Raw genomic sequence first — 269,881 nt, forward strand, 5'->3', positions numbered from 1 at the left:
AAAGAAATGTAAATATATATACAGGGGGGCCGCATGAGATGAAGATGGTAGTTGTTTTGGTTAGTGCGAACAAACTGCTTCCAATTTTACAGTTGATCTAATGTCCGTCACTGGTCACCAGGTCTCTCAATTCCCACTGTTCTTCTTCAAGATGTTATCCATATTGCAGAGCCATGAGCTTCTCCAACATCGTATCCATATTGTGTTCTAAAAAACACAGTCTGAGTACTCACAGCCCTGCCCATCATTTATCATGTCGGCCAGCCTTGTGGGATTTTGAACAGCTGTAGCTGCTTCTTGTTCTTCGATAAGCCAGGAATGAGCCAGCTCCAATCAGCCAGAACTCTGTTATCATGGTTCCGAATTGGTAGATCTCATTCAATGTCCTCCATCGAGAGTGTTGCCAGACACATGACGCAACCGACCATCGAGTATCCGGCAGCAACCATCTTTGTAGGACAATCAGGCTCTCCCAAGCCCAGAAGTTGTCAGTTTCGTTAAAGGACCAGTTAATCAAATCCATAAATCTTCTTTAGGTTTTTAAAGAAGATTTATGAAGACAGAAACCTAAACAGGAGTGACTTTTGTAGGGTTACTGAAGTTGGGCTAGCTGGTATATAATGATGTGCTACGTGATTGCTAGCGGCACAGCTATGTTGTCCGTCACACTGTCACCAAAGTGCTTGCTCATTGGAGCAAGCACTTTGACGCCTTTCTCACCCATCCGTGCTGTTGGGTGAGAAAGGCAATTTCTCACTGATTCTGATCCGTCGCCGGGTCCGTGCTTTGTGTTTACGTCTTTGTGCAGAATTCCGGATTTTAATGAATCAATATCACCTTATCCAAGCTAGAATCAATTTTAATCGATAAATCGACAATCAAAACCCACCCCTAGTAGCTGCCCACTGCATCACTGAGTGAATGGGTTAAATGCAGAGCACTAAGCATTTTCCTAGTCCGGAATCCGGATTTAGGGGGAGAAATATGCAAAAATCCAGAAATCAATGTTAATGTATGCTTGAATATAACAAAAAATAATTCAGTTCAGAAACAGAGGCCTCCTTTACTGAAAGAGTTCATTTAATTCTATCTCAACTATTACTGTTAAATAAAGAACTACTCAGAGGAAAAAAGTGCTTCAAGTGTTACAAAGGCTAAAACTAGATGTTCTGCAGTAAATGAGAGGTCACTACAAACTCTTGATTTTCCTAGGGGTTTGACTAAATTTGCATTGTATCAGTTTTTCAAACTATAAATATTTTTTTCATTCTCATCATTCATTTAAAATAACTTCTATCCTTGCTTACAGTCAAATTTCTTGTTGCTTTCTGACAGACACTATGGGTATTATGAATAATGGAGTGGCAACATTACTGTCTTTGGAACAAGGGGGTTCGAATCCTGGCTTGTGCATCCAGTAATGATCATCGGGCTACCCAAGCCTATCTCGGAACAGGAGTGAGCGATTATAAAAGCCTTACCTAAGCCAGCCAACCAAATAAGCGAGGTTATATGAAACACATATGTAGAAAGCCAAAAATCGATACTGACCAATTCAATCCAATTTTACTGCAGTTATACAGCACCAAATCACAACAACAGTCGCCTCAAGGTGCTTTATATTGTAAGCTAGACCCTACAATGATGCATACAGAGAAAAACCCAACAATCATATGACCCCCTATTATGAGCAAGCACTTTGGTGACAGTGGGAAGGAAAAACTCCCTTTTAACAGGAAGAAACCTCCGGTAGAACCAGGGTCAGGGAGGGGCGGGGCCATCTGCCGCGACCAGTTGGAGTGAGAGAAGAATTTAAATTTAAATTCTATTTATATAATGCTAAGTCGCAACAACAGTCACCTCAACGCACTTTATATTGTAAGTTAAAGATAATAGAGAAAAAACCCCAACAATAAAATAACCCCCGTGGAATGGAAAAACCTTTTTAACCCTTTCATGCATAGTGGTACCTACAGTGGATCGCTATTCAAAGGCTGTGTTCTTGTATTTGTGTCAGTGTTGATGGTATACTTGCACATAAACCACTACATTCGGCACTGATGTGTCACTCCATAACCTGCCACCCACTGGAAGTTGAATGTTACGATAGATGCATGACGTGTTTCATTGTAATTATTGTTATTTAAGCCTGTCATGCATGAATTATGACCATCTCAATCAGGATTTTTTATAAGTATTTTTATTCATTGTTTCATGCCTAAAGATTAATAAAAAGACTTAAGAAAAAAATCCTGATTAAGGCTGTCATAATTCATTACTTCAAAGCTGGAGTTCGAGAGCCAATTGCACAGTGGAAAACAATTGTGTGCACCTGATGGACCCAATATCATGGACGACCAAACCCGTAAATGGGATGTACCATCAAACAGAGGAACTAGCTGACAACAAGAAATCCTAGCTGTGACTAGAAAAGGCCATCTTAAAGCAAAGCACAGAGACTCTGTTCACCACTCACAACACAAGAACAGGCCCTGAGCACTATAGCAATAGAGGCAGGAATCTACCACAGCTCTAACACATGGATATGTGTTAGAGCACTAAGGATTCGCTGAAAAATCCCCAACTGAAGATGGAGCCGAAGACGGAACTGTTACGAAAAGCTGAAGAGAGCAAGCTATCTTTCAAGAAGTGGATCAGCTCTCCACAGTCAACTAGCACTGCTAGTTGTGTAGCAACCCTGAAGATAGTAAAGAGGAGGAAGCCATTCACAGACGGAGAATATATGAAAGAATCGTTCATAAAAATATCAGAGCATCTATTCTCCGACTTTAAAAACAAGCAGGAAATTGTTCCGAAAATTAGAGAAATGCCTCTTTCTGCAAAGATCGTCAGAGACAGGACGATTAAAATGGCAGAAAACATCATCAGTAGGCAAATTGATGACATCAATTCAGCTCAATCATTTTCAATTGCGAGTCAAGTGAGTCAAATGAGTCAAGTGAACGATGTTGAGCAGACAGCACTGTTATGCAGATACGTCAACTGTTATGGTCCGCAGGAAGAACTGATTGAACTCATACCGCTAAAGGGCCAAACACGAGGGCAGGACATTTGTGAGGCTGTTGTGAGTTGTCTAGAAGCTAAAGGAAAAAACACCACTCACCTGGTGTCAGTGTCTACTGATGGGGCGCCCAGTATGAGAGGAGCACATTAGGCTTGGTGAATTTACTTCAAAAGTCACTGGATCGAGAGCTGATGGCGCTTCACTGCATCCTCCACCAAGAAGCACTGTGCGCAGAAACATTCACCCCCGAATGTGTCGAAGTGATGAACCTCGTTATCAAGATAGTGAACAAAATAATCGCGAACAGATTAAGCCACCGACAGTTTTGTTCATTGTTAGAAGAAGTCGACAACGCATATTCTGATCTCCTGCTGCACAACAAAGTCTGGTGTCCAGGAGAGAGGCGCTGAAACGCTTCGCTACATGTCTAGAGCATGTGAAAACTTGGAAAGCAAAGGTCTCCGCTATCCTGAACTGGACGACCTCGATTGTCTGGGTAAATTTTACTTCATGGTGGATATGACAAGTCAGTTGAACACGCTGAATAAAACTCTCCAAGTAAAGGGAAGCACGGCCCTGCAGATGCTGGAGATGTTTTGGCATTTGAGCGCAAGATGACAGTGTTCGCAAGAGATGGACAAAAAGGTACGCTCTCTCACTTCCCCTCCCTAAGAGAGTTCAAAAAAGTGAACAATCAAAAAAATTATGATTATTCCCACCGCGCCATCATTGCATCAAGCAAGCCTGATCTAGAAATTGAACTGGCCAACATAGTGGATAAAGATTTGTGGGTAAATAAGTTCAAAACTCTGACTGCTGGCTGAGAAAAAACCCGAAGAGGATGAGAGAACACTGACATGGACTCTGTAAATGGCCTGTATTTGTACAGCGCCTTACTATCAAATCAAATCAAAATTTATTTATATAGCACATATTAAAACAACAGTGTTGACCATAGTGCTTCACAGTCAGTAAAAGCATGAGACAATTAAAACAAACAATAAAACAGGACAACAAACAATAGGTAACAACACAACAAGCTAGAACAGCCAACTAGTTAGAATCAAAGGCCAAAGTAAAAAGATATGTTTTAAGACTGGATAGACTCGGCAGTACGAACATGAACAGGGAGGTTATTCCAGAGTCTGGGTGCCACGGTTGCAAAGGCCCGGTCACCTCTCGACTTCATTCGAGACCTAGGTTGTGCCAGGAGCCTGTGATTGGATGATCTAAGTGCTCTGTTGGGATTGTATAAGTGGAGTAGTTACTAGTTCCTAATGACCCCAAAGCGCTTTACACATCCAGTCATCCACCCATTCACACACTGGTGATGGCAGCTACATTGTAGCCACAGCCACCCTGGGGCGCACTGATAGAGGCGAGGCTGCCGGACATTAACGCCACCAGGCCCTCTGACCACCACCAGTAGGCAGCGGGTGAAGTATCTCACCCAAGGACACAACGGCCGAGACTGTCGGAGCCGGGGCTCGAACTGGCAACCTTCTGATTACAAGACGAACTCTTGAGCCACGATCATCCACAACGACGCTGTCAATGACGCTCCTAATTTTCTTTTTCTTTTTAAAGCTGCTAAGTTGCAGCTAAATGTTTTATTTATTGTTTTATTTATATTAAAGTGGGTTGGTTTTTATTTGACTTTTACACAAATATAGGAAGAACTTAAATAAGCCTACAGTTCAGTTTAAGATATGTCAAAGCAGGCCTACAAATGCACACTGTTGTTTTATTTAGTTTTTAATTTAAAAAAAAAAGATAAAAACTTAAAAGTTTACAAGTTCTGTTATTTTTTGCGGCTCCCGACTATTTTTTTTGGGTAGATGAGGGGGCAAAATGGCTCTTTTGATGATAAAGACCCCAGGATTAGAAGTTCCCAAGTCCGGATGGAGGAAACAAATGCAAAAGACTACCATGATATGGAAACGTTATGGAAGATTTTTTTTAAAACTGACAGACTGACAGCCATTTCCTCATGCTTCCAGTATTGGTACTAAACTCAGAAAAGCTGAGAAGATGGAGAACAAAACCCTTTTTCATAATACGATGTCTAAAACAAACATCCTCTGTGTTAAAGTTGCAAATTGATGAAAGCAGAATTTGCATTTCTTACTGTTACTTTTTTATTTCTCACTAAAAGGGACGGTGAGTAAAAACTAATAAATTCACCCCATAACATTTAGATGTTCAGCTTTAGCATGTCACACCTTTCAGTACCACCCCCACGTTACACCGTACTGCAGAACTGGTAGTCTCCAACATGCAGAATCAAAATACAAAGTGCGAAATCAACCATCACTCTATTAAACAGCAAGAAGATTGAAATGCTACACAGGATCAAGGAAAGTACATTCAATATTTAGCTTTACAATTGCACAGAACCCCAGAAAAATGAAGTTTACCTGCATAAACACTCCACCACACGTGTGTTATACTTGAAATGTGCGTTTGTTTGTTTTTTAATCACTCAAAGGGCATGCAGGTTAGGTTTAGCTGCAAAAGCTGCCTGGCTTATAAAATTTACAAACTTCTAATACAGCCAACAAATATGAATGGAGAGTTGGAACAAACTGGAAACCTAGTAGCAAATATTTCTGTCATTCGTAAATGCAGATACTGAATGTACAGGATTTGATGGTTAAGAATTTAATGCCAGTTTCTTCTACAAATGTTTTTTCACCTTCTTGAGGGAGGAAAGGAAGCTGTCACACTCCTGGAACACAGTGACTTATGATGCATTTAACTAACAGCTTAACTCCAGACGAAAATATATATTTCATCCAACATTCAGAAAGTAAATCATCCTCAAAAAACAACTGTAATGAAATCACCTGGTCGTCCTGCAGAAATAAGTATTAGCATGAAGTATGTTTTTACAGTTCTGAACACAAACTAGTACAATGTGATCTCAAATCAAAAGACCAAACATTCTTTTGAATCACCAAAACATCTTTGGCTACGTTCACACTGCAGGCGAAAATGCATCAAATCCGACTTTTATGACCCTGTGCGACCCATATCCGATCACAGAAACTGAGGTTTTGGACTTGATTAGCATATGGGGAGACAATTCAAACAAGCTAAACGACTCCGTGGCCAAATATACCTCTGCAGGGAGGTAGCAGCCACTGGTCCAAACGAGGCCATTGTTAAAGCACGGGCTCTCTTTTTTTCTCAGTGTCGTTCTTTTCCTAATTAATTTTTCAAAATGATGTCGGTTACGACTGTGCAGAAATTGATAGACTGCTGAAAAAACACCTACTAGCTCTGTAGCAGCCATTTTTACTTCTATAAGCAGAGCGCGTTGTGTGTGACATCTTCTTTTGCGTCTTCTTTTGTACTTTGAGGGCCGTGAACACTAGGACTACGTCCACACGTACACGGGTATTTTTGAAAACGGAGATTTTCCGTTTTTGTTTTAAAAAATAATCCCGTCCACACGTAAAGGCAGAAATGAAGGAAAACGCTGCTAGGAACATGCCAAAGCAACAGGTGGCGATATATTCCTAACCGTGTAGAAATGTTGGCCAATCAGAAGTCTAGAAGCCTCGGTGGGAAATAGTAAACAAAGCTGGGGCATAGAAGCAGAACCGAGTCGTATGTGTGGAGGGACAGTAACTGTGTGTGTATATGTAAGCATTTAAACACTGCAGAGAGTACAAGTAACAGTATTGTAGAAATTCATTTCACCGAAACAATAACGAGGCGCACAGTGTGACGTCAAAAAAGGCGCACACCTTTGACGCTGCGCTTTCTGCGTTTTTCTCGTCCACACATAAATGCAAAAATGGAGTTTTCAAAAATATCCACCCTGGCCGGAGTTTTTAAAAATCTCTGTTTTCAGTGACCGAAAACGCCGTTTACGTGTGGACGAAAGGTGCAAACGCATAGAAAAATCTGCGTTTTCAAAAATACCCGGGTACGTGTGGACGTAGCCTAGAGCGCATTTGCTGTTGCATTTTATTTGTAGTGTGAACAACCAGACAAAAAAGTCGAATTTGATCAAAAAAATTGGAATTTAGCATTAAGACCTGCAGTGTGAATGTAGCCTTAGTCAACCATTCAGTACATATAGATCAGTCATTGCAATAATTAGTCCCCAACCCCCAATCTGTGGCAAAACTTCAAATTAATCTTCAGGCTTAAGTCCACTATGGTCATCCAGCTTAACTTAAGACACAAATGTTTGTTGGAAAACAGCCCGAGTCATTTCGTACCGGGCCGTGAGAGTTGAGGCTCGGGTGTGAAATTGATGGTTTTCAGGGTTTTCTATCATTAACTCAGTTAACTGGGTCTTTTCCCTTGTTGTAGTTGTGTGTCTTATTTGGAAATATTTACGCATTACCATAGCGACCAGCAAGCATTAAGGGTCAGAGAGAAGGATGTGACTCTCAGTGTTGTTGGCGCATTTCGGCAGGATGTTGCTAATGAAGTTACACACTTCTGGTGATAATTTGAAATCACAAATTAATAGTTTGCCCACCAATGTTGTCAGATAATGACGCCTGACTCATCCAATGCTTTGTGAAAAATACCCCAGTCAATGACCACGAAAAAACCCCGGCAAGGGTCTAAAATGTTTGGCATCATAAGCAGACTCCTTAGAAAGGAATCCACCTAAGACTAATGAAAATAAAGTATGTGCTAAATATAATCTTCCCTCACCAAATTTCTTGATGAGTTTAAGCGTGCAAACATGTCTCTGAGACAGTACGAAGAGCGAGGTCAATCCGTCGTGCACATCGAGAGAAACAGAATTACACCTTCACTCCACATCAGCAATGAGTAAGCACTATTCATGCTTTTAAAATACTCCTGCTATCTTCCAATGACAGCGGCAATGATAAAAAGGAACCTTTTAATCAATCTGTGGCAAAACTTCAAATTAATCTTCAGGCTTAAGTCCATCCAGCTTTAACTCAAGATATGAATGTTTGCTGGAAAACAGCCTTTCTGACATCACCGCAGGAACGGATGAGGACAGAAACATAGATCCAAGACAGGTGGGACTCCAACATGATGTGCATGGCTAAATTTGATCCGAGACCTATGTTCCCCAAGCAGTCATCATTCTCACTGCCTCAACATCTGTCTGTTTGATGAAGGAGCAATTTTTAATAATCCTGCAGGTTCTGGTCGTGGTTCTGGTTGTGATTCTGAGAAGGGGGCAGCAGGCAGGTGACATGGCCGATGCCTTTGGTGACACCCTCCCTGAAGAGAAGCTTAGCGCCCAGGCGCAAGTACTCGGGGTGTTTGATGAAGCGGAAACGAACAACAGCTCTCTCGCCAGTACGCAGCTCATCCTGCAGCAGAAATCCAAGGTTACATGATGTGGTTACATAGAAGCTTGAAAAATAATCATGTATTATGTCATTTCAAACCTTTCCGTGAAGGCACTCCACAGTGGCAGTCTGCCTGACATTACCAACGTGTATGGTGACCTGTGACCCCCGACGGAAAGTCTTGGCATGGAAGAGCAGGACAATGGCAGCTTCAAACTGACAGCAGATGGTTGGGTTCATCTTGGGACTGACCATCACCATGCCCTGTAACACCAATAACACACTGATGTAACCACAGGTTGTTATCAGCAGTTGTAGAATATTTGCAGGTATCAAAAAGCAGTCCTTTATCCATTAGTGCGCAACTTGTTAAGAATAAATTGAAATTTTCCTACAAGTTGGTTGTGCACACTCTCAGACATTTCCAGGTGGTAGAATCCAAAACTAGCTTCTATCATAAGGTCAAGCTCACAAGAGAAATGTTTCATTTTTGGATAAATAATATTCCCACCTGCTAATACACAGGTTGGTATTTGAAGAGCAACGCTGGGTTCACATCCATCAACATATACAAGTTGTCAAAAACAAATGTATCAGCAATTGTGTTTTTTGGGTGTAATAGTAGATGAAAATTTGACGTGGAAATCACACATTGAGTACATTAGAAAGAAGATGGTTAAAAACATTTATATTTTGGGAAATGTAAGAGATTTATTAGACTATAAAACAATGTGCATTTTATATTTTTCATTGTTTTTCTCATATTTTAGTTACTGCATTGAAGTCTGGGGGAATACATATAAGAATACTATAAAACCTCTAAACTTATTACAGAAGAAAGTGATACGAATGATTCATAATGTTAAATATAGAGAACATACAAATAAATTATTTATAAAATCGAAATTATTAAAATTAGGAGATTTAGTGAAATTACGGACACTATTAATTATGTTTAAGGCTAAAAATAATATTTTGCCCTTTAAGTTACAAAGAATATTTTTATTGTGCTCAGGGGGAGAAGACAGCAGAAGGGAATTTTATTTTAAGCATCAGTTAGCTCGGACTACACAAAGATTAATGAGTCCAGCGGTTAGGGGTATACGACTGTGGAAATCACTTCATTATAATTTAAAGAATTGTATAAATTTACATTTTTATAAAAAGTGTTACATGCTTAAAACGATAACTCAATATGAAGAATGTGAATGAAATTGGAGTTCATTGAAAAAGGATCCATTATAATTTTTTGTTTTATTTATTTTAATTTGATTTTTCTCCTTGTTACTATGTGGAGTGGTATATTCTGATTGTAAATTTGGTGTTTGGTTTGGGTTAGGACCGGAGATAAATGTTAATGTTAGTTTGTTCCCTGATTTTTGGTGCCCACTAGTAATATAAATTGGATTGTAGATTGGGGGCGGGGTTTAATAAGAATATTTTCTTCTTCCTGCTCCTTTTCACACATGGTTGTAGTGTTTTTGATAGAAAGTGTGGTTGGTTTGTTTGAATTGTTGTACCAAGTGTGAAATAAATAAATGAAATGAAATTTAGCATAAAAACATTCGATGGAAACACTTTCCTCACATCAAACTATGCAAGTTAAGTGCAACATTGTCTCCTGTTGCATTCAGTTTGAATACTGATGATCTTTCTGTCAAGTTAAATGAATGTAAGACTGGGTGTATGGTGGGTAACCTCCATGATGATTTGGTCATTTTGTCTCCCTACAGTCCTGGTTTGCAGTAGTTACTTAGTTTGTGGTAGTTATGGTGCCCAGTATGATATTGCTTTTAACCCTAAAAAGCATGTTATTGTGATTGTTACAACTAAGGAGGATGACAAGGTAAATTTTCCATCTTTTCATTTAGCAACCAACATTAACTATCGATAATAAAGCTGTATCCCCATGAAAAGGTTACATTAGAATTTCCTTTAGGGAAAAAAAACCTAGTTTTTGAAATGATTAAGAGAGAATTTGGGGAACAACGTATAAAACTTGGGTCATATCTTAACAAGTGATCTCTGTAATGATGATGATGATGTGAAAAGACAGTGCTGTGAAGGTGTACGAGCAAGCTAATATCTTGGCACGTAAATCTGGCACTTTTTTTTAAGCCTATTGTACTTAAAAAAAATACGGGTCATTTATGGTGTAATTATACTAAAGCCATAACCAAAGCAATAACCAAAGCCAAAAAACTGCAAGTGGCTTTTCAGGATGCATTAATTTTCCTTAGACTTCCAAGTTGGAAATCTGCAAGTCAAATGTTTTTCATGAGCAACATCCCACCTTTTCATGCCTTACTCAGGAACTATATGTGCCAATTTATGTGCCGTTTGAATGAGTCAAGAAATTCAATAGTCTTGTGAGTTTTGTCTTTGTTGTTTTTCTTTTAATTATATGGACTAATTTTCTCTGGAAAAAAAAATACAATACAAAGCTACATCATCTCTCTGAACTTGTGTTCTCACCACTTGTGGTGTCTGCAGTTTCACCAACGACCTTAAAAATGTGCAGAGACCAAATATGTGAATTTCTGTTTGGATTACCAGGAAGTAATCTGAGGGCTCAAATTACGGTCATAAAAAGTTTGTGTTTTGTAACCTTGTAACCCAAAAAATCTGAACATGTTATGTTTGTGCATCCATAGATAAGAATTTCAGTGTGCGTAAAAAAGATTTGTGTTTAAAAAATAATCACAAGTTATAGCTGAAAGGAAGAGATTTCTGGTCAAAATTTGTACTTTTAAGTTGAATCTCACACACAAACGAGGGAACTTGAGCACAGAGTTACAACTACGCAGTCTGACTTACAAGTACAAAATATTTATGACCACAGTGAGAGCCCATAGTAATCTGATAACAGCAGCTGTACTGACAGCAGTCCAGAGGTGCATGAGGAGATGACCTACAAGGGTACACTGTGCAAATTTAAACTGAGTGAAGTTGTTGAGTTTTAGAGTCACAGAAGAAGTCCCTATATCAAGGAAAGATAAATTGACTGAGACACTTTGTATGTAGGATTTGCAGAGTTTTTACTTCCTAGACAATTCTTGCATTTTGGGTTGTCGTCTGTCCTTGCCAATTATAGAGATCCTTTCCTCAACACATTGGGGGACAATTCAAACAATTTACCTCTTTATATTGTAAGGTAAAGATCCTGAACTAATAACAGAATACTCTGTATTTTTAGCATGAGTCTGGTCTGTGTTTCGCAGAGAAATTAAACACCATTAATAATTTGAAAAACTGCGACCATGAAGGTCGACTGCGATCTTTCCCTCTGTGTTTTCCAAATTCTCAAAGGAACTGGAAAGTAACTTCCAGTATAAATAAAAGAGAGCAAACAAAACATGCAATATACACACAGAGATGTATGAATTTGTGCAAGTTACATTTAAAAAAAAAAACCTGAATCCCCCTTTAAATCATCTCCTACATCCTTTCATGTCTTTGGCCTCTGACCTTGCGCAATAGTGAACGGTCAAAGTTTCCCAAAGCCAGCGTTGCAGCCTGTCCAGCCCTCAGCACTCTGCAGGCAGAGCGGTTCCTCTGGATACTGCCCACCTTCAGACGCAGAAAACGGCCCTCATCAGTTGGACCCACCACCAGCCTCTCACCCTCCCTACACATCCCACTGAAACACAGACACACAAACACAAACTCTTCTTAGTGTAATGCACGACACTTTCCATGATTACAAAGACCTGGTCTGTGTCCAACCAAGGACCCGTAAAATGAAAAGCTGCGATATATTATCAAAGATTATATTCTTATAAAGTCATGTGTTATATATATCTCTATGAATATTTGGGGTTCCCACTTTAAAATAATATTGACAACATATTAAAGCAGACAGTGCTATCTCACCTGTACAGAGTTCCTCCAACCACAGTCCCAACGTCAGGAACTGAGTAGATCTCATCAACCTTCAAACACAGAAACGATTAAATATCAGTCTGCGCTTTCCACACTCCAGCATGCAAGTCACACACACGTCTCTACCACATTCTATTAGGGGCTGGTGTGTGTGTGTGGTGTGTTTTTGTTTTCTTTTTGCTTTTTCGGCGCTTTTTCGGTGCAGGGTAGGCAGGGCGGTGATTCGCAGGATCCCCAGCACACCTGTGGCAAATCAGGCCGGAGCTTTTATAGGGAGCTGACATCGGGTGTAAGAGTATTGCCTCTTCCACAAGTAGTAACGTGCGAGTTCGCTCTCTAGATTGGAATCTACGACCTGCCGAGTGTTTTAAGATCTTATTTTCCTTCCACCAGCCTGCCTCGCTCCCCGACTTCCTGTCTGTGCCTCTGAAGACTGTTTAATCGGGCTGAACTGGGAATCACCTTGCCTACCAATTCAATTACATTCAAATTCTTAATTACTTATTCCCCAAAAGGGAAATTTGTTTAGCAGCAAGACAACAATAAGAGTAAACAAAACAATAATGTTAATAATAATAATAACAATAATAATGATAAAAAGCCATAAGTTATTTGACATTAAGGAGATGGGTTGCACCGCGAGCAGCCCACACACTCCACCTACCTCAGCTTTTGTTCCCCCTGGCTAAACTTTGCTAGACCCGCCTCTGCACAGTTACCAGCCATCAGCTACGCAGAAAAGGATCCTGGTGTAGAAAGAAATTTTAAATAAATTCTAAGAACAGCTTATCAAGCTTAAACCTGCTGCTGTTGTTTAGCCTCTTTCTTGCGCAAAGTGGGCGATAAAGAAACAAGAGAGACGGAGTCGTGACAGAAAAGCCGATCAGCTGATTATTGATCAGTTTCATGATTGAAGTAGTGACAGGAGAGGGAGGGGGAGAGAAGAGGCAGTCGCTCCATATATCGGTTGTTAAGCTTAACGTGGGAATGCTTTACAAACATTCAGAGATGAACTTACACACTTGCTTTACTTCTCTCTGGGATCACTTTCTCGGAGATGAAATGCCGGTTTGGTAGCGAGACTCCAAATGCTCAACCAGACCACTGAGAGGTCTCGCACGCCACAGCCGCTCTATCACGTGACGCATACTGCTCGACGTGCTAAGGTTATGACCTGAGTTACGCCATGTCACAAGTTTTGTGAGGTGCTTTCGTGATATTTAATGGATCGGATTAAATTTTTTATTTCTCTCCAATATCCGATCCAGTAATTTAGGTCAGTATTGGACCGATACCGATACGTAATATCGGATCGGTCCATCTCTAGTGTCATGCATCGGTTAAAACCAATGACTACTGGTTTTAACCGATGCATGTTCAATAATGAAGTACTGGGTAAAGTTATACTGAGGATAAAGTAAATCTCAAGGAAATTAATTCAAGTCAGGGCTATGTCACCAGAAGTGATGGAAGAAAAGCACATGTGTGTATGTGGGTTTGGATACCTGAAACTCAGTGAGCTGCTGCATCAGCTCTTCCTGCTCCTTGCTGTTGCTCAGTGGAGGAAGGATGTTCAAAAAAACCTTCAGGAGGTCCAGATTCTCACCAGACACACTGGAGAGGGTGAAGATGGGTGTAATGCTGCAAATGTGCATCCAGCCAAACACACACACACACACACACACACACACACACACACACACACACACACACACACACACACACACAGTGAAGTGAAAATTCAATTAAGTACATCATTAAGTGTAATATTGTTCCACTGTGGACATACAGATAAGTGAATTCACCAACACAAAACCGTTCTTAATAGAAACACAAGTTGATAATGGGATAACACACATACTACACACAATGTTACACCTTGGACACATAAAAGTTGTTGTGGAAATCTCTGACCAGTATCAATGGAGAACAAAGAAACTACAAGCTCCTGCTCCTGCAACAGAACACAAAGTGCTGTAATCAAATACTGAGCCACAACAAAACACATAAAAGTATTTCATGTATGAATGACTTTTAAGATTTACAATACAGTTTAGTGCAACTACTACATAGTCATTATTTTCCTGTATAAATCGTTGGTTGTTATAATAAAAAATGTCAGTTGAACATATCATATAGCAGACACACACAGTGATATTTGAGAAGTGAAATGAAGTTTATTGGATTTACAGAAAGTGTGCAATAATTGTTTAAACAAAATCAGACAGGTGCATAAATTTGGGCACCACATAAAAACCCCAAAATCAATATTTATTAGATCCACCTTTTGCAGAAATTACAGCCTCTAAACGCTTCCTGTAGGTTCCAATGAAAGTCTGGATTGTGGTTGAAGTTATTTTGGACCATTCCTCTTTACAAAACATCTCTAGTTCATTCAGGTTTAATGGCTTCCAAGCATAGACAGCTCTCTTTAACTCACACCACAGATTTTCAATAATATTCAGGTTTGGGGACTGAGATGGCCGTTCCAGAACGTTGTACTGGTTCCTCTGCATGAAAGCCTTAGTGGATTTTGAGCAGTGTTTCAGGTCGTTGAAAGATCCCGGCGCAGCTTCAGCTTTGTGTCCAGAATCTGCTGATACTGAGTGGGATCCATGTGTCCCTCAACTTTGACAAGATTCCCAGTACCTGCACTGGCCACACAGCCCCACAGCATGATGGAACCACCACCATATATAACTGTAGGTAGCAGGTGTTTTTCTTGGAATGCTGTGTTCTTTTTCCTCCATGCATAACGCCGCTTGTTATGCCCAAATAACTCAATTTTAGTTTCATCAGTCCACAGCACCTTATTCCAGAATGAAGCTGGCTTGTCCAAATGTGCTTTAGCAAACCTCAAGCGGCTCTGTTTGTGCTGTGGGCAGAGAAAAGGCTTCCTCTGCATCACTCTCGCATACAGCATCTCCTTGCGTAAAGTGCGTCGAATGGTTGAACGATGCACAGTGACTCCATCTGCTGCAAGATGATGTTGTAGGTCTTTGGTGCTGGTCTGTGGGTCGACTCTGACTGTTCACCATTCATCACTTCTGTCTATCCGAGATTTTTCTTGGTCACTTTCTTGCCACTTCGAGCCTTAACTTGAACCGAGCCTGTGATCTTCCATTTTCTCAATATGTTCCTAACTGTGGAAACAGACAGCTTAAATCTCTGAGACAGCTTTCTGTATCCTTCCCCTAAACCAGTGGTTCCCAAACTGTTTTTGCTAGGCCCCCGCACGCACACGTACGAACACATCCTTCAACCACACACACCCATATTTTGCTCCATTGCAGTTTCTTTCACACCTCAAACATTTAGTAAACAATTAAGCAAATACAAGTAATCTGCAATAAATGACAGGTAGTGATAAAATACACTAAATAAATAAATTTATCGAGTGGAAAAAAAGTTGGCGTTCATCCTCCAGCTTCACTGTGCTAATGTTATGCTAACATAGCTGTGTCGCTAGCAATCACATAGCACAACATTATATACCAGGTAGTCCAACTTCAGTAACCCTGCAAACGCCACTGCTGTTTAGTTTTCTGTCTTCATTTATGTTGGAAGTGGTAGCAGAGCTGTACGTTTGAATTAGTTTCAAAAATCTCTCAGTCAGAACATGGTATGAAATGTTTAGGTGGAAGCTAGCGAGCTAACTTCCTGTTAACTTCTAACTCCGTTAAATTTGATAAATTCTGTTTTTATGGATGCCTGGATGTTAAACTTAATTGTTACACCCGATAAAGCAGCAACGCTGATGATTTTCAGGGTTCGTACGGGTGCTTGAAATCCATACGAACGGATGAGAGGAGAAATGATTCTCATTTCTCTCAGTGTTCGTTTGACTTTTGGACCTGAAGCAGACGGAGTTTTGGACCCAGATTACTCCGCGAAGCTCCTCACTACGGCAGCCGTAATGCTCTGGCAATCCATCAAAACATTTTTTAACAGATTTCTGCAGCCAAAATCGGTCCGAGGTCAGTAAGCACAACCAGAATTCATACATAAGGCACACTCTCGATTTTTGAGAAAATTAAAGGATTCTAAGTGTGCCCTATAGTGTGGAAAATACGTTATACAGAAGAAAATAATATATCGTGATATATATCGTTACCGCACGTGCTTCAAATTATATCGCGATATGGATTTTAGGCCATATCGCCCAGCCCTAACTGTGTGTGTCTCCTATATGATATATTTAACTGACATGTTTTATTGTAACAACCAACGATTTATACAGGAAAATAATGACTATTAACAATGTTGCCCAAACCTTTGCATCCCACTGTAGGTAGAACATGCAAGGTCACTATTACAGTGCAATATTAATATTAGTGTTCATTAGTAGGGCTGCTCGATTATGGCAAAAATGATAATCACGATTATTTTCACTGAAATTGAGAGCTCGATTATTTGACGATATTTATTTAACAATAACAAAGTGTTGAATAATGACTTCAAAGATTGTCAAAAAATAATATAAAATAGTGTGCAAATACTGATAACAGTGCAAATGTTTGCAATATAAAAAGTAATGAAAAATGTAAACATCTATGTTTAGTGAACTTTGCAGTGTTGCTCTGTGGTGCAGCTACGACAGTGTAGCAAAGTTTACACACTGTGTCTACTTGATCCACGTCTGACTCCGCGAACCCATAATGTTTCCACACCACTGAAGTTTTTTTTTACCTCTCTTTTCAACCAACGGCAGTCACTCTCCTCTCCAAATAACTTCTGCTTAGCTTTCCGAGCTTCCCGCGGGTCCTCTTAATCAGCGGTCCCCAACCCCCGGGCCTCGGACCGGTACCGGTCCGTGAGTCGTTTGGTACCGGGCCGCGAGAGTTGAGGCTCAGGTGTGAAATGTATAGTTTTCAGGGTTTTTATCGGTTTTCAGCGTTATTTTGTTATCGTTTTTATCGTTTACTCGGTTTTCCTGGGTCTTTTCACGTGTGTTATGAATAAATCTTCTTTTTTTCGGTACCGGTACTAGTTTTATTTTGTTGTATTTATCCGCAACACCTTAAAGGCCGGTCCATGAAAATATTGTCGGGCATAAACCGAGAGTAAAGCACGAGGGAGGGGCTAATAATCGGCTCAGTCATTTTTAATGATCGTTGAAAGCCCAGATCGTAATCGTGATTAAAATTCGATTAATTGAGCAGCCCTATTCATTAGTTTCTTTTCCTCCGTGTTACCTGTTGGTGTCAGTCTTTGCTTTGGATGTGCATGAACAACAACATTGTGGTGATTACCCAAAATGCAATGCGATTCATGAATTCGACTTTAAACAAGTTTTCCGAAAATGTTATCATCCATTATAGAACAGTTATGTTGTGCTTTGTGTATCGTAGCAGTATTTTCATGACCTTCACTTATCATTTCTGCAGCACTATATACTGCTTTATCTATTTATTAGTGAATTTTTTTATACCGCTGTATACACTGTACAGTTAAGCTATTCCCCGCCACACGCAGTAGCTGATAAGTATTGAGTACTTTTACTCACCATGTGGACTGGGTGAACTGCTGTGCTGCACTCACAGCATCGTCAGGGTTCAACACCACCGTGGGCACCTTGTTGCAGCCCGGCTGCTTCAGAACTCGCTCTAGTTGTCTGACTGTTCGCTCCACAGTGCCTCGGGAACACAGGTCCACTTTACTGACTACAATGAAGATAGGAACTTTCAGCGCCATGGCCAAGCCCAGGTGTTCCCTAGTTGTACCAGCTGGATAAAGGAAAAAATAAAATACTCAATTACCCAGAACACTTGTCTTGTGATGTTTCGCATCTTATGTGCATAGGAAATCTAAACATAACAAGGCAGTTGGATCCAAGTGAGAACAATTCTATTTCATTTTTAAATATTCAAATTATTCGTGCCTAGAAAGTAGTCAGAGGCCTGGACTCTGTACTATGAAGCGAGTTAAACATACCTAGGGTATCTGTCAGTTATCTGGATTCACTTACCCAAACACTGGTAACCAGGATTAGCAGTGGAGAGGAAAAAAATTACTGTATAGTCGATTATTGTTAAAATCACTCTGTGCCTTAAATGTTATAGGTCAGTAAGACTAGAAAAGAGGTGCTTTATTACTAAAGTGTAGCCTATTTGACACATGAAGGAAAGCTTGTAAAAATGCTGGGTGTCGATCATTAAGTCACGGAAGAATCTGATGAGGTGTAGATGAGTATTCTGTTTGACTAATGCAGTGGTTCCCAAACTTTATCCGCGGGTCTCCCCTTTGTTTTACAGAAAAATTTTGCCCCCCCCCCCCCCCCCCCCCCCCCCCCCCCCCCGCGCACGCGCGCACACACACGCACTAACACATCCTCCAACCACACACAACCATATTTGCTCAATTGCGGTTTATTTCACACCTCATTTAGTAAACAATTAAGCAAATACAAGTAATCTGCAATAAATTACAGGTAGTAAGAAAATAAACTACTAACTCTTTTACACTACGTCCACACCTACGCGGGTATTTTTGAAAACGCAGCTGTTTCTTCCACACGTAAACGGCGTTTCGAATCACCGAAAATAAAGATTTTTTAAAACTCAGTTTTTGCATTTATGTGTGGATGAGGAATACAGAGTTCTTCACGCAATGTTTATGGTATGTGCCTTTTTTCACGTCAGCTGTGCGCCACGTTATTGCTTACATGACATGAATTGCAGAATGGCAGATAGTCAGATTAACAGTATTTTGTCTATCTTCAGGTTTTACACGCTTACATATAAACACGCAGTTACTGTCCCTCTATTTACAAAGGCTGAGGCGTCACGGTGTGATTATTTTACGTGTAGTTGTTTTTTTCCTGTGTAATAATATTCAACATTGCTATCAATACATTTTTCAAAAAATGCCTCTCTGTGCAAAATGGGTTTAAAAACATAAACAGCTATAGGATACTGTTTGTCTGTGATTTGAAGAGCCCAGCTTGAGCTCCCCACGAAGGGAAAACCAATCCTGCAGGGAGACCTACCTCGGCACTTGTGCAGGTGAAACCAAAGGGAAGATTTGCTTCACCATATTTTCAAGTCTTTGGCTTAGAATGAAGTTGGTTTGGAAACATATTCAGCGATGCTTCATCTTCTGATTTGCATTTGTGTAGGCGCCCATGCTAGCAGTGTCCAAGTGTTTTGTTTTTGTTTTTTTCCCTTTTCATGCCGCGCCCCCCCTGCAATGGCTCTGCGCCCCCCCTAGGGGGCGGGCCCCACACTTTGGGAAGGTCTGGACTAATGTTTAAATTTGCATAAGACAGTTTTAGTTTTTATTCTTTCAGCTGCAGCCCAGACGGTCGCATAATGGTCTGAAAGCAAGTAAAGAATAATTATAAAAACAGAATTTAAGGCCCTTTTTCCATTAGTACCTACTCAGATCAAGTCAGCACGGTTCGCCAGTTTTTATAGGGTTTTCCATTAGTTCCTGTTACCAGGTACTTTTTAGTATCTGCTCGCCCGGGGTTCCAAGTGATCCAGACAGGTGTGTTTGGACAGACAACACATCTCCTTTGTTTCTTAATGTCTTCATCAAATGAAACTCTACACAATCAAAGAGAAACCTGCTCTGTTCATAACTTATCAGTTTGCGTTAAGGCGCTGGAAGAGCAAAAGAACCCTACTACAATCACGTCCAACTAGAAACAATATTCCTACAAAATTTGCACATAGAATTTTTATCTTTTGGACATAGTGATGCAGTTGTTAAGTCAGTTGTTAACCAAGGTTCTTGGTATTCCTGGGTCATTTTTTCTGGAGTTTGCATGTTCTCAATTGACTGGATGGGTAAATCTGTGGCTTACCCACAGGTTTTAGATATTAAAAAAAACAAAATACAGGCTACTTACCAATACCAGTGTTAGCGCTCACCACCAGCATGGCAAAGTCGGGGCAATAACTTGTGAGGCCGAAGATGGTGGTCTTTAAATACTTGTGGTGTCCTGCAAGGTCGATGAAGGTGATCATCTTGGAAGAACTTTCGCAGATCTCCTCAGCTGTCCTGGACTCACTGTAGTTCACAACCTTTTACAGGTAACATACAAGACAGGCTGCACCAAAGGACAGAATTGAAATAAAACACGTCTTTTGTTTTGTTTTTACAGTTTGATTGTTTATTGTCAGGGATCGTTTACGAATATAAATATGCTAATACCCTGAGTTGTGGTGTGCAGCAATGGCAACAACAACCACAAAATGTTTTTTCTCTACCTGACTGATTTTTAAGAGTCAGGTAGAGAATCAATTAGGCAGCACATTAAAAATATAGATGCCAAATTTCAAATGCTGTAGTTCTTCACTGTGTCTGACATATTGCATTTATCTATGATGAGAGGCCAATCTACAAAGCAGAAATATGAGCCATGAAATAAATTAGTCAACATCTGATATATAGTTGTAATGAAAAGTTTCCATAAACTCGTCATGGGCATTATGGTAATTTTGGGCTTCTAAAGGTGAAATTGTTATACACCATAAATCTTTATTATTATTTTTTTTTTCAGGATTTCATTAGAGATTGTGAAGGCAAAATATATTTTAGAACCTACTAATAAACAAAAGATAATAGAATACAGTCCTTAACACATCTAAATAATTTAGCAATGGTAAAAGAAGAGCATTATGCAAAATTTCAAACTGAACTTTAAATAAAGTTACAAAGCTGTTTCAAAAAACAGAGCAAACAAAAGTTAAATGTCCCACATTGACCAGATGCTTCTGGCAGCAATTAAAAAGATCCTGGCCTAATTCTGGCTGAATATTAGACCCCTCTCTCCGGCAGAATTTTAGAGTATTTGAAGTGATTTTCTTGAAATCAATTTGGCTTTTAAGCATAGTTCACAAATGTATATTTTTGTGTTGAGGGTGTGGCAAAGACCATTCCTTGAAGCTTAATGTTGGCTTGCTTTATCCACTCCAAAAGCATGTTCCAAAAATGTGACAAGAAATTTATATCAAGTTAAAAGACGCAAAACCCTCTACACCACTTGTTAAAAGATTTATATTTGTTGTTTATAAAGTCATTAAAGATGTATACTGTACAATCATTCCACCCTGGAAAAAGCACAGTTCAAAGAAATCACTAAAAGCCCCAAGTTAGCATGAATTCATGTCCATAGTGAATGTAAACTTCTGAATATTGCTAATATCCTAAGTGGCAAAGGGATTACCTCTCCTTTGCTGTTGAAGCCCAAGATCTCAAAGCTGATACTGGAGGTGCGTCCGGTCTGGATCTCATGCAAATGTCTGAAAAGGTTGAGCCGTGCACGGCCTCGTCCATTGTCCAACTCGCCTTGTGTCAGGACACCCAGCAAGGTTGACTTCCCAGAGTCCACATTGCCAAGCACTGCCACCCGCAGATCCAGGAACTGTTGCAGACCAAAACAGCAAGACAGAAAACGGGATCATATTTTCATATTTTAAACAGCACTGTTTAAAAGAAGAACCCTTGGTGCTCTCTATAGTTAAAGCCTAAATGGGCGATGCTGTGATCCTTTTTACAGTATTGCTGTATTTTGACACCACTGTTGTTTTGCCAGATTCAACTGGACTCTTTTTCCTCTACCATGTGTAACAGACAGACTCTTACCTGCTGATCATCAGGAACTTTTCGAACAAGGACTTCTGCAATTTTGCGCGTGTTTCTGTCTGAGTCGTAGTCAACCTCCCTCTCTCGGAGGAGAGTGATGTCAGCCCCGACTCTGAAATGAAAGAAAAAGACTTAAGCTTTATCATTCAATTTTCATTTAGTTTACACTGATCCCAATCAATTTACTGAGCAAAGCAGTAATAATTTTTCTTAGACGGCTTCTCCCAGTTTCAATTTATTTCAAACAGTGACTGGAAACCTGCCTAATGATTGTAGATTCTGTGTCATGTGTGGAAAGTTAACTACAAAAATTAAAAGTGCTTTACATTTCTATCAAAAAACATTTAATAAACAAACAAACATTAGAACATTCAAGATTAGCAAGACTGCTAATGGTGAGTACAGCATAGAGTTGGGTATTTAGTACTTTAAGTAAGATTGCGATGGGATATGTTGCATTACAGATTTAATCATCAATACTGCTTTACTGAACCTTTCAGAGCTTAGTGTGTGTTAGAAAGTGCTGAGTTTTGGACAATGCCTGTCCAGGGGGTTGCTGGACATTCTGAACAGGGCCCGACTGCAGTAATCCAGCCAGATGGTGACAAAGCCTTAATGGATGAAGTTATCTGAGTCAGTGAGTGATGGCCAAAGTTGAGAGAGATTGTGGCAGATTGGATATAAGCCTGGACTTAAAGTGCAGAGTCCAAAACAACACCCTGGTTGTGAACTTCTGGGGAAAGTGAGAGGAGGCGTCTGTCAATGAGTGGAACATCAGTTTTCCACAGTAGGGCTTTGGGGGCCAGAACCAAGAAATCAGTTTTATTACTATTGATGCTTAAGTAGGTTAGATGACATCCATGTTCTGAAGCAATGCAGACATTTGACAAGCAATTGCGGGAGGAACTGGGTGGAGGGTTTGGTGCTGAGATAACATTGTGTGTCATCATCATAGGAACACAGGCAGAGACCATGGCAGCACATGATCTGACCAAGAGAGAGCATATAGATGGTGAAGTGAAGGGGTCCAAGCACAGAACCTTGAGACACAACGTGGTTAACCAGGGCCGACGGGGAGTGGGAGCCTTCTGCAGTGACACACTGTGTTGGGTTGGAGAGGTAGGACTGAAAGCAGGAGATTACAGTACCAGCGAGGACAAGATATCTGGATATATGTGAAAGCTGGATGGTGTGAGAACAAGTGCCAAAGGCTGCAGAAAGATCTGGGAACTTGAGGATACTGATGTGGCCAAAATCAACTGTCATGATGTCATTAGCTATTTTGATAAGAGTAGTCTCCGTCCTGTGGTGTGTTCTGAAGCCAGACTGTACGGATTCATGGAGCTCATGGTTTGACATATATTGATGGAGTTGGGTGGCTCCTTCCAAACTGTCATGTCATGTCAAGTCATGTCACCAGATGAAGCACTGTTGCTGATAAATACATTTGTTAATCTAGTCCTGATGTTTTTGTTAACACTCCTTATCCACCCTTTGGAGAAAGGGTGGATAAGGAGTTCAGTTATTCAGGAGGGGCTCAGATAGGCCAATACTACTTCAGCCAGCTGAGACTGTCGCCTCCTGGATAGTCTTCAGGCTAGGCATGTCCAGCGTAGACCCAGGACCTACTGGAGAGATTACGTCCAACAGAAGGCCTGGGAATGGTTCGATGTTTCCCCAGAAAATCAGGATCAGTAATCTACATGTTACACTGATCCATATTATGAATGAAGCTTGCTAACCAAGCTTGCTAAGCTTAACAGATACTTAGCATGCCACCCTGTCCTCCAAACATAGTAATTTCTGGCTGCAAAAGAACCAGCATGACACTAACATTGTGGAGTCCAAAAGTAATGAGTGACACCAGAGTGAAGACACTTATATATATTCTTTGGTGACGTCTTAATGTCAGCAAATAAATTGTACAAGATGACCTACTTCTCTGCCATCTTCTTTAAAGTGTTTAGTGAGGCCTTCATGTCAGCCTCAGTCAGGCCGACTAGCAGACCATTGTCTTCTACTCCTATTTGGTAGACAGCTTCGCCACGGCCCTCCTGCAGTCGCCACTTCAGCTGTGTGGCCAGATGCTCAAAGCGGTACTGCGTGGGGTTGACCAGCTTCAACTACAGTATAGAAAATACATATTGACACAGGTAGTAAATGACCACAGTTTAACTATAGCACTGCTTGCATAGGAGTTCTGAGGTAAAGTAAAAAAAAAGTCAGCTACATTAAATCCAAGATTTTCAAAACTGAAGCATTCAACTCTGATTCTGATTCAGAAAGTCCTGATTCATTATTATTCAATTAATTTTGACTCTGTCAGAAACATATACTTATGGTCATTTATCTTGGATATGTACCGTCGAAAGCTTCCTCGAAACCTTGTAAATTACAAATATTTAATTCCAAACTATGTGACACTTTTTCTGCAATAGAGAAATAGTGTAAACTATCTAGGTATATAAATAAAGCTAACACTTCTGACACCTTGTCAGCATCACAGCAGATGCCATTGTGTCAAAGTAACTGATGATAAAACACAGAAAAATATGAAGGAGATTTTCCTGGCAGATCTTTTTATAGCAGATAACATTACTTGTACAAACATTGATATTACTGAAAGTGAAAACCTACGTAAGGGTTGTTGTTAATGTCTCTGACCAAACACTCAGAAACAGACTACAGGGTGGGCCATTTATATGGATACACCGTAATAACATGGGAATGGTTGGTGATATTAAAGTCCTGTTCAAGTTACGTTGAAACCAAGCACACCATTGTTTTTCTTGTGACATTACCAATAAGTTTGATGTGTCACATGGCCCTCTTCCTATTGAAGAAACAAAAGTTGTATCCAAGATGGCCGACTTCTAAATGGCCACCATGGTCACCACCCATCTTGAGGAGTTTGTCCCCCCCACATATACTAATGTGCCACAAACAGGACTTTAATATCACCCTCCCTCTAGTGGTATGTGGGAAGTCGGCCCCCCAAATTTTTACGATTAAATAATATACCATGTTCTGACTGAGGGATTTCTGAAAAATTAAAATGTGCAGCAGAGGGTCGTGAAAGCACCACTTCCTGCCATAAAGGACATCTACAGGAAGCGGTGTCTGAAAAGGGCTGGAAAAATTATCAAAGACCCCAGTCACCCATCACATGGACTCTTCACCCTCCTGCCCTCTGGGAGGCGCTACAGGAGCCTCTGGACTAAGACCACCAGGTACCGGAACAGCTTCTTCCCCACAGCTGTCAGACTCCTGAACTCTGCCTCCTGACATCTGACCCACGTTAACACATGGACTGAACATACACACACAACCACTAGCACTTTATATAGCCTCTTAACTGCACTACTGTATAGTTCTGTGTAAATAATCATACGATAATTTTTAATTCTACAACTGTTTACAACTTGCATAGTTCCCATTTCTGTATAGCTGAATATCTCAGATTTCTGTATAGTTTATTTCATATTTATATCCTGTTCATAGCCTGTACATAGCTTGTACTCACTACAGCCTGTACATACTTATAGTTATAGAATATTCATAACATAGTTCATACCGTGTACATTATAACATACCATAATAGACCCATTTCTGTAATATACTCACATATCTATATTATTGCTAATATATATTGTAATATATCTATATCATGGCTAAAACACTTCTGGATGGATGCAAACTGCATTTCGTTGCCCTGTACCTGTGACATGTGCAATGACAATAAAGTTGAATTCTATTCTATTCTATTCTATAATTTGGATAAGAAACGGAAGGTTAGTTACCTTATATTCAATGTTCCCTTCTTCAGCCTGGAAATGTAGCGAAATGCAGGGATAAGGTTAGTTAACACATTAATGATATGAACAAAACTGTTCTAACTATAACATAGACCATGTAGTCAAAGGAATGTTTCCACCCTGGCAACAGTTTTTCAATTTTCAAATCCAGAAGAAAGTGTTCAACTCCCCAGGATGTTGGTAACAGAGACCCTCAGCCGTCATTCATCACTGCCAGGATGAACTAAAACACTAGAAGTCGCCACCCAGAGAGGTCACTGTGGGTGTGTTTCTCAACAGCAGGTATATAGCATATAGCAGCAGAATTGTGTCTCAACTACTTGTTTACCTACAACATGCTGTTGTCAGTTTCAGAGTATAGGTCTTAGCATATGTATTGACTTAATGTGTTTTCATGTTTGAAAGGTTTTCTTTGTATTTGTTTGTCATCTTATACAGTCAGAAAAACACATACATATATCTCTGAATCTGCAATTTGTCATATTTATATCCTGTATTCTACTTATTGGAGGGCAGATTACTCTTTATATACTCGTTATATCTTGGATCTTTCTCTGTATTAGAGATACAGACAAAAACTAACAAACAAAACAATCTGCTTTTTTCAAGATTTAGTGGACAACCTCAAATTCAAAACTTTTCAGGGCCTGACATTTTTTGGGCCATTTTCTTAGTTTCTCTTCGCACACTTTTCATTAATCTACTAATGTATGTATTCTGGATGTATTCAGATATGTGTGTATGTATTCTCATTAAAATCTTGCTAATGTATTTATTTAAGTGAAGCATCAACTCTAAACAAACACTATTACTACAGTCAGGTTTCCAGATGTGCTGTTACATATCACTGTGTTAAGAAAACATACTTTTAGCTAAACAAACTTATGTGGCCCTCCTACTGCATGCCCTTTTCTGCCAACCGGATTTAATAATAAGAACAACAATGGATTGCATTTATATAGCGCTTTTCGAGACCCTCAAAGCGCTTTACAATTCCACTAATCATTCACACACTGGTGGAGGCAGCTACAGTGGAGCCACAGCTGCCCTGGGGCAGACTGACAGAAGCGAGGCTGCCATATTGTGCCATCAGCCCCTCTGGCCATCACCAGTGGGCGGTAGGTGAAGTGTCTTGCCCAAGGACACAACAACCAAGACTGTCCGAGCCGGGGCTCGAACCAACAACCTTCCAATTACAAGGCGAACTGCCAACTCTTGCGCCACGATTGCCCCCTGATTTAGTGAAATCCTCCTGCAATTTCAGTTTCCTGTGATAAATTACATTGTGATTAATCACAATCTAATGAATTGCTCAGGCCACTTCCTTTATTAAGTGGATTAGTATCTCAATTCGGGATATAGTCAATTGCCTTTGCACTGCGTACTTCATTTTAATATGTTTTCTCAACGGTTTGCTATTCCATATATCTCCCACCATTCTTAACTTTGCTCCAGTCGAGCTAAAACGTATTTGACTATTATAAAAATGTTGAAAAAAACACAGATTCTTTTGCTGAATTAGTATTGCTGAATTCTTCACTTCACTTGATGAGAATGCGTCAAAATCTCTGGCCTCTGCGTGTGGAATTAGTTTTCTTCAAACCAGACAGCGGTAAAATATTGTTGTGTAAAATCAAGGTCATATAAGAGTATTTTCCGCCATGTTATAGGTAGCTGTATGGTGTAAACAAAGTGTAGCCGCAAATAACCTGCGCTCGACTATGGTTTGCTACAGTATCACTAGCTAGCTTAGCGGGCTGGAGGTCCCATAATCATGCCCAGGCTATAGAAGGGTAGCTACCTCCGGTGGTAAATACGGCGGTGGCGTTTTGTTCCTGTTGTTCTTTTTGTTCCTCCTTCTCTTTCCTCTTTTGCCTCTTCTCGTTCGCGACTTCTTCGACGTTATCCTATCATTATTACCCGAACCTGATCCCTGTCTGTCTCTGTTGTGTCCGACTGACACTGCACCACCTTCGGACAAATCCACCATCGCTAATCTTGGAGTGTCAGCTCCTAGCTTAGCTTGAAAGCGTAGTTTTCCGTGTAAGAGCAACTCACGGCAGTCAAGTAAAATGTAACACTGCTCGGCGTTGTAACATCACAGCGTATAAAACACACGGCCCGTGTGTGTGAAAACCTACAGTGAAGGATGCTCTCTCCTCAGCATCCCCACAACAGTTGGCAAATCTACTCACGTTTCCGGCTGCAACTTTCAAAATATTTCAGTGGGCGTAACCGGAAACGAACCTAGACTTCAAAATAAATTCATTGTTTGTTTCATGTTATAGTGTAACTTGTGTACTTTTTTAATTTATTGTATATTTTGAAAGCTTATCAGATAGTTGCTGGGGTAAAACAGTCCATAGCACTGGACAGATTTTTTTTCCTTAAGTCTGTTACTCTAATAAAGGTAAAAGAGATGATATACGAGCAGAATTCCAAAAGAGAAGCATGAAGGAAAAGAAATACTGTCATGCTCCTGGGTCGGTGACCCATTGTTTTTGGTTGTTGTGCTTTTTCTTTTGATATTGTTATGTATTATGCTGTTGTGTTTTGGTTTCCCAGGGTTTAGTTTGTGCTCTCTCTGTTTGGTGTCATCCCTGCCTGTGTATCTTCCTCCGTCTCCCTGTGCATTCTCCCCGCGCTGTCCTCCCTGCAAGGTACCCTCACTCACGTTCAGGTTTTGTTGTTTAAGTTTTAGTTTCCCCAGTTTAGAGTGTTTTCAGTTCTGTTTCTCGCCACCCTTTCCTTTCAATTCAATTCAATTCAATTTTATTTATATAGCGCCAAATCACAACAAAAGTCGCCTCAAGGCGCTTCATAGATACAGAGAAAAACCCAACAATCATATGACCCCCTATGAGCAGCACTTTGGCGACAGTGGGAAGGAAAAACTCCCTTTTAACAGGAAGAAACCTCCGGCAGAACCAGGCTCAGGGAGGGGCGGGGCCATCTGATGCGACCGGTTGTGGTGAGAGAATGAAGACAAGATAAAAGACATGCTGTGGAAGAGAGACAGAGGTTAATAACAGATATGATTCAATGCAGAGAGGTCTGTTAATACATAGTGAGCGAGAAAGGTGACTGGAAAGGAAAAACTCAATGCATCATGGGAATCCCCCGGCAGCCTACGTCTATTGCAGCATAACTAAGGGAGGATTCAGGGTCACCTGGTCCAGCCCTAACTATATGCTTTAGCAAAAAGGAAAGTTTGAAGCCTAATCTTAAAAGTAGAGATAGTGTCTGTCTCCCGAATCCAAACTGGAAGCTGGTTCCACAGAAGAGGGGCCTGAAAACTGAAGGCTCTCCCTCCCATTCTACTTTTAAATACTCTAGGAAGAACAAGTAGGCCTGCAGAGCGAGAGCGAAGTGATGTTTGGTACATCACTGTCGCAATAAAGCCCGCTCACTTCAGAAGCCACCATTGTTAATTCTCTGCAAGCAGTGAAGAACCAAAACTAGGACTTGCAAGTTTTGCCATGCCCCAGTGGCCAGTGCAAAGTTGTGCTGCAGATCCCAGCATGAAAGCTGAGGGACCAGTCAGCCGGCAGAAAGGCCAGTTGATGCCTCAACGTGCGTTGGAACCGGCTTTGCCTACACAGAGCGTTTCTGACAGGCTGGCGTTGCTTATGCATAAGAGAAAAGCAACAATACAGAGTGCTTCTCTGCTCAAGACATCCGCGGTCCTTTCACACAGTAAGTATGTCTGTTATAGCCGTTGCTTCATAAATGGCTGTCTGTCAGTGCTAATTATTCAAACCCTGTTTAAAAGGCGACTCATTTGTTGTCCAAAAACATTTCCTCTAAATTTGCAAAGTTACTGATTTAAAAATATATATTTTCGATTTTTAGCTGGATGTCACACATATGCAACACATGATAGACTCTTGAGTATATTTAAATAGCAAAATTCACAATTCACATGTTAAACAAAAGATGCCCAAGTGTGCACCAATGCAGTTTAAATGCAAGCCTTTAAACTTTATGCTGATAAGTGCATGAAGTATACCTTTACCTCTATAGCTGAAAAGACTGTATTCATAATTTGTGGATCTGCTGATTTGTTTTTAATGTGGCACTTTTTTTTTTTCACGAACTGCAGATGATGAAATCCTCTTTATTTGAGAAAGTGTCCCTAAGCTATTGTTGTTCATGCTTACTGAGTTCCCTAGCTATATTAGGAGTTGGTGGGCATACGTGTTGTTGTTCCTGGGTTTTTGTTTCCCTTTTCGAGACACAGGTAGGCGGAGCGGTGCTTGATGGCATTCCGGCACACCTGCGGCGCATCAGACGTCATCAGTGGGAGCATTTATGGAGCTGAGTAACGGACGTCTGGTGTCGAAGTATTGTCGCTTCCACAAGTAGTAACGTGCTTTTGCAAGATTAGTCTGTTGGTTCCACGCTACTGAGCTGCATGTTTTAAGATTCGTCTCCTGTCTGCTTTCCCTCTGCACCAGCCTGTCTCGCCGCCTGCTCGCCTGCTTGTTTCTTTGTGTGCTGGCCCTCTTTGGATCTGTGACAGAGACTTACCTCGCGCTGGCCTGTGACCACTGCCATACCTGTATTTTAGTGTTTCAAGTAATTCAATTCAATTCAATTCAATTCAATTCAATTTTATAGCACCAAATCACCACAAAAGTCGCCTCAAGGCGCTTCATAGATACAGAGAAAAACCCAACAATCATACAACCCCCTATGAGCAGCACGTTGGTGACAGTGGGAAGGAAAAACTCCCTTTTAACAGGAAGAAACCTCCGGCAGAACCAGGCTCAGGGAGCGGCGGCCATCTGCTGCGACCGGTTAGGGTGAGAGAAGGAAGACAGGATAAAAAACATGCTGTGGAAGAGAGACAGAGGTTAATAACAGATATGATTCAATGCAGAGAGGTCTGTTAATACATAGTGAGTGAGAAAGGTGACTGGAAAGGAAAAACTCAATGCATCATGGGAATCCCCCGGCAGCCTACGTCTATTGCAGCATAACTAAGGGAGGATTCAGGGTCACCTGGTCCAGCCCTAACTATATGCTTTAGCAAAAAGGAAAGTTTGAAGCCTAATCTTAAAAGTAGAGATAGTGTCTGTCTCCCGAATCCAAACTGGAAGCTGGTTCCACAGAAGAGGGGCCTGAAAACTGAAGGCTCTCCCTCCCATTCTACTTTTAAATACTCTAGGAACAACAAGTAGGCCTGCAGAGCGAGAGCGAAGTGCTCTAATAGGGTAATATGGTACTACAAGGTCATTAAGATAAGATGGGGCCTGATTATTTAAGACCTTGTATGTGAGGAGCAGGATTTTGAATTCAATTCTGGATTTAACAGGAAGCCAATGAAGGGAAGCCAAAACAGGAGAAATATGCTCTCTCTTTCTAGTTCCTGTCAGGACTCTTGCTGCAGCATTTTGGATTAACTGAAGGCTTTTCAAGGAGTTTTTTGGACATCCTGATAATAATGAATTGCAGTAGTCCAGCCTGGAAGTAATAAATGCATGAACTAGTTTTTCAGCGTCACTCTGAGACAGGATATTTCTAATTTTAGAGATGTTGCGCAAATGGAAGAATGCAGTTTTACATATTTGTTTAATATGTGCGTTGAAGGACATGTCCTGGTCAAAAATGACTCCAAGGTTCCTCACAGTGTTACTGGAGGCCAAGGTAATGCCATCCAGAGTAAGAATCTGGTTAGATACCATATTTCTAAGCTTTTCAGCGCCGAGTACAATAACCTCAGTTTTATCTGAATTAAGAAGCAGAAAGTTAGCGGCCATCCAGGTCTTTATGTCTTTAAGACATTCCTGCAGTTTAACTAATTGGTGTGTGTTATCTGGCTTCATGGACAGATAGAGGTAAGTGTCATCTGCATAGCAGTGAAAATGTATGCTATGTCTTCTAATGATGCTGCCTAGGGGAAGCATGTATAATGTAAACAGAATTGGTCCTAGCACCGAACCCTGTGGAACTCCATAATTAACCTCAGTGTGTGAAGAGGACTCTCCATTTACATGCACAAATTGGAGTCTATTAGATAGATATAATACAAACCACTGCAGTGCAGTACCTGTAATACCTACAGCATGTTCTAATCGCTCTAATAGAATATTATGGTCGACAGTATCGAACGCTGCACTGAGGTCTAGCAGGACAAGCACAGAGATGAGTCCACTGTCAGAGGCCATAAGAAGATCATTTGTAACCTTCACTAAAGCTGTTTCTGTGCTGTGATGAGCTCTGACGGGGATATTGAATTCTATAAGATAAAGCCATAAATATGTGTGTCTGAGTCTTCTATCAAAAGTTTCAGCTATCTTTATGAAATACTTTATGTCGTCAAGACAGTGCGCTTCTTAAGATTACATGCATTTGAATGGAGTTCTCGCATGAAACAAAGTATAGGTTTTCATCTTGTGAATAACTTGAAAATCTTAGCTCAAACAGCCTTAACACCTGTTTGCTCAACACGGGGATATTGAATTCTATAAGATAAAGCCATAAATATGTGTGTCTGAGTCTTCTATAGGGCTTTGGAGTTGATGTCACGCCGCAATGTATTGTGGGAGCGCAGCGCCATCTTTCTGGGCCACGAATCTAACACATTGTGTTGGAATGACGGGTGCTAGAAACATGCTTAAAAGCAGTTTAAAAGAAAAAGGACGTTACAGAGACAGATTGCATCCGGATGCAAAGAGACAGTTAGGGATGGGTACCGGTATCCGGTGCCATGATGGCACCGGTTCTGACATAAACGGTAGTAACCAGACCGAAAAGCAGCGAACATTTCGGTGCTTTATTTCGGTGCTTTTTTTTCCTGAGCTGTGATACACTTTCTTCTTCCTTACATTTGTATTGGCGGTTGGCAAACAACTGAAAGGTGCATTACCGCCACCAACTGGTATGGAATGATACACTTTAGATTCTAGCCAATCATTTTACGTTTCCGAGGATAGTAGGCAGGTCCAGGTACGTACGTTCTTTTAGAGCAGAGCTACAGATTAAAAATGCCCAAGGCGAAGCGGTCAAAAGTCTGGCTGTACTCCACAGCAAAAGATGCAAACTCAGCAGCCTGCAACAAGTGCTTTAAGGTGATACTGTGATACTGTCAAAGGAAGTAACACCTCAAATCCGATGAAACACCTGGCGACGCATAGCGGTTTTTTTTAAAGCCGAGAAATGCACCGTATTTGATAGCTTGGTGCGAGACCTCACACCGAGCACATCTACTGCGGGTGTGGTGCCTGTTATCAGACCAAGAGTTAGCAACATCCCCCAAAAACCCGAAGAGTAGAGTCCTGGCCCCTAGCCCTGCCAGTGTAGCAGAAATGATGAGGATGATGATGCAGCAGCAGCCGTTCTTCTCTGCGTGAGTAGCTTAATGTTGTTTGTGTGTAATTTACGTTGAGTAGGCTAACCACTTTATTACATTAATGCAGTAAGGTGAACTAGCAAACATCATCATAGCTACATGCGGCCGTCTTCTTGTTTGATGGCAGATACTCCTTTCACCCTGGTCAAAAAGGCTAAAATGACCAAAGAAAAAGTGGAAAACAGTTAAACATGAGAGGTTTTTGGACAAAGTTTGTGTTTTTTCCATTGTTTAAACACTGCTTCCAGCCCAGAGTGATACCATATATGCCCCATAGCTGCAGAAAAGGCTAACATTGTTATCTTTATACAAAAAAACAGCTGAACATGAGAGGTTTTTGGACCAATTTTGTGTTTTCCATTCTTTAAGCACCGGTTTGAGCACCGTTTAAGCACCGGCACCGTTTCAAAAGTACCGGTTTGGCACCGGTATCGGATAAAACCTAAACGATACCCATCCCTAGAGACAGTACTTGCAGAAAATAGTGTGCATTGGAAACGTGGACCTGTATGAAATACGGCCGTGGAGTAGAAACCCTGAAGACCTACCGCTATTGACTTAGCCTGATATATTTTTGTACATTGTCTGTGGAGTCAGCGCATACAAGGTGAACCAATTTCGCAATTACAAATCTCTGGAGGGACACATCCAATTCACCAAAGATTGGGTACAAGATTTGTGAGTACGTCGTCATTCAAACAAAGGTAAGTCAGCTCGAGTACTGTGAGTAAAATGCGTTTGATTTTCCCCAAAACATTCGAATTAGTGCAAGCATAAATTCAATCATAACATTTATGCTTGAGGGTGTGCTGGGAACGCCTAGCAGAGGCCCCAGTCCGCGAGATCTTCAAAGCACACCTTCCGAGGGAGACTGGGGACATTGAGTCTTAATGGACCATGTTCAGCATCTCCATTGCCGAAGCTGCTGCATTGAGCTGCGGCCGCAAGGTGGTTGGTGCCTGTCGTGGTGGTAATCCCCAAACCAAATGGTGGACAGCAGAGGTGAAGGGAGCCACCAGGCTGAAGAAGGAGTCCTATCAGGCTTGGTTAGCCTGTGGGACTTCGGAGGCAGCTGACAGATGCAGGAGGAACAATGCGGTTTTCGTCCTGGTCGCGGAACACTGGACCAGCTCTTTATCCTCTCAAGGATACTTGAGGGTGCATGACAGTTTGCCCAACCAGTCTACATGTGTCACCCCTCGAGGTGTCTTGTGGGAGGTGCTGCGGGAGTATGGGGTGTTTGGCCCGTTGCTACGGGCCATTCGATCCCTGTACAACAGTTGCAAGAGCTTGGTTTGCATTGCCGGCAATAAGTCGGACTCGTTCCCGGTGGGTGATGGGCTCCACCAGGGCTGCCCTTTGTCACCGATTCTGTTCATAATGTTTATGGACAGGATTTCTAGGCGCAGCCAAGTCCCGGAGGGTTTTTACTTCGGTGGCCTCAGAATCTCATTTCTGCTTTTTGCGGATGATGTGGTTCTGTTGGCTTCATCGAGTGATGGCCCCCAGGTCGCACTGGAACGGTTCGCAGCCGAGTGTGAAGCAGCGGGAATGAGGATCAGCACCTCAAAATCTGAGGCCATGGTTCTCAGCCAGAAAAGGGTGGAGTGCCCACTCCGGGTCGGGGAAGAGTTCCTGCCCCAAGTGGAGGAGTTCAAGTATCTCGGGGTCTTGTTCGCGAGTGATGGGAGAAGGGAGCCGGAGATCGACAGACAGATTGGTGCTAATGCGGACGCTACACAGAGTTTCTGTCTGATTTCTCAGACTTTTTATCTGATTTAGTTCTCAGCTCAGATAAAATAATTATTGTGGGTGATTTTAACATCCATGTAGATGCTAAAAATGACAGCCTCAACATGGCATTTAATCTGTTATTAGACTCAATTGGTTTCTCTCAAAATGTAAAAGAACCCACCCACCACTTTAATCACACTCTAGATCTTGTTTTAACATATGGCATAGAAACTGAACATTTAACAGTGTTTCCTGAAAACCCTCTCCTGTCTGATCATTTCTTGATAACATTTACATTTACAATAATTGATTACACAGCAGTGGAGAGTGGACTTTATCAAAGTAGATGTCTTTCTGAAAGCGCTGTAACTAAGTTTAAGAATATAATCCACCCACTGTTATCATCTTCAATGACCTGTACCAACATAGAGCAGAGCAGCTATCTGAACGCTACCCCAACAGAGGTCGATTATCTTGTTAATAATTTCACCTCCTCACTACGTACGACTCTGGATACTGTAGCTCCAGTGAAAACTAAGGCCTCAAATCAGAAGTACCTGACCCCGTGGTATAATTCTCAAACACGTAGCCTAAAGAAGATGACTCGTAAGCTGGAGAGGATATGGCGTGTCACAAATTTAGAGGATCATCATTTAGCCTGGAGAAATAGTTTGCTGCTTTATAAGAAAGCCCTCCGCAAAGCCAGAACATCTTACTATCCGTCACTGATTGAAGAAAATAAGAACAACCCCAGGTTTCTCTTCAGCACTGTAGCCAGGCTGACAAAAAGTCAGAGCTCTTTTGAGCCAACCATCCCTTTAACGTTAACTAGTGATGACTTCATGAACTTCTTCACAAATAAATTTTTTATCATTAGAGAGAAAATTACCAATAATCATCCCACAGATGTAATATTATCTACAGCTACTCTTAGTACCATTGAAGTTAAGTTAGACTCTTTTTCTCCAATTGATCTTTCTGAGTTATCTTCAATAATTACTTCCTCCAAACCATCAACGTGTCTTTTAGACCCCATTCCTACAAAACTGTTCAAAGAAGTCCTGCCATTAATTAATTCTTCGATCTTAAATATGATAAATTTATCTCTAATAATTGGCTATGTACCACAGGCCTTCAAGGTGGCTGCAGTTAAACCTTTACTCAAAAAGCCATCTCTAGACCCAGCAGTCTTAGCTAATTATAGGCCAATCTCAACCTTCCTTTCATATCAAAAATCCTTGAAAGAGTAGTTGTCAAACAGCTAACAGATCATCTGCAGAGGAATGGTTTATTTGAAGAGTTTCAGTCAGGTTTCAGAGTTCATCACAGCACAGAAACAGCTTTAGTGAAGGTTACAAATGATCTTCTTATGGCCTCTGACAGTGGACTCATCTCTGTGCTTGTCCTTCTTGACCTTAGTGCAGCATTCGATACTGTTGACCATAATATTCTATTAGAGCGATTAGAACATGCTGTAGGTATTACAGGTATTGCACTGCAGTGGTTTGTATCATATTGGATTCCCATGATGCATTGAGTTTTTCCTTTTTTTTTTTACCTTTCTCACTCACTATGTGTTGATAGACCTCTCTGCATTGAATCATATCTGTTTTTAATCTCTGTCTCTCTTCCACAGCATGTCTTTATCCTGTCTTCCTTCTCTCACCCCAACCGGTCGAAGCAGATGGCCCCGCCCCTCCCTGAGCCTGGTTCTGCTGAGGTTTCTTCCTGTTAAAAGGGAGTTTTTCTTTCCCACTGTCGCCAAAGTGCTTGCTCATAGGGGGTCATATGATTGTTGGGTTTTTCTCTGTATCTGTTATTATAGGATCCACTGTACAATATAAAGCACCTTGAGGCGACTTTTGTTGTGATTTGGTGCTATATAAATAAAATTGAATTGAATTGAATTATTATACCTAGAACAAGAGAGTCTGATAGGTGTCTATGTTAAGAATCCTTAACAGTGTTGAAACAACACTGTTCTCCCAGAAATTTGTCAGTTTCTTTTTCATTTTGAGTATAATTTTTAAATCTTAGTTCAAACTGCTTTAAAATGTATTTGCACAAGAAGTTTATTCTATCTCCTTTAGTTTACTAGCAGAAAACTGTTTTTCAGCCTCTTCATGAATCAAACCTTTCTTTGTGAAGATGCATAAAGAGCCTTTATTTTACCTGGAATGAGCGATTCTGACAGGTGTCTACCCTAGGAATCCTTAACAGAGATTAATGTGTTAAAATGACAGTGTTCTCACTTTTAAAATCAAATCGAATCTGAAATATTGATTTTTTTGATCCAGATATTTATGTTCTAAAGCAGATTTTTATATTAAAATATTAATATTGCAGTAATTTGGGCTAAATTTTTGGTTGTAGTTAACAGGAACACAGTGGAAAATAAATATATTATTTGGATCGTCTAAATGATTTGTAGGAACTACTTCTTTCTCTGTCATTGTGATATGTGAAATATGCATGTAGAAATGCATCAAGGCTTATGTGCGTTCAATCCCTCAGTTGACAATAATGGCTGATCATAAGCATAGGCATAAGCGGAGCTTTTTCAGCTCCATAAACAGCCAAGACTTGGTTTGTGACACGTGGTAAGACCACGAACCTTGTCATATACTATCAAAAGCAAATTATAACACAGAATATGATGAGATTATGATGAGGCGAACTGAAGAGAAGGAGAGGGACAGGTGCTGTAAAGGGCAAGTCTGACATTGCACTATCCAGGTACAGAGGGAGAAAATGTGGAGCTGTTGGCGACGTGTAGCACTGTTGATAAATTTTGGAAAATGATTTATGTCTGTTAGGTTTTTGTGTCAATTTTTAGTAATGTTAATTCACTTCATCCTTAAAACTACTGAATTCCCATTTGTTCAAATGTACACTAATTAACATGGTTATGAAATAAGTAATGAAATAAATACATGCAATAATACAAAGATGTATGAGTTTAGATTGGAGTGTGTCCCAGAGATCACCTCACATCAATCCAATTGGCTTAGTCAGGTAAGGTTTAAAGTGGATTATATAGGCTAGGTGTTGTTAAAACCCATATGGAAAAGATATATATAAATCTTATAAAGTTTGTATCTGTCTTGTGTGAAACTTGTATGAAAAGCATACAAGAGTGAAAACAGATATAAGATCCCTTGAAAAATTATATAATGAAACTTGCATGTTTTGGATACTTACTAAAACATTATATGAAAGTAATGAGAAAGTGGCCACTTTCATGAGTAAATCATATAAGTTTTTACTATTTCTTTTCCATATGGGAATATACAGCGTACATGGGGTAAAACAAGGTTTAGGTAAGGATAGTAAGATGATAACATGTATCTATAAAATGTTTCCCAGCTTTATTATTATTTTCAATCAGTCGCATGTGTTTTGAGTGATTGTTAATTAAATATTCTTAAATATAAGCATTGACTTTTCAGATTTTTTATTTCTTGTATGATAATTCTTCATAATTAAAAAAAAATAAGAAAAAGTAGTATGATGTCTTTTATTCAAGGTATAATTTGAAATACACTTTTTGATTTTGATTTTCAAAGCACATTAAGTTACTTGGTATCAGATTAGAAGGAAATGAGACATCAGTAACTCTTAGTTCAAACTACTTGAAAACCTATTTGCCCACAATGTTTCTTCTATCTCCTTTTCAATACAATTCAATTTGATTATATTTATGCAGCACCACATCACAACAACGGCTGCCTCAAGGTGCTTTATAATGTAAGGTAAAGACCCTACAATAACACAAAGAAACAGAGAAAATCTTAACGATCTAATGACCCTCTATGAGCAAATACTTTGGCGACCTCCTGCAGAACCCGGCTGAAGGAGGGGTGGCTATCTGATGTGGCTGCTTGGGGAGAGGAGAAAAACAGGACAAAAGACATGCTGTGGAAGAGAGACAGAAATTAATAATAACTAATAATGGCACACATAGTGAGGTGAAAAAGAGGACTGAAGAAAAAACACTTGATGCATCCCCAGCATGGGGAATCCCCCAGCAGACGTATTCCAGAGTAACTGAGTGAGGACTTAGGGTCACCTGATCCAGCCCTAACTATATGCTTAATCAAAAAGGAAAGTTTTAAGCCTTAAAAGTATAGAGGGTGTTCTATATCCTAACTGGAAAGCTGGTTCAACAGAAGAGGGCCCTTAAAGCTGAAGGCTCTGCCTCCCATTCTACTTTCTCCCATTCAATTTCTACTTTTATATACTCAAGGAACTACTAGTAACCCTGCAGTCTGAGAGGGAAGTGCTCTAATGGGGTGATATTGCACTATAAGGCTATTATGACAAGATAAGCCCTGATTATTCATCAGCTTGTATGTGATTTTAAGTTAATTTCTGTATTTTTTCTGCTCTGTCTTTTTAGCCTGTCAGTAGTCTTGCTCCAGAATTTGGATCAATTGAAGGCTTTTCGATACATTTTTAGGACACAATAACACATTCCAGAATTCCAGCCCAGAAGTAATAAATGCATGAACTATTTTTTCAGCTTCATTTCAAATTTAAGAGATATTGCACAAATGGAAGAAAGCAGTCCTAGATATGTTGCATTGAAGCACATATCCTTTTTTTAAAAACCCATTTACTGATTTTTTTTTCAAAGTAAGCACATCACTACACCACACTTCAGTAAGACCATTTCTCAGAGCTCATACCTTCTACTGTATGATATTTTATTTCTGAATGGATCTGTTGTTACAATAGGGACTGTAAACTTATTACCCAAGCAGAGAACCTCACAAACTTTAATTTTCTGATGTTGTGAGAGGATTTTATTATGTCAGGAAAAGTAATTCAATTCAATTCCATTTTATTCCATATAGTACCAAATCACAGCAAGTTGCCTCAAGGTGCTTGTGTAAGGTTCCAAAACCTTTTCTATGGAAATATGAAAAAGAGTTGTCCTCCCAAATTTGCCTAAAACCTATAGGATGTAGTCTGCAAATGTTCCTCTAATAGTCAGGTAACAACTTAATGTTACTTGAGTGCGTGTCTTGCAACGACAGCACAAGTAATTAAGCAACTGTATTATTTGCTTTATTATTATTTGCAATGTTGTGATTATAGACATGACTAGTAAATGTATTTTTGCTCCTGTTTCTGAGAAACTGAGAAATTTGTAAATCACCTATATATGAATGTGCCGATGTTCACATTTTCTTGGTTTGTAGGGCTCCGTACTTTGTGGAAATGAGCTAATTGAAAAGTTTTAATCTGACATAAGAATGTGAAGCAAGAGTTGATGCCCATCAAAAAGTTTAGACAGCAGGGTATGAACACAATGTCAGCTGTATTTGGTCTACTAAGAGTTATTCTCTGGACAGGAATAATGTAGAATAATTTAGAAGCTACCACCATTAGCGTCTAATGAGCCAAAACAGATGCATATTTGAAGAAACAGGTGAAGTTGGTAGTCCAGGTCTGGGTCTAATAATGATTAGTCCGGAGGTTTCAGTCTGTGTGGTTTATCCTCTAGCTTCATTCTGTTTTGTGGTTCTCTGATATTAGTTCGTTGCTGGGGCAAAGATCCAACACACAAGTCTTCTTTTTCTTTCTCTTCCGTATCCAGGAAGTACATCCTATCCTTTAAGGACTCAGGTGAAGTGGGGCATTCGGCTGCAGGTTCTGGAAAAAGAAAAGATACCTCATCAAAGTTTGTCATAGCTAGTATTCTTTTTTCACAAATACAATCAGCAAGATGAACAGAAATTACTGACAAAAAAGTAAGAAAAAGTACATGCACAATCAGTAATGAAAACATGAACCCCATTAACATCAAATAAAGAATAATGGAATGACTGTGTTGGAAAAATGTAAAAATGGAGCCGCTGGAGACACCCTAGGGCAGGGGTGTCAAACTCAATTGCACAGGGGGCCAAAACTCAAGGCACACTTTAGGTCGTGGGCCAAACAAGATAAACATTTATTGAACACACTAAAACAATGTTTTTTTTAAAATATAAATATGAATAAAAACAGACAGGAATATTATTCCAGAATAAATAAACTTAGAAAAAATTAACTTTAACTTCAACTTTAAATATTTTGCTCTCTATAAAAATATATCCTGTAAAAATTATGCAAGTTAGAAATGTGAACATGCTGCCAAAAACCCCCAGAAAAAATGAATGAAAATTGTGCTTTTAAGTAAACGCTAAAATAACAACAAATCAAAAAAATCAAAACAATGAGATTTTGTTGCTATTATGCCATATATTAAAAAAAAAACTTAAAATATTTTGCTCTTCATAAAAATGTCTCCTGTCAAAATGATACAAATTCAAACTATAAAATATAAACATGATGCAAAAAACAAACTGTAAATATAAATAAAATTTCTGTTTTTCAGCAAAAGTTAAAAAAAACCCAGACAAATCATAACATTCAATTTTCTTTGCTCTTATGCCATTTTGTCAGAGCTAGATCAGAAGCTAGCATCTTTTAAGATGACAAGCTCGTTCGAGTTTGGTGTGAGGTCTTGTGTTGTAGAGATTCTCAGGACGGACTGCTGTTTTGTTAACCTTCAACACTGAAAACAGCTTCTCACAGAGATATGTGCTACCAAACATACATAAGGTTCGAGCCGCATGTAGACGGAGCTGGGGCATTGCTTCAAGAATGGAACAATAAACTGTGCGGGCCCTTCAGTGTCGTACTTTGTCTTGAGTGTGTCCCATTACACTGCAGCTCCATCAGCTCCATCTGAATCTGCACAGGTGCAGTTTCCACGTCAATTGTAAATGGGTTGCAAAGCAGCTCGAAATTCTCTTTTTGTGCTTCTCTCACCCTAGCCGGTCGCAGCAGATGGCCCCGCCCCTCCCTGAGCCTGGTTCTGCTGGAGGTTTCTTCCTGTTAAAAGGGAGTTTTTCCTTCCCACTGTCGCCAAAGTGCTTGCTCATAGGGGGTCATATGATTGTTGGGTTTTTCTCTGTATCTATGAAGCGCCTTGAGGCGACTTTTGTTGTGATTTGGCGCTATATAAATAAAATTGAATTGAATTGAATTGAATTGAACCAAAGTGCCGTGCGAACTCAGTGCACAGTGCACTCAATTTATCAGCAATGTCCGCATTTGGGAACACTGTTGCACTGACTTGGTTCAACATTACTTGGCTACAGGGAAAGTGAGGCAAGTTGCACTGGTGCATTTGTGACTCCCATAAGAGCAGCTTCACTTGAAATGTCTACACTGCATCATACATGCCATGTCCATGAACTAACAGATTTCCTTGCTGAGCTAAAAAACTCTATTGAGAACTTTCCCCAACTCAGCCAACGGACCTCTGTATGATGAGGAATGTCGGCAAACTCTGAATCTATTTCCCCCATAAAAGACTGAAATTGCTCTGATAAAATTTACAGTTTGTGTTATGGTGATCATTACATGCTCCATCTTTAGGACTTTACCACACACCGTTTCCTGTTGTATGACGCAGTGATATGCTGTTAAATCACCAGTACAGTTCTCCTCCTGCATCTTTACTTGCATCCTGCCGACTAGTCCACTTTTTTGTAAGTCCAACAAGTTTGTCCCAGGGCAGTTTCATGTCGGTTACACTTTGACATATGTTTTCAAAAATGTCTTTTCCTGTCATTGTCCAGTGCATTGATTTAATGTCCTCTGTAACGCGCAAATTTGAGTCCTGTTTCACAGCAAGAGAGTATGCAATAAAGTCTTTGCTTCTTTCATACAACTGTGTTCTTAAATCAGTGGCCGTCTCACAAACCCAATGAACAATCGTATTTCTGCTCAGGCTCACATTTGCCAAAATCTGCGTTTTGTCTGGACACAATACGTCACACACCTTCATCATGCAGCTCTTCAGAAACTTTCCCTCGGTAAATGACGGGGTTGGTTTGGCTATCTCATCTATCACAGTAAAACTTGCTTTCACAACAACTTCACTTCGTGATTTTGCTCTAGTTCTTCTACTTTCTGTATTTTCTGCTCTGCATTTAGGTTTTCTGGCTTATCCCGATGTTTTGTCTCGGAGCACCATCTTAAATTAAATTCCACATTAGCACACAAATAAGACACGTGGCATTAGGTACTGGCCGATAGGTACTGGCAGGCCAAGTGGAACACGGCTTGGGTAGTGATGAAAACAAAAACGCGAATTTGGGAGGAGGAGCAGGCCAAGGAAAAAGACTTTCAGGCTGCCTCAAAGAGATTTTGGCAAACTGTTAGGTGACTTAGGAGTGGAAAAGTTCCAACTGAGGATATTGTCATGTAATGTAAGGAATACTGTGAGGACTTCTTCCCACAGACATGTCTTCCATAGAAGAATCCGATTATCTGGGGACTAGGGGTAAGGCTAGTTTATCACTGGGGATCAGGTCACTGAGGCAGTTAAACAACACCTTGGTCTAGAGCCCCTCGGTTTGCCTCTACAATGTTCATGGAGATGGTGAGTCCCATCTTCAGAAGGATGACTGTAGGGCATGCTCCAACCATCGGGGACCACACTTCTATGCCAGGGTGCTTGAAAGGAGAGTGTCTGTTAGTTGAACCTCAGATACAAGAGGAATAATGGGATTTTCATCCAAGTCACCGAATATCGGACCATGTCTTTACCTTCTCTAGAAAATTTGAGGGTGCATGAGAGTTCGCCCAACCCCTCTACATGTGTCTTGTGGACTTGAAGAAGGAATTTGACAGTAAGTGAGTATTCTGTAGGAGGGGGTTCAGGTTAGGTGCTAAGGCCATTCAGCCCTTATGTAAATGTTGCAAGAGCTTGATGAGTATTGCTGGCATTACGACAGACAGATTACTGTCTGCTTTGGCATGTCCTAGTATAGGTGTATATAAGGGTAGTTTTGTTTTGTTCCCATTTTACTGTATTTACTGACTTACATTTATCAGAAATATGTGGTAAGTTATTATCTTAGTTCTATAGATTCTATACACCGCGTTCCAAATTATTATCCAAATTATTATTGTGTTTAAGTGTCATAAAGATTAAATAAGTTGTTTTTCAATTAAACCCATGGATGGAATTGGGCTCTTTGGATGATTGAAATCAATCTTAGACACCTGTGATCATTAGTTTGCCAGGTGAGCCCAATTAAAGGAAAAACTACTAAAGAAGGATGTTCCACATTATTAAGCAGACCACCATTTTCAAGCAATATAGGAAGGAAAAATGATCTCTCTGTTGCTGAAAAGCGTGAAATAGTTGAATGCCTTGGACACATAATGAAAACCTCAGATATTTCATGAAAACTTAAGCGTGATCACTATAATGTAAGAGATTTGTGGCTGAGTCACAGCACACATGGGTTCATGCAGATAAAGGCACAACGAGGAAGGTTTCTGCCAGACAAATACATCAGGTTAAGAGAGCAGCTGCTAAAAGGCCATTACAAAGCAGCAAATAGATATTTGAAGCTGCTGGTGCCTCTGGAGCCCTGCGAACATCAAAGTGTAGGATCCTCCAGAGACTTGCAGTTGTGCATAAACCTTATATTTGGCCACCCTAACCAATGCTCACAAGCAGAAACGGCTGCAGTGGCCCCATTTTCAACCAGTCCTGAGTGCTGTGCAACCCTGGATGGGCCAGATGGATGCAGTGGTGGATGGTTGGTGGACAGCTATCATGCCTCAACAGGGCTGCAACATCAGCAAGGAGGTGGTGGAGTCATGTTTAGAGCCGGAATCACGGGGAGAGAGCTTGGTGTGAAAAAGACCTCTGCAAAGTATGTGGAGTTTCTGACTGACCACTCTCTTCCATGGTAGAAAGAGAAGAACTGTGCCTTCTGCAACAAAACCGTCTTCATGCAAGACAATGCACCATCTTATGCTACAAGGAACCTCTGCATCTTTGGCTGCTATCGGCATAAAAGAAGAGAAACTTATGGTGTGGCCCCCATTCTTCCCTGACCTCAATCCTATTGAGAATACGAGGGTGGGAGGCAGTTCACATCCAAACAGCAGCTCTGGGGGGCTGCAAAGACATTCAAGTAGAAACTTTCCAAAAACTTACAAGTTACATGGATGCAAGAATTGTAAAACTGATATCAAACAAGGTGTCCTATGTTAATATGTAACTTGACCTGCTAAGATGTTTTTGACTGAAATAGCTTTTGATATCAGTAAAATTGATCCACTAATGCTGCAAATTCAACAAATGACCATTTTCAATTCTTTACAACTCTGTGTGCTAATAAAAATCGACTGACTGTACTGCTGTCTTTATTGGCCTAGATTCTTAGAAAGAGAGATTTCTAATCTCACAAGTCTTATTTTTTCTTCCGTTCAGTTATTAATGGCCCGTTGGTATGTGTAATTTTCAGCAAGGCTGAAGAATCCATGCCGGCAAGGGTGAGACTTTATTTTCATGGGCACACTATGCGGCCAATCACATCCAAAGACAGACTGGTATCATATCATTATGTGAAAGAAGGAAGGGGAGCAGATGCTCCAAGACTGCAAGTGTAGTGATACAGGCTGAGTACACAGAGAGAAATGGGAGCAGGGCCATTTTACAGTTCAGTATTGAAATACAGTATCCCAAGAAGCTGATTCATCTGGACGTAGCGTTTTCAGTGGGAGAAACATTTCGTCACTCATTCAAGTGATTTCTTCGGTCTCAGCTGACTGCAGGTTTCCCCAACCTTATAAACAGTACATTTGCATCATGACTGAAACTAGAACCACTAGGGGTGGAGCCAAACCTGAATATGGTATTCGGAAAGGCACAAATAACGTGTTTTTTAAGAATACTTATTTTGAACAAATACTTTAAAAAAATATTCATATTTGGGAACAAGAAAAACTTTATATCAAAAAGCTGAGTTTCCTTATGAGACCGCTGTGCATGACTAGATGAATGATGTGTAAAAGAGGTGACTGACATGGGCTGCTCCACACAGCAACAGAGAAGGCTCGGCTGAACTGCATCACTATTATTGTTGAATCGATTTTTTAATACCTTAACTGAGTTCCGGAGGCGGTTTATAACTTTCGCGAAGATCGGAAGATTATTCTATTACGCTGCATTACTGACGACTGCAGTCGGGTCTCTCATGTTCATTTTGTTTACGTAGCTCTGTTAGCTCGGTAATTTACAAATAGGCTGTCGACAGAGTAACGTTAACGTTCGGTTTAAAAGGTTAAAACAATGCTTGTGTAGTTGTGTTGAATTTTATGCACTTGTGGGAGTTATATGGCACGTTTAAGTTAGTTTAAGTTAGTTTTGCAGACAGCAAGATGTGGGCTATAGAGTAATTAACTTTAGCATAGCTTCCCGTCACTCATTAACTTAGCTGAAACTCCCCACATGGATTTGGGTAATCAAATAGAAAAGAGTGTTGCTGTGTGGAAGCATTTTACAGTCAGTGCTGCAGATTAAACCAAAGTGATATGTAATGTGTGCAAAAGTCAAATCAGCAGAGGCAGATATATCAAACATCTGGCAACATCTGCTATGCATAATCACATGCACTTCAAGCATCCTCTCCTGGTACTGTCTGCCAACCCCCCCCACAAGCATCAATCCCCCCACCAGCACCAATTCATCATCACAACCATGTCCTGCCCCTGCAAGTCAGTTTCGCTGTCTGTTCAGTGTCCCCCAACAAGGAGGTGGTGGGGTTCATAATCTTCACAATGGTATTTTATCAGTTGGTGGTTTAATCATGGATGAGGCAATTGCTGTTATTTTCTTTTCGATGATGTTCCTTGTTACATATTCATTGCTGGATTTATGGAAAAACATCAACTAATATTGCATATCCATAATTATTATAATGGATATAATTAAAGAATACTTACACTATAACGTTAATTCGAAGTTAAACGCAAAAAAACTTGATTATTATGCCTATTTAGAATTTTACTCAAATGCACATACAAATACTTTTCCACCCTCAACAAATACAAATACAGATACAAATACGCCTGCTTTGCACATCTCTAAGAACCACTGAATGAACAATCGGCTGGGAGGTTAGTTCCTTGATCATTAGTATGCAGATTGTCATGACCGTTGATGAACAACCACCGATCAACACTCACTCATCAAATGCCACTGATCAGTGGCCATGAGTACCATTCACAGAGAGTTGGGGAATAGCTGAAATCACAGCATTGTAAGATAGTGAAAGATGTACCCTTAGGTCCCCTCCTCGATTCAGAGGAGGGGACCTAAATGGCCTCCTTGACTCCGCGCTCAAACCAGCGTTCCTTCCTGTCCAGGATGTGTACATCCCCATCGCTGAAAGAGTGTCCACTGGCCTGCAGGTGTAAATAGACTGCAGAGCCCTGGCCTGACGAGGTATCTCTGTGTTGTGACATCTGCTTCGCCGGAGGTTGTTTGGTTTCCCTGATGTACAAGCCAGTTCTCAATAAAAGGCACTATAGTTTGCAAAAGGTACCTGAAGGAATCTTAGACCAAAACAAAATGTTCAGGTCTAATGAAACAAGAATTGAACTATTTAGCTTGAACGCAAGCATCAGATCTCTAGGAAAGTCAAAGTCAAAAAAAACTTTATTTATCCCCAAGGGGCAATTAAGAGAGGAGAAACCCAGTCATCACCTGGCCAATACCATCCCTACAATGAAGCATGATGGTGGCAGCATCATTTTGGGGATTTTTTTTTTTTTTTTTTGGTTGCAGGAGCTGGGAGACCAGTCGAGGTTGAGTGAAAGATTAATGCAGTGTAGTGGGGTTTGGTTTGAGGCTCAGCTGCAGGGGAGGGGCACAGCAGTGTGTTCAGAGGACAGCTTCATTGCAGGTTGTGCAGCAGTGTTGGTGGTGGGGGCAGCTGGGACATTTTCCCCAGGAATACACGCTTACAGAGGTCAGGCAGGTGTTCTGTGTTGCTGAGGGGTCAACACCCTCCCTCAGTCCAGGAGGGACGTACAACGTTCTGGTAAGATGCTAGGTGGTATGGACTATGGTGGATATAGTGGATATAGCCGCCAGGCTATGATGGATTTGGGTTGCATGCAGACCCTGGTTCACCAAACCCTGGTTTGGCCCAGGACATTGTTGGAGGCGGAGTGGGTGAAGGTTTGGTTTATGTATGGAGAGATTCATGAAACAAATATTAGGGCAAAAGCTAGTTGTGAAGTCTGCACATAGCCCATGCCTGACGCTTCCTATAATTCGGGGAAGAGATTTGTCTTGACAATACCCTAGGCTCAGCCTTCCACCAAGTGATAAAAATTGATGGTCACTTGGTGCGCCCTGAAGCAGCACGCACCTACTAGCACTTTAATATTGATTAAAAATAGGCTGTATCAAGTGAGTTGTGACACTCGCACAGAAGAACATACAATGTTGTTGGTGCCTAAAAGTCGCCAGGAAATTAACCTCTATTTTATTTTCTATTTTTTCAGTACAACCCCACGGCAAGGCACATTGGATATGTTAAACACACATAGATATCACTTATTATTTGCTCTGGTAGACTTCTGATATCTGCCTTTTTTAAATGAGGGACCACAATATTCATAGCTCTATGCAATGAGGATGTAACACTACTTCTAAAATAATCTGAAGAAGCAAGATTTATGTAATTGCTCGGCATTCTGTTGACACTTGGCACTGAAAAAGACAATAGTGCCAGAATGACTTCTTTAAACTTGCTTACTTTACATAGATGCACTCTAATGACCTTTATTTCCCACTGCTGTGTAGTCAATTACTGTAAATTTACATTTTATTATTAAATAATCAGCCAACAGAGGATTTACAGGGAATATTGTTATAGTAAACCACTAACCAACCAATAATAGAAAACCTGCTGTACCTCCTGAGCCACAGCCATGCAAACCCCCCCCCCCCCCCCCCCCCCAAAAAAAAAAAAAAAAAAAAACATGTAACACATGCACATGTAACTACTGGTCCGATCAGCGAGAGAACCAGAAAAATAATAGATTCCAACACTGTTTTAGCAATAGCCAGTCTATTGACATTTATTTTGACTGATAAATGAAAATTTAATGAATGACAAAGATAAGAATGTTGTCACCTGATTGGATCTGTAAAAATATAATCTTATTTTGCTGTGATATTTTTTCAATTTTCAATTTTCTAAAATGTCACCAGTTGGTTCCAGCATTTCTCCATGCAACATAAACTATATTTACCGCTTACGTGGCCTTTGCTACTTTTGTGCGCTTCATCCTTTTCCGCCTCATGAGGGTCACCTGAGGCCTCTTCAAGCCTGCGATCAGTAGCAGCAACCTGGGCCGCGACTTGGTGAGCCAGCTTCTCAGTAGCGTCCCCTTGGGAAACCTGTAGAAATAGCAATACATTACAGCATGCAGAGCCACACAGCACTTTTTCATGCTTTCTAATTTTTTCTTCTTTTTAATACATAAAAGATTCACAAAAAAAAAGATAGTATAACGTTTTTCCAAATCTCTTTAGCAGCATCTATTTAGTATACCTTAATTCATAGATGGATAGATAGTAAAGCATGTAAAATTTATTCATATTGCACTTTTCGGGCCTGATCCTTGGGGTGGACCAATTATTTGGCACGGTGTGTTTTGGGGTTTAAAAGCCACAGAGATCTACAGTCCTTCTGATTAATTGCTCCTTCCATAATTCTTCCTCTACACCACTGCAATCGGGAAATATAAAATATTTAGGTATTAATGTTTCTCCCAAGCTTGCAGATCTAACTAAACTAAACCATATCCCACTTTTAAAGAAAGTAGAAGGTGATCTGGCTAGATGGAAATGTCTACCCATATCACTCATGGGAAGGGTTGCCGCTATAAAAATGATGGTCTTACCAAAAATAAATTATTTATTCTCAATGATCCCAAATAAACCGCCACAAGATTGGTTCAGATCTCTAGATTCATTCATGTCCAAGTTCCTTTGGAAAAATAAACCACCACGTATAAGCTTAAAAACACGACAAAAGACCAAGGATAAAGGAGGATTAGAACTACCTAACTTTCAGCACTACTTCTTAGCCAACAGGCTTCAGTTTATCTCAGGATGGCTAAAACATATCCTCTTAGACGAACCTTGGCTAGATGTAAAACAAGCACTTTGCAATAATCTAGAGATTTCAGATCTACCATTTATCAGCTCAAACATCCAACGACATGAATGCTTCAAAAGCATCAACATCAGCTCTTCTCTGACAGCATGGTGGGAGTTTCTAAAATTGACGAGTCTTCATTAATCCCATGCAAAGGTACACCTATCTGGAACAACCCTGACATATTACAAAACAATAATATGATAAACTTTTCAGATTGGAGTGGTAAAGGAATCAAATACTTAGAACATATATTAGAAGGAACAGAATTTATTCCATTTGACAGACTAGTTACACAATATGGGATCAACAAGAAAAGATTTTTAGAATATCAACAAATTAAATCCATAGTAAAAAAGAAATTTAAACCCGGTCAAGCTGAACTACAAACACCACCAAGTGTGGTTCAATTTCTTACTCTTAAAACCGCCAAATTACTTTCCATAATTTACAGAATGCTTTCTAAAACAGATGAATCAATATCACTTCCTATTGCAAAATGGGAAGCGGATTTATCAGTTAACTTAGACCAAAACTTCTGGTCTCAGATTTGCTTAAAAACCTTTCATCTAATTAGAAATCCCAGTCTTCAATTAATTCAATACAAAATACTACATAGAGTGCACTATACAGGTCATCGGATGTTCAAGATGGGCTATACGTCTACCAACAACTGCTCACACTGCCAAACCAATTCACCGGACAATTATATCCATGTTCTTTGGTTCTGTCCACCAGTTCAGAAGTTTGGCGCGAGATATGTGAAGACTTATCAAAGTGTCTGAAATGTAACATTCCAACTTCCCCTTTAGTGTGTTTGTTGGGCAGCTTAGATAATGTCACTACAGATAAGAATATAGCCCATATGGTTTTCACTGCCCTATGCATAGCCAAGAAAACAGTCCTCATGAACTGGAAAAATAAAAATAACCTTAATTCTAACCAATATAGAAATTATCTATTAGATTACATTAGTCTTGATACAGCCTCTGCCACCACATCAGATCAATTGCTCTGGGCTCCTTTGATCAGCTCCATCACCTAGCGGGGGTGGGGGATCATAGTTTGGTCCCACCTATGCTGTTGTGATTGGTGTGGGGGTAGGGACAGGCTTAGGGCGTCGGGGGGGTTCCCCAGGAGCATCTTCCTTGGAGGGCTCAACCCGGGGTAGCGGTCATGGCCTATTAAGGGCTCTGTTGGCTCTTAGGTGATGGTTTCCTCATGGCTGCGTGCAGCGGGGCTAGGGGAGGGTCTGTGCTGATGGACGTGGGTTACTGACCTGGTAGCCTGCCCCAGGGTGGGTCCGGGACGGGCGTGGGGTTGTGGGGGTGCTCCGTCTCTGGGCTGGGGCCCTGGCTGGGCCTCGGGGGCTTGGGTCCTGGTTGGTGTGTTGCCGGGGTTGTGGGCGGGTGGGTGTATGGGGGCCCAGCCCTGGCGCAGGGTGCCACCGGTGCATCAAGCCACCTGGGGGGCTCTTCAACTGGTGGGGGAGGTTGTTACACCTTGCAGGAACTCTCCTCTCTTCAGGAACTCACTCTGCAGGAGGGGGAGATACAGGAGAGGTGGAGGAAGATCTCAGCCTGGGCGTCTATTGTCTCGTGTAGTCTGGAAGATGAGTGGATGACGAGGTGGGTGCAGTTTTCTCTGAGGTGGGGTTGGGTGGGCTGTCCCGGGCTCTGTGGGGTCGGGCGGTGCTGCTGTACATCCGGACCGGGGCCCCCTTTCCCTGGCGGGTTGCAGAGTATGGGGGTGCCTACTGGGGTCAGCGGGGGAGCTGGCCCCAGGTAGGGGTCACTTGCCCCTCCCTTCCTTCCCTCACCATCTCCAGCTGCCTCCCTCTTCCCGCTCCACCACAATCACCCACACATGCAGGGCCTTGGGGTAAAGATATGTCACCAGGGTGCAGGGGAGGTATCCCCCCCTCTGTCCCCTTCTGGCTGCCTTTGCCTCAATTTTATCTCACAACTTAGACATTCACATTACTCACACTCTCATAACACATACATATAGGATCTTGGGGGTGGGCACGCTACACGGACTCCAAATTACCATCAGGGTGTACACCTCACCCCTGGCGTCGTTGCCCACCTCTCAATTTTAAATACACGTAGACATTGAGGACTATCAGGAGGGGCTATGCGCTTACCTGCTGCTCTCTGGCAGGTAGCTCCATGTCCTCCTGGGTTTTAAATACACCTTAGAACACACATACATCAACACTACATATAAGCGGGTGGAGGGAGGTTTGGAGTCTTCACACCCCCCCGTTCTCTGCGGTCTGCTGGAGCGGTGGGGCTAGGAGGAGAAGTTGGCCATCCGACTGGGGTCTGGAATGTGGGGCCTCCCTGCTGCTGCGGAGACGGGGCGGTCTGCTTCTCCCCACCGCAGGGAAAAGGGTAACACCACCTGGGTTTGGGTGCACTTTCCCCCTAGAGGTGCAAGGGTACCTAGACCTGGGGCTTAGAGTACGCTTCGGGAGTGTGATTGTGTGTACAGTGTCTCTCTATGTCTGTCTCCACGTTGGGTGAGTGTTGAGTAATTGCATATGAGAGCATGAGGGTGGGAATGGATGTTTGTATCTGTGTGTGCCTGTTTGTCTATGTCCATATGTCAGGTCGTGTATCAGAAGCCACCTCTCTGGGGACATCCCAGGTCCTCCAAGGTATGGAGGCCTATCTCCCCCACCACTCCCCCTACCAGTGGCAGACCTCAGACATCGGTGCGTTGGTGGGTCTTTGTGTCCAGGGGATGGGCGTCCAGGTACACACCGGCTCACTCCTTGGTGGCTGCTTATCGGGGCCTAGAGCCTGGGGCTAGCTCGGGCCACTTCGGGGGTGGGGTGCCCTCGGCCTCTCGGCCTGGGCGCAGCTAGCTGCCGGCGGAGCTCACGGGCACGTCACTGCAACCCCCCCTGGCTTCTGCTCCGCGGCTGCTGAGTGACCCCTCATCTGGGACTCTCCTCAGCTCTTTCTGGGATAGTGGCGCAGCTGCCCCTCTGTTGGTCTTCCTTGGTCTCTTGTGTTCTGAGGGCCTCCGGATGTCTGGAGTTTTGATCTCCTCCATACCTGCTTCATGCCCTGGTGGACGGGGCTGTGGCCCCCCACACCCTCTAGCAGATCATTACATGAAGGAACCTTTTAAAAACAAGCGCGTCCATGCTCACAGGTGTACACACGGGTGCTCACACACACAAATGACACCCTTTTTGGCTCCTACCTCAAAGCACACTGTGCGCTGTCGATCTTACGTGCTGCACAATAATGTTTAAAATTTAGTATTTACCGTTATATTCCCATATATCATCGTGATGTTGTTTATTCTATTGCTCTCGTTTTCTTCTGCTTGTTTTCTTTTTTCATTCTCAACAGGTGAAATTAAAAAAGTATCTACTGTTATCTACTGTTAGCTAGTTTATTGTGATGGTGTTGTTTTTATTATGTTGCTCTTTGTTGTTTGTTTTCTCTTCTGGTTTTTTATCTCCATACAGGCGATCCAGGTGTTTTGTTTGTTTTTTTTCTTCCCCCCTTTCTCACCATCTCTTCTCCCCTCTATTTTTCTTTCTCTCCCTCTCTTTCTTTCATTCTTTCTCCCTGTCCTATCCCCCAATCATGTCTGTCCCGTCTTTAAAAAACGAAAATAAAATAAATGCATAATTATAATAAAGGTCAATCAAATGGACCAATATGGCAAGGCCATGATGATCCACTTGGTAAAGTAAATCCACTTGGCATTTTCTTGGCCTTCAGACAACAATTTTGATGGCTAAACATCCAAACGGGACAGGCAAAAAAAAAAAAAGCCACAGAGACACCGTGTTTATAAAAAATGCATCTCAGCTGCTCCAATACTCCTGACACATACGGGATCACTACAGGTTTTCACATAGGCAGCGGTTGTCCTTCTCTCCTGGATCGGCTGGAGCTTTCTTTAGGTGCCTTTCCAGCTTTGACAAAAGTCCAGCTGGGATAACCACATTTACTCAGGGCCTTCTTGATGTGATGTTCTTCTGCTTCCCTGTCCGCTGTGTCAGTGGGGATGGTGTTCGCTCTGTGTTGTAGCGTCCTGATGACACACAGTTTATGCTCCAGTGGATGATGAGAGTCAAACCTTAAATACTGATCCGTATGTGTAGGTTTATGGTACACATCAGCTTTTAGATGTCCCCCATTACTGATGGAAATCTCACAGTCTAAGAAGGCAAACCTGCCATTTTTCATATCCTCCCTGGTGAATTTGATGTGTCGGTCCACTGAGTTAATGTGATCCGTGAAATGTGGTACATCCTGAGATTTGATTTTACCCTGGTGTCACCCTGAATCAATGGCTTGGTGGTGTTCCAGGGTAGGATAGCAAAGCCCTCTTTTCCACTTCTTCCATGTACAAATTGCCCACGATAGGTGAAACTGGGGAACCCATGGCACACCCATGTTTCTGACTGTAGTACTGACCCTTGTATGTGAAGTAGGTGGAATTAAGACACAGTTCATAAGGAAACACATTTGGTCGGTGCTGAGAGTGGTCCTGTTGCTGAGGTTGGGGTCATCCTGTAATTTTTTATGGACTACCTTCAGTGACTGGAACACAAGTGAAAAGAGATGTAACATTGTCCGAGACCAAAGTTTCATCTGCCACCATAATGACACCTTTCACCTTCTCAACAAAATTCTGTTGCTATGTCCAGATGATCAATTTTGGGGAGTTCAAAACCAGTTTTTTTAAGTAATGCTCAAGCGACATTGAACTGTCAAATATGACATCCAGTTTCCTGAGATTCAAAAGAACCCAAGAGCCCAAGAAGCTTGGTATCACCATATGACTGAATGTCATCAGCATCACTCAGCTATCCTGTTTTCCCTGCTGCTTGGGACAATCTGCTGGCGAAAGCTCTCTGAGGCTACACTACTTTCAGCTGCACCGTCTAGTGGACCCTGGCTAGCTACAGGTTTTTCAAGGGTGTGGAGCCGGGTCTCCAATTCTTGTGTCTGTGAAGGTCCTCAGTCATCCAGGTCATAGTAGCCATAGGAGCTTGGAAAGAAAAGCATCTGGACTTCTTTAAATCCTCCATACATGGTAAGGGGCTTTCTTATTATGTCAGTGGCATCTTCTTTGCCCATCTTATTATCCCAGCAGGGGATCTGATGCCTGTCAGGGCATAGGTCCAGATCTTGTTCTTCCCAGGACTCAGGACTTGGCTTCCTCTCTACACATATATGGTTGGTGCAGCCTCTTCGTGATTTCCTTTTGCCTACAATGATGCCGTTTGGTAGAATGATCCATTAGACTACACAGTCTACAGCAATGACATTTCAGTGTTGTCTCATTTTAATGTGACATTTGTTGTATTCTGTATCCATCTCTAATAATCGGCTGTTTACCACAGACCTTCAGAGAGCCCTGATGAAGGCTCTTAAGTTCCTGTTGATCTTGTACAGTTTTATGCATTCCAGGATCCATGTGTGAGACCCACAGACTCAGCTTCACTGCTTTTCCTTGGAAATGTGGTGCCATTTACTGAGTGGGTCTGAGTGTTGTTTGACCTAGCTGGACTAAAATAAGAAAAATCTACCTGTTAGCTGTAATGTTAGGGTTTGTAGAAGACTATAAATGAGGACTGTGCAGATGAGAGTCTGTGTAGGTCACCAGACTGACAAGTTGGAGTCTGACAGTATAATTTCCCCCCCTCAGGCCGGGTATACTGAGCTGCACAATCAGCTGGCAAACCCCATGTTCACAAGACACACTCAGAGCTGTTTTATGCAGTAACATAGTCTTGTTTAGGAAGCAGAACCAAACAGTACACAACACAACAGTTTACTACATGCACATCAAACAACAAACATCACTATATTTCCTAACATCCATCAGCATGTTTGCAGGAAAAAAAATCTCAATGTTACACTCTTCCTCCCTTACATTTGGGCTTTGCTTTTCCTCATTTCTAATATCCAGTAACCGTGTCAGTGAGGTGATGTGAGAGAAAAAAAGGTCTCCAATATATCTATATATATATATATATACATATATATATATATATAGATATATTAGGGGTGCAGCAATACTCGTATCGATATTGAACCGTTCGATACAGTGCTTTTGGTTTGGTACGCATATGTATCGAACAATACAAAATTTTTAATTTATTTTATCAACTTTCCTTCTGACGGTGCTGTCTGTGTTGAGCGCTCAGTGGATCTGCGCTCGACAGTGCGCAGATCCAGACAGTGCGCCTTGAGGCGACATTTGTTGTGATTTGGCGCTATATAAATAAAATTGAATTGAATTGAATTGACAGTGCAGCCTAGGCGGAGTAGTCGAACGCAGATTCACTGAGCGCAGGGCAAGCTAGCGAGACAGAAGTTAAGCTCTCGTTGCAACATGGCAAATTGAACCTCCCCCACCCTCATTCAGATCTGGCGTTTGGAACTATTTTGGTTTTCATGTGACGTATGACCCTGAAGGTAAGCGCGTCATGGACTAAAGTAAAACAGTATGTTGGATGTGCCACGCAATGCTCAATTACATTGGTGGGAACTAGTGTGTTAGCGCAGTTAGCTCGTTAATGTGTTGGCCGTCCAGCCCCACGCACGGGGCGATCCGCGGTAGCTCGTTAACGGAGATTTGCCGTGTTGTGGCGTTAACGTCATTTCCGATTAACGCTGACAGCACTAGTGGGAACACAACGAATATGACTGCACATTTACGCCGACATCATCCTAGCGCAAAGACAAGTGGAAGCAGACAAAAACAACAAGCACACATGCTACAAACTTTACCCGAGTCATTTAGACAGCAGTTAGCACATGATTCTCCTTATGGGGACCTGATATGTTTAATATGCTGCTGAGAATATAGCCCAGAAGAAGCGTATAGTATAGCTTTTATTTTGGAAAGAGACATTTCTCTGTAATAAACTCTCTTTTCCAAAGATGAGTGATTTCTCGATCAGATAGATTTTTTTTTATTATTACTTTGTTGTTTCAGCAACATTAAATTTAAAAACTGTACTTTTGAGTTAAAATATATATTTATAATTTTAATAAATGACAAATTAAAAAGGCATGAAAAATTTTTTGTATCGAAAAAATATCGAACTGTGACACCAAAGTATCGAACCGAACCGTGAATTTTTGTGTATCGTTGCACCCCTAATATATATATATATATATATATATATATATATATATATATATATATATATATATATATAAATATATGTACAGTTCTTATCTTTCACTTTGTTTGTAGTTCAACACTTTGGACAAATAACCAACTGACCAATCCCATTCTCACCTAATGGCATATTAGATATATAACATGGCACAATTCAGAGAAATCGCTGTTTTTCTCTGAGTCAGAAATAGAAAATAGGGCAGCACCTTAAAAAGAAACACTCCTCACCGAAGTACCATCATAGCAAAGGTTTTAGCATGCTTAAGACTCCAGCTTCACATTCTTGACAATCAAGCAGCAGTTTGTCAATATAAGAGCTGTGCAGTACCATGAAGCACCTGCAACCTTTGTGTCTTTATATGAGTTGAGACCTGCTGGGCACAATGGAAAACAGGAAAAAAAAACCCCTCCCAATTGTTTTAACTTTGTGCTGCCCAAGCACACTGAAATCAGCCAAAGAGAAATCTAGCAACGTTCAGACCGAGAAGAGTCTTGCTGACACCATTATTGTTGCCTGCTGGGCTCAATGTTAAATGTACCGAGGGTAACTGTTTGTGTTGTCCCCCCCAATCTTTAGTCTTCATCCATTTCATTGTCTTCATCTGATTATTTCTTGTTTAGCTTCTTTCTCTCTTCAAGTGCTCCTATAGGCTTCAGAAAGTGAGGCAAGTTGCATCTTTACTTTAAAATGAGTTATGCAAAGCCATCTAACTAAACATCTTCAGTACAAAAGCTCTTCACTCATCTCAATCATTTCTCCTGTTATTTGTTTAATCTTAAATTGTAAATTATTTTAATCCCTACCCAAGCCTACTACATCTTCCTCCTTCACAACAGCTGTTTTTTACTGCCTGGTTGCCAGCATACTTCTCCTTGTTTGTCCAGGATGTAGCAGATAGCAATAGCAGCTCATTATTATCTGACAATAATCTGGCTGGGCAAATCATGAGCAGCAATGTCACAAAAGCTCCCTTCTGTCTGTTACAGCATGAAAAGAACAATTCATCTTAAAGAGAGAACTATTACTAAGTTGTTTAAAATTTATAAGCAGATCTACAAGTTTACAGGACTGTCAAACCAGAACACATGCATCAAATTCATCAGGAGTTCTCACTCTGAATCTCTTAAATAGTTTAAAAGTTAGCAGTTTTAAACTGCAGGAATCCCAGTCATTGTTATTCATATCCAAGCAGTTTCTTACCTAATCATTCAACCTAGCAGTATTCCCTACTTCTGCATTACAAACACAACAGAAATAAGTCCTTACCAGTTGACCCCACACATTTGTTAGGTTATGCCCCCGGCAGCCCTGCAGAGGTAGATATATGATCCCCACTGCAGTTTTTTCCTCACACACCAGAAGGTTCAGCCAGGATGCAAAAACAAGTCTGATAACAAACAGAAGGCCTTGACCTGTTCATGTTGTGTGTATGTGTGTTGGGGTGGGGGACAGGGGGTAGTGGCATACACACACACACACACACACACACACACACACACACACACCTCTGTAGGGGCAACTTTAAAAAGGAGGGCCCACTCAGCAATTCTGACTGCAAATGGCAATGGGTGATCCCGAGCTCAGCTAGCCTGTTGACAAGTTAAGCCAAATATGCAGGTGAAATGCTGCCTTTCCTATTTTTAACCTGAAAATAAGTTTGAAGTAGCGATGGACTGAACTGAACTCTGCATTCATTTAACTGATTTCAATGCATTTGGAGAGTTTAAAAATGAAAACTGTTCAGCTTTTTCTGTGCTCTTTGTGGAGTGTGACGGTTATCAGGGCCAGATACAGTAAAACTCCAGAAGAAATATCCACGCCGCTGGTAAGCTACAGATTAAAGTAGTGAAATCTGAAACCAATTAATTTGCTTGTTTTAAATATTCGAAACATTTGACATCTAAGTATTTTTGCATTTAATTCCTAATTGCTTAAACAGATTGTTAAAGTTTAATGTCAGGATGACTACAATGACTATGTTATAACATAAGTTTCACTAATTACTATGCGTTTAGGTAGCAGCCTGATTACTAACATTGTGAAGCAATAGCAATCCTGAGTTTAATGAGTTCAAAAACACTCAAATTTAAGCTCACTAAAATGTTGTGCTGAAGACACTAAAGTATCTTTTTCAAACTATTGCCAATGTGTACATTCTTATTTCCATATGAGTTATTGTGTTCGTGTTCATCTAGCTAAATCACTTTTTCAAGTTAAAGTCAAGGAAAATGTCACCACTGTTAAGATTTCATCAGGGATTTATTATTTACTGCCAAATATTCTTACCAAAGCAACACATTTTAGACCTGCACTATTCAGTGTCTGTCTTAAAATTAAACAATAAACTTTAAATATATTTTTTGGTACTACTGAAACAACTAATTTTATTTATACATCTTTTTAATCATCCATCCATACATCAGACCATCCATTTTCGTCTGTTTATCCGGGACCATATCATGGGGGCAGCAGCCTCAGCAGATAGGCTCAGACCTCCCTCTCCCCAGGCACCTGAGAAACATCACAGCAATCCCAGACCAGGCGAGATATATAAACTCACCAGCATGTCTTGAGTTGGAACACCACACAGGAGGAGCCCAGGTGGCATGGCCTGCATTTGTATAGCGCTTTTCTAGTCCCCAAGGACCCCAAAGTGATTCACACTACATTCAGTCATTCACACACACATTCACAAACTGGTGATGGCAGCTACATTGTAGCCACAGCTGCCCTGGGGCGCACTGACAGAGGCGAGGCTGCCGGACACAGGCGCCACTGGGCCTCTGACCACCACCAGTAGGCAAATATGGGGTTAGTATCTTGGCATCCTTGTCATCCTTTATACATATAATAAGCTTATTTTCCAAGTGTCTAATAGATTTTTAAAATGTCCCTTGTCTAAGAAGAAGTAACCTGCAGGAAGTGGAAGCTGTTTATTTGTAGCCCTCTAGACCATGCTATGGCATGAGTATAATACAGAAAGGATGGAAAAACGGGAATTTGGTTGTAGATGTATTTTTTTCTTCTCAGTCTGAGAGGATGACCCTCTTGTTGGTTCTCTGCTGCAGTGAGGAGGAGGACTGGCACTGCAATACAGATCATCAGTTGAGGAGGAGAAAGAGGAAAGTGGGAACAGGGAACAAGAGAGGGAGAGGGCTTTGCAGAAAGCTTTTTTTCAAGGGTGAGGTTATGGGGATCCCTGCTGGAATAGAAAAGATTCAGAAAAAAAAGATCCAGAAAAAGGAAAAGTAAGCAGAGCTTGGCCCAGAAACAAAGAGACAAGCTGGATGCGGATCTAAAGCAGGCTGTGTTTTTATGTTGCAACTGATTTCATTAGTGAAATTTCTGTTGTATTTAGGGATTATACATAATAATTATATATTCCACCCTGAGGAGTAGTCCCCTTTTCTCTCTGTTTAGACCTACACCAAACAGTATTGTTAGCCGTTAATATAAAGACTTGTTTCTGACTTTATAACTTAAAGCAAAATTTGGAAACGTAAAGTTATTTTCTTATTTACATGTGGCCTAATAATTATCCTTATTGCTGTTTTAGAGGAGCGGTGCTTCAAAGGATAGTTGCAGATTTCTGTCAGAATCTGCAGATTATACAGTACAAATAAAATGTTCATGTTGTCTTCCCAACAGTTTCACTGACATCTACACGGGATGGCCAGGAAGCGTTTGCGATGTCTTCTCCGACGCTGATAATTGGCGTCTGTCTTGTGTCAGTGACATAAAAGACAAATTTAATGCGACCTGACCATTCACACAGCAGTCTAAAACTTCTAAAACATCAGATATGTATCGGATTCAGTACCACATACGAAAGTGACCCAGGTCGGATTTGAAAATATTGGATTTGTGCCGTTCACACTGTGATACCATGATCGGATATGGGTCGCATAGGGTCAAAAAAGTCGGATTTGATGCGCTTTCGCCTGCAGTGTGAACGTAGCCTAAGAGGCTCTAATGTAAGTATCCTGTTAATGCTGTGGTGTCAGTTACACAGTGGACCCGGAGCAAGGACAACAGAGCCAGCAGTGCCCAGGCAGGAATGCATTTGTTACTTGGAAATTCCGACACCACTTCACATTTAAAGAAGAAAGGGATGGGCAAAATCTGACCGTGGAGTTCATACTCTGTTTGCCAGCAACCAAGCTGCTCTCGGCATCAAAAGACTCCACCTCCAACCTAAAGAAACACCTGGGAGTAAGATGTTTTTTTTAAAAACTAACATTGACCACACATGAGAGATGGAGATGCGCATGCTCCGATGGAGCTTGGGAATTACAAGACGGGACCGTGTTACAAACAAAGACATACGGAAGCGAATAGGCGTAGCCCCAATTAAGGAAAAGATGCTTGAGTCCCGCCTGAGGTGGGATGGACACGTGATTCAAAGCGATGAGAACTCTGTAGAAAAACGGCTATGATGATCGACCCAGAAGGATGCACCTAACAGGTGGGACCAAATGTTTGGTCACACCTGGTAAGACCAAAGGTGGGAAAAAACAGCCAAAGGCTGGACAAAAATCCCATTAATTAAAATGAAAATGTTCATCAACGTCAGAAAAAAATTATTTTGCAAAGTGAATAATCAACAAAAATAAATTGTATTGAAACATTCAACACAATAACTTTTATACAGTTATCTAGTTGCTTTTGTCTTTTTACCTTTAAAGACTTTAACTGAAATACATTAAGTCACAACAAAAGGTTTCTACTTCTATCTGTGTCTGTTACTGTGAGCAACAACGCTCTTCTTCCAAAAAATACACAGCAAAGATACAAGTACAAGGTGTCTTGATGACATTTGATGTGATTTTATCAATTTTCTTTGTGCTGATACAGTGTTAGTTTATAACAAGTAAAAAATGGAAACAGACCTAACAACAAACAAAACAAAATCTATCTATTTATTGTTATGGTCGTCATGCACAGGTGACAGTCGCAACATATGGTAAAGTTTAGAGAAGAGGCTTCAGATATCCAGCCAGGTAACAAGTAACAGTAGTGACGTAACAAGGCATTCAGCTAGATTTAAGCATTTCCTTTAGAAAAACACATTTCAGACACAAGCTTCATGCAGGGATGACAATCAAAATGCATCAGTGTTGATAGCAGTTCCCCCGCAGGACAACATCACCTTCACAACTTCACACAAATAACAACCAGTCTCTCCATAAACACAGCATATATGACAATGGTTGCATATTATGACATATTATCACAGTGAGAGAGGACACACCAGATACTAAGTTGGGATACATACATCTCAGGTTATTATTTAGACAAGTCAAGAGGTACATTTTTGACATTTTTTGAATGACACACTTTATTTTCTGTGCTTATAAGTAATACTTTATCAAATTTCTCATGAAGCCTGACATTTGAAATTTTACTGTAAAGTTTTCAGTTAAAGTTTATAGTTTTAGTGTTTTCTTCATGCTTGCAGACAACACAGAGCTTACATAATTTACATAATTTCCTAGGGATTAATAAAGTATTTTGATGCTGATTAAAGTTGCAGAACAATATATGCATGATGCATTCTTTAATAAAGGCAATATGTCTATGTTGGTTCTCAATCATCCAGGTAATGGTAGTCTAGGCAGCGTGGAAAGAAAATTAAATAAGTCCAGTTGCTTTCTTTCCAAGCTAATAGAGACATTTAAATGATGTGAGGAAAAGTTCACCTTCTACAGCTTAGTATGAAAGAATGTACCACATGTACATTCTGTTTTGTCAGTGGAGACCCTTGTTTACATAAGAAGACAATACAGTTTACAATTTATGTGGACACATGATGTAAAGCTTATACTTCCATTTGTTCAACTGCTTGGTCCTGTGTGCTGGAAAGTCCATATTTCTTCAGATATTGGTCAAAATTTGTGTAATTAAAATTTAATTATAGAAATAATTTTACTAGGTAATAGGTGATAACAGGTGTCCCTACCTACCATAGTAATGTGCACATCTACCTAAGGTTTGGCCCATCTTTGGCCATATTAGGACTTTCACTAGCTTACAAACAGTAATTGATGAGAAAAAGAGATGAAATCCAAACTGGAAGCTGGCTCCATAGCTGAGGGGCATGAAAGCTGAAGGCTCTGCCTCCCATTCTACTTTTAAATACTCTAAGAACAACAAGTAAGCCCACAGTCTGAAAGCAAAGTGCTCTTGTGGAGTGGTATAATACTATAAGGCCATTAAGATAAGATGGGGCCTGATTATTCAAGACCTTGTATGTGGTGAAAAGGATTTTAATTATTTGATTAGGGATTTGTTACGGGCCATTCGATCCCTATACAACCGTTGCAAGAGCTTGGTTCGCATTGCCGGCAATAAGTCGGACTCGTTCCCGGGGGGTGATGGGCTCCGCCAGGGCTGCCCTTTGTCACCGGTTCTGTTCATAATTTTTATGGACAGGATTTCTAGGCGCAGCCAAGTGGTGGAGGGCTTTCGCTTTGGTGGCCTCAGGATCTCATCTCTGATCTTTGCGGATGATGTGGTTCTGTTGGCTTCATCGGGTGAGGGCCTCCAGCTCGCACTGGAGCGGTTCGCAGCCGAGTGTGAAGCAGCGGGAATGAGGATCAGCACCTCCAAATCTGAGGCCATGGTTCTCAGCCGGAAAAGGGTGGAGTGCCCACTCTGGGTCGGGGATGAGGTCCTGCCCCAAGTGGAGGAGTTCAAGTATCTCGGGGTCTTGTTCGCGAGTGATGGGAGAAGGGAGCCGGAGATCGACAGACGGATTGGGGCTGCAGCTGCAGTAATGCAGACGCTGCACCGGTCCGTCGTGGTGAAGAGGGAGCTGAGTGTAAAAGCGAAGCTCTCAATTTACCGGTCGATCTACGTCCCTACCCTCACCTATGGCCACGAGCTGTGGGTAGTGACCGAAAGGACGAGATCGCGGATACAAGCGGCGGAAATGAGCTTCCTCCGAAGGGTGGCTGGCATCTCCCTTAGAGATAGGGTGAGAAGTTCGGCCATCCGGGAGGGGCTCAGAGTAGAGCCGCTGCTGCTCCACATCGAAAGGAGCCAGCTGAGGTGGTTTGGGCATCTGACAAGGATGCCCCCTGGGCGCCTCCTGGGTGAGGTGTTCCAGGCATGTCCCACCGGGAGGAGGCCCCGGGGCAGACCCAGGACACGCTGGAGAGATTATATCTCTCGGCTGGCCTGGGAACGCCTTGGTGTTCCCCCGGATGAGCTGGAGGAGGTGGCTGGGGAGAGGGAGGTCTGGGCCTCTTTGCTTAGGCTGCTGCCCCCGCGACCCGGCCCCGGATAAAGCGGATGAAGATGGATGGATGGATGGATGGATGGATGATTAGGGATTTAACAGGCAACCAATGAAGAAAAGCCAATATAGGGCAAATATGCTCTCTCTTTCTAATCCCTTTAGGTACAGTTCCTTCAGCAGTTTGGATAAACTGAAGGGTTTTAAGGGAGTTTTTAGACATCCTGATACGAACGAATTACAGTAGTCCAGCCACACACACACACACACATATACATATATATAGATATAGATATATATTTTTTATATTTTTATATTTTTAATGTTTTTAAAGTTAAGCACTTCGATCAGTCCTTGACCTTCAACAACCATGACCTTCACCTTTAGCACAGTTCAGATGAAAAATCATTAGCGCATTAGTGTGTGTAACTTGACCTCCTACAAGGAGGGATAGGGATTCTTATGAATGGACACTTCGCAATAAATTTACATTTACGACATAAATTTTGTTTTTCGGCTAGATCATCTAAAATGTTATTGTGGCCTGGAATTTTTCACTGCTGTGAACACACCTTAATATTAGTGAATGAAAAAAAGAGAAAGAAAGAAAAAAAGAAACTAATGAGAGTTGATGAACTGCCCAAACAGAAGTAGTGGTCCAGGGGTGGTGGCTTAAAAGTATCAACAAGTTATGTTGACTGAAAACACAAAAACTTTAACAGAAGTAAACCAGTCTTTCCTAAAGTAAGGTCAAGTAAAAAAATATCTGGCAAGTGATTTTTTTTTTCATAGGAACTGTTTTAAATTACATATAAAATAGTAAATTTTAAAAAAATCCAACAAAGATTTAGAAGAGAGAAAACACGTCTCTCCTGAAGGAAGCACTGACTGACATACACAGAAATATCTTATTCAATAGCTCCAGTAATCTAAATGAAGAGACATTATTTAAAATCTTTCTGTCAAAATGGTGTCAAATATGAATGAATGCAGCTTTAACTATTTGTGTGATATTAATTACATCATAAGACCTTAAATTTAATCCTCATTTTAGCTTTTTAATATTTTGTATAGTATGTTATCTTATCTTATTCTATTCTATTATTTATTTATTTTTACTGCTCTTAACTTGTGCTTTCTGCTGTGACCAAAAAACTTCCTACGTGTGGGACTCATAAAGGTTTATCTTATCTTACATGTGGATTGCGTTTTCTTTTTTAATTCGTTTTAAGGCCCCTTGCTGCTCGTGAGGGCATCTACTCATTTTAATAAATCCCTTGAAGCAACAACACACATAATCTACAGTAGGTTGAGCAGGTTTTATGACATAAATGAAACTTCACCTTCAGAGTGTGAACTATCTAAAGACAACAGAAAGCATTTAGGCAGTAAAAGCCTAACTGTGTTACCATTCAGTGTCCAGAACCTCAGCTTCTTTACAAACAAATCAGTAGTTTAATAAGTGTACAATACTCTCTGCATGTATTTTAGAAACACATAGGATTCTACAAAAAGTCAAAGACAAAGATTATGACATAAGGTCAGTTAAAACCAGCTCAGAACAACAACATCATATACTTTATAAAAATCCTACCCTTATCTATTTTCTAGAATGAAAAAAGTAACCAGAAACAGAAAAGCTGCCTCCTACACCACCCTAAATACAAGCTACAGAGAGGGCCTTTCTAAGCAAAAGGGAAAAACAAAGTGTTCTATATTGACAATATTGGTCAAGATAGCACCAGCATTAGCAAGTTAGCTCTGATCATCTCGTTATAGTAAAAGCTTACCAAGTTAACTTTTGTGGCCCTTGCTTTAAATATGATAGCTGCCTAGAGTATTCTGTACCACTTCACTTTTTTTTTGTCTAATTTGCATCTTGAAGTCACCTCACATGCCACAGGTAAAAGTACAGCCTTATGTATTCAGATTATTAGTAGGTGGGAATAGGGTGGGAATAAAAAAACGCTTAGGTGTATGTGTGTCAAAGTCAATAATCAAGAGAAGACTTCACTAGTGTGAATACAGAGGGTTCACCACAAGATGTAAACCATTGGTGAGCCCCAAAAACAGGAAGGCCGGATTAGATTTTGCCAAACACCCTCTAAAAATCCTTCACAGTTCTGGAACAACATCCTATGGACAGATGACACCAAGATCAACTTGCACCAGCGTGGTGGGAAGAGAAGAGTATGGAGAAGGAAAGGAACTGCTCATGATCCTAAGCATACCACCTCATCAGTGAAGCATGGTGGTGGTAGTGTCATGGCGTGGGCATGTATGGCTGCCAGTGGAACTCGTTCTCTTGTATTTGATGATGTGACTGCTGACAAAAGCAGCACAGGTTAAAACATGCCTTTGCCTTTTTAAAATAAAATAAAAATGTGTGGCTACATATTGGTGACCTTTGTTTCGGGCAATATTATCTGCTCATATTCAGCCAAATGCTTCAGAACTCATTGGATGGCGCTTCACAGTGCAGATGGACAACGATCCAAAGCATACTACAAAAGCAACCAAAGAGTTTTTGAAGGGAAAGAAGTGGACTGTTTTGCAATGGCCAATTCAACCACCTGACCTGAATCCGATTGAGCAAACATTTCACTTGCTGAAGACAAAACTGAAGGGAAAACGCCCCAAGAACAAGCAGGAACTGAAGACGGTTGCAGTAGAGGCCTGGCAGAGCATCACCAGAGATGAAACCCAGCGTCTGGTGATGTCTATGTGTGTGCTGTATTTGACTGCAAAGGATTTGCAACCAAGTATTAAAACGTGAAAGTTTGATCTATGATTCTTATTCTGTCCCATTACTTTTGGGAGGCACATATGCAAACTGTTCACCTGATTAGGACATAAATACCCTCAAATAAAAGCTGACAGTCTGCAGTTAAAGCACATCTTGCTCGTATCATTCCATTGAAATCCATTGTGGTGGTGTATAGAGCCAGAAATGTTAGAATTGTGTCGGTGTCCCAATATTTATGGACCTGACTATCTCAAAAAGAAACGTAATGCTGAAAACATAAAAGGTGCTTTTGCTGTCTTTATGTCCCAGGTATCATATGGTATATGATACCATACAGACAGCATAGGGTGAGTATGCTGAGTATGATATGACAATGATGAATCATCATTAACCACAATTATGTATGTATCCGAGCCATCTAATTTAATTGCAGCTGTCCTTATCAGAGTCAGGAGATGGTGGCCGAGAGAACTCGAAAAAGGACCCAGATGATTTCCTTGATTTAAGAAGTCGTAGCACCTCTGTAAGCTGTGTCTCCAGCACTGTCATGCGACTGTTCAGATTTCTGATGTCTCCTTTTAATTCTTGTTTGAACTCGAGGATAGACGCTTGCACACTCTGCTCTGGTATCGGACAAAAGACCCTCTTTTCATCAGACTGGTCTGGGCTCTGCTCCTGTGGTGTTCTGACACTGCCAACATTATCTAAGCGGAGATCACTCTTTGTGATGCCACTGTCACATGAATCTGTTTTCCTTAGAGGCACCCCGTTGTGACTCTTAGTTCTATCTGTCAGCATTTCCATGGACTCAGCCTTGGAGACACTGCTCCACGACTCAGCTTTCACAACTGACTCTTTGAAACGTCCCCACCCTTTAGCTTTGGGTGGCTCTGCAGATTTGCAACCAGTTAGGCTGCCATTTTGGATGCCGGGAACATGAAACACGGCTTGGCTGGATGCCGTGGATGATGAAGATGTGGTGGAACTGGTGGTTGCAGCTTGGTTCTCAGTTACTATGACAATACTAGTAGAGGCAAGCCTCTCTGGACCTCTGGATGGCTCCTGAATAACACCTTTCTCGACATCACCAGTGGCCGGACTACCCCGCTCAGCAGCGAGACGGGCTTCCTTCTGCTGCCGGAAACGCTGAAAGAGTCGTCGAACTGGGTGGTCTGGCGGGAGGTTGAGAGGAGCCTCATTCTTCCTTTTCAGCATCTCTTCCTCTTCACGTTTCACATCACTGATCTTCCGAAAGATAATCTGTTAAGAGATAGACCATAGTTATTGCAGTGGTACTGATACTGATGAATCTTCTTTGTTAGCTTTCCTATCTGGCTTTAAAGGTACTTTATTTATAACGATTTTCCAGTCTTACTGACCACCTAAACCATTTAAATGACACATAAATTCACTCCACTCCCACATCTAAAACACTTACACTGCCACTTTATGCTGCAGTTACTGTGTTGTTTTAACCTATAATGTGTTTAAATTCTTTAGACTTTTCTACTATTATTTATTTATTTATTTATTTTTAGAAACGTAATGGGCAGTAGACTTACCCATTTTCTTTATTTTGCTATTTTCTTGGTTATATTTTGCCAACGAACTGTTTTATACAAGGCAGCTTATAGCTAGAATTGTAAACTCGTTGACTCATTGGGTCTAGAATGATTACTGAACTGAAGCCAGATGACGAAAAGATATCCCGGGTAAAGCAAACTTGTTTTATTGTACAGGCCTGTGATGGCATGCCACACATGGTAAGCTCCACACCTCACCACCAGTTGATTCACCTTGGTTTAATTTACAGTCACTACTTTAAAATATTCTACTTATTGTTCAATATTGTTTCTTTATTAAATGTATTTATTTTTCCATCACACCTTCCAATGTTTATATGGCGTGCACACATATTAACCTTGCAAGGTCAAAGTTCTGTTTTATGTTATATTAATACATCTTTCTTTGAGTTACCTGGGGGTTGGCGTCTCCTCCTGTCTGGCAAAGGGCTGGGAGACCTGAAGTACCACTGACAGCCTAATTGGATAGCACCACATGCTTCATTGCCTGGGGGGTGTTTCATGTTTGTTTAATTGTTTTGTATTAGTTGGTTATATGGCAGCCATCTTGTTTTCCCCCGTGTGTGTCATTTGGTTTAGCTAAACCAGTATTTAAGTTCCCCCATGTGTCATTTCAGCAGGTCAGTTTATCATATGGTTGTTTGAGGTTTTGTTAATTATTATCTTGAGTTTAGTCTATTGAGTTGACCTCTTTTATTGGTCTGCCTGTTTAAGTTTTGGCTTTGTTAAATATATTTTCATATTTTTGGGTCAATAAAACCCCCTTTTTGAATTAAAACCACCTGTGTCCTTTATGCTTTACTGCTTGGTCCCTAACAAGGCCCCATGTATTAAACTGGAAAATTTATTAAAATTCCCAAGAATTTAGGTTTGTCTTTATACAGTTTTCTCGTCAATGAACAGGAAATGTAAATTATTAAATATCTATTTAATAATCTTTAATTAATTTAATTTAATTTAATTTAATCTATTTATTTAATACCTATTTAATATCAGCCTTTGCAGCACGGTGGCACGGTGGTTAGCACTGTTGCCGCACAGCAAGAAGATCCTGATTTCAATTCCAACATCAGGCATCAGTCTTTCTGTGTGGAGTTTGCATGTTCTCCCCGTGTTTGCGTGGGTTCCCTCCGGGTACTCCGGCTTCCTCCCACCATCCAAAGACATGCAGCTTGTGGGGATAGGTTAATTGGATAATCCAAATTGTCACTAGGTGTGAATGTGTGAATGAAAGTGAGTGTGAATGGTTGTCTGTCCCTGTGTGTTGGCCCTGCGACAGACTGGCGACCTGTCCAGGGTGTACCCCGCCTCTCGCCCTATGACAGCTGGGATAGGCTCCAGCGCCCCCCGCGACCCTGAAAAGGATAAGCGGAAGCGAATGGATGGATGGAATATCAGCTTTTGTTATCAACACAAAAAGAAAATTTGTGTTTGGTCAATTATTCATTTGCTGTAACAATGCTTCTTTGTAATAAATTTATTTCCTCTTAAATGATGCCACAGTTGTTGGAAAATGCATTTGTGGCTTCAGCTGCAGAGTTGAAAAATAAAAAAAAACTTGCAAAATATTTTCTGCCAGTGCCACAACAGACTGATCTGTTCGATTATTCTCTCAAACATAAGGATTGTTTATGTTTAGTATTTGGAGTTTATACACTTTGTATATAAGGCGACCGTTTCCTTTTGCAGTATTTTTGTGTGTTGCGTTTTTAACAAAAGGGGAACAAAGCCCAACATCAGTAACCCTACAAATGTCACTTCTGTTTAGTTTTCTGTCGTCATTTATGTCGGAAGTGATAGCAGAGCTGTACGTTTTCATTTTTCAGAAATCTCTCAATCAGAACATGGTATTGTGGCTTGTTTGGAGCGGCTAGTTATCTCCGATCATGCCTTAGGAAGATGTGTTGATGAGGAAGATGAGGAAACTTTGTTATTTACATCTGTTATTGTTACGTGACTCTTAACTGTACCTGTTAATTTCACAGTGTAAATTTACTGGCAGTTATTGTTCGATGGAAATAGATGTTTATACCATGAGTGAGTTCATGTGCTTGGTCATTAAGGCTCTGAAGCATCATGTAATGCAGTGAGTATCTCACAAAAGGAGTCCTCCCTTCTTCTTTTTGGGGTGGAATAGCTAGCTCAACCTCTACGTGGGCTTTTTATAGTAAAGACGCTTCACCCCACCACAGTATATTATTAATTTGGAAATTGTTTTGAGAGATTTCCTGTATACCACTAGAGGGAACTCAAGTACCACAGTTTAAGAACCACTGCTGTAAAGAAGGCCTGAAATTCATCCAAAATGATGTGAGAGTTTTAATTTCACATAGAGTTATTGCTGCTTAAGGTGCTTTTACAATGTACTGAATCACGTGGTAAATTACATTTTTCTTAGGACTGCATAAAGTCCTGTGAAAAGGGTTTTTTGGCATGACTTAAAATAAATGTAATACATACTAAATATACATCAGTAAAGCAAACTCACCCTCTTCCTCAGGTTGTAAGTAAGCACCAGGTTCCTGGCAAAGTGGTTTGCAAAGTTGGCGTAAAACTCCAGAACTTTTTGCAGCGCATCTCTTTTGATTATATGGAGGTCACAGTAGGTCAATGCTCGGACATTAGCACAGGACTGAGCCAGTGTCATCTCCTTCCAGAACACGTCACCAAACACATCACCTTTACCTGCAAAACAAACACAGTTAGGTCCACAAATATTTCAACAGATACAACTTTTTTCTAATTTTGGTTCTGTACATTACAATGAATTTTAAGTGAAACAACTCAGATGCAGTTGAAGTGTAAACTTTTACCTTTAATTCAATGGGTTGAACAAAAGGATTGCATAAAACGTGAGGAGTATTTTTTAACACAATCCCTTCATTTCAGGAACTCAAAGGTAACTGGACAAATTAAATGACTAAAAAAATAAAATGTTCAATTCTGATACTTGGTTGAAAACCCTTTGCTACCAATGAAAGCCTGACATCAGATTTCCTTCTTTTCCATGCTCTGCCAGACCTCTACTGCCACGCCTTTCAGTTGCTGTTGGTTTGCCGGTCTTTCTTTCCAAATTCTAGTCCTGAAGTAAAATGAATGCACATTTGGGTAAAGATCAAGTGACCGACTTGGCCTTTCAAGAATATTGCACTTCTTTGCTTTAAGGAACTCCTGGGTGGCTGGGTTATGTTTTAGGTCATTGTCCTTCTGTATGAAAGGCCACCCAAACAATGTAAATGCATTTAGCTGGAATTGCTGTCCTGTGTCACATCATCAATAAACACGAGTGTCCCACTTCCACTGGTAGCCATGCATGCCCAAGCCTTACCCTGGCTCCACCTTGTTTTACAGATGATGTGGTATGCCTTAGATCATGAGCTGTTCCATGTCTCCATACTTTTTTCCTTTTGGTAGAAGTTGATCTTGATTTCATCTTTCCAAAGAATGTTTTTCCACAACTGTGCTGGCTTTTTTTTTTAAAATTATGAGTGGCTTGCGCTTTGCAGTGAACCCTCTGTTTTTACTTTGTTGGAGTCTTCTCTTTATGGTAGGTGGATATTGATATGCTCCTGGAGAGTGTTGTTTACTTGGTAAAGGGGTTTCACGTCACCATGGAAATTATTCTGCAAATATGCACAACTGTTGTCTTCTGTGGACATTCAGGTCTTTTTGCATTCACCAATACTTTCTTTCTTCCTTTTTCAGGATGTACCAAAGGGTAGATTTTGCCACTCCCACTATTGTATCAAATTCTCAAATGTTACTCAAAGAGTATTATACAGAATAGACACTTGTATTAAGTTATAAAAAACATAAGTTTAGAGAACAATGTTTAGAACACAGATAAAAAACAAAACACACATAAACTTAACATCAGTACCTGCTTATATAAATGCCTAAATGTGTGAGTCAACAGGAAGTTAATATTAATAACCAACGGCAATGACAACATGCTGCTTTCTAGTTTTCACAGTAAGAGACACATTAAAACGACATAACACTGAAATACAGTACAGGAAAAATTTTTTAAGGGAATTACCAGTTAAAATTTAGATTTTCTTTGCAGCACAATTCAACCAAAATAAAAACACTACATGTAAATGTACACAAAATAAATTTCCTTCATGAAACTAAATGAATTCTACCACAATTACTAATTTGATTTACAGCCAAAAGGGCCTGTAACTTGAACTCAGTGGTTCTTGTTAAATATTAATGTATAAAATGTGCTTGATTTTCTGTAGCTTTTAATAGTTTGTGTTTACACTGGAGAGAATGATGAAATAACTGCACCTTAATTACTTTAATACAGACAAGCGCACTGGAGTTCTTAGGTTCGATCTTTTTGGCCATATGTTGGCCAATTTCAGTCTTGTTTTCATTTAGGATTTAACTGTCATGTAGACAGATAAACAGAGGCTGCAGTGTGACAGAGGCATCCCATTTCATCAGGAAGTAAATTTGGATATCAATAGCATAACAGTGAGAGGGAATATTATATTTCCTGAAAATCGTTCCCAAAGGCAGCATGTGTAAAGATAACATAGCGGACCACAACAGACCCCTGTGGTACATGACAACTAATAGGGACAGAAGGAGAGCAGTACTCCCCAGTTGCAACAGAAAAAGACCTCTCTGACAGGTATGATTTAAACTGTGATAAAACTGTACCTTTAAAACCAACAGCATGTTTGTGTCTTGATAAAAGAATGTTATAATCAACTGTGTCAAAGACTGAAACTCCACAAATCCCAGAAAGTTCTCACAAAGTGCAGAGGATGTTCACATGAACAGCACCACAGGGGTTAAATAAAAAATTCAAAATATTAAAAAGAACTCGGGGCTGGTGACTGTTGCAAGAAATTATGTTTGACAGAAAAACTGATTTTATAGCTTTAACAGTCAAGTGATATATTGATGAGTATTGTATCAAAGGTCAGCTTAGAGTTATTGCTTTTGTTAATCAAGGGCTTTCCAGAAGTCAAATCTAGTATCCAGCCTGAATTGGTGTTCCTCATTTCAAAATGCTCGGTTACATTGAGTGCCGGTTTAGATCACTGGGATGAGCTCTCAGCCATATGGCCATGTGACTGGGATCATACCTTTATGTGAAAGAAGGAAGGGGGCAGACATTTCAAACACCGCATTTATAGTTGTACAGGCCAGGTGCACAGAAATACAGGGGAGTTGGATTTAAATGAAAAGTTAGGAAAAAAATGAAAAACCAAGTGAAAATGTTAAATTAGAAGCATCTGGCTGCATCTCAAACATATTGGAGAACTGCAAAGCTGAGTGCAGAATTTATAGCATCAGGAGCTGGCTAAAGTGATGCCGGTTTTTATTTTGAAAACTAAAAGCTAACACTAACCTTGTTTCAGAGAACAAACATGGCTTACCCACAATTCCTTCATTGTCTTATCCTGAAATAAAGGATAAACAAAGATCTGATCCAACTATCAGAGAAGTCATAGCACAGATTGTACTGGAAGAAACACCTCACCCCACCTCCAGCAAAGAGCTCCCTGATTTCCCAGTTTTGCTGTGGGAGTTAAATCGCTTAGAACTACACAACAAGGTAAAATACAGAAAAAGGCAAGATGCAGGACCAAGTGACCTATCAATTGGTTTCCCTGAAAAGCTCAGAGCCTTAGTGGTTCACAATTTGCACATGGACCAACTGGGTAGTCCCAGAACCCTTGTTAGAACTAGGTTTTATTGGCCGCTGAAGAAAGAGTCCTCTTGAAAAAGCAGCTGCTCTGGTAAACATTAAACTTCTCAACCATTAGAACTTGTCCATATGAACTTTCTCGATCTAGAACCAAACAGCAGTAACCCAAAGAACATCCTTGTAATGACAGACCATTTCACTAAATATGCAGTTACCATGCCTAGACCCAACCAGAAAGTTAAGATTGTTGTTTGGGGGATAACTTTATTGTCCACTATGGTGCCACATAGTGATCAAGGGCCTGATTTCAAATTCACACTCACAGTATACACAAAATCTCAGGTCAACTTTAGAGAAAAGTTGCGATCTAGCTTCTTGAAATGCACAAAAAGCAGTAGATAAAAAAAAGGCCCATTTGACGGAAGGGTAAAATGTACGTTTACATGGCAAACACAAATTGGCTGATAAGTGAGAAACTGAGATCCATGTTGTAAATGGTAAATGGCCTGTATTTGTATAGCGCTTTACTCATGGGGTTTGGGGTCTTTGGGGTCCCTATGGACCCCAAAGCGCTTTACACTACATTCAGTCATTCACTCATTCACACACTGGTGATGGCAAGCTACATTGTAGCCACAGCTGCCCTGGGGCGCACTGACAGAGGCAAGGCTGCCCGACACTGGCACCACCGGGCCCTCTGACCACCACCAGTAGGCAACAGGTGAAGTGTCTTGGCCAAGGACACAACGACCGCGACTGTCCGAGCCGGGGCTCGAACCGGCAACCTTACGATTACAAGACGAACTGCCAACTCTTGAGCCACGATCACCCACTCCAGTAGTTAAACCTGCTGGAGACCTCCCTGTCACTATGTCACCCACACATGACATAGTGATCTCCTGCTTCCCTATGGGTTTCCAGCTGTCAATCACTAGTTTTTATATAAATGACCAATGTGAATAAAGGGTTTCCAAAATCAGGGTAAGTTATTGTTTCAATGATTATGACAGCCCAGTAGAAATAGAGAACCATATTTTATTCGATTTTGTTTTCCTTAATATTGTTATTATATTATAATGTTATATAATATTATTATATAATAAGAAGAATAACACCTTTGGATTACAAGATAATTTATTAATTTGTGTATTGTCTAAGTTGACAATTTCTTGGTTTAAACAGTTTTATTGGAATGAGGGAGGAGACTTCACCTGCTCCTTCCTAGCATTCATGGTCAGCCAGAGCAGGTAGAAAATGCAACGCATGCAACACAAGAACTGAGAATTAAGTTCGCATAAAGAAGGAGAAAGAAAACCAAGCATTTTGTATCTCTAAAAGTATTTATAAGTAAAAGAAAAAATGTCTGAGCTGACAGGCAATCAGCTTAATAAAGTTGAACTACTTTCTGACCACCTTAGCTGGATTTTTCTTGGACACCTTTTGAAACTCCCCTCCACGAATCGCTACCTTATCATGGTGGAGGGGTGTGTGTGTCCCAGGGATCCCAGGGGCTATGTTGTCTGGGGGCTTTTTGCCCCCTGGTAGGGTCTCCCATGGCAAATTGGTCCTGGGTGGCAATTCAGAAGACCCCTATGAGAAGACCATCGAGGGAACAGTTCACTCTAACCGGGATAGAGTTACCGGGGCCCCGCCCTGGAGCCAGGCCCGGATAGGGTGCCCGAGGACGAGTGTCTAGTGGCCGGGCCTTAGTCCATGGGGGCCAGCTGGGCACAGCCCAAAAAAGGGACTTGGACAAAAAGGGAGATCTTCCTGAAGTGGGTTGGATGCATTGTGAGCAGGACAGCAGCCAGGAGCAGGGTTCCAGGAGCCTGAGTTAGTGCGTGAGCGGTAGATATAGTCGGGCTTACGTCAATGCATGGCTTAGGCTCTGGAACCAGTCTTCTGGAGAGGGACTGGATTCTCAGTCTGGAGTTGCCCCTGGTGAGAGGCGGTGGGCTGGGGTGGGTATCTGGGTATCCCCTTGGCTTGCTGCCTGTATATTGGGGTTTCTCCCAGTGGATGAGGTTTTTTCCCTGTGCCTCTGGGTCGGGTAGTCCCTGGATGGGGAATTGGATGGTGCTCTACCTGGGGACTCTGCTGTCCTACTGGGAGACTTCAAACCTCACGTGGGCAACGACAGCGAGACCTGGAGGGGAATGATTGGGAGGAACGGCCTCGGCGGTGTATTGTTTTTGGACTTTGGCAAACCTCAGTTTGGCCATAGCAAACACCATGTTCGAACATAAGATTGTCCATAAGTGCACGTGTGGCACCAGGACGCTCTGGGCTGCAGGTCGATGATCGATTTTGTAATTGTATCACCAGACCTGCAGCCATATGTTCTGGCCACTTGGGTAAAGAGAGGGGCTGAGCTGTCAAGTGATCATCACCTGGTGGTGAGTTGGATCAGGTGGCAGGGGAGGATGCTGGAGAGACCTGGCACACCTAAACGTATAGTGAGGGAATGCTGGGAATGCCTAGCAGAGGCCCCAGCCCGCGAGATCTTCAATGCACACTTCTGGTAGAGCTTCAACAGCACTCCGAGGGAGACTGGGGACATTGAGTCAAAATAGACCATGTTCAGCACCTCCATTGCCGAAGCTGCTGCAACTACTTTGCGGCCACAAAGTAGTTGGTGCCTGTCGTGATGGTAACCCCCGTACCAAATGATGGACACCAGAGGTGAGGGGAGCAACAAAGCTGAGGAAGGAGTCTTGTCGGGCTTGGTTAGCCTGTGGGACTCCGCAGGCAGCTGACAGGTACCGACAGGCAAAGTAGAATGCAGCGCGGGCAGTGGCTGAAGAAAAAACTCAGGTGTGGAAGGAGTTCAGAGAAGCCATGGAAAAAGACTTTTGGACTGACTTGAACAGATTCTGGCAAACCGTCAGGCAACTCAGGAGGGGGAAAGCAGTGCTCTACTTGTACTGTGCATAGTGCCAGTGGAGCGCTGCCGACTTCAACTGAGAAAATTGTCGGGCGGTGGAAGGAATACCTCGAGGACTTCCTTAATCCCATTGGCACATCTTACGTGGAGGAAGCAGAGTCTGGGGATAAGGGGATGATTTCTGGGAGTCAGGTCATTCGGTCCTTATACAACCGTTCCAAGAGCTTGATCCGCATAGCCAGCAATAAGTCGGACTCATTCCTGGTGGGTGATGGGCTCCGCCAGCCCTGGCCTTTGTCACCAATTCTGTTCAGAATTTTTATGGACAGAATTTCTAGGCACAGCCAAGTGGTGGCAGGCTTTCACTTGGGTGGTCTCAGAATCACATCTGTTCTTCGCGGATGATGTGGTTCTGCTGGCTTCATCGAGTCGAATGACCTCCATCTCACTTTGCAATGGTTCGCAGCCAAGGTGGTAATGAGAATCAGCACATCCAAATCTGAGGCCATGGTCCTAAGACAGAAAACGGTGGAGTGCCCACTCGGGCTAAGAGACGAGTTCTTGCCCCAAGTGGAAGAGTTTAAGTTTCTCGGGGTCTTGTTCATGAGTGACGGGAGAGGGAGCGGGAGATCGACAGATGGATTGGTGCCGGGGATGCAGTGATGCGGACACTGCACCGGTCTGTTGTGGTGAGGAGAGAGCTGAGTGTGCAAGCGAAGCTCTCAATTTACCTGTCGATCTACGCCCCTACTCTCACCTGTGGTCACAAATTCCTTCTCCTCCATCAGTGGAATGCTATAATATAGCAGAACTAACATCCTCTTTCGAGGATGCCAATGTTCACATTTCGGACAGAGAGGACAGATGGTTTGAAAGAGGAGGGAAAGAAGCCATTTATGTCCACTGTGAGCGACCATCTTTGAACAGAGGCGGTGGATTACAACACCAACTGTTTGCCATCTGTAATCCAGTTTTGAGATCCCTTCCCAGACGCCTTAACGCCCACTCACAACCTGGGCCATCTGACCTCAGGAAATCACATGATAGGGTGGGGCCAGGTTTCACAATGAGCTCACCCGAAACCCTGGCTGATTGTGACCCACACACAGTTTTCACACCTTGGCTCATGTGATTAGGTAGAGAATCATCAGGGGGTCCTTTGTCCGTCTTTGGGGGGAAACTCCCACTGGGTTTAAATCTGGGACTTTCCACCATTTGGCCCTTAGAACTGAAGAAGCTTCTCGGATGAGAGGTGAAACGTCTTCAAGCAACTTAAAGAAGTCCAGACGCTTTTCTTTCCAAGCTCCTTAGACAACTGAATTGAGACTTGACTCTACAGCTTGGAGAACCAAACAGCGATGCAGTACTGACTAACCCCTTCTTACTTGTCAGACTAAAGAAGTATTGACTGCAATGAAATTTGTAATTAAACTCTAAAATCTAATGTAAGACAAAGAACTTCTAAAAGTCTGTAATGAGATAATCTGTTAAGAGCTTCCAAGCTACTAATATCTTCCAGAAGGCACAGACCTGCTGCTATGCCTTAGGTCAACTGATAAACAAACATGTGAGACAAATTTTACTTGATACTTTAAAGAGGAGCAGATTCAACAAAAATTTATATTGCGTTAGATGACAAAACTCTTCAAAAGGTGACTGAATTCAATGAGAAGGCCTATATAGCACAGCAAAAAGTCTAAGACAAGGAAAGAGAGGAAGTCTGATCTATTTGTTGTGCACCAGAAACATCTGCACACTATAGTGTCCAACCCATCAAAAAATAGCCAGAAAATTCAGATTTTTGGAACTGAGATGTTTATTAACTCTTATAACAAGATCCCCAAAACTTTTTTGCTCTATCATGTTATGTATGATATATTTTTATTATATATTTATAACATATTTTTTGTATCGCATTTGATTGTTTTTAGCAACTTTTTGTTAACAACAATGTTAATTTTAGGCAAAAAAAATAGTTTTTCCATAACATTTTGAAATTATGGCAAGTATTGATCATGTTGATGAACCCATGTATCAAAATATGATACGAAGGGCGTAATAGGGTTAAACTGCTAATAGAGGGATCGATATCAGACACACAAAAAGAATGTCGACAAGTAGGTGAAAAATTTGTCTGACAGACAGCTCACTCAAGCAGAGGGAGGCATCCTTACAAAAACCTTGAAGTTTTCTGTCATGCTGAGAAAATGTTTGCTACTCAAAATCATCACAGCCAAAGAATCAGAAATTTGAAACAACATTGCAGATGTTGTTGCAGAAGTGTGACAACAACAGATGAATGTTTTAGCCTGTCTCAGCAATGCAAAGCACCCAGCATCCAATATTACCATCAAGGAGAGCATCAAGGAGTGGAAGACACTTATGCACCACAGTAAAAAACAAAACAAACAACAACATCATTGCTTACTTATTTTTTTCTGAGCCATTCAGGGGTGGATTGGTGTGTTTCTCGTCATATTCCTACTGCATAATCCAAGTGTGCTTGACCTTCACGGCTCAAACTGATGGCTGGACACTCTCCGTCAGGATTTTCTGGTAGAGAGCAGAATTCATTTATATATGATGTCGTGTATAATGTTATATATGAATACCGGTCAATAGTTTTAGAAAACCCCAATTTTTCCAGTTTTTTATTGAAAATAATTCAGTTTAATGTCTCATTGCACTCTGGAATGACAGTATAGTACAAATAAGAAATTGGAGTTAGAAAAGAAATCATGGATTCAATATATAGACCTAAACTTATTGTATTCTAAACTTTTGACTCATGCAAGTAGCCACCTTTGGCAGATAAAACAGCTGAACAGCTCTTCTCCTATCTTTTGCAGAAGTTCCCATAAATGTGTTGCCCTTGGTTACTTTGCTTTCACTCTGCTGTCCAGTTCATCCAAAACAGCTCGATGGGGTTTAAGTCTGGAGACTGTGCTGGGCACTCCATGTTTTCAAGCTTACCATCTTGTTCTTTTTTCCTGAGGTAGTTCTGGCAAAGCTTTTACGCATGGCTCTTTGCCTTATTCTGATACAATCCTAGCAATGGCTTCCTTGCTGCAACTCGTTCTGTCACACCTGCACCTCGAAGCCTTCTCTTCACATTTGAAACTGAGACTTGCTTACTATGACCACTATTAAGCTGTGCTTGAAGCTGTTGTCCTGTGAGCCACCTATCACACAACTGTTAATGTTCAGAAACTTGTCCTCTGAGTCAGTTGTGGCTTTGGGTCTGCCAGACCTCTTCCTGTCAGAGGTTGCCCTCAGTACTCACTGACGCCTTGACTGTCTTTGCAAACTCTGGCAGTTCATCGATTACCTTTGTACCATTTCATGCTCTTCATTGGACTTTTGAATTGCAATGAATAACTAGAAAAATTGGTGTGTTCTAAAACTTTTGAACGGTAGTGTGTACACATATAAATATATGTATATATATATATATATATATATACACACAAAATTCCCTTCTTGCCCCTGCAGGTGGTCTTTATCCTTCAAGCTGGGTCCCCTACCAGAGGTATGGGATCTTGAGGGTCCTGTGCAGTAACTTAGCTGTTCCTAGGACTGCACTCAAATGGACAGAGATCCCGGATGTTGTCCATGGATTCTGCTGGAGCCACTCGCCTACCTTAAGAGTCACTGTACGGAGATCTTCGATTACCACTGGGACTACTGTTATCCTCACCCTCTACATCAGAGGTCTCAAACTCAAATGAGCTGTGGGCCGCTGCTGGCACTGTCATTTCATTGGACGGCCACTTTAGTGTTCAAGTTGTACACAAAAAACAAACAAACAAACAAACAAACAAGAAAACACCCAGGGGGGTTATGGGGAGGGGGTTATGGCGCCCACCTGAACGGCAGCAAGACTTCGAGCTCCGACCTTAACATCCTTTAAGTACGCCTAAACAGCGGTTAAAAGTCAACCTTTTAGTGGCTTCCTGTCCGACCTAAGCTTCTGCTCTGATCTAAACAGCTAGGAAGCCGACTAAACATAGGTTTAAATCTAAAACAGCCGGAAAGGATGGATCAGACGACGATGCTAGCAATGAACTTGAAACCGAGAAGATGGAAGGAGCTAGTGATTGCACCCAACAGACTGAGACAAGTGTTTTGGCCGCAATTCCGTCGCTGAAAATACACTTCACTGCTCGACTGCAAGAAGTTATAACATCAAACCAAGAAATAAAAGATGCAATTGGAGTGTTTTCAGAGAGGCTTACCTCAGCAGAAACTCGCATTAGCAAAGTTGAAGACAACGTCTCTTCCCTCACAAGTAAAGAGGCTTCCCTTCATAAGAAACTTCAGGAACTCCTGCTAAAAGTGGACGACCTCGAAAACAGAAGCCCGAGATCCAATCTGAGACTCGTCTGATTACCCGAGAATACTGAACAAGGAGAAATCACAATATTTTCCCGTCCCAAAACGTCAAGTAGCCAGGTACAAACCTGGCTACGCGCTCCCATCCCCACCCATCATCGAGCGAGCACACAGGCTACAAGGCCGAAATACCCCAAATGGCCCACCCCGTGTGATCATCATGAAGTTCTTGAATTATCAAGACAAGTTGAGGGTGATGAGAGCGGCACGTCTGAAGGGAAAAATAACGCACAACGGACATCACGTGATGTTTTTCCCTGACCTGTCGACGGAGGTCCAGAAACAGCGGAAACAATACAACCAGGTAAAACAACAACTCCATGAAATGCACATAAATTTCGGACTGATCTTTCCAGCAAAAATTAGGATTTTCCACCACGGCAACAGGCTCCTCTTCCACACACCAGCGGAGGTGGAAGATTTCATACGAAGAGTCAGGCAACAAAACGAGGGATAAATTCACGCCCACTCCGAAACACTATCATATCTAAAATGTGTAATTCTGATGAACAATTTTAGCTCGGACTTACAGTGGCTGTTGGTGTACAGGTATGATATAGATGGCCTTAGATATGTTATGTTTAAATCTTTTCATTCATTTACATTATGTGGCCACTGCTTCAGTTAATATGGTCGGATCTAAGTTTGAAGCTCCAAATCAATAATAGGACGCTTTATCAGCTCCTTTTCATGGATCTGATGCATAACCAAGCTGCAATGACTTTGGGGAGGGAAGTTTTGAGATCTACACTGATGGGAAGTCTCTGGGTTGTTTTGTTTTTTTGTTTATAAGAGTTTGTCTTTAAAGTGCAGTGCTCTTGAAATAATAATTTGTGAGTTCCGACAGGGGAGACGAGATGTAGTCAGGTTCAGGTTACTAAGGGCACAAACTGTATGAGTAGTAATTTCCTGGAATGTAAGAGGCCTTAGGAAATGTATTAAACTGAAAAGAATAATGGATAGAATTAAACAATATCACCCAAAGATAGTCTTTATTCAAGAAACACACTTACTTGCGAGTGAAATTGCCCGGATAAGGAGGAGATGGCCAGGTCAGGTCTTCTCTAGCCACTTCTCAACACATGCTAGAGGAGTGGCAACACTCATTCATAAATCAGTGCCCATGTGTATTAAAAAAACCCCATCTTGGACCCTGCAGGGAGATTCATCATCCTACAATGCTCCGTGCTGAACCAAGACTTAATTTTAGTTAATTTATATGGCCCCAATATCGACAACTCCAGCTTTTATAACAATCTATTCCTCTCTATTGCAGCCCTCCACAGTGAGATAATTGTTGGGGGGGACTTTAATTGTACCCTAGAGCCTGAGCTTGATAGATCATCAGGTTTAGACTCTTCCCATCCAAAATCTAGACAAGCCATACAACACTTTATGTCTGAATTGAACCTTAAAGATATATGGAGATTAGAAAATCCAACAGGGAGAGAATACTCCTGTTATTCAGCCAGTCATAATAGCCGCAGTCGCATAGATTATTTTCTTATTTCAAACTATCTTATCCCCAGAATTAACAGCTGTTCATATAAAAGTGTGCTTATATCTGACCACTCATTAACCACGCTTAACTTTTCAGTTACAATAGCTTTTAGACGTAATCCTATTTGGCGTTTAAAACCACACTGGGTGCATAATCAAAAATTCTCGGAATATGTAGGCAAAAATATTGATGACTATTTTTACTTTAATAAATCTGAAACTACAGCCTCAGTAAGATGGGAAGCCTTTAAGGTTTTTATACGTGGGCAGATGATAAGCTACACCAAAAACAAAGCAAATAAAAATTATACTGAGATGTGGACCTCGAAGGTCAAATAAAAGAAGTGGAACTTGAGATAAACCTAAATGACAAAAACTTTTAAGATTAAGAGCAAAATATGATAAATAATGATGATAAATTAACTACTGAGAAAGCCTCAGCAGGACTATTTAGACTGAGACAGACCTACTATGACCAGGGGGAGAAGGCAGGAAAACTTTTGGCATGGCGCATAAAAACGCTACTGAATGAACAAACAATAAATGAAATTAGAACTGCAGACGGAAACACCACAGATCCTCACAGAATAAATGAACTCTTTGAACTCTACTACTCACATCTCCTCAACAGGAGAAGCGACTCAAGAATCACTAGAATCCTTCTTTGACTCAATAAGCATCCCTTCACTCTCTGAAGAAACTCGATGTGAATTAGACTCTCAGTTATCTATGAGCGAACTGTCGATTGCAATTGATAAATTAAAAATGGGAAAAACTCCCGGCCCAGATGGAATCCCACTAGACCTTTTCAAAATATTTAAAGACAAATTAGTACGCCCTCTGTACGACATGCTAACGGAAAGTTATGATTTAAAAGAGCTTCCCCCCTCCTTGCGTAATGCACTCATAACGGTATTCCCTAAGCCTGGGAAACCGCCTACAAAATGTGAATCTTATAGACCAATCTCATTAACTCATAAACTGACGCCAAGATAATAAGTAAAGTACTGGCAAACAGACTTGAACGGTACCTTCACCTTCTCGCTGATACCGACCAGAATGGTTTTGTAAAAGGCCGGCAAGCGCAGCATGGTATTTGCAGAGTACTGAATGTACTTTACTCAAATTCAGAACATCCAGACATGGCTCTGCTCTCCTTGGACGCAGAAAAAGCTTTCAATAGGGTCGAACATAACTATCTCTATAAGGTACTGTCTCAATTTGGCTTTGGCAGTTACTTCATGACTTGGGTCAAAATATTATATAATAAACCTATAGCCTCAGTTAGAACTAACAACATCATATCTAGACCATTCTATCTAGGTAGAGGTACACGTCAAGGCTGCCCCCTTTCGCCTCTTCTTTTCGTCCTAGCAATTGAACCATTGGCTATTGCGATAAGGAGCAATCAAAATATCTCTGGCATTAGAACAAATAATCTTGAGTCCAAAATTGGATTATTTGCCAACGACATTATCTTAATGCTGTCCAAATTAAAGAGCTCAATTCCCCAGCTACTCAAAACAATTAACTCCTTTGGCAATATCTCCGGTTATAAAATTAATGAATCCAAGTCGGCCATCCTCTTCTTTAAACATTCTGAAAGAATTAAACCACCTATTCAAACAATGTTTCAAGTTGCCAGAGACAGTCTTACCTATCTAGGTATAAAAATCACACCAAAAATTAATGATTTGCTACATGCAAATTACTCTCCTACAATCAACTCTGTTGTTGACTTAATCAATAGATGGTCTATGCTGCCGATCTCTCTGATTGGACGCGTAAATATTCTCAAGATGAACGTTCTTCCAAAATTTCTATATCTCTTCCAAGTCATTCCTCTCAGCCCTCCAGATGACTTCTTCACAAAGGCAAAAACAATATTCATTAAATTCATTTGGAATAATAGACGAGCCAGACTGCACCTTTCGCTACTATATCTCCCGTATGACAGGGGAGGTCTGTGTGTTCCAAACCTCAAATGGTACTACTGGGCTGCCCAGCTTTCTGCGGCCTCATGCTGGTTTTCAACGACAACCTTACCCTGGGTAAATTTAGAAAGGACAAGCACCCCCTTACCGCTCAGCACTTACCTGTACGCCGCAAAGTATAAAGATCTGATGAAAGATACATCAAACCTCTTTGTTAAAAATACCATCTGTGTCTGGTTTGACGCACTCAAGTTTAAAAATGAAATGCCAGCACTATCCCAATTCTCACCTATCTGGGGCAATAGGGCCTTTAAACCTGGTTGGAAAGATTTGGGCTTTAAAATGTGGGCCGTCAGAGGCCTGTGCAAAGTTGCAGACCTATTTGACAAAGACACCCTACTATGTTTTAATGGCTTGACACAGAAATTTGGCATTCCAACCAAACGTTTTTTCAAATTTCTTAAAATCAGAAGCTTCATTTCAAAAACTCAAAAATCCCTAACATTGCCCACTCTAAACTCATTAGAGGACATAGCAATAAACCATCAGCTGAAGAAGGGTTTAATATCCCGTTTTCACAGCAACCTCAGAGATGGCTCTCAAACATCCTCAGAAAGAAAGACTCGCATGTTGTCAAGACTTAGAGTGTAGAATAACTACAGAGGAATGGAAAAAAGCCTGCTTGAAAGCCCAAACACAATCTATAAACACCCAATTTAAACTAATCCAGTATAAATGGCTAATGAGAACATATATCACCCCAACATTATTAAACAAATTTGACCCCAAAACTCTGGACATATGTGTTAAATGTGGGGGAAAAGGCACACTGATGCATTGCCTGTGGGAATGCTCAGAAATCCAAAAGTTTTGGAAAGAAGTTTTAGATGTAATTGCGCATATTACAAGTGTCAAGCTGAGTCTCAGCTAAGGCAGAAGACAGCAGACACTGCACAGTGTCTGGTTGTGGAAACTGAAGCAGTGCCTAGTTCAGGGGTCGGCAACCTGCGGCTCCGGAGCCGCACGCGGCTCTTTAGTCCTTTCAGTGCGGCTCCGCGTGGTTTGGGAAAATTTTTTTTTTTAAAGTAATTAGCTGAAGTGTATTTTATTTATGTTAGTTCTTTTTTTAACTTGTAGTTCTAAATTTTATTATGATAACAATTTTATTGTGATATTGAAATATAAATATAAAATTATATTCTATTATTTTTTTTGATCGCTCAAAATAAGCGTCACACTTGCGGAAGCCGATATAACCGGCGAAACGCCGTGCATTTATCGAGACTTTCAACCCCAGGTAAGACAATTCTAGATCTTCGGATCCACATTATGTCAGCAGCTCCACCGTGAACTATGTTAAAAACAAACACCGCTCACGCCTCACAGATGACAGCTTACAGTCCTGTGTAAAGATGAAAGTCACTTCGTACAGCCCCGATTGGCAGACGCTGTGCGCAGAGGTTCAGGAGCAGAAGTCCCATTGTAAACATATCACGGCAGACCTGACGATGTTTGCATGAACACGCTTTTCAGCATCTCTTTATTGACTACTTTTCACACACGGTTGCTGTACGCATACAGTCGGTGTTAAAGCGCACAGCCCACACAGCCGACACATACCAACACAACAGCATAGATAGTGCAGACGTTAAGGCGGCGAGGCACAATTGCGGGTGCCGCTCAGGTCCGCCTCCCCTGCAGCGGCGCTGCAGACCACGCCCCGCCACCACATTAGCCATGTAAAATACATATTTAGGCAGAATTTTGCAAATATCTATTTTTCCTCTTTCAGCAGCATAGTGCTTTTTTACAATTGTTTTTTTAAAAGTCAGGTCAAGGCTCCAAAAGCCCAAAGGCGATATAAGGGTGGCGGCTCACAACAGTTTTTGTTTGCTGGATCAATTTAGTTCAGCTGGGTGTCTTTCCTTTTGTTATATTTCTTTAAGAGTTCAAAATGTGTTAATTACATAAATAAAATGTAATTTTCTCTGTAGCACTTCATGGATTTAAGCAACACACTTTAGTTGTTCACACAAAGCATAAAGGTAAAAAAAACAATATATACAGTGTTATCTTCATTTTAGATGTTAAAAAGTATTTGCGGCTCCCAGTGTTTTCTTTTGCATGGAAACCAGGTCCAAATGGCTCTTTGGGTGTTAAAGGTTGCAGAGCCCTGGCCTAGCTGATTGGATTAGTTGCATAAGTGTTCTGCCAAATAAAATGACTGGGTTTTAAGGAAATATTGATTATTGCAATTTAAACTGTATGAGAGCATGATTGTGAGTGTCCTGAGTAAAGCTGTGATTAGAGTGTGAGGGGAGAAAGGACCAACTGCCCTGAAGGTGAAAAAGAAGATGATTGAAAAAAAAAAAAAGGGGGGGGGGGAGTAATTTAATGCAGTGTAAAAGATTATTTTTTGACAAAAAAAAGAAGAAGAAGAATCAGAGAGGGAAAGTGTTAACAGTGTTAACAGGATGAAAAATTATATTTTTTAAAAGTCTCAGTGAGTCAGTAGCAGGTAAACCTGGACCTGGATCAACCCACCTACCCACATCACTAACATAATTAGAACTACACTCAGGCTCAGTTTTTGGCTAAACATTTCACAGCTTCAGCTTGTATGAACAATCATGGATAAAGAGATGCCCTCCAAATCACAAGCTGGCAAGTTGACCTGCAATATCACTGTGTGTGAAAGGACTTGGAAAGAATGTTCAAGATTTGCCACACAAGGAGTTTCAGAGGAAGAGACTGAAAAATAAGACAAGGCTGAAGGAAAACTGCCCATGGGACAGTTGAGAATGTACATGTCACAACTATGAACTGCTGCAGGATGTGGTAGAGGCAGACAGCAGTGGTGAGAAGGAGGAAGAAGATAACAACGAGGGAGAAAAGAACATGGAGGAATAGCCTGAGCAGAGATAACACAGTAGGTAGACTGGTCAGGGGTTCAAAGGCAACGAACGGCTACTATGATGTATCCTTGAGCAAGGGAGGTACCGTCTCTACACACTGCTTCCCGGGTGCTGGATCAGTAGCTGCCCACTGCTTCACTGAGTGAATGGGTTAAATGCAGAGGACAAAATATCCCGCGCATGGGACTACACGGGGTTGAGAAATAATGAAGGCTGTTTTTAATGTGGGAACACATAAAACCTGGATGATTAAGCATTCAATTCAAAGTGTTTATTGTCATGTGTACAAAGAAAAGCATGTCTCTGTGCAACGAAATGCTTTCTCTGTTGTCCACATGCAGATGTTGGGTTAATATGTATAAACAGAACTAGAACAGATAAAATAGAAATACAGGGTGGGCCATTTATATGGATACACCCTAATAAAATGGGAATGGTTGGTGATATTAAAGTCCTGTTTGTGGCACATTAGTATATGTGAGGGGGCAAACTCCTCAAGATGGGTGGTGACCATGGTGGCCATTTAGAAGTCGGCCATCCTGGATACAACTTTTGTAGCTTCATATTCATTACATGACATAATGAATTTACAGTCGCATCTCCCTTTAAACATCAAACAAACAACAACAAAAAAACAATTTTATTAATGCAATAATTTTGAATACTGCAATGCATGCCTTAGCATAAGCATGGACAGAGAAGGGAGAGGAGACAAAAGCAGGGCTGCAGGTCCGGTGTCATGCTAAGGAATCAACCACACAAGCCACCTCTTCCAAGCCTATATCTGTTCAATGCCAGATCCCTTGTGCATAAAATGGATGACCTGGAATTGCAACTAGTGGGAAATTGCTATGTTCATGACTGCTGTGCCTTGTTCATCATTGAACCCTGGCTTAATCCGGAATACCTGATGCTAGCGTGCAGCTAGCAGGACGCACTCTGGTCTGCTGGGGCAGGACAAAGGACTCCGGTAAGAGCAGACCAGAGTGCGTCTGTATTTATTTGTATGAAAGCTGGTGCAACAATGGGACAATTATAGACATAAACTGCTCCCCAAACCTTGTGTACATATCTAAAAGATGCCAGACTTTTTTTCTAACAAGAGAACTGACAGTAGTGATCATCACGGCTTTGTACATTCCACCCGACGCCAGTGTAAACATGGCGCTTCCCATCCTGCTGAACACCACTGACAAACCACAGCAGGCCCTGATGGTGCCTGATAGTGTTCACATTGTTGCAGGTGATTTTAATAAGGTCGACATGAAAACTGTACTCCCAAAATTCTATCAGCATGTCAAATGTCCCAACGGGGAGAGAACATCCTAGATCATGCTTACTCCAACATTAAGATAGATATAGAGCCATACAGTACTGGACTGGGACAAAAAATCGGCCCAGGCATTTTGACTAGAGACTGGCCCACCAGGCATTATAGGAAAAACCAAAGAAGCCTTTGAATGAAAACAAACACTGTTGTCACAGTGATGTACACTGTCTTGTTGGTATATATGTATCAGTCTAATAAACTTAAACCTACACCATTCCCCCTATTCTGGTATTCGAAACAGTACTTAGCTGAAACCCGAAGACTGCTTGGTCGAGTTAACCTCCTGAACTATCTACAACACATAGTGGAAACCTGACATTAAGACAGAGAAGACTACAGGTGAGACATGATCATTACTGAATATTAAAAATAATAAATGACAGATTTAGTGATATTTTCATTAACTATTTATTTACCACATCAATAAACAGCATGGCAGGCAAAATATTTTTTCTAACATGGCAACCTTTAAAAAGTGAAAGGAGACAGAAAGACAGGCGAGAAATAAAAAGAAAGAAAAATATCAAAATAAAACTTAATTGACTTTTTGATGGCATTTTACACACAGTACTAGGGATGGGTACCGGTATCCAGTGCCATTATGGCAGCGGTTCTGACATAAACGGTAGTAACCAACCGAAAAGCAGCACACATTTCGGTGCTTTATTTCTGTGCTTTTTTTTCCTGAGCTGTGATACACTTTAGATTCTAGCCAATCATTTTACGTTTCCGAGGATAGTAGGTGGGCCCAGGTACGTACGTTCTTTTAGAGCAGAGCTACAGATTAAAAATGCCCAAGGTGAAGCGGTCAAAGTCTGGCTGTACTTCACAGCAAAAGTTGCAAACTCAGCAGCCTGCAGCAAGTGATTTAAGCTGATACTGTGATACTGTCAAAGGAGGTAACACCTCAAATCTGATAAAACACCTGGCGACGCATAGCGTTTTTTTAAAAGCCGAGAAATGCACCGTATTTGATAGCTTGCTGCGAGACCTCACACCGAGCGCATCTACTGCGGATGGTTTGCCTGTTATCGGACCCGGAGTTAGCAACATCCCCCAAAAACCGGAAGAGTAGAGTCCTGGCCTCTAGCTCTGCCAGTGTAGCAGAAATGATGAGGATGATGATGGCAGCAGCAGCCATTCTTCTCTGCGTGAGTAGCTTAATGTTGCTCGTGTGTAATTTACTTTGAGTAGACTAACCACATTATTAAATTAATGCATGTAAGGTGAACTAGCAAACACCGTCGTAGTTACATGCGGCTGTCTTCTTGTTTGATGGCAGATACTCCCTTCACCCTGGCCAAAAAGGCTGAAATGATCAAAGAAAAAGTGGAAAACAGCTAAACATGAGAGGTTTTTGGACAAAGTTTGTGTTTTTTCCAATGATTAAGCACTGCTTCCAGCCAAGAATGATACCATAAATCCCCTATATCTGCAGAAAAGGCTAACATTGTTATCTTTTTACAAAAAAAACAGCTGAACATGAGAGGTTTTTGGACCAATTTTGTGTTCTCCATTCTTTAAGCACCGGTTTGAGCACCGTTTCAAAAGTACCGGTTTGGTACTTGTATCGGATAAAACCTAAACAATACCCATCCCTACTCAGTACTGGTACAGAATCTAGAAAATGTGGGAAATACTGGCATCATATACAGTTCTTACTTCTGAGGAAATTATGATGGGACCCTGAAAAAAGATTACTATGTACAATAATGGATTTCTATACATTTTACATCAGATGAAAACATTGGTTGTAAGATTCAGATAATTATTCGTTAAAAGCTAGACATTTTAAATGAGAATAAGAAAGAAGGGTATTTTGTTTGTGCCACCCTTTTCCTGTTAATGCCCTACCTGGCCCCCCTGACAAAACTTTGCTAGACCCGCCACTGCACAGTTACCAGCTGTAAGCTACAGAGGTGTTATTTGTCTCTCAGAAACAGTTCATAACTTCCCTTCAACTCATTCATGTGACCTAAAAGGTAAACCTGTTTCTCCATCACCTGTTCAGCTCTGATGATTCAGTAAGGACATCTCCTGGTTTCATCTTCATGTTTCCCTCTCACCACATATCCAAACCGACATCATTACCAGCAGCTTTTACAGCTGTGGCTCCAGCAAACATCAGCTGATACTAGAAAGTAATATTAAATAAATTCTAACAACAGCTGATCAAGCTTAAATGTGCTGCTGTTGTTTAGCACAACATTGGGTTCCTCTTTCTGGTGCAAAATGGGTGATAAACAAACAAGAGAGAAAAACCGATCAGCTGATTGTTGATCAGTTTCATGATTGAAGTAGCAACAGGGAGAGGGAGGGGACAGAATGAGAGAAGAAGAAGCAGCTGTACAACGTACAGAATAACTCCAGCTTTGTGTCTTATTTTCATTCTAGCTTAAGTACGGGACAAATCACGTTATTGTAACTTGCAGTAAAAAGTTAGCACAACAAAAATAAACTCCACCTAAACTTGGTTTATATCTGACCCAGGTCATAACTTCTTACCTGAAGTTCAGTTCCCCTGATACTTGGACCGCTGGCCGCCCCGGGTCTCTCCTTCTCCTGTCTCACCTTTCCCTCATCCACCTGCTGGCCTCCACCACTTGCTAATGTAACTGAATCTGTGGAAGCTCCGCCATGCCACCACCAAACAGTTGAGTTATTTTTTACACATCTGCCAGCATCTGGCCAATCCACCACCTTTCATTGATTGTACCATTACGAAAAACAAACAAACATCGGCACATCAAAACAAAAAATCTCCATCTGCCCACCGAGTCCAGCTATAGCTGCATATGTGTTTAGTAGTAATTTCTTTTTGTAGAGGGCTAGCAAAACAACCATTTTCAAGGGCGTTGCCATATTGGAATCCCGACTTCTCTGACGAGGCTAACCAGAATGCCATTTACTCGAGTGTGACATCATTCCCAGGTCAGTGTTCTGATTTCCGAGGTAAGTCGAATGCAACACACGAAGTAACAAATAACGACCCTATCTAAATCCCAGTAACGATTAACGCATTCTTGATTTTGGCATAATAACTAGTTACCGTGCTCGTTACCACAATAATAACGTAGTTACTGTAAAGCGTTACTTAATAACGCGTTATTCCCTACACTGATAACATTGCACTTAAAGAAAACATGTAAGGTTTTAACTCTTAGGAGGGGGGTCTAAATTTTTTTTATACATTGATGATTTAATAGTGTGTTCTCCTTTTTAATCCGGCCTGCAAGATTGAAACTAAAGTGTTGTAAAATACCTCACTGACTAGAGTCAAAAAGTACGCCTCTTCAAATTAAAATGGGCTTTGGATCACACATCAGATGGAATGTCCTTGTGGGTAAAAAGGATTGCAGCGATCCAAGGAATTTATTTTATTTTATAAATAAATTTCATTTATTTATTTTTTGACATGATGTCATGAGATGCTCCAATATCAGCAACGATACATGGGAGGGGACTGACTGGACATGACAGATTACAGCGGACTGATGACACCCAGACAAAACTTTTACTGATTTAAAACTACAGACTCCACCTAGTTCAGAATTACCCTTTTGCTGTAGGAGCAGGGGGAATGACAGAGAACAGACGGTCAAAAGACATTGTAGGTTCACATGAGCTTGTGGGCCATTCAGACTCAACCCTTTAGCTCCCACATTATATTCTGTGTCACTGATTCCTGTAAGAAAACATGTATTTACTAGCTGCATGTTGGTTATGGTATCACCAGTGTTGAGAAGGTTACTTTTAAAATGTATTCCATTACAGATTACAGAATACATGCCCCAAAATGTATTCTGTAACGTATTCCGTTACGTTACTCAATGAGAGTAACGTATTCTGAATACTTTGGATTACTTAATATATTATCATGCTGTTTACAACTACATGAATGTACTATTGCTGTGATTTATTACTGTTACTGAAGGTCCGCGGCTCCGAACCGTAGTAAAGGGACCTCTGACTAATACGGTGGGTTCTGTGTCGGGCTCGTAGCCAAAAACTAGCTTTACTTTGTTGTCTGGGTCAACTTTGCTTGCGAGAGACAGAGAGAGGCGTTGAAAGGCTGCTCCAACTGAACTTATTGTTTTTGGAGGAAAACACGAACACGGTGTACAGTTGAGTCTTAATAGCTTACTTACAACTAGGCTCGTCAGGCTCTCTTCTTTGCTGCAGTGGTTATTATTATATTTACATGCTTCCAGCTCCCGTTTTTGCTCGATGACAGCTCGTACTTTTCCTTTTTCTCCCTCCCTCGCTCACAGACACATAACGGGTATGGCAGTCCATTCTCCCTGCAGCACGGACTACACTGCCCATGATGCTACATTCTTTAGAGCTATGCCTGTAGCATTCTGCCTATTAGCTTAGCACAACAACAACAAAAAGGCCTCTCTCACCCAGGAAACACGCAGAGAGAGAGCGTCACCCTGTAACCATGGCAACTGTAACGCTGCCGCCTGGAACAACAGAACGTAGCTGTCGAACAAAACCCAAACAGTCCTGACCCGCCACAATATGAAACAGGGAAGTATTGCCGTGTAATCCATTTATTTCAACAAAGTAACTGTATTCTAAATACCACCTTTTTAAACGGTAACTGTAACGGAATACAGTTACTCATATTTTGTATTTTAAATACGTAACGGCGGTACATGTATTCCGTTACTCCCCAACACTGGGTATCACTTTGTGTTTATTAAAAAATATCACAGTTAAAGGTCATTGCTTCTCCCACATGATTTTATGGGAGCCATTTCTAGAATCTGCGCATTCAGAGCTGACCCATAGGACGTGCCGCTGGCTAACTCTGAGGGTCTTTGTGGATGATTCAGCATCATGCAACCCAAAATATAAAGCAGGATAGCAGTGGTCACAGATCACCATAGCATGAGGGGATGCTCAGGTGGCAGAGCAGATCACCTACTAACCGAAAGGTTGGTGATTTGGTTTCCCTGTGTGCTCCAGGTTGCATGCATGCAAGTTGCTCTCCGATGGAAATTAGACCACAGAATTAACATGAAAACCACACTAACTTCGTCTCTTAACACAGATTTACAGGCCAAGAGTCAAGATACCCAGGAGGAGAAGCCCTGATGTTACCCAAAAGACAATTCATCTAACTTTTTTCCTTTACTCATTCTCCTTATGATGGCAAAAAAGGGATGGCACAACAAATACACGGTACAACTCTTGTATGCCCAGATAAGCCTTTTGATAATCTATAGACTATGCAAATTTTACAGCTACTTTACTAACAAATTACTTGTGCACATTCTGTGTAGCAGCTAGACTCTTTAATATGGTCAAAGGAGCTTGCAAAGAAAAGCGTCTGGACTTCTTTAAGTTGCTTGAAGACGTTTCACCTCTCATCCGAGAAGCTTCTTCAGTTCTAAGGTCAAATGGTGGAGAGTCCCAGATTTAAACCTAGTGGGAGTTTCCCCCCACAGAGGGACAAAAGGACCCCCTGATGATCCTCTAATCGCCTGAGCCAAGGTGTGAAACTGGGTGTGGGTCCCAATCAGCTAGGGTTTCGGGTGAGCTCATTGTGAAACCTGGCCCCACCTTATCATGCGAGGTGGGGCCTGGACTTCTTTAAGTTGTGAAACCTGGCCCCACCTCGCATGATAAGGTGGGGCCAGGTTTCACAACTTAAAGAAGTCCAGACGCTTTTCTTTGCAAGCTCCTTTGACTACGATAACCTGGATGACTGAGAACCTTCACAGACACTCTTTAATATGGTGATGCCAATTCCTGACACCTTAGAAACCTGCCTCAAATCCCTCCCTTGTCCTCCTTACTCATTTCCCCAGTAAATATAACAACTACAGCTGTGAGCTCCTTTGTGAATTCTACTGAATTCTAAAACTCTAAAAACAGAATATTATGGTCTGTCTGTGAAGGTTCTCGGTCATCCAGGTCATTGTTGTCTAAGGAGCTTGGAAAGAAAAGCATCTGGACTTCTATAAGTTTCTTGAAGGCGTTTCACCTCTCACCTGAGAAGCTTCTTCAGTTCTAAGAGCAATTGGTACAGAGTCACAGATTTTTAAGCCCTGTTGGGAGTGTCCATAAGAGCGTTGTGGACCCCCTATTTATCCTCTGCCTAATAAGAGTCAAGGTGTGAAAATGGGTGTGGGTCACAGCCAAGGTTTCAGGTGAACCCATTGTAAGACCTAGCCCCACCCTATTATGTGACTTACTAAGAGCGAATGACCCAAAATGTGAGTGGGCATTAAGGTATCTGGGAGGGGATCTCAAAACTGGATTATAGATGGCAGACAGTGTCAGACACTGTTTAGAGGTCTGAGCTTTCCTCGCTGCACTGCACAGCATATATTACGTTGTAATGGTTTTTGTGTGGGAGTTTTGTCCTTGGGATGAAGCAGTTTTTGTCTCAGTATATGGCTGGGTCTGAAGTACACTGGGTGGGCGTGCTTGGAGGAGACTCTCCTGAGTTTCTCTGATAAACCTGTCGCATAAGGGAGGACAATACTGTTCCATTTTGTCCATCTGATTCTGCTTAGTTGGTTCTTTTCTGTGCCTCTTTGCTGATTTGATGAAAGCCCACTTAGGATGACAATGTGTTTTAAGAGCTTTCTTCACCTGTGTGTGTTCCTTCTTTTTCCCTTCAGGCTTAGAGGGAACATTTTCTGCCCAGTGTTGTAGGGTCCTGATTACTCCAAGATGATGGTGGGAGCCAAAGAGTAGGGACTGGTCTGTGTGTGTGGGCTCCCATTAAACTTCCAGTAACATTCTGTGGTCATTTCACTTAATCAACTGATTTGAGTACACCACAAATATGATCTGAGCCATCAGAGGATGAACTGTGCTTTCAGAACTAAATGGAACTGACTGATTTATTTTGCTGAGTGGCACCACTGATGTGGGCACAGTAAATGCCAATTAGGATGTTTGAAACTGCTATCATAGGGATATTGATGCTGTTATATCAAATTGATTACCATACTACTACTAACAGCTATATTAATAGGAAAAACTTAAAACTACATGAAACTACAATCTTTTTAAAAGAAGAGGTGAGCCAATGTGGTGAAATAAAATGCCCCGTCCCAAGATTTCGTTTTTAAAAAATGTGTGTCATAATAATAACGCTTTAAAAAAAAAAAAAAAAAAAAGTAAAAATCAGCTGTTTTTAAGTCATTGAGTGTTTGTACACAAATACATGCATGAGGATGCCTGAGAGCGTCTATATCTCATCTTCCACAAACACGCTGAAAAAAATGAGTCACATGACTCATGATTAGATTTTGCCAAGGAGACACTGTGGGGAGTGTGGCATGTCATCCGTCGCTGATTGTGCTGAACCATTCATTTCACTAATACAGACCTACTTGGTTTCTTGTCTAATTCTCCCTCAGATAAACAGGTTTCATCACGGGCAGAACAACGTTACTCTGCGTAACACAGTGAGGTCAGAATCTTATGTGTTAATCACCGGTAAGAAAATCACAGTTGTGCTATAACTATGAACAATGTGTAAGTCTGCCCATTACAGTATACTACATTAAGCTACATCAATCTATTTCACTTCAGTAAAAATCACAAAACACTGTATAGGTAGAAAAGGGACCATCTGTCACTCTGCTGCAAAATCCAGATCTTGAAGTATCTGATGTATGGTGGCTGTGTGGAAACACATGGCTGCTTCTGGTTTTACCTCAAACTGTGAAAAGCACTAGTATCAAAGTTAGATGCTGGTTTGTTGATTTATCCACTGGTTCAGTCGTAGGCACCATCCCCTTACTGATTGTAAAGCACAAAATCAAATTCACTTTGAGTTTTTCATTCTCTGATCATGTGATTAAAACCGACAAAAGCACAAAGAGGATAATTCCATGTAACATGTTCAGTAAAGATTTGCTGATTCCACTAGACGCAGACTTAAAGTTCTATGACACCACATATATATTGTTCATCATGACTCTGGTTTTACGTGGCCTATCAACACAATTTAAAAACTGGTATATATCACCTTGTTGCTTTGACATCTTAAAGTGGTCGTGTGATTGGCTTACCACGACTACTTTATTCCTCCTCAGTCAAACAGCAGCACTCATGCGGTTGTTTTGCCCCCTTATATTCAGGAGTTGTGCCAAAAAGCGATCGTTTGCCAGAAAGTGATTGCCGTCCGCGGGAGCGCGTGCAGCTGTTTAAAACTATAGCGCCCAGATTACTTACATAGTCAGCTACTTCCATGCAACTGATATAAGATGCGGTAAGCTGAACACAGCTTCAGCCGTCTGTTTGTTCAAAAATAGTAACGCGACTGCACCACAATTTCTTGAAAAAAAGTAACGCCGTTAGTAACACCGTTACTTGTAACACCATTATTCCCATCACTGCTGATCAGTAAGATGACCTGTGTTATAGAGTCTAAAAGCTGCTGGTAAGAATGACCTGCGGTAGCACTTCTTCCAAGACTGTGGGTGTAAAAGTACACTGCTGAACGAGCTGCTCAGTGTGAGGTGTTGTCCATGATGGATCTGAGCTTAGACAACATCCTCTCCTCCCCAACCTGCTCAATGGACTTCAGCGGACAGTCCAGGACAGAGCTGGCCCTCTTGACCAATTTGTTGAGTTTCCCCCTGCCCCTCTCTGCCACTCCAGCAGACCGCAGCCTAAAAGATGGCAGACGCCACCACAGTGTCGTAAAACGTCCTTAGGAGTGTTTTGTTCACCCCGAAGGATCTCAGCCACCGTTGCAGGTGGAGTCAACTTAGACCCTTTCTGTAGAGTGCATTTGTGTTCGTGGACCAGTCCAGTTTGTTATTGAGGTGAACAACCAGATATTTGTACTCCTCCACCGTTTCAATGGATGTTCACTGGTGTAATAGGGGTTAGCTTCTTGCTGAAGTCAATCTGTGGCATTGATGCAAAGTTGGTTCTGTTCACAGCAGCTGACGAAGTCATTGATGACCCCTCCTGTATTCCAGTTGGTTTCCCTTTGACACCTGACCCACAATGGCAGTGTCGTTTGAGAACTTCTGGAGATGGCAAGTGTCCGTGTTATAACTGAAATCTGCAGCGTACAAGGTGAAGAGGAAAGGGGCGAGTACTGTTCCTTGTGGGCCCGGTGCTACAGACCTCAGCCACACAGTCCTGCAGCCTCACATACTGGGGTCTAACCCACTGCAGCTTCCCCCTTAGCACTGAGGGTTGGATTGTGTTGAAGGCATGGGAGAAATAAAAAAACATGACTCTCACAGTGCACCTGGTGCTCTCCAGATGAGAGAAGGCCCAATGCAGCAGGTAGATGATGTTCGGCTGGTAGGCAAACTGCAGCGGGTCTGAAGTGGTTCGGCTCCTTGGGGTGCGTTGTCTTTGGGACCACGCAGGAGGTCTTCCAAGGAATGGGGACCCTCTCCAGACAGAGACTGAGGTTAAAGATGTATGTGATAGCCTCATAAAGTTGATCTGCACAGTCCCTCAATAGTCTGGAGCTGATTCCTCAGCTGACTCTCTGTTCATTTCCTCTCTGTTTCCAGATCTGAAAGCCCTTCAAAAATTGTGGCATAGGCACACTTTTTTCAGGTCATCTCTGAATACGCCTATGATTCAGGAGTTCATTCATGAGGATGATTGCAATTGGGTTGCTGGTGAGACCTGTTTACAGTGTAGGAGGTGCTCCAGGCATCCACAGGATTTTCTCCTAGAGTTGCTGTCCAGCAGAAAGCTGTGGGGTTGCTGGACCTGATTAAAGAAAGCTGGGAGGAAGGTCCAAGCCTGGCTAAGAATACGATTCACTACATCCTGGACCTGAGAGCAAAGCTGCACACATTGGGGAGGTTATGACCTTTAGTGGTCACGTGGCGAGTGGGTGAGGTAGACTATGAGGTGGTGCGGTGAAACAGAGGTGGAGCCACACAGGTATATCACCTCAATCTCCTAGAAACATGGAGAGAGGCTGAGAGGCTTCTCTGATGAGTCTGAAGGAGAGAGATTCGTTTTGGCCAGAGGTGCCAAATTCAATCATTCCCATCTTCCTCCATTGTGATGACCATCTCACACAGGTCCAGAGAGCAGATGTTGCTACACTGCAACAGGAGTTTGTAGATGTGTTCCCCCCTGCCCAGCCATATGGTTCCCATGGAGTGCCACTTTGAAACACAGCCTGGTGTGACCCTGCGTTCACAACCTTACAGGTTACCTGAACACAAGAGACAAATGGTTCAAAAGGAGTTGGCTGAAATGCTAAAGCTGGGAGTAATAGAAGAGTCACACAGCACGTGGTGTAGCCCCATTGTTTTTGGAGTAAAGGAAGATGGGGGTATATGGTTCTGTGTTGAATATCGCAAGGTGAATGAGATCTCACAGTTTGATGCCATGGGTCGACGAGCTCCTGGACTGGTTAGGCACTGCTCACTTTTTGTTACAATGCTCGATTTAACCAAAGGCTACTGGCAGATTCCCTTGTCTGTAGAGTCTTAGACACTTCCGTTCGGCTTGTGTCAGATCCCCAGCGCCTCACGGACTGCATGCTGTGTCCACAACCTACATATTCTGCTTCTACCTAGATGATGTTGTCATCCACAGTGAGACCTGGGTGGAGCATGTGCAGTGGGTGGCAGGGGAGACTGGCTTTCGCAGCCGGTGGGCATCTTCTAATCATGCCTTCCCTATTTCAGTAGTGGCCATGCCGGAAAGGAAAAAGGAGTTGTGATAGTGTATTACACAGACAGATTTTATCTCATCAGTCCAAAAAATATTTTCCTAAAAGACTAATCAAGATGTTTTTTGGGCAAATGTGAAATGAAACTTTGTGCTCTTTTTGGTCAGCAGTACATCACAAGGTTTGGACAGCTGATGTGTGACCTTTTTCTATATTCTAGTGGTAGATGAACATTTGACTCTAAAATGTATGTTTCAGGGTTCCTGGGTTGTTGATCCAGTGTTTTCAGTTTGTTTATGTTCACTGTTTATAGTCCATGAGTTTCCTGTCTTAGTGTGGTAACCTTCTGTCTATGTGCATTATGTCTAGTTCCACATCCTGTTGTGATTAGTTACATTAAGTTCAGCTGTGTACTCAACACTCTCTTATCATCATCATCATTAGCCTGTGTATGTAAGTCCTCAGTTTCCCTCAGTTCCTTGTCTTGTCATTGTAGTTGTCAGTGCCGCATGTGTATTTCAGTTCAGTTTGTCCCAGCTTTGTCTCCGCTGCCAGACGTTTCCGCACCTGCTGGTCCTGCTTCATCTCCACCACCCACAGCTCCCACGCCATCGCCGGTAGCTCCTCCACCCGCGACTCCCACATCGTCACCTGCAGCTCCTCTACCCGCAGCTCCCACGCCATCGCCTGCAGGATCCACCTCGTCTGGTCCTGCATGCCAGCCACCTGCCAAGCTGCCCAACAGCCTCCATTCACAGCTTGCCCTGTGTCACTGCCATTTTCTATGCGGGCCGTCCTCTGTATCGGCTCTAGCGTTGCTGTTGGCCATGGGGCTGCCCGACTGAACTGATTCATCTCAGCTGCTGGCCACATGGCAACCCACCAGAACTAATCAATTTTGGACAGCCTTCTTTCTCATCATGCAGAAAGTAACAAATAATCTGCCAAGTGTGTGCGTCTAACTAGAAGCAATAGCGTTTGAAAGACACCATTGATCTGTTATTTATATTTGGTCCACATAGTGTGAACCAAACTATGAGAGCGTACAATGGACAATAAATCATTTTCGTTTCAACAAATGGGCTATAAGAAATGTACAAATTAGTTACTTGGCAATGGGGAAGGTGTAATATATATTGGGTGGCTGTAGCTCAGGAGGTAGAGCAGGTCACCTACTGATCGGAAGGTTGGTGGTTCGATCCCTGGCTCCTCCAGTCTGCATGTCAAGTATCCTTGGGCAAGATACTAACCCCAACTTGCTCTCCGATGCATCCATCGGAGTATAAATGTGTGTGAATGTACTTAGAAAGCACTAAGTATAGATAAAGTGCTTGTGAGAATGGGTGTGATTGGGTGAATGAGACATGTTGTATAGAGCGCTTTGAGTACTCCGGGAGAGTAGAAAAGCGCTATATAAGAATCAGTCCATTTACCATATAATTAGCTCACAAATTAGCCTATAATTACCGCATTTCAATTATAGGCCAACTTCCAACCAACCTTTTATCTAAAAAATTTGTGAAAGAGTAGTGGTAAAACAGCAAACTTATCATCTGAAGAGCAATGGTTTATTTGAAGAGTTTTTTTCCTATCTGTGCTAGGATCAATTCTGTTTCCATTATATATTGTTCTCTTACGCAATATCAATAAAAGGCATAGCATACATTTTCACTCCTCTGCAGGTACCCAGCTTTATCTAGCCACAAACCAGATGATACACATCAATTAGTTAAACTGCCTTAAGACACAAAGGCCTGGATGATCTTTAATGCTTCTAAATTCATATAAAACTAAAACTCCTAAATATCTTTGAATTTTTGAACATATTCACAATGTTTCTAAATTAGAAACATCTTTTCTCAGGGTGATCCTGAAAAACTAGGTCAGGCAAGGTTAGACTTCTTGACTACTTGAATTCATTATTATCAGGCTGTCCTAAAGACGCCTTTAAAAGCCTTCAGTTGATCCAAAATACTGCAGAAGGAGTAGGGGATGAGAACTAGAAATGGAGAGCATATTTCTCCCACACTGACTTCTTTCAATGGTTCCCTGTTAAATCCAGAATCGAATTTAAAATCTTATTCTAAAGACGTCATATTAGTGTATTACCCCAATAGACCATTTAGCGCTCACACTGCTGGTTTGCTTGTGGTTATTAGGATAATTAAAAGTAGAATAATAGTCAGTGGAACCAGCTCCCACTTTGGATTTCGTAGACAGACTTTTTAGATTAGGTTTAAATTTTTTCTTTTTGACAGATCATAAAGTTAGGACTAGATCAGGTGAACATGAATCCTCCCTTAGTTATGCTGCAGTAGCTCTAGGCTACTTAGATACCATTAATTGCTGCCTCTCTTCCACAGCATGTCTTTTGTCCTGTCTTCCCCACTCTCATCCCCTATGGTCGTGGCAGATGGCTGCCCCTTCATGAGCTGGGTTCTGCTACAGGTTTCTTCCTGCTTAAAAGCAAGTTTTCCCTTCCCACTGTCACACTGTCCTTTAAAAAGACTAAAGCTTCATTTTTAAACAATCTTAGCCTTATTCTCTAACTGAAGACCCTCACCTAAAATGGCCACCACCTCATCGTCCTGGATGACCTCCAGCGATCCTGACACGACGAAGCAAAGGCTGTCCACGCTCTCTCCAGCATGATAGATGAGGTCACCAGGGGCGCTGTGGATGGTCTGAAACTCCATGGCCAGAGCCCGCAGGCAGCCATCACTGGCCAGGCGAAATGCCGGGTGTTCCTTAAACACCTTCCTGTTGAGGTGGACACAGATGTCTGCTCGCATGTCCTTTGGACAAATCTGCAGCACCTGCAAACAGAGTTAGACCAAGGCGACGTCACATAGAGCCAGATAAATAATGATCATTGCTAAAATGTCATCAGTGGTTATATTCAGGATTTCCTGACGTGAAAACAGAAATACAGTTAATGCAGACATAATGATGCTGCCCTTTTTATGCTTCATTTCCATGCTGATGAACTACATTCTACTTACTGTTCACCAGCAGTTCACCAGCAACTTTTATTTGCCAATATTAAATTTTTGAAACTTATGAAATCCTTGTGATTGTTTTTCACTAAAAACTAATATCAATAAAAACTGAAGTACATGGAATAAACATTGTTCCACTGCCAAACCTTTTGATCATTACTGCCTGAAGTATTGACTAAGTACAGGATTGGCTGTGGCACCTTCCTGATGTATTCATGGATCTTTGTTGTTTCCTCCTGGTCAACAAAGACACTAACTAGTTCTTGGCCTCCTTCCTTCTCTTTAGCATACAGTCTGAAGATGCTCGATTTAGGGTTTATACCCTCCATGCATGGTAATCAGCTTCGTTGTCTTGATGTCAGTGGCTTCTATGTCCTCCTTTGGCCATATTATTATTCCAGCAAGGTATCCGGTGGCCAGTGGGGCATAAGTGTCGATTGCCCAGATCTTGTTCATTCCATTCAGCTGACTGCTCAGGACTTGCCTTACTCTTTGCAGGTATTTAGTGGTTGCAGTTTCCGTAGCGGCCTCTTCATGGAAATATATTGTGATTTATTTGTGCAGAAGAGTATGAATGGTTCCATTTTTTCAAAACTAACTTAAAACTTTAAGATTTCTGGTTTCAGTTTGGTTGGGCAGTGATGCCACTGATAAAACTGTAGCTATAACTGTATAGAAGCAAAAATTCATAATAAATAAAAATACAACCACAACCAGCTGTTTCACGTCCAATAACACAATGATTTGGACTGAATTCTTACCTTGTCAGTATCAATGCCTCTTGACATGGACCAGGTGGACACAATGTAGTCCATCACACGCTCACTCAGGCCTTTGGGGACCTGGTAGAGCTTGAGGAAGTCTCTCACACTGTTGAGCATCTCATGGTACCTGTTGGTGTTGGCATACATCTGCTGGAAGATGGTGGTGACGTTACCAAAAATGGTGGCATACAGCAGCGCTGTAAACAGAGGACAAAAAACATTAAGTTCTTATACTTCTCTACAAAACCTACTGTTACATTGTAGATGTTATATTGTCAAACCTGTCTTTATTATTCACAAAACAGAATTTCAGTGTTGCAGCAATCACTTCAGTCACTTTTAGATGTGCTCAAATACCATATTATAAGATATGAAATACTAAAAACTTATTGTGTTACAGAATAAGTTTAAACAGAAAATACAAAAATGTGAAGACCATACGAAAGTCCAGTATGAGATGCATGAAATGCCTTTATCCATTAACTATCTAATTCCATTGACCACTGCCGCGCGAATAAACTCTGCTTAAGCTGACAGAGGACTCTGAAGAGTCTTTTGATTCAAACAACGACAAATTACTCTGATAAATAATATGAAGGCGTCACATCAGACCACAGAAGATCTAACTCATCAGTCCAGGAATCTGCAGTCAATTTTCACTTACAGCCCTGTGACTGCTCTTTCAGTGACGAGGATGCACACATCCTTGACAGGGGGGAATGCTGGTTGAGGCCATTTATATGAAAAGAGAAAGACCATCTCTGAATCGCAGAGGGGGCCAAAGGGTACATCTTTCACCATCTCCCAATGCAGTGACTGCGTCCTCTCTGTCAATGGCACCCATGGCCATTGATCAATGGTGACTGATCAATGGTCAGTGGTCACTAACATATTAATGACCATGAAACTGACCTCACGGCCCACTTTTAATCAGTGGTGCTAGGTTGGGTAGGAAATTTCTATCCATAGCAATGCTAGAATACTTGTACAAGTTGTCTGAAATTTCTGAAACTCCTTATTATATCAGCTACAAATAGCTCCTCATTTAGCTCCTAGTTCAAAGAGATTGAAGTGAAAGATAATAAAAAGTGACAGGTTTTTGAAAGTTTTTTTGAAATCAACAGCAGAGAAAAGACCAGATTTGTAAAAGCACATCAACATGTTGTGTGATTCACTTAATAGACCTCAAAACACTCTTTGAAATAACAATGACAAAGAAGTGTTCGGGAAAGAAACATAATTTCAGTTTTATCATCTGTTTACATTCTGTTAATCAGGTACTTAAATGTAAATGCTCAATAGTTGCAACTGTTTTTTTATGGTTTAAGGTTTTTGTTCAGTGAAATCACAGTAGAGGACGGTGCAGAAGTTTAGTAATCTTACAGCATGAAAGGTTTGAATCTCCTTGTTGACTCTGGCCTTTTTGTGTGGAGTTTTAATGTTCTTACTGTGTCTGTGTGGGTGCTCTGGCTTCCTCCCACAGTCCTAACATATGCTTATAACATACACCAAGTTAACTGGGGATTCTAAATTGATCATCATTATGAGGGAGATAAAAACTTTTTGTTATAAAGCGCTGTGTGACTGTTGTTAACTGTGGCTTGTGTACTACATTGCAGGACTGGCATTCATTTTGTGCTGTAAATCATACAGAGACTTTAATTTCCCACCCCACACTAACATATTAAAAAAGTTTTTTTACTCTAAAGCTGTTTCTTTGGAAAGTTCTGTTGTCTTTCCTACAAGGTAATGAACATGTGCACTGGTGTTTCTCTGTATAAAATAATTAACCTTTAGCAAATCCACAGCTCAGCCCATCAATGCCTGCTACAGTCTATCCCTGACTCAGCTGCTCTCCCTCACTGCCTGTCAGCAGTATGCACTCTGGGTCATCAGATCAATGCCGACCCCATCCAGCATGCAGCAGGAGCCTGCTGTCATCCACTATGAACACAGTCAAAGTGTGGAGCTGACCGCAGCATAGAGAACTTGCTGTGACCTCCCGAAAGGTTACTGTGCAGCCTCAGCACAGAGGTGGAGCTGAGTTGGTGTTAAAACAATAACAGCAGGTTCAGAACAGATGCCAGGTCTATAGCTCCACTACTGAGCTGTTGTGCGCAGCAGTTAAGATGTTTCTTATTTTGTAACATTAATTTATTCACAAACACACTCTAAGCTGAAACTTCTCTCCCATCTAACAAAGCAGTCAAGCTGCTTTAAAAAAACTTAACTAACTTAACTAGTTAACTTCATGTTAAATGACTGTTAACAGACCTGTCTTCTGTGCCTTTTTCAAGTTTCAAGCCTGCCCTATGTCTATTCCTCGCCACTTCCCAATTCTTATGTTTTCTTATGACGCTGTTCAAGAACATTATCTCTTCCTCCATCCCAAACACCACAGATCCGCTCCAGTTCGCCTACTGACCCAACAGATCCACAGAGGATGCCATCACCCATGTCCTGCACACCACCCTCAGCCACGTGGACAAGAAACAGAGTAACTCTGTGAGATTGCTGTTTTTTGATTACAGTTCAGCGTTTAACACAATAGTGCCCAGCAGACTGTTCACTAAGCTGAAGGATCTAGGACTCGACAGTCGTCTGTGTGCATGGGTGTTGGACTTCCTCACTGGCAGAACTCAGGTGGTGAGGGTGGGTAGGTGCATCTCGAACAGCATCACCATCAGCACGGGAGCGCCACAGGGGTGTGTGCTGTCGCCAGTGCTCTACTCCCTCTATACTTCAGACTGTGCGGCCACCAGTGTTGGTCAAGTTACTTGAAAAAAGTAATCATCAACTAATTACTGATTACTTCCCAAAAAGTAATCCCGTTACTTTACTGATTACTTATTTTCAAAAGTAATCAGTTACTTAATTACTTAGTTACTTTTTAAAATGTGATTTATCCCCTAATTGGGTAATAAAGCAATAGATCTTTTAGCCCAATTCTACTTTTACTGCATAATCCATCATATAAAATGTAATCAAATGAAAAAGTCTCTTTTTAAACTTGTTTTATTAGTTTTAATCTTTTAACTTTATGCATCAAGCAAACATTATATGCAACATTCTCTGACTGGAAGAAATGTGTTTAACATTTAAACCTATTTTCTGCACATTCCTGCACATAAAATAAAATCGTTTTTTGTGTTTACACTCAGTCTATCAAATAGATGCACGTAAAACACAGCAGAAAATAAATAAAATCAAAGACTCAACGGTCCTGTTGCTCTATTTTCACCTGTATAGCAGGAGTGGGACAGGCGGATGTTTGCCCTGGTGCAGGTGTGCCGCAGCAGTCAGTGGAAGGATACGGCAGTTTCTCTGTGAATTACACATTGCTGTGGCAGCGCACTGTCAGTGCTTGCTTTTTTCGCTGTAAAAAGAAGTTTTCTTCCCACGCAGTGAGCAGCGGACGCTAATGTTTTTGTCACTTTTTACAGAATCAAACTCAAAGTAAGGTCAGTACTTCCACGTTTTAAACGCTGCACGCTCATACTCTCTCCCGCACTCGTTATATTATCCATTTTTGATCTGCACACAGCTGTTGCCACAAACGTCGCACTCGCTTACGTCATTGACATGAGACACTCTCGCAAAAAAATCATGGTTTTAGTAACGCAGTAACGCAGCGTGCTTACGGGAAAGTAACAGTAATCTAATTACCTTTTCTGCAATAGTAATCCCTTACTTTACTCGTTACTCGAAAAAAGTAATCGGATTACAGTAACGCGTAGCCCATTTCTGGTGGCCACCCATGGCTCCAATACCATTGTGAAGTTTGCTGATAGCACAGTGGTGGTGGGCGGCCTACATGGATAAAGTGGATCTCCTCAGACCTGGCATGGTCTGCCCACATTCAGGTCTAATCCAAAAAGGCTAGGCAGTGCCTGTATCATCTCCGAAAACTGAGGAAGTTCAGGGTCTCTCCAGGGATCCTCAGGACTTTCTATACAGGCACTGTGGAGAGCATCCTAACACAGAACATCACATCCTGGTATGGGAGCAGCTGTGTCATATGGCAGAACGCTGCTGCAGGGAAATTGAAGGCACCATCCGTCTCACTCTCAGAGAGGAACCAGACCCTGGCACAGGTCTACCCAATCGTCAATATGTACCACGATCTACCCATGGAGCTGCCCTCCATTGGGTCACCCAGGTGTGAGTTGAACAACTTCGCTATTAAAACATCATTTCTGGTGGGTGTCATTGGTTTTCCAAAGGAGCACATTTTGTTCCGTCACATAAGCTACCTACATCCACTGAGACCCCCTGGATAGGAACACTATTAGTTGAAAACTTGCCATATTTTTGTTTGTCCTCAATAAATTTGAGGAAACTACACAAATTGTAAATGAAAGAACAAAAGTCAGACCTAAAGCAGCAAATGAGCAGTATCTGAAAGACAAAAATTCAACAAAGACCCAAGTGACTATCAAGAAACATTTCTTAAAGAATTGAAATAGGGAGAAGAAGCTAGGCTATGTCAAAATACAGAAAAGATGGACTGAAAAGCAGTGGCAACAAGTTATGGAGTGATTAATACAAATTAGAAATTTTTGGTTCATTGTTAATATTTACAGAGGACATCAGGAGAGATGTACAAGATTGAGTGTCTACACCAATCTAATATTGTGAATGCGATGTTATGCATGGGGCTGCATTTCGCACATATTAAACAAATATGTAAGACTGCGTTCTTCCATTTGCGCAACATCTCTAAAATTAGAAATATCCTGTCTCAGAGTGACGCTGAAAAACTAGTTCATGCATTTATTACTTCCAGGCTGGACTACTGCAATTCATTATTATCAGGATGTCCAAAAAACTCACTGAAAAGCCTTCAGTTAATCCAAAATGCTGCAGCAAGAGTACTGACAGGGACTAGAAAGAGAGAGCAGATTTCTCCTGTTTTGGCTTCCCTTCATTGGCTTCCTGTTAAATCCAGAATTGAATTCAAAATCCTGCTCCTCACATACAAGGTCTTAAATAATCAGGCCCCATCTTATCTTAATGACGTTGTAGTACCATATCACCCTATTAGAGCACTTCGCTCTCGCTCTGCAGGCCTACTTGTTGTTCCTAGAGTATTTAAAAGTAGAATGGGAGGGAGAGCCTTCAGTTTTCAGGCCCCTCTTCTGTGGAACCAGCTTCCAGTTTGGATTCGGGAGACAGACACTATCTCTACTTTTAAGATTAGGCTTAAAACTTTCCTTTTTGCTAAAGCATATAGTTAGGGCTGGACCAGGTGACCCTGAAACCTCCCTTAGTTATGCTGCAATAGACGTAGGCTGCCGGGGGATTCCCATGATGCATTGAGTTTTTCCTTTCCAGTCACCTTTCTCACTCAACATGTGTTAATAGACCTCTCTGTGTTGAATCATATCTGTTATTAATCTCTGTCTCTCTTCCACAGCATGTCTTTTATCCTGTCTTCCTTCTCTCACCCCAACCGGTCGCAGCAGATGGCCCCGCCCCTCCCTGAGCCTGGTTCTGCCGGAGGTTTCTTCCTGTTAAAAGGGAGTTTTTCCTTCCCACTGTCGCCAAAGTGCTTGCTCATAGGGGGTCATATGATTGTTGGGCTTTTCTCTGTATCTATGAAGCGCCTTGAGGCGACTTTTGTTGTGATTTGGCGCTATATAAATAAAATTGAATAAATAAAATTGAAATGAAATGAAATGAAATTTCAGCAAGTGGTGCTGGCTTAATTTTTCAATATGACAAAGATCCAAAACACACTGCCAGTGCAGTAAAATTTGGATAGAGAAACACAAAATGGAACGATATTGGTCACGCAGTGACTCCCCAGAGCTCAGGCTTCAACATTATTGAAGGGATCATTTTGACAGAAAACAAGTAAAGGCATTCAACCACCAAAGAACAGCTTTGGAATTACCTTTTTCCCAAAGATTATTTCAAAAAAATTACATGAAAGCGAAAGAGAGAAAGAAAGTTAAGGCTATGAAGGAATAAAGAATAAAGGATACAAATCTAGAATTGACTTTTAAGTTCATTAGGAAACGTTTTTGATTATGTCAAAGATACTGTATTTTGATGTATGCTTTTCCATGTTTCAAGAAATTGCTGGACCTATTTACCATTTTTCTAGCCAAATACATAGAAATGGGGGTAGCTCAAAACTTTTGCACACACATTTATCAGTATGAATGCATGTGTGTTTTTCACATTGGGCCATGTAGGTTTGATCCCCCCCCCTCCTTTAATAATAACATCTTCATTTAGAAACTGAATTTTGTGTTTACTTGTGTTATCTTTGTGAAATACTTAAATCTGTTTGATGATCTCAAACATTTAAGTGTGGTAAATATACCAAAAACAAATTTGGGAAATCATGAAGGGGACAAACACTTGTTCACACCACTGTAGATGGCTTCTTGCACTCCTCTTTTAATCTTCTTCTTCTTCTTATCCTTTAGATGCAGATAGACAGCTGAATTTTGTCTTGTTGAAGTGGCTCCTCTGTGTTGTGCCATGGGTTTACTGAGTGGCTGTTTCTTTTCTCCAGTGTAGATGTCCGAGCCTCACCGCACTGCATAGCATACACTATTTTGTTTGTATGCTATGCAGCTATTTTTTTTAGCTTGTGTTTGGGAGTTTTCTCCTTGGGATTAACCAATTTTTGTCTGAGGGTGTTGCTGGGTCTGAAGTACACTGGGATGTCATGCGTGAATAAAATTCTCTTGAGTTTCTCTGATAAACCTGATAAACAAAGAATGACAGTGTTGTTCCGTTTGTCATTCTGTTTGCCCAAAGTTGGTGTCAGACCTTCTCTCCTGTGCATCTTTGCTGATTTGATGAAGGCCCAGTTGGGTTTAAGAGTTTTCTTTAGATGTGTGTGTTCCTTTTCTTTCCCTTCTGGCTTAGAGGGAGCGTTTTCTACCCAGTGTTGCAGGGTCCTCATTACTGCAAATTTGTGTTCCACAAGGTAGTGGGAGTCAAAGAGTAGGAACTGGTCTGTGTCTGTGGGTTTCGGGTAAACTTCAGTGTTAAGGTTTCCATTCTCCTCAATGTGCACTGCAAAAATGGCAAACTATTATTCTGTAACTACTGTACTCTGTACCACCATTTGGTTTTAGAGCTAAAGAAGATTCTTGGTTGAGAGATGAAACGTCCACAAGAAACTTAAAGAAATTTCATGATGAGGTTCTTTCCAAGCACCTTAGGCTACATAAAATGGTGAATCTCTTGGTATTATCACAGAAGTGATGAACAGATGTCAGTCCAATATCTCTGATGTAGATATCACAGATGTAGAATGTTCTGGAAAGGAAATTAACCATCTATTTTTGTCTTTCCTGCAGATTCCAACCTGATATTGCAGTTAGCTCGTATTCCTAATGACCCAAACTGATTCTCCAGAGGCTTTCAGCCACTTTGTGGACAAGAAAGGTGTGCTAATTACAGCTTTCATTCCTTTCGTTCCTTGTGAATTCTAATAGGAAACCAAATGGTCTACCCAGACCAGACTGCTTGGTAGCTTCAATATAGTCTCAGTACAGTGTCTTAACAAGAGTTTCAAAGGGACAAGCTCTCACAGCCGCATAAATCGCTGCACACTCAGAAACAGCAACTAAAACTGGGTTAGAAATGGATTTTCATTAAACACTCTGGGGCCTAATTTCAGAGGTATTTCATTGCTGCCTAACAATGCCATCACAAATCAGATATTTTCATTATTTTCAATTTACAAGCGAAGCTTTTGACACCTATTTCATTTGATTACCTTTTCTGCAACATTAGGTGTGTGAAGCTGATCTAGGCTAACAGACTGTAGATTCTGATATGACACAAGGTGACAGGAGCTTCCGATCAAGGAGACAAATTGTCAACACTACAGCTCCTCATTCTTCAGCTCAGTGAGGAAAAGCTTTAACGTGCAGATGTCCTCTCTGCTCTGGAAAACATCAAACTGTCTGCTTGCCTTTACTTTCAGCAGTTACATAAAATATATTTATAGTGCAAAGACAAAGACATTAGAATAGAAAGATTTATCTTCTGCAGAGTAGGAATGGGAACAGAACATTTTATGATATTGTTGGTGGGAAAAAGAAAAAGAAATCTTCTGGAGAGTCTGAACGAGCAAATTCAATGGAAGCCTAACAATAGTTTCTGGGAGGGGTCAGCAAGAAAAAAAGACAGTGGTATTGTCAGTGTTATTTCTAGTACACTAAACTAGATGGAGATGAATAGTTTTCTATATTTAAATTTATATATTTTCTATATATATTTAAATACACTCAAGTTGGAGAACACAGGATGTTACATTAATTTTGCTTCGAAAGACAGTTGGAGGTCTAACAGGACAATTTTCTATAAACTAAACCTGAACTTAAAAACACAGACATTGCACACAGTCCTGTGGTTTAAGTTTACCTAGTCCTGCATTTATATACATTAATATAAACCAAACACACATAAGAATGGGACAGGATATTTGATCATTAAAATATTATTCACGTGTAGGTTGACTGACAGAGCTATGAATCATAATATCCTCTCTCTCTGGATGTTTCATTTTGACAGTGTTGTGAGAAGCTTTTGCTTATATGAACAATGACGGTAACAAAGGCTGTATGTTGTGAAAGGCCTCTCTGGTAGCAGCTGACTAGAGCTTAAAGAGCATGCTTTAGCTCCTTACTTTTCGGGTGTACAGTATAACTACAGATATTGCAGGATTTACCAGGTTGTATAATGTAACATTAGGTTGGTTAAACATGGCAAAGCCTAGACTAAGAATTTACAGATTGTTGAAATTGCCTTAATATCAATTGGGAGATGTTTGACAATCCAGTCAGAGTCATAAAGAACTAAAATAAGTTGTTTTGGCAGGAAGAAATGATTTATGAGTAGTACAAAGAGAGTGCAGGAGATAATTTGGAGACTATAGAAAGAGACCTGGTCTCAGCATCATGGAGTCTGTCTGGTGTAACATAAGGGAAAAAGTACCAAGTACCTTGATAAACTCAAAAAACAACTGGAAGGCAGAAATGTTTTGCATATTTGGCACAGAGAAATAAGTTGAAAGGAAATGACAAGGACTCACATCCAATCATCATCATGGCTACAGCAAAGATCTTCTCTCCATCTGTGTTTGGTGCTATGTTTCCAAAGCCAATACTGGTCAGACTGGTCATGGTAAAGTACAACGAAGTGATGTAGGCTGAGTCTTTACTGGGCCCGCCCTCCCAGATGCCTGAGCTCGAGGCATTGAATCTGTATGGCGTCCCAACTGTATCTCCTAACAGGTACAACCAGCTGTCCATCCTCACAGTGTTGGTGTTCTCATCAATCACCTCATAGTATCCGATGCTGTACCAGATACAGGCCAGCCAGTGGGCTGCCAGGCCAAACACACAAACCAGCAAAACCAGCACAGCAGCACCATACTCAATGTAATGATCCAGCTTTCTGGCAACTCGACCCAAACGCAGCAGACGTACCACTTTGAGAGAGCTAAAAAGGCTGCTGATTCCCTGCAAGTGAAAGAAGAGATAAAACAGATAAGAGAAAATAAGACACCGTAGGAGGGAGGGGGACAAATAAAGAGAAAAAAGGTGAAAGAAGAGTACAGAAACAATTAATTTTATGAAAGATTTTTCTTGTTTCAAAACATTCAGCTCATCATGGGAATCTAAGGCGCCTTTTCCATCAAACATGCTGGCATCAGTTCACACAAACTGTGTGCTTATAATAACTTTGCTATTATTGTTATTTTTGCCATGTAACCTATAATGATACAGGATCACATCATCATACTCATCATAATCAGTATGTGACATGTCAGTCACGTATCTTGTTATGTGAAGATCTTGTTGAATGAGTGTAAACTTGAACCAGATTTCAAACAAAAGGCAACAGAGTTTATCAATAAAAACAAACTGTGAAATATTGATGTCTTTGTCTTTGTTTTTGCTGTCCATTGCATCTTTTAGCCTGCATCAATCTCTATTGTAATTTCTCATGTAACAAAACACTTTTAACAGTTATTCCACTCAGTGTTACGTATTTATATTGGGGCCTCTCTTTGTGTTGAAACTGAGTGGAGACTTTCATTGATGCTTTTTTTTGGAAATGGTTGACCTGAAAATTCACTTCATTACAAGCTCTTTTCTTGCTCTTCCTTCATTTGTTCTCTTTGATTTGTTTTCAAATTATTATATAAACTGCTGTCATCCACAGGTGTTTTAGTTCATCTAATTTCATGAATCAAATGTATATTATAACAATCCAGACATCGCAATTTGTCATATAATTGCTTTGCTGACTTGAGGAGAGGAGCATAAACTGCTGGATCAGATCAGTTTATGCATATCATTTTCTGTGAATCCTATAAGCCACTGCTTAATGAAATTCAAACATAGGAAAGGATATAAAGAAAATCGCAGTCTGTTATCTGGAGTGTCAGCAGCTTCATTTTTAATATAAGCATATTTTGAATTTGATACCAATAACATATTTCAGACAGACATGCTCCCACTGTTGTTGTATGATATAAACATTTGTGTGCAGAAAGAACTTGCTTAACTTATATAATTGCTATGTATAAAGTTTTGAGGCTTCTTCCTTGGCATGACATTAGTTTGGGCAGTTTGAGGTGTTTTATTTTATTATAAGTATATTTTATATTTCATGTACAGTCCAAATTACAGTTTAAAAAGTTTTTAGGCCACCAACATTAAAAGAGTTTATCATCTTGCCATGACAAATAGCTTTGCAAAATTTATTGCAAGCTTGTGTTAGTCCTGCATCAGGTTGGTGACCTGTTCAGGGTGTACCTCGCTATGGTAGCTGAGATAGGCTACAGCCACATTGCGACCCTAATAAGGATAAGTGGAAGAGAACGGATCAATAGATCTCCTTATTCACCAACTTTTTCCCCCCTCATTTCTAGGAATACCAACAAATCATTAGTTTGTTTTTTCCCCCCATGTCCTTGACATAATTCATTAAAATGATAGTTAAATGATAAGTTCTGTTTTCTGGTTATCATAGAAATAATTATTTATTGATGACAATGCATGTTAATAAGAAGCTGAACTGCCATGTTTGCTTTATTTTTTGTTATTTTTATTTTGTAAGACTGTTAATCCAACATTCTAATCTAATTCTAATCTATAATTTCAGTACATGACACCAAACCAATGGTGATGATATGGTCTGACACAGAACATGATGGCAACAGTATTGAATCCCATTGTTGAATCCCATTTATTTTAGTTTAGTTGAATTTGTTTTTCTTTCATGCCTCTACAATCTTGCGTGGAGATCAGGGGTGGTACCTCTGGATTGGCAAACCAGGGGTGTGGTTCCCATCTTCAAATAAGGGAGACCAGAAGGTGTGCTCCAATTATAGAGGGATCACACTCCTCAGCCTCCCTGGGAAAGTCTATGCCAAGGTGGTGGAAAGGAGAGTCCGTCCGTTAGTCCAACCACGGATACAGGAGGAACAATGTGGTTCTTGTCCCAGTCATGGAACACTAGACCAGCTCTTTACCTTCTTGAGGTTACTTGAGGACGCCTGGGAGTTTGCCCAACAAGTCTACATGTATTTTAAGGACTTGGAGAAGGCATTTGACCGTACCCCTCAGACTCTCCTGTGGGATATGCTTCGGGAGTATGGGGTGTCTGGCCCATTGCTATGGGCCTTTCGATTCTTATACAACTGCTAAAAGAGCTTGGTCTGCGTAGCCAGCCATAAGTTGGACTCATTGGGTGTTGGACTCCACCAGGGCTGCCCTTTTCTGTTCAGAATTTTTATGGACAGAATTTCTAGGCGCAGACAAGTGGGGGAAGGCTTCTACTTGGGTGGTCTAAGAATCTGATCTCTGCTTTTTGCAGATGATGTGGTTCTATTGGCTTCATCAAGTGACAGCCAGCAGCTCCGAGTGTGAAGCAGCGGCAATGAGAATCAGCACCTCTAAATCTGAGGCCATGGCCCTCAGTCAGAAAAGGGTGGAGTGCCGACTTAAGTGCAGGGATGAGTTCCTGCCCCAAGTTGAGTAGTTTAAGTATCTCAGGGTCTTGTTCATGAGTGATGGGAGAAGTAAGCAGGAGATTGACAGACAGATTGGTGCTGCGGCAGCAGTGATGCCCTGTACCGGTTTGTCGTGGGGAATTGAGAGCTGAGTATAAAAGCGAGGCTCTCAGTTTACCGGTCGATCTATGTCCCTACCCTCACCTATCGTCACGAGCTTTGGGTAGTGACCAAAAGAATGAGATCGCGGATACAAGTGGTGGAAATGAACTTTCTCTCAAGGTTTCCCTGGCCTCTCCCTAAGAGATAGGGTGATGAGTTCAGCCATTCGGGTGGGGCTCAGAGTAGAGAAAGGAGCCAGTGAGGAAGTTCAGGCATCTGACAAGAATGCCTCCTGAGCGCCTCCTGGGTGAGGTGTTCTGGGCATGGAATGAGGCTACGGGGCAGACCCAGGAAACACTGGAGAGATTATTTTTCTTGGCTGGCCTAGGAAATCCTTTGACAAGCTAGAGGAGGTGCCCAGGAGAGGGAGTCCAGGGCTTCTCTGCTTAGGCTGGCCCTGCAACCTGGCCCTGGATTAGCTGAAGAAAATGGATGGATGGATGGATGGATGGATGGATTTTCTTTCTTTTTCTTCAGTCTGTGATACTTCATTCTGTAGTAGGCTGGCCAAAACAAAAATGATAAGTCAGTGTTTAATTTCACCAACAAATCCATTACAGTGTAAAATGTTGATTCTATTCTTTTTATTGTCAAAATTGTTTAGATTAAAATGAAATCAGTTATACTACCCAATAAGGTCCATCCATCCATTCGCTTCCGCTTATCCTTTTCAGGGTCGCGGGGGACGCTGGAGCCTATCCCAGCTGTCATAGGGCGAGAGGCGGGGTACACCCTGGACAGGTCGCCAGTCTGTCACAGGGCCAACACACAGGGACAGACAACCATTCGCACTCACATTCATTCACACCTAGTGACAATTTGGATTATCCAATTAAATCCAATTTAAGTTGCTTGAAGACGTTTCACCTCTCATCAGAGAAGCTTCTTCAGTTCTAAGGTCAAATGGTGGGGAGTTCCAGATATAAACCTAGTGGGAGTTTCCCCCCACAGAGGGACAAAAGGACCCCCTGATGATCCTCTAATCGCCTGAGCCAAGGTGTGAAACTGGGTGTGGGTCCCAATCAGCCAGAGTTTTGGGTGAGCTCATTGTGAAACCTGGCCCCACCTTATCATGCGAATTCCTGAGGTCAGATGGCCCAGGGTGTGAGTGGGCGTTAAGGCGTCTGGGGAGGGATCTCAAAACTGGATTATAGATGGCAGACAGTTGGTGTCGTAAACCACCACCTCTGTTCAAAGATGGTTGCTCACAGTGGACATAGATGGCAAAAGCCCACCGGGGTATCATTTAATTGTTGTGATTCCTTAGGAAATGGTAAAAGCCAACAGGTGTACCAGTCGAGCAGGGTCCCAGCCTATTGTCTGAAGTAGCCGGTATGAGTTCTTTTGTAACTCCTTGAGAAGGCAAAAGCCCCGCAGATGTATCAGTCGAGCAGGGTCTCGCCTATTTTCTGAAGTAGCCAGCAGCAGCGGACCCTTTGGCCTATCTCGGCCAGTTACACCGGAACTCAGCAGCTGCGTGCCCCACCCTCATTGTTTTAAACTTGCACAGCAAGGTGATGCCCTGCCGGTGTATCGACCCCAGACTTATCGGCCCCCCATCTATTGTTTTTGGAAACACTCGGTCCTATATGAAGCATTCCTCATAGCATGAGACCCTCGCCATTTTCGCGTCAGGACCCGCTGTGGAGCACGCCATTTCTTGCGATCATCAACGCTAAGATCGTTCTTTATAACATGGACATCATAAACGGTAAGTAAAACAAGACTATTATTGTATTTTTAAATGTTTTATACTAACATTTTATAGGATATTCAAACTATTTTCTTTTTTTTCTAAAACAAAAGCTTGATTTTTAGGAGCACGTGAGAACTGCACAGGACACGTTTCTTCAATAACGGCCGCTTTCACAGCTGGAACGAGTTCTCTAACAGGCACAAGGTGTGTTTCTTATGTCTTTTAAAATATACTGATAGCCAACCTCTGACACAAGATAGTATCTTTGCACTGCATGTCTAATGTTAGAGAAATCATCCTCGTATTATATTTCATATCGTAACATAGTGCGTACCTATATAATGCTTTGAAAATTTGATACATGTAAGGTGATCATCAAAGAACGTGATTTTTAAAAAACTTTCTTATTCTTATGCTTTAAAACTATGTCAGACTATCATAAACTCTTATTGTAAGTTACAATGTTTTTCTTATACCATGTGTAATTTTATAGACACTTTGTTCATTGTATGAATGTGTAATTTATGTATCTTTGATCTAGATATTCACAAATTTCATCAGACCGTCTTTAACGTCTTAAATGGTAAATGGTAAATGGCCTGTATTTATATAGCGCTTTACTAGTCCCTAAGGACCCCAAAGCGCTTTACACAACCAGTCATCCACCCATTCACACACACATTCACACACTGGTGATGGCAAGCTACAAGTCTTAAGTTTAACATAAAATAAACTTCACATTTTTATATTTTCAAATGAAACCAAAGTGACATGGAAATATATTTTTCTTTAACGATGTTGCTGCAGCAATCTCAAATACTATGTGATTTTCCAATTGCCTGTGAGTAAAATGACCTTTCTTTGATCATACAAATGTTGTGACCAAGAATCATTCAGGATTAACAACACAAACTGTTTCGATATCAGAAAAAGTCTGTTTACGTGGTTTTTATTCAACTTATTTTCAATAGTACAACTAGCGTCTAACTTTTCTTTGCTCCCTAGTATAAATGCAAGAAATTTGCAGGTTTTATTGAGCCGGGGACTGGTGAGTGTCAGCACCATGGTCCAGGATGAGACAAGGAACATCCACGAATACATCACGAAGATGGCCCCAACTGACAGCGTGCTCAGTGAATACCTCAGGCAGCAGAAACCCAAGAAAGAGGAGGAAGGCGAGGAACCATCATGGAAGGACAGGCCCCTGCACGGTATGTACCAGATAGAGGAGGTGGCTGATACCCAGAAATCCTACCAGTGGCTGGACAAAGCCGGACTGAAAGACTGCATGGAGGCACTAATCATGGCAGCACAGGAACAAGCACTGAGCACAAGATCCATAGAGGCTGGGGTCTATCACACCAGGCAAGACCCCAGGTGCAGGCTGTGTAAAGATGCCCCTGAGACAATCCAGCACATAACAGCAGGGTGCAAGATGCTAGCAGGCAAGGCATACATGGAACGCCATAACCAAGTGGCCGGCATAGTATACAGAAACATCTGTGCCGAGTATAACCTGGAAGTCCTGAGGTCAAAATGGGAAATGCTCCCAAGGGTGATGAAGAATGACCGAGCTAAAATCCTGTGGGACTTCCAGATACAGACGGACAAAATGGTGGTGGCTAACAAACCGGACATAGTGGTGGTAGACAAACAGAAGAAGACGGCCGTAGTGATCGATGTAGTGGTTCCGAATGACAGCAATATCAGGAAGAAGGAACACGAGAAGCTCGAGAAATACCAAGGGCTCAGAGAAGAGCTCGAGAGGATGTGGAGGGTGAAGGTGACGGTGGTCCCCGTGGTAATCAGAGCACTAGGTGCAGTGACCCCCAAGCTAGGCGAGTGGCTCCAGCAGATCCCGGGAATAACATCGGAGATCTCTGTCCAGAAGAGCGCAGTCCTAGGAACATCTAAGATACTGCGCAGGACCATCAAGCTCCCAGGCCTCTGGTAGAGGACCCGAGCTTGAAGGATTAACCGCCCAGAGGGGCGAGTGGGGAACTTTATATATATATATATATATATATATATTTATGCTTTTGGAGTGAGGGCATCTAATACACATGTTGTCATGGTGTTTTGTACTACCAGCTGTGAGGGCTTTGCTCTTACTTTGAGCAGTCTGTTTTTATTTTGTCTCGTGAGTATGTATTGTTTCAAAGTAGATCTTCATCAGGTTGATTTTGTTACCACAATCTTGTTGACAAGATTAAAAGACACATCCATCAGAGTTCAGCAACATTACAGTTTGATTAAATTAAAGTTTTTAAGCTGCACAGGGATTTATTTTTACGACACGCAGTGAATTAATCTGAAACATTAAAAAGCACTAAAAAATAAATGGCAGGGCCAGCGGTGCACGCATAGTCACATTAGTTGTGCCGCTTCTTAATGGTGGTCTTAGCTAACAACCCCAACTACCAGATTCAACTTGTAATTGGCTAAAATTAACTTAACCTACTGGTGAGAGGGACGATGCTAGCTGGCAGTTTTATCAAGCAATGTTGAAATTTCCAAATTCTGACACTTCAAACGCTTCAGGAGCTTCTGCTCAGTGCAGCATCAGCACCACGGAAATACACGGATACATCCGTAGACTCGAGACTGATCAAACCAGAAAGCTTTAATGAGCAGCTGAATTTGTCTTGCATTAACTGGCTGAGTTAATGCCAGTTAATGTGATATCGAAATACAGCTGATTGAACTGAAAAGCTCGACTCTGTGGGGGTCAAAGTTTGCAGAATTCCGAATGCAGCTGGAATCCACAGCTGTGCGTGTTCATGGAGCTGCATGTTCACCTGCTGGACATCACCACCTGACAAGTTTAACTGTCTTCAGAACATTGCAGAGGCCTTACTGACAGTATTTGGCTCTACATATCTGTGTGAGCAGATTTTCTCTCACATGAGTCCTCAGGTAGCCGTCTGAATGCTGGACACTTGGAGACCTGTGTCTCTGAGTGGGAGACCAGAGATCACATTAACATGTGTGTCTCTGTATTAACAGACATGCCATATTTGCGCAGTTTATTTTTGTTATCATTGTTGTGAGGAGACCATAAATAGCATTTGCATTTTCTGTTGTACAGTTCATTTGCTGTTATGGATAAAAAGTATTTTTTTGTTTCAAAATAGCTGATAACTATTCGCTGATAGCTGCCAACATCTGCGAACAAATATAATTCTATAAAGTTGTTCTATACAGTGTGTAACTGTTAATATAGAGCGTTATTAAATTTATTGCTAATGCAATATGGCAATATGACAATATGGCCAGATGAACAGAATCAACTTTTGGAGATTTACTTACCTGGATGATTGAGAATATGAGAAAATGCATCAATATACTTTGAGGAATCTAAAATCTGAGACATATTTAGAGTTTCCTATCAACCTTTTCTTTGCTACATAATTCATACATCTTGCTTCATATATTTGATGTCTTGAGTTTGTATCTACAATGTAGAAAGTAGTAAAAATAAAGAAAAAACGTTAAATGAGAAGGTGTGTCCAAACTTTTGACTGGTACTGTATATATGCATTTTTTGCCATTTAGTATATTTTAACCCAAATATCTGTATATTTAAACTTTAGACCATAAAAATTCAGAGATGGTGGAGCAGTAAATATTCAAAAAACAACCTGATGATTTGAGATTCAAGTGATCCAGGTTTTGAAAATGACAAATATACACAGATTTAACTAAATTATCTTGAAAATTATTTGATGTGCGGAACTAAAATTTCAGACGGTAAGTTTGCCCATATGGAAAAGATATATATAAATCTTATAAAGTTTGTATCTGTCTTGTGTGAAACTTGTATGAAAAGCATACAAGAGTGAAAACAGATATAAGTTATATCTTTTCCATATATAAAAATTATATAATGAAACTTGTATGTTTTGGATACTTACTAAAACAATATATGAAAGTAATGAGAAAGTGGCCACTTTCATGAGTAAATCGTATAAGTTTTTACTATTTCTTTTCCATATGGGTGGGAATGACAGGGATGACTTCCCGATCAGTGGGCCTGAAGTCACTGAGGCTGTTAACTCCTTGGTGGCAGGGCGCCTGCGGTGGATCAAATAGGCCCTGACTTCCAGATGGCCCTGGATGATGTAGGGCTGCCTTGGTTGACATGCCTCTACCACGTCGTGTGAAGAATTAGAATTAACTCCTCCAATATAGGGGCCATGGTTCTGAGCAGGAAAAAGGTTGCATGCCCAATCCACCAAAGGGAATAAGAAGTAAGGATGGGAATTCCTTGGAACTGCTAGCCCGCTTGCCTGTCAATTGTCAACAACGTAATGAGAGGAATGAGGCATGATGTCTTCCACAGCAATGGGACCCTCTGCATACTCAGACTCATCATGAACAGTTTATGAAGGACAATGACAAGATAATATGTGACATGGTCTTCAGAGTCTTCAAGGGCCTATAATGGACTTATGTGTTCGGACGTGCAACTCCTGACTGTGCAGGAAGAGTTGGCTATCAAAAAATCAAAAATAGACACACAGAAATTTGATGCATTACAGAAACTAGTTCCTCATTACCAAAGATTATTTAAACTATAGTATTTAAAATTGATGCCTTTCTGAAAGACACATATATGCAGGTCTCAAAAGAGTAACCAACTTGTTAGCTGTGTGTAAGCCTATGTTAAACTGGAAGTTTATAACTGTCACATTTTATATGTATATTTTCTGTTGAGAAGTCACTATGCATTAAATAAGTCCAAGTCCTCTGTAGAATTGGATTCGTAGCAAACTGCTTGAGTAAATTAAAATTCAGGCCAGTTTGCAAAGACTTAAAAACACATGAAGTAAAAAATAAAGTGAGTCTCTGAGATGAAAAATCCATTGTAGTTGCACTCTCATATTAATGCGGAAAGAAAACACAAATAAAAGAATATGAGTTGGAAGCCGGCACTCTGTTCTACGAAAAGTCAAAATATAGCTGCTCCCATAGGCGTTTTCTCAGCAAAAGTCTGTCATATCTCTTTTAGTCAAAGGACACCCAAATCATCACACTTCCACCTCTATGTTTGAGCTTTGATTCTACAAGCTGAAGTTTAAGGGCCTGTGCATAACATAGGAAACTTGTTATAAAGATAATACATTACATCTTGCTTTGTATACACTGTGCTTTCTCGTGTCTTCTCTAGAAACTCCAGTTTCTCTAGGCTAGGCTAAATACTTCCAGTCTTAACCCAAAAAATATTCAAATTCTAAAGAGTTCTATTTGCTGGTCAAACCCAAACATGACATAAATCAGCCAATTATATTTTTTTGGTTTCAAGGATTTGCATAACAAGTGCTCATTATATCTGATTTCTCAACAAATATGATTTGAATTGCTAAAGGTTACCAATCACTTACAATCATTTAATACTGTTATGATTAAAGAAAGTCGTAATCAACCAAATCCTTTGGATTTGAATGGAGCTGAATAATAGATTCATTGATAATTAAACACAGTAGTTATTTTCAATCTAAAACATCATCAGCATATGTCCCTAAAATATCCCCAAATTCCAAGAGACTCAGTAGCACTGAACAGCTTAAGTCTGCTCATCTTAGGTACTACACACTGATTAGTTTTAAATGATGACTCTGTGACAGGAACACAGTGTTCAATCATGACTGCAACCTCATGACTGAACAAAGAGGATGTAAAAACATAGCATTCATCTTAAATAAATTATAATTTAAAAAAAAACACAAACCTCATCCACATTCTCAAAAGCGTTGATAACATCATACGGCAAGCAGGACAAGAGGTCGATGACAAACCAGGTTTTGACATAGTTCATGCGAATTAGTTTGGGATCAGAGATAACCTCTCCAGCTGGACCAACAAACGTAGTGTGGAAATTGAGGACAATGTCCACGAGGAAGATGACATCCACAATGCTGTCCACCACCAGCCAGGTGACATTGTTCTGCTTGGTCTTAAACGAGACGTTGTAGGGCACCATGATAGCAGTGTAGAATGTCAGGATGAGGATAACCCAGTCCCACGTGGTCTTGAAAAGGCAGTAGTGGAGAATGATGTGTGGTGGCGTCTTTGGGGTTTCCTGTTTGTACTGAGGCAAGATATCTGAACCCAGCTGGAGAACCTGCAAAACACACACACACACAAAAGAGTTAGGCTGGGCTTAAAAGCAGAAAGAATATATTACCATAATATGAACAAGAGATGCAGTATAGTACAACTTGTTTTTACCTAAAACTGTCCAGCCTGAGACTGAAATACTTTGCTAAACAGCACATTTGAGCTATCTTACAGTATTTTCTGTCCTATAGTACAGCGGTCTCCAACCTTTTTTGCGCCACGCACCAGTTTATGCCCGACAATATTTTCATGGACCGGCCTTTAAGGTGTCGCGGATAAATACAACAAAATAAAACTAGTACCGGTGCCGAAAATAAGATTTATTCATAACACACGTAAAAAAAGACCCAGGAAAACCGAGTTAACGATAAAAACGATAACAAAATAACGCTGAAAACCGATAAAAACCCTGAAAACTATACATTTCACAACTGAGCCTCAACTCTCGCGGCCCGGTACCAAACGACTCACGGACCGGTACCGGTCCGAGGCCCGGGGGTTGGGGACCGCTGCTATAGTAAGTAAGACATAACATTCAGCAATTATCCAGAAGTACCTGACTTAGTAGAAGTTCAACAAACATGATAAAGTATTTTTAAAACTTATTTTGGGGCAACAAACCTTTTAGCTTAGCACAATTCTTCTTGTTAAATAGATGTATTTATCTCTATTTTTGGCATGGTGACTATTACAAATTTAATTCAGATAATTTTTTCAGCAAACTGACAAAATGAGCTCATAATCTTCTATCTTCTATACATGGCTGATGTGTGACAAAAGATGTTTCTACAACTCTTTTTACTCCCGGGTTCCCTGTCTGTTTTTCTGTATTAATGTGTGTCCTTTGTGTGGCCCGCCCTGCTGCTACTGTGCCTGGCACACATTCTCATAATCACCTCCTCAACCCTTGCAGTACACATTCCCAGTGTTTTTTTGTTTGTTTGTTTTTTCATTAGGGAGAAAAAAGACCTTACTGTAGGGGAAATGGTGTTACCTCTGCCAGGCGTGAATGTTTATGAACATTCTCTCCTTTATGGACAGCTGGGGCAAGCTGCTGCAGAACTCCTCGACTGCTGGTTAGTGCACGAGTCAAACGAGCAAATTTACCCCACCCTGTCAAGGAGATAACACAACAGCATCAAGACACTGAAAACTTATCTTAACATTAAACATGATGAATGACTAAAACACTGCTGGATTTTGAAGCAACTAATGGTTAACCCAGTTAGCCATAGTAGGCTAGTTTTGTGGGTTTGGTTCTTTCCTTTTTTAAACAATTTTAAATATTCCAACCATTTAATGTTAAAGACGGATAGCTTTCCATGACAGCAAACCGTAGTGGTATGACCCAAAGTATAGTAACATCACCTGAGGTGAGACTTTCCCTAGGAAGGTACAAGGTATATGAATGGTCAGAATGGTTCATTTGTTATTGAAGGGCAAGATCAGAGAGGCTAAAGACAATTACAAGAGAAAGCTGGTTTGGAAACTCCAGCAGAACAGCATGAGAAAGGTGTGGAGTAGCAGTAAGACAATCACTGGTTTCGGGCCATTCAACAGCAGAGGAGCTGGGGGCGGTGAGGACAGAGCTAATGAGCTGTATGTGTTTTTTATGTGGGGTGGCTGTAGCTAACCAGCTAACTGTAGCTAACCAGCCCCATGTAAGTTTGAGGGCCTGTAACTCAGTTATACTGTCTATAGTTATACATCATATAGTAATGATATGATGGTAAAATGTTGCATGCCTTGTGGGCGATCGTGGCTCAAGAGTTTGGAGTTCGCCTTGTAATCGGAAGGTTGCCGGTTCAAGCCCTGGCTCGGACAGTCTCGGTCGTTGTGTCCTTGGGCAAGACACTTCACCCGTTGCCTACTGGTGGTGTTCAGAGGGCCCGGTGGCGCCAGTGTCCGGCAGCCTCGCCTCTGTCAGTGCGCCCCAGGCAGCTGTGGCTACAACGTAGCTTGCCATCACCAGTGTATGAATGGGTGAATGACTGAATGTAGTGTAAAGCGCTTTGGGGTCCTTAGAGACTGAGTAAAGGCGCTATACAAATGCAACCATTTACCATTTCAACAGATTCATCACTGCAATGAATGATCACCACCCTTCTGACTTGCCTCTAGTCAGCGTGTAATACACAGCTACACCGCTCTTTCTCACTCACTTACCACATGGCACCATTGCCTCTTGTAATAGTTCTGACACCCCTCCCCCACCTATCACTTTCACTCATGCCCGGGTTCAGAGACAAATGAGAAAACGCCACTCAAGCAAATCTGCTGGACCAGATGGGGTGAGTCCCTGTGTCTTCCAGACCAGCACTCAGACTCCACAAAGTTGTGGAGTCCTTCATAAACTGTTCATGATGAGTCTGAGTATGTAGAGGGTCCCACTGCTGTGGAACACATCATGCCTCATTCCTGTGCCAAAGACGCACAGGGAATGAGACACACTGGGGTCCCAGTGTGTCTCATTTCAGACCTGTGGCACTAACTTCCCATGTCATGAAGACACTGGAAAGACTTATCCTTGACCAGCTCTGACCTATTGTCAGGCCAGATCAGGATCCCCTTCAGTTTGCTTACCAGCTACAAGTACCTGGGAATCCCACAGGCAAATGGGAACCATGAAGAGGCTGCTAGAAAAGCTGAACCCAACAAGTACCTGCAGAGGGTCAGGGAAGTCCTGAGGTGTCAACTGAATGGGAGAACCACATTCGGGCTATCAACAACTACGACCTGCTTGTGATCACATACCCTTCTGCAATAATAAGCTGGTCAAAGGAGGTAGAAGACACTGACATCAAGACAAGGAAGCTCCTGACCATGCATAGAGAGTTTCACCCCAAGTCCAGCACCCTGAGACTCTACACTAAGTGGAAGAAAGGAAGGCGGAGACTACTGAGTGTCAGTACCACAATTCAGGATGAGACAACAAACATTCATGAGTACATCAGAAAAATGGCCACGACCAACTGCGTGCTCAGTGAATACCTCAGGCAGCAGAAACCCAAGAAAGAGGAGGAACCATCATGGAAGGATAGGTGCCTTCACGGTATGTACCACCAGCAGATAGAGGAAGTGGCTGACATCCATAAATCAAAGCTGGACTGACAGATAACACAGAGGCACTAATCATGGCACCACAGAAACTAGCTCTGAGCACAAGATCCATAGAGGCTGAGGTCTATCACACCGGGCAAGACCGCAGGTGCAGGCTGTTTAAAGAGCCAAGCCATGTGATCAAGCCATGTATGTTTACAATGGGACTTCTGCTCCTGAACCTCTGTGCACAGCGTCTGCCAATCGAGGCTGTACGAAGTGACTTTCATCTTTACACAGGACTGTAAGCTGCCATCTGTGAGGCGTGAGCGGTGTTTGTTTTTAACATAGTTAACATTGGAGAATAGCTGCCGACATAATGTGGATCCGAAGATCCATAATTGGCCTACCTGGGGTTGAAAGTCTCAATAAATGCATGGCGTTTCGGCGGGTACACTGGCTTCCGCGAGGGTGTACTTATTTTGAGTGATGAAAAAATAATAAAATATAATTTTATTTTTATATTTCAAAATCACAATAATCTTCCAATTTAGAACTACAAGGTAAAAAAGAACTAACATAAATAAAATACCATTCCATCCATTCACTTCCGCTTATCCTTTTCAGGGTCGCGGGGGGGGGCGCTGGAGCCTATCCTAGCTGTCATAGGGCGAGAGGCGGGGTACACCCTGGACAGGTCGCCAGTTTGTCGCAGGGCCAACACACAGGGACAGACAACCATTCGCACTCACATTCACTCGCACATTCACACCTAGTGGCAATTTGGATTATCCAATTAACCTATCCCCACAAGCTGCATGTCTTTGGACGGTGGGAGGAAGCCGGAGTACCCGGAGGGAACCCACGCAAACACGGGGAGAACATGCAAACTCCACACAGAAAGACCCCGGCCTGATGTTGGAATTGAACTCAGGACCTTCTTGCTGTGCGGCAACAGTGCAACTGAAACTTGCATTCAGCTAAAACCGAAGACGTCGCTTGGATAAGTAAGGAAACACTGAAAATACTATGTCCAGATTAACAGAATCAACTCTTCTGAAAGTTAGCTAAAGTGTACTATTGAGTAAGGAAAGTATTCTATCCTGCGATGTTGTGGAAGAAGAGATGAATTGTCAATCTCCAGTAATGCTCCAAAGTTTCGATAGTGGCACCACTGCCATTTTTTATTTATTTACCTTACCTAAAGCTGAGGCTGATAGAGTTCTGTGTATTGTTCCTCTTCAATAAATGCCCAAATGTCAACAGAAGAAATGATTTTCTGAAACAGGGTGATAAATCAGTATTTTTTGAGTATAGTTTTGAGTTTCAGTTTTTTATATCCTTAGGTTAATCCAGCTGTGTGCTCCTATTCTGTTCCTTCAGCCTTTTCTGTGTTTGTCTTTTGTCTCTGTCAAGATTACCCACACTTTGGAACCAACCCACCTTTAGAAGCTTCATCCTCAATCGGTTGCTTGAAGGCAGTGATGTCACTGAAAGTGCAGAGAAACAGGACAACTTTGTCCTGCTCATTTCTGATTGGGGCAATCTTCATGAAAAACCAAACTGGCATCCCTGCGGAACAGAACAGGAAGTAAAGCACTGTTTCTCACAACAACAATCTGTCAACAAGGAAAATGTAATAACGCAAAATTAAAATAAAATTTAAAAAAGAATAACAAGTAGACAACAATTTATTTGTGATTTGTACTGTTTCACTGCAGTACTACATTTCCTCTGGGCATTGGCAAAAATTCAAGTAACCATCGGTGGGACCACTCGATTTTAAATATCCAATTTAAAAATTTATTGTACAAAAAGGTTCTTTGAAACAATATAATTCTGATATCGACACCATCTGATAATATTGTGTGTATGCGGTCTATAACCTAAATGTGTTTTGTTCACACTCTCTGAAGTTCAGTGAGTGATAACATGCACCGTAACCCACTGCTATATCGGTAAATCAACAACTTTATGCCTAAAGCTGTATATACGCCTGCTAGTCACTTGCAGACATTGCAGGCTCTAATGTATTTACTACCACGTCATATGCATACAAAGGTCAGCTAATCCTTTTTGTCTATACAATATAATTTGTTACAGCTTCTGGATATCACTACATTATTTGACTGCTCCCCAGCCTGCCCTAACTTACAGTCCAGTGGAAGACTCCAAATTGCTGTTAGGTTACAATAATACTAACAGAACACTACAGGGCTTAATACTGAAGCTTGTTTACCTGTTAGGGACAAGTGAATTTTTCAGTGGATAAGTAGAATAGGAATTTCTTTTCATTATCAAATACTAATACTGCAGATTTTCATATTATTTGCTAATCACTACTTTAAATTTACTGATCACCCAAATAGAAATTCTCCAATTGTCATTTTACTACAAGAGTTTGTAGAGATGTAGAGATGGCACGATACCACTTTTTTGTGTCCGATACCGATACCGATATCATAAATTTGGATATCTGCCGATACCGATATGAATCCGATATAGTGTGTTTTTTAATCAACAAAAATGTTTTTTTAATATCTTGCTGCTTTTTGTATAAGTTCATACTCAAGTTAAAAAACAACAACAACACTAAAGCTATTCTGTTATACCTGTATGTAAAAAAACCACACTGCACCCAAAATATTTCATAGATCAGCAAAACTGATCAATCTAATAAAGTTAAACCTGCACCATCTTTCCTATTCTGGTATTTTAAAGAGTACTTAGCAGAAATATTAAGCAACCTAACTAATAGGGTTGCAAACTCCCAGCAAAAGAAAATAGGGAACCACCCTCTTCCTCATGATGCTTAATCAATGTAATCAACTTTAATTCGATGCAGGGTGAAAAAAATTCACAGAAATAAATTATTTTTCAAGAATAATTAAATAGATTCAACATCTTTCTTCAACAGAATTGCAGAATTCACAGATGGTACTTTCCCAAAGGAAAAAGTACTATAGCTTACTAGGGTATATTAGACTTAACAGTTATTATATACAGTAATGGACTTCTATACATTTTACATCAGATTAAAACTTTGGGTGTAAGATTCAGATAATTATTAAATAATTAAAAGCTAGATATTTTAAATGAGAATAAAAAAGAAAAGTATGTCTTTGTGCCCCCTTTTCCCTGTTCATGCCCTATCGGCCCCCCTGGCTAAACTTTGCTAGATCCGCCCCTGCACAGTTACAGCCGTCAGCTACGTAGAAAAAGATCCTGGTGTAGAAAGTAATATTAAATAAATTCTAACAACAGCTTATCAAGCTTAATAGTGCTGCTGTTGTTCAGCCGCTGGTTTCCTCTTTCTGGTGCAAAGTGGGCCAAAAACAAAGAAGAGAGACGGACTCACGACAGAAAAGCCGGTCAGCTGATCATTAAGCTGTTTCACGATTGAAGTAGCAGAGGGGGGAAGAGAGAAGAGGCAGTTGCTCTATATATCGGTTGTTAAGCTTAACGCGGGAATGCTTTACAAACATTCAGAGATGAACTTACACACTTGCTTTACTTCTATCTGAGATAACTTCCTCGGAGATAAAATGTTTGCTAGCAGGATACAAATACACACAGCCGCTCTATCACGTGACCACACTGCTCCGACGTGCTACGGTTATGAGCCGAGTTACGCCGTGTCGCAAGTTTTTTGAGGTGCTTTTTTGATATTTAATGGATCGGATTACATTTTTTATTTCTCTCCGATATCCAATCCAGTAATTTAGGTCAGTATCGGACTGATACCGATACGTAATATCGGATCGGTCCATCTCTAGTATACATATTAAAGTTTATTCATTCATATACCGCAAAATCACAACAATTGCCTCAAGACCCCCATAATAAATATATAAAATGTAAGGAAATTTGTGTTTGGCAGAACTGAAATGGGACAAAAAAAGCCCTGGCATTTCTGGTTCAGACAGCAATATATGTAATGTATATATGTATGTATTTAATCTTGTTTGATTGATTGAAACAAGTTGGTAATCTGTGATACTCTCCCTTCATAATTATGTTTCTCCATCTATTTTCTTACCACATTAATTTCACCTTCTCCATCTCTTCTTCACTTCTCCACAGTTGGTACTAGCAGGGGTGCCTCCAGAATTTTTTCATAGGGGTGGCCAAATGTAGGCAACTACAAATTTTGGGGGGTAGCACCAAAAACAGAATATCGAGGGTTTTTTTTTATGTTGTTGTCAAATATAAGTTACTTGAAAAATTTGGCAATAGAAAAAAAGAATATGTATAGAGTTAATTTCCTGCTATTAAAGTTGATATCATTGAAAATAGGTACATATGAAAACCAAATAAGATTTTGAAATCCATAATATTCTGTTTCAATTGATCGATTGATTGATTGAAGCAGAAGCTGCTTCTATAATTGGGAGGGATCTAGCAGTGGTGGAGGATAAACCTAACCTTGGTGTCTATTGTCTTATGTAGTCTGAGAGTTGACTGAATGTAGAGTGGGCATTGTTTGTCCTCTGCGGTGGGGACAGGTGGGCCGCCCTGTGCTCTATGGGGCTTTCGGGGAACAGGGATGCCCATGGGGGTCAGCAGGGGAGCTGGCTCCAAGAATAGGGTTCTTTGCCCCCACTGCCAATCCTTTCTGCCCCATCCACAATTGCATCTCTCCTCCCGCTCCTTCACACCACCACACATGCAGGGCCTTGAGGTACAGGTGCGTCACTGAGGTGCAGGGGAGGCATTCGTCCTTTTTCCTCTCCAGGCCACCTGCGCCTCAATTTTATTCCACCACTTAGAGGCTCACATTACTTCCACTCTCATGACGCATACATATTGGGCCTTGGGGATGGGCACACTAAACCGCGTCCAAAAGACGGTCTGTTTATTCTGCCTCACCTCTGGTGCTGGTGCTCTCAATTTTAAATACATGTAGACATTGAGGGTTCTTGGGAGGGGCTGTGCTGACACCAGCTGCTGAGTATATGTGAAATGAGGGTGGGAATGTATGTTTGTTTGTATCTGAGTGTGTGCCTGTTTGTCTATGTGTAGAGTGGGGTCTTAGACTCCACCTCTCTTGGAACATCTCAAATAACTAATAAACGAATAAACTATGACAGTCAAATTGACCACTATAGCAATCTGATGGGCTTTTTTCTTGGCCTTCAGACAATAATGCTGATTGAAACAGTGCTGGATAGAACAGGCAAAAAAACAAAACAAAAAGAAAAATGATAAATGAATTCTCACAAAAAAGAAGAAAAATGTTAAGGAAAGACAAATAAGTGTTAGATCTTGTAAGAGTGTGGACTGTTGCCTGTCTCTATGTTGGACCTGGGATGCACCAGTGATCTGTATTGGCATCTGCTTTTCTGCAGCCCTATTACATTAACACCAGGATAGAACAGGATGGCTTGGTGCTAGCAGCAGCAGCTTTCTGTGACTGTGAGGCCTGTTTTTTTTTTTTTGTTTGCCACTTCTTCCACACTAAACTTTTTCTACAAGAAACGTGAGACAACAGCGAAGGTAGGGGAGGCACCGGTCATATTGAGAGATTTAATTGGGAAATCCACTGTCAGTAATGAAAATGAACCAACGAGCTGCTATCAGTGCTTGTATGGTTGTTGCGCAGCAGCCCTTCAGGCTGGCACATCGGCCCAAAAGTGCGATGGCCCACCAGGAAAATGCCTGGTATGCTAGACCAGCCCTGGTGTTTGGTCAGTTATCTTTGTTGTAACCATCCTTCTTCTCATACTGTTGGAAAGCCTGTTTATTTCCCCCTAAATTGTGCCACATTTGTAAGGAAAACACATATGAAAATGGAAAATGCACAGTTGCCAAACCTTCTCTGCCAATGCCGAGCAGCTGATTCTACTGTATACTGTTACACTAGGTGCTGACAATTAGGTACCTGATTGGTGCATGATAAGCAGCAACTGTAAGCATGGTCCCTACTACAGTGGACAGGTGAATTCATTTCAATTCAGTTTTATTTATATATTATTATTTTTGCTGCAGCATTTTTGATCAACTGAAGGCTTTTTGGGGAGTTTTTAAGACAACCTGACAATAATGAATTATTGTCCAGCCTGAAAGAAATAAATGCATGAAGTAGTTTTTTCATACAAAATATTTCTAATTTTAGACATATTGTGCAATCAAAAGAAAACAGTCCAACATATTTGTTTAATATGCACACTGAAGAACATACTGTGGTCAAAAAAGAGGAAAAATGATTCTTTACACTGTTACCGGAGGCCAAGGTAATGCCATTCAGAGTAAGTATCTGGTTAGAAACCATATTTGAAAATTTTTAGGGCAGAGCACAATAACCTCAGTTTTATCTGAATCCAGGTCATCCAGGTCTTAATGTTTTAAATACATTCCTATAATCTAGCTAATTGGTGTGTGTGGTGTCTGTCTTCATGGATAAAGCTGGGTATCATCTACCTAGCAATGAAAACATATGCTATGTTCTCTAATGATACTGCCTAATGGAAGCATGTGTAATGTAAAGAGAAGTGGTCTTAGCACGGAACCCTGAAGTGGAGTGGAGAGGATGGAAAAACGGACCTGCAGTCCAGATCTCAGTGCTATTGAACACTTATGGGATTGCCTTGGGTGTGCTGCTTGTGCCAGATTGGCCAATACAACTGCACTGGCGACTTGTGGCAAACACTGGGATGCCATCCCACAGCAAGCTGGCCAGCATGAGCAGTAGTGGTTTTTGATACGGGCGACACAGGCGGTTGCCCGGGGCGGCATCGTGGTGGGGGGCGGCATCACAGGCATCAGGAAAAAAAAATTGCTCAATATGCCCCGACATCATGCCAGCGCATATTGGGAATGGCATAGGCACCGGTCGGTTTTCTATCGCCCATTTGCTGGGAGTAAGGGCGCCCTACATTTGCGAGGTGCGCCTGCTGCTTGCGGCACAGGCAGGAGAGGGCGGGGCGGCGGGGTATTCTCCGGCTGGCTGGAGCAGCATCTAATAACCAACTCGCAAAATAACACAAAATAAAAACAAACCAACAAACACGAAAACACCAGACATTATGATACAGACTTACAATTTGCACCAATGTTTTTTCGAAATTCTATAAGCGAAAAGTGAGCGTGAGAGCCCTCGGTGCGCCTGCTTGCTGCTGAAGTCAAAGTAAACTTTATTGTCATCTCCGCTACATACAGTACAGTATATAGAGAGACGAGACGACGAGGCTCCTGTTACAGCAGTGCAAGTAAACAAACAATAAGAAGAAGAAGAGTAAGAAAATAAATATACAGATTAGGACTAGGGGTAAAGGGATCAATAACAATTTAAAATTTATAATTTATAGTTTGATGATTTAAAGTCTCACACACAACCCGTCAAAAGGGGAGGGGCCCCTGCTGCTTCCAAATAGAGCACAGAAATCCCAGAAATAAACCTTAGACAAAGTGAATCTGGAGTACTTTTCTATGCTGTGGTGTGCTGGGGGAGCAGCACAGCAAAGAAGGACTCATCCAGGCTGGAAAAACTGATCAGGAAGGCTGGCTCTGTGGTCGGCATGAAGCTGGACACTCTGTTGTCAGTGGCAGAGAAAAGGACACTAAAGAAACTGCTGGACATTATGGACAATGCTGGGCATCCTCTGCACACGGCCATAAACAACCAGAAGAGTCTGTTCAGTGACAGGTTGCTTCTCCCAAAGACAAGAACCAACAGACTTAAAAACTCCTTTGTCCCACACGCCATCAAACTGTTTAACTCCTCTCTGGAGGGGAGAGGGAGGGGAGACAGGAGGACAAAGGAGGGGGGAACAACTAAGCTGTAGTGCCTCTCCACTTCACTGTGCAATTACCTTTTGTGCAATACTTTTTGTTAATAATCAGCAGTGCAATAGACTCCATACTTGAAATGTGCAATTCACTTGTATTTTTATTTTTATTTTTATTCATATTTATTCTATTTATCCCCTTTGTATATTTTATCTGTATATGTCTTTGTATTTATATATGTGTATATATATATATATATATATATATATATATATATATATATATATATAATATTCTTAACTCTGTAACTTCTGTCGGTGCTGTGCTTTTTTGGAAAACAAATTTCCCAGAGGAACCCACCCGAGGGATTAATAAAGTTTTATCTAATCTAATCTAATCTAATCTGTGAACTAAGGTGTAGGTCTATTAGGTTATGTTGTGGTGATCCTCAGGTTGGGGGATGGGTGTTCATACTGGAGTGCAAAATTAAAACCAATGGAAGATGGACAAGAAAAGTTCAAAGCCATCAGTTTAGAAAAAAGAGAAAAGAAGAGGAGGAGAAACGAGCTAAAGATGCAGGTAAGCAGATGTGTCATTGGATAATGTCATGTATCCTGAAACAATCAGAATCTTTATTAATCCCTAAGGAAACTATATGGGTTACAGTTGCTCCAAGAAGAAATGGTAAAAAATAGTAACAGTAACAGACTAAACTCCAAACAATACATTATGTTACAGATTTTAATATTAATTAGTCGTTGTTAGTTGTTGACTTGTCCTGTTCTCATTGTACGACGAATTATGATGGCTGTTCGATAACCATTTGTATACTATGCTACTATGCATACTCCCTCTCTCTCTTCATATGTGCGTGCGTGCGTGCGTGCGTGCGTGCGTGTGTGTGTGTGTGTGTGTGTGTGTAATTCAGTACAATTCACCAATTCAGTACAATCCTTAACATGTTTTGTGTGTGTGTGTGTGTGGGGGGGGGGGGGCAGAGGTTAGTGTTCGCCCAGGGCGCTAAACAGGCTAGGACCGCCACTGAGCATGAATGAGGATGAATAAACTGTTAAACTATTAATATGTCTTGTTTCTTTAGACTAATCATCCAACCACCAAAAAGGAGTCAATTGGAAAATAACCTGTTTGGCATTGGCAGAGATGATATGCCATGGTTTTCATTGATACAACCCACATACTCAACTCTGCTGCTCAACAAACCAATGAAATTTGCTTATAAATGTTACACCATTTAGAGGAAATGTGTTTTCCAATGGTATAAAATCTACTGCCAAGAAGCACTGTTACAACAAAGAAATATTCAATAATGGCAAGTGCATGGAAAGACCAATTTCAAGCTTTGAACTTGAAAAGTAAACGTATGCGATCTGCAGCTATACATAGCTCAGTGGCATTAGCTTGATATCTTCTATTCTAATTATGTTATTTGCACCCAAATAGAGAGATTTAAATTTCACTGATAACTTTCTATCCAGGCAGAAAAACAAAGAACAATAATTTTTTTCACTGATCTTTTACACAAAACAACCCCTAACTATACAACTTGTCACCAACAGAGAAAAAGATAACATGGGAGCCAAGAAAGCCCAGTGTTTCTGTTGATATGCAGCCTCCAGCAGCCTTGACCTATTGCAGCATACCTAAACAAGTGTTCTGGGTCACCTGATCCAACCATAAATTTTATCAAAAAGGAAAGTTGTATAGTATAATCTTACAACTTAGAAGAGTCAATACCATTTTAAAACCAAAGTCTTGTTAAATACTAAGTTATTTTGTATGATGTGTGAAGTTTGCTTTAGGTGGTGTTATGCTTATAAAAATATATAAAAATACAGAAATAAAAAATAAAGGAACCTTCACCTTCTGAATTCTTTATCAAATACGTTTTGTTTGTTTGTTTTGTTTACTGGCAAAAGTTGTTTGCATATGTAATAGGCTAGGTAATTAAAAGACTGTGAGCTTTTAGCATGGTGTGTCCCAGATTAGCATATATACAATTTCTAGATTTCTTGAGATCCTTAGGTATCTGGGTTTTTGAGGAAGCAGTTCATACAAACATTTTTGGATGCAGCTTACACGGTCATATAGTACTATTAAATACTCACGGTTTTTCTTGTACATCAGAATCTCAAAAGAGTTCATCTCGTAGTTCTCAAAGGTCTGTCGAACCTTCTCACTCATTTCCTTGTCTGTCAGCTCTCCATACATGAAGCTGCAGAGGAAAACCAAGTATTTGCATTGATACAGACACATTTACTTGAGACAATCAGTCCTCAATAATCCATGCGGTGGTATCCATGTGTGTTGTGGTACCTGCAGGTGCTGCTCTTTTGCATGACCTCAGCACGATGGTAGCCAGAGAGTTTACAGAAGCCATCATTGCTATAGACGATAGGCCACTCCACGATCTGAGCGTTTCCCAGCACAAAATTGGTATCTGACCACAGAAGCCAATAAGTGATAGTCTGCCCTACTTTGCAACATCACATGACTGAAAAATTATATGAATCCTGCATACACAATATTCCTCCACATTTCACGAGGGCTACAACAACTAGTTTAAAAAATGCTCATTGCAGCCTTCCAGAGTCCACATTATTCTGATAAAATATTTTGGTTGTCCAATAGCACCAAACCCAATACAGAAGCTAAGTTAAGCTAACTATTACGTAAGTAATTATTGCTAATCAATTAAGTGGTAAATTAAACTAATAAATAATTTGCTCACTTTTACACCTGTAAAATCAGTGTTAAACTAATTATGATGATTCTTTTTATTTAATAACCAACTGGCCTACACTTAATACCTGTGCTATTAACAGACAGTCATTTTTCAATTCAGTTCAATTCAGGTTAATTTATAAAGTGCCAAATCACAACAGTGTCCTCCACGTGCGTTTTATTGTAAGGTTGGGACCCTCCAATAAGAGAGGGGAAACCTCTAATAGTGGATGGGAATTAATAAGAATTTATCAATTCCAATACCATTATTATAAGTGATATTACTTATTGATTCTCTTACTGATTTGTTTGTTACCTGTTGAAGTTCAGGGTCTAGTTGCTGGACCAGGGATGGGATTCACTCAGCTTCAACATCACTCTAGGTTTTTAGCTAGCTTAGTGTTAGCATGTTGTCTGTGCAGGTACTTGCAAAGAGCCGAATTTGTGTTGGCAGCAAAATGTGTTTGTCCTGGATGGAGGTTCCACTTACTCTTGTGTTTTTGTCCTTTTGTGAATTAAAAATAAAAGTAATGTCTATATCCACCTTTAAGAATGTGCCAAAATCAGCTGATTGTAGTACAAGTGCAAGTGGAATCAATGAGAATCAATGAACACAGACTAACAGTTCAAAGGAATTGAACTCCTGGGAACTGGTTCTTGATTCCCATCCCACCCCCAACAATCAGATGTTCTATGAGGAAATAAGGCGAGGGCAGAAAAGAAAAACTCTTTTTTTTCCTGCCTCACATTCTACTTTTACCTCAGGAACAAGAGGCTAAGAAAGTAATTAAGTAAGTAACATTTATTTATAAAGCACTTTTCACAGATAAAATATGGATGGTAAAATGGGGCCTGATTATTCAAGACCTTACATAAGGAGAAGGACTTTGAAATTTGATTCGGATTTAACACGAAGGCAATGAAAAGAAGCTACTATGGGGAAAATACTGTCTTGCTTGTTACTTCCTCTAAGTACTCTAAGGAGCTTGGAAAGAAAAGCGTCTGGACTTCTTTAAGTTGCTTGAAGACGTTTCGTCTCTCATCCGAGAAGCTTCTTCAGTTCTTGGGTCAAATGGTGGAGAGTCCCAGATTTAAGATCTGTGGAAGTAACCCACCACGAGGGACAATGGACCCAATAATGATCCTCTACCTAATCGCATGAGCCAAGGTGTGAAACTGGGTGTAGGTCACAATCAGCCAAGGTTTCTGGTGAGCTCATTGTGAAACCTGGCCCCACCCTATCATGTGATTTCCTGAGGTCAGATGGCCCAGGATGTGAGTGGGCGTTAAGGCGTCTGGGAAGGGATCTCAAAACTGGATTATAGATGGCAGAGAGTTGGTGTCATAAACCACCGCCTCTGTTCAAAGATGGTCGCTCACAGTGGACATAAATGGTTTCTTTCACTCCTCTTTCAAACCATCTGTCCTCTCTGTCCAAAATATGTACATTGGCATCCTCGAAAGAGTGACCTGTCTGTGAAGGTTCTCAGTCATCCAGGTCATCGTAGTCTAAGGAGCTTGGAAAGAAAAGCATCTGGACTTCTTTAAGTTGCTTGAAGACGTTTCACCTCTCATCTGAGAAGCTTCTTCAGTTCTATGGTCAAATGGTGGGGAGTCCCAGATTTAAGATTGGTGGAAGTAACCCACCAAGAGGAACAATGGACCCAATAATGAGCAAATACGCCCACAGAGAGCAGCGAGTAGCAATTAGAACATTTTCTTACTTTTATAGTGTACATATTATTTATTGATGCAATTTGCACTTACGTACTTTTACTGTTTTTAAGTGACTTGATTTGTACTTTTCTTGGTTTTTAGAAGTAGGGTGGACCCTGGATAACTGGTTTCTTTCTCTTGTTACAGGCCTACACACCGCTGCTGTCTTGTACCCTTTGTTGCTTTGTTGCTGTCGTGTTTGACTGGCATTGATTGGTTCCTTGTTTTATAGTGCTTTAGTGTTAACAGTTTGTTATATTTTAATCATGCTTTTAGTTGTACTGCTAATAATTGTATTTTAAACGGTGTGTGTGTGTGTGTGTTTGTATTCCTGTATATAATATTTCCTGAGTTTTGTGTTCTGTATTGCTTGATATGCATGTTTATTTTCATTTTCTTTAGTGAAGACACGGCTGCTTGCAGGGGGAGGGGGGCTAGGCACGTGTGGTGGAATTCCCTTTTGTGGATTGGAGTGTACATACAAACAAGTATAATGGACCGTTTAAGTTTCAGTGAGAGTGGCAGTGAGGATTTCAGAAAGATTGCACGGGTGAGTGATTGGTGGCACCCTTGGTCACTCCTCCCTGTAGGTTGCCTTCAAGTGGCTAGTCTCCATATATATATATATATATATATATATACACTCCAATCCACAAAAGGGAATGTGTGTGTGTGTGTAGGGAAAGTGAGGGAGAGGGAGAAAGAGAGAGAGAGAGAGAGAGAGAGAGAGAGAGAGAGAGAGAGAGAGAGGAATAGCCATCACTGAAAGTAAAGAGCTACCATAATAAATTTAAACCATAATTACTTGTGGTTTCAGTACTACTTGGGTTTTTAGCAGTTGCCCGTGTGTGTTTATGTGGCTATGCCTGAAGGCGAAATGAGCAATAAAATCACAAAACATTATATATAAGAAACATATTATCACCATTTGAAGCCAGGTGCAGAATAGATCAGAACCGGATCGTATCTTACCGTTGGACCGGCGCACGATGTTCTCTAGAAACGTGTTCTGAGGGGCCACGAGACCCCGCCGTCCTCTCGCCATCCTGCCGTCCTTCTGCAGTGAGCAGAACGAGCTGCTTCCTGCCGCTCACATATTACATATAAACACGAGCTTCGCACGCTGTATAGTATGTGCTTGTGCTCGCTCTCTCCCCACCTCAGCAGGCTCGCTATTGGCAGATTATTGCTGCACAAGCTTCGAGATGGGCCAGAGACTGGCTGTGATAGAGCGAGCTTCAAACATATGTGGGGAGAGAGGGTGGATGCCAGAGGAGTGAGAGAGGCGTATCAATGCTTTATACAGTGAGCATTACATTATCATCACGTCACTGATTGTGATTAAAAACACTGCAGATCATAATATTTCGGTATTAAGAAAACGTACCACAGTAAGTAATTGCGCCTGTAGTGAAAACAAATGTGTGTTTTTTTTACTTTATGCTGAAAATGTAAAGTGGGGACACCTAAACGGAACCAATGTGCTTCAAAGTGTTGCACCTGGGTTTCCCGAGGTGAGGGATTTCGCTCGCTTTTCCAAAGAGAAATAGTTTTCAAGTCTTCAGCCCTCTGACAGGTTCACTGTTTTTTCTAAGTGAAAAAACTTAGAAATACAGTGAAATCTCACACACACAACCACACACACGCACGCACACACACACACACGAGGACTACGTTTGTAAGCTAAACCGCATTTCTACTGTACCGAGTTTGTCATCGTAATTGGAAAAGGCACTATGATATTGTGATAGTGCGCATTTATTTTCGGCACGACAGCTGTGTCATTTGTCTGTTTGTCCCATTTTAATAAACCACAATTTCGGCTGTGATAGTTGCAAAGGCTGGGTCGACATGAGATTGAACCTTATGGTTTAAGAATCAGATGATACCCAAGATCACATGTGTCTTACAATAGACGAGCGAATACTTGAATGCATATATAAGAACACATTCACATGAGATACAACTTATACCTGGAAAGTATGTTTAAAAGATGTTCAGTTTGTGAATTTATTTATTCATGTTGGTGTAACTGCAATTTACTGATCTTATCAAAGGAGAAATAGAGTGAAATAAAATAGATTTATATTTAACACAAAATGAAGCCTACATGTTATTAGTTCTACAAGTGTTGAGTACTAGTGGTACAGATTTGATAAAGAAGTTATTGATACAGAGGCTGTGCTGTAAATAAGAATGTTTCCATTTTACCAATAACTGAATGCCTGTTTAATGGCGATTACTGTAAAAATCAATTTATTTCATTAAAAAAGGCCTAATAACTTTTTGACAGAAGATTAGCAGGCTATGCTGCTTGTTTTTAGAGTTTTTCTTATAGTGCAAGTATTTTGTGACTTTTTTTCCATCTTGTTCAAAAGTTTTATTCAAAAGTTTTAGAGAAGAGCTCTCTCTCTTTCTCTCTCTCTTTCTCTCCCTCTCACCCTTCCTCCCAGGGGCTGACAGAATTGTTGCCATGGTGAAGTGGGAGGAGTTGTCTGCTCTTATCTTGCAGGACAAGCCCAGTGCAGAAGACGAAACATGACCAAGGGATGGACAAAGACCATAAAGGGAGGGCCAAGTTTAAACCCTTGCCTTGGCCCAACTTTTTTAACCAATCACATTAATGCCTTTATTGTTCCATATTACAAATATTCTGTTCAATAGGCAGTGGCATCCTTTCCAGTTTGTCTGCTGCCAATAAATACTTAATAATCAATTGTGAAAACTTGAAAATTGTTTGGCAGTCCTCACTACTTTGCAGGCATTTGTGGTGCATAGCACTGGCATTACTGTACTGGTCAAGATACTGTCCACAATGCAGCTGTAGACACTGCTGAGGATTTTAGGCAACATACCAGACTACTTGGTATTACACGTCCTCACTGATGTAGATAGCCAAGCAGCTTACCCTCTCCACTTCCAGCTCAGGTGGAATCTCCTCTTCTTCCACTATGATCTCTTTTGTCTTGGCTGTGTTGAGAGTGAGGTTGTTGTTCTCACACATAGACATCAGACCTCCCTTCTGTAGGTCGCTTTGTATGCACCAGTAATGTGTCCTATCAGGATGGTGTTGCCCACAAACTTTAAGATGATGTTATCTTTGTGATAAGTAACACAGTTGTTGGTGAACAGAGTGCAGCGGATGGGGCTGAAAATGCCTCTTGTGGAGTGCCCATGTTTATAGTAATACTGGCTGAAGGTTTATTACCAACACTGACAGACTGAGGCTTCCCAGTCAAAGAGTCCAGGTGAGGTACAGGCCAAGTGTAGACAGTTTATGGGTGTGTTTGTGGGGAATGACCATGTTAAAGGTGTTGGCATTGTTGTTAACGAAAGTGCTAATGTACCCAATCACATACTTAACGTAATCCTGTATGTTGATGTACGACCAGTTATTTACAGTCCTCATAGAAGTTATTTACAGCATCTTCAATCAAGTAATTAATCACCGACTATATTTATAAATTGGGAAAAGTAACTCTGTTAGTGAATCAAATTTACACTTTTAAATCCATGCAGACACAGAATCTCCTCCTTGGCTCTCTCTCACTCACAAAAACACTTGGCCAAGGAAACATCCAGGCTTCTGCACAGAGGAGATGACGAATTAGCAAACTTCAGAGAAACAATAGAGAAGCAGCCTTAAAGGACAGAGACAATCACTAACACTTATATTGCAGCGTTCAGAAGAAAACTGCTTTGCTCCCAGCCGATGAAGAACAGGTACTTTGTCATCAACTTACATGGCCCTGTGTTAGTTTTCACCGAGGGCCATGTAGGGTTAGGTTTTTCCCCCTTAATAATAAGCACCATTTACAAAGTTAATTTCGTGTTTACTTGTGTTTTTTTCTCTCTAATATTTAAATTTGTTTGCTGATCTGAATAACCATATAAAAAAATAGAAAAGGGGCCAAACACTTTTTTTCAAACCAAGTGATTAAATAAATCACAGGGAGTCTGAAGGCTTATATTCCTGCAAGTATCTTCGTTATTACAGATATTATGTGTTAGTGGATTCCTTTAGCTTACATTGCAGTTTAAATGCTTCATTGTTGTGCGGGATCTTTCTCTACTGGTCGCAGAGAGTCCACGCAGAAGGGTAATTAATAAGCAAATTTTAAACAAGAATAACAGGATAACAGGTCGCATAATCATTAAGTGTTGTCAGTGGTAGGACATACAATATACAGCCTGTAATAACCTGACATACGATATAAGAATAACCTGACATAAATTTATTTGAAATTATGACATTTACAATGTAATTTATTGGTAATATTTACAGTTTCCGGATATTCTGCATTCACCGTTGTGTTATCCTAATGCTGAATCTGCATTTTGTTGGCACTAAACCTCTTGACTGTTTTTTTTCTTCTTCAGTTTGTCTCGGCGGAGGGATCTCATTTCAACGGTACCGCAGCAGCAGGAGTCGCACTACCGCACCCAAAGGTGCGTAAAAAGACTTCCGCCGCCATGGTTAGGCCCCCAGCTACAGGTCTACGCAACTAAAATATCCCTCGGAGGAACAATTTGGATTAAAGATTTGCTAAAAACTAGGAAGAGATTGCTCGGTTGTTAAACATAGCATATCACAGCCGGGATTAACCGTGCAAGCACGGTGAGAGTCACGAGAAGGGTTACAGCGACACGGATAGAGCTGCGGCGACGAAATAAACAGCAGCAAAAGAAAAGCGTCCAGCTCCTGCTGACATTTTATATCCCGACATAGCAGCTAAAATCGGTGAATCAGAGCGCAGAGATGCCGGGCATGATGGAAAAGGGCTCGGATTATTTAGGGAAGGGTCGCTCAAATGGCACCAAAAGTCCATCCACAGCCTCTAACGGACATTTTTCTGACGAAAGTGGCAGCGACGACGAACACGGTGATATAGCCTCGAACAGCTTCTTACCGCTCCCGATGTCCATGTTTTGAATATGACTAGTTAAATTAAACTGTTTTCGTGGTTGTTGTTTGTGTTTTCCAGATGTAGGAATGCGTGTTGGAGCAGACTACCAGGCCACAATCCCCGATTTTGAGCCCGGTGAGTTTTTATTGTTTTCTACCTGAGTGATGAGCCGTGGTAGCCTCGGTATGTGTACAGTATCAGACTGTACTACGCTCACTGCCTATACGTTAGTTTGCTAGTGGATTAAAACTGACTGCAGTAAAAGTTAAGAGTCCGATTTTCAGTCGGCTTGCTGTGGTATCAGCTTGTTTTAAAATCAGCGTAAAGGCCGCGGAGGCAAACATGAACCAAAGTGACACAAACTTCACTGACAGCTAAGACTGTCGTGTTTCTTCCAATTTATTAACAATATAAAATGTCAGGTGGAAAAGTACGACTGGAGTTTGATCATGATTACAGTTCGTTTTGAGTCGTGTAATTAACAATGATCGTTTTATTAAAAGAGTGCTGTGCAATTCTCGACTCACACCTCATTTCTTCATTTATTTAGCATTTAGATAATTTAATTACATATTGTGAAGGTAAAATAGATTTCAAAACCTGCTAAAGAATGTCCTACAGCTAAATAATTTAATTATTGTATTAGAAGAGCATTACGGCAAGGTATTTTGGATAAGGTATGGTATTTGCTATGCTAAGAAAAAAACGGAGTGCTTACTGTGAAAGATTGAACCGGCCTGAAACCCCTTCAACTGCTCTGCTCCAGATTTCACTCTTTATTTGCTCATTGTACTTCCCCACAGTCTGGACTCTCTGGTAAGTTCAGCTGTGGTTCCCCCCCTGCTCTGTACAGCCAGCAACCCGAACGATTTCCATGTGGTCTGACACAGCTCAATATTGCATCCATGACCCATTAACCCTGCAATAATGAACATCAACTACATAGCTGTTAGTGGGGTAGAGGCCTTTCTCTTTGAAGCCATGTTGTGTTACGATAATTATTTGGAATTATCGTAACACAACGATAATTTTAACTAAAATTAAGTTAAAATTAAGCTGAAATACAGCTTAATTTTAACTTAATTTTAGTATTGATGTTTTCTTTTTCCTCCTTGGACAACCGTACTGGGGAGAACCATACTGAGACTATCATGTCCAACTATTGGAATACTCTGCCTGTTCACTGAGGTTTGCTGAGTCTGTGGAAGTCAGCCAGAGATATATAGTCTGGCATTTCAGTAGAGTGTGTTGTGTGAGTTCTGCTTTAGTGCAGTATATGTTTTCTCATCGAGTCTAGTATCTTTTTTTACTTTATATTTTTTGGTGTCTTTTAATTTCTTTTACATTTTTGTTTATTGTTTTACCTGCTATACAATTTTCTGCTGTTTTTAATTATTTTCATGAATGACTCCTTTTTCAATTCAATTCAATTCAATTTTATTTATATAGCGCCAAATCACAACAAAAGTCGCCTCAAGGCGCTTCATAGATACAGAGAAAAATCCAACAATCATATGACCCCCTATGAGCAAGCACTTTGGCGACAGTGGGAAGGAAAAACTCCCTTTTAACAGGAAGAAACCTCCGGCAGAACCAGGCTCAGGGAGGGGCGGCCATCTGCTGTGACCGGTTGGTGTGAGAGAAGGAAGACAGGATAGAGACATGCTGTGGAAGAGAGACAGAGGTTAATAACAGATATGATTCAATACAGAGAGGTCTGTTAATACATAGTGAGTGAGAAAGGTGACTGGAAAGGTAAAAATCAATGCATCATGGGAATCCCCGGCAGCCTACATCTATTGCAGCATAACTAAGGGAGGATTCAGGGTCACCTGGTCCAGCCCTAACTATATGCTTTAGCAAAAAGGAAAGTTTTAAGCCTAATCTTAAAAGTAGAGATAGTGTCTGTCTCCTGAATCCAAACTGGAAGCTGGTTCCACAGAAGAGGGGCCTGAAAACTGAAGGCTCTCCCTCCCATTCTACTTTTAAATACTCTTTAAATACACCTTATGTCAAGTGCTATATAAATAAATATTGCTTGCTACTGAAGTGGCTCAAACAGAAGGAGTAATAGGAATAGTTCTTCCCTGATGATATTCTGTAATAACATATGTACAAACTGTATCTGCTGTATATCACTGATAAAATAACTTATAAGTGTTAAATTAGCAGCAGCTGAATAAAATCTGTTATTTTTTATCATTTTTCTATAATGTTTGTACAGGTGCCACCAAGTACACAGATAAAGACAGCGGAGGGATGCTGGTTTGGTCTCCTTATCACACCATCATTGACTCCAAACGTAATGTTAATATTGTGTTTGACTGAAAATATTTAGTCCACCTTCTGTGATTTCTTTTTTCTTTCTTCTTTTTGACACAAAAGATCAGATCCATCTAACAGTCTGTGTGTGTCTCCCTCCACAGTTGATGAATACATTGCTATTGCCAAAGAAAAACATGGATACAACGTGGAACAGGTGAGCTATACAGCAGCTGACTTTTCTTTTAAACGTGCCACAAAGTTTAACTAAATGTGGTCACAGTCTGTATAGAGGAAACGTATTATCTTGTTCATTCCCCAATTGACAAGCTGCAGTAACAGCTGGTTGTGAAAAGTCTTCAGTTGCTGTTTTCAAAAAACTATAAAACAATGAAAAAGAATGTGGTAGACATGCTAGAGATATGACATTTTTTCCTATGTCACACATTATTATTAATGATATGACAACTTTTCCATCTCAGCCCCATATTTTTTCACTCATGTTAAAAAAACTGGATTAGAAAATTGGATAGAAAACTGTTCTCAATGTAAAAGATTGAGGCTGTATGCAGAATGACTCCGGTATTTACTAAACCCAACATAAGAGACACTGAAGTGAAACAATACTTTCCTTGGTCCCAACCTAACAGCTGTAGAGTGCCAGCAGTAGCGGCCTTTAAAACTGCACACACTGTGACATTTTTCAGTTTCGGGCTGCCTTCTTGTAACAACCTTTGCTCACCTTGTGAAACTCACATGGAAAGTAGCTAACACGCCATCTTTACATTTTTGTGACAGTCACAAAAGAAAGTAAATTACCAGTTTTAACTTTGTACAGCTCTCAAGTGTAACGACATGCTGTCTTTACTGCTAGAACCAATATGAGGGGTTATTTTCACCCCGTCCCACAACAACAACAGTAATGGAAGAGATGTAATTTTTTACACAAGTTGAAAATGTACATTTGTTTTTTCTAATCATAGGTAAGGTTTTACAAAATATGGATTTAAGATTAAGTTTTAGGGGCTTTGTGAGTTGTACAAATGGTTTAGATTATTTCAGTACAGATCTGAACTGTATATTAGAATTAATTAATACACAAAGGGTTCATCACACAGCACAATAGTTAACTCATAATATAAATAATTTAATTATTGTAGAAGGAGAACGTTGTGAATTTTGGATAAAGTAAAATTCGCCAACTTAGGATCTGCAAGGGTCTCTGCCCCTTACACCCACCCAATCTACATAGTGTCTTAGGGATGAGTTGTTGCCCCAAGTGGAGGAGTTTAAATATCTCAGGGTCTGGGGAGAGTGAAACAGTAGATTGACCGACAGATTGGTTCAGCGTCATCTGTGATGCAACGCTGCACCAGACTGTTGTGGTGAAGAAGGAGCTGAGCGCAAAAGCAATGTTCCTACTTTGGCCTATGGCCATGCAACCCGATATCACAGCAAAATGTGTAATGGCCATACTGGTCCAACATGTCCATTTCATGATTGACATGTACATGCTTGCAGTAAGTTGCAGTAAACTGCAGTAACAGCAGGGGGAGACATTTTATTTCAATCCAACATAAAAATAATAATGAGAAAGTGTAGACATTATTAGACATGCAAATACATATTAGCCGCCTAGCTTAATAGCTTTTGGCAATTGAGGACCCCATACTCGCTTTTTTGCTTGCTACCAACTTCTTGGCTTTAAATATTTACCCCTGCTGGTAATGCAACTTCTGCATGCAGTAATGCAACTTCTGCATGGGTGTCCATTTCGCATTTTAGATAGGCAAGAACCGGCATGTCTATTACATGCTTTGCCGTGAAACTGGGTTGGGCCATGAGCTCTGGGTAGTCACCAAAAGAAAGAGATTGTGGAAATGAACACCTAAGGACCATCCTCCCGTATGGCCATATGGGAGGAGCTCAGACTAGGCCCACTACTCCTCCACATCATGTCTGTACTCTTGCTGCAGCATTTTGGATTAGCTGAAGGCTTTTCAGTGAGTTTTTTGGACATCCTGATAATAATGAATTGCAGTCGTCCAGCCTGGAAGTAATAAATGCATGAACTAGTTTTTCAGCGTCACTCTGAGACAGGATATTTCTAACTTTAGAGATGTTGCAAAAATGGAAGAAAGCAGTCCTACATATTTGTTTAATATGTGCATTGAAGGACATATTCTGGTCAAAAATGACTCCAAGGTTCCTCACAGTGTTACTGGAGGCCAAGGTAATGCCATCCAGAGTAAGAATCTGGTTAGATACCATATTTCTAAGATTTTCAGGGCCAAGTACAATAACCTCAGTTTGATCTGAATTAAGAAGCAGAAAGTTAGCGGCCATCCAGGTCTTTATGTCTTTAAGACATTCCTGCAGTTTAACTGATTGGTGTGTGTTATCTGGCTTCATGGATAGATAGAGGTAAGTGTCATCTGCATAGCAGTGAAAATGTATGCTATGTCTTCTAATGATGCTGCCTAAGGGAAGCATGCATAGTGTAAACAAAATTGGTCCTAGAACTGAACCCTGTGGAACTCCATAATTAACCTCAGTGTGTGAAGAGGACTCTCCATTTACATGTACAAATTGGAGTCTATTAGATAGATATGATACAAACCACTGCAGTGCAGTACCTGTAATACCTACAGCATGTTCTAATCACTCTAATAGGATATTATGGTCAACAGTATCGAATGCTACACTAAGATCTAGCAGGACAAGCACAGAGATGAGTCCACTGTCAGAGGCCATAAGAAGATCATTTGTAACCTTCACTAAAGCTGTTTCTGTGCTGTGATGAACTCTGAAACCTGACTGAAACTCTTCAAATAAACCATTCCTCTGCAGATGATCTGTTAGCTGTTTGACAACTACTCTTTCAAGGATTTTTGATATGAAAGGAAGGTTGAGATTGGCCTATAATTAGCTAAGACTGCTGGGTCTAGGGATGCTTTTTGAGTAAAGGTTTAACTGCAGCCACCTTGAAGGCCTGTGGTACATAGCCGATTATTAGAGATAGGTTGATCATATTTAAGATCGAAGAATTAATTAATGGCAGGACTTCTTTGAGCAGTTTTGTAGGAATGGGGTCTAAAAGGCACGTTGATGGTTTGGAGGAAGTAATTATTGAAGTTAACTCAGAAAGATCAATTGGAGAAAAAGAGTCTAACTTAACATCAATGGAACTAAGAGTAGCTGTAGATAATATTACATCTGTGGGATGATTATTGGTAATTTTTTCTCAAATGATAAAAATTTTATTTGTGAAGAAGTTCATGAAGTCATCACTAGTTAACGTTAAAGGGATGGTTGGCTCAAAAGAGCTCTGACTTTTTGTCAGCCTGGCTACAGTGCTGAAGAGAAACTTGGGGTTGTTCTTATTTTCTTCAATCAGTGACGAATAGTAAGATGTTCTGGCTTTGCGGAGGGCTTTCTTATAAAGCAACAAACTATTTCTCCAGGCTAAATGATGATCCTCTAAATTTGTGACACGCCATTTCCTCTCCAGCTTACGAGTTATCTGCTTTAGGGTACGTGTTTGAGAATTATACCACGGAGTCAGGTACTTCTGACTCACTTGCTGAAGCCTTTCATTGAGCTACCAAATAAACAAATTGGCACTCTCTTTCTGGCCAGACACAATGCAGACATAAGTGTACACATTAGTTTTTGAATGCTACTAAAAATTGTTTTCTTTACAAATAACTCATTGAACTAACACAGTCAATCCCTTAACATGTTTGTACTCTCTGCTCATGTTGCTTTTATATTTAATAATTTTTTGACTTTTAAAGAAATTATTTTAACACTCAACAACAAGACTGTCCACAAATGCCTCCACGTCACCAAGTCTGCAGCCTCTCATCCATCCACACTGCTTCATCACACGTCTGTAGCTCTTCAACCCCAGAACTCTGCTCCTCAGGCCTGAGACACAGATCAGCAGCTTTGGCTGATCTACTCTCGATAGTTTTCCAAACCCAAGTCTCGTTTGCTGTTTTACATGAATTTCTATGGGGTCAAAATGACATTGTTGGCAATTCTTTTCAATCTCACACCTCCCCAAATTCACCATATAATACATAAATTCCTTCTAAAAAAGTCATGAAATATAAGATGATGATGTTTTACTTTAACATAGTTACATGATTGTCAAAATGCAAAGGAGGAAACATGACCAAACTATTAACAAGTGGTTGTTAATAGTTTGGCACTTGGGCATGTTTCATTTGGCATGATGATTCTAAAAGTGAGAGCAGACAGCCCAGAATCTTTCCCCATCATTAGCAAGACTATTTGAGTGTAAAGAGGCTACTGAAATAGTTTTTATGTCTTGAAAATATCCTATTAGTTAAGTAAACAGCAGAACTGTTGTTATGAACTTGGCTTTACTGTAGGTTGATTATGCCAAACCATTTCCTTGTTTTTCTGTAAAATACTTTTACACAGTTGAAGAATGACAGCTGGTGTATGACTACCATTAGGTCATTATTTCAAACTCACGTAGAGAACAGTAACAAAGAGTGGGTAGCTACAGAGTTAAAGTGAGTAAAATGAGCACCTGCTAATTAACATGGGATTTGGCCAAATGGCTTCATCTTTTAGCCTAGGCGGTTGCTGCTTTGAGCCTGTGGTATCTGTGTTTTGGTAACCCTTTGTGTGTGTGTCTTCAGGCTCTTGGCATGCTCTTCTGGCACAAACACAATATTGAGAAATCTCTGGCCGACTTGCCAAATTTCACCCCGTTCCCAGATGAGTGGACAGTGGAGGACAAAGTGTTGTTTGAACAGGCCTTTAGTTTCCACGGAAAGAGCTTTCACCGCATCCAGCAGATGGTAACCACTTAACACAGCAACATCAGTGTTTCTGATACAGTAATGTAATGTTTCTGATATTAACAAATTTATTATGGCCATAAAGATTTGGGGGAGGGTACTGTACAAACAGTTTTGAGGTACTGTTTCTACGAAAATATCACGTGTTTTGTTTATTTTATTTTATTTATTTATTTTTTGCTTCAGTTACCGGACAAATCCATCTCCAGTCTGGTGAAGTACTACTATTCATGGAAAAAGACGCGTTCCAGAACAAGTCTGATGGACAGACAGGCTCGTAAATTGGCCAATAGGAGCAACCAGGATGAGAGGTACAGCACACAGATCAACACTACTCCTTGAATCTGACTATAGTCCTTTGTTTTGGAAAAAAAAAAAAAAAAGGTTTTCTCTTTTTTGCTGAAAAGAAGGCATTTTGTCTCGTCAAAGCACAAAGCACTCTGACACCCATTTGTCCACAGTTTGTGGACATACCTCAGTTAAAAAATCTAGGGCAACAAGAGAGCATTTGTTAAGCAAAAAGCCCGTCTCACAGTCAGACCTACCTGTCCCTGTCTGGAAATTGAAACTTTCCTGGGACATTTTGGGAATTTTTATGCAGAAACCATTGCAGACCCATGCCCTTGAGATTTTTTTAAATATGAAAAATCATTAAAATTGTTACTTAATGTGTCTGTTTTTATTGACTGACATCCATCATCATTTCAGTTACCTAAGAACGTAAGCTCACAAAGAGTTAGTTTTGGATTCTGCTGCGTCGGTGTGAGGTTGCTGTTGTGTGACGACATCCAGTGATTGGATTTTGGCTTATTGTTGCTGCAGTGATGAGGAGATAGAGGATGCCAATCCCATTGAAGCCAACGACAGTGACTATGACCCCAGCAAGGAAGCTAAGAAAGAGGTAATTTGAACACACTTTATTCCATTTTTTTTGTTAAAACCTTTGAAATCTAAAATGAAACTTTACCATATACTGCTCACAAAAACAAAGGAACACTGTTGAATCAGAGTATCTGAAATACCAAGAGTTGGGCATGACTGAGTTGGTAATGGATCAGTGATGGTCTGGAGAAGTATATCCATGGAGGGATACGCAGACTTCTACAAGCCAGGCAAGGGTACCAGTATATCATTTGGGCATCCTTGGACCCACTGTCAGGCGTAGGGTCGTGGGGTGCACGACAGTGCCTGGCCTCATGCTGCATGAGTATGCAAGCAGTTCCAGCAAACAACCTGGACAGGTGGCAAGTCTGCCACAGGCCTAACACATAGAGACAGAAAACCATTCACGCCAACATTCACACCAGGGTTATATGTTAGGTTACATTTTTTCCCTTCTTGGCAGTTATGTGTTTTTGGTTTGTTTTGTTTTTTTGTTTTGTTTGTTTGTTTGTTTGTTTGTTTGTTTTTTTTGGGGGGGGGGGGTCACCCAATATTCTTTTAGTTCATCTGAAGACATACATAGATATTTTATCCTGTACTGGAGTAAGACAAAATGAGTACATGAAAACAAAGAACATAAATAAAAAATAGGAAATAATAACTTCAGAGCGGGTTTTTGTACTCTTCCCTTCTCCTCCCCTGGTCTGTTGATTTCTGCGGTGGCAGTGGTGATCTTTTTCCTGTTTTTCCAGTTGAGCAGTATTGTTATAAATAATTTCCTTGTGGATTATTAAAGTATTCTGATTCCGATTCTGATTTTGATTGTTTTCTTGGTGAGAATCAGGGCCACAAGAAGAGGTGTTCTGATCTGTTTGGAGTTTATGCTTCTTCTAGATCACCAAACAGAGAACGGGGCATTGTGGGATGTTGTGGTCAAGGATGTGGGATAATTTGGTAGTTGTTTCTTTCCAGACGTTTTGTATTGGTGGACAGAGCCAGAATGTGTGAAGGTGGTCATTAGTGGTGTTGATTGTGCAGTTTATGCAAACTCTGATTCAGTCAGTCCCATGACATGTATATTTTGCGGCGTGAGGTGTGCTGTCTGTATTAATCTTTATTGTATTACTTGTATGTTGGTGTTGTTAGACATGAAACCTCAATGTACTGAAGCAATTTTGTAGAGTGGGTGACAACTCCTCCATAACAAAATGAAAGATATATTCATTATATTTCAAATTACTGCTGCTAAAGGTAGGCTGACAGATTATTGAGTGATGGCGTATGTTTCGCTTTTTTATTCACTGCTTCCGCATTTTAGTTAGTTGTCAATGCTATTTTTAAGGCCTCATATAACTACTTTTATCAATGTTTAAAATCATTCTCTCACCTTCAGAACCAGGCAGAGCCCCCAGTGCCAGGATCTAAGGTAGCTTTGGGTCGGAGGGAGCATCAGACCCTGCAGCACCGGCATCACCAACGCTCCCGCTGTCGTCCCCCCAAAGGCATGTACCTGACCCAGGAGGATGTTGTGGCCGTCTCCTGCAGTTCCTCCGCTGCAAACACCCTTCTGCGTCAGCTGGATATGGAGCTGGTGTCTCTCAAGAGACAGGTAGCCCTCATCCTCTTGACTACTGAACTACTAAACCTAAAAAAAAAATTGTCTCCTAACATCAGACACTGGTCGCAAGTTTTCTTTGTGTCAAAATAACCCATTAATATTTGTCTGTGCAACCGTGGGAATATTTTGAACTACTAACAGACAATCATAAAATGGGTTTCCAGTTGTAGCCCCTTGGTAAGTAACAGAATGCTTAGCAGCATTATTCTTTGTTTTTAAAATACATCACTGTTGAAGTTATAGTCAAAATAACTTTTGCTGGATGTACCGCTTACATGTGTGTGTTAGTTTACATTTTGAAATGGGAGGGCTTAAATTTGATCCAAGTGCTATTCATCACCTTTCCTGTAAATATTTAGAGGTCTTCACGGTTGTATTGATGTACGGAAACTTGAAATGCTTAAAAAATGGCACTACAGCATGTAACAATGGTGATACACAGCAATCACAATGTACTGACATCAGTGAACTGGAGTGAAACTAGAAAGACATATAAAAAGACAGACAGACTTAATAGACTGTCACATAACCCACAGGTAAGTGTAGTTAAGCACTAACAAAGCAGAGTGCAAAATAAGCATCCTGTAGAAGTAATACAATTGTATCATTAGGTTATAGACTACAAGATATGAAACTACTACACTTGTAAAGAGTGAGAAAAAAAATGTTGTAAAACACACTAGTGCAGTCATGCTTTCTCAAAGTTCTCTGCACTTCCTGTTTCCTCTTTCCAAATATTAAAATAAAAACTCTACACATTTCTGACAGCAAACAACCAAAATACAATTTCCATGGCTATTTTTTTGTTTTTATTACTTTATTTGCAGAAAATATTCATTTCAGTTTTGTGGTCATTTCTGTCACACTGGCCTAAAAAGTCTATATAATCCGACTTTTAATAATTCTTCCAATTTGTCCACCCATCAGTTATAACACCTGCAAGTTATAACACCCTAACCACTAACCCTGAAATGCAAATTTGTCCCATTTCAGCCCAAACCTATCCAAGCATTTAGCTCCATGAACAAATTAGTCCTTTTGAATGATTTCTTTCATTGAATGCGTTCTGCCAGCTCGTCCATAATCTCAAACTCTTTTGTTACACACAAAGATGAATAACTGCATTTTTGTCGTCAACATCACAACACTTGTCCATTGCCAAGAAGAAAAGGCCAAAATTGTCCAGTTTGTTTTTAAACTGATGCTCCTGATTTCCTGCAACGTCTTTATTGTTAGTCTTATTGTTTGGATTGACTAGAGAAGGGCACATTTTCAAATGCGTCTTTTTTCAGGTCATATTGGCACAGCAATGTCCAGGAAATACTTTTTGATAAACTCACCATGAGAGAACTGTTTACTAACTGTTTTATTCAACTTTATGGCAAAAAAAACAAAAACTTTATGGCAAAGTTCACCATGTCTGCTACATCCCTTAATGTCTAAAGCTTGGTCCCTGTTGCTTTTGCAGTTTAGCTAGCAAATCTTCACATCCATCCCCACGCTGTATCAGTCAAGTTCTTGTATTTCTCTGTCTGATGGTGATTCAAATGATAATTCTCAAACACAGCAAACTGCTCTCCACAAACAAAGAACACAGCTTTACCTCTTACTCCAGTTACTAAATACTCTTAGATCATACAACTCTACATTCTGCATCAAATTTTGTTTTTTTTTCTATCGAGGTTAGCATACATCCCTCCTAAATGTCTGTTACAATATATTCGTAGAGAAGCTGCATTTGTTTGGACACACTGAAGTATGTCAACTAAAGAAAACCTAGTGACCTTCAGAATGACAGCAATAAAGTTTGATAAATATTTCCTCAACGTTCTTCTGTCTTTTGCATTCTCTTTATTATAGACTTTTTTTCAAAGACAGGGTTTATCAAAGAGTGTTTGGCAGCTGAAATGGGACAAATAAATGCTAAATACTTATTTACATTTGAATCCTACTTTCCTACTGACTTCATACAGCCTGGACAAGGAGCAGACAATGCCCAGGTCTGATATAGGTGATAGTGTTTCTTCAGTATGATGTGTAGGAGGCAGGACAAAGGTCACGCATCTCTGTGGAAATGTATTGAACAGTTACCACAGCTGTTCTGATATGGGTGAAATTGGACATCACAGATTTTTTTGCACCATGAATCTGAGATGGTAAAAAATGTCCAATCCAAACGACTGGGAAATGGCCAATCCCAGTGAGACATCTGAAAACAGCTTCAGGTTTTAAAGGGTTTTCTGGGAGTTTTGTTAATTCTCACCTTTGACTTTCTCATCTATTCTTCAGGTCCAGAATGCCAAACAGATGAACAGTGGACTGAAACACATGTTGGAGTCTGGGATCGAAGACTTCAGACTACCTGAGGTACAAATACACTGAAGATGACTGATGTTATGATGATTAAGTTACATGAAACTCCCCAGTTGAAGCCATTTATGGTAATGAGTTTTCTGCTATGATAAAGTTATGTTCTGATAAAGTGTATATGTAAATGAGGATCCCTGTTGTGGAAAGTAGAAATGTTTTTATATCTTTTAGTTTGTCGTGTGTTTTAACTTTAATATTCAATATTGTAGTGTAACCAGAAGGTGAATGCCCGCTGGACTACAGATGAGCAACTCCTGGCTGTTCAAGGTAACCTCCATGTAGAAAAAGCAGCTGCTTACAGGTTTTAAAAGTAAAATCCACCAAATGGCATACATGAAAAAGAACTTCTTGGCTTTTATATGGGCTGGTTCTCACTCTTACAGCCATTTTTGACCACAGCAGCCAGTTGTTTTCAAAGAATAAACTCTTATTTATATATTTTATATATATATATATTATATTTTTATATTTTATACCAAATTACAACAATAGTCAACTCAAGATGGTTTATATTGTAGGGTTAGCCTTACATTACTTTTAGGGTAAACAATGAGACAACCCCATTAATCAGACAACCTCGTGTTAAGCGAGCACTTGGCGGCAGTGGAAAGGAAAAACTCTCTTTTAACAAGGAACACACCTCCAGCAGACCCGGGCTCAGGGAGGGGTAGCCATCTGCCATGGCAGGTCGGGGTTGAGGGGAGGGAGTTTTGTCAAAAAGAAAAATGGAGCCTAATTGTAAAGTAGCAAGGGCGTCTGTCTCCTGAATACAAACTAGGTGCTGGTTCCACAGAAGATGGGCTGAAAGCTGACCGCTCTGTCTCCCATTCTACTTTTTAAATATCCTAGGAACCACCAGTAAGCCTGCTGTGAAACAATGAAGTGCTCTGTTGGGGTGATAACAGATTATCACAGTTAGAGCCTAACTGGTGAAAATAGAGGAGCATTTAAAAAAAGGAGCCAGAGGTGAACACCAGAGCTAAAAGTGACTACATTTTTACTTTATGTACAAAAACATACCTCTAAACTGTAATGACTGTTAAATGGTGCTCTCATCCATTTATGATTTTTCATTGCATATATTTGTGTAACTTTAAAAATCCATCTGTGTTGTTGTACAGGTGTCAGGAAGTATGGAAAAGACTTCCAAGCCATCGCAGACGTAATCGGTAATAAAACGGTAGGGCAGGTGAAGAACTTTTTTGTGAACTACAGGCGGCGATTCAACCTGGAAGAGGTCCTGCAGGAGTGGGAAGCGGAGCAGGGAACCAAAGCTCCCAATGGAGACAGTGCAACTTTGGGAGAGGAGGGAAAGAACAGCTCAAACACTCCATCAGGAAAGAGCACAGATGAAGAGGATGATGAGGTGAGGCTTCGTGAATTTAGTCTTGATTATTATTGAAATCATACTGGGTGGTGTTAGTAGATGTTTGAAGACACAGTTATCCAGTTTGAAGTCCAGTTATCTTGAATTTAACCATTCCTAGAAGTTAGTGGTTTTTCATTCTCTAATGTTTTGTAAATTATCTTGGAACTAACGTCCAGAGCAGGATTATCTGCTTGACTTGTGTAAGTAACTCATTTTTGTTCTATGCAGGGTCAAGTCACTTCATTAGGTGCATCCCCTGCTGCCTCTTCATCATCTTCAGCTCAGACTCCAATGATATCTAGTACCTCCTCCTCTTCCCTCCACCAACCCCCTCCCCTTCTGCGCCCCTCCCTCCCTGCCACACCTTCTCTGCACCGTCAGCCCCCGCCACTCCAACAGCAAGCCCGCTTCTTGCAGCCCCGATCCACGCTGCAGCAGCCCCCGCCTCTCATCCGTCCCTCCCCAATGCCACCCCGCCTTAACCCCCGACCTTCTGGTCCCTTGACCCTCAGTGGAAACCCTGCAGGGTCAGGTCTAAGCTCTGCCCAGCAGTGCTCCAGCCTGACTGTCCACCAGTCGGACACAACCTCGTCTTCCTCTATCCACTAACAAATACACACTATTTTTGTTTAAGAAATGTCTAAGTCTTAACCTTAAGCTGTCTGAAAGACTGCTGCATTCAGGTCCTGTGGGAATATCTGCTCATATCCCTCAAAACATTAACAATGACTTTCATTGCTACTGCTAATAACCAGTTCTTTTATGACATAGTGATAGACAGTCAGGTGAAAAAGAAAGTACAATCTCCTTTAATTCTTAGGTTTTAAGTATTGGGAAAAGGGCTGTCATGATACTTCATGACATCTAGACCTTCATGTGGCTCTAAAATGATTTCAATAAAACATTAGATGAACAACAACATACACTACCTTCAAAGGTTTGGACACACCTTCTCATTTAATTGTTTTTTCTTTATTTTCATGACTACTTAGGTTAGAGAACTTAGGTTCTCAATGAAGGCATCAAAACTTTGAAGGAACACATATAGAATATATATGTAGTAAGCAAAAAAGTGTGAAATAACTCAAAACATGTTTTAGAATTTAGACTCTTCAAAATAGCCACCCTTGGCACTCTTGGAATTCTCTCGATTAGTTTCATGAGGTTCAATTCAATTCAATTCAATTTTATTTATATAGCGCCAAATCACAACAAAAGTCGCCTCAAGGCGCTTCATAGATACAGAGAAAAGCCCAACAATCATATGACCCCCTATGAGCAAGCACTTTGGCGACAGTGGGAAGGAAAAACTCCCTTTTAACAGGAAGAAACCTCCAGCAGAACCAGGCTCAGGGAGGGGCGGGGCCATCTGCTGCGACCGGTTGGGGTGAGAGAAGGAAGACAGGATAAAAGACATGCTGTGGAAGAGAGACAGAGGTTAATACAGATATGATTCAATGTCACCTGAAATGGTTTTCCAACACTCTGAAGGAGCTTGCAGAGATACTGAACACTTGTTGGCCCTTTTGCCTTTACTCAGCGGTCCATCTTATCCCAAGCCATGTCGACTGGGTTTAGGTGAGGTGACTGTGGAGGCCAAGCGCTCCATCACTCTCCTTCTTGGTCAAATAGCCCTCACACATTCTGAAGATGTGTTTGGAAGGGATGGCATGTTGCTGTAGGATGGTGTGGAGCCATGCTGGTTCAGTGTGCCTGCAATTTTGCAAAAATCCCTAACAGTGTCACCAACAAAGCACCCGCAAACAATCACACCTCCACCTCCATGCTTCTCCATCAGTTCTTAAAGTCATGATAGACTGTCATGTCTCTTTACTTAGCTGCTTGGTTCTTGCTATAATGTGAATTCTACCAGTTGTCAAATAGGGCTGTCAGCTCTGTACCAACCTGACTTCTGCACAACACAACCGATGGTCCCAACTCCATTAAGAAGGCAAGAAATTCCACAAATGAATCCTGACAAGGCACACCTGTGAAGTGAAACCATTTCAGGTGACTACATCTTTAAGCTCATTGAGAGAAGGCCAAAGGTTTGCAGTGCTGTCAACAAAGTAAAGGGTGGAAGCTACAATATAAGACATATTAGGAGTTATTATCATTTTTTTCTTTGGTACATAATTCCATAGATTTTGCTTCATATATTTGATGTCTTCAGTTTGTATCTAAAATGTAGAAAGTAGTAAAATAAAGAAAAACCATAAAATGTGAAAGTGTGTCCAAACTTCTGAGTGGCATTGTATAGGCAGGGGTGCACATAAGTGGTCCGCAGGTGCGTATGCGCTGTCAAAATAAAAAACGCGCACCAGATAAGAAGTTGCAACACGCGTTTGCGTACATAAGATTTTCTGGAGGAGAACATTTGTTTAGAACTCTTAAAGAAATCGAAGAAGCTCCTTTAAGCAATTACTTTGGTGTTCCTCCACCTCCAAAGAAATGTCAGAAGGAGTCCGAACCACAAAAGAAGCGCGTATTCTCAGAAAAGTGGTTGCAGGAGGTGAGCTGGCTTCAAACAAATGATGAACGCACAGAGATGTGGTGCAGAATGTGCCGTGAAAATCCCACTCTAGCGGACAACTTCTTATCTGGTGCGCATTTTTTATTTTTTTTTTTTATTTTTTTTTTTTTTTTTTTTTTTTTTTTTTTCCCTGTCCCATTTGGTTCTTTAGCCGTCAGAATTGTTGTCTGAAGACCAACAAGGATACCCAATGGATTTATTTTGCCAAATGGATCATCATGGCATTGCCGTATTGGTCCATTTGATCGACCTTTGTTTTTATTATTTATTTTATTTTCAGTTGTTACAGACGGGACAGACATGAGTGAGGGATAGGAGAGGGAGAAAGAAAGAGGAAGGAAAAGAAAAACAGAAGGGGAGAGGGACAGTGAGAAAGGGGGGAAGAAAAAATATCTCCGGGATCACCTGTTGAGAGAAAAAGAATAGAAAACAAGCAAAAAACAAAACAAAACAATGCAACATACTATACACAACACCATCGCATTAATCTAGCTAAGTGAAAACAGCAGTAAATACTAAATATTGAATGTTGTTGTGCAGCACGCAGGACAGACAGCGCACAATGTGCTTTGAAGTAGCAGCCAAGAAAGGTGTGATTTAAGTCTACGAATAGTGAACACCCATGTGCACACCTGTGTGGATCGGCGCGCTTGTATTCAAATGGTTTCCCCATGTAATGGTCTGCTAGAGGATGTAGAGAGCCATAGCCCCGTCCCCCAGGGCATGAAGCAGGCATGGAGGAGATCCAGGCCCCAGACATCCAGAGGCCCCAGAGTGCAAGAGCCCAAGGAGGACCACCGGAGGGGCATCCGTGCCACCTTCATGGGAAGGGCTGAGGATCCCCAGATGAGGGGTCACCCAGTAGCCACCGGGCAGAAGCTAGAGGGGGCTGCACCGGCGTGCCCGCCGGCTCTGCCGGCAGCCAGCTGTGCCAGAGTGAACCGAGCCGCAGGCACAGAGGCCGGAGGCCCGAGGGCCCCCCGCGCCCCGGAAGAGGCCTGACCGAGCAGCAGGCGCCAGGCCCCGCCAAGTAGTCACCGGGAGTGAGCTGGTACATACCTGAGCGCCCAGCCCCGGACACCAAGAACCACCAACGCACCGACCCCTGAGGGCATCAGTCACCGGCAGGGAGTGTGGTGAGGGGAGATAGGCCTCCACACTTTGGAGGGCCTTGGAGTTCCCAGAGAGGTGAAGTCTAAGACCCGACCTGACATATAGACACAGACAAACAGGCACACACAGACACAGACATGCATTCCCACCCTCATGCACACATATACAAACACTCAGCACTCACCCAACGCAGGAATAAACGTAAATGGACATGTACACACAATCACACTCCCCAAACATACTCTATATCCCGGGTCCAGGTATCCTCACCCCCATTTTTTATTTTGACAGCGCATCCACACCTGCGGACCACTGATGTGCACCCCTGTGTATAGGAATGGGCTTCATAGCTGGTATGAGATGTTAGGGTATGAGGCGTTTGCCATGTGTTGTTGTTCATCTACGGTTATATTTATCACATTTTTAAACCAACCTTTTAGATCTCCTAATGACAGGATTATTTCCCAATACATAAAACCATAGATCTGAAAGGAGGTGTAATTTCTTTTTTATATGAATGGACAGGCAACACATTTGTACAAAATATGAACTTGAGTTTTTAGTCTTTAATATTGTGTGCTGGGTTCATATTTGTCTTTCAACCAGTACATGTAGTTTCATGTCTACTACACATACTGGTTGAAGGGTAGGTTTTAAAGTTTTTGTTTTGAAACGAACAAACACTTTTGGAGTCTTTGGCTTGAAAGTCAAATGCATGTAACAAAGTGTGTTGATTATTAAATGAGAGCTTTGTCATCATCACCTATTTCCCTAATAGAAAACGTGGTATGCCAAAGGATTCGATCCTCTATCCTTTTGTTGTCAGCCCTTTATTTAATTAGCACAACTTAATTAGCAGCAAAAATTCAGCATGGCAGAAGTTAGTCATCTATAGAAATCGACTTGTTGATATAAGACAATTAAGAGTCGTGTTAGCAGCTCTGTGAGGCTGTATTTGGGCGAAGCGTTGAGCTACACTACACATTTCCAAAATTATTCCGTCACCCATCCAACGCATTGAGTTAAGGGGTTCCACAGGTGTATAAAAGCAAATACCTAGGCATGCAGACTGCCTCTGCAAACAATTGTGAAAGAAGTGGTCACTCTCAGGAGCTCTGCAATGACAGCATGCTAAGATGTTCACATTGACAATATTTAATTGGTTTACCTTGTAGCTACCATCTATCTTAATTTAGTGTGTTATTAGGCTATATTTTTTATTTGTTTTGCAGGGAGTTTGACTTTATAGTGGCTCAAGTTTAGTTGCTCCTTGAGATAATAGCTGGCCCTTCATAAATGGTAAATTGAGTGGTTCTTATCGAGTGCTTTTCTACTCTGAGCGCTTTACACAACTTCCTTCATTCACCCAAGCACTTTTTTTTCTATTTCTATGTAAGTTCTTCTATCTAACATTCACACATCGTGGATGCACTGGAGAGCAACTTGGGTTTAGTATCTCGCCCAAGGATATTTGACATACGAGACTGGAACCACCAACATTCCGATTAGTAGGTGACCAGCTCTACCACCTCAGCTACAGCCACCCCAATTAGTAAATTAGGCCAGCATCTTGAGTAAATGACTTTATTTTAAATTGTTGTGTACTGCAAAAGTCCAAAGTAGAACTGACTGTTGGCCTGCAAATAAAAAAAATGCTTAAGTTAGTGTAAGTACACTAGTCCGCCATTATTAGTAAAACCATTAACAGATTAAATAAATAATCATCCTCTTATTACAGTGCATTACTCTTTTGGTAAAACTGTGGGCTGTGCGTTTTTCTTTGACAGGTACTGCCCATGTACTTGTATTTATGTCAGACTAAGCCCGTCATCCTATGGCAATGGTATTTCTTGGTGCAGCTTCCTCCAGCAGAACTCATACTCAGAAAAAAATCTGCTTAGGATTGGCTTAAGAAACAAGCATCCTTCAACTTCTCTGAATCCTTTGGCTCTTGTGAGTTCTAGGGTGGGCCTCTTACATTGGAACACTGTCTACGTTGCCATATACAAATATATCCACCAGTGTTTACAGCCTTTGTACCACTAAAACAGTCCTCGTGTTCCCAAGTTTCACTGTTAGGTTATTTTCAGATTTCTGATTACTGTATGTCATTTCCCACTCATTATACCTCAGGGCAATTTTTTTAAAATCAATTAATTAATTAATTAACTTATTTGTTTGTTTTCGTTTTTTGGATGGGGTGGGGGGCAACAAGGCGCTGTTCCTATTGTAGCTCTAATAAAACTGTGGCCTCTGGGGGTTCCAGCAGGGCTATAAACTGATAGTTTTGTGTTAAACTCTGGTGACTTACGTTCTTTTCCTCAATGTCACCGGCAAATACCACTTACAAATCTGTACTTTTAGCAGAGTTACTGCAGCTTTTAGCAAATAAATGGGAGAAAACAGAGAACTATTAATTAAGAACAATTTTTCAGCAGAGGATTTATCCAGTTTAGGGGTAGCAGGTGGGAAAATATCCACGATGAAATATGTGGCTCAGCACAACAGTACCACTTTGAGTTTCGCACATAGGAAATGGTTGAGTATAGTTTCTGACATGTCAGTTAGCATAACGATGTACTCATGATATCAGTGGTACATAATCTTTCTGACAGGCTTGTAATTCTGCACAAAACAACAATGTGTAAAGTTCAGTATATTCTTGAATAATTTGTAACCTAGTGTGCATCCAGTGGACTGTTAGTAACTTGTTCAATAACACTGATAAATCCTGCTGTACACTTACACTTGGTCATGTAGTTAATTTAATGCTTTTTGAAAACACTAAACAAAATTTTCACATCAACATCTTTTACATTTGTAGAAACATCTCCATCAGTCCAAGTAAAAGTTTTCCTTTAATTGTTCTATTGTTGGTTTTTTCCCCCATTATGTTTAGATTTTATTGGGTAAGTAAAAGTAAGCCATTTGAGTGTCTGCTATTTATTCCCTTTCTTCCTGGTGCTACCACTTTGGACTTGGTGTTTAAAAAAGAAAACTCATTGTGCAAGTGCTCTTAATGCTTTTTGGAATCACAGCATTCAATGTAACCAGAATCATAGAGTCCTTTGAGTTTCAGTATGGTAAAAAATATTGATGTTAACATGAAGCTCCTGACATGTCCTTCTGAGGCCATTTGCCAATGTCATTAAAAAAATATATTTGTACCATGACTGGTTTTATTCATCTTCTTCTTCTCCTTGTTAGTATTAATAATAATAAGACTAGTAAAATAATAACGCTTTATTTATTTAGCACTTTTCAAAGTCCATGTTACAAAGACATTTACAGAGACAACAGATTAAAGCAACAGTAATAAACGCGAGAAATAAAAAGACAATTCAAAACTAATTAAAAAGTCAGAGAGGGCCTTATCTTAAACTTCTTGACTTAAAGGTGTGTTTTAAGTCGGGGTTCCGCCGACCTGATTTCCTTCAGAGCCTACAAGATCTCTACTAGTACTGGGTAACAACAGGTTGGCTATGAGCAGGTACTTAAAATTAACCAATAAAATATTAAAGTCAATTATAAAATACACTGGGAGTCAGCGTAGAGGTGCCAACATGAGAGCAATGTGATCCGATCTCTTTGCTCTAATGAAAAAATGAAGCCGCTGAGGTGAAATTTAGCCGGAGGAAATTATTTGATATTCAGTTCTGAATCTCACAAAGACAGCCAACAGGTTCAAATGGTCTAAGTGGCAGGTATAGCTCTGTGTCACCAGCGTAAAAATGTACAAAAATCTCACTAAACAGTTTTTAAAAAAAATAGCCTACGGTAACAGCAGACAGATTCAAGAGAAGAGCCCTTAGAGTTGCACTGCAACTTCATTAGGTACGCTGTATTTCGTTGGAGTGATGTAGCATATCAATCTAGATTACTGGATTTTAATCTGAGTAAATCTTCTGAGTACTTCTTCCAACAGTGGCTGATATTAATCTTGTAACTTGCCTTTCATTACAGTTTGAATGAAACGATTTTTCTTACCTCGCGTGAGCTGCAATAGGCCTATAGCTTCGGGCAGCAGCAGGTTGTTGAATCACTTCCTGCACTAACGTTTCCTTCTCCTGCTGCTACGGCTGCGCTGCCTATCACAGGATCATCAATAGCGATCATTAACATTGATCTGCTGGGACTGCATGGATCGCTGTGTTGAAGTGTTTTAATGTCTTCAGAGAGATTCCTTTACTGAGGTAAGAAAACCAAACGCTGAAGCTTGGACTCACAGTGGAAAATGAAAGTAAATCAGCCGTGGTCCTCAGGGGGAACATCTGGAGTTCGAAACTTTTCAGAGGATAAACGCGTTAAAAACCCGAAAGGTCTCTAAAGTTGTTTGAGAGAAGTATAGCAGAAAGTAAAACGGCCTCAGGAGCATTAATTTGAGCTGAAATGTAAAGAAAGAGGCAGCAGCGGGGATTCCCCCGTAGACTGAGCACAGACCACACAACGACCTCTGTCTCTTTTACTTTGAATACATTTAACGCACAATCAACGTTGTTTTTACGGTTTCATAGCAGTATAGTAGCGGCAAAGATAAAGTTCACGTGTACCTATCATTAGCATGTGCTGTGTATGACGCCCCACTGTGTGCTGTAACTGTGCGCACACACCTAGAAATGTACGCTGTCTTGTTCTTTTGATGATAACGGGATGATTGATCCGAAATACTTTACTTTTAGTTATGATTTAATTTAATGCGTTGTAGAAGTTGGATTTGTTATTAAAGCTCTGCCTATAGTTTTTTTTTTTTTTTTTTACATGTATTACTATATATGCTACAGACTTTGGGGGAAAGCATGTTATGGTGTCAGAGATAGTAAGGGTAGATGAGTTTCAAAACCAGTGACAGTGATACCAATGAAAGCGAAAGGAAAGATTTACAAAATGGTAGTGAGACCTGAGGTTGAGTGGTTTGGAAACATAGTTAGAGAGACAAGGCTGGCACGTGCAGAAGAGGAGTAGTGGATATATTAGAAATGGAGACAGTGGATTTTGAATATAGACCTGCCAGGCAGGACAAAAAGAGGAAGACCACAGAGAAGATTCATGGATGGATATGCAGAGGGTTGATGTGACAGAGGAGGATGCTAAGCATAGGGTGTGATGGAGTCAGATGATCCACTGTGGCAACCCCTTAAGGTAGGGAACAAAAGGATTTTAATTAGTTAATTCATTTTGATGGTGCAAATTAAACTAAGAACTGAAGTATCTCAGTTGTAGTTACACCTGCCTGCAGCTGCACCCATAGATCACAGAATTACTTAGATTTAAATGATGAAAGAATGAAAAATTGTGGTACTATTTAGAAAGTCGTGTAACTTCATAAAAGACCCTTGGAAAGGTTTTCAGTTTTATACCTGAGTGTGTCACTTGAATCTTACTATGCTGAGATTATTATGATTTCTTTCTACGTGGTGATGCCATTTTGCACTGCACAATTTTCTATATCATATTTCTATATTTCAATCACTTGTACTAGCTCTTTATTCTGGCCTCTTGCAAGCTCATGGCAACAGCAAATACAAATCAGGGAGGATCCCCGGAGGAGTCAAGCATTCCCTCTGAGAACTACTCGTTGAGGTCCGAAGAGTCGAGGCTGGGGTCCGAGGAATCCAGAAGGAGGTTGTCGGGCCCCACAGTCTCCTGGGATTCAGAGCTGACTTCCATCAGGCACAGGTTAAAGTTTGTGTTGAAGCTGAAGGAGGAATTTGTTTGTCCAATCTGCAGAGGGGTGGTGCTCAATCCCCAGCAAAACTCCTGTGGTCACATCTACTGCTTCCACTGTCTCCAAGGACTATTGTAAGAGCTAGTACACCTTAAGATGCACACACACTGGCACAGTTCACATAAAACCACATTTATACTGACAGAAGCCTTGTAAAAAAGTTGATATAGTCTCCCAAAAAACACACGTGAAACTGAAAAGAACTAAAAGAAAAGCTGTTCAAGTTAAACATATTGGTCTTACAGTCCATCTTTTAAAAAAGTTCAGTCAATTTAAGACATGAGCTGGTTGACATAGCCTTACTGACACAGTCTACCTTAAAACACACTTATTTTAACACATGTCCTCCTTAAAAAATGTACGGTTGGGTCATTGTGCTTGGTGTTGCAGGGAGAGTTCATCACCGTCCAACCCAGTTTGCCCAGTGGACAAAGCTGTGATCACACCAACTGAGGTGAGACAGAGGGCAGCTGTAATTTGTCAGGCAGACTTTTAGCTTCTGCAGAAGCTAGAGCTGTGCCATTTACGGTTTTGTAAAGTGTGACATGCCAATACCAATTTTTACTGATTCAGAATTTCTTCATAAGAACTATAATTGACAGCATATAAAACGAAACATTTATTTTCATAGTAAAATTAATTATTAAGATTTTTAATTTAATCAGGATTGTAAGAATATATAGGATTGTCTCTCACTGAAACAACTGAAAATAAAGTGTCCTGCTACTGGAGAGAAGTGGGCCTCAAATAATGAACTAAAAATGAGTTGCTATACACCCACCTTTACCCGATATGTTTGACCTTTTTTTAAAAAACAAAACAAAAACAAAACAAAACAAAACAAAAAAAGCAAATTTAAAAGATTCATATAGGAAAATAAACTCCCTATAGGTCAACAAACATGATTGATACCCTGATGTCATCTCCCTGGTCAAGACTGGTTATGGTATAACAGTAATATTTACATTTTCACATAGAACAGAGGTGAGGTCAGACTGTCTCTTGCAAATTGAAACAGATCATTGCAATAAATAAATTAAATCCATTAAATAAACACACAATATCTTCTGCATACACATAGACTAACATCACAAGAGCCTGTGATTTTTAAGCGATAACATTGAGGTTTCAACAATATTTGCTATGTCTCTAATAGTTGTAGTGCACAGTAGAACGTTTCTCTTAAATTAGCTACCTGAGTGGCCAAAACCAGCTGCAAACAATGACATATAAAAGTAAATGAGTTGCATAAAGTGATTTGAATACTCATGTAGAGTACAATAGCAAGATTTAAGAATCAGTCCATTTGCCATTATGTGAAACTAACTGTGAAGAAGTACATTTTCATACGTTTTCATACGTTTTCATAGCATACATTCATTATTATTCACTGAGTTTTTTGAGCTAGTTGATAAAGAAGTGTTTGTGGCTGAATAATGAAAATTTCACTGACCTTTGCTTCAGCACCACAGTCAGCTCAAGATTTCCGGTTAAATAATGTATAATTTGTGTGATTTCTCCTGTCTTCCTTCCCTCACCTCCAACTGGTTGCGGCAGATTGTTGTCCCTCTCTGAGCCTGGTTTTGCCAGAGGTTTCTTCCTGTTAAAAGGGAGTTTTTCCTTCCCGCTGTCACCAAAGCATTTGCTCATAGGGGGTTTCCTGGTGTGGGTTATTGTAGGGTCTTTACCTTACAATGCAGCTTGAGGCAACTGGTTTTTCTTTTTTTAATTTGGTGCTGTATAAATAAAATTGAATTGAAGTGACTGTGTGTGTTCAAGGTAGTGAAAATCCATGCTCTCAAATGTCTGTGAAGGTTCTCAGTCATCCAGGTCATCGTAGTCAAAGGAGCTTGCAAAGAAAAGCGTCTGGACTTCTTTAAGTTGCTTGAAGACGTTTCACCTCTCATCCAAGAAGCTTCTTCATTCTTCATTTGACCTTAGAACTGAAGAAGCTTCTCGGATGAGAGGTGAAACGTCTTCAAGCAACTTAAAGAAGTCCAGACGCTTTTCTTTGCAAGCTCCTTTGACCATGCTCTCAAATGTAACAGTAGGTTCTATGTTTTTTTGGACATCAGTGGAGCTCTTGGACACAGAAGGAAAAGATACACTGACAACACATGCAAACGGTGTTGAAAATGCACTTTTGATTTGTTGAAGTTATAAAAAATCTTTTTTCCATGCAGGTTTTCCAGGATAACTGCTGCAAACGTGAAATTTCCAGTTTAGAAGTGTACTGCACCAATGCCCCAGCATGCACGACTATTTTCACATTAAACAATCTGCAGGTAAACTCTATATATGCAAATTGTGCAACCACAACTCGTGGTTAATAGATTAGATGTTCATGCTAAATATGCATATTGACTCTCTGGCCCACAAGGACACACCATGTTTTGCATAGCAGAAATAAGGTGAGAATTAGGGGTGGGTTTTGATAATTGATTTATCAATTAAAATCGATTCAGGCTTGGATAATGTGATATCGATTCATTAAAATCCTGAACCGATTTTTTAATATAAATTTATTTTGCCCGAAATGCCAGAATCTCCGTTTTGACAACCACCAAACAGCTAAAACAGTAAATGAGAGCAGGTACACAGATTCTGCACAAAGACGTAAACACGCAGCGCGGACCCGCCGACGGATCAGAATCAGTGAGATGTCGCCTTTCTCACCCGACCGCACGGACACGGTCGGGGCTGAAAGCCAACAGCTCGTTGATTCCGATGTTTCGTGTTTTATCTTCAGCTACTTTGACACAAAGTCATCTGCTGTGATGCTCGCACCTTTGATAAAGTCTGGAAAGTGTCAGCTTGCTTTTTATAGATACAAAAATATGTAAATATACTGATCTGAATTATAATATTTCTGACTGTCTGAGGCAAAATTTCCCAGATTCAAATCGAATTGAATCAAATCGAATCGAATTGAATTGAATTGTGGATCGAATTGATTCGGGACCTTGTGAATCGGAATCAAATCGATTCTAGAAATCAGTGACGATACCCAGCCCTAGTGAGAATGGTGTTTTTAGCTAAAATCTGTGTGCTAGTGTTGATAACAAGACTATTGAAGTTTTGGGCATTGCCACTGCAAACTCACTCTTTGGTTTTTCAAATAGCTGAAGTCATGTTTGGTGTTTAAGGTGATTCCACCTTGATTTCGTTGAAGCAGTCTTTCAGCTTTAATTCGAGGTGCAAAAATATTGGAATAACCAAAATTAAAGCCAATGTTATACACTATGTTCGCTAGTGTCTTAAATATAATTGGACAGATTAACCAAATCATAAATAAAAAAATTATTTTTAGTGCATTGTTAAGAATTGTATTACTGTAGGTTTTACAATATAAAGCCTTGAGGCAACTGTTGTTGTGACTTTCACTATAAATAAAAGTGAATTGAATTAACTTTAAACCTTTCAGCAATGAGTATCTGAAAGCATTTTTATACAGGGTTTCCTTCTTTGTGCTCCTTTGCCAGGACTTTACTGTAGCTGTCTTGAGTAGATGTTTGATCATGGGTGTTTGTAATTATAGCGTTGTCTTCAGAAATAAATGAATGAAATTGCATACTTGATGTAGTTTAGGTGCAAGTGTTTGGCTCAGCCATTGCAAAATAAAAAATAAAATAATCTGATTCTTTAGCTTCTTTAGAGCGTTGCTTTTGCAGTATATTTTAGCTAACTGCCTATCTGTACTGTAAAGTTCTATCCAGTCAACATTTCTGTACATGAGCAAGCATTTTACACACTTCAGAATACACATGGCTGCTTCTGTTTCACCATCCATGACACATCATTCAATAAACACTAATGACCAGTGCTAGATGGTAGCATGTTAATGGAAAAAGAAATATACTGTAATCAACTGCGGTAATCTGTTCACTCTCTGCAGGAGCACCTGAAGTCATGTCAGTATGAGCAGGTGCAATGCACCAATACAAGCTGCATTGCAGTGTTACAGAGGAAGCACTTGCAAGAACACCTGACCAACATCTGTCCATACCGCAGGGAACCCTGCCCACACTGCAGGCAGCTGTTCCAGCTCAGCCTCATTCAGGTAAAGTCCACTGAAACAGCACAGAAGAGGAACAACTGCACCTTTTCTTTTACCACTGGGAATGGTGATCCAAATCTTTCCAGCTGTTCTTGGTCCAGCTTTCTCAGGTCAGGATTGGTACTAATTACTAAAGGATTTCATTTTCTACACTGTAATGTGTCACTTTAATTCAGGGGTGGACTTTATCTCACCAACGAAAATACACAGCAAAAATCTAATTGAATGCTTCTCTTCCTGAAGTGTAACTAATTTACTCTTAAAATAGAGTACAAGTATAAATTTATGATGTGACTTTGTGGTGACTCTGTGCTCCATAGGATCATGTGCAGAGCTTGTGTCCAGATGTGAAGGTAGACTGTCCTGAAGGCTGTTCCCAAAAGGTCCCCAGACACAAGGTGAGCTCATCTTCTGAATCACATCATAGCTCTGCAGGAACAGCCATCATCTAACTGTTGCTGTTTCAAACAAACAACCAGCTGAAGTACACAAATATTCCACCAGAGCTGGTTGGTTGTTTCAGTTTTTTCTCAGTTTTAGTACTAAATCAGACATCATAACAAAACCAGAAGGGTATCACTGAAGGATGGGGGTGAGGAAAGAGATCAACTTTAACCAAGAAGATATATGTCCGCATTATTCAAATAGCAACTATTGTACGTCAGTGGCACAATCTGAAATAATTAGCAGTTATGTATATCCCATCCCCTGCATTCAGTATATACATCATTTAGTTGTGCCAAACAAAACGGTGGACAGCTTAGTAAAAAAAGCACTATAGTGCTACCAGAGTCTAAAATTGTGAAAATTATTAAAAGGACATTGTTGCTGTAGTTATATATATTATAAGCTGATGTAACAGTTTCTGATTCACACATACAGACCCCAAGAATTGCTGACCAATCAGTTAAGTATTCCACAAAGTCATCTAGTAACCTGATTATGAGCTTTCCTTGCTTTCCAGCTGACCAGTCATAGACAGTTATGTCCTGAAGTTAACAATGACTGCTGCTTTAAGAAATTTGGCTGCTCTGTACAGGTTAGTTCAACTGATGAAATAATGAAATTGGTTGCTTGGACGTTTAAGATCAAGTGACTTTTTTCTGTTATGCTATGATTCACAGGGTAAAAGAAGGAATGCCAAGCTTCATGAAGACAAAGCTATCAATCACCACATGCTGCTGGTCCTGAGGAGCAATACCCACCTGGAGAAACAAGTATTTCCACTTTACATAATGATATTGATACTGTACAACAGTACGCATATATAACAGCAGTCATTGGGTTAGAGGCATGACCGTGAGGTTCACATATGAGCTCATGTGGTCCAGGAGTTATTAAAGGAATTAAAATGTGTAGACTCCTGCAGAATAGCACGTGAAATATGAAAAAATCTGCTCCGTTTCAGAAAAACAACAAATAATAATCAAGATTTCTCCAATAACATTTTTTTCTTTTCTTGTGAGAGTTTAGAATATTCTGATTTTATAAGTAAGTTAGTATATTATTAAAAATAAACTCTTACTTGAAAAAGTTACATTAAGTATTCAAATTATCTCACCAGCATAGCTCCTTTGGTATAAGATGACAAGATAAATGTCTAAGAGATAAATGTGACAACAAGCTGTGTGTTTACCTTTGACTGTTCTCTCCCTGTCTCAGATGGAAGTTTTCCAAGAGGATTCGCTGCTAATGCAGCAGGAGGTCCAGACAGACACTTTGCTACTTACTGGTCTGCAGAAGCAATTCAGACCACTTTTGCAGCTGAGCAGCAATCATGAGCATGCGGTCTCCATGGCTCAGGTTAAAACACGGCTACAATCTGACTTGTCAACTCTCCTTATACTGTCTTTACTTTTATCATATTTGTAGTCAGGATGATGCTGATGATTTTTATTTCAGTTTTACTTTTATTTTTTCGTAATGGCTATATTTCAACTTTGAGGAGCTTCTTTGAGTTTCTGTCTCACAGTGCATCTGGAAACTATGCACAGCAGTTCACCTGTTTCACATTTTGTCATATTACAGCTGTATTCCAAATAGGATTGAATTGATATTTTACCTTAAAATTCTACACACAATGCTGCAAAGTAAAAAAAATGTTGCTTGAAATTATTGCAAATTTATTAAAAGGGAAAATAAGAAATATAACACCTACATGAGTACTCAAAACCATAACATTTAAAATTTTCAATTCAATTCAATTCAATTCAATTTTATTTATATAGCGCCAAATCACAACAAAAGTCGCCTCAAGGCGCTTCATAGATACAGAGGAAAACCCAACAATCATATGACCCCCTATGAGCAAGCACTTTGGCGACAGTGGGAAGGAAAAACTCCCTTTTAACAGGAAGAAACCTCCGGCAGAACCAGGCTCAGGGAGGGGCGGGGCCATCTGCTGTGACCGGTTGGGGTGAGAGAAGGAAGACAGGATAAAAGACATGCTGTGGAAGAGAGACAGAGATTAATAACAGATATGATTCAATGCAGAGAGGTCTGTTAATACATAGTGAGTGAGAAAGGTGACTGAAGAAGAAAAACTCAATGCATCATGGGAATCCCCCGGCAGTCTACACCTATTGCAGGATAACTAAGGGAGGATTCAGGGTCACCTGGTCCAGCCCTAACTATATGCTTTAGCAAAAAGGAAAGTTTTAAGCCTAATCTTAAAAGTAGAGATAGTGTCTGTCTCCCGAATCCAAACTGGAAGCTGGTTCCACAGAAGAGGGGCCTGAAAACTGAAGGCTCTCCCTCCCATTCTACTTTTCAATACTCTAGGAACAACCTTGAGTACAGGTACATCCTATTTTCATTGATCATGTTTCTACAACTGGCTTGATCTGTGGTCAATTCAGCTGATTGGACATGATTTGGAAATACACTGTCTATATAACATCCCATAGAGTTTTTTGGCCTTTAATTGGCTTTTTTGATAGGGAGAGTGAAAAATCAACAGGAAAGCAAAGGGTGAGAGAGAGGGGAAGACATGCTGCAAAGGGCTGTGACTCAGACTCAATGCCCAATGCCATTCCTACAGTGAAGCTGTATCATGCTATAGAGATTTTTTTCAACAGCAGGAATTGGGAAACTATTCATCATTTAGGGAAAGATGAATGCAGCAATGTACAGAGACGGTTCTGTAAATATCCTTGAGTGGTACAGCCAGAGACCAGACTTCGAACCTGATTGACAGATCAGGTTGAAACTGACTGCAGATCTCTAGAGAGATCTGTGCACTGACACTCCCCACATGATAGAGCTTGAGATTTTCTGCAAAGAAGAAACTGCAGAAAAAAAGACTTGTTGCATCATACTCGAAAAGATTTGAGGCTGTAATTGCTTCAAAAAGTACTGCAACAAAGTATTGAGCAAATGTTGCATATACCTATGTACAACTGTTTTTTACTTTTACTAAATTTCAGAAATTTCAAGCAAACCTTTTTCACTTTGTCATTAAGGGTATAGTGTGTAGAATTTCAGGCTGAAAATGAATTTTATCCATTTTTAATGACGCTTTAACTAGGGATGGGTATCGTTTAGGTTTTATCCAATACCGGTGCCAAACCGGTACTTTTGAAACGGTGCCTGTGCTTAAACGGTGCTCAAACTGGTGCTTAAAGAACGGAGAACACAAACTTTGTCCAAAAACCTCTCATGTTCAGCTGGTTTTTTTGGTAAAAAGATAACAATGTTAGCCTTTTCTGCAGCTATGGGGCATATATGGTATCACTCTTGGCTGGAAGCAGTGCTTAAACAATGGAAAAAACACAAACTTTGTCCAAAAACCTCTCATGTTTAGCTGTTTCCCACTTTTTCTTTGGTCATTTTAGCCTTTTTGGCCAGGGTGGAGGGAGTATCTGCCATCAAACAAGAAGACAGCCGCATGTAACTACGACAGTGTTTGCTAGTTCACCTTACATGCATTAATGTAATAACGTGGTTAGCCTACTCAACGTAAATTACACACGAACAACATTAAGCTACTCACGCAGAGAAGAACGGCTGCTGCTGCCATCATCCGTCATCATTTCTGCTACACTGGCAGGGCTAGGGGCCAGGACTCTCCTCTTCGGGTTTTTGGGGGATGTTGCTAACTCCGTGTCCGATAACAGGCAAACCATCCGCAGTAGATGTGCTCGGTGTGAGGTCTCGCAGCAATCTATCAAATACGGTGCATTTCTCGGCTTTTAAAACAACGCTATACGTCGCCAGGTGTTTCATCAGATTCGAGGAGTTACCTCCTTTACACAGTATCAGCTTAAAGCACTTGTTGCAGGCTGCTGAGTTTGCATCTTTTGCTGTGAAGTACAGCCAGATGTTTGACCGCTTCGTCTTGGGCATTTTTAATCTGTAGCTCTGCTCTAAAAGAACGTATGCACCTGGGCCCGCCTACTATCCTCGGAAACGTAAAATGATTGGCTAGAATCTAAAGTGTATGACATCTCAGGGGAAAAAAGCACCGATATAAAGCACCAAAATGTGTGCTGCTTTTTGTTCTGGTTACTACCGTTTATGTCAGAACTGGTACCCATCCCTAGCTGTAACATGACAATATAGGGAAGTGAAGCACTGTAAATACTTTCCAGATTTACTTTAAAACAGCAGACACTGGAAGTTAAACCCAAAGAGGTTAAACCCAAAACAGGCCCCTTAAAGTTCAACTATACTGTAAACCCCCAAAAGTTACCAGAACCTAAAAATTTTTTTAAGTTGAAGCTTATCAGAACTTCAAGAGTTTGAATACATTTGACACGTACCTTTTGACTGCAATAAAATTAGCACATTTTTAAAAATATATATATTTATAAGATTTTTGATATAAAGAAAAAAAACAGACAACACAACAGCAAGGACAAAAAAACAAAAGGTGAAAAATTACACTGCATCAACAAAGATACTACTTCAACACTGGCAAGATACAAAAATAAAACCCTAGGGTGGTAGGCTGAATTATTGATCAAAGAAGACTTTGTTTTAATACATGATCTAAAAATGTCTGCCGCACATTAAAAAACGTACTAAGTTTGTCCTCTAATGTATACCTAATTCTCTCCATATGCAGTAGAGCAATCAGTTCTGCCAGCCACGAGGTACAATGTCAGACTTCCAGAGAGCCAAGATAATTTTCTTAGCAATTACCATTCCAAACAGAATTGTAGTTTGTGCAGCAGAGCTGAGGTGTAAAAGGGAAGAGGAGGATCTAAACAATGCAGTTATTGTACATATCAGAAAAACATTTAACCAATAGTTATGCAATTTGGGACAAGTCTAGAATAAATGGGTAAGAGAGCCTTCTCCAAGTTTATAACCATCGCATATTGGACTAATGGAAGGAAAAATCCTGTGCAATTTAGTTTTTGAATAATGAAGTTTTGTAAGGTAAAGCTTACAATATTAAGCACCTTGAGGTGACTGTTGTGTTTTAGCACTATATAACTAAAATTGAATTGAGTAGAACAATTCAAATTAATAGAACATGTTAAGCATACTCAGTTTTAACTCTCAGTTCACCTACATTGGAAATAATAATAATAATAATTAGTCTTTCAGAAGAAAGAGAAGTAGAATTTCCGATGGCTACTATCTTCTTTTTTGGTTATTCATGTTTTGGATGGACAGAAACATATACACATATACAACGTTAGTAATAATATTGTCAGTTCTCCGTCCGTTTCTTAACAGCAACAAACAAATAAGAGCTAACCATAGCTAAAGAAAACCAAAAGAAAAAAGAAAAAAAAAAAACAGGAGAAACAAAATAAGAAACCGCCTACTGGGAAACACCAGCAAAAACAAGAACAAAAGGGGCAGAACACCCAGGTGCCTAGAAACTAAACTCGACCTTGACCAATTTCTTTCCTCTACTGGCTGTCAAACAAAACGAACAACAACAACAATGACAACGACATAAGGAAAACAAAATAAGAAAAAAACAACGTATCACATTATCTAAGAGACATTGTCGATGTACAACAAAAAGGGACCCCAAACCTGATCAAAAATATCTTCTCTCCCCTTAACTCTGTACGTAACCTGTTCATATAATGCCATCTTGGACATTTGTTCAGACCATTCCCTGAAACAACAGGGGCTGGATGACTTCCAGTGCCTTATCCTGCAGCCTGTTATGAAAGCCAAACGTACCCATAGTCTCTGTCTTCTAGTGAGAATACTGCTGTCAGGTAACAGACCCAGGACACACAAAGCTGGAGACTTAGAAAGGTGAAGATTAAAAAGATCATTCACAAGGTTAATGATCCCGTCCCACAAATAATAATTTTTCCGGCATCCATACAACATGAACTAGGGTCCCGGCTTCCTCCTGACATTTCCAGCAGGTGTCAGTGTAAGCAAGTTTCAACCTGACTAGCTTACTGGGAGTCCAGTAATTTCTGTGAAGCAACTTGTATTGGATAAGCTGAGATTGTGCTTCTCATGAGCAAACATACCATGATGAAGCCAGCTTCTTCCAACTGTCCCCTGAAATCTGAATTCCCAGATCCTTCTCCCAGCACTGCCTCAGCCCCTCCAAATTGGGAGAATGCGCCTCTCTGAGGATCCCATAGAATTTGGATGCTCTGATTCTATTGATACCAGGAGCTGCAAACACCTCCTGAATACTAGATGGAGGATCTGGGTTATTGTTCAAAATGGCTTTAATACAGTGTCTAACTTGAAAAAAACCTCCAAATTTCCCTTGGATCCAGATTAGATTCTTGTCTGATTTCCGCAAATGATTTCATGCCAGTTTGCCCAAATAAATCCCCCACCTGGTTGATACCTGCCCTAAACCAAGCCTCCCACCTGAACAGTTTCTTACCAATTAATATTTTCTTATTATACCAGATAGAGGCTCTAGAGGTAAGATAGGGGCTAGTGTTGATAAACTGGTGAGCTCTAAACCAGGTCTCTTGTATGAAAGCCAATACTGGATCTTTAAACGGTACTGGTCTTCCCCTCTGAGTGAGGAAGGCCTCTAAAGATGAGGGAGTCACAAGACTTGAGGACAGAGGACAGGGCGGTGAGGACAGAGCTAATGAGTTGAATCTGTTTTTCAACAGACTCAACATTGCCATAAATGCTCACCCTCCTACTGACCCTCCTACTCAGTGTGCAATCCACAGCACTCTCTCTCCCTCCCCCTCCACATGGCACCATAGCTTCGGGTGAAAGTCCTGACAACCCTCCCCCACCTATCATTTTCACTCATGACCAGGTTCAAACACAAATGAGAAGATTCCACTCAGGCAAGTTTGCTGGACACATAACTTATTTATTTGAACAGTTTCAGTCGGGTTTCAGAGCTCATCACAGCACAGAAACTGCTTTAATGAACTTTACAAATGGACTAATCTCTCTTCTTGTCCTGCTAGACCTCAGTGCAGCATTCGATACTGTTGACCATAATATTTCATTAGACCATGCTGTAGGTGTTAAAGGCACTGCACTACAGTGGTTTAAAATATATCTATGTACTAGACTCCAATTTGTTCATGTAAAGAAGAGTCCTCTTCACGCGTTTCACAGGGTTCTGTGCTAGGACCAATTCTATTTACGTTATGCATTCTTCCCTTTGGCAGTATCATTAAAAGGCATAACATTCATTTTTACTGCAATGCTGATAATATCCAATTTTATCTACCCATGATGCCAGATAACAATGTTTTTTTCTGGAATTTTTTTTCTTTTTTGTTGATTATATTCTGTCTTTCTTAATTTTAACTACCATAAAATTTAGAGAATGTTTTATTTACATTTGATGTAAATAAACACACAAATTACCCCACTGTACCCATGTCTGTCTGTGTATAATCAGAGAACTCTTAGAAGGCAAGAGGATACCCTATCTTCTGTCCAGCTGGACCTCCAGCAGGTGTCTCGGGGGCTTCGTCCTCATCTGGAGGAGCTTGCACAGCTCAGGAAGTCTCTGGATGTTGCCATGCAGGAAGTGTCTGAAGTTGAGGCCCTTAGAGAGCATCTAGGTAACTGAACCTCAAACCTCTTTACCACAGTAAATGTAACAGCGTCTTCCCTGTATTAATAAATTGTTACTTGGTCAGATATGAAATATGCTGTCTTCATTTAGCAACAGAGACTGCAGCTAGACAATGTCAAGTAGTCTGGTGCGATCCTCCAATAATATCTTTCACCATCCACCACTTGTCTCAACAAGTGGAAGAGAAGGTTCCAGTTCTCCACTTTCTTTACTTTCATGTTTTCAAGAACATGAAAAACGTTCTTAATCGTAAATTGAAACAATGATTTAAAACACCAGATTAGGACCCTTTATGGACTTTTATGGATGTAGTTTAGTCTGAGCTCATTTAATATAAACTTTCTGGATAAAGTCATTAACACATAAAAGAAATGAGGTAAGATCCTAAGGCTGCAACCAACAGTTATCTTCATAATCACAATCTGGAATCTGAAAAGGTTAATCCAGCCTTGGTGGTTATTTCTCTGTTTTTCTGAACTAAATGAACAGTAAAATAATTCAACAATGATTGGGCGTGTCTAGACAGTAAAGAATAGTTCAGGATTTCGCTAAATGATCTTATTATGTTCTTCAACCAGGAACCTTGGAGGAGAACTTAAAGCGTCACTCGGGCCTCCTACATCTTCATGCTGCTCAACTTAATCTCAATAAAAAGCACCTGGAGGAGCTTGAAGCGACATCTTATGATGGGAAGTTGATCTGGAAAATTGAAGACTTTGGGAAGAGGAGTGGGGCAGAGGCCAATGGTCAGCTGTCATGCCTGACAAGTGTGCCATTCTACACTGGACGCTGTGGATACAAGATGGCCATTAAAGCCTATCTGAATGGGGATGGGGAGGGAAGAGGTACTCACCTGTCACTTTATGTAGTCCTCATGCCTGGAGACTTTGACACTCTTCTGCCATGGCCTTTCAGACAGACTGTGTCTCTCTCTGTTCTGGACCAAAGCGGTGCCTCTAACCATCGGAGTCTCAGCTTCAGACCTGACCCTACCACCAAATGCTTCCAACAACCCACTCCTGAATCCCAGACCAATGTTGCTGTTGGATTTCCTTGCTTTATTTCCCACAATATGCTGCAAACTCCCCAAAATGCTCTGTACGTTAAAGACAACACGCTATTTGTGAAGGCTAAGGTGGATATGACAGGTTTTGAGCAGCTGTAAAATGTCTTCATTATCTGATGATAAGCTTAAATGACAATATTAACAAAGATATACCATAGGGATGGGGTCATGTGGCCCAGCCTTAAGATGGCAGCATAGCGGGATTGCTACTAAGACAGCGTACAAACTGTATGCTGTTAGTGTGGTTTGGAATATACAGCATTGAAATGTCTAAAGCTTCATCTGTCAAACAGTGTGAAATCTTTCCCGAAGACGCAAGACAGGCACTAAGACAACCGCACCAAATCCAGCGCACAACACAGATGCTGACATGACTAGCATAGCTTAAGTATTGGATGAGTTCAAATCAAATCTGAGACATATTGAACCAGGCGGCTCATATCGAGGAGGCTGAGGCTTGCATTGTTGAGGTAGAAAGCACACTTGAAAAAACAGAAACATCACTGAACTCTGCTATCAGAAGAATCCTACTTCTTGAAGCCAAAACAGATGACTTGGAAAACCGGGTAAAATGAAAGAACTTGTTTGGCATAAGAGAGGAAGCAGAGGGGAAACAACCACTCTTCGACTTTATTAACAACATGCTACCTAAATGCTGGGGCTAGCGCCTGACAAGTCATTCACACTGGAACGAATACATCGCACGCTAGCCCCCGGGAAACAGAACAGAGCGGTGCTGGTTGGTTTCTTAAACTTCCAAGAGAAAGAACTGGTATATCGGGAAGCAAGAAAACAACAAATTACACAAGATCACATTTGCATAGGATCTGTCTGCGGAAATGGTTAGGATCCTATGGGGATTTTTACCAGGTTGTCAAGCTGCTTATTGATAATAATGCCTTCCATGGATTCCAGCACAACCCCTATAGGCCCAGGATCCTGTACGATGGAAAGATCCACCTTTTCTCAACACCTCAAGAAGCTGAAAAATTCTATAAGAATCTGCCAAAGGACACATGAGAAGATGCCCATGATCAGTAAGTCGTAAAGGACAAGTTACTTAAGCAACAGGTTAACCTTTAAGACATTTAATGAGACAGCTCCTGCTCCTACATAACTGATTAGCAACAGAGTCATTGACAAGAGACAGATAAAATCTTGAGTTTGAATTAATACAACATAACTGGGCATTTTAAAGTGCATATTCGTTCTAAGTTTAATCTGAATTGTTTTAGGATCTATAATAACAGCTGAGCCTTAATTACTTTATTTTATTATGGAACAAATTAGTACCTTTATATGATTAGTAGACACTGTCTGATTTATGGGGCTTTAGTGAGGTTGCGTTGACTAGTTACTCCTCAGTGATGTGGATTAACACCCTTCAAATATTTTGCTCAAGGGAAGGGGGAGGCATTTCTGATAAGTAAATGCAAATGTTCAATCAGGGATTGTTTACAAGTTCTGTATCTGGTGTGTGTGAGTATGTGAATGTATGTGCAAACCTGCATCTCCTTTTTCCTTACTTTGTCTATCTTAAGTACACAATCTGATACTATTTTATGAAGAGGACAACTAAAGGAAACATTTTGAACGTTAACATTCCGACCTGGAATGTTTTGGGGAAAGGGAGTTGGTTAAAATTAAACAAATATTGAACTGACTAAAAAAATTAAATTATAGAATTATTTTCCTACAATTATTTTCCTGCTTGCGTCTTTGCATAAAAAAGATGCAAGCAGAAAAAGACATTACTAGCATAAAGTCCAAATCAGGTATTATAACAACAGATCCTTTAGAAATAAGCGAAAATTTCAGAGTTTTATAAATCTTTATACAAATCAGAATATATGGGAAACAGAAATACAAGATGCAATTCTTGAGCAATTAAAATTCCAAACCCTCTCAGAAGAGGATAAAACAATCCTTGATAGCCTTTTAACAATAAAAGACCTCACAGAAGCCATAGACGATCTGGATAGTGGTAAAACGCCTGGACTTCTAATAGAATTCTATAAAACATTTAAAAATAAAGTAATATTGCTACTTCTAAACATGTATCAGAAGTCATATAAATCCAGAATACTCCCAGACTCACTGAGATTAGCTACAATAACCCTTTTATTGAAACCAAATAAGACTCTGATTGCTCCTCTTATAGGGGAATCAGTCTTATGGGTTGTGATACAAAGATTTTGTGTAAAGCGTTTTCTAGGAGATTGGATAAATATGTGTTTAATTTGATAATAGACGATCAACAAGGTTTTGTTAAAACGAGACAAGGCTATCATAATAGAAGACGTGTCCTATATGAGAAAAACAATGACACACCACTGTTATCACTAGATGCATGCAAAGCCTTTGATAGAATAGAATGGATCTATCTCTTACAGGTGCTCCCCAAATATGGACTGGGTGAAACATTTCTCAAATGGATCTGGTTCATGTATACAAGCCAGACAGTGCAAGTTTTAACTAACAATAACATGTCAAAACCCTTTAATTTACAGCAGTCAACCAGGCAGGGCTACCCTCTGTCTGTTTGTGTTAGCAATAGACCACGAACACAGTGTTCAAATATAAGGGTTCTTAAGTGCACGTGACACCAGGACACCCTAGGCTGCAGGTCGATGATCGATTTTTGTAATCATATCACCAGACCTGGACATTCGGGTAAAGAGAGGGGCTGAGCTATCAATTGATCACCACCTGGTGGTGAGTTGGATCAGGTGGCGGGAGAGGATGCTGGACAGACCTGGCGGGAACACTGAGTCCAAATGGACCGTGTTCATGACCTCCATTGCCAAAGTCACTGCACTGAGATTCAAGATTCAATTCAATTTGTCACGTGCATAGTTATACAAGTACAACACAGTGAAATGTGACCTGATACACTCCTCGACTGTGCAAAAAAGAGAGAGAGAACTTTATATACAGTGAATGAGTATATACAAAGAGGACATTATGTGCAAGTGGGTGAGTTATATACTTTGTATAAATTAACATAAAATAGAACAATCTTGAAATTTACAGCTTGTGTACATAGCGTAGGTAAGATGTTAAAGTGTCTTGTGCTGTAGTAAAGCCAGAATGATCAGGAGGTAATTTAGTCATTTAAATCAGCTGTGATGGATCAAGGACAAATGTAAAACCTGCAGGACCTCAAGGCTCTTCAGTAGGGATGGGTATCGTTTAGGTTTTATACGATACCAGTACCAAACCGGTACTTTTGAAACTGTGCCGGTGCTCGAACTGGTGCTCGAACCGGTGCTTAAAGAATGGAGAACACAAAATTGGTCCAAAAACCTCTCATGTTTAGCTGTTTCCCACTTTTTCTTTGGTCATTTTAGCCTTTTTGGCCAGGGTGAAGGGAGTATCTGCCATCAAACAAGAAGACAGCCGCATGTAACTACGACGATGTTTGCTAGTTCACCTTACATGCATTAATGTAATAACGTGGTTAGCCTACTCAACGTAAATTACACACGAACAACATTAAGCTACTCACGCAGAGAAGAACGGCTGCTGCTGCATCATCATCCGTCATCATTTCTGCTACGCTGGCAGGGCTAGGGGCCAGGACTCTACTCTTCGGGTTTTTGGGGATGTTGCTAACTCCGGGTCCGATAACAGGCAACCCACCCACAGTAGATGTGTTCGGTGTGAGGTCTCACAGCAAGCTATCAAATACGGCGCATTTCTCGGCTTTTAACTAAATGCTATGCGTCGCCAGGTGTTTCATCAGATTTGAGGTGTTACCTCCTTTGCACAGTATCACAGTATCAGCTTAAAGCACTTGTTGCAGGCTGCTGAGTTTGCAACTTTTGCTGTGAAGTACAGCCAGACTTTGACTGCTTCGCTTTGGGCATTTTTAATCTGTAGCTCTGCTCTAAAAGAACGCACGTACCTGGGCCCGCTTACTATCCTCGGAAAGGTAAAATGATTGGCTAGAATCCAAAATGTATGACATCTCAGGAAAAAAAAGCACCGAAATTAAGCGCCGAAATGTGCGCTGCTTTTCGGTCTGGTTACTACCGTTTATGTCAGAACCGGTGCTGGTACTCATCCCTACTCTTGAGGCCTGGAGTTGGCCACCACTGCTTTAGATGGCATGATGTTGTGCTTTTTTAGATCTTTTAGCCTGCTTCACTTTGTCAGACAGGTTCTATTTAAATTATTTCTTGATTCAACAGGTCTGCCAGTAATCAGGCCCGAGTTTGTTTAGTGAAACTGAACTTCTTTCTAAAAGTGGTTAATCACCATTAATGGTTTAAAAAGAGGGGCGATTACTTTTTTACACAGGACCTGGTAGGTTTGGAAGACTTTTCTCCCTTAATCAGTGAAATGCTCATTTAAAAACTGCATTTTGTATTTACTTTTTTTTTTTTTTTTTTTTACATTTTTTTGATGATCTGAAACATTTAGGTGTGCCAAAACACTAGGAAATCAGGAAGGGGGAAAACACTCTTTCACACCACTGTAGGTGTCCCAAGCTTTACAGCATCATCATTCAAAAAGCCTTGAGGCTGCCAAAGGAAACAGGCATAGCACTGCAAATATTTCCTGGATGAACAATTCCCAATTTTAATGAATTAATCTCAATTCACTCTATTACTTAAAATGTAACATGTTGATAATTTTCAATTTATGCAAGTTTTAAGAAATTATCTTTTTTCATATATTTTTATTGAAGTTTTCTTTTATACAATACAAACAAATATTTGAACACCCTCACATTCATACACCCATCCACACTTCAAACCCTTCTTCTTTCCTTCTTTCTCATGAACAGCCTCCACCTCCACTCCCTATCATATCCTTGTATGGCTTCCACATATTCATAAAGTCCAGTTGTTTGCCCTTGGCAATATATGTTAGCCTTTCCAGGCCTAGAGAGTCTGCAATTTCCTTCTTCCAGAGTCCCATGGAGGGAGCATCCATACTCCTCCAACATAGTGCAATGGCTCTTCTGGCTTTAAGTAGTCCATAGTCCAGTAATCTAGTCTGTTCTGCCAGTTGTTTAAATTCCCTTGGATATTCCAAGTACACAGAGTTTACCTTTTAAAGGGATTTTTACCTTAAACATTTCAGACAGACATTTGATTGCATCTTTCCAAAATTCCTGGATTTTAGGACATTCACATGGAGAAGAGTTCCCTTTTCAACTTAACATTTAGTAGAGATGTCTGAAATGTGATTGAACATATGATGGAGCTTGATGGGTGTTTTATAGGTTCTCATGACCCATTTATATCGGAGAAGTGTAAAGCACATGTTTATTGTTTGTTTTTGTGCTTTTAAGCAAGACTGGTTCCAATCATTTTCATCTATGTCCTCTTGGATATCCCTTCTCCATGCATCTAACATGGCTGAGTCTTTGGCCTTCCCTTTTGTATTCTCAATGCATACCTCCTGTATTTTTTGTAATGGTGGAAGGTCAGGAATCTGTTGCATTTTTGATGACATATAATTTTTCCATTGTACCCACATAGCAAAGTTGGTATGGCCCGGATCTGACCCACACAATCTGCTTACACAGGGCCCATATGACGGCCCTTTGGTGGCCCAAATCAGGTTTGCCAGATGTGGCCCACACATGGGCCAGCACAACGCCAGTTGTAGACACACTGCTGGCCCTGTGCTGGCCCAGAACAGTTTCAGCTCTGGCCCCAGATGTCAGCCTAATGTGTACCTCAATCAAGCCATGTAATAACAACATGTGCCGGAACATAATAGTGCAAAAGTAACATGACAAAACTCTAAAAACTAAATGGACTGATTGTTATATAGTGCTTTTCGAGTCTCCCAGATTACTCAAAGTGCTCTATACAACATGCCACATTCACCCAATCACACACTTTCTCTAAACTGAGTGCTTCCTCACATCTGGTTGACATACACCCTGCCGTGACACCAGTCAGTCAGAAGTGCCAGCTTGATGTCGGATCCGGGCCACACCTGTTTTCTATGGGCCTGGGCCACATAAACCAAACCATAATCAAGCCAGATATGGCATGTCATTACATAGACAGGCCTGGCCCATATCTGGATGACATACGTCTTATCATGCCGGAAGTCAGCCAGCAGTGCCGAGTGCAGATCCGAGCCAGACCTGTCTGCTATATGTGTTTAAGGAAGTGTATTTAAGGAAGTGCTTTGGGGGTATTAAATATTTTTTACATAACTGACCAAAAGTGAGCAACATGCTGTCTGCATATAGATCTTTAACTTTCTGAATCCCTTCAATTTTCCACATTTTAAATCCTCCATCATTTTTACCAGGAGTAAACTTTTCATTACCCCAAATAGGAGTGAATTGCAAAAGCATTGGAGGATCGCCCACATTTTTATGTGTTGCATGCCAAATTATAATTGTATTTTTCAAAAATGGGTTTGTTGTATTCTTTTTTAATATCTCGGTGTCTGAAGAATATAGAAAAGTGTTTAAGGGAAGATCTGGAACAAATTCTTGCTCAATGTCGACCCAGGCTGGAGGTGTTGTTGGGCAAAAATAATGGGTGGCTGATGTTAGTTTGGCAGCCGTATAATACCGTCTGAGGCGGGGGACTTAGAGACTTCTTTCATAGGGCAGGTAAAGTAGCTTTAGGTGGAGCCTTGCCTTCCTATTACTCCAAATAAATTGGTTAAATAGTTTGTTTAAACTGTCAGAAAATGATTTGGAAGTGTTTGGAAATAATATAAACATTTTGGTTAGATTTAACCATCAGTTTAGCGTTTTTGTGACTTCTTCTACAAGGGGGTCATAATTAATTGAGGTTATGTCCTTGAGGTTTGGGGTGATCCTGATGCCTGAAGTATTTAAAGCCTACCATAGTTGTTTTAAACAGGTTTGCCGCAAAAGGCCTTCTTCTTTCTTCCTCATTAAGAAACATTAATTTTGATTTAGAGATTAGGGATGCTATCTTTCAAATTAGTCATAAGAATATTATATCATCTGCAAATAAATAAATTAGGTCTCTTCCTCCAATTCTAATACCTGATATTCCTGTATTTGCTCTCACAGCTTTTTGGACAAATTGTGGTTGCACAGAAGTCCAACAACAAAACACCACTCAGGTTCAGATCTGCGAGGCCGTTCCTCCCAGTCACTCCTCACTGTTGTTGAAGTCTCCCAGTAGGACAACAGAGTCCCCAGGTGGAGCATCCTCAAGCCCCCTGCCCAGGGACTCCAAGAAGGCTGGGTCTGAACCGCCATTCGGCACATAAGTGCAGAGGACAGTCAAGCCCCATATCCTGACCTGAAGGTGCAGGGAACAAAACCTCAAAATACCAATTTTACTCCAAGAGCACATCGACAACGTGTGATGGTCTGGAGCTGTTCTAATGCCTCATGACCTGGAAGACTTCCTCTGGTAAATTCAAGCCTGGATTCTGCTGTCTACCAAAACATCCTGAAGGAGATTTTCCAGCCATCTATTCGTGATCTTAAGCTGAAGCTCACTTTCCGCATCAGGACAAGATGCTGTGGCATGGCCACAGCTTCTCAGCAGTTCATGTTCAAAAACCCTGCAAGGTGGTTGAATTACAACAAATCTACAAAGATGTACCAAAATTTCTCCACAGCTGTAAAAGACCCAGTGCCACTTATTGCACATGATTGCAGCTGTTGCTGCTAAGGGTGGTCCAAAAAGTTATTAGATTTAGGGACAATCACTTTTTCACACAGGGCCATATAATTTTGGATTTTTTCCCCCTTAGTAATAAATACCTTCATTTAGAAACGGCATTTGTGTTTACTTGCGTTATCTTTGTGTAATATTTACATTTTTATAATTATCAGAAACATTTAAGTGTGACAAACATACAGAAAAACAGGAAGGTGGCAAACATTTTTTCACACCACTGTATTTTTGGATGGGGAATGTCGCTGCATAGCCACTTTCAGATTTAGAGAAATTAAATCAGGTTGTTTGTTTTGTTTTGTCAGTTTTGCTGGATGTTTAACAATATGAAAAACATAAATCATAATGACAACTGAAAACAATCAAAATCATACATAACCTGAAACGTTTGGCATGATAACACACACAAGTTGACACACACAGGTTTAAATGACTACTAAAGGTAGCTATCCTCCCCTGTGATCTGTTTGCTTGTAATAAGTGTATGTCTATAAAACGTTAGTGAGTTTCTGGGCTTGAGGGCATGGTGAAAGCAAAAAAATTATTAAAGGATCTCCAGGAGAAGATAGATGAACTTTACAAAACAGGAAAAGGATATAAAAAGATATCCAGGAATTTGAGACTGCCAATCAGCAGTATCTAAACTCTGATTAAGAAGTCCATGTATCTAGTGTAGTGGGCATAATAACAGCAGAAAGCGCACACATACTTGCTCATATAAGTTACTATGGACACACATAATCAGGCAACAACAAGAACCACTCTCATTTACATATTGCACCCTTGTGGAAGCTCTCGCTACACTTTTTTTTCCCCTGAGTGATGTACGTCTTTTATTCTCATTCATTTAAGCATCACACACAGTGAGCAACATTAGCTACACATTAGCTATGGGCACACTAAGGTTTGTCACATGGAATCTGTTGGAGCCAGAGGTTGAGGATAAGAGGTTAAATATATTTAAAAAAAACAAACAAAACAAAAAAACTACAGGCAGACCTGTCACAGCTGCAGATGAATTTAAAACACTTGTGTTTCCCAATGTGTTCTCAGCCTGCTATATCTTTAGGGGAATAGTAATTTTAATACATAAAAGTGTTAATTTCACAGTACTCAACAGAGTTATAGATCCAGAGAGAAAATTTCTAATCATGAAATTATCTATACAAAGATATGTATTGTAAGTGTTTAGGGCCCAAATGTTGACGATATCTTGGTGTTCCATGCTTTTCTTTTACTGTAGACTCTGAATATCTAGGTTGCTCTCTTGTTCTTGAGGGAGACCTCAACTTTAGACTAAATTAAGAAATGGACAATCTTAATGCAATAATCCAGGTACAATGGCTTGCAAAAGTATTCGGCCCCCTTAAACTTTTCCACATTTTGTCACATTAAAGCCACAAACATGAATAAATTTTATTGGAATTCCACATGAAAGACCAACACAAAGTGGTGCACACGTGAGAAGTGGAACATTTTTTTACAAATAAATAACTGAAAAGTGGGGTGTGCGTAATTATTCAGCCCCCTTTGGTCTGAGTGCAGTCAGTTGCCCATAGACATTGCCTGATGAGTGCTAATGACTAAACAGAGTGCACCTGTGTGTAATCCAATGTCAGTACAAATACAACTGCTCTGTGACAGCCTCAGAGGTTGTCAGAGAATATTGGGAGCAACAACACCATGACGTCCAAAGAACACACCAGACAGGTCAGGGATAAAGTTATTGAGAAATTTAAAGCAGGCTTAGGCTACAAAAAGATTTCCCAAGCCTTGAACATCCCACGGAGCACTGTTCAAGCGATCATTCAGAAATGGAAGGAGTATGGCACAACTGTAAACCTACCAAGACAAGGCCGCCCACCTAAACTCACAGGCCGAACAAGGAGAGCGCTGATCAGAAATGCAGCCAAGAGGCCCATGGTGACTCTGGACGAGCTGCAGAGATCTACAGCTCAGGTGGGGGAATCTGTCCATAGGACAACTATTAGGCGTGCACTGCACAAAGTTGGCCTTTATGGAAGAGTGGCAAGAAGAAAGCCATTGTTAACAGAAAACCATAAGAAGTCCCGTTTGCAGTTTGCCACAAGCCATGTGGGGGACACAGCAAACATGTGGGGGACACAGCAAACATGTGGAAGAAGCTGCTCTGGTCAGATGAGACCAAAATGGAACTTTTTGGCCAAAATACAAAACGCTATGTGTGGCGGAAAACTAACACTGCACATCACCCTGAACACACCATCCACTGTCAAATATGGTGGAGGCAGCATCATGCTCTGGGGGTGCTTCTCTTCAGCAGGGACAGGGAAGCTGGTCAGAGTTGATGGGAAGATGGATGGAGCCAAATACAGGGCAATCTTGGAAGAAAACCTCTTGGAGTCTGCAAAAGACTTGAGACTGGGGCGGAGGTTCACCTTCCAGCAGGACAACGACCCTGAACATAAAGCCAGGGCAACAATGGGATGGTTTAAAACAAAACATATCCATGTGTTAGGATGGCCCAGTCAAAGTCCAGATCTAAATCCAATCGAGAATCTGTGGCAAGATCTGAAAACTGCTGTTCACAAACGCTGTCCATCTAATCTGACTGAGCTGGAGCTGATTTGCAAAGAAGAATGGGCAAAGATTTCAGTCTGTAGATGTGCAAAGCTGGTAGAGACAGACCCTAAAAGACTGGCAGCTGGAATTGCAGCAAAAGGTGGTTCTACAAAGTATTGACTGAGGGGGCTGAATAATTACGCACACCCCACTTTGCAGTTATTTATTTGTAAAAAATGTTTGGAATCATGTATGATTTTTGTTCCACTTCTCACATGTACGTGGTGTACATGTGAGAAGTGTTGTGTTGGTCTTTCACGTGGAATTCAGATAAAATTGATTCATGTTTGTGGCTGTAATGTGACAAAATGTGGAAAAGTTCAAGGGGGCTGAATACTTTTGCAAAGTAAATCCCAAAAGGTTGATTCTGTTCATCTGGACATAGCGTTTTCAGTGGGAGAAACGTTTCGTCACTCATCCAAGGGACTTCTTCAGTCTCGAAGAAACCATAGAAAATGTTGAAATGGGGTGAAACTAAACAGTTCCTGTTCAAGCAAACGCACAGGACCTCCATTACCAAAAACTTAGTCAGTTGTTAGCCAAAAACAAGAATGTGTTTTCAGCAAGAGGAGGTGATTATGGCTATAAGACAGCACTGAAAAACAATCCCATTATCAGGCCAGTGTTGTTCAAGACCCCCGTGATGAGGAAGAGCTCAGGCATTGTGTATTGCCTTTTTACCCCCTTTAATTGGCCAAGACAGTGTCGGGCACCAAGTGCCCAGCATTCCAGATTACCAGTCCAGTTTCAGTGCCATCCACATTATTTGTTACTTTCTAATTATATCACATTGCATTACCTTATTTACTTACCCCATGTAGAAAGTAGTTAGCTTTTTTGTTAATTGTTTTTCATAATCAGAATACTTTATTATTCCCTATGGAGGAAATTATGTAGGTGAAGTTGCAGAAACTAACCTAATGAGCCACTGACTAACCGATTGCATTACTTTGTGTCATGCCTTTGTCAGTTAACCAGTGTCGGTAGACACATAGGTGTGTCCAGAGCCTATGGCCAATTTAAGAAGACATGGCTGCAAGACTCAGCCTAGCTGCATCCCTTTAGGATTTAAAAGCTGGTGTAATGTGCAAAATACACACTTTTGGTATAAGTTGAAACAGTGCAGTTATATGGATTTTATAGTCTATGCTGAGGACACATCTTACTGTAAACAACGCAGAAGCTTTTTAGATGTTTTATGATGTGGTAATAGAAGAAGTAGAATAGTGATTAATCCTAATTAAATTTTTTTTAAAAAGTGAGAAAATAAATTGTATTAGATGGAGGAGTTGTACAAGGAGATGGCCACGCGCAGGAATGATTTACTGAACGACACAGGAAATCATTCCTCCCTGTGGCCATCTCCCTGTACAACTCCTCCATCTAACACACTCTAAGCACTGCAATAGTTACACCCTTTTTGCACACGCTCTACAGTAAAATAGCAATTGACAAAGTTCACAGGTTAGAGTGTAATGTCAATCATATATATTCCACCCTGTAATATTCTTGATATGTATAATTGAGTGATTTGTATATATTAGCACTAATTCTTAAATCTGTAAACTCAGTAACATATTGTATTATTGAAATAGTTTTGTCTGTTACTGTTACTGTCTTGAAGCAACTGTAGCCCACATCATTTCCTTAAGGATTAATAAAGTATTCTGATACTGATTCTGAAATGAGTAAAATACTTTACTAACTCATATTTTATTACTTAATTCATTATTAAAATACAAAATCCTTTATTTTTATACATTTGACTTTTCTGGTCCTTCATGTCACGTTTTTGTTTTTTCATGAGAATTTCCTGCAAACCTTTTTTAATTTTGTCATTCAGAGGAGCAGTGTGTAGAATTTTGAGGTCAAAAATGTTTGCAATCCAGATGGATTACGGTTTTAATATTGCAAAATGTGGAACAAGTGAATACTTTGTGTATGTACTGTAAGTGGTGGAGTTGAAGAACTATATATTACACATCCTTTACTTTAATTTAACCTTTGCAAAATAAAACTATCAGGCTACTAGTGTCTTTCACCCTCCGTGACTTTACCTACCCTCTATATTGGTACAACTAGTGTTTGTGTCACAGTCTGGCTGGGGCAGACTGTATGTGTTGGCAAAAGAGGAGTCAAACGCAGACCAAAAACTGAACGTGGCATGGATTTAACAAAAAACAAGCCGTTTATTGAGGCTAGCAAAAAAGGTACAAACAAAAGGGCATTGGTGAAACTAAACAATAACCTAAACTGGGTGAACTAAAACTAAACATGAAAAAACCTTAAACATGGTGAACTGACATGGATACCTGAAGTTGTGACATGGATGAGCAGACGACCTGACAAAGAATGACAGAAAGCACACGGACTGAATACACACAGGAGGATAATGAGGGAAGTGGGAACACATGGAGAAACAGCTGACACACATGAACATAACGACGTCACAAGGAGAGAGTAACACTAAAAACATTGAACAAAGGAACACAGGACCCCTTCAAAATAAAACAGGAAATATAATGAGACGCAGACATGACAACATAAGACACACAGACATGAAACACACGAAGGGCAAGGGAGACTTCACAGGGGTTGAAAACACAAGCGGGAACTAACAAGCAAATGAACATAGGAAACCTAATAAGCTTAAACATACACTATAAACATCAAAAGAACTAAAACTCAAAACACTGGGTCATAAGACCAAGGATCGTGACAGTTTGGCACCTGGTGTTCAATGTTAATTTTTATCAGGCGGAAGTGAAGTCCCAGCAGGGTCGTGAAATGTGTTGCAGGTAAGAAAGGGGAGAGAAAAGCCTTAAATCTGATGCACTTTAGCTAGTTAGGAAACTGTGTTTTTAATTTCAGAAAAGACATCTACATAGCACCACTAGATCATCACTGTCACGACTTGATTTCACAGAAAGCTGCTATTGAGCACATTTTTTAAGTAAATTTTTTTTAAAAAAAAGAATCAAGCCATATGAACAGTGACAAGACTGTTCAAAGCCATATGCACTGTAAGAATAGAAGTTAAAAAACAAAACAAAACCATGATGTCATACATTCTGAATTGAGGGATTGGAGCATGACCTCCCAAACACACATGCAGAGCAGTTCAAACATAGCAGCAGTGGTGTGTTGTGTGTGGTTATAAAAAGGGTGACATTGTGCGGACTGTAACTGGACTCCTGCAGGATGAGATGCTCACAACAAACACAACTATTCTTAGATATTTTGTTGGTGTTGTACAGACAGCCATCTGTTTTTCCATCAAGACGACAATATGTGGAAGGTCAAACGTGAGTGTCCCATCATTTTCACTGCATGGTTCTTTTTTTCCCATACCCTAACCCTGCATGACTAACATCTGTTATGTTACTTAAACTAAGAAGATGATCTAACTGATAATGTAACCAGTGGTATTAACAGGTTAAAGTCAGAATAACATCAAAAGCTAATATGTTTACTATCAAGTATAGTTACACGCCTGATACAAACATTAATCAGTATGTAGAGTATATTGATTTAGTAGTAAAGAACGCTAGCATTTTAAGTAGAAAATCAACAAGTTTTCACCACTAGATTATTGGTTAACTGAAGTCCTTTCTGATCTTGTCTTTTCATACTTATATGAAGATTTTTAAGACTGACTGTGTTTCTGTCTTCAGTACTGTTAATCTGTTTGATTAAACTTTTGATCTCTTACCTTTTTGACTTCTGCTCAGCTCCAGTTACATTTCCTAAGGAGGTGAAATACCGGCCAATTTTAGAGGTAATTATATCAATGTAAGAATAAGAATAAGCAGTGTGATACAGCGTAATTCAATAAAAAGAAATTGTGTCATCTACAGCTGAAGTCAAACATAGCAACAGAGTATATCAGGAGGTAATTATGGATTAGATATTCTTGATCACTGATCGTTTTGCAGACGTGAACTAACAACAGACACTCAGCAGCCTCACTGTTTTTACAAAGTGGGACAGTTCTTAGCAGTTTTCCTGACTGATTTTAAATGCTGTCAAAATCGACTCTCATAACATGAATGCAATGTAAGATCATAGCAAAAGGTTTATTTATTTATTTTTTTGTAACCTTTGGTAGCTAAAGAAAAAAGGATGAAAATTTTCATATAAAAAAAGTAACAGAAAGATGACAACATTACATTTGTCATTCAGCACTGTGGCTGTGTTTTTCTGTCAACCCTATAATGCACTTAAACACATATTTGATACATGAGTTTCTGAGACCTCTATCTCATCGACATGATCAATACTCGCCATAATTTCAAAATGTTATGGGTAAAATTCTTTTTTTTTCTAAAATAAACATTGTTGTTAACAAAAAGTTGCCAAAAATGCCCAATGTATCAAATGCAATACAAAAAATACACAATAAATATATTATAAAAATATAACATATACAACATGATGTAGCCAGAAAATGTTTGTGGATTTTGTTATAAGGGTTAAAAAACATCTCATTTTTTAATCATATATTAGGAGACCTGGATGTAAAATGTGATGTATTGTTCTGTGAACAGCAGTGACCTCTGGGTTATTAATATAATAGTTGGTCACTTTACTCTCTCTTCTGTGTTTGTCCTTTCTCTTAAGAGTTTGATTCCCCCTGACCCCATGGCCCGATTTCACCTGAAGAGAGGTTTCCCTCAGGAGGAGTTTCCTGACTTGTGCAGGAACTTTACCTGGATGGGTCGAATCCTCACACTGGATCTGTACCGCCGACAGTTTAACCGCTGCACCCAGAGTGGAGTAATCTTTGATGACGTCATTCGTCCCGGCCTGGAGGAACCAGGTGATGTTTTGGTTTTTTTGTTTTTAGTTATTTTGTATGTGTGAGATTTTTCTTTGCATTATAATGTTGATTTAAGTTCAAGTTTTATACAGTTTACTGTTGCATTTGGTTCTTTTTATGTGTTTGAGTTGCTTGAATGGTTCGTGGTTTCTTGTTGGTCAGGTTCCTTTTGAGTCTTTGTCTCATCCCTGTGTCTCCTGTGTGTCTGTCGTGTCCTTTGTGTCTCCTGGTTCCTCACTCTTGTCTCTGTTTATTCTCCCTGTGTGTCTCACTCTCTCTCTTTGTGTCTTAGTCGTGTCTTTTTGTTTTGTCCTTGTCTCCCATTGTCTTCCCTCCATGTCCCATGTTCCAGGTTTCAGGTTTTTCATGTTTCTTATTTTTCTTGCTTCAAGCAAGTCATAGTTCTTAGTGTCTAGTTTTGCAGAGTTTAGTTAGTATGTCTTAGTCTCCTCTAGCCTTTTGTTTTTGTATTTCCGTGCACAAGAAATGGCTCATTTTTTGTTAAATTTCAGTTTTGTATCCGAGTGTCCGCTTTTGGGTCCACACCACAAACACATGATCTGAGTCTGCAAATCATCCCATATGGAAAAGAAATAGTAAAAACTTATATGATTTACTCGTGAAAGTGGCCACTTTCTCATTACTTTCATATATTGTTTTAGTAAGTATCCAAAACATAGAAGTTTCATTATATAATTTTTCAAGGGATCTTATATCTGTTTTCACTCTTGTATGCTTTTCATACAAGTTTCACACAAGACAGATAAAAACTTTATAAGATTTATATATATCTTTTCCATATGGGTTTACAGAGAGGACAAAACACAGAATTACAGCAACATGAAAATTAGTGAACATTTGGTAACTAATTTGATAGTATTTACATATATAAAAGAATTTGAGATATGCATGAAAAAAAATCATAATTATTGTTGTTTCATTGTTGGTCTAACATATAATATAATATAAAGTTAGCACAAAAACTAAGTAAATTTGTTTGGTCAGTTATTTCTTTGTTCTAATTATGGTTTCTGGAAATAAATCTTTTATTACTGGAAAGCTTATTTCCCCATGGTGCCATATTTGTAAGGAATATGTGCATTTGTGGGTTGAGAGTAGAATTGAGTGAGTTGTCGTCATGAAAAACTTGCCAAAACTTCTCTGCCAATGCCAAACTTGCAAAGTTTATTTCAATAAATAAATTGTTTTAAATTCATACAATTATTATAAAAACGTATACAATGATTATTCTATTAAATCTGTTTTGAGCTTCTGGTACCCCAGGTGCTCACAATTAGGATTAAGCAGTACCTGCTATAGCAGTTAGTTGATGTCTGCTCCAAGCATGCCACGTTTGACTGATCTGGACAGGGCCCATGCCACAGGGCAACTTTAATCTGGTGTTCGATAAAACAAAGTTGCAGTATCATTTGGATGAGTCCTAGTATCATATTCAGAGTGGCATCTAAGTCCCATATAATATGGAATGTGAGATGGGCCACAAAGAAGACATCACCACAAGAAGATCATTTCCTCACCCTGTCAGCACTCAGGCAATCTTTTACAAATTTGCAATCCATAAATGAATGTTTGCATTACCCAGGCAATTCAGAGCAAAGTGCACACCGCCAGTCTTCAGTCTCCTGGGCTGCCTGTAATGACTGCCCTTCACAGTCAGGCCTGTTTGCACTGGACTCTATAACATGTTCAATGGAAACTGAACATGTGGAGGAATGTTACATTCAGCAACAAGTCCAGATTTTTGCCTACAGCAACTGGGTCATGGATCAAAGTGTGAGAAGAAGCACAACATTATTACTATTAACTGCTGCTCCAACTGAGTAAAAGTGTGATGTTTCTGGTTCTTATATAGCACTTTTCTGCTCTCTGAGCACTCAAAGCACTTTACACAACTTGTTCATTCACCCAATCACACAAGCACTTTCCTAAGTTGTTAGTGATAACATTCATTCACCTATGGATGCATCGCAGAGCAACCTGGGGTTAGTATCTTGCCCAAGGATATTTGGCATGCGAAAATCCAAGACTGGAGGAGGCTAGGACCAAACTACCAACCTTCCGATTAGTAGGTGACCTGCTCTACCACCTCAGCTACAGCCACCCTGCACTGGGAAAAAAAGGAGTGCCACATTGGAGGCAATTTCAATGCAAAGAGATACTGAGATAAGATCCTGCAAACAGTTGCAATGCTGTATCTCTACCTGTCATGATCCTGGGTTTTGTAAACAGCATTTTCAGCTCTCTCAGTCTTCTATTTGATGGTAAATGGACTGGTTCTTATACACTGCTTTTCTACTCAAACTGAGCCCTCAAAGTGCTTTGCACAAATTGCCTCATTCACACCCTTCACACAAGCACTTTTTGCTTACCCTATTTAAGTGCTATCTAATATTCACACACATTCATGCTCTGCTGGATGCATAAAGTTTACATACTTTAAGTTTAAACACTTTAATCTGTTTTACTTTACTTACTGTTTTACTAATTACTCTGGACATTTATTGAAAGAAACCTTAAACGAATGAAGTCCAAAGTGGTAATTCCATAAGCACCTGTGGAGAATTTTTTAGGTAAATGTTTAGATTATTCACTTGGTCCTTCTGTCACTTTTGTTCCTTTTTTTAATGAAGGAGATTATTTAGGTCCTGTAGCTGTCGGGTGTGTTGCCGGCGATGCCGAGTCCTACATCCTGTTCTGTGATTTCTTTGACCGAGTTATTGAAGCATATCATGAACAGAAGATCACCAGCCAGACACCAGAGAGTGACTTGAACTGTGACAACTTGAAGGTAGCTACTCAAAGCACTGTGAATAATAAACCCAAAAATAATCGCAGCATGAATTGAAGGTTGTGTGCCCTACAATCAGCTGATTTCAGTTCGTGTCGGAGGATGAAAATATTGGAGCAGTCTATAATCAATAAAATTAAAGTAATGTTCATATGGACATTCATTTTATTGACTGATTTTTTTAAATTGATTTTATTATCAATTCCCATCCCAATTGATCTAGCTAATAAATTGTGTGTGTGTGTGTGTGTGTGTGTGTGTGTGTGTGTGTGTAGGGTGGTGATGACTTGGACAGATCGTACGCTGTACGCTGTGAGGTTAGTGTTGTTCGAGGTATTGAAGATTTCTGCTTCCCAACACACTGCAGCCGAGGAGAGCGCAGACGGCTTCTCACACTGGCTGGGCAAGGTACAGTAAGTCTTTATTTCAGTACTGACAAAGTACAGTGCCAGTACAAAAACACAATCAGTCCATCCATCCATCCAATTCAGGGTCACAAGGACCTGGAGCCCATACCAGCATTTACAGGGTGACAGACTACACCTTGGAAAAGTTGACAGTCAATTACTGATGAATCCACAGATGAATTGTGCCGCTTGATTCACAAACTGAAGAGCGTTCCAGTCTAAGCTAGGAATCACCTTTGAACAAAAATCCCTTTTAAAAAATGCTCTATGGGTTTAATTTACGGTTTAGTTTAAAGCACTTTATTGTGCAGAAATAAGGTGCAGCATATAAAGCGCTGAGGTTTGCCTCCTTGTCAAGATAAAGCCATCCCCAGCTTTCAGGTTAGGAAACAAAACTTTACAGTACTCATGTTATTTAACCAAACTTTTGATGGTTGGTGTGCAATTTCTGCTTTAAATGCATTCATTGTTTATATTTAACAATCTAAGCTCAGATTTCAAAGGAGATAGGAATGTGTGTAAATGTGTGTGTTTCCACGTCATTTACGGTATACATCACAGCATCGGGCACAGAACTAAAAAGAATACAAAGAAAATTAATAAGCTGAATCAGTTTCAGCTTTGGTTTTCATCACATATATTTTATTAATAACTACATTTCACTCATTTACATTACAACACATTTGACTACCTGTGGTCACAGGTAGTTAAAAGATTGAAAATGCCATAATCTTCCTTGACAGCTGGGGTGGCTGTAGCTCAGGAGGTAGAGCAGGTCACCTACTAATCGGAAGGTTGGTGGTTCGATCCTTGGCTCCTCCAGTCTGCATGTCAAGTATCCTTGGGCAAGATACTAACCCCAAGTTGCTCTCCGATGCATCCATCGGAGCATGAATGTGTGTGAATGTAGTTAGATAGCACTAAGTATAGATAAAGTGCTTGTGAGATTGGGTGAATGTGGCATGTTGTATAGAGCGCTTTGAGTACTCTGAGAGAGTAGAAAAGCGCTATATAAGAATCAGTCCATTTACAAGCTCCTCATCTTCTTGGATCGCCTTTATACCGATTTTATCCCTGATAATGAGAGAGGTCTCATAGGGCCTCACCTACCCATTTATGTAATTGTGTGGGACAATGTCAATTTCCACCATAGCCCACTCATTAGGGGCTGGTTTGCAATGCATCCAAGGATGGTCATGGGGTTCCTACCACCTTACTCTCCTTTCCTCAATCCGATAGAGGAGTTTTTCTCTGCTTGGAGGTGGAAAGTGTATGAGCATCATGCTCAGGATCAGCCGTCCCTGCTCCATGCTATGGACGCAGCGTGTGACGACATTACAGGAGATCAATGCAGGGGATGGTTGCGGCATCACGCCGTTTCTTCCCTCGTTGCATGGCAAGAGAAAGTATCCGCTGTGATGTGGACGAGAATCTGTGGCCAGACGGACAACAGCGTGTAAATAATCAGGAGGGTGAAGACAGTGGACAAGAGCGGGAGAATGAGTACAGCGACCACTGAATAAGTCCTTGTTTTTTGATTTTGTGTTCATACAATTTACTATTGTAATGTACATTTTCTTTTTACATATGTGTGAAACTTTCTTTGCGTGTGAATAAAAAATGGTTATCATTTCCTTGGTAGTGTGAGTGCAATCTGTGATGTCACACCTTGGAGGCTACTCTTTTCTGTTGTATATTGTTGGTCCTCTGCCATAGTGACAAAACATCTAAACATTTTGTATGGCAGTACTCACACAATGCCAAAGGGACGATGCATTTTGGGGGCACTGACTATTCAGATTAGAAAGAAATGTAGTTTTGACACATGAGTGAACTGTTTTAGGAGAGATGAGCTTTTGCAGGTGGACCATGTTGTTCTGATCAACAATCCAGGTTTATTTTGACAAAAGCACCAAGAATGATGAGAATGTCCGATCTGTGTCGAGAAATGAGCCAAAGCTATTGAGAAGGATCGTTGCCATTTTGGAGACACTGACTGTTTAAATGAGAAAGGGGTTTAGATTGAAGCCTGAGTGAACAGTTTTGGAAGAGATATGAGCTTTTGCAGGTGAGCTATAGTGTTGTGCTAAACTGTCAGAGTGTTTTGCCAAATGATCGTAGAGTTTTGAGAATGTAATTTCTGTTTCAAGAAATGAGCCAAACCAATGGAGAAAAACTGTAAGATTTTTTGTCAACAAGGTACCAATGACACCAAACTAGTTACCAATCTCCTGTTTTTCAGCTTTGCAGCAACTGGAACAGGAGCTGGCAGGTCGACTTCTCTTACTAACGGACTTAAGCCAAGAGCAACAGAGTGAGCTGAATCTTAAAGCTCCAACTTCCTTCCAGCTCCGCATAGGTGTGGCCCGGGACTGGCCTGATGCCAGGGCAGTTTGGTCAGTATGGTTTTCATGGATATATAACCTGCTCTGGTCGCAGGTAGTTAAAAGTTTGATTCCCATAAATGCCATAATCTTCCTTGAGAGACACTGTTACAGAAGTGTAAAACATTTAAAGTGTAAAAGATTCAATGAGCTTTACAGATTTTGCATACGGTGTTCCTCTGGGGTCAATTTGACCCCAAGTTGTTTTAGCTATGTAAAGCATGTCTGTCTGTGTGACCTAAAATCCTTACACCTCATGTTATGGTCACTATATGTACCTAGAAGATTAAGCAGGGTATACTTTAATTCAATTCAATTTTATTTATATAGCGCCAAATCACAACAAAAGTTGCCTCAAGGCGCTTCATAGATACAGAGAAAAACCCAACAATCATATGACCCCCTATGAGCAAGCACTTTGGCGACAGTGGGAAGGAAAAACTCCCTTTTAACAGGAAGAAACCTCCGGCAGAACCAGGCTCAGGGAGGGGCGGGGCCATCTGCTGCGACCGGTTGGAGTGAGAGAAGGAAGACAGGATAAAAGACATGCTGTGGAAGAGAGACAGAGATTAATAACAGATATGATTCAATGCAGAGAGGTCTGTTAATACATAGTGAGTGAGAAAGGCGACTGGAAAGGAAAAACTCAATGCATCATGGGAATCCCCCGGCAGCCTACATCTATTGCAGCATAACTAAGGGAGGATTCAGGGTCACCTGGTCCAGCCCTAACTATATGCTTTAGCAAAAAGGAAGGTTTTAAGCCTAATCTTAAAAGTAGAGATAGTGGCTGTCTCCTGAATCCAAACTGGAAGCTGGTTCCACAGAAGAGGGGCCTGAAAACTGAAGGCTCTGCCTCCCATTCTACTTTTAAATACTCTAGGAACAACAAGTAGGCCTGCAGAGCGAGAGCGAAGTGCTCTAATAGGGTGATATGGTACTACAAGGTCATTAAGATAAGATGGGGCCTGATTATTTAAGACCTTGTATGTGAGGAGCACTTTAGCACTGACCTGTAAGATCGAGCAAGATCGATCAGTTTTCAAAATGAAATGAAATGGCAATAGTTAAAAGACAGCTTGAGATTTCAAAATCAAGACTTTTTAAACTAATAAGTGATATGGGGGTGGCTGTAGCTCAGGAGGTAGAGCAGGTCATCTACTGATGGGACGGTTGGTGGTTTGATCCCTAGCTCCCCCAGTCTGCATGTCCAATATCCTTGGGCAAGATAATAACCCCGAGTTGCTCTCCAATACAGCCATCAGAGTATGAATGTGTGTAAATGTTAGTTAGGAAGCACTTAAAAGCATAGAAGAAAGTGCTTATGTAAATGGGTGAATGTGGCGTGTTGTATAAACTGCTTTGAGTGCTCTGGGTTATATAAGAATCAGTTCATTTACAATCTTGGCTACAATCTATAGTCACTGTCAGCTTGTGATGTTTCAAATGAATTAAAGTCAGATGTTTAATGTGCCATAATTTTTCCTGCAGGGTGAGTGAAAACAGGAGCCTGTTGGTCTGGGTCAACATAGATGAACACCTCAGGCTGGTATCAATGCGAGAAGATGCCAATGTGGCTGAAGCTTTTCAATGCATCTGCATCAGCTTGCAAAAGGTAAATTTTAATAAATGAATAAATAATGCTAATAAAATTTTCACTGTACCCCCTCCCCCAACTTGTTGCTTGTACATTGGGTTTTTTCCCAGTGGATGAGAGGGCTGCCTCTCTGCTTCTTCAGATTGGGTATAGGTGCTGACTGTCATTTGCACTTTTATGCACCAAACAACAGTTGAGATTCCCGACTCTTCTTGAAGCTGCTGGGTGTGGTGCTGAGTGTTCCCCACCTAGCATCTTCATTGTCCTAACAGGGAACTTGGGCAACAAGTCAGGTTTCTTATTGGACTTCTGTTGAAATCTTAATTTGTCGACAAGAATTAAGATGTGCCGTGTGCACTTATAAACATTAGGATGTTTATAAGTGCACACGGCACCAGGACACCCTAATTTGCAGGCCACTGACCAATTTTATAATTATTATTATCCGATCTATAGCCAGGAAGAACAATGCACTTTCCATCCTAGTCATGTGCTGAATGAGCTCTTTATCCTCTCGATGATATTTGATTGTGCATGGGAGTTTATCATGTGTACATGTGTTTTGTGGTCTTGAAGAGGATTCAGATGCGTCCCTTGGGGAATATGGCGTATCTAGCCTTTTGCTATGAGCTATTCAGTCCATGCACAACCTCAGTAAGAACTTGAACTCATTCCCAGTATAAATTTAATGTAACAGGGCTCAATACTAAAAATCGTAAATTTTATGGTCAAAATTTCTAGGCAGAACCAAGTGGCAGAAGGTAGATGATGTTGCTTTGTTGGCTTCCTGAGATCAGAGCGAGCTGAGTATGAAAGAGAAGTTGTTAGTTGACCTGTCAGTTTACATATATACCCTAACTTATGGTCATGAGTAATGACTGAAAGAATGCAACTGATACAAGCAGTGGAAACTGGAGATAGTCTTCTCTGGCTGCAATAGCTAATGAGTTCAAGTCATTCAAGAGTGACTCACAGAAAAGGGGCTACTCCTCCAACTTGAAAAAAGACATCTGAGGTGGGTGGGGGTGAGGTGGGCTTGGGAATTTCTCAGTTGTCCAACAGGCGAGCTGGAAGAGGCAGCTTGGAGGGAGGGGGGGGGGGGGGGGGTGTCTGGACGCGTTACTGTAATCTGATTACTTTTTTCAAGTAACGAGTAAAGTAAGGGATTACTATTGCAAAAACGGTAATTAGATTACCGTTACTTTCCCGTAGGAACGCTGCGTTACTGCGTTACTAAAACCGTGATTTTTTTTGCGAGGGTGTCTCATGACAGTGACGTAAGTGAGTGCGTCGTTCGTGACAACAGCTGTGAGCAGATCAACAATGGATCATATATCGAGTGCAGAGAGAGTATGAGCGTGCAGCGTTTAAAGCGTGGAAGTACTGACCTTACTTTGAGTTTGATTCCATAAAAAGTGACAAAAACATTAGTGTCCGTTGTGCGTGGGAAGAAAACTTCTTTTTACACCGAAAAAACCCCCTAAACAAGCTCCGAGTAGCTACGACGTAATGGGAAATTCACAGAGAAACTCGCAGATTCTTCCACTGACCGCTGCGGCACACCTGCACCAGGGTAAACCTCCGCCTACCCTACTCCTGCTATACAGGTGAAAATAGAGCAACAGGACCGCTAGTCTTTGACTTAATTTATTTTCTGCTGTGTTTTACTTGCATCTATTTGAAAGAGTGAGTGTAAACACAAAAAAAAAAAATTTTATGTGCTGGAATGTGCAGAAAATAGGTTTAAATGTTAAACTAATTTCTTCAAGTCAGAGATGTTGCATATAATTTAACTTTTGGTTGATGCATGAAGTTAAAAGATTAAAACTAATAAAACAAGTTTTAAAAAGAGACTTAGAAAGTAGAATTGGGCTGAAAGATCTCTCGCTTTATCACCTATTCAGGTTGTAAATCGTGTTTTTAAAAAGTAACTAAGTAATTAATTACTTTTGAAAATAAGTAATCAGTAAAGTAACGGGATTACTTTTTGGGGAAGTAATCAGTAATTAGTTACTGATTACTTTTTTCAAGTAACTTGACCAACACTGGTCTGGACCTCCTCTCCTTAGGCTGTTGCCCCTGAAACCCAGCACCAGATAAGCAATAGAAATGAATGGATGGATAGATGAAGTTTTTCACTTATGCTAGTTTCAGAAAAAGTACTTAGGGCCTTAAAAAGTAACTGCAAAAGCTCCACCAGGGAAACCAGGTTGAACTCATGAAGACTGATTGTTTGTATCTAGCTGGAAAAGTACTACAGAGGTCTCAGACATCCCTTTATCTGGAAGCAGCAGTTGGGATGGGTGACGAGCTCCCCGGCTAATGTGGGTACAGGTCTGAGGATCAGCGTCCTCATCAAACTGCAACACCTTCCCAAACATAAACACCTTAAGGATGTTCTGAAAAGACTGAGGATCAACATGGACAAAACAGGTAAACAGAAGACCTAGATCTGATATTTCATAGCTTCAAAACTTTGACTAAGTTTTGAATTAATTCATATTAAATCATTTTTTGCTTTTTAAAGAACTTATTTTAACATTGCACTCAACAACGAACAAATCCTCCCTAACAAAAAAGTGTAACTTCAAGGGCCAAATTGTGTTATATTTCTTCACGTCAATATACGGGCCACAAGTAGGGGTGACGTGGGCCATGAGTTTGAGACCCCTGAGTCTCAGTATCAGTACTGGTATTTGGTTTTAGCAATACTCATGCTGTATTTACCTGGTATCAGATCAATACCACATTTGCTACATCCCACACCACTAACTGTCAGTGTTGGATTTAAACTTTCCAAATCTCCTCATTTCCCAGATTCCCCGGAACTATATAATATAAGCAACATGGCAACCTTTGGCTTTACCGAGGTGGCACTGACCCAGCTGGTGGTGGACGGGGTTAAGCTACTTACCATCATGGAGAAAAGGCTGGAAGGCAACCTGAGTATAGATGAGCTTGTTCCTGCACAGAAGTAGACACATTAGGAAGACAAGTGGCTGAAGGAATACTAGCAAAAAGAAATGATTGCTAAGAAGACTATGGAAAAATATACCTTGCCTACTTTGATCAAGATAAAGATTAGGTTGACAAACGTTTTACTTTACAATGGGACTTTACGATGGATTAAAAAAACAGATGACATGAATGATGTCAGTATTAACTAATGGATCGCACAACCCTGCAATTACAAAGAGTAATGTATTTCTTTTACAGAGAATACGTGTCTGATGGAAAACAGCAAGAAACAAATCCTTCATAAGGCACTCACTGAAATCATTTTAATCCTTATTGACTGTTATTGGTGCACAGTAGGAGACTGTTTGACTTTTTAACAATTTAATAATTTAATATATAATTAAATTATATATTAAATTATTATTTAATATATATTTGTTCTAAACAGCTTAGAACAGCTGGCAAAGCAGAAAACCAAACAAGTATTGGTTTGGATCAGCACATGAGATTTGTTCACCCTGAAAAAATATAGAGTAACATCTGTCATTTTTTCAAATATGCATGAAAGTAAATTTGCTTGCTGAATTGTAAGTGCATTTAACATCCCAGTGGTGTGGCTGTTGTTTACACTCTTCAGCAGCAGCATACACATTAAGATGTGAGAGAAAAAAAAATCTACATTTGCTCTCTGCGCCTATGAATAAATTTACTCAAACATATGACTCTCAACCATTATATTGGCACTTTATCTGGAACCACCAGATAGTGTGACAAGGGTGACAGGGAGGGTGACAGTGTACCTAATTTTTTCATAGAAAAATATTACATGTTCATATTTTTTGCAGAAGAAATCAAAGAAGTAAATTTTCCTTGATTGTTAACTATATCACCTTTCCTTAGATTTCTGAAAAAGCAAGCATTATATTATTTTTCAAACATAATCAAAGATTTGTCCAAACATGGCTATTTAAAAATTTATGTGGGATGTTTTTATATTTATATTTAAAACTGTTTTAACGATTACCTATTCATTTAGATAACAATTACTTTCTAATAAAAACTGGAGTTGTGAAACATTAGTGGCCAAAACTTGAAAGGTTGTTAAAATTTAGGACTGGGTGAAGTTGCAAATTGGAAAGTAAGTGTAATTAATGGGGACTTCAAAATTACTTAAGGGTTCCCTAAGGGTTGTGTTTATACGAGGGACGATCGTGGCTCAGAGTTGACAGTTCGTCTTGTAATCTGAAGGTTGCCGGTTCGAGCCCCGGCTTCGACAGTCTCGGTCTTGTGTCCTTGGCCAAGACACTTCACCTGTTGCCTACTACCAGTGGTCAGAGGGCCCGGTGGCGCCAGTGTCCAGTAGCCTCGCCTCTGTCAGTGCGCCTCAGGGCAGCTGTGCCTACAATGTAGCTGCCATCACCTGTGTGTGAATGGGTGGATGACTGAATGTAGTGTAAATCGCTTTGGGGTCCATAGGGACTAAGTAAAGCGCTATACAAATACAGGCCTCTCTGGTTCTCTTCCACAGTATGTCTTTTGTTCTGTCTTCCTCCCCTCACCCCAACTGGTCATGGCAGATGGCCACAGCTCCCTGAGCCTGGTTCTGCTGAAGGTTTCTTCCTGTTAAAAGGGAGTTTTTCCTTCCCACTGTCACCAAAATGCTTGCTCATAGGGGTCATATGATTTTTTGGGGTTTTCTCGGTTGTATTATTCTTAAGGGTGACTATTGTTGTGATTTGATGCTGTATAAATAAAATTGAATTGAACTAAATTGAATTATCTGGAGATTAAGGGAGTTGCACTGTCACTGCATTGAATTCTCATTGTGTTTGTGTTATTAATATTATATGATGACAAATGTCTGTCTATTTCTACGTCTTGGATTCCTAAGATCTCCTGAAAAAAGAAATTCTACAATCAAATGTCTTATCCCAAAAGTAAATGGGCTGGGTGGGCCGCCCTGGGCCCTGTGGGGCTTGGCAGTGCTGCTGTTGTGGGCCCCGGTCTGGCACACTAAATGGCATCCAGAGGACAGTTTGTTTATTCAGCCTCACCTGTGGTGCCGGTGCCCACCTTTCAATTTTAAATACATGTAATTGAGGGTTCTCGTGAGGGGTCGTGCTGACACCAGCTGCTATCAGGCAGAGGGTCGTTGGTACCGTGCCCCTCCCATGTTTTAAGTGCACTCTAGAACATACGTAGTAACACCAAAAATGAGTGGGTAAAGGGTGAATTCCCCATTCACCTTTAGGTCATGAAAGCATGATGAGTTTCACAAATTGCTTTTGGCTGATGCAAACTCTGATGAAGATCAACACCATGCAAAGCTTTTGTTGGCAGGAATTCTGGAAGTTGTCAAAACCTGAGAATTGGAATTGGTGCAAGGAAGAGTGGAGTCAATAGACTTAAACAGAAAGCTAGGATCTGATTTAAAAATTGGGGAAGCATTTCCAAAGGTAAGCATTTTAGTTTTCTTAAGAGGACTGTGCAGCCAAAGCACAGATTTTGCCATTTTAAATTTCTGTCACAAAAACACTTTCACTCAGCGATCTTCACAATCCACTAACAATTTTGAAAAATAAAATATATTTTTTATGCAATTCATTTCATAAACAGTTCAAATAAAATTCAATTCATATCTGAGTGTGTAGTTTAAGACAAAGACACCTCACAGGTTGTCAACTTGCAGCTGCACTAAATAGCACCCATTAAACCACCACCAGAATCACCAGTGAAGAGACGACCTCAGGATGCTGGGCTTCATGCCATGAAAAGCCATATCTTAGACTGAACAACAAAAAAGAAAATAAACTGAGATAGGCAAAAGAGCACAGACACTGGACAGTGGATAACTTAAAAAAGGTGTTGTGGACAGATGAGTCTAAGTTTGAGGCCTTCGGCTCAAACAGAAGAATATTTGTGAGATGCAGAACAAGCAAAAAATGCAAGAACAGTGCTGTGTAATGGCTGGGGGTGCTCCGGAAGATTTGTACAGTGAAAGGAACAAGAGTTTGCAACACTGTGCCATACCCTGTGGAGAGAACTTGATTGGGGCCAATTCCATCCTACAATAGGATAATGACTGCAAAAACACCTTCTGTCACAATGTGTCAGCAATATTTAAAGAATAAGAAGTCAGCCAAGTATTCTGGCTGTAATGGAGTGCCCAGCACAGTTTCTGAATCTGAACCCTGTTGAGCTGTTGTGGGAGCAGCTTGAACATATGGTACAGAGGGTGACTCATCCACCCTCATTGTGGGAAATTGTTCAGGAAGCATGGGGTGTAATATCATCTGATTACCTTGAAGGACTGACAGAATGGTCTCCTATGGCTGTAATTGCTGCAATGTCCTGTTCATTTTGTATATCTCCTATTCGCAACAATTTCATGGGTGTTTTCATGGAAAATGAGAATTACCAAGTGATCCCTGTTATGGAAAATCTTGATTAAAACTGCAACCAACAGGCGAGCGTGTATTTTTCTGTTTATTAAAAAAAAGAAAGAAAACCACTGCAGTGGAGAAAAACGTTCAGATGACACTCCTAACTCGTTTTTTCTGAGGGAAAGACATCACCCTGAACCCTTTTATACCTCCCAAACAAAGAACATTGCACAGCAGATCAATTATTAGCAGATCCTTATCTCTTCAGTCTAGGAACAGTTCCGACCAACCGTCATCTCCTCTGCAACAGGATGTCCAGAGCCCTCAAGAGGAAAATGAGTCTGCTTGTGAAGGTGCAATAAAACTTGGGCCCCACTTGTGATTAGGGATGGGTATCGTTTAGGTTTTATCCGATACCAGTACCAAACCGGTACTTTTGAAACGGTGCCGGTGCTTAAACGGTGCTCAAACCGGTGCTTAAAGAATGGAGAACACAAAATTGGTCCAAAAACCTCTCATGTTCAGCTGTTTTTTTGTAAAAGGATAACAATGTTAGCCTTTTCTGCAGATATAGGGGATTTATGGTATCACTCTTGGCTGGAAGCAGTGCTTAATCATTGGAAAAAACACAAACTTTGTCCAAAAACCTCTCATGTTTAACTGTTTCCCACTTTTTCTTTGGTCATTTTAGCCTTTTTGTCCAGGGTGAAGGGAGTATCTGCCATCAAACAAGAAGACAGCTGCATGTAGCTATGATGGTGTTTGCTAGTTCACCTTACATGCATTAATGTAATAATGTGGTTAGCCTACTCAACGTAAATTACACACGAACAACATTAAGCTACTCACTCAGAGAAGAACGGCTGCTGCTGCCATCATCCGTCATCATTTCTGCTACACTGGCAGGGCTAGGGGCCAGGACTCTACTCTTTGTGTTTTTGGGGGATGTTGCTAACTCTGGGTCCGATAACAGGCACCACACCCGCAGCAGATGTGCATGCTGTGAGGTCTCGCAGCAAGCTATCAAATACGGCGCATTTCTCGGCTTTTAACAAAACGCTATGCGTCGCCAGGTGTTTCATCAGATTCGAGGAGTTACCTCCTTTGCACAGTATCACTGTTACGTTCCCCCCGAAGGGGTCTAGGTAGTGATGTGACGTTCTGTATCGAGGCTTCGAAGCGTGTGTCGAGTAATTGAGGGGACGTTTCCGCGAAGCGTGTATCGAGGCTTGCTTCATTTATGGGAGGAGCTGAAAATGATGACGTCCGAAGCCTCGCTGCCCGGCTGTACCACGTGACTGGTTTATGAAGCGGTTCGAACTTTGCCGCGAGCTATGACAGCGATACAAACCCCTCAGACTTCATTCAAAATGTAGGTGTTTGATGGAGAGTTGCGGTTAGTGAGAGTTAGAGACAGTTTGGAGAGAGTTTGGAGGTTTATGAGAGTGAGGAGAGAAAGTCAGGAGAGAATGGAGCCAGCTAAGAAGAGGAGGATGTCCTCCCCTGTGTCGGAACATTTTGATTTTATTCCTCTCAACAAGTTATGTAAATTTCTACAGAAGATGTATTTTCATAATACTGATGGTGCAATAAAACATATGTTAAGCTGTCTTTACTTTTGTACAAGGTGAAGTGTTTGCTATGTGCCAGGGAGCTGGGATATAACAACAACACCTCATCCATGCTTAGGCACTACAGAGCTTTGCATGAGAATAGGGGGAACACCGATTGTGGAGAAAGACCAGGTGAGCCATCAAATGCAATGATAATATAGCATGCAGTAATGTTACTAAATGATATAACAATATTATACAACTGTAATAAGTTACGTGTGTGATATTTATATTTGTGCTTTGTTTTTGTTGTCTTTCCTCACGAGAACAATCTCAAATAGATAAAACCTGGTTAGCATGGTGATCGAGGACTCCCAGCCATTTAGCATTGTGGAGGACAAAGGATTTAAAAGATTTTTTAAATCGTTAAATCCTAGCTATGTTCTCCCCATTAAAAAGGTCATAAAAGCAGTGAAAATGTAGTTTTTACAGAATAAAATGTGAACAAGCAGGGCTGAGGCCTCAGTGTGTAGCTGTCCATACCTTAATGTTACAAAAGCACAACCACTGTCCACACCCCAACCACACCTCACCTCACAGTAAATGATCATTTCCATTTTAAGCATTTCCAAATGATCATTTTCCATACTGTCAGTATAAATATACACAGTATACTGCCATCAATACAATATAGATGTTTTACACACTCCTTTTGTTGTTGACATTTACAGGCTGTGTGCAAAAGGCCACACTCTTCAAATTCATGCCAACTAATATTTTTACGTCCAGTAGGTGTCCTACTAGAGCAAATGAAGCTTCAAGAAGCTTTGAGCTGGGGTGAACCAATTGGATGAAAAGCTTCAGTGCTTCATGAAGCTTCATCTGCCCATCACTAGGTCTAGGCATGCGAGTGAGGGGACCAGTAACAAATGAGTCCGGAAACAGAATGAAAAGGAAAACAGACAGAGTTGTTCTGTAATAATATAGTTTTATTACAAACGACAAGGAGGCTGTCTGTCCAAAACCTAGCAGAAAACCACGTACAGCCACAGAGGGGAAAAACCACCCTGCTCACAGCTCGTCCCCAGCTTAAATAGCCTCAGAGGTGATTGCTGACTGGATTCAGGTGGCAAATGAGGCTAATCAAGAGCAGCTGTGTCCTGGGGAGAGAGGAGAGTGAGAGAGACAGACGGGGTAGGAGTGGCAAGAGAGGAGGAGGTGGAGAGAGCGGGCAAACACCCCACCCACACACTCCCACAGCCTCACAGGATGTAACAATCACCTTAAAGCTGCTGAGTTTGCATCTTTTGCTGTGAAGTAAAGCCAGACTTTGACCGCTTCACCTTGGGCATTTTTAATCTGTAGCTCTTCTCTAAAAGAACGTACATACCTGGACCCGCCTACTATCCTCGGAAAGGTAAAATGATTGGCTAGAATCCAAAGTGTATCACAGCTCAGGAAAAAAAAGCACCGAAATAAAGCACCGAAATTTGCGCTGCTTTTCGGTCTGGTTACTACCGTTTATGTCAGAGCTGGTGCCATTACGGGTACCCATCCCTACTTGAAACTTAGGAGACTCATCCTCTTTTGTCAGCGGAGTTGTGATCAACCTCTGCACTAGGGTGTAAAGGCACGGGATGAAACAACAGCCACAACATGTAAGTATGGCAACAAATGTGGCTATGGACATCAACAAAGACACCACTATAGCCTTATACTTGCCAAAATGATTACTAAATGGTAAATGGACTGATTCTTATATAGCGCTTTTCTACTCTCCCAGAGTACTCAAAGCGCTCTATACAACATGCCACATTCACCCAGTCACACCCATTCTCACAAGCACTTTATCTGTACTTAGTGCTTTTTCTAACTACATTCACACACATTCATACTCCGATGGACGCATCGGAGAGCAACTTGGGGTTAGTATCTTGCCCAAGGATACTTGGCATGCACAAACACCCCCCTTCTCAGCCAAAAGCATGTCCAGGGCCACCCTGTTCTGCCAGGCCATCAAAGAAGTGGCGGCCAGCTGTTCAGATAGGCCCGCAACTGCATCCCGTGTCAAATTAGCCAGTCGCTGAACATTATAATGAACATAGTTTATTCTATCTACATTTTTATCTGGAGTTATCCATAGGAAAATGGATTCAAACCTTCCTGCAACCTGGTTGGCCAATTCATACTCATCAGGAACACCTATAAAATCTATGTAAGTTGGGGAATTTTTAGTTAAATCAAAATCTTCTGACGTGGCTCTGCAGGTCCTACCCACATGAGTCTCTGCAGTAGCATGAGATCCCGCTATAGGAAGTGCCAATCTTACAACAGTGCAGGCTCCCGACCAGACAATCGGCAGGGTGTCCCTCAGAATTTTGTCACCAGAACAGGTCAGCACGAGCAACATTAATGCTGCTCATATTTGCCCATTCAGTGACATCTATCACCTTATCACACCATGCCTCACCTGGAGCACCTATTGGGGTGACACTTACCCTGGTCAAACAGGTGTAGTTTACAGCTTTTGGGGAGAACACAGGGGGAATAACACCCTTCCTGGGAAGAGAAGTACCCAATGTAATACAATCATGATCCAGCCTTTCCTTCATGTGGAGCTGCAACATGCAATCAAATCCCAGCCTGTCCTCCCAAAACAACAAAGGGGCTGGCACTGTGAACAGTGTGGGGTGTGCTCTAGAGCAGGCTACACATTCTGTCATGTCATTAGACTTGGCTGTGTAAGTTATCCAATCCAGCCATACATTCTTATCTATATAACCTGTTTCTATTTGCACCACATCTTCAGGTCCAGTTGTGTTTAAATAAGTAACTAATTGATGTCCTGACAACTCCGTCGGGACATGGGCTGAGGTTGCATTTGACGTGGCCATCCCAAACTTCACACTAAAAAACCCCAGTGGATCTGAACCCCCGATATCTACCCCCAAGGTGAAATAAGTCCATCCGCTGCTCCCACAACTTATGTCAAAACAAAGTTTTGTTGTATTTTTTATTGTTAAAATCAATGGGTTTACCTTTCCTGTGGCTTCGTCTCCTCCCACCTGAGCACTAGTCAATGAAAAATATGTCTGCACTTGTGCATTGAGGCTACTGTAAATATCAACACTTCACCGAGTTCTTTTGATTCCTCAGAGGCATCCGATGGTGGTGTGCTCCTAACAGTTTTATAACAGACGCTCTCTCATTCTAGTCTGAACAACAGTGTCTCAGTAACTTTCCACTAGAGATGGTCCCCTCTTATCTACATTTTCTCAGGCAAGCATGAGCAAGAGTCTACAGCTTTCTACTCCCCAAGGGCACATGGTCTAATGCCTTTATTTTTCAGGGCTGTGTCCACCTAATACTACAATATATAACTTTATAACACTTATTAATAAAAAGCATAGCATTATTGAGGCACTGCAAATTATTTAATCCCAACCCTGGGGGTCGCTGTCCAACCACCCAGTCCTGTGTTCCAAAGAACCCGATCCCAGGTCAGACACCAATAATCAGAATTACTAATCCTATGACCGCAACATAGGATTAGTAATTTATGCCCAGTATTACACATATACACATTGTGGCTTCGCCACACATTGGCGCTACCATAACACTCTATTACATCACACAAATCAAACTGCAACTGTCAATTGTCCTTGTACTGCAGTTACCACCACTGTGGTCTGAGGTCCACTGTCTCCTGCTCTTCGGACTCGTCTTGGCTGAGAAGTTGCTCCCAGCCGCAGATCTCCCAAGAGGCTCCACCACAGGGCAATCATCAGCCCAGTGAAAAGCAGCAGCGCCACTCCGATGATGAGCTGCTTTTCAGTACGGCACACTGTTGCAGGTAGAGGGTGGACTGCCTACTACCTGGTAGTTGGTACCCAGTCGCGCGCTAATTTCTTTTAGTGCCTGGTTCAGAAAGTGAGTGCCATTGTCACTAGTGATATTTCCTGGGATGCCTCATCTAGGGACGATTTCTGACAGAAGAGCTTTTGCCACTGCGCTACCATCTGCATGCTTGGTTGGGAGCACTTCTACCCACTTAGAAAACATGTCGACTACCACCTAACAAGACTTCTTTCCCTCTGCTGGTGTTAGTTCAATGAAATCCATCGTAAGATGGTAAAAGGGCATGTCAGGTGGAGGGTGTGCTGCAGTATCTACACGAGCTGGACGTCACACATTATTGGTCGCGCAAATTAGACACTTTTTACAATACTTTTCAGCTGCTGCAGAAAAGCCTTTTGTGAACCACAGCATTGTTACTGCCTGTAGCATCCCCCCTTTGGACACATGGTCTAACCCTTGTGCCCACTGTCACGATTTGCGATGTTGAGAACCAAAACAAAATACCAGAGGCCCAGAAGGATGCAATCAAACAGATGAGTTTATTGAACACACGCGTGGGAAGATGTACACTGCAAAACATCAGATGTAGATCTCCGCCCAAAAATACACTTCAGATTGCTTTTATAACATCAGGGTTGGTTAATGCCCCTTCTCGCGTTGTACAAGAACATAATTTGTATCTTAAGAACATCATTTGCATCTTTTACAGACAATGATCAATTTTAAGAGATAAATGCAGACACCGAAGTTCCCCTCTCTGGCATCTTTTTCCAAATATGGCGATGAATTCAGACCCTGAAGATCCCCAGGGACTTGTCCTCCTCTTTGGCCCATCTTCTGTCACCTGTTACTAAGCAAACTCAATGCAACAAGAAACTGAATACATCCAGGCCTTCCACTCAAGCCTGTTTCTAGATTATATGTATTATATATGTTTTGTAGGCGTGTATGCAGTTTTAACCTTCTATAGCTCCAAGTCACTTACACAATAGATCGCCCAGACATCGCGCCGAACGAGGCTTACATCATCCAATTAATTGACTGAGCTTCAACTCTTTAATAAGCACAAAATGCAATGTGTATAAAATGGTTATAGCTGTACCTGTATTAAAAAGGTTAATGTAATGCCAACAGCGTCAATAAATGTTTTAATGAAATGATGATTAATTTGATTAATGCAATGGTAATAATGATAAGTATGAGTAGCAGTAAAATATTTTCCTCATTTCCACAAGAAACCAAGGGACAAAATGCTTAGGCAGGCATGGGCGGCCATGACACAGCAGAAAGGTCAGTGAGGTCAGGTGTGGGCAATGAAGCTAACACATGTTAAAAGGACGGCCCCCCCAGCAGCATTGCCTTGGGAGACAGAGTCAGTATTACCTGTATGTGCAGCACACTTCACCACAACAATGCAAGCAGATAGTGCAGGAAGATGCATTTAAAAGACTGAAAGAAAAACTAACACAAGTCCCAGTTTTGAAATATTACAGCCCTGAAGAAGAGCTGACACTGCAGTGTGATGCCAGCGAGACAGGACTGGAGCAGCTCTGACTCAACATGGAAAACCAGTGGCATTTGCAAGTCGTGCACTGACGCTCACTGAAAGAGGTTATGCACAAATTGAAAAGGAATGTTTAGCTATTGTGTTTGGGATGGAGAAATTCCACCAATATACATATGGTCGTCTTGTGAGAGTGCAATCAGACCACAAGCCACTCAAGAACATTATTAAAAAGCCACTGTTACATGCACCTAAGAGACTGCAAAGGATGTTATTAAGGCTGCAAAAATATGATATAACCATAACATATGTTCCAGGCCGCGACATGCTACTCGCTGATACGCTGAGTAGGGCCTACCTGCAGGACAGTATCAAAAGCCAGACGGAGTTGGAGACAGAATGTGTCAACATGGTGGACTATGTACCTGTTTCAACAGAAAGCATGGACAGAATACGAGCAGGGACAAGAACCGACCACACACTACAAACGCTGATAAAAACAATACAAAAGGGGTAGCCGGCCTGTAAGAAAGATGTACCTGTTGAAATAACCCAGTTCCAATCTTTGCAGGATGAACTGAGCACACAGGATGGACTGGTCTTCAGGGAGAGAGAGTGGTGATTCCAGAAGCACTCCAGGCAGATATAACACAGCGAATTCACTCAACACACATCAGGGTGCCTCAGGAGAGCTAGAGACTGTGTCTACTGGCATGGTACGAACGACCACATCAGAAAGTACATTGCTACATGTGACATACGTCGGTCTGTGGATGCAAAACAACAGAAAGAGACACTAAAACCACACGAGCCGACCACTAGACCATGGACCAAAGTTAGGACAGATTTATTCAACTTTGAGGGTAGGGACTACCTAATAACCGTTGATTATTACTCCAACTTTTGGGAGATAGATTATCTACCTGATACCAAGTCAAATACTATGATTAGGAAACTAAAGGCTCATTTCGCACGTCAGGGAATCCCAAATATTGTTTTTTCTGACAACGGGCCCCAGTACAGCTCGACAGAGTTTGCCAACTTCAGCCGGAAATGGGAATTTTGACACCACACCTTATCACCTGGCTATCCGCAGAGCAACGGCAAAGCTGAGTCTGCTGTTAAAACTGCCAAACGACTCATGAAAAAGGCGAAATTGGCTGGACAGGATCCATATTTGGCCTTAATGGACCACAGAAACACCCCAACACAAGGTTTGACTACCAGCCCTGCACAGAGACTGTTAAGCAGGAGGACGAGGACACTCCTCCCAATAGGAGACAGATTGTTGCAACACAAAGTGACTGACAACAAGTTAGCATTGATGAAAAACAGAGAGAGACAAACAAAGTACTACAACAGGACGGCGAAGGACATGGAAACATTAAACCCAGGGGAGTTGGTGCGAGTCCAACCTTTTGAACCACGCAACTTATGGTCCAAGGCTAGAGTGTGTAACACTCTGGGAAACAGATCCTATGATGTGGAGTTGGACAAAGGCAGAGTCCTCAGAAGGAATCGTCGCCATCTGAGGCGAGCTGTGGAGGTCAAAAAAGACATGTCAGCACATCTCCAGCCTGAGGGAGAGAACATTACTGTGCCGACACAGAGCAAAGAGAACAGACAAAACAGCCCTACCAGGTCAGGACGGGTAGTACAACAACCTGGATATCTGAAAGACTATGTATGCAATTAAGGGGTAATCTGTGAGTTATATGTTGTGATTTGTTTACTGGTTAGAGAACAGACCAAAACATATGTGATAATATTTTGAGTTATGGCTTTGTGATCTGTTTACTTGTTTGGAAGAAAAAAGAAAAGAAAAAAATAAGGAAAAGAGAAACAAAACGGAAAAAATGAATAAAAGTAATACTAAAGGAAAATAGAAAGAAAGCTAAAAAAGTAAGTGGAAGAAAGAATTTTTTTATTTTTGAAGAAAATGGTGTCCAACAAAGAAATGTCATGTCTAAGTTTTGTTCCAGTTGCAAACTGAGTTCTCAACTTATGAATAGTTCATTGTCTTTGTAAAAGAAAAGGGATGTAGCAATGGGAATTGCATTTACCCGTGTGTTCCGCCCGGAGTCTTGAGAGTGTAACACCAGAAGCTGAGAAGTAGAGACTCATGACTGTTTATTAAGAGTTTAATAAAAGTTTACCTCGGAGGAGGGAAAGTTCAACCGAGCATCTTGTGGAGTTTATAGAGAGAACAAGATGAAATAGCAGCCAGCGGAGCTTCCACAGAAGAATACTGTGGAATGAAATTTCGACAGTATGATGTGGTTCCCAGGAACGACATCATCTGTTTTTTGGTACGAGGCTTCGGAATGTTTGTGACCGCCTCCAACCTTTTGGAAGAGATCTGGCGTGAGTTGTGAGAAATCACATGTCCTAAAAATGTGACCTGCTCCCTGCAGAGCTGTAGCTTAGATTTGCTGCCTTTGTGACCCTTTGAGAATCTGTTCTGCACTGCTCTTGTGTGGGTGCACACGACAGCAAATCATCCACGTACTGCAACAACACCGTGCCCTGGGAAAGAACCAAATCTGACAAAGAATCCCTAAGCGCTGCATTATAAATTGTAGGGGACTCACAATAACCTTGACACAGACGGGTGAAGGTGTATGGCTTTCCCCCGAACTCGAAAGCAAACCAGAATTGACTATCTGGATGAACTGGAACAGAAAAGAATGCATTAGACAAATCAACAACAGTAAAACACATAGTGTCTGAAGGGATCTGAAACAGAATGGTATGAGGATTTGGAACTACAGGGGCTCTGGGGACCACAGCTTTATTTACAGTCTGTAAATCTTGCACAAAATGCCACTCAACAGGTTCATTCAGCCCCCTAATTTTTTTTCACAGGGAAGAGTGGAGTGCGAACTGGAGAAGTGGGGTACGGAACAATCACTCCTGCTTTTAACAAAGCTTCAAAAACAGGAGTGATCCTCACCACAGCTTCCTGTTTCAGAGTGTATTGTTTTTGACACGGCTGAAAAGAGGACCTTGGAGTTATTACCACAGGCTCACAGTCTTTAATCAATCCTACATCATATTTAGATGAGGCCACAGGCCATCAGGCACCTCTGTGAGCAGTGGAGGTGTGAGGTCTGCAGAAGATGCTGCTTGAAAAAACACACTGTGAAACACTTGTGTCTATCAGCTCAACTGAGCGGACACAGTGGACTGTGCATAGCATAGTTTTCGTGTAAGCCTCCAACTTTGGAGAATATAGCACTGTGGGGTCCTCTGTGGCACCGGTGCACAAACAATCCCACATCTTCCCACTGGCAATCATGAGATTTCGCCAGGGAAATGTGTGGGGCGGATGCATCCATAACAAACACTTTCTATTGCTCTTCAGAAAGCGCAATCGCGTTGTTTTACCTGCTCATCATGTCCACTTTGTCAGGAAAAGCTTGCCGCAAAGCCGCATTCAAATTAACTATAGCCTCCCGATAGTCCCAGTTTGCATCATTTGTCCACACCAGGTGTGTAATACGAAGATCAGGTGATGGCAGACTTTTTTTAAACTTTCTGGAGGTCCACGGGCTTCATCTTTACCGCAACTGCCTGCGAAACTCCGCGCCCGTAGGTCTGTACTCCTGGCAGAAAATGAGCAACTGCTCTCGAAACGTTGCACCAGAAACAAACGGGTCTGGCAGGAGAGAGGTGCCCTCTTTCACATCCGAAGCGGTCCATGGTCTGTGTACCAAGATGGGCCCAGCTGGTCCCAACACTTCGACCATTGGCATTTGTGGGGTGGTTTGCTCTTTCTTCTTCCTGGTTCTCAGAAAGTATCTTACACCTCTGGGGGTTTCAACTTTCTCCTCCACCCTGGTCCATTGATCACTCTCATCATTGTCCTCCTCTGTGCGCATGTCTTCACCAGTGTCGGGAGCCCCTTGCTCTTCCTCTGAGATAAGTTTTAGGATCGAATACCCAGGCTGGGTGAGTTCGACCGTCCCGTATTCCAGGCCCGCTTGTTTGGACCCCAAAATCTTTCGCCACGATTGGCGACTCCCTTTTCCTTGAGGCCAAAATGAAGACACAGGCAATAGTGGGGGTGGGAGTCTTGGTGGAGGCGGTGATCTTACAGCGCTGGACGACTGCAATCGGGCTTGATGGTGGGGAGGTTGCGCTGGGTCGTGGAGCTGGTAGTCCTGCTGTGGCTGTTGCGGTCCGGGAGGACAAGAGTCCAAGTCGGGGTCAGGCTTCAATGCCTGTAGGGCAGCCTGCAAAATAGCATAAGGAGAGGGCAGTGAACCGTCGTAACATATGGTGGTGGAGCTGTGGGTTTAGCAGCAACTGCTTCTCCCTCAGCTTCTTTTTTATCTGATTTTGGCATCTCCTTAAGAGCTGCCTTTTGCTCCCATCTCCCTGCTTCCTCTACCCACATTTTAAGTCACTTCTTTTCATCATTCACCAATCAGTTAAAGTGCAGGAATGTCTTAAAGACATAAAGACCTGGATGGCCGCTAACTTTCTGCTTCTTAATTCAGATAAAACTGAGGTTATTGTATTTGGCCCTGAAAATCTTAGAAATATGGTGTCTAACTAGACTCTTACTCTGGATGGCATTACCTTGGCCTCCAGTAACACTGTGAGGAACCTTGGAGTCATTTTTGACCAGGATATGTCCTTCAACGCACATATTAAACAAATATGTAAGACTGCTTTCTTCCATTTGCGCAACATCTCTAAAATTAGAAATATCCTGTCTCAGAGTGACGCTGAAAAACTAGTTCATGCATTTATTACTTCCAGGCTGGACTACTGCAATTCATTATTATCAGGATGTCCAAAAAACTCCTTGAAAAGCCTTCAGTTAATCCAAAATGCTGCAGCAAGAGTACTGACAGGGACTAGAAAGAGAGAGCAGATTTCTCCTGTTTTGGCTTCCCTTCATTGGCTTCCTGTTAAATCCAGAATTCAAAATCCTGCTCCTCACATACAAGGTCTTAAATAATTCAATTCAATTTAAATTTTATTTATATAGCGCCAAATCACAACAAATGTCGCCTCAAGGCGCTTCATAGATACAGAGAAAAGCCCAACAATCATATGACCCCCTATGAGCAAGCACTTTGGCGACAGTGGGAAGGAAAAACTCCCTTTTAACAGGAAGAAACCTCCGGCAGAACCAGGCTCAGGGAGGGGCGGGGCCATCTGCTGCGACCGGTTGGGGTGAGAGAAGGAAGACAGGATAAAGACATGCTGTGGAAGAGAGACAGAGATTAATAACAGATACGATTCAATACAGAGAGGTCTGTTAATACATAGTGAGTGAGAAAGGTGACTGGAAAGGAAAAACTCAATGCATCATGGGAATCCCCCGGCAGCCTACGTCTATTGCAGCATAACTAAGGGAGGATTCAGGGTCACCTAGTCCAGCCCTAACTATATGCTTTAGCAAAAAGGAAAGTTTGAAGCCAAATCTTAAAAGTAGAGATAGTGTCTGTCTCCCGAATCCAAACTGGAAGCTGGTTCCACAGAAGAGGGGCCTGAAAACTGAAGGCTCTCCCTCCCATTCTACTTTTAAATACTCTAGGAACAACAAGTAGGCCTGCAGAGCGAGAGCGAAGTGCTCTAATAGGGTGATATGGTACTACAAGGTCATTAAGATAAGATGGGGCCTGATTATTTAAGACCTAATACCTTATTTAAGACCTAATAATCAGGCCCCATCTTATCTTAATGACCTTGTAGTACCATATCACCCTATTAGAGCACTTCGCTCTCGCTCTGCAGGCCTACTTGTTCTTCCTAGAGTATTTAAAAGTAGAATGGGAGGGAGAGCCTTCAGTTTTCAGGCCCCTCTTCTGTGGAACCAGCTTCCAGTTTGGATTCGGGAGACAGACACTATCTGTACTTTTAAGATTTGGCTTCAAACTTTCCTTTTTGCTAAAGCATATAGTTAGGGCTGGACCAGGTGACCCTGAATCCTCCCTTAGTTATGCTGCAATAGATGTAGGCTGCCGGGGGATTCCCATGATGCATTGAGTTTTTCCTTTCCAGTCACCTTTCTCACTCACTATGTATTAACAGACCTCTCTGCATTGAATCATATCTGTTATTAACCTCTGTCTCTCTTCCACAGCATGTCTTTATCCTGTCTTCCTTCTCTCACCCCAACCGGTCGCAGCAGATGGCCCCGCCCCTCCCTGAGCCTGGTTCTGCCGGAGGTTTCTTCTTGTTAAAAGGGAGTTTTTCCTTCCCACTGTCGCCAAAGTGCTTGCTCATAGGGGGTCATATGATTGTTGGGTTTTTCACTGTATGTATTATTGTAGGGTCTACTGTGCAATATAAAGTGCCTTGAGGCGACTGTTGTTGTGATTTGGCGCTATATAAATAAAATTGAATTGAATTGAAATCATTGATCCTACGCACATCAGTCGATTTAACGTTTTTCTTTTTTAACATTTGTTGTTCTTCTCCCCCCAGTTGCTCTTCCACCTCTCTCAACTGGTTCACACTAAGCAAACCTTTTTCAGCAAAACCATTCTTTTTTTTTTTGCCATTTCTCAACATATCTGATACTATCAAGTCCAAACTTTTTTACCATGGAATCAAAAATGGAGTTTTCACCCAGACCACCTAGAGGAATGCCTCCCACAGCCCCACTGGCCATTTTACTGGGCCCCTTTCCCATAATGTAACAGAGCGTCCTCCGCTCAGCCTTTCTGCCTTTTGTCACTGGTGCAAAAGTGCTAAAAAAACTAGAACGCCCAACTCGTTGAGTTCCTAAGATCCTGCACTTACTACCGCAACAGAGCGCAATTTCTCACACTAGAATACTCAAACTCATTGAGTTTCTAGGACCCTGCAACCACTTGTTGCAATAATAAGGAGCCGAGGCTCTTCCCGTTGGTCTGGTTGAAAACCCTCCCCAAATCAAAACCCACTCACCGTTGCAGATTCTTTGCGGTTCCCCTCTTGATTCGTCAGAATTCCTGCATGTGAGAGTCGCTGAAGTACATCTTGCGGTTCCCCTCTTTTTTGAAAACAAAAGAACGGTGGGAGTGAACTAATTTTACCTCAGGATGGCCAGTCACTGCTTCCCCATGATTCAGTGAAACTCACCCGAGGAATCCTGCTGGACAACGCCAAATTGTTATGGAAAATCTTGAATGAAAATGCAACCAACAGGCGAGCGTGCCTTTTGAAGTGAGGTAAATGGCCTGTATTTGTATAGCACTTTACTTAGTCCCTAAGGACCCCGAAGCGCTTTACACTACATTCAGTCATCCACCCATTCACACACTGGTGATGGCAGCTACATTGTAGCCACAGCTACCCTGGGGCGCACTGACAGAGGCGAGGCTGCTGGACACTGGCGCCACCGGGCCCTCTGATCACCACCAGTAGGCAACAGGTGAAGTGTCTTGCCCAAGGACACAACGACCGAGACTGTCGGAGCCGGGGCTTGAACCGGCAACCTTCCGATTACAAGACGAACTGCCAACTCTTGAGCCACGATATTAAAAAAGAAAAGAAAAAAACTGCAGGGGTTAGGAGTGACCCATTTTTCTGAGGGAAAGACATCACCCTGAACCCTTTTATACCTCCCAAACAAAGAACATTGCACAGCAGATCAATTATTAGCAGATCCTTATCTCTTCAGTCTAGGAACAGTTCCGACCAACCGTCATCTCCTCTGCAACAGGATGTCCAGAGCCCTCAAGAGGAAAATGAGTCTGCTTGTGAAGGTGCAATAAAACTTGGGCCCCACTTGTGATCACATTCCACAGGCATACAACTGATGTCAAGAGTGAGCTTTCTATACTGAGTACAGAAAGTGTTACTACTATTACTAAAATGATGTGATTAATACATAAACTAAAGAAATTTCCAGTACATCCCAAACTTTTGAGCAGTCGTGGGTGTGCGTCTGTATGTATGTGCAAAAAAAAAATCTGTGTAAAATTTACACAAGGGGAAATGTCTGAGACATTTGCTAAACATATGACTTTGTAATGTTAATACTGAAAAAACAATTCACCTTCTCTTAAACTCAAATGAAATTTCCTTCATAAAACAAAATGTAAGTATAGAGACATACATATAATCTTCTGGTTGCTAAAGTCAGCATGGACATTAAGCTAATAAACAACAGCAGATGTTTTATCATCTAACAAATATTTTATGTTAAGTGATTATGTTACAAATAATGCAGAATCTGGACATGGAAGTACTCTATGGTTTTTATATTTTCTTCTCTACTTTAGACAAAAGTAGTCTATGGTTTAGGTAATTTGATGAAAATGGTATTTTATTGTGCATTTAGTTTGAGTTACAACAGCGTTCAGATATCAGTCCAGCTTTTCCATGTTGGCATTGGTTGTGCCAACCTAGAATACCATTAGTATTGTCAGTGTTACCTCTTCATTAAAGGAAAAAAAATGTAAAGACAGAACACCACCAGTATGTGTGTTGAAGAAGTCTGATTTAATAGTGTATTGAAAAATAAGTTAACTTAAATAACTTTAAATACAACATAACGGGGAAAAACAACAGATTATAAACATTCTTTGCCAGCAAGTGGTGAAATTGCAGTGCTCATGTAAGATAAATTTACACACACACACACACACATATATATATATACATATACACATATACATATATATATATATACATATATATATATACACACACATATATATACATACATATATATATATATATATACATACATACAAATAGCATTCCTTTACATCTAGTGATTTGAAATGAGGTTTACCACCCAAACGTTCTGCCAGCTAAAAAAGTCTAGAAAATTTATGTTTATAAAGGTTTATATTTCATACACATAGCCTGTGTGTGTGTGGGAGTAAAAAGAAGTACACTGTAAAAAAACAAAGAGCACACAGTGGTGACGTTGTGGATGGAATGGTTACAAAAGAAAATTGATCAGTAAAGCAAAGTTTTATGACCTCTGACCCTGAGATCAATGCCAACACTTGGAATGAACCTGCCATTCAATTTACAGATTTTGGCTTTGAAAATAGAAACACTGGACCCACCAATCTGGACCCACAAAGTGTTGTGTTACATATATGCGATGCAACAGATCGAATGGCAAACAATTCAATTTTTTGGTGTTTTACTATGTGGGGTGGTTTAGAAACAAGAGGAGCTGACTCAGTCCATCAGATCTGCCAAGATAAAGAGGACAACGAGGAATGATGAAGGGAAGAGAGCTTAAGTTTAGTAATAAACCCCCCAAAACTAAATAATAAAAATACTCTACATTGCTAACCTGAGCTACACTGGAGAATAAAAATGAAAGTTTTACTCAAATACTGGCAGTCAGGTTAAGAGGACCAACTAGCAGAAAATGTATAGAAGCTGGAGATCCAAACATAAACTTAATAGCTGAACATTTAGTAAGACATCTTTCTTGGTAGGTCAAGTAGAGAGCTGGAAATGTCTCAGATCTGTTGAACAAATATTTTGGTCGCTCGATGCTAGTCTGCACTGCAAACATACATGAGTCTGATACCTCATATCTTGCTGTTGGAAAGCAAGCATGACTCTGACAAAGCCGAGTATTAAAAATAAAGAGTATCTGGAGGTAAACACGTCAAGTCATGATCCACTTAAAACAGTAAAAAAACAAAACGAACAAAAGAACTGACAGACAGTGTCTTTTGTCAATCGGTACAATAGATCTGCAGAACATTCTACTAAGGTGAATACTTAAGTGCTGAGCTGGTTTTATCTAAACTTTGCTTCCTTTACTTTCAGCTCTTTCCCAGATCCAGACAAACTAATTAAGGTAACTATAGATTACTATCTGAACTAGCTTGATAATGAAATTAAAATCATTTTTTAACCTCAGAAAATAACAAAAAAAAACAAACAAACAAATTGCTGCATAACTGTCATTTCCATCTTTTTCAGAAAAGGTTCAACTGAAGTAAGACTTTAAAAATCACTTAATAATGAAGAGAACTGGTTGGAGCCCTGACCTGAAATCATGTTTGTTCATGTCACAGGGTTATTTTATTGTATACACCCTACATGATGTGGATTTAAAGTTTTTATGGCTGATATATGTTCAGCAGAGTCACAAGAAACACTAAGAGAGTTTCTACGAGTAACGCTGTAAACTTTGGTTGTGACAACTATTTGTATTGCCGCCCAGCGACACAGAAACCTGATGAAGACAAGAGGAAGTACCGCAAAGAGAGAAGTGAGGAGGGTCTGGTGACATGCTCTTCATACGTACATTCAGATAAACGGGGATTAATAATGTGCAGTCATTATTTGACAGGTAACCACACCTGGTATAATGGTGTAAGAATGGCCACCCACACTAAGAATCATAACCCTCATTGAGAATAAAATACATCATACCACTTTGTTCAGAACTACAGCGTGCCCTTAAACCCACAGCCAGCATGGCGAGGAACCATCATCTATATCCAAAAAAACCAACCTATTTATACATTTCAAATCATTTTAAAACAGAGCAGAAGGTGGATGTGACAGGAAAAGGGAAGAGGGAAGAGGGAAAAAAAAGCCAACATGACAGGGAAAACATGGTGTGCTGCTAATTTTTCTTCTTGATGTTGTTGTTGGAGGTGAGCCGGGGCCGTGGTGTTGGGATAAAGCTTCCAAACAGGACTCGACTTCGGGCCACCTCAAAGACTTTGGAGAAGATCTGGAGGAAAAGGAGAAGAAAGATGTCACATCAGACTTGAAGTTCTCCATCGGTAACACAATCTCCACTTTGACCAACTCTGCTCCAGCTCAAAATCCCATCCTCAACGCTGCAGTAATTATTCATCTTTTATCCCATTACAGTTTAATATATATCAATCACATACAGCCAGCTCTGGCTCATTTTACAGCAGCCTTGATGTCAAAATGTGTGCAAATATTTATGTTGCTAGGCAACCTGGCATGCCACAATAGCTGCTTTATACTGTTATATAGTTTCTATGGGGTGATTTTTTTCTTCTTTTGAACCCCCACCCCTCAAAAATCAGTATTTGATGAATAAGCCCATTTCAGTTTCACTCAACACATAACGTAATGAAATCAAAGCTACTAATTAGTACTCCTGTACTGTATACACAATCAAAACCGTTTACTTTCGTTAAATTTTATTTGGCTAACTGGACTTGTTTGGAGAGGAGGTAGCTGCTGTCTCAATATAGCAGGATCCCTTGAGGCTGGGTCTAAAGGTGAATATTTTAAAAGTGTTATGGACTGTTAAAATGCTGCACAGCATTAAAGAGCATTTTTAGAGCCTGGTACAAAGAATGGTGTTAGCCTCTTGCTCCATAACAGCTGTTTTCCAAGTTATCTTGGAGTAATATAGGTAAAGCTTTATGTTGGGTGTGTAGTAGTTTGACAGGTGTGCCACCAAATGGAGCTATAGTCAGCATCTATCTACAAGGATTTTTATACATTATTAAAAAAGGAATTATATGATGCATATTATGGCTCGAGTTTTGGGCAAATCCCCAAGGAAGGCATCACCAAGAAGTGATGACTGTACGTTACAAAGGTTAAAGACTGTTGCAAATATATAATTGGTGGTCAGCGTGACGGATATACTAGCATAAATGCCACGGAATGTCAGGAGAGGAGATCAGAAGAAATTCCAGATGATGAGAGAACTGGAACACTGAGCTCTAGTGAAGCATGCTGGGATTTCTGGCATTGGAGGTAATAAGTTTAGTTTATTTCACTGGATCAACATCGTCCCGTGCCCTTCCCTCCTCCTGCTACTCCTCCCCCTCTCCCTGAATTGTACAGTTTGATGGCTCAGGGAACAAAGAATTTTTAGCCCTTCTGGTTCTGCTGCTGGGGAGGAGCAGCCCGTCGCTGATCCGGTTTCTCTGTGGTTTGATGACAGTTTGCAGAGGAAATTTCCAGAGTACTTTTCTCTGCCACTGTTACCAGAAAGTCAGTCTAGCTTCATGCCAACCACAGAGCCAGCCTACCTTCGCCAGCCTGGAGGAATCCTTTTTGGGTGTACCACCCCTCCAGCACGCCACCACGTAAAAGATCAAGCTGGCAACCACTAACTGGTAGAACATCCACAGGAGTTTCCTGCAGATGTTTAAGGAGTGCAGCCTTCTCAGAAAATACAGTCTGCTCTGACCCGCTTGTACAGGTGCAGATTTGTGTTGCAAGACCAGTCCAGTTTGTTGTCTACCCACACCACAAGGTACTTGTAGTTTCCTATGACCTGAACCTAATTTCCCTCTATCAGAACCAGTCAATGACACGGTTTAGACTTCCCAGACTACAACAAGGTCCTTGGTCTTTGAGGTGTTGAGCTGTAGGTGGTTCCTCTGACACCAGACAACAAAATCTCTCACCAGATTCCTTTACTCATCTTCTCTGTACTCATCTTCTTCTAATACACCCCATGATAGCTGTATCATCGTCACATTTTTGAACATGACACATCTCTGAGTTGTTAAGTCTGAAGTGTATAGGGTGAAGGGAAGAGGGGCCAGCACTGTGCCCTACGGTGCACCAGTGCTGCTCAGTCCTTCAGCTTGACATACTGTGGTGTCTCAGTGAGGTAGCTGCTTATCCAGGTCACCAAGCAGGGGTCCACTTCAATCCGTTCAAGGTTTTCCTGGAACATAATTGGCTGGATGATATTGAAAGCACTAGAGAAGTCCAGGAAAAGTATCCTGACTGTGCAGCAGCCATGGACACAGCAGTGCTCCCTTCCTCGGTCAAAGCCAGTTCTCTCCTCACCTGGTCTGCAGTTATGCAGGGAGAGGACTGTGGGGAGGGGAGGAGGAGAGGTATGTCCTCTGTGTCAGGTGAGGGTGCCAGTGAGGGAGAGAGACTGCGATGAGCAGGGTGTGGAGTGTGCAGCAATGTCATGTGGAGAAAGGAGGTGGGGGAGGGCACTGTAGTGAGGTGGGACAGTTGGTTGTTGGTCATACCGACTGAAGAAGGTTACCAAGAGTTACTTGGCTCCTCCAATGTCTCCTCTATTGTACCACCCCTCGTCTTGTGTCCTATCCTTTGTTCTGTAGGCCACCTTCTTCCCGTTGAGGATAGCCTTGACGTCCTGTGTGATTCAGGAGGTGTTGTTAGGATAACAGCGTTCTGTCTTGACAGGTGAGACCGCGTCCACACAGACAGCCTGCAATCCCTTCACTGTCCTCATCATGTGGATCCAGCAGCATATCCCAGTCAGTGGATTAAAACAGTCTCTCAGAGCACGCTCCACTTTTGGAGAACTATTTCCTGATGCAGTGTGTTGAAGCCGACTGAAGGTGTTCACCTGTGCTGAAGGTGTAACTGTGAGGATTTTCTCCAAGACACATACATCAGTCCCGTGGTAGTGCAGATGTGAACTCCCTCAGCAGATATCTGTTAGCCTGCAGTCATACTAAGAGTTTTAGATACCTGCATTTTATGAAGCAGGACTACAGAACAACCCAGCATTCTGTTGGCAGCCGTGCAGTAAAATGGTAATGGAGGAGCAGCTAAAGATAGAACTGCAACTGTTTTTCAGCAGGACATGAAATGATGGTAATAGACAGGTTCGAGGAATGATGGACAAGACTAAACAACTATTATTCACTAGACGTTGATTCCAAGAAGTTGATTCTGTTTATTTGGCCATGAGTACAATTTACAGAGAGTTAAGGAATGGCTGCAATCACAGAATTGTACGGTGGAGAAAGATCACCATCTTTGCCATGGTGCTGATGGCCATTGATCAATGGTTATTGATCAATAGTTATGACAATTTGCATATTAACGATCAATAAAACTGGTCCTTACAGCCCATTGTTTGTCACTGGTGCTAATTTTGGTGATCATACAAATGTTGTCTTTAGAGATTTCCTTTTCTGGATGATTGAGCATGCATCAAGACATTAGTTATTATTGTCACTGGTCAGTACCAGACTTACTAGTTGTTTAATCTAATTGTTAACATTTTAATTGATGCTCAATGCTAGTAAACTGTTATGTCCTAAATGTTATGCCTCCCTACCTCCTTCACATTGAAAACACACAATAGGTGTCAATGGGTGTTTTGACAAAAATGAGAACACAACCAATTCGTAGTGCAGGGGGTCAATTATAGACAGAGAACAGGAAGGGGAGTGTATGAGATGTGGCCAAGCTCCTGAAATTCTAATAATTATCTAAATAAAAAGTTCATTGATAAGTCTTAGTGGTTTTGATTGTGATTAAAAATAAATAAATAAAATCTAACATATCTCCCTACTCCTGCAACTATTAAAAAAAGAAAAGATATACGTGAAGCAAGGGCTCACCTTTCGTGGAGTCCTCTGGAAGCATTAAGGGACAAATATGAAAGATTAATCAAAAAAGCAAGAACAGAAAAACCAAAAATGTCAGAACTATGGCAGTGAAGCTATTTGGGGAAGGTGGGTTGGAGCACCATGTCAATGTTTCTTTGACAGAAAGCACTTACTTGGAAAATGCATAGAAAAAAGTGCTTGTATAAATAGCCGCGAATGAGTGAATGAGGCAAGTTGTATAAAATGCTTTGAGTGCTTAGGAACAGTAGAAAAGCACCATATATGAACCAGTCCATTTACGATGTAAATGTACCAGTTTACCATGTACCAGTGTCAGTCACACTTGCGACTAATGCTTCAACTTGTTTAAAAAAAGCAAACTGTTGCTGCTCCTATTCACAGCCATTTGTTTTTGACTGCGACAAATCTACAGCAAAGCTACAGAAGAATTAATTTTATTCTTTATTGGGGCTGCTACTGAACTATTATTAATATTAATAATTAAAGTTAATAATTAAATAACTATAAATAAATCTACATCCTCAGAACATCTTTTCTGCAGCAGGAAACATAGAAAAAACAAAGAAAAACCTCAGTTTTGCATACATTTTTTCTTCAAGGTCCTTTAAAGCCTTACAGAAACAGTCACTTATTTAACAGCACACGTACATGCACAAAATATACCTCGTCTGGGAGTCAATGCTGTCAGAACCTTCATTGAAGTTCTACGTATACCTTGCACCTTATTGTGTACTGTTCTTGTGTTCTATGCTTAACTATTGAAAAATAAAATATTCAGTAAATTAACCTCCAAGGACCTGGTGTCCACATATGTGGACATCACATTTTGGGATGTCTAGACCAAAATACTTAATTTTTCTCTACAAGGGCCTGATATCCACTTACGAGGACAGTATACTGCCATTGTTCTATCAAAATTCAAAACGAATATCGTCATGTGTAGATCTCATTTTTCTTAGAAACAAAAATTAGGTAAAAAAAAAAAAATTAGTCTGGTAATTCTTTGTTTTTACATTCACCAGGTCCCAATCAACCCAAATAGCAAAGAAAAATAAAAAATGCATGCCATGAAAGAGTTCGGGTCTTAGGAGGTTAAACTCCTGACAAATAGAGGTACTTGAATTTTAAATAATAAAATTTAGACAGTTGATGATGGCAATCACCTTTCACTTTTGAAAACTTTTGAGTGAAGCATAAAAGGTGGGGAGAAAACACTGATATACCATGACCTAAACGAGAACCTACATAAAAATACTGATATACAGTGATGGGAATAACGGGGTTACAAGTAACGGCGTTTACTAAGGGTGTTACTAAGGGCGTTACTTTTTTTAGTAACAAGTTATCTAACTAATAATTCCGCCATAACGCCATTACTGTTACTAAGAAGAAAATACGGTGCGGTTGCGTTACTATTTTTCAACAAACAGACGGTTGAAGCTGTCTTCAGCTTACTGCATCTTATATCAGTTGTACGAAAGTAGCTGTAAGTAATCTGGGCGCTACAGCTTCAAGCAGCTGCGCGTGCTCTCGCAGGCGGCAATCACTTTCTGGCAGACGATGACTTTTTGGCACAACACCTGGAGCTAAGGGGGCAAAACAATCGCATGAGTGCTGCTGTTTGACTGAGGAAGAATAAAGTAGTCGTGGTAAGCAAATCACACGACCACTTCAAGATGACAAAGCAACAAGGTGATATACACCAGTTTTTAATTGTGCTGATAGGCCACGTAAAACCAGAGTCATGATAAACAATATATACTGTCTAAGGACAGCGCAGTGAGCACTCTCTGCTTATGACCAAAAAATTTAAAAAAAACAAAAAACAAGAAACAGCCTGTTTGTGTTGGTGGAAAAATGCACCATGACGACCAATCAAAAATGATATGGCAACATGACATGACGGCTGACAGCAGAAAAAGAGAGAGAGCGAGTTTTGAGATGTGAGAGATTTGTGACGTTTAGCGTGTTTGGAGTGTGTAGTTAATGTGTTGTCTTGTGTAGTTAGTGTGTAATGTTGTGGATAGTTTTGTGTTGTGTGTCAGAACAATGAGGCGACTGCTGTCTCCAGGTAGAAAACAGGAGGAGTGATACACTTGCTGCTGTCAGACCTGCAGGTATCAGGCTGTGATGTTCTCCTTATAGTGGACAGAAATTATTTTTTTGGAGTGGCACAAATAATCTGTGTGGCATCTTACTGAATGCAGAACAGCTGATTGTTATGTAAATAGTTTGAAATGGTTATTTAAAAAAAAGGGTAAAAGGTAAATGGACACAAATAACTTTGTTGTTTGCAAAACTTGTGCATAGGATTTTAAAATTGACCATTTATATTTGCATTTAAAGTTATGAAATATGATTGAATAAACATGTTTGTGGTTGTTACAGTAAAAATAACTTTTTCTACTCGGATTTTATGTTTTTTGTCTGATTTTTAGATCAACTGTGTTAATACAGTATGTCAAAATGAAAACATAGCTGTAAATTCAGACCAGTGAGGTTGTGCTGAAAAGAATGATACCAAACAAGGCAAAGTAGTTTTTAAAGGTGAAATGTGGAGGTGAAATCAAAAGTAGTTAAAAATGGCCAATTATACCCTGGACCCCAGAGGGTTAAACATTTTTTTAAAGTAACGCAATAGTTACTGTTCAAGTAATTAATTACTTTTAGAATCTTGTAACTCAGTTACTAACTCAGTTACTTTTTTGAAGAACTAACTAGTAACTATAATTAATTACTTTTTCAAAGTAACTTGCCCAACACTGCTGATATACTCAATCAATCAGTTAATCAATCATTCACTGACATAAAGATTAGAAGAAATTTGCACCACTTGTAATGCAAAGACTGTCCTCTCACCTGTTCCCAGAGCATTTCAGCCACCTGGTCAATGAATCCTCCGACTTCGCGAAACTTTCCAGAGTATTTAACATAGGCCCAGATGCAGAGTGCTGTCAGAGACAATCCCATCACCAGGTTGCACAGCGTGGCCACAGAGCTAATGCCCACAAAGCCGGTGACAACTGACACTATGTACATGACAAACATGACAGCAAAGAGTGTGGCGGGCGTCCGTGCAGCGTAGAAGATGTTCTTTCCATCATTCTGCTTGCTGAAGTTGACATAGGCCTCATCAAGTTCTGCCTCCAGCTTCTCCTGGTAGCGCCGGCAGAAATCTTCTCCGCCCATCTTCTTGACAGAGCGGAAGCACCGCACGGAAGCCTGCCGTAGCTCCACATGACGGCGCTCTAACTCTGCTGGGGAAATGTATGGTTTGTCTCCACCACAGACCTGAGACCAGGACAGGAAATACAACAAAAAAATTAACTGAATTCATCAAACAAAACCTGGATCTCTGATTAAATGAACAGGAAGTAACAGTGTTTAGACAATGATTAAACTTCTGGCACAAACTCATGTTAACCACATATTTTGTGGTTATATGTGAACTCTTCACAAATCAATCAGAATTGCGCTAAGTCAGGAGTTACATCACTTTAGTCTGACATCCAAGTTCTGAGGTGTCTCAAACTCTCCAGATCAGCTTAAATCTATGTCCCTCAAAATGCCATATGTTTACCTGCTCCATGCTTTTGTTGTATATGTCTTTGGATCCTGCTACAGCTGCAAGGTTATTTGCTTCAGCTGTTGCCTAAAAACCAGAGGACAAAACATTGTGCAGAAACAATCTTTATCACACATTAATCAATACAGAAAGTTTTTAATTAAACTGAGATTGAGTGCAGCCTGATCTGAGGCATGTGGTGTTGTTGTTTTCCTTTAAAGCAAATGTATCAACTTGATTGAAGATGTAAAATCTTCATAATAAACAGACGCCATTCACTTCTTAACCTCAGAAACACTTACTCTTCTGATTACAGATCATAATGTAAACTGTCCAGGAGATGGAGCCATCTAACAGTGAAACTGAAGGAGCTGAACCAACCTGGAGCATTGATTTGGGATGAGGGAGTTCCTCTCCCTGATAGATCTTCATGTAGGCCTGCAAATACAGCAGTAGGGTAGGGAACACTTTTAGAAATTTGACAATACAATCAACCAAAACGGATAGCTTTTTCTGTGGCTTTCAACCAAGTCATACATAGAAAAAATAGTTTCACACATTTTCATGTGAACATCTGACAACCATCTTGACAGAAAGTAATAGCAGTAAAGAAGTATTCCCCCATCATCAGATTGCCCATAATCACATTTTCAAGCATCCCACTAGAAATCCTACAAAAGCTCACTTGCTTACTTTGAAATCTTTTGTTATCTGATGACTTACTGACGAGTAAACTCACTTTGAAATAGTGCAGCAGATCTCTGCAGGTAATTTTGACTCCTCCAATCTCTTTTTCCACTAGATTTTCTGGAGCAAGCAGCGCTGGAACGAGGTTCAGCAGCTCCTTCTTGAAGTCCCCATCAATATCTGAGTGACACACCAAAAACATATTTACCCCCCACCCCAAAAAAAGTGTATAATAGCTTCTCCTGGTGGAGAAGCACTGAGTTGTGTGCATGTTTATCCCTGAGGGGTCAATTAGATCCCTCCTGCAAATAAATAATTTCCTGAGCAAGCCAAGTTGTTCCTTTATATCCATATTTTCGCATTTTAAGTAAGACTTGACCAAATATAGGTTTTTAGGTGTTATATTAATTAGATCTTTTCGTCACAGTCTGTAAATTGAAATTCACATTAGAATAAACAAACAAACAAAGGGTACAACAAATGACACACAATAGCTAACACATCTAAAAAAAATTAACATTACAGAAAAACATGGTGAAAAGTTATAAACTATTTTTGGGTTGTAATATTTGGTTGCACTGACACAAAGATGGCATATAAACATGCACTCCCTGCCAAACAGACTGAAGAGCTGATCATCGACATTTTAAATATTGATCTCACAGCTGGCTACAAAAACGTATACAAAACACAAAGCAAAGCAGAAAAGTCAAAGCTCATCATTATATTCATATCTGCCCCTGATTACCATACCTACACCCTCTTATCCAGGGTCATTTCACTCTTTATTTGCTCTGATTAGTTCACTACAATCTTCACCACAAAATTCAAGAAGAATTATCCCAAAATACTGTTGATGGCTACCAAAAGCATCTGGTTGAGTTACAACTTACTAAATGATTTCAATCAAGTACATGTGGGAGTTTATGAATACTGTTGACCCTATGGTGATTAGAGAAAATCCCAAATTATTCAGGAAAATTAGACAGCCTGCCCAACCAATCAGAATATACAGGCTCCAGTATGTTTCAACCAATGGGAAAGCAGACCGGTGCAGTGTGTCCCACCCACCTGCTCTGTGTCCACTGCTATGGTGTGTGTGTAAGCTTGCAACAAACTCTGCTGCACACACTAATTATCAGCTACTTTACATGTTGAAAGTAGTCGCAGTTACAGGCGGATGCTGCAGTTTTCTGGTGACTTTAGTTACAAAAAATTACGCAAAAGTAAAGAGGAGATGAGAAAGAAGCTCAGAATGAGCGGAGCTGCTGTAACAGGCTGCCACGCACGGGGGGTGCCGGAAGTTAAAAAAAAAATCAATCCAGGATGAGGTCAGTCTGGTCTTGCAGTTTTGTGCGACTGCTCCATCTACTAGAAGGTGATGTTTCACCCCTCTAGTGTTCCTACCAATATATATGAAATGGTAAATGGCATGTATTTACACTACATTCAGTCACACACACTGGTGATGGCAGCTACATTGTAGCCACAGCCACCCTGGGGCGCACTGACAGAGGCGAGGCTGCCGGACACTGGCGCCACCGGGCCCTCTGACCACCACCAGTAGGCAACAGGTGAAGTGTCTTGCCCAAGGACACAACGACCAAGACTGTCGGAGCCGGGGCTTGAACCGGCAACCTTCCGATTATAAGACGAACTGCCAACTCTTGAGCCACGACCGCCCAATATATTATATTATTACATACAAAAACAGAAACAAACTGTCTGTCCTTTAAGCTCAGGTCGGGCCTAGGAGCCCGAGGATCCTATGCACTATCCTAACTATCCTAGGACTGCGCTCTTCTGGACACAGAAACCTGATATAATTCCTGGAATGTGCTAGAGCCACTGCTCTGAGTGTTTCGATTACCTTCACCTTCAGTGTCTTCTATAGGTCTTCTCTCAGCCTGTTTCCTTTCTCGAGCTTCTTCTGTTCATTCTTCCTGAAGTTGCTTTTGCTACATCTATCACACGGCATTCTGTTCACTACTACTCTATGCATGCATATCTTATGTTACATATTATAACATGTAACATAACATTACATCACATATTCCTCCACTCGCATAAATTCAACAAACTGCACACATAGAACTCAGCAGCCATGGATAAAAAAGGAAGAGTTTCTACTTTCCAAGACATCCTGCATGTTTGTGCCCTTGCAAGTACCTCTGCTTTGAGAGATTTTCAGGATTAAAGCATTAAAATACTGACACCTATGACACTAGGGATGGGTACCGGTGTCCGGTGCCATGATGGCACCGGTTCTGACATAAACGGTAGTAACCAGACCGAAAAGCAGCGCACATTTCGGTGCTTTATTTCGGTGCTTTTTTTTCCTGAGATGTGATACACTTTGAATTCTAGCCAATCATTTTACGTTTCAGAGGATAGTAGGCGGGTCCAGGTACGTACGTTCTTTTAGAGCAGAGCTACAGATTAAAAATGCTCAAGGCGAAGCGGTCAAAAGTCTGGCTGTACTTCACAGCAAAAGATGCAAACTCAGCAGCCTGCAACAAGTGCTTTAAGCTGATACTGTGATACTGTCAAAGGAGGTAACACCTGAAATCCGATGAAACACCTGGCGACGCATAGCGTTTTTTTTAAAAGCCGAAAAATGCGCCGTATTTGATAGCTTTCTGCGAGACCTCACACCGAGCACATCTACTGCGGGTGGGTTGCCTGTTATCGGACCCAGAGTTAGCAACATCCCCCAAAAAGCTGAAGAGGAGAGTCCTGGCCCCTAGCCCTGCCAGTGTAGCAGAAATGATGACTGATGATGATGCAGCAGCAGCCGTTCTTCTCTGCGTGAGTAGCTTAATGTTGTTCGTGTGTAATTTACGTTGAGTAGGCTAACCACGTTATTACATTAATGCATGTAAGGTGAACTAGCAAACATCATCATAGCTACATGCGGCTGTCTTCTTGTTTGATGGCAGATGCTCCCTTCACCCTGGACAAAAAGGCTAAAATGACCAAATAAAAAGTGGGAAACAGCTAAACATGAGAGGTTTTTGGACAAAGTTTTTGTTTTTTCCATTGTTTAAGCTGCTTCCAGCCAATAGTGATACCATATATGCCCTATAGCTGCAGAAAAGGCTAACATTGTTATCTTTTTACAAAAAAAAAACCCAGCTGAACATGAGAGGTTTTTGGACCAATTTTGTGTTCTCCATTCTTTAAGCACCGGTTCGAGCACCGTTTAAGCACCGGCACCGTTTCAAAAGTACCGGTTTGGCACCGGTATCGGATAAAACCTAAACGATACCCATCCCTATATGACACTTTTCACTACTTCCACTGCTACACTACAAACAATAACTGCTGATAGTTAATTTGGCAAAAGTCATTTTCAAAATTGTAAATGGTACATAGACAGTGGTTTAAAACAGTTCTTGTGTTGCTTCCACAGTGTAACTTAACACAGTAACCTTAACTGTCCAAAGTGAACAATCACATTAGGACCACTTTTCTTTGGGCTTCCATATAGTCAAAGCTCAGGTGATTTGAGCGAGCTTGATTTGGTTTCAAGAACAGAGAGTTACCATCAAGAGCATGATGGAGCAGCCCTCATAAACTAGTCACTTGTGTGGGATGGCGTCTTTGTGCACATGGCTGCCAAGTTCTGTGCACGAAAATATACTTGCACAAGTGATCATCAATACCTGCACAGATGGACAGATTTACTTGTGATTATGCTATTTCTCGCACAGCTTTTGATGTAAATATCAATCTATAGCGCAGAACATTCAGAGGCTACAGCACAGCTGGAGTAATAAGGTGGCCACGCTATTGATGTCAAAACACAAAAACTCCTCACAATGCTCAGGTCTCCACCCAAAGCTAAGCATCCTGAGGGTCGATGAGCAATAGAAAAATGGAGGGCAAGGATTAGTTAGTGCCAGAGCAACAATCCAGGAGCATCCATAATCGGGAGAGGGCCCAGCTTGAGGAACAGAGAAATACCACCCTCCAAGGGGTGAGGAAGAGAACATACACATGAAAAGAAGATGAACAAGTTCTGTTATACCTGTGAGCCGCCCATCGAAATGAGGATTGGTGGCCACCTTGAGGCCAGGGTGAGGCAACAAGAAACAGCTGATTTTGGAGAAGCAGGAGTGGATGTGTCTGCGGACATTCTGGAGCTCCTCGTGTTGGTTCTGTTTCACCTGAACACAAGCCAGGCACTTCAGTTAATATCTGATTTACTGCACTTAAAACAAATTAAAACAATGTGAAATGTAAAAAACCGTGGAGATGTTCGACAGAAGATTGCCTCTATATTGTAGTAGGTAGGCAGGTTCCACCTGCTTTACATCCACTGCCACGTGACTTTGTTGATCTATTAAGTCAGGCTGTTAGGGTTTAATTATTCAACTCACCTGCAATCGTTTATCCAAGAAGCTCCGCCCTCCCTCCAGGCCGTATGGATGTTCATAAGGGTAACTCCAATCTCTGATTAGGAACATCAGTCTCTTAAAAAACAACATTTAAATTATTATTCAGCATGGACATCAATGTGTGACTTTCAGGTGAAGAACATCTAGAAATGGATAAGAGTGTGCAACAGTTAAAACTCAAGCAGTATGTGCTGGTATGAAGAAAAAGATTGTTAGAAGCTTTGACCAGGAACAGACATGAAGACAAAATGTTTTCCTTTCATGACTTTACAAGTACTGATACAACAAGACAAAGCTTGTTTTAAAATTAAAAGAAACCTCCCTTATCATATTTTAAGGAGAATGACCATAGTATGGCAGACCTGAAAGGGTTTCTCATAGACTTCCTCCATGGCCAGTCGTCCATATTCAGTGAAGAGCTGAGGAGACAAAACAAGCAAAGAAAGCCTAGAAAACAGAAGCAGCTATAAAATATCAAGAAGTACAAGAACAATTGTTTGCATATCTCATTGTTTGATTAGCAATGCTTAATGCTATTTGTCAGGGTCTGTTTTAACATCAAGAATAACAATCTGAAGAAGAAACTGTGTCCCAGAATTCATAGCGCAGCCCTGCTCAGTTTCCAACAATGGCGGCAGCTAGTTAGTTTTAATATTACTCTTATTATTCTTTCTGGGTCACAAAATAAATGTTTAACATATTTTCAGGCGAGAATGTAGCTGTGTAAACTTCAAATATCTGCTCAGTTTATCAAGACACCACATATTTTCAAAAGTGCTCCGACGTTTTCGGAGGCGTCTGATACCCACTAGCTCGATAGCTAGCCGGGGTTCAAGGCTCACTAGAGCCGTGAGAACACCGGACTCCCGGCAAATCGTTTTCAAACCCACCGCCGTCTTTCGCTACTCAGGTTAAACATGATATATAAGTCACTTAGATAACTTAAAAATGTTATTGTTTGGCTTTTTTCAGTATTTTATTTGTTCCTGAGTAAATCGGTTTGGCTGAGATTAAAGTTATAGTTTTTACACAGCTGAATAAACGTCAAGCAGACAGCTGATTATCAGAAGTGTGAGATGCTCGAGAATTTACTCCGGTGTCCTGTTATATTTTAGATAGCAAGGAGTTTATTAAACTTCACCGAAACAATCTGCAGATTTCATCAAAATTTAATAAACTATCATCTTGTCTTTATTTTTAGTTAGCACATACCTTAAACACTTAAAGCTGTAAGCTAATGATAGTTATATAAAAGCAGATGCTGCTGGTGCAATAAGCTGTACGTTTTACGTCCAATGAATGCTGATTAGTCGACTAATCGCAAAAATAATCGGTGACTAGTCGACTATCAAAATAATCGTTTTTGGCAGCCCTAATGCAGAGATGCGCAAGCTTCTGAGAGAGCAGCAGATCCCCTTCCAGACTCTCTTCTTAGCCCTGCTTAAGGTGAAATATACTGATAAAACAAAAATTTACAACACTGCAGCTGAAGCCACCGAAGATATGGCCAGTAGAGGTTATGCTGTAAACGTCGTTAAATCACCTGAAATAGTTCTGGAAGAACTGAAGCAGCTACCATGGAGTAAGGTCAGCAGAGAACCAGTGAGCGCAGCGGCAAACAAGAAACGCGATCCCGGTTACAAAGAAAAAATCTGAGCCTTCAGGAGGACGGTACCTTCTTCCTCGGAAAATTGAGTTCTACTTACTTTGTTTCCCTTTACAATTAAGTTTACTATACGGTGTACAATACATAAATAAATAGGTTCTCTCATGAATGCTTTTTATGGTGAGGCCTAAGCCATCAAGAGCCTCCTTCATAGACTGATGAGGAAGTTGCCTCTCGAGGTGAAGCAGGGTCCATTTCAGGGACCTCTACCTTGGAAGTTGAGATTTTATTTTGATTTCTGTTCCTTTCTGATGAAACTTTTTTTCATATGTTTTATGTTTAGTTTTTACAAGGGTGTGCAGATAATAATCATAGAAAATTACAATTTAGATGAGTAGCAGGTTAATAAAAATTTTGTCAATTAATATTAATGGCTTACATAGTGGTGTAGGTGGAAAGCCCTATCTAAGTTTAAAAGGGACAAAGCCCAAATTGTTCTGATGCAGGAAACACATCTAGCTGACAAAGACCAGGCAAAACTTAACCAACAAGGTTTCAAACATGCCTTCTATTCTTCACATAGTTATGGGAGGCGAAGGGGGGTGGCGATTCTGTTATCCTCAGCTTTGAATTATGAACATATAAGGTAGATATATATTGGTAACAGGTAAGATTGAGGGTACCATGATTACTCTCTTAATGTGTATATTCCCCCAGGCAGTGACTAGTCCTTATATAGGCAGATTTTGAAATTGGCAACAACAAGGAGTCAGGGAATTTTCATTTGCGGGGGTGACTTTAATGTCACATTAAATGTCAAACTAGATTCTTCAAACGGAAAAGGTGATCAGAGGAATAGTGGAAGAAGAATGGTGCATTTTATGGACGATTTTGGACTACTAGATGTGTGGAGAGATTTTCATCCAAATGATAGAAAGTACACCCATTTCTCAATTCTGCACAACGTATATTCTAGGCTAGATTATATTCTCATGTTTAAGAATGATCTATTTAGAATTAAAAGCTGTGAAATAGCCGCTTGTACTATCTCAGATCATAAGCCGGTTTATCTTGATATCTGCCTGAATAGCAAAAATAGATAAACCTTATGGAGGTTAAATACAAACATTTTAAATTATCCAAATATTAAAGAGAGTTTGAAAAAAGAAATAGAAACTTACTTAGAGTATAATGAAAATGAGGAGGTATCTCAGGGAATATTATGGGATGCACTGAAGGCAGTGATTAGAGGAAAAATAATTAGTATATCCTCTTACATTATAAAATCAAGGTGGGAAAACCGTTGTCAATTAGAAGACAAATTGTTAGAGCTACAACATCTACACTCTGTGACGCTGAATGATGATATTAAATCTGATATAATAAAAAAGAAAGATGATCTAAACACGATGGACTTACAGAAAAAACTTATTTTTATTAAACAACAGCAATGCGAGGTAGAGAGGAAATCATTAAGACTTCTGTTTCTTAAACTTAGGAAGCAACAAGCAGAGAGGACTATACATAGAATAAAGAACCATTTCACAACTGCTTTTTGCTTTGTTTATAGAACCATTAAGTCAATGGATCAGGCAGAGACAGGATATAACTGGAGTAAGAACGGCAGGAGGGGAACAGAAATTAGCACTATTTGCTGACGACTTACTTTTAACCAGTGTTGGGACTAACGCGTTATTAAGTAACGCGTTGCAGTAACTACGTTATTATTGTGGTAACGAGCACGGTAACTAGTTATTATGCCAAAATCAGGAACGCGTTAGTCGTTACTAGGATTTAGATAGGGTCGTTACTCGTTACTTCGTGTGGTGGCTATCGCGGAGCTTCCACAGATTCTGTAACATTAGCAAGTGGTGGAGGCAGCAGGTGGATGAGGGAAAGGGGACGCAGAAGGAAAAGAGACCCGAGGCGGCCGCCGGTCCAAGTGTGAACTGAACTTCAGGTAAGAAGTTATGATCTGCAGGCTATCCGAGTCAGATATAAACCAAGTTTAGGTGGAGTTTATTTTCGTTATTCTGACTTTTTCCGTACTGCGTACTAGCTAGCATGACGGAGTTTCTATACAGCTGGGTGGGTGCTATGAAGTTAATGATGTTGAACTTTATTTTGTTCATAAGTTATTAGAGTTGCCAACTGTCCCGTCTGGTATTCAGAGAAAATATTACGCGTTTCTTATTGAGGTGGAAAGGAACAGTTTGTCCCGTAATTCAGCTACAATGAAAAAGACACAAAGCTGGAGTTATTCTGTGTCTTTGCTGCACAGCTGCCTCTTCTTCTTTCATTCTCCCCCCTCCCTCTCCTGTTTCTACTTCAATCATGAAAACTGATCAATGATCAGCTGATTGGCTCTCTTGTTTGTTTATCGCCCACTTTGCGCCAGAAAGAGGAAACCAGCCAATGTCACGTTAAACAACAGCAGCACGTTTAAGCTTGATCAGCAGTTGTTAAAATTTATTTAATATTAATTTCTAGTATCAGCTGATGTTTGCTGGAGCCACAGCTGTAAAGCTGCTGGTCATGATGTCGGTTTGTTTATCTGGTGAGAGGGAAACATGAAACCAGGAGATGTCCTTACTGAATCATCAGAGCTGAACAGGTGATGGAGAAACGGGTTTACCTTTTAGGTGACATGAATGAGTTGAAGGGAAGTTATGAACTGTTTCTGAGAGACAGATAACCCCAGGATCCTTTTTAGGTAGCTGACAGCTGGTAACTGTGCAGGTGCGGGTCTAGCAAAGTTTCGCCAGGGGGCCAGGTAGGGCATTAACAGGGAGAGGTGGGCACAAAGAAATACTTTTCTTTCTTATTCTCATTTAAAATGTCTAGCTTTTAAAAAATAATTATCTGAATCTTACAACAAACGATTGATAGATTGATGCAAATATACCATCAAGACAGTGAACATCACTGTCACAACAGTGTTTGTTTTCATTCAAAGGCTTTATGATTTTTCCTATAATGGTGGGCCGGTCTCTAGTCAAAATGCCCGGGCCGATTTTTTGTCCCAGTCCAGCCCTTTATGCAGCTCATCTGCAGTCTGGTGTTACCTACATCTTCCTATTCAGAAGGCAGAATTTCAGAGTTCTGAGTACAATCAAAGCACCACGACTGCAGTTTTTGTGTTGGATGTAAAAGGCGCACATGACGCTGTGACGTAGGCTAGAATCATGGCAGCGGTCAATGATGGTCCAGGCGTGGGATTTCTCTCGTGGAAATATGCACATTATCTTTTCCTTTCTATTGGTAGGTGGCACAGTGCACTTGTGGCAAGTAAGCAAGCTAGAAGACTGGCAAAGTTATGGAAGCAACACATTAATAAGAGAAGTCTGAGTAAAACCAAAGTTACTTTCCCTAGTAACTAGTTACTTTGAAAGTAACGAGTAACTTGAAGTAACTGAGTTACTTTTGATAGAAGTAACTAGTAATGTAACTAAGTTACTATTTTAAAGTAACTTACCCAACACTGCTTTTAACAATATCCTTTCCCTCACAGGCACTCCCCCAAATCATGGACATGCTATCAGAGTATGGCTCTTTTTTGGGATATAAGGTTAATGTAAATAAAACGCAGGTATTAACTGTAAACTATGAACCACCAGTCAAAATTAAGAATTGCTATAAATGGAAATGGGATGCAGATAGCATTAGGTATCTAGGGTTGGTAATACACCGTGACTTCACCAAAATGTTCAATGTCAACTAGGGCCCGATAAATGAATCTATAAAATCAGATATACAAAGATGGAATACCAATCCGTTTCTGGACCTACACTCCAGGATCGAATCAATCAGATTAAATATTCTTCCCCGACTGCTGTATTTGTTTCAGTCTTTACTAGAGATGGCACGATACCACTTTTTTATGTCCGATACCGATACCGATATCATAAATTTAGATATCTGCCGATACCGATATGAATCCGATATAGTGTGTTTTTTTAATCAATAAAACTGTTTTTTTTTTTATATCTTGCTGCATTTTGTATAAGTTTATACTCAAGTTTAAATAAATAACAACACTAAAGCTATTCTGTTATACCTGTATGTAAAAAATACACTGCGCCCAAAATATTTCATAGTTCAGCAACACTGATCAATCTAATAAACTTAAACCTACTCCATCCTTCCTATTCTGGTATTTTAAAGAGTACTTAGCAGAAATATTAAGCAACCTAACTAATAGGGTTGCAAACTCCCAGCAAAAAAAATAGGGAACCACCCACACCCCCCACCTCATGATGCTTAATCGATGTAATTAAATTAAATTTGATGCAGGGAGGAAAATGCACAGAAATAAATTATTTTTCAAGAATAATTAAATAGATTCAACATCTTTCTTCAACAAAATTGCAGACTGCACAGATGGTACCTTCCCAAAGGAAAAAGTACTACAGCTTACTAGGGTATATTAGAATTAACAGTTACTATATACAGTAATGGACTTATATATATTTTTTACATCAGATTAAAACTTTGGGTGTAAGAGTCAGATAATTATTTATTAAAAGCTAGACATTTTAAATGAGAATAAGAAAGAAAAGTATGTCTTTGTGCCCCCTTTTGCCTGTTCATGCCCTATCGGCCCCCCTGGCTAAACTTTGCTAGATCCGCCCCTGCACAGTTACCAGCCGTCAGCTGCGTAGAAAAAGATCCTGGTGTAGAAAGTAATATTAAATAAATTCTAACAGCAGATTATCAAGGTTAAACGTGCTGCTGTTGTTCAGCCGCTGGTTTCCTCTTTCTGGTGCAAAGTGGGCCAAAAACAAACAAGAGAGACGGACTCGCGACAGAAAAGCCGATCAGCTGATCATTGATCAGCTGATCATTGATCAGTTTCACGTTTGAAGTAGGAGCAGGAGAAAGAGAGAGAGAGAGAGAGAGAGAGAGGCAGTCGCTCTATATATTGGTTGTTAATCTTAACGCGGGAATGCTTTACAAACATTCAGAGATGAACTTACACACTTGCTTTACTTCTCTCTGGGAAAACTTCCTCGGAGATGAAATGCTGGTTTGGTAGCACACAGCCGCTCTATCACGCTATGCACACTGCTGCAAGTGCTACGGTTATGAGCCGGGTTAAGCCTTGTAGCAAGTTTTGTGAGGTGCTTTTTTGATATTTAATGGATCGGATTACATTTTTTATTTCTCGCCGATATCCGATCCAGGAATTTGGGTCAGTATCGGACCGATACCGATACCTAATATCGGATCGGTCCATCTCTAGTCTTTACCGATTGCCATACCACAAAAACAGTTTGTGGCATGGGATAGAATATTGTCAAAATACTGGATTGTCAAATTCTGGAACAGGAAAAAAGCTAAAGTTAAATACAAAACGCTCAAACTAAAGAAAGAAAAGGGAGGTCGTGGGCTTCCTTGTCTACGAGAATATTATTGTGCAGCTCAGTTAAGACCATTGATATGTCTCTGTTGTCCAGATTACACGCCGGATGGAAAGATGTTGAAGGAACAATAGTTAAAGGAATACCAGTTACAGCTTTAATATCGGACATAAACGTGGCAGACGAACCTATACTACAAATAATGATATCTGCTTGGAAAGAAGTAATAAGAATTTGCGGTTTGGAAAATGGCTCCAAGGTTTTAAGATGGTGTGCATATGATTCAGATTTTACCCCAAATCATTACGATAATAGATTCAAGAACTGGGTTTCAAAAGGTATAACTAATTATTATTCATTTGTCCACAAGGGGGCATTCCAAAGCTTTGAATTTTTAAGACGTAAACATGATTTGGGTTCAGACAACTTCTTTAGATATCTACAGGTCAGAAATTATTTTAATCAAAAATTAAAAGTGAACCTAAACGAATTACAATTGTAGAAACATTTTTATTATTAACCAAATCTGGAGCGCAAAGCAAAATCATTTCCAAATTATATAACAGCATCCTGCAGTGTAAAAACGACAGCACTGTGTATATTAAAGCAATGTGGGGAAAAGATGGTAATTTGTCAATTACAGAGGAGTGTTGGGCTCACGCATGCAAGATATAGTGGGCTACCACCGGGTCTAATGTTTGGAGTGAATTTTGCTGGAAAAGCATTATGAGATTTTTTTATCACCCCTGCTCAACAAAGATATTGGGGAACTGGTGACACATGTTAGAGATGTGGGGGAGACGGAGCTAACCATTTCTCTAATCTCTAATCCATGAACATCTACAAAATGTTTTTTCATTTGTTTTTCCTTTAACTTTTGAGACCATATTTTTGTGTAATGTACCAGTGGATAAATTGAATTCCAATGATAATAGACTCTTGTATATCCTACTGGCCGCAAGTAAAAGCCTCTTACGAGGGGATGGCTTAAGCCTGAACCACCAACGATGGAAGATTGGATACATTCTGTACAAGAGATCAATACGATGGAAAAATTGTCATTTTCTCTTAAACTTCCGAGGGAGGCAGAGAGGGTCAGAGAAAAGAAGCACATAAAAAACTAACCTTTCTGGGCCATTTCCTGTGCTGTTCTAGTGATTTTTAAAAAGAGCGCTAAACAATTATTTTTTCATTTGGCGTTTGTTTTTTTTCTTTAATTCTTGTCACAGAAAATTTTGACCTTATCTTGTTTAGAGAGACTGCAGCTTTCATAAACTGCTTGTCCATTTCATGTGTGGATATGATGTAGGGCTGCAGCTATTGATTATCTTAGTAATCGAGTAATCTCTTGATTATTCCATCTTTTAATCAGAGTTCTGAAAGGCAGCTTTGAAAAAAAAAGAGCTCTGAAAGGGTGTGTGTGCATATTATGAGTTTTTGTGCATGTGTGTCTGCAAGTTTAAGTGTGCAGGGAATGAGTGAGTTTGTGTCTTCAAGCCTTAAAAGGACTTTAAAGGAATGTGGTGGCTGCTATGAAGACAACTGAGCATTCTGAAGTCTACCCTGTGCTTTCCCACATAACAGACAGGTCTGGCCCAGATCCGGCATCAAGCTGGCACTTCTGACTGACTGGTGTCATGGGTGGGTGTATGTCAACCAGATGTGGGCCAGGTCTGGTAATGGTGGCACTATTTATGTTCCTATGTTCCCATTTTAGTTAGAAGACCCAAATGCCATGTTACAATACTATACTGCTATGGTAATAGAGCAGGGCGATATGACCAAAAATATTTATCATGATATACATTTGAAAATTTGCGATAACGATATAACTGACGATATAATTGACACTAGACAAAACACTTTACAACTCCACAACTTTATTAGTGCAAAAAACAAACAAGCATCAATGTATTTTCACTTAAACAAGCAGCTGTTTTTTATGTGCATTAAAGTTATATAAAAATGTTACAGTGCAAAGGCAAATTCCTTGCTGACAATTTAACCAAAAGGCATTTCCAGTGGAAACTGGCCGACATATCCTCAGCATAACCATGTATAATATCCACAAAACTTAAAAAGAGGTTATACACACAGCACAGTACGTATCACTCCGCGAGGCTCCTGCCTACGATAGCCGTAATGCTCCGACAATCCATCAAGCGGTGCGGGTTCGTACCTTAGCAAAGTTGTACTGAAACATTTGACAGATTTTCGAGCACCGTGCACATAAAATCGTTTCGAGGTCAGTAAACACAACCAGAATTCATACATAAGGCACACGGGATTATAAGGGGCACTGTTGATTTTCAGAAAAATCAAAGGATTGATTTTAAGTGTGCCATATTTTCCAAAAAACATGGTAATAACGACGGCCCGCTAGCATGCGCTACCAAAAATAGTGCTTTGTTGTGTATCTGACGAACGAAAGCTAAACCAGTTACACACCACTGAAGTTGCAACTTTTTTACAAACCAATTCTGGTTCATCTGTTTCATTCATCCATCCGCTTTCGCCCTTCTCATTCCCCGTCGCCACCATGCTTTTTCCGCCATGTGCGTATGAAAACAAAGGCACTGCACATGCGCGTTTTACCCATATTCTATCGCGATATTTCATTTTCTTATCGTTGCCTAACGTTATACCGGTATTACCGAGAACAATATGATATGGCCCAGCCCTATATGGTAGCAAACGTTTCAAATGCAGATTTGACAGGTTTGTGAGTATACACTTTATCCAAAACCTAGTGAGGTTTACTCATGTTTCCCACTGGGTGGCTGTAGCTCATGAGGTCACCAAAAGGGCCGTCTGGGCCACCAAAGGGCCGTCATTCTTTGCGGTATGTGGGCCATGTGTAAGCACATTGTGTGGGGCCAGATCCAGGCCATACGAACTTTGCTATGTGGGTTGATGCAAGGTTTTTGTGCTGCTGATGTGTAGATGTTAAATGATATTAATAACAGTTCAGTGTCCAATCTAACGACCCTCAGGTTTACTGAACCATACATTTTTATTGGCTTGTGAAAAAAGCTTTTATATGTTTAAATATTAACGCAATTAAAATGACAACAACATTTGATATTATTTCACTCTCAACGTAAAATGTTTTTAATGAAAGCCTAAATAAATATTGTGTAGTACAACCCACACTCGCATTTACATCGTTTAACACATTAGCACACAACAGAGCTGTGTGTTAAATGACACATCATTTAACACACAGCTCTGTCAAGTTTTCTTTTATAATCAAATTATTTGAATTACTCAAATCATTACAACCCTAATTTGATGCATTTAATTGTTGCTGAAATAACTTAACATAATAAATAACCTAAATAATTGGGTCATGGGGTCTTGATGCATTCTCAATCATCCAGGAAAGTAAATCTCCAAAAAGTTGATTCTGTTCATCTGGACGCAGCGTTTTGTGGGAGAAACGTTTCGTCACTCATCCAAGTGACTTCTTCAGTCTCAGCTGACTGACCTCCCAGCCCATTGTTCCTTCAGTGGGCTGGTTTCAGTCATTATGCAAATGTACTGTTTATAAGGTTGGGGAAACCTGCAGTCAGTTGAGACTGAAGAAGTCACTTGGATGAGTGACGAAATGTTTCTCCCACAAAACGCTACGTCCAGATGAACAGAATTAACTTTTTGGAGAATTGGGTTTATGCTATAGGATTCAGTCTAGAAATAGTAAAGCTGTCTTGCTACTTGATACTGACCTGGAGATGCTGAAGGTCATCTTCCTGAACATTCTGGGAAAGGTTGTACACCTGAAACACACATAATGTTGATGCCATAATTTCTAGATAAAAATGTGTATTCTATTGTTATACTATCACGATGAATTAAAGAGTTTCTTATGTGACAACTAGAATATACTAGAAATAAAAAAGATGACTGACCTGCACAGAGCTGGTCATGGTGCTCAAGGCAAATAGTGTGGCACAGTCTTTAACGGTAGACTGGCTGTCAAACGCTCCCTGCGTGTCTATTAGTAGAACTGCAACCTGTGGAAAAATGATGTAAAAATAAAAACATACACACCACATACATACAAATAAAGATATATATTTTTTAAATTCCCCTCTCCCCCGAGGGCGTTATTTATCCTTCAAGCTTAGGTCCTCTACCAGAGGCCTGTGAGCTTAAGGGTCCTGCACTGTTCTGGACAGTAATCTTGGATGTTGTTCCTGTGATCTGTTGGAGTCACTTGCCCAGCTTGGGGGGACGACGACGAGTACTCCGATTACCACTAGGACCACTGTTGCCTTCATCCTCGACATCTTCTTGAGTTCTTCTCTCAGCCCCCTGATATCACTCGGTACATCAATCACTACAGCTGTCTTCCTCTGCTTGTCCACAACTATTATGTACGGTTGGTTAGCCATCACCAGTTTGGCTGTCTGTATCTGGCAGTCCCACAGGATCTTAGCTCCCGACGACCCTAGTGGGCATGTCTCATTTTGACCTTGAGACTTCCAGGTCATACTCAGCCCAGGTGTTCCTGTATAATATGCCTGCTGGGTTAGAGCATTACACGTATGCCCTGTCTGCTAGCATCTTGAACCCTGCTGTTATGTGCTGGATTGTCTCAGGGGCATCTTCACACATTCTGCACCTGGGGTCTTGCCTAGTGTGTTAGACCCTAGCCTCTATGGATCGTGTACTTATGGCTTGTTCCTGTGCTGCCGTGATTAGCATCTCTGTGCTGTCTTTCAGTCCAGTTTTGTCCACCCACTGACAGGATGTCAGCCACTTCTTCTGACAGTGGCCAAGTAGTGGCCTGCCGTTCCATCATCCTTACATCTTCTCCTTACTCCTCTTCCGTCTTGGGTTTCTGATGCTACTAATCACTGGCAGGGCGTAAGTGTAGATTGCCGGGATCTTGTTCTTCCTATGAAGCTGACTCCTCAGGACTTGCTTTACACTCTGCTGGTACTTGGTGGTTGCAGCTTTCCTAGCGGCCTCTTCGTGGTTCCCATTTGCCTATGAGATTCCCAGGTGCCTGTAGCTGCCCTCGATGTCTGCAATGCTGCCTTCTGGTAATGCAATCCCATCAGTTTGGAATACGTTCCCTCTCTTTGTTACCATCCACCTATGCTACACTACAGACATCAGAATGTCATTCGGGTAGATCCAAGTTGTGTGGTAGGCTTGACGATTGCTCCATTCCATAGTCGGTATCACTGACAGTAACTGAGGCAAGTCAGACCTACTTTGGATGTTGTGCTGGAGTCTTTTGTGAGTCGTCACTGAGCTCTTAGGGCAACTTTGTTCAGTTCTTTTCCAGCCACTCCTGGGAAGGTTTACCAATGTTCCATTTTTCACCATTTGTCACAAGTGTGGCAGTAATCAGGCCTGGGTATGGCTAGAGAAATTAAACTCAGCTTTACAAAGATGGCATAGGAGCAATTACTTTTTCAGACAGGGCTATATAGGTCTGTATTTTCACCTGAATAATAAACGCCTTCATTTAAAAAACACATTTCTGTTTTTACATGTGTCAACTTTGTCGAATATTTAAATTTGTTTGATGATCTGACAAATTTAAGTTAACAAAAAAAAAATCAGTACGGGGTGAAACATTTTTTCACGCTATACACATATACACACATACCCACACCACATTTTAAAAGGAACAGCCTAGAAGATGCTGTGACACAGACCTTGCTGTGATCTGGTTTCTCCACTACAAACACATCGCTCCACGCCTGGATGCCCGTGGTCTCCCGTTCACAACCACCCCGCCAAGTGAAGCCGGTCAGAGGTTCCTCCTCACCGCCGAGCCACGGATCAGATGACTGGAAGATCACAAGAGTATAGCTAACAAACTGCATTCCAAACTCACACGCAAACATGTGGAAAGCCTTGTGTTTATGGGGTGGGGGGGGGTGTCCAGTCAATTGTTACAAGCTAGTCTGTCTGTGACTTATTTTTGATGGGACCCCGCCAAGGCTGCTCTGTCCTCTTGCTCTCTTTATAATGTTTTATGGACAGAATTTCTAGGGGTAGCCAAGCGGCAGAAAGCTTTCACCTTGGTGGCCTCAGAATCTCTTCTGAGCAGGTGACCTCCAGCTCATACTGGAGAAGTTTGTAGCTGAGTGAAGTGGCAGGAATGAGTATTGGCACCTCCAAGCTACAGGTTATCGTCCTCAATAAGAAAAGGGCCACTTCAAGTGAGAGACAAGCTGATGCCCCAAGTGCAGGAGTTTAAGTATCTCGGGGTCTTCTTCACCAGCAAGGGGAAAGAGGAGCAGTCTGATGGATTGGGCTGCATCTGCAGTGATATGAACACTGCAGTATAAGCTTAACATAAAATTATAAATACTGACTGTTCCAGTTGCTCCTAGTAAACCAAATTTCCCAATCTTCATCGTCAGTGTGGATTAGACTTCACACAGTATGTTAACAGAAACGGCTTCAAAGAACAGCACTCATCTGCTTGACATAGCACCCAGTGACGGTTATGAACCGTTAATGGACACAGAAACTGCTACCGCAGTTAATAGTAGCCACACTCAGATAAATCAAATATGTGTACAGCATTATTCACAGCATTACAACTTTCAACATTTTGAAACAAGCCAATTCTGAAATTAATGATTAATTCAGAAAAACCAGATTCCATAAGCTCATTATCGTGGTGTATAGTTTGCATTTGTATTTTGCCAGAGTGGGGCCATTCAGTGGTTCTTTTGACTGCTCCACCAAGACAAGAGTTGAGGTCAATGGATATATTTGGTGATGTTTGTCAGCAGGATTATGATGAAACTAACAATTTGAATTTCACAGAACTTGACAGGTTACCTGTTTGTACATGTAACGAAGCATAAAGTCGAGCAGGAAGGATTTGCCCTTGCGAAACGCTCCAGCCACGGAGACGACAACCACATGGAGGTCCTGGACCTTCTTCTGCAGCAGCAGTTGCTCCAGCACCTGCTCCTGCAGGAAGAATGAATGCTCCTCCTCATTTGCCACTACTATCTGCACAGGCTGGGGCATGCCCACTTTCTCCTCCTCTTCCTCCTCCAGCAGGTCATAGTCCTCCTCTTCACACCTCATCTGGGATGCGCATGATTTAAAACTGTGGCCACCTGAGAGGGGGAAAGTAAGCTTAAAATGTGTCTGAAGGCTCAGAAGGCAGAAATGATTGGTCATGACTGTTCACTGGTACAAAGCAATAACTAGCCAATTAAAGGGATTTACAGCCTGTGTTCTTATTATCAATTATCATTTGTAGCAAAAAAAATATATCGTTTTCAGTTCTCTCAACATTCATGAACATTGCTGTTAAATATAACATGACTTTCTAGCAATTTAATTTTGGCAACTCTACATATAACAACCACTTGTGAAATAGTTGGTTGTGAGTGCTTAGATAAATTACACTCACTTCCAGATTCTTTAAAAATCAGTGTGGAGTTTGGAGGGGTGGGTGGCAGCTACACTGATCCTGTTATTATATGAGAGACCATTTCTATTGTTTTTGACTTGGATAATTGATTTCAATTCAATTTCATTTATATAGCGCCAAATCACAACAAGAGTCGCCTCAAGGCGCTTTATATTGTACAGTAGATCCTACAGTAATAGATACAGAGAAAAACCCAACAATCATATGACCCCCTATGAGCAAGCACTTTGGCGACAGTGGGAAGGAAAAAACTTCCTTTTAACAGGAAGAAACCTCCGGCAGAACCAGGCTCGGGGAGGGGCGGCCATCTGCTGTGACCGGTTGGGGTGATAATGAAACTCATCGCTCAATGCAAAGTCGAGCCAAATGTATTTATAAAGCAAATAAATAAGAAATAGAAAGGAATATATAGATTAGGAATAGATTAAATAGATGTTAGTGGGTGCTATACATATATAATAATGACTGAAAAAATACACAGGAGAGACAATAGGTAATCAGACAGACTCAAATGCCACTACATCTATACAGATTTATTTCACCAGCAGGCAAAGTACAGAGTGAGTGCAGGGGGCACAAAGAACAGAGGTGAGCCAATTAATACCTCCTTTAACCTCCTAGGACCTGGCGTCCACATATGTGGACATCACATTGAGTTATTTAGACCAAAATACTAAATTTTGCTCTACAAGGGCTTGATATCCACTTACGAGGACATTATACTGCTACTGTTCTATCAAAATTTTAGACGAATACCCTCATTTGTGGCTCTTATTTTTCTTAAAAACAAAAATAAGGTAAAAAAAAAAAAAAAATCTGGTAATTCTTTGTTTTTACATTCATCAGGCCCCAATATGCCCAAATAAAAAAATGCATGCCGTGGAAGAGTTCGGGTCTTAGGAGGTTAATTTAGTTTTTATTTAATAGAACCATAAGCATGAAGAGTAGGAGTAATAAAGATGCACATGTTATAACTTAATATAGTAAGCTTTTTATAGTCTACTTAATTTTCTATTATGCTGGAAGTCAGAAACTCCCTGATCTCTGTGTTACCAGTATTAGTGAAATGGCCTGCAAAACTACAGTTACAGTACAGTAACTGTACAGTTACAGTACAGTAACTGTACAGTTACATTAAGGTAGCCCTGTCATTACAGGGCTACCTTAGTGGTTCACACCAACTTTACAAGCAATTGTCACAGTACAAAGATTATGACGCAAATCACACAATCAGTAACATCCTTTCTACAGCTAACTGAAAATTGCTCAACATCTAATTTCATTGATGTGTCATATTACAGAAACACTTATATTGTTTAAGAACTACAATATACTACAGAAATACATGGGAGAGTATCGCCTCGACTGCCTGCCAAGACTACACAGTACTAACAAAGAAAAATGTAGCGTGACCATTAAAACGCAGCATAACAGGAGGGTGGAGAAGATGGAAGAAAGATGAAAGGGAGACTTTGAAAAGATCAGTGCCCTGGAGCTATGACGTCAACTCTGAATAGGCACATTTGAGGAAGTTAAATTACTGTGAAATTTTTATTAAATGGGAGGTCTGGATTTTCCAATAATATATGACTTTGATAATACAAAGTTGTCTGTAAACCTAGCCAAAATCCACAAACAAATACTTTATTAGTGGAAGATTACATTTACCCATAACTTTACTCTACATGGTTCTACTCAATGGAACAAGAGAACCATTATCAGAAATAGAAAAACACTGGATATAGAAACAGTTTGATGATAATGGTATTTTTATTAATCACCATGACAATGGTAAATTTTTACAATTGGAAGCATTCCAAGACAAATTTTACATACAATATTCTTATTGTCATTACAAATTGTCAATGCAATTACAAATTGATCAAATACATGACTTCTCACGAGAAAGAAACAAACAAACAAAAGGGGGGGGGGGGGGGGGGGGGTCGGTGACAACAATATAATCTCTAATAAATGTTATAAATATGAGAAATGGCCAAAACCTCTAAAACACAGACACTTTTCCAATTTCAATTCAGTTTTATTCATATAGTTCCAAATCAAGACAGCAGTTGCTGGTACTTTATATTGTAAGGTAAAGATCCCACAACCCTATAATAATACAACAGAGAAAACCCCAAAAAGCTTGCTCATCAACCCCTTATGAGCAAGTGCTTTGACAACAGTAGGAAGGAAAAAACTCCCTTTTAATAGGAAGACACCTCCAGCAGAACCAGGCTCACAGGGGGCAGCCATCTGGTCCCCCTGACCAGTTAGGGTAGGGGGAAGAAGACAGGGAAAGGACAAGCTATTGAAGAGAGCCAGAGATTTATAATAAATAATAACAAAATGCAGAGGTGTATAAACAAAGTGAAAGGGGCAACTGAAGAAGAAACACTCAGTTTCTTCTACAGTTTTGACTGCATTTGCTCATGGGAACCTCCCAGCAGCCTAGACCTTGCAATGTAACTAAGGAAATATTTAGGATCACCTGATCCAGCCCTAACAATATGTTTATTAAAAAGTATAATCTTAAAAGTAGAGATAGTGTCTGTCTCCTGAATCCACAGAAGAGGGGCCTGAAAACTGAAGGCTCTGCCTCCCATTCTACTATTAAATACTGAAGGAACCACAAGTAAGCAGTCTGAGAGCAAAGTGCTCTAATGGGGTGATATGGTACTATAAGGCCATTAAGATGGGACCTGATTATTCAGGACCTTGTGTAAATTCAATTCTAGGTTCATTTTAAAATAATCAACAACTGTTATTCAGCCGCTGAGACTCTAAAAGATTTGTTTTTGAAGTTTGTTTGTTTTACTGTTAATGCTATCCTTTCAGGTTTTAACATGAGACTCAGGTGTTATAAAACTGAAGATTTAAACAGTTTTAGATACATTATACATTCTCAAAGCACTTTGTTTGAATAAAATGTTAGATTGAAAAACACAGCAGCAGAAGGTTTCACAGAAGTGTGATTACTTCTTCTAATTTAATAACATGATCCAGAGTCCACATAATCAACAGATTCACCCTGGAGGCAGGGCCAAGGCGGTTCTCTGGGTCCAAAGGTTAGGAGAAGCTTCATGCTTAATTTTTTTTTTTTTTTTTTTTTTTATATAAATCACACCTGTCCTGTGCCAGATGTTCTTTTGACCCACTGAGAAAGACATTTTTGTGACATCAGGTGGACTGACGCTCATCGCAGGGATCAAACAGGACTCATAATCTTCACCAGCAGCTCCCTCAGAGGGAAGTCTTCAGACCTCCACTATCAGCTCGGCCAATAAGATGGACAAACCCAACATGTCATGAACAGTGTGTTCATCAAGAGTGAACACATAACATGATTTTTCTGTTGTTGTTTTCTGGGTGGTGCTGAGGGCAGCTCCTGTAATCACAAGGAGATAAGAATCATTACAAACTGTAAAATGTGAAGTGTATCTCTCAAATCTGAAATAAAGTGGTCAGAATTCAATGGTGGTCACCTGCAGGAAAACAAGAGACAAACACACATTATTAGCAGTGTTTGAGCTGCTGCCCGAGTACTGGACAACATATTAACCTCCTAGGACCTGGCGTCCACATATGTGGACATCACATTTTGGGTTATTTAGAATTTAATATTTAATTTTGCTCTACAAGGGCCTGATATCCACTTACGAGGACATTATACTGCTACTGTTCTATCAAAAATTTAAACGAATATCCTCATATGTGGCTCTCATTTTTCTTAGGAACAAAAATCTGGTTTAAAAAAAAAAAAAAAAAAAAAAAAATCTGGTAATTCTTTGTTTTTACATTCATCAGGCCCCAATCAGCCCAAATATCAAAGAGAAATTAAAAATGCATGCCGTGGAAGAGTTTGGGTCTTAGGAGGTTAATGCTTCACATTTCTCTCTAGCGATATAACATGTACAGAGTACTGAACATTTAACTTTGTGAACAACACCTAATTAAGAACAATTCAGCCCGTTTTCTGGGGGGGGTTTATTTTGCTCTTTTAAACAAGAACACTTGAAACAAACTCAGTTGAGAAAAAAAATCTCTCACTCTCTCTCCCCCTTTCATTCCACTTTCAAACCTGTGGACGGTCTTTATCCTTCAAGCTCAGGTCATCTACCAGAGGCTTATGAGCTTGAGGGTCCTGCGGAGTATCTTTGCCGTTCCTAGGACTGCGCTCTTCTGGACAGAGATATTGAATGTTGTTCCAGGGATCTGCTGGAGCCACTCGCCTAATTCCTGACGACTGCTGCATTCCGTAGTCAGTATCCGTAATGATCTCACTGAGGGGGCTCAGGCCTATGCAGAACAGCAGTGAGTAGATCCCGCACTTGATGGTGACTTGCACTATAAATTTGAAGTTGGCCTCTAGTGTTGTTTGCCACATCACCAGTGAGTTCCTGATGAAGGTTGTTAGGGTCCTGTTGATCTTGTACAATTCTAGGAATTCCAGGATCCAAGTGTGAGCCATCAAGTCATAGGCCTTCTTATAATCAATCCAGGCAGTGCACAGGTTAGTCAGCCTAGTCTTGCAGTCTTGGGCAACTGCTCTGTCAGCCAGTAGCTGGTGTTTTGCACCTCTGATACTCCTACCAATTCCTTTATGTGCCCCGCTGATGTATTGACCCATGTGCCTGTTCATCTTAGCTGCCATGGTGCCTGCCAGAAGCCTCCACGTGGTACTGACGCAAGTTATTAGCCGGTGGTTGGATGGGACTGATCCTTTGGTTCATTTGTGTAGTTAGGCGCTCACTGACAACCTACTGGCTTCTTCAGCCAGTGGGTGTGAACCATGCTGGGGCCTGGTGGCAGTCCAACTCTTCATACTGGAGACCCTTTTCTTAAATGTCTGCCACTGTGATGGTTACTGGACCCTGTTCAGGGATAGTGCAGTGGTCTGCTTTTAGATTTACAAGCCACTGAGCATCGCCGTTATGTGTTGCGTCCTTCTCTCATATGCTCTTCCAGTATTACTCAGTCTCCAGCCTTGGTGGTGCTGTTCTCATATTGTTCCCCTGCCACTGAGAGCACACCTTGGATTGTTCTGTGAGGAACAGCTAGTTTATTCTCCTGCCTTCTATTTCTCAGCTGCTCGGTATGTAACAGCAGCACATAGAGGAAGTGGCTGACTTCCAAATGACATAGCATTTGGGTGGTACCTCAATCTCTAGCCGTGAGAGCAGTTCCTTCTTCCGAATGTTGGAACACTGAGCTACTAGTTTCGCCATCAATCTGGATGCTGGGTATGGAAAATTCCATAGGTCCCTCATCCATTCATGCAACCCTTTCCGCTGGGGTTACTTATGTAGCAGCTTCCAACAGCGCCCTATTTTTGTCTCTTGCCCACTTATTTTGTCTTGTTCCACTTGTCATCTGTGTGTCCTGGTTACTCAACACCTGACGCAGACCTTATTAATCCAGGCTACAGATCAAAGACGTGAGGAAGGTGGTTGGCCAACTACCGGAGCTACAGAAAGGGGAAATTAAGAAGCTGCCCAAGAAGTATAGCAAGCTGCCCATAAGCGAGGCCTTAGAAACTGCCAAGCAAAAACCGAGCCTTTTCCAGCTGCTTCAAGAGGGTTAGGGTTAGAGAAATAGAAGGCAGGAGAATAAACCAATGTCAGTGACAGGGGAACAGTATGAGAACAGCAGCAAGGCTTGAGACCGAGCAATACTGGAAGAGCATATGGGAGAAGGACGCAACACATAATGGCAATGCTCAGTGGCTGGTGGATGTAAGAGCAGACCACAAAACCTGAACAGGGTCCAGTAACAATCACAGACATCCAAGAAAGGGTCTCCAATGTGAAGAGTTAGACAGCACCAGGCCCTAACATGATTCACTCTTACTGGCTGAAGAAACTGACTGCACTCTATGAGAATCTAACAGTGCAAATGAAGCAGCTGCTAGTCGAGACACTTACAATGGCTAACTGAAGGCCGGACAGTCCTGTTCCCCAAGGATCCTTAGAAGGGTCCAGTTCCATCAAACTACGGGCCAATACCCTGCCTCAGTACCCCATGGAAGCTCCTGTCAGGCATAGGGCTGGGCCATATTATACCGTTCACGGTAATACTTGTATAATGTTGGGCAACAGTAAGAAAATGAAATGTTGCGATAGAATATGGGTAAAACATGCATGAGCAGTGCCTTTGTTTTCATACGCACAAGGCGGTTACGCCTTGGTTATGCTGAGGATATGTCGGCCAATTTCCACTGGAAATGCCTTTTGGTTAAACTGTCAGCAAGGAATTTGCATTTGCACTGTTAAATTTTTAATAAAAAAAACAGCTGCTTGTTTAAGTGAAAATACATTGATGTTTGTTTGGGGTTTTTTTGCACTAATAAAGTTGTGGAGTTATAAAGTATTTTGTCTAGTGTCAATTATATCGTTATCGCAAATTTTCAAATGTATATCATGATAAATATTTTTGGTCATATTGCCCTGCTCTAGTCAGGCATAGTAGCTAAAATGAATAGGCATATGGCTCAACACATGAGAGGGGGCACATAAAGGAATTGGCAAAGCTACTGGCAGACAGAACAGTTGTGCTAGACTCCAAGACCAGGTTCACCAACCTGTGCACTGCCTGGATTTATTATAAGAAGGCCTATGACTCGATGCACCACAAATGGATCCTGGCATGTCTAGAACTGTACAAGATCAACAGGACCCTAACAGCCTTCATCAGGAACCCAATGCAGATGTGGCAAACAATGCTAGAGGCCAACTTCAAGTCCATAGCACAAGTCACCATCAAGTGGGGGATCTACCAAGGAGATGTTCCGGTTTTGCATAGGCCTGAACCCCCTCAGTGAGATCACTATGGATACTGACTACAGAATGCAGCAATTGTCAGGAATTAGACGAGTGGCTCCAGCAGATCCCAGGAACAGCATCCAATATCTCTGTCCAGAAGAGCGAAGTCCTAGAAACGGCAAAGATTCTCCGCAGGACCCTCAAGCTCCCAGGCCTCTGGTAGACTATGGAATGCAGCAATAGCAATGCAGAGATAGAAGCCACTGTCATCAAGACATGGAAGCTCCTTACCATGCATGTAGGGTTTCACCCCAAATCTAGCACCCTGAGACTGTACGCCTAAGTAGAAGGAAGGTACGCCTGAGAAGGAAGGAGGCCGGGGACTAGTGAGTGTCAGTACCACAGTCCAGGACGAGACAACGAATATCCACAACTACACCAGAAAGATGGCCACCACCAATGTGCTCAGTGAATACCTCAGGCAACAGAAGCCTAATGGGAGCAAGAGGAGGAACTATCAAGGAGTCTCTAACACAACAAGCAAGCCCCCAGGTACAAGGCTCTGTATAGATACCCCTGCTTTCCTATTATAATCCTGTTTCTTTTAGTTTGTGAACATCAGCTGTGTAAGACACAAACGGAAATCAGAAACTGGGATTTTACAGGCTGTATTGTGAGAACATTTTCGATCTTCAGTAATTCTTATTCTGTTAAAACTGAATGAAATCCATCATCAGTGAGGGTTTAAAGTGCATTTTCTTTTATTAATTTGGTGTTACTGTCATTACAGATGTAAGAGAGACACAAAAATGCTGCCATTTGCATATATTTTATAATCAGCTCTCCAAAAGAACTGAAGGAGAGTCTAACTTGTTGCTCTTACAGAATAATACTCATTAAAAAGTACAGTAACTGTCATGTTAGTTAGTGACTGAGCAGCTAGAGTGGCATTTCTCCATTGCTCTTATAAACAGTTTTAGTGCCTGATCTTCAGCTGCAGGTCTGAACATCTTTCCGTTGAGTACAGCAGCAGAGCTCTGACTGTACAGCACTGACTTTAATGTACATTCAAGCTCAGAGTGACTTGTTTAGTCAAGGTATATTCATTCACATGCACGGATTAGCTACCAAACACGGCTTTCCCCAACAGATGACTGCTCAACTAAGCTAGCTAGCTCAGGATGTTAATTTCTGATTAGCTTACAAACACACATTCAACTTACCGAAAAAGTGCAGTTAGTCCTCTGGTCCTTCTGTCGGTTAATCCAGTTTACTGCAGAACACCTCATGCTGTCAGTTTGAAACTGTCGTGGTTTTGGAAAGTAAATGCTGGCCCTCCTCTCAGCGTGGCTCTATCAGCCATTCCCGATTAGATATAGGCAAGTTTCTCTGTAACAGCAGTTGCCAGTCAAAGCTGTCATGACGTTGACCCCAATTCGATAGCATTAAGTTATTAACATGAATCCAACCTGTGAGAAAGGAGACCCCTTGAACAATGGCATAAAGCATCTTTGTGAAAAATCTGATAACATGGAGGAGGCAGGGTTTATGAGCTGTTAGGTCGTCCATGTTTTCTACAGTTATTGGTTGGAAACATTGTTTGAGTGACTTCAAATTCATATGTTTCATGGGTCATTATTTTAATTGGCTGGAGAAGAGACAGCAGGGTGACATTTACAGCTGGGCAACTTGAGCAGGTGAAGCAAATATGCACTGTAGCCTGGAACAAGAGGTATGCCTACAGGAAGCAAAGATTAAAGGAGTGAATAAATAATCGTTGACTAATAAAAATTAACTGACAGATTAGCCACAGACTGACTACCAAAATAATCTTTACGTGAATATTAGAGAATATAGAATATTAGAGTATTTAGAGAATAAAATAATTAATTGCCTTTTATTTATGGGAATATGCTGACAGTTCTAAACAAATGCAATACCATCATTGCCATTTTCAAATAAATGCATTAAACTAAGCACTCTTTACAGTGTAAATATGTTCTATATAGCATGGCTGTAGTCTTGAAGGTTGAGTCTCCTCGCAGGAATCAATAAACTGGCAGTCAGAAGTGAAAGTCTGCTGGATGGGGAAAAAACCTGTCTAATTCTAGAAGCCTCAGCTTTCCTCTTGATTATAGTCCTTTAAGGGGAATTATTGCTATTACAGAACTGCAGGCCTGACCTGAAGTGTATAGTAAATAAAACCACTATTTACAAAAGTCAGTGTTAACCTTTGGATGAGTAAAGCTCCTTGTATGGCAGCAGTGATGCTTCACTGACCTACAGATCCACTTAGATTGAATAGAGACATGTAACCAGGACAGATTTAACTCTTTGGGTGACCTGGTCCCCATTCAATTTGTCATAGAAGCAGTGAGCAATATAGCATAAGCAACTAATGTTGCTTATGCTATATGAAAAAGACAGTCCATGCTTTAACGTTCTGCTTACGAGGGCCAGCAAATCAGAATAAAGTTAACTGAAAGGGAGGAAGACATGTAGAAACTCTTTGTTTCAGATATTTGATAAACTCAGAGGGGTCACTGAGGTACAGCATTAGACAAATGAAGATCATCTGAACTGTGAATAATGCAAAGCTATTAATGTATCCAAGCATAAACATACTGTGCACGTCTGGATGAAGATTTCAAAGAGATCCATCTATTAATATCTATCATCCAGCTCCCTCATACTGTATTTATAATCTAAAACTTCAGTTATGTTTTACTAATTTTATATTTATAGATAGATAGTAGAGTAAGAAAGTAAAGTAAGATTACAAAGAGAAAAGGAAATTGAGTAAATGCATTTTGTTAAAAGTCAAAGTTTATGTAAAATGACTAAAAACATATTTACATTGTTAAAAAAAAGTTATCTTTCAGTTATTGTGAACTGCTTGTGAAAAATGTAATTTCCTGCATATGATGGGTGAAGGTAGCACAGGGTGGGAGAGAAGAGCGCAAAGAGACAGTGTGCGATGACACAGAGCAGGTGGAGAAGTTAGCTTGTTTTCAAGTATTTTCAGTGAGTGAGTTCAGACTTTTTGTCAAGAGAAGTCGCAATTTGTGTCTGTACCCATGTTGGCAAGACACGGTAAAGTTTCAGCGTGAAGCTGCTGGACAGGACAGTGTATTTTGTTTTCTGCTGCTGGTGTAATTATTAAGATGGAGCAAGGCTAACACAGCCATTTGCTAAAAAGGACTACTGTAGACTGCCAACTTTGCCACCAGACTGCGCATGGTTTTTGGGAAATGCAGTAAATCTATTAATCTAGGCCCGATTTGTAAAAGGTGGATGGATGGGTTCAGTCATTCGGTAGGGGTTCAGAGTAGAGCTGCTACTCCTCCACATCAAAAGCAGACAGGTAAGGCTGTCATGTCATAGGTAGGACAGGGCATATCCTACTGGAAGAGGACCCTGGTGTACACACAGGACACGCTGCAGAGAATACGTCTATTGGCGTAATTGAAGCATTTTGAAGTGTTAATTTGAAGTTCAATCGAAGTGTTTTTCTTTTTTGTTGTACTTTACTTATAACGTTGCACAATGCAAGGTGCCACACAGTTAAGCAACTTGATTCAATATTGAAGAATGGGATTAATGGTTTAAAATACCTTTGTTGTTAGTGTTTCTTAAATTTACACTTAATAATAATAATAACAATAATAATAATAATTCAGTGTTCAACCCCAGATCCACTGAGTTTTACTGTCCCACATACGCTTATTTACTTTTAGCTTTTATCCTCACATTTTAAAATATTAACTGTTTTATTAACATTTTATTTATTTAAATTTAAATCTAAAATAAATAACGCTATGGAACCCTGAAAATAAACAGTCTACATGCCACGCCCCCTTTAGATTCACCCTTTCAGCAAGTTGCCCAATTTAAACATTTCTCCAGTGTCTGTCCTTTGCTATTAAAACACATTAGAAACTATATTCAGTCAAAATTCTGCTAATCTGTCTTAAAGTGCTTCTATGAAGAAGCCCAGGGCTTATCTGAGAATTACAAAACCAATAACCACGCCCTAAGAATTCCCATTAGGATCTGGCTAATAAGTACAGGTCTATAAGCATCAGTGCTGTTGCAATATTCAGTCTGAACTTGAATCTGACGAGATAATAAACATACCAGCACAAATACATACAAATCACATCTTTAACAGCAAACAGTTCCAGCTTCTTCTTCAATGACATAAGAAACTATGTGCTTAAAAACAGGGTAAAGAACAGTGAATGCTTTTTGATATTACAGTCCACCAACACTCCTCAAACAGACTAAGGAGTTAGTAAACTTTAAAAATCCAAGATTTCCTAAACAGCCAGCTCAGGGAAACCAACATAGCTGTCCTGGTATCCTTGAGAACCTTGTAAGCAGATTATTATGAACTACTCTAACCTGATACTGGGTGTCTTTCACGAAAACCACAATAGCATTGCTTATGCGTTTTCTTTTTTCAGTGACAGTTAACAACTACTGGCAAGTAATTCTTTGAAGCGCCACAGCTAAATAGTAGATCCTTCCAGTATTAAGGTAAACTTACCTCACTGCTTATTCCTTCTGACCTCTGTCCATTAAATCGTTGACTTACATTTGAGATCAAGGGTGCACAATCAGAGCTCTTGCAAAAATAATATAAGTTTCGTCGATACTAGAGAATTAAAAAGTTGAATTTTTCAATTCAGATCTTCATTTACAAATGTTAATTTCATGAATTTCTTAATAAGACAGGAAAGCCATTTCAACTGGCAATTTTAACTTTAGTTGGAACTCGAAGTTAATTTGTAATGTGTGTACCCTAAGGCCTAAGGCATAAAGCTATATTACATTTGTAACGGTGTCCGCTGTTAAAGCGCCTCGTTATCCAGTGCGTCGTACATTAGCCTAGCTAAAATTACACAGCAAGTTAAGTTAGCTAGTTGCTAGATAATAGACGAATACGGGCTTCTATTTACTGTACATTGAGAGATCGGTTTAGCGGCTGTTATAATGACATGTTCTACAAGAATGAACGTCAGCTCAAGGGGTAAGCAGTAGCAGGAAAAACAAACACATTCAGCTGCAGGTGAGGACAGCTGAGTGGCTTCACACCGGCTTTATTCTAACAACACACTGCACAGCGAGAATGAGTCGTCCCCGGCTCAAAGAACACACGCTCAGTGTCATTATCAAAACAATACAATAAAACAATCTTTTCAGTGATATTTTATCGGTCGAACACAGCGGGAAGCTCAAATTCGCAATAATATGCGAAACAACGGCTGAGGCGAATATTTGGTGAAGCGGAGCGCTGCATTGTCATTTCATAACCGTTGTTATCTATCAAACGCACACAAACACACTGCGGTTAAAACCACACAAAAACTCTTCTTACTGGAATCTTTCAAGTCTCGGAGCGTTAATTACCTTCTTTCAATATGCTGCTTTTATGACTCCGCTGTTTCAACCTGCTCTTCTCATCCGCCATCTTTCTTAACCCGCAAATAACGGCAGACCGCTCTGACGTCACCGAACTCAGAGCGGCAGTAATGTCCGTGGGGTCCTAAAATACACAACCGGCCTGTTCCTCGTGTAAGTTGGCTTCTGTTCTGCAGCCCTCACTTTCCATGGTTTCATGGCAATATTACTAGGTAAATTCCAGAGGTATGAATTAGACACCTTCTTTAAGTGGTCAAAAAAGTGGATCCAAAAGCAGAGGTGGGTCGAGTATCCAAAAATTGTACTCAAGTAAGAGTAGCATTACTTTAAAATATTACTCAAGTAAAAGTGAAAAGTAGTCTTCAAAAAAGTTACTCGAGTAAGAGTAAAAAAGTACTTGGTGAAAATACTCAAGTAGCGAGTAACTGTTTGAAATGTCTGATTTATTTTATAAATAAATGCTATCAGACCAACAAAAATAAATAAATATATAAATTTTAGTATTTTCAAACGGAATATATGTAAAAACATCAACAAAATAAGGCACAACAATTCTAATTTCAAGATTTCAGATTTTCACAACATTTTTCAAACAAGCTTTTTTCACCAATACCTACAGTAAATAATATAAATATATAAACAGTGCAAACAATTTCCAGTGACAAGATATGCTGTAAACTTTATATTCATTTTTGCTCCAAATGGCACAGCAGCCTCAGAGAAAACAGAACGAGGCATTTTCCTCATGTACATACAAGGGAGCTCAGTTTACCATAAATTGTATGGGTGTGCATTTATTTCTGCATATTTAGTAAAAATGTGCCATTTCTTGACTCAGTGAGGTGATGGTTAAGCTTCAGCAGCAGTTTGCTCTCAATGTTCTTTCTGTGAAGCTGTAACTGTTTAGCAGTGAACAGGAGTCCTGAATCCTTTCTCTGTAAATTAATTTATCTTCACTCAGTAGGGCTTTTACACTATAATCATGAAAGTTTGTGGTCAGGCACACTGCAGGCTCCCCCTGACCTGCTTTCATGTTTGTTGTGTGTCTTTAAAGTTGGTTTTGCTCACGATTTCCTCTGTCTTCACACCTGGATGGCAGTGTGGTTGACTGAGAACAGGAGAAAGAGAACAGGCTGAAATTAATGAGTTCCAGTTGTCATACAAACAGACAGCTGCAACTGAAACCTGCCACAAAACTGTTAACTGTCACTTTCTTCCAGTTTTGAAATTAAGCTACATGTTTTGTTTGGTTTGCTGATCACATTATCGCCACTCAAAATTATAAAAATAAATAAATAGGAAATTAAGCATAATTGCACTCTCCATAAAGGGACCTGTTTTTACATTGAATTACAGCTCAGCTAAATGACAGTTCCACTGTAACCTATTATTTGCAGACAAAGAAAGGTAAAAATGTTTATCTTGTGTATGTGGATAGTCACAATTTTTACGGTCTGAATTACTGATGAAAACTTAATCAGCTTCAGAGTCTTGAGTGATCAGTGATATAATGTAGCACATCACCAATATGCATCCAGCTCACAGAAACTCTCAGGAGGTTCAAGTAGCCAGTCTGCTTGCACAACTCAAAAAAAAATGAGGAAAACCTTTTTCATTCTGGATATAAATTTTTTCTCATTAGTGAATATTTTAGAAAATGTTGTGACGATTTTAACCAAAATTAACACTATTTCAGCAACTCTAACTCATGTGAAGAATTAAGAAAGCAAAAGAAAAAACAAAACAAAACAACAACCATAGTTTTCATTAGGCCAGCTCTGTCACTGGCCTAATGAAAGCTGTGAGCCTTGTTTGTAAACTCTATTTAATGTGTGGAATTTATTTGGATAGTGTTTAGTCGTGTTACTGCCCGTGAGGCTAGCTTTAACATCTACTCATACATGAGCAAGTTATTTTCGTATTGGTTATTTGCCTAGTGGTTCACTATCGGTTTCTGAGTTCTGTCATTTTTTCCTCCTTTGCCTTAACTGATCTCCCTTGTGAGCAAAGTTCCCTCTAAGCTGCGCACGTGCACAATTGTGCACTGCTGGCACAGTCTCTGCACACAGAAATTCTGTGTTGCGCACAAAAAAAAAATCTAACCTGAATTGAAATGAAAATAAATACGTTAACAATTCTGTTTTGCAGTGTTAGTCAGTAAGTGACTGGCTGCTCCCATATGGGATTAGAATGATGCCACCTTATCCCATAGAAATGATGCGATTCACATTCGTATATACGCAGCTAATCAACGTCGACAGGCTATGACAGCGTCCTTATGTGCCGACACCGGTGTTTTAGCTAGCAAAGCGGCATGGCTGATGTGTAGTGAAGCCACGTTAATGACAACATGTGTTGCTAGGCCATGTAAAACCAGAGTTGTGATAAAAGATATATGCAATGTTTGTTTTTTTTCTGAATACTATCGTTGTTTATATTTATTGTGGGAAGAAATGGTAAAAACGACATTTTATAAGGAAAACGCTCGAAAGCAATCTCCACATGTGAGCAACCCCCCCCCCCCCCCCCCCCCAGCCTTTCCTATTGGTGGAAAAATGTACTATGTGGACCAATCAAAAAATGATATGGCAACATGGCATTTAGTTGTTTAGGAAGAGGGAAGTTTTAGGAGTGACGGCGGTGTTTTGAGATGTGAGAGATTTGCACGTTTTGTAGCTGGGACTCCTTGAGCTGGAGTCCCAGCTACAAGCCTTATCTGCCTCTGCTGACTTTCCAGGTTCCATCTCCACGTCTGCTATAGCATTCGATGTCAGTAAGTGTATTTCTCTAGTGCTCGCTTTTAGGGAAGCTGAAGTTGATTCATACTTTGCAGCATTTGAACGCCTTGCTAGTGCTTTGCAGTGGCCTATTGATATTTGGCCCCTTTTGTTGCAGTGCAAACTGTCTGGCAAAGCTCAAGAGGTGGTGGCCGCACTTCCTTTAAAGGAACGCCTAAGTTATCCGAGAGTTAAAGCAGCTTTCTAGCAAGCTTATGAATTGGTCCCTGAAGCTTATAGGCAGAAGTTTCGACAGCAGAGGAAACTTCCAAACCTATGTGGAGTTTGCCAGAGAGAAGGGGAATCTCTTTGATAACTGGTGTCTTGCGTCGAAAGCCAGTGATTATGGCTACCTGCGAGAGTTAGTGTTGCTGGAAGACTTTAGAAAGCATTCCTGAATGTGTAGTTTTGTATTTAAATGATGTGATGTACTCACCTATAAGTCTTCATTCCATGTCAATGAGAAGCACGTGTTAGCTCTGTGCAAGAGCTCCACGTGGCTAATACATCTGTAATTGTTTCAAGCGTGTGGTAAGTGCTGATCAAGCCAGTAAAGAACAGCAAGCCTATTTTGTAGAACAGGATGTTTTAATGTCTCAGTGGTCTCCATCAGGTGTGGAAAGAGCAGACTGGAGTAAAGTTAGGCAGATTGTTATACCAACCATGTATAGACATAAGGTCCTGTCTTCTGCTCATGAAAGCCAGTGGTCTGGACACTTAGGTGTCACAAAAACATAACAGATTTTGTTAAAGCGTGTGTGTGTGTGTGTGTGTGTGTGTGTGTGTGTGTGTGAGTGTTTATGATGTACAGGGCCTCAAATGGGTATTCTGCAATTGATACACCATTATTTTTACATATTCACTGGTATTTAGCCCACATGGGATGAATGTGCCACAGGGCTGTGGTACATCGAATAACCAGCAGATGTCAGTACTTCCAAATCAGCTGTTGAACAGGGCTTCATGTAATCGCCTTTTAGCAAAGCAATTAGCAGCAGTGGTTCTTAACCTTGTTGGAGGTACCGAACCCCACCAGTTTCATATGCGCATTCACCGAACCCCTCTTTAGTGAAATTTTTTTTTTTTTTCAAATTCAAGACATAGATAAGTTTTTTACTGGTGCACAAAATGAGCCGTGCATGAACATCACCTTGTTCAAAGAACAAAACCAACACAATGCATGAACTTACAACAAATTACATACCTGCAAATCAGTGTGACTTCTGCTGTTGCCTTTGAGAGACCAGTTCAGATATGCGTGACTTCACCTTGGCAAATGCCAGTCTCATGTCATTTTCACAGAAAAGTCTGTTCCTTTTCTTAGTTTTTATGTCCAGCATCGTCGAAAAGGATTGCTCGCAAAGATATGTTGTAACAAATGGCATAAAAAAAATCCAGGGCTTTCTTAGCAATAATTGGATACTTGTCCATTTGTTGACACCAAAACGTTGAGAGCATTGTTGTTCTGAAGAGTTGCTGTTGAACCTGGCTCTGCTGAATTTCAATGATTTCGTCAAGGTATTCATCATTGACATCTGCCGTCTCAACAGCAAATGTGAACGGCTGTCTCACCCATGCTGGATATGACTCTCTTGTAGGGAAATATCTGTCGAGAGACTTTGCAACCTCATCTAAGTGCGTTGCAATTGTTTGCTTCAGTTCCGTGGATACAGAAATATCTCCGATTCCAGACACATCTTCGACCTTACTTACACAGTTGTCCAGAAGGGGGAAGTTTGCAAAGTTGTTGTTCTCTGTTCGTCGTTTCCATAACGTTAGCTTTTTTTTGAAAAGCCTTCAGGTGTTTTTCCACTTCTATGATATTGACTCCACCACCCTGCATCTGCTGATTGAGATGATTGAGAGCTGCGAATATATCAGCCATGTACGCTAAAATGAGAATGAACTCAGGATTTTTAAAGCAATCTGACAGTGTTGGTGCTCTTGCAAAAACAGGGCTAATTCCACACGCATGGCAAAAACATGATTCAGCACCTGTCCCCGGGATAACCACCGAACATTAGAATGGTACAGAAGTACCTCGAATTCAGAGCCCATTTCTTTACACAGCTCACTGAAGATGCGGTGCCTCAGAGCACTATTTCGCACATAGTTCACACATTCCACACATTCCACCACGGTTTTTAATACTTCTGCCATTTTTGGAGGCAAGGTTTTTGTTGCCAATGCATGCCTGTGCAAAATACAACGAGTCACAATGATGTGTGATGCATCGGCTTTTACTAGCGCACCAAAACCAGAGTTTCTTCCCAGCATGACTGGAGCTCCGTCCGTACAAACTGCAGAAACCATGTCCCATGAAAGATTGTTGTCTCTGAAGAAGTCATCCACAAGCTTCTTCACATCGGCTGCCTTAGTTGTTGTTGTAAGAGGCTTACAAAATAAAAAATCTTCTTTTATCATGTCATCTTTCACATAGCGCACAAAAACAGTAAGCTGGCTTAGATTAGCAACGTCTGTGCTCTCATCGAGCTGAAGGCTGAATTTTGCCGGGCTTGAAATCAGATCGGCGACTACTTGAGCCAAGATGTCTTTACTCATGTCTTCTATTCTGTCGCTGACGGTGTCATTTGAAAGAGGAATTTGGGATAATTTACCTTCAGCCACTTTTCCGAGTATCAGATTTG

At 40.8% G+C, this 269,881-nt stretch overlaps 6 protein-coding genes and 2 long non-coding RNA genes across 12 annotated transcripts; 4 read left to right on the forward strand and 4 right to left on the reverse strand.

Moving 5' to 3' along the window:
• Positions 1 to 6,235: 6,235 nt before the first annotated feature.
• Positions 6,236 to 27,822, reverse strand: gtpbp2b (GTP binding protein 2b). The gene is made up of 12 exons (XM_085164018.1): positions 27,412 to 27,822; positions 25,596 to 25,622; positions 23,734 to 23,918; positions 21,796 to 21,907; positions 21,377 to 21,574; positions 20,057 to 20,231; positions 17,711 to 17,930; positions 13,710 to 13,845; positions 12,196 to 12,254; positions 11,791 to 11,962; positions 8,422 to 8,586; positions 6,236 to 8,343 (listed from the first exon to the last, which is right to left on the reverse strand). The coding sequence occupies exons 1-12, from the start codon at positions 27,598 to 27,600 to the stop codon at positions 8,155 to 8,157; spliced, it is 1,827 nt and encodes a 608-aa protein (XP_085020144.1). The 5' UTR covers positions 27,601 to 27,822; the 3' UTR covers positions 6,236 to 8,154.
• LOC146517604 (uncharacterized) lies at positions 12,830 to 129,137 on the forward strand. Its single transcript, XR_014874727.1, has 2 exons — positions 12,830 to 13,543; positions 128,925 to 129,137. It is a non-coding gene; the product is annotated as an uncharacterized LOC146517604 (long non-coding RNA).
• On the reverse strand, positions 39,476 to 142,553 carry LOC146517605 (voltage-gated delayed rectifier potassium channel KCNH1-like). The gene is made up of 13 exons (XM_085164003.1): positions 139,666 to 142,553; positions 136,570 to 136,693; positions 136,362 to 136,468; positions 127,951 to 128,079; positions 124,463 to 124,581; positions 123,080 to 123,472; positions 112,560 to 112,989; positions 103,493 to 103,692; positions 102,296 to 102,548; positions 70,962 to 71,158; positions 58,174 to 68,150; positions 48,826 to 48,973; positions 39,476 to 40,356 (listed from the first exon to the last, which is right to left on the reverse strand). Exons 1-11 carry the CDS (start codon positions 139,736 to 139,738, stop codon positions 67,314 to 67,316), a joined length of 2,862 nt encoding a protein of 953 aa, XP_085020129.1. The 5' UTR covers positions 139,739 to 142,553; the 3' UTR covers positions 39,476 to 40,356; positions 48,826 to 48,973; positions 58,174 to 67,313.
• LOC146517606 (uncharacterized) lies at positions 75,338 to 94,670 on the reverse strand. Its single transcript, XR_014874724.1, has 2 exons — positions 94,034 to 94,670; positions 75,338 to 92,766 (listed from the first exon to the last, which is right to left on the reverse strand). It is a non-coding gene; the product is annotated as an uncharacterized LOC146517606 (long non-coding RNA).
• Positions 142,554 to 143,152: 599 nt separating the features above from the next.
• Positions 143,153 to 163,758, forward strand: rcor3 (REST corepressor 3). 2 transcript variants are annotated; one of them, XM_085164027.1, is made up of 12 exons: positions 143,153 to 143,576; positions 143,679 to 143,735; positions 145,825 to 145,902; positions 146,027 to 146,079; positions 150,539 to 150,700; positions 150,887 to 151,011; positions 151,523 to 151,601; positions 152,976 to 153,191; positions 155,490 to 155,567; positions 155,780 to 155,837; positions 156,692 to 156,936; positions 157,168 to 163,758. In XM_085164027.1, exons 1-12 carry the CDS (start codon positions 143,453 to 143,455, stop codon positions 157,546 to 157,548), a joined length of 1,656 nt encoding a protein of 551 aa, XP_085020153.1. In that variant the 5' UTR covers positions 143,153 to 143,452; the 3' UTR covers positions 157,549 to 163,758. The 2 variants fall into 2 exon arrangements, with proteins under 2 accessions (XP_085020153.1, XP_085020154.1); XM_085164028.1 differs by lacking the exons at positions 143,153 to 143,576; positions 143,679 to 143,735 and having other exon boundaries at positions 145,831 to 145,902; positions 146,027 to 147,382; positions 147,465 to 150,700.
• Positions 163,759 to 163,859: 101 nt separating this feature from the next.
• Positions 163,860 to 180,279, forward strand: traf5 (Tnf receptor-associated factor 5). 2 transcript variants are annotated; one of them, XM_085164020.1, is made up of 11 exons: positions 163,860 to 164,778; positions 166,065 to 166,384; positions 166,701 to 166,764; positions 168,494 to 168,595; positions 170,206 to 170,370; positions 170,688 to 170,765; positions 171,332 to 171,406; positions 171,492 to 171,584; positions 172,030 to 172,170; positions 178,187 to 178,352; positions 178,945 to 180,279. In XM_085164020.1, exons 2-11 carry the CDS (start codon positions 166,092 to 166,094, stop codon positions 179,529 to 179,531), a joined length of 1,764 nt encoding a protein of 587 aa, XP_085020146.1. In that variant the 5' UTR covers positions 163,860 to 164,778; positions 166,065 to 166,091; the 3' UTR covers positions 179,532 to 180,279. The 2 variants fall into 2 exon arrangements, with proteins under 2 accessions (XP_085020146.1, XP_085020145.1); XM_085164019.1 differs by having other exon boundaries at positions 166,089 to 166,384; positions 178,945 to 180,278.
• A 6-nt stretch (positions 180,280 to 180,285) lies between these two features.
• On the forward strand, positions 180,286 to 206,421 carry LOC146517609 (creatine kinase B-type). 2 transcript variants are annotated; one of them, XM_085164050.1, is made up of 9 exons: positions 180,286 to 180,469; positions 193,408 to 193,454; positions 194,297 to 194,495; positions 197,147 to 197,304; positions 197,580 to 197,712; positions 199,954 to 200,107; positions 201,587 to 201,710; positions 203,936 to 204,125; positions 204,510 to 206,421. In XM_085164050.1, the coding sequence occupies exons 1-9, from the start codon at positions 180,286 to 180,288 to the stop codon at positions 204,668 to 204,670; spliced, it is 1,350 nt and encodes a 449-aa protein (XP_085020176.1). In that variant the 3' UTR covers positions 204,671 to 206,421. The 2 variants fall into 2 exon arrangements, with proteins under 2 accessions (XP_085020176.1, XP_085020175.1); XM_085164049.1 differs by lacking the exon at positions 180,286 to 180,469 and adding an exon at positions 192,723 to 192,981.
• A 10,250-nt stretch (positions 206,422 to 216,671) lies between these two features.
• Positions 216,672 to 264,567, reverse strand: LOC146517610 (atlastin-2-like). 2 transcript variants are annotated; one of them, XM_085164021.1, is made up of 15 exons: positions 264,445 to 264,567; positions 251,665 to 251,951; positions 250,524 to 250,658; positions 248,760 to 248,864; positions 248,577 to 248,627; positions 238,248 to 238,304; positions 237,868 to 237,960; positions 237,516 to 237,654; positions 233,538 to 233,665; positions 233,180 to 233,236; positions 232,814 to 232,885; positions 232,093 to 232,524; positions 229,225 to 229,239; positions 220,607 to 225,617; positions 216,672 to 219,908 (listed from the first exon to the last, which is right to left on the reverse strand). In XM_085164021.1, the coding sequence occupies exons 1-14, from the start codon at positions 264,503 to 264,505 to the stop codon at positions 225,507 to 225,509; spliced, it is 1,743 nt and encodes a 580-aa protein (XP_085020147.1). In that variant the 5' UTR covers positions 264,506 to 264,567; the 3' UTR covers positions 216,672 to 219,908; positions 220,607 to 225,506. The 2 variants fall into 2 exon arrangements, with proteins under 2 accessions (XP_085020147.1, XP_085020148.1); XM_085164022.1 differs by lacking the exon at positions 229,225 to 229,239.
• Positions 264,568 to 269,881: the final 5,314 nt, after the last annotated feature.

Source organism: Neolamprologus multifasciatus, chromosome 6, assembly GCF_963576455.1.
Source record: "Neolamprologus multifasciatus chromosome 6, fNeoMul1.2, whole genome shotgun sequence".
NCBI lineage: Eukaryota > Metazoa > Chordata > Actinopteri > Cichliformes > Cichlidae > Neolamprologus > Neolamprologus multifasciatus.

Coding starts and splice junctions, on each gene's coding strand:
- gtpbp2b (XM_085164018.1), bottom strand. CDS start 27,600: ATGGTGGATTTGTCCGAAGGTGGTGCAGTGTCAGTCGGACACAACAGA. Junction 17,931..20,056: donor GAGCGCTAACACTGGTATTG/GTAAGTAGCCTG, acceptor TCCTTTATCCAG/CTGGTACAACTAGGGAACAC. Junction 11,963..12,195: donor GTTGGAGGAACTCTGTACAG/GTGAGATAGCAC, acceptor TCTGTGTTTCAG/TGGGATGTGTAGGGAGGGTG.
- LOC146517605 (XM_085164003.1), bottom strand. CDS start 139,738: ATGGCGAGAGGACGGCGGGGTCTCGTGGCCCCTCAGAACACGTTTCTA. Junction 136,694..139,665: donor CATCGTGCGCCGGTCCAACG/GTAAGATACGAT, acceptor TTCTGTGGTCAG/ATACCAATTTTGTGCTGGGA. Junction 123,473..124,462: donor AACATTCACGCCTGGCAGAG/GTAACACCATTT, acceptor TGTGTTTTGCAG/GTTCTCCAGCTGGGTTCAGA.
- rcor3 (XM_085164027.1), top strand. CDS start 143,453: ATGCCGGGCATGATGGAAAAGGGCTCGGATTATTTAGGGAAGGGTCGC. Junction 151,602..152,975: donor GCAAGGAAGCTAAGAAAGAG/GTAATTTGAACA, acceptor TCTCACCTTCAG/AACCAGGCAGAGCCCCCAGT. Junction 155,568..155,779: donor AAGACTTCAGACTACCTGAG/GTACAAATACAC, acceptor TCAATATTGTAG/TGTAACCAGAAGGTGAATGC.
- traf5 (XM_085164020.1), top strand. CDS start 166,092: ATGGCAACAGCAAATACAAATCAGGGAGGATCCCCGGAGGAGTCAAGC. Junction 171,585..172,029: donor ATACCCACCTGGAGAAACAA/GTATTTCCACTT, acceptor TCCCTGTCTCAG/ATGGAAGTTTTCCAAGAGGA. Junction 172,171..178,186: donor ATGCGGTCTCCATGGCTCAG/GTTAAAACACGG, acceptor GTGTATAATCAG/AGAACTCTTAGAAGGCAAGA.
- LOC146517609 (XM_085164050.1), top strand. CDS start 180,286: ATGGGGATTTTTACCAGGTTGTCAAGCTGCTTATTGATAATAATGCCT. Junction 197,713..199,953: donor TCTCACACTGGCTGGGCAAG/GTACAGTAAGTC, acceptor CCTGTTTTTCAG/CTTTGCAGCAACTGGAACAG. Junction 201,711..203,935: donor TCTGCATCAGCTTGCAAAAG/GTAAATTTTAAT, acceptor GTTTGTATCTAG/CTGGAAAAGTACTACAGAGG.
- LOC146517610 (XM_085164021.1), bottom strand. CDS start 264,505: ATGGCGGATGAGAAGAGCAGGTTGAAACAGCGGAGTCATAAAAGCAGC. Junction 251,952..264,444: donor AAGCAGCATATTGAAAGAAG/GTAATTAACGCT, acceptor TCCCCCTCTCAG/GTGGCCACAGTTTTAAATCA. Junction 248,865..250,523: donor AGAAACCAGATCACAGCAAG/GTCTGTGTCACA, acceptor ATTTTTCCACAG/GTTGCAGTTCTACTAATAGA.